Source organism: Paramisgurnus dabryanus, chromosome 15 (genome assembly GCF_030506205.2).
Source record: "Paramisgurnus dabryanus chromosome 15, PD_genome_1.1, whole genome shotgun sequence".
NCBI lineage: Eukaryota > Metazoa > Chordata > Actinopteri > Cypriniformes > Cobitidae > Paramisgurnus > Paramisgurnus dabryanus.
This window is the reverse complement of record NC_133351.1, coordinates 20,444,012-20,690,187: the sequence shown is the minus strand read 5'-3', so window position 1 is coordinate 20,690,187 and position 246,176 is coordinate 20,444,012. Positions and strand designations below refer to the sequence as shown.

Below are 246,176 nucleotides of genomic sequence, written 5' to 3'. Positions count from 1 at the left end.
GCTCATACTGTATTAACTTACTCAGACTTTAGGAACTATATAACTATAAAACATGTTTTTTTTGTCAAGTTCATAGCTTTATATTTTGAGTAAAATGGTAATTACAAATTGCTTTACTCGCCCTCATGTTGTTTCAGATCTGTATTTAATTGAATGCTTCACTTCATTTCTTCTGTGTAATACAAAACAAGATAAGTTAAAAGAGAATGAAATAGGGACTGATAGCCTCAGTATCCATTCACTGTTGTTGTGTGAAAAAATGCAATGAAATTGAATGCTGACTGATGTTCTCAGTTCCTCATAACATAACAATCTTCCTTTTGTGTTGCACAGAAGAAATTCATGTGGGTTTATTAAAACATGAAGGTTTAAAATGTACATTTTGGGTGAAGTACTTTTTTTGATCATGAACAGAGATATTGAAAGGACAAACATTTTATGACAAACATAGGCTGACAGTCAATTCAATTCATATTTGTCCCTCGTGACATGTTTCCTGCTGCTTTTTAATTGCATTAGTTTTGTTTCCTTGTACAGTGGGTACACAAAAATGTTTAACACGTAAAATCTAGGATGTTTCCACCAGATTCACAGATGAGTCTTGAGGCTCGTCGTAGACTAAAACGCATGTTTGAGCTGAAAATAACTTGCAATGACATCTTCAAATAAGTGCCATTGATTTGTCTCAGTATACACACAAGGAACATCTTTTTCTAAGGCATGTTTATAAAGATGCTTAAACATCTTAATTTAAAGGGGACATATCATAAAAATCTGACTTTTTTCATGTATAAGTGCTATAATTGAGTCCCCAGTGCTTCTATCAACCTAGAAAATGTGAAAAGGATCAACCCAGTAACTTAGTTTTGGTAAACCATTCTCTGCAAGCATGTGAAAAAATAGGTAATTGAAATTTGGCTCCCCTTGTGATGTCAGAAGAGTATAATACCGCCCCTTAATCTGCACCCCTTAATCTAACCACGCCACTGCCATTCAGTGCAGAGATCAGCTCATTTGCATGTTAAAGGACACACCCCCAAACGGCACATTTTTGCGAACACCTACAAAGTGACAATTTTAACATGCTATACTAAATGTAATTTAATATTAAATGTAATAAATTATCTATATGATATTCTGAGCTAAAACGTCACATTCGTACTCACTTTGGGGACACCAAAAAAAAGTCTTGTGAAATGTCCTCTTTAACTAAGGCCCAGTTCATTTAGCTAAGCTTTGTCTGTAAAACCAGGCCTTAAATGGTTAGAAAAGTTTTAAATTTAACAGTTTGCTTACATTTGTTTAAATGTAAAATTGTATTCATGTTGAAACTGTTGAATCTTAACATTAAAACTAACCATTTTTTGGTACTTACTTTTATGACAAAGAAAAAAGTAGTTTCCACAGCAAGAAACAATTATGAAAAGCGGGTTGTATTATTCAGTGCCCATGGTAACACTCGCATTGTGGTTTTCCATAATTTCTATATAAAATGTCAATATAGGCCAATAACTGCAACACACATGTGGCACTGGTGTTTTTAGGCATAATTTCCATAGCCTACAGATTCTGTGACAGTATGATTGATGTGAGGTTTTTACCTCTATACTAGTTAGGATACTATTGTATTGAGTATGTGATCTTTGTCACGTTGCATTAATCCTTTACTGAAACACACTTCTCCCTCAATGAAATCGTAATGCCACTAGCTCCAAAATAATTAAATAACCCTTTATTACTGTGGTCTCTGCTTTATAGGCTACAGAAGTAACGTAACATTAATCAAAACTGTGCTTTATGCTTTTCTGAATGTACATGATAATCTGCCCATTTCACGGTCTTTATGGTGACATTAAATATTGACACGGGTATTTATATCAAAAATTTTGTTTAGCAGCACAGTGGGCACAGTAAGGATCAGGGTAAAATAAATAGATGGTCAGAATAGAGCAAAGCCTGAAATACCTTAGCGAATATCTCCCCCTGTTGGACATACATTTTATTTATGGTGTAAATGTGCTAGGTTTCAAAATAAAATGAATTTGAAAATAAACACAGTTATGGGCTCTCAGGGAATTTGGATGTACTTTATATAATACATATTGTAGTAAAGTAAATATTATATATATTTAATATGTCTTACTTTAGTATGTCTGTGCTCTATTTTATAGCACCATCTGCTGAATAGAAGTGTCAGTGTGAGTGTATAAACCTTTCAAAGGCAAAAAAACAAATTAAATGAATAAATAATGACAAACATCATAACAATTACATTACATTTTTGTATAACAATAATACTATATTTGCTATTTTCCAAGTTTTCTGAATCTTTTTACATACATGACTAAGAATTGTATTGCAAGATCGAAAACATGAGACAAGTTATTCATTTTTGCTTCAGATTTCCATTTAAAGATCAGAAGAAAGTGGGCCTACATACTTGTGGTATGAGAGTGAGTGTTTGCTTGCGTATGTTGGGTTTCATATTAATGAAGTGAGTACCACCTCTGTCTGGTGAAGACTAGGATCTTATGTCATGGAATTACATGTTAATGGGTAAAAAACATGGGAAAACAAAAGAGTCTTTCTTTTCCATTGCTCTCCTCCTGAATACAAAGTTAAGGTCAACACCACAATGGCTGCGTGTGACAAATGTGAGCTGGACACAGAGCAGTTCTGGGTGAGTTCACTTGTAGTGCACTCAACAAACAGATGCTGGTGTACAAGCCTGCACAGGTTAGATCTGTGACCCTGGAGGCTATTTTTCTCATCTTATGAGTTTAAAACATTAATGATCTGTTTGCTGTTAGTGCAGTGATTTATTAATATCTCATTTCATTGTTTTTACCCTCTGCCTATTCTTATCAGAAAGATACCTCACTGCAGACTAAATGGTTTAACTTTAAAGCTGTAAGTTATTAAGAAAAGTAATGTATGTTTTGTTTACGATGAAGTTAAGATTCAATGGAGCAGCCTTATAAAAATAAACTATTTCTCCATTAGCCTGTTTGACAGGTGAATAAACCAAATTGAATAGTATACATAATGCTCAGCCCATCATTAAAATATACACATTTTCTAGCATCCAGGGTTTTCTTTGGCTGTTTATATTATGTGTCTTCTTAATTTTAGAGTATCCATGTCTCTTACAGACTCAAGTATTTGAGCAATTGCCTATTAAACCACAGAGTTAACTGTGTACTGTAAGTGGAAATGAAAAATGACTCTTGACTTTGTTACAAAAAGTAAAATGTTATATGAGGATTTAAAGAGAGGCTGAGTCAGTCAGTGTAAATATGGGATCTGTACAAACTACACTCGTTTGTTTGCAGCTGAACACTTTTAAAGAATGCTGGGTTATTTTCAACATTTTCATGTTGGGTCAGAAAGGGACAGTCAGAAAAATTTCATATTTAATTCAACCATGGGTTGAAACCAGGGGCGGAGCCAGACATTGTAGACATTGGGGGCTTAGCCCAAATCTTGGTGTTCCAAAGCATGGTCACCTGCTTATCATTTTTCTCCATTCACGGCAGCTTTATAAACTTTTTTAATCTAAGTGTTCTCTGTATTATCATTTTGAAACTGTAACATATTTTGACAATGACACTTTTACTTAAAAGCAACAAAAGAAGGAATAACAGATTTTGACTTCACTAGCAGAACAATTTCTCACCTGCTTAATGGAAACTCTCTCGCTTTCTCTCTCTCGCTTTCTCTCTCTCGCTTTCTCTCTCTCTCTCTCTCTTTACACATACAATTATCACACATAAGCATATTGTAATGTAAGAGATTGAGGATTCACATTTTATAACTGTCCATCAATGAATTTCTGAGGTAAAATCATTGTGAATTTCAGTGAAATGCATAAGGACAAAACATAAGCTGCCTAAATACTATATACTTTCTCACCTTCTTACTTCTGACGTCTTTAAAAAAAAAATCGTACACCCATCTGTAAAAAAGAGAAAGATGATTTGTGCAATGAGTTTTTTTTCAAAGGTTTAATTCACTGTGATTAAATGTACTTTACGTTACCAATGACAGTGTGCAGCATAGGAGGCAGACTAGACCAGAGCGCTAACAGTAGACGTTAGCCATGCAGATAATATATCAGTTGACGCTATTTAACAGTATTTAAATCACATAAGTATAAATATACAATTTTACAGTAATAACAAAGGCACTGTAATAATAAACACTATGAAAATGCGTTTACTGTGTGGAGATTCAGCATATTAATTTGCCTTTAACTTGAATCTCTTTTTCTTTTTAACTTGAGTGGAGGACCAGTTTAAAGCGGAATGCCGCCACCTAGCGTACTGGATGAATTCATTTTTAACGATATGAAAAGATTCGGGGCTTTTAAAATGACTTGGAAAATAAACAAATTTTTGCTTAATTCACACTCAGGGAATAAAAATGTACTTTTATAATACACACTTTAGTGAAGTAAATATTATATATATTTAATATGACTTACTTTAGTATGTCTGTGCACTATTTTATAGCACCATCTGCTGAATAGAAGTGTCAGTGTTAGTGTAAACCTCTCAAAGGCAAAAAACAAACAAATTAATAAATAATGACAAATATCATAAAAATTGAATAACATTTGTGTATAAGACTAATACTATATTTGCTATTTTACACGTTTTCTGAAACTATTTACATATGTAACTATGCATTGTATTGCAAGATCGAAAACATTCAGCATATTCATTTGCCTTTAACTTGAATCTCTTAACTTGAGTGGAGGACCGTTTAGAGTGGAGAGTTTAAAGCCGAATGCCGCCACCTAGCGTACTGGATGTATTCATTTTTACAGATCTGAAAAGAATTCGGTTTGACAAAACATTCAGGGCTTGAGCCCCAGAAGCCACCCCCTTGCTCCACCCCTGGTTGAAACAATCTGGCATTTTGGGTTGAAATAACCCAGTTAATTTATAACCCAACAGATTGGGTTTGGCCTTTTTTGACCCCACCATGGATTGAAAATAACCCATCATTTTTAGAGTAAATACATGACACAAACTCAGAAAACCCCGCACTTGCAAAAATGTATCAAAACCTCTTTATAGGGGTAAAGAGATTTTGATACGTTTTTGCAAGAAGACAATGTGCAGGATTTTCTAAGTTTATGTTATTTGGACTTAATTGTCTGGAGTGAAAGACACTTTAAATGACACAGTATATCTATATTTATTATTTCTACAATATATACAAAATGCCTACTTACAGTATACATATCCAATTAAAAGTTTAGGGTCACTTGACTAAAATGCTAAAATCTGAAGGTGTAGTGTAGGCTATGCTTACATTTTTCAAACAATTATATGGACAAAAATATAATTGTGCCAACTTATTAATTATTTTATTAGAAAACTAAAATTGTATTCAAATACATGTTTTTAAAACACATGACTTTGACTGAAAAAAAGCAAATAAAAGTTTAGAATAGATGTTTAAAAATCATCTCCGTGTAAAACCTCAAGAAGTTGTTTGATAAAATGCCAATAGTAGCTTTTTTTACAAATTCTAGAGAAAATAAATTGGCTACTTTAAAAATCCTAAAATAAAAAGATTTTATAACCTACTTTTAGTAATTTTCAAAATGTCATAGTTTTGATTAGTTTACAGTTTTACTAATATGTTTTAATATAAGTTATTATAATATGTTGAAAAATTTTATGTATACAATACTGTGCAAAAGTCTTAGGCCACCACCACCAGACTTGTTGTTTTAGAAGTTTTAATGTTCATCCATTTTTATTTTTCAATCTATTTTATTAAAATACAAACAGAAAATACAGAAAATATGTATGGAAAAAATGTTCAGGACTAAATTTCTTCTTTAGGCATCGTCTGTGTTTAGTGTGACCTCTCTTGGCACATAACACATCTTGAGCGTTTTTGATCAGAGTGAAGTAAAAAGAGTAATTTCTTTAAAATTAGAAACTAGGATTTAATTTCCTTTAGGTTAAGAGATCCTACAGTTTCCTGCTAGTGGAAGGGGAGTTTACCCTAAAAACTTGACACATCAATTTACATTTTTATACAGTTTTTAACAATACACATGCACATTTCCTGTATATTATAGATGTATTCTTTTGTAAACAATTATATATGATCACTAGCCTATAACACTGCAAAACAATAAATCTATTTCTGGCATGGTAGCCTATGACTTTTGCACAGTACTGTATATTATATTAAATTAAGAGAATACTATAATAACTTTTTAGAGAACATTAATGGTCTCTTAGTTTGATATAATTTCCTGTTTGGACTGGACATAATCTTCACATAGTCAACATTAAGAAAAATAGTAACAATTTACAATAAGGTTGTATTTATTAACATAAGTTAATGCCTAGTACCTTTGATATGAACTAACAATAAACAATACTTAATCTTAGTTCATGTTAATTTCAGCATTTACTAATACATTATTATTATAGTTGTAACTGTTAACATTAGTTAATGCAATATGAAGCATGAACGTAGCAAACCACAAAGATTTATAAATGCTAATAAACAACAATGTTAATGGTTAGTTCATGTTAGCTAATTCATTTACTAATGTTAACAAATACAACCAACTAATTTTAAAGTGTTTCCAGAGACATTTTAAACGGAGCGTTGTTTGCATGTTCAAATACGTTTTATTGTTTAAAACAGTGGAGGATGTGATGGATGTTAACTGCTATCAATTAGCTGATCCTCTGCACACGTCAGAGCAGACGTAACAACACTATTGCGCTGGTCGGCAGGAAACTACTTACTCACTCACTCTTACTATCTTACTCGTGTTGTGAGCACTTCATTACACATATAGTTCAGTACTGTGTCTAACATCTGTGCGATCGACAGATTCATCAGAGAAATGAACGCTTTACAAGCTGTATGCACCGTTTTATTTTTCCTTAAGGAAAGTGAAGCTTGGGGTTACAAGAATGGAATACTACACAACTCTATCTGGCTTGGTATTTGCTTTATTTATTCTCTGTTCTCATTGCTTATCTCAATGGCTAGAAGTAGTATAAGAGTAGGAAAGTGATATGAATTCTGAATGTTTTCTTTCTCTCTATATTTCTTTTTTCTTTTGTTACACTCTAAAAATGCTGGGGTGTTTCAAACCCATGGTTGGTAAAATGTGGACAAACCAAGCTGTTGGGATTCATTTAACATATGCTGTGTTTGTATTAACAAAACAAAAACAGCAATTGCTGGGTTGTGTCAATATGGTTGCTCAAATCTGGATTTTGTCATTATTTAATTTAAACCAACAGTTGTGTTTGTCTATCTTTTACCCAACTATATTGGTTGAAAACTATACCCATTATAAGAGTGTCTTACTCATCTATGCATACATGTATCGTGTCTCATATATACTGTACAGTTTTACCTGTTTAAGTGGCATGAGAACCAGAAGGGTGTAAGGGACATTTTGGGTTTTGGATTTTACAATTTATATATATATATATACTTAAAAATTAATTAAAGCTCTTGATGAACTCTTTTAGTAACTCTTTTACACAAGTAAATTCTTAATCAATTTGGAGTTATACAATTTTTTATTAGTACACAAAGTCAGATCAAACAATGATAATTTGTGGTTGTGGCCCTCCTGTAAAATTGGTGAAATGTCACTTACGCCCCTCTGGTGCTCACCCCTCGATTTATGGTCCTGTAAAGTCCAGCTAGTCTCTGAACACAGGGAAATGACTTCATACAGTTACTCTGCAATCCGATTTACCACACACACACCTCACAACACTGTCAGATTGATCAAAGAAACTCACAGGCTTGTATCTGGAGTGTATCACTGTTTGCCAAAACTGTAGTCACATTGTTTCAGTTCTTTTGTATAACTTAGCTTGTGCCTTTCAAAACTAAAAACTGTTAAATGTTTCCCCACCACTACGCATCTGAAACCACTAAATACATTATTTGTCCTAAAGCTTTTGCGTAACATAAGTCTCCTTTTTTCTCATGAAATCTATTTGGAGCCCACTAATGGTTTCAGTCTTCAGGGGATATTGATGTTTGAGGCCAACACATTAAATCATTGGCTTGTTACTCATTTCAGATGAGATCCAACTTCTTTAGGGTTAGGCATGCGTGCTTAAAACAACTTCAATACATAATGTTCGGAACTTTCTTTCATCTGGTTTTGTAATTTTACAAACACATTGTCCCCATGTATTCAGAATGTCCTGCTTAGTAAATCATCTGTGTTAACAAGCTTTGGCTCTTGTTTAATGGCGTAATTTGGGTAAACAGGTAGTAGAAGACCCAGACAACTCCACATGAGTGCTTATCTCAGTGGTCTTAAAACTGAAACAACTTTTCTATCTATAGAGCAAGCAGCTGGAGTTTATCACCGCGAGTCTCGCAAAGGAAGGTACCAGCTGACGTATATAGAAGCCAAGGCTGTGTGCGCATTTGAGGGGGGAACTCTTGCTACCTATGATCAACTGGAGGCTGCTCGCAAAATTGGTTTGTATCACACTTTCAAATCTGGCTCTGCTCAGATGCCTATACAAACAGGGAGGGTCTGGCTTATAGCATGTTGATGGATGGGCAAGTCCTTTAGTAATTGCATTATATCAGTTGGAAATCATTACTGTATATAAACAGTACTTAAACACAACCACACTTGAGCTAAATAATAATTAAGGTTGTGACAAAGATACTGAATAAACTAACCTTTAGCAAGCATATACATTGCCTCTATAAATAATATTAGCAAATTAATAAACCAGGCCTAGTGTCCACCCATTTTTGAATGGTAAATAAAAGCCAGTTATATGTTACCTTAAATGGTAACAACTTTCCCCAAAAGTCCTACAGCAATAGTAGATTTGATCCAGACATTGGCTCTGATTTATACTGTTTTGTGGTTCAAAACAGGCCTGTGGCACTATGCATGAGGTCTACCAAACTTGCTTTGTTTTTCTCATTTTGGAGCCGTCATTGTGTGCCTGTATCTCAACAGAAACAATGGTTCATTATTCATTGAACCCATCAAATACAAATATGCAGAGGCGTCAGTTTGTGTTGAAAAGTGGTGGGGAGAAAAGATCAGATGAAAAAACATTACAGCACAGGACAGTAAAAATATTGAATAACGGCACATCAAAAATGGGCATAGAGTAGGCCAGTCAACAACATGAAAATACTCAGTAAAAAACCCTCAACAATGTTGACTGCACATGTAACAGTCCCTGCAACACCAGCTCAACCTAACAGTGCCAAAGCACCATACTGTAGAAAACAGCAGTGCGTTAAGTCAATGATTACAATGATTTTCAGAAGATTTACCAAATGCTTTTAAAAAGTGGTGGGGACAAAATAAGCCATTTCCAAAAGTGGTGGGGACATGTCCCCAGCGTCCACAGTGTAAATGACACTTATGCAAATATGGATCTATTGCAATTACAATACACATTCAAAGAGCTCAGGTGCAAAAGCCGCTAAATGCCACCTCTTTCAAAAATGAGATAATGATATTGACCAAATGCTCTTGGCATGTATTATATTTTCTATGACTGGGAAAAGATTAATCGCGATTAATCGCATACAACATAAAAGTTATTTTTTGCATAATATATGTGTGTATACTGTGTGTTCTGTATATTTAACCACACACACATAAATTTATTCATGTCAGATTTTTTTAATTTATATATCATTTTTTTATTTATATATAATATAGAATATATAAAAATGTAAATAAATATATATACACATCTAAATGTTTATTAAATACATACATGAATGTGTGTGTATTTATATGTACATAATAATTACACACAGCACACAATCATATATTATGCCAAAAATGATTTATATTTTGTATGCGATTAATTGCGATTAATCTTCTTCCAGCCCTAGAATTTTCATGAAATACTTTCACTTCAAATTCGCTTAATCCCAGTCTCAAGCCATTCAGAAATACTGCTTTGTTTGCAGAATCCGTTAAACGGATATGTTACATTTTTTCAGCACAGTCCTGTAAGTGCGCGGAAGAAGAATTAGATCAACACCAACGCATGTTAGTCAAGGTGCAACAGATTTTTACCTAGTTAAATGAGGTTTACCATGTTAAGATACTGTCAGATTTTTTGAGCCTTTTAACTTTATTTTAGTAAAGTGTGTCTGGAATTTTTTTTTAAAGTTTTACATGCACTCAGAGGGTTTTGCAGCGAAAGACAGTCAAATTTGTTAAATACCAAAAAAATTACTGAAGTGATTGTTATTGGCATTTCAGTTACTGATTAAAAACCTTTTTATTGCCATTTAAGTGAAATTGCTGAACCTAAACATAAGTGCCTGATAAAAAAATGCTAATTTACAAGAAAACATGTCTGACTTACTTGGAGGTTCTTGCATCTAAGCTCTTCATTGTCTCTTGGACACTGTTTTATCTATAATTAATGTATAATAATGTTTGTAAAAAAAAATTATTGTGTCATTTTATTTTAGAATCACAAATAGTGCACAAGACATTACACAAATACAAGTTTTCAATAACATTGTAATTCTCCTGAAGGGCTCCATGTGTGTGCAGCCGGATGGTTTGATAAAGGGCGCGTGGGGTATCCCATTGTTAAAGCTGGCACAAACTGTGGCTTCAGAAAGATTGGAATCATTGATTATGGATACCGGGTCAACAAAAGCGAGAGATGGGACGTCTACTGCTACAACCCCCAGGGTGAGTTTGAGAAATGGTGAGGTTAGGCAATCCTGGGTAGATTTTAGCCATCTGTTGAGAGATCTATAATCACGGAGATCATAAATTTAAACATGTTTCTAAGAACTTCTTTGAAGCTCTCAAGAGTAATTTAGTGTTCAGACGTGGAAATAAGCAAACCTATTAGCCACGTGGGCAGTAAGGTAAATAAATCTCCCTGGAGCCCACAGCATTGCTTTATACCATGACTTAAACATTGCTTTGTCCCGTAACTGTAAGGGTGGGATGACTTGTGGTCTGGACAAAAATGGCCATGACTAAACTCTGGGGGAAAATAAATAGCTTTTTTATGACACCCCATGACAGATGCATGGAAAATGATAGTGACTGAGTCGTATTGACATAGAAAATATGTGGAACTAATCGAGAACGAGCACATTTATGTGCATATTGTGTAAAAAAAAAATGTTTCATAGCTTGAGTAATCTAAATGAAGCCCTGTGAAAGTTTTACAGGCTTTGGTAGTAATGCACAACCAGTGAGCTGAGTTTATAATTGCTCCTCTTTCCATGATTTGTAATGTGTTTAAAACTAATGAAAGAAACCTCTGGAGACTTTGAGTCAGCAATGATTTGAAGTCACTAGACGTTCACATTAAGATGTACTCTAACACATGTTTTATAAATTTGAGCAATTCCAGTGGTATGGATGTGACAAAAAAAAGACATTTTTTGGCAGACAACATACTTTGTAGGAATTCTGTGAATTTAAAGGCACAAACCAGAAGCAATAAAACCCAACACATTGAGAAACTATGGCTCTTTAAAGAACATTTAATATTTATTTTATTTACATTTTTGGATGTGCATTTATGAGGAAGAAACAATGTTATGGATCTGCCATTTCTCCATTACAGACATGGACATATTGAAATTTGCACTGAGATATCAGTATGTTTAAAAGCTTTGGTAAAAAGTAAAAACTTTTACTTTTCATGATAAGGTTGACATTTGCGTGGAATTGCATTTTTATACATTTGTTTATTTGTTTATTTCAAATAAAAGACAATACAAAAATCCTTATAACAATACCTCAAACACTAAGCATCATTGTTAAGATCATTTACTGTTGTCTTCACTTTACTGCAGTATCATCTCACTACCTCATTCAGGAAATGGCACCAAATGTGTGTCAGACATGAGTCTAGATTTGTCATGTCTGTACTCATTTCCTGTTGACTTTTCCATTACTGTTAGTATTCATGACTACATTTATTTAATTTATGAAATAGTTTAACCGCATTAAATAATTGATTAAACATTAGTGATGATGTTTTCTCCTTACAGTCACATACTTTATATGAGAAAAAGTACAAGTAAACGTTATAACTGACGTTATTAGTGTGTTGTAATGTCATTATACTACATCAAGTGATTTTTTTATTATTAATTTGATTAAGTTGAGCATTTGTTTACAGCAAAAGAGTGTGGAGGAGTGCACACAGATCAGCAGAAGGTTTTCACATCACCTGGTTATCCAGAGGAATACGAGGATGAACAGATTTGTTACTGGCACATTCGAGTTCGCTATGGTCAAAGGATTCGCCTGCACTTCTTAGAATTTGACATTGAGGAGGACACATCTTGCCTCAGTGATTATTTGGAGATCTATGACAGCTATGATGACGTTTCAGGCTTTGTCGGAAGGTGTGTAACTAAGCATTAGCTTTCTATTTTTCATTGTCATTGAGAGTTTGCCTCGGAAGTAAGCTTATCTTAAATTGGCTTCATAAATAATTGAATAAATCTGTCTTTGCTGGATAGATACTGTGGTGATGAACTTCCAGAAGACTTCATAAGTACAGGTTTGTGTTGAACTTATTATGGTTGAAATCACCATCGTCATGCCTATATTCATCTGCCATGCTTTGCTTGGAGATATATAAAAAGAAGACTTTTTTAAACCAATTTGTAAAATTCGTAAGGATATTTAATTTCTTAAAAACATGTTTTGAAAATGCATCCATCTTTTTAAATGCTGCATTTAAACTATTTAGTAATATAAGGGTGGCTTCCCGGACAGGGATTAGTTTAAGCCAGGACTAAGTCTTAGTTTAATTAGGAAATATACCCAGTTTTAACAAACATGCTTTACTAAAAACATTACTTGTGTACATTTTGAGACAAAACAAAGGGCACTGATGTATTTTAAGATAAGTCAGTGAAAGTTGTTTTCAGTTTGGACAGCTCTTACATTTATTTTAGTCTAATCTAATCCCTGTCTGGGAAACTGCCCCATAGTGTTTAAGAACTTGAATGAGGTTTAATAATAGCATCAATTTGATCAACACTTTGTCTCTTTCTCAGGAAATGTGATGACTCTGAAATTCCTCTCTGATTCCTCTGTGAAGGCTGGAGGGTTTCAGCTGCAGTACATCGCTATAAACGCATCTATACATTGTGATGAATCCTGTTGACCCCTTCTCTTCATCATTGTTTTATAAACTAGACCAGTGGTTTTTAAACTGGGGGCCAACAAGACATTTTATGAAATGCATTAATTTATCACAAATTCTTTGTAATTAGACCTCAGAAAAATAACACTATTAACCAACACCACTACATTGTTTAACCTCCTAAGACCCGAGCTTTGCTTTGTCTTTTTCCTGATTTCTTCCAACTATTTCGGGGTTAGGAAGAACCAATAAATATAATACCCAAATATTTTTCATTGAACATGAAGCAGTGTAACTGTCCGCGTTTTTTACAACAGGTTCAAGTTACACAGAATTAAGTATTATGGTGCAAACAACAACAAAAAAATGATGTCCACGTATGTGGATATCCAGGTCTTAGGAGGATGATTTAATATGTTTTGTTAAATTCAAATTCAATAACATTGTTTTATGTCATAATTTTTTTTTTGGGGGGGGGGGCACAGAGGGATGCACCATACACAAGGGGGACCGCAAGCCATAAAGGTTTGAGAACCACTGAACTACACCCCACAACTTTTAACAAATGTCACTTTTATGTTTTTAAAATGTAAGGTCAAAAATGAAACCTTAACATGAATCTGTTTTATTTGTTTGATATTTTATGTTAAACTGCATCACACTCTGTGACCACTGATATGCTTAACTGTATAGCTCAGATTTTGGATAAGTTAAATGATTAGGACTGCATATACAGTATAGACTCTGTATAGACCCAATCTTTCTGGGATGACTTATTTTGTAAATTGAAACAGGACTATTTAGATATTTGAGTGGGTCACCTGCTTGCTGTTGTTTAGTGGTAGTTGAATTTAGTGGAGGTACACTACTGCATTTTATTGCACAGCAATTTATCTGAATGATGCCAAAGGAGTCATCAATATTTTATACATCAAATAGAATGTAAAAGTAATACATCATATTTTAAGTTTATTCTGTCGACTTTTGTAGGACTACTAACACATGTATGGGCAGAAATAGTCCAATAGACAACAAGACACAAAATTCCAGTTTTGATTTGATGGGGTCTTTTCATGTATTTCTTGCATTTTGGACATCAGTGGACATTTTTGTTAATGATTTACAAAACAAAAAATTAAAAAATAGACGCGTATGAAAACTTCCCAAATAAAATAAAAATTCATTTTAATCTTATAAAAAGTTTTCTTGTTACTTCTTTAATTCACTTCATGATTTATTAATGAATGGGCGGGGATTACGCGGGGTTGAAGGTGACGTTCGCAGCGCGTAGTGTTTGGCGCCAGCATTTTCGCGGGGAGTGAGGATTGGACGTATACAGCAACAACCTCGATTAACGATTAAAACAAATACCCTTCCTTGTTTCACTAATATAAACTCCGCGTTGATGATATCGGCTGTATTTGTTGATAGACCGTCTGCAACCCTAAGGTGAGAGATCTCGAGTCAACAACACGTTATGCCTGTTGGTAAGTGCGTTTGGGGGCTGGGTGGGTAACACGATGAGGGTAACTAGCTCGCTAACTGTGTAGCGCAAGCTTCTTTTTAACGTTAATTACATTGATTTGAACTCAAAATATACGCCAAGCTTTTATCTCTGGAAGTTGTGTTCGTTGTGGCCGCGTGTCCAGAGTTGTACCTCAACACGTTTATACGATAGCCGTGAAACCCGGATCAATAAACTACTCTATTGTGTGCTAAACACCCAGGGCCCACCACCACGAACAACTGTGTGCTTTAATGCAAGTACCCAAATATTCATTTGTCGTTTTGTTTAGTTATAATAGATGATGTATTGTTATTAGCATCTCGTGCACCTTGCTAGCCACCAAACATCACGTGTATGAGTTTTAAGTTTTATTGTCCCTAACTGCATCTAAGATTTTTTGCGTATTAACACAGTAATGTAGGGTAGATGACTGAATTTAGATCCGTTTTGTATCGCAAAACATTTAACTTCGTGATCTAATCTTTTTTACAGTAAAGCATGAGAACACGATGTTCTTGTATACACTGAATTACTTCAACTTACTCACAGTACCAATAAAACGACTGTTATTCACAATAATGTGTGATGCACTGCTCCCAACTACAATCATATATAGATCATTGTCATATACATTTGGCAAAAGCTTATCCAAACTGACTTACTCCCCATTCACGCTATACATTTATCAGTGCATGCATTCCTGAAAATGAAACCCATCACCTAGTAGTGTTGCTAGCACTATGCTCTCTCACCTTAACCATAGGAAACCTGCAGCCATGAATTCGTGTCTCCCCGAAGTTACACGTTTGCTACAGTTAGAGTTATAAATGCTGTCACTTAAATGGGTTTGCATGTCCTTCAGGTTGAGAGGATGATGGCAGCGGTGCCTGTATCTAGTGCCAGCATCCTTCCACTTCTGGAGTGTCTGGAAGATGAAGCAGCTGGGTTGTCAGAGCATACAGATGCCTACATCACCATAGCAAAGTAAGTGTTCACCTACAGTACAAATGTATGGACAGCTGCTACCCTTGCCAGTATTTTAAGTATATACAGCTAACATCCTATCCAGGTGTGATGCGACAAGTTTCTGGGTTTAAGCAAGTTATTGTGGTGCTGTTGCATATAGAAGCTGTTTTCATCTGGTATTAAGAGTCGGTTTGGTCATATAACAAGTGGGCGACGCTAAAGACAGGTGTAAACAGGTTGTAAAACGTTTTGAGCTACATTCAGGGAATAAAAGTTTTTGTTTATATAATAAATGTGGGTTTACTGGATATAATAATTATGTATAAAAACACACACACACGCATGCATAATATAATTAAAAAACATTTGCATGTGTGTATATATGTGTTAGTATTTATATATAATTTATGTTATATATCAGGGGTGGGTAGGGATGGGTACCGAAACCTGGTATTAAACTTGCCCCAGGGCTAAATTATTAAAGACCGTAGTATCAGTAAGATCTGACGCTATCGGTTCTGCTTTCGGTCCTGGAGAAAAAGATAAAAATAAATGTACTATGTATTCTTGAATAATAATGTTTTCGTGCACATTTTGTCTCACCAAACATTTCTAATTTGAGATAATATTAAGATGTTTGTCTGTGAGATCTGCGAGATCTCTCATGCGCGCCGCGGAGGCTGTCTGTCACACACACACACAACGACGAGCGCGGCGCATGCATACGCATAACAGCACGAAAACCAGGGCTCTGAACCGGTTCAAGGAACGAAAACCGGAAACGAACGAAATTTTAACAGGAACAAAAACGAAAACTAAAACGAAATCAATTTTAATCGTTCTGAACAGAAACGTTTATTTAAAATGACCATTAACCGGTTAATAACGTTATTTTATCGTTTTCTTTAATATTGTACTTATCAGTGACCAATCATGATTTGAACAGTACAACATGTGACTTTGACGCATCAAGCGTGAGTGACTTTGACACATAGCGTGAGTGAAATGCCCGCGCAGCAGTCATCGAGTCTCCGGCCCGATAGCATTTGTCTTAAATAACCACAAAGCTACCCATCAAATGTTCAGAGGTATGTTTAAGTTAAAACTTGCTTGGAAATATGAAGATGGAAACTGTAACTCAAAAAAGCCAGGGGACTTATACCACTGTCAATTACTTTTTAGATGGGTCGCCACCAAGAAATTCCTTTTCGTTATTATTCGTTAGTCTTAACAAGTCTGTCTGCAATATTGAAGGATGTGAGGGGAGAAGTACAGTAGCCGGGAATCACTGAGGTAACTTACAGAGGCACATTTAACATAAACATCCAGCAGAGTATGCTGCGGTTTCAACCAGTAAAAGACATGGTTCAAAACGGGTTGTTTTTTTCAGCTGTTTATACTTAAAATGAATGCAGGTATTTCTTTTGTGGTTTTAACAATTAATGAAATGTTGAAGTTTAGTTTTAGTTTTTGTGTGAAAATTAGTCTGCATGCATGCATTTGTTAAAGTATAGCCTGAATTAAAATAACGTTATTAACCGGTATTTTTTCTAAGTAAACCGTTTTCGGAACGTAAATGTTCAATGAGGAACGCAAAAACGGAAACGTTAAAATATCGATTCTGCTCGGAGTGAAACGATTGATAATTTTTTTCGTTTTTAAGCCCTGACGAAAACTCCCGCTTAATAACAAGACTGACAATGGTGGATAGAGCAAAACGTTCAAAAGTGCGGTTATACTTTACTAGAGTTGATGCAGACAACGCTCGTTGTCATACAGGTAAGTGCAACAAGATGTTTGCATGTAAGGGCGGAAACACAAGCAATCTGTCAAAGCATCTTTTAAAAGTACATTACGTGCAGACAGAAACTGTGTCCCAATTCAAGGGCTGCGACCTTCTAAGCATACGACCTTAAAAGGTGAGCACTCGATCTGTCAAGGTGGCAGCCTGAGAAGTCCGCGAAGAGAACTGAAATGAGACGGTCTAATCCTCGGAGGACCCATAATTTGCGTCACCTGCTGCACGCGCCCACCGCGCCTGTCAGGCATGTACTGTATGCTAACATCATGTTGAATCAACGTTGTTAACCCTAATTGGTTACCTTACGTTGAAATTCTGTTGATTCTTTTGGGAGAAATGACGTTATGCATTCAACATATATTTTCTACTTGTTTTAATATCCCAAATAAAGAAAATTCAGTATGTAAACATTTATTTGGCTTAATGCACAGCACTTCAAGTTAGTTTACAAAATAGCCTACAGATAAATATCCTATTTAAAGTATTTTTTCTGAAGCTTTCACGCTGGTGCATTAAATATATGTATATTATTTAGAAATGATATCCAAAAATGTATTTGTAATAATGAAATGCAGACACATAATTAACTTAATCATGTGAACATAGGTTCATGATCAAATGTTAACATTGGCCAAAGTACTGATAAGAATACCGTTAAAGTACCGGACCGTTAAGCAGTATCAGTAACCCCGGATTTCCACTGACTGCGGAGTGGCTGCAGATCAGCTCCGCTGCGTTACGGCTCCGCCGTCCGCCAATACCCACCAGATCCGTATTTGTTGCAGAGCGGCTGCGTTCTGAAGTGACGAGGACCTATGAGGTCTCGCAAATTCACGTGATGATCGCGCGATACCTAGTTCTGTCTCTGCCCATTATGCCGTTGAATTATGACGTTTTTACAAACCAGCCTAGATCACAACACGAGATCTAGCGTAGACCGAGCAGTACATCAAATCCATCCAAAATTCAAAAAATAAGAAGGCTGATAAAACGTTTATTTATGCTCTATCTTTAATGTATTTATTTTAAACTCCCCCTGGCTCTGTTCTTGTCTATTATTTGTTGTTTCTGTATTAATGACTTTATTTGTGTGTGTTTGTAATGTTTGTATTGCAAATATTTAATAAAAAAACACGAGTTCTCGCGTATTCATGTATGATCACGCAATAAAGTCATAGCTCCGCCCTGCGGAGCTGTCCGGCATACGTCAAAAATAGAAGCTCTGCGTATTTGTGCCGGAGGGCTGCGGATGGCCGGAGCTCTGACAGATTCGGAGTGCAGTCAGTGGAAATACACACATTGACTTGAATGGAAACCGTTTGACTCCGCCGCCGTTCCGCAGCGGATCCGCAGCCGTTCCGCAGTCGGTGGAAATCCGGGGTAAGAGTAGTAATACCGTTAAAATCTTAACGATACCCATCCCTGGGGTGGGGAACCCTGGGTCCTGGAGGGCCACTGTCCTGCAAAGTTTAGTTCCAACCCTGATCAAACACACCTGCATTTCATTACCAAGTAATCCTGAAGACTTTGATTGGATTTTCAGGTGTTTGATTAGGGTTGGAACTAAACTGTGCAGGACAGTGGCCCTCCAGGACCCAGGGTTCCCTACCCCTGGTATATATAAATATTTATTATAAATATATTTTTTTCATAAAATTATACATGTATGTATGTGTGTGTATTTATATAAACATAATTATTATACACAGTACAAACACGCATACTAAGTAAACAAAAACTTTTATTCTGCAAGCGATTAGTCACGACTAATCGTGAGGCAGCACTAAGTCAAATGTGCCTGAGCGCGGTTTGGATAGTGTGAGTACTCCCGCAGAGGCAATCGAAAATGCATTTGTACGGATTAAACGATTCATGTTTTAATGACAGCAGAGTGACTTGCCCACAAACCCCCCACAGAATATCAGGACAAAAGTGTACAAAAGAGATTAATTACAATATCAGATGTAAACATGAATGTGTGTGTCTCGTCCACTCATGATCCGATTGACCAAAAAGCATCTTAATACCAGATTAGGGATGTTAACCGATGACCGTTTGACCGATGGTTGACCGTATCAACGTTAACCGGTCAAAGTTGTCGGTTAAAAAAAGGGATCTGTAAATTAGGCTATTATAGACAGTGTACTAAACCCTACTACAGTTAGTCATCTCTTTCTTTCCAAGATCATTTTGTGTGAAGTGAACAAATCCCTCACACTCAGTTTTTCATAACTGGTCTGTTTGTACTTTATAAACCAATAAAAAAACATTTGGCGCGAGGTCACTGCGTTTGGTTTCGCATGCAAACGAAAAGTAAATGCTACAGGCTATTTTTTGATAAATTCCTTTATTCGAATAGTAAATAAAATACAGCAATAAAATAATTAAAATCAAAGTCTCTCCTGGTTGTGTTCCAAATTATTAACATTTATGTATTTTAGGCTAACAGTAAAGTGCAGAGTAAGTTTTGTTTCTGTAAATCCTCAGCCATGATTTTTACCACTTTATTAAGTTTTGCTTTGTAGAAAGCATTTCTTTAAAGTGAATTTCGTTTTGTATAAATTGTATCTTAATTTTAATAAATGTTTCATCAACCAAATGCATGTATTTAATAAATAAAAAGCAAATATAGCAGAGTATATAATTACCGGTCCATGCATGAAGGCGCCGGCACGGCGCGTTCACTTGCATTGCATTGTTAATTAGAACACACCTCATCATAAATAAATAAAACTCAGCGTAGGCCTAAATGCCTCATACAAGCATTAAATATCTTTGCTGCATTTGTTCTAGAACAAAAACAGTGCGAGACCTGCTTTGGCCGGTGCGTCTTTTACACATTCTGAAGGTGTCCGTTTAATCCATTGGTTTTATCGTGTTGCAGTCTATTAGGCAACATTCCGCATAAGATGGGTTTAGATTTGGAAATACATTACATCTATATTTCAGTGGTAACAGAAAAGGTGATGATGATCATCCTATGTCTTTATTATTATCCCAAACTAAAGCGCAGTCTCTTCTGAGCTGTCATTTTCTTAAATGAGCCGCGGCAATTTTCAAATGAGCTTCACAAACGCCTTTATTTTCAAGTTCAACGCGATCACCTAGTACCTAAACTATTTCGAAACTAAGCACGGCGCCGCGTTTGCGGGACTTATGTTTCGCGCTGTAGGGGATTTAAAAAGTGATGTGAGGTCTGTGTGTGTGTGTGAGCCGGAGGCAGAGCGCAGAGAGATGCAAGTTGCGAAATTGCAGGCGCGGCTCGAAATGGTAGGTATGTGACAAAAAAATATAAATACTAGAAAATTCATATATAATTATAACCATATGATAGATAATAAAAAGAACTTTAACATGGTTTTTAAATTATTAAAATCGGATAATTATTAAGAAAGTTATGGAATTTTTTATCTCGAAAATTAGGTGGCATTTTTGTACCCAATTAAAACAATAAAACTATGAAAAACTGTGACCTCTTCCGCTTGACCAAACACTTTAAAATATCATTACTTCCTCATTTCTTGGTCTATTTGCATAATTCAAACACCACATTGTAGGTAATTAAAAGCCCAACAAGATTAAGATGACATCTTTTTAAAAGATATATAAAAATGTTATTATTTTTGATTAACCACTAATTAATGAAACCCAGAGCATTAATCCACGCATATCTTTCCATATGAAATCAAAGCCCTCTCAAATAAAATTGCTGTATTTTTATATATTAAAGAAACATTTAATTGTTTCTTTAATATTTCTTAATTGACTAATAATGCTGGCGAGCAATTTAAATGGTCAGATATTATTAATACATTAATTGATGATTATGTTATTTATCATTCATAAATCAATAAATGCATGCATGTTGCATGCATGTATTTATTTATATGTTTGACAAAATTATGCCAATAATGTAATCTAGAGAGTCTAATCCTTCGTTCTGTATGATTACTTTGAAAAATACTGCACGGATTGATGAAAACGGAGAAGTTTTGGAAGCCAATATGATTGAATGGGCGATTCTGCTTTTGACAACAACGTCACTTGCGGATCTTAAAAAAGCACATGCGAATGTTACAATCAATCCCAAACTTCACCTAATTCAAGTTAAATGTATATTCTATCAAAAGTATTTGGTTTGAAACAAAAAAATACTCGCCTTCATAGAGGATTTAAATGTCAAACACGAGAGAAATTTTGCTTCGCTTATAACTTTCTTCTTACGACAGCTGTCTTGGAAATTCGAACGTGAGAATCAACGTGAGGAAGTAATTTATGTCACTAGTATATGGGCTTTAGAGGTATTCACAAAGCAAAGATATGACAGATTTCCTAAGTCACCAACGTGTCTGGCGCTGAATACCTGCTGGGAACACAGCCGTGGGAACAAAGCGCTCGTGCGTATTACGTCATTTTGTCACATACCTAGAAATGGCTGTTATTTTAAATAGCATAGCATATTTTAAACTAATAGGCCTATCGGTTAACCGGTTTCAACCGGCTAATGAGGCTCGGTGGCCGGTCAAGAAAATTTTTCGTTTTCGCCATCCCTATACCAGATATGAACAGCAAAACTTAGTTGCAAAACTAACAAAGCTTGTCAGTTGATAGTGTTGTGCCTGTTTAGGAAACTCTGTAAATGCTTACTAGTGTTTAAGCAGCAGGTGAATGGTGTTTTTGTATAGATTGATCATCTTTTCTTTTTTTTAGCCGCCTTAATGGAGAGGATGGCCGCCAGTTTCTGCCTGTAGTTGTAAAGCACTTTGCACGTCTTAGTAAAGTCCTTCTGGTAAGAGTGGCTGAATTGTCATCGTATTTGTCAATGTGTCTTTTTAAGAATCCAAAAACTCTGTGTAGTTGCTTTGCATCGATTCAGATGTCTTTAATCCTTTATCTTGCTTTCAGGTGCACATCTCCAGTGAGAATGAGGAGCTGTGTCAAGCTGCCCTGCAGGCTTTGGGTTTCTGTGTCTTTCACTCGCACATTGTTTCTGTTATCCCAGGTACATAAAATTGGTTAGAATGAAATAATGTTGTGCTCATGTGTTGCAACTTTTCACAGATGTTGTCTTTTTCCTGCAGCAAATGTTTCAGAAGAGGTGCTGTCGACGCTCTGTAGTGTTGTTGTAAAATCTAAAGAGAAATTCACGTGTACCCGAGCATTATGGGTAATTTCAAAGCAAAATTTCTCTCCGGAGGTGGTGGCTAAAAAGGTATGTTCCTCATGATCTGCTTAAAATATTTTTGTATTATGTTGTGTTCAATCTTTAAAAATATATATTTTTTTTAAATATCAGACGCCAGAAATTCTTAAGAGCCTGGAGGCTATGCAGACCAGAGAAGTTCAGTCGATCCTCATTGATCATGAGTCACTCAATGTCATCATAAGGTATGCAGTTTTTAGTTATTCTCTCTTCATGAACTTTCTATGATCTTTGCAGTACTGTATACTGAAAATATTCTAGGGATGGCATTGGCATGTATGTATTAGTATTTAAGATGCTGTTTCTGGATGAACTGTAGGTTACTGGAGCAGGCACCGTCTCAGATGGCTGTTGGGGCAGTGTGCTGGGCCAAGCTGGTCGTTCCTTTGGTGGTTCACTCTGCCAATAAAGTGCGTTTGCGTGCGGCAGCAGCCCTGGAGCTGGGCATGCCTCTTCTCCTTGAGAAACAACAGGAGGTGGCTGCCATTGTGGAGCCCATGATGTCCTCCGTAAGTGCTAACTCTCATTTGTAAATTCATTATTAACGGCTTGTGTGTTTGTATCATACGCAACTAACATGATGCTTTTCTTCTGCTCTAGGTGCTCATCCCTGAAATGCAGAAACTGTTTTCTTCTAAGAATGAAACGAATATGCTGAAGCTCTGGTCTCTGTTTGTTAGGCTTCTTGGGAAGGTAAGATGCCCAAATGCTTTCATTTGAATTCCTGAAAATAGCCAGCATGTTTTTATATATATATATATGTGTGTGTTTGTTTTTTCCAGTTGCTCCACAAAGGCGGTGCTTTCATTAACTCTCTGCTATATTTAGAGGAGTTGGGTTTCCGTAGCTCTTCTCCTAATATTAAGAAGATTGCCTTCATAGCTTGGAAAAGCCTTATTGACAACTTTGCTCTTAATCCAGGCAAGTTTTGTATTTAATTTTTTTGTATTCTTCAGTTATGGGTGATGACGACTTTCAACCAGGCATTACTGAAATTCATTTACATTCCTGTTCAAAATCATTCCCTCCATTAAGTTATAAAGTCTTTGTCTTGAGCAGATATTCTGTGCAGCAGTAAGCGTCTGAAGCTTCTTATGCAACCACTCAGTTCCATCCATGTCCGGACCGAAGCTCTGATGCTCACTAAGCTGGAGGTGTGGTGGTATCTTGCCGTCAGACTTGGTCCTAACCTTGCAGCTAACTTTGAGCAGGTAAAATTCACTGTGTGTTGGCAGATGTGTTTGTAACATAGACTTATTACCTGTCTGACCATGATTCCTGCTTTGGTATTAGAAAGCTAAATGTTTTTATCTATTCCCTACATTACACCATCATAGGTTGGCATACCTCTGCTGCATAGCACACTTCCTCCTGATTCTCCGCTGCAGTCTCCAGTCACACCTGCTCGAACCACTAACCCAACCAATGGCACCCCTAACACCCCTAAAACAGGTACAGCTCATTGACTGTCTGATGTATTCTCCTGTCTTAAAGTGGTGGATTTGAAATCTGTGTAGTACATTATAAAGGTGTATTATACCATTAGGAGAGCATGTTAAGGTGAAAAGTAATCTTTGGGATGAATGAACAGATTTCAGTGATGTTTAAAATGTGAGGCTTGATATTCTTTTCAGGCATCCCATCCTGCAGCACACCAAGCGCTACTCCACGTATGAATCTGAACAGCAGTATACAGGCAGCTCAGTCGTACCGCTCCATTCAGCTTCTGGGGCTGGAGATGCTTCTGCACTGGCTCATGGGTCCAGAAGTCACAGATACAGCCGCTAAAGAAAATCTTCAGCTCAACCTGGGTAATCATGGTCACAGTTTTTAGGATTTTTTTCTTATGATACCATGATTTTTTTTAAGCCATTTAAAGTTGTTGAACTGGTTGCTACTTCAAAGTTGGTCAAGTGTCAGTATGTGAATTATTTTTATTTCTTTTTTTAGATCCCCTGACACACCCGCTCCTCACCAGTCCTTCGTTCTTCTGCAGACATTCCTCTGTCCTCATCACAGCTGTCCAAGATGGCTTAATTTCTGTAGGAAAACATGCACCAGGTATTCAAAAATTGAAATGTCATTCACACATAGCTGAGAAGAGAATTTGCAAACTCCGTTTTTATTTTAGTACTTCTTCTGCTTGACCCGCTTGGAAGAAAAGTTTTTTTTTTTTTTACATGCAATTGTCATCTCAAAATATCATGACTTTGGCTTTATGCCCTTTAATTTCACATATACCAATAAAAGCTGTTCCATGTAGGACCTACACTGTAGGCCGTGCGTAGCCTGATGCTCAACGCTCCAAAAATGTAATGACATGTCCGTACAACACGGACCATAAGCGCTGTGATTGGTTCACTAGAACCCACGAGAATCTGTATTGCATTTCCTTTTATGCATTTCTGCTTGTTACGGTAAAAACAAAAATATGTCAAGTAGGGGAGTAATTTTTAACTCAGCTGCAACCAAAGCAGTTGCTGCTGCTTTTGTTTGCCTTGATATTCTGTGTGTACACCAGTGAACATTGCTAACTAGTGATATGCATGCATAAGTGCACGTTAATGAGTAAAACAACGCAGAAGTATAAATGAAAACTGACACGTAGGCCTGATGAAAAATTATAAATGGACAGTTTTCCTTGGGTAACAATAGAAATTGTTATTTCATACAATATTGTGTTTAAAACAAAGAACTTCCTAAAGCAAAACAACATATTATAATTCTCTGACTTCCGTTTTTTCCCAACAGAATCACTTCTCAATCTTGTTTGGAGAAGCCTCATTGGTTTTGTTAGCACAGCAATAGAAGCTGGTAAGGTGGTTAAGCTTTTTATGATGGTGGATAATGTATATTTACTTGCACAAGTAACTTGAAATGAATTCGCTTCCTGGTAATGTAGACTAGTTCCCCTCCACTCTCATCAACAGGTAATAAGAAAGAGCGTCAGGGTTCAGAGGTCCTAACGCTACTTCTGCAGGCTTTGCAGTCCATACTGACCTCAGATGTTCTGCCAGCGGAGCGTGCACTGGTAAGATGACACCTTATTGCGATAGCGACTTATGATAGTGCCTCTAAATTGTAGCCCAAATTTTCTGATCTAGCTTTGTGATTAAAAAGACAACTAAATTACTAAAAGTTTTTCAGAGAAAAAATTGGTTAAATTGCTTAAAATTTGGTCTCACTTTTTGTCTGTTTATACAGTGTAGGTGGTTGCTGTTTTAACCCACTGTTTGTTTGCTGCAGGTTCTTCTGGAAGCAACAGTTAAGGGAATACCTCAGAAGGTTCTTGGTTCTGCAGCTTATCAAGTGGCAAACATGGATGTTTTGAATGTAAGTCCTACTCTCGCAGTGAATTCAATCAAGCTCTGGAAGTGTAATTGTCCCCCCTCCCTACTCCACCCCCCCAGAAGCACACTTAATTTAAGCGCTCCGAGTCTGAGCAGGCTTTCGTCATTAGGATTTGATTGTTTTGAAAAAAAAAAACAGAAGTAAAGAATCCTCTTAACGCTGGAGCCCATCGTAATGTTACGTTTTTTTATTTTGAATCGTTTGGTGCTTGATGACACACAGCCCTCTCACATGCCTATCATACTGCTTAGTTGATCTGTCACATGCGCAGTTAAGACATTCATGTAACCCTGCTGTGCACATTTGAAGGGTTTTACAAAGGCAGATGAATTTGATGGTCGCGCAATTGACATCTCTCCTTTTGAACATCGCTCTGGCGTGATTTCTGATCACACTGCCTGTTCCGATCACTCTGCAAGCCGGCCAGGGCGCGATTAACCAAACCGTGCTTGGGCATGGTACACACTAGTCAAACGAACCAGGCTTTGGGGGTCAAACACGCCTGGGCGCGGTTTGGATAGTGTGTGTGTGTGCCCTGAATAGATGCTCATGACTGTGTGGCGGTAGGGCCATGCTCAGTGGCTTCAGTGTGTCATTGTGGCACTGTTTTAGCCCCACCCAAATAATCCTAAACACAGAATTGTAGAAAAACTGTTTTAATGTTCTAGGTACGAATTCAGTAATGCACAGTTTACAGTCTTTGTAATGTGTTTCAGCAATACATTTCTAACTATTATAATGTGTTCAGAAACAATTCTCTAAAGTGTTTTTCCCATTTTGTTCAGGGTACACCAGCCCTTTTCCTAATACTGCTTTTCTACAAAAGTAGCCAGCTGCCATCTTTTCTAGAAGATGAAAGGTGAGCATAGACCTTTACTAACTCTACACAATCTTCTATAAGCAAATGTTTTATGATTAATGTCTCTATTTCAATAAAGTTCATGTAACATTGCCCAAAGCTAAAATTAAATTATAGCTCGGGTGTAAAGTTTGTCATGCCTAATGCCTTTTTTTCCTAGAAATTTTTGTGTTGCTAAGTTGGTGGTGTTTCTGTTGTCTTGTAGGTTTTTCTCCAGCCTGGAGACTCTTGTAAGCTGTGGGTTCTGTGGACCTACATCTCCCTTGACTTTTGGAGAGGCCGTTTTAGGAGCGGCTAGTGGGATTGTGGAGACTGTTAAGAACAAGAAACAGCTCTGGAGGATGTGGAGTGTGGTGATTAACCTTCTGACTGACACCATCACACAGGTACCATACTCAAATCCTTTTCCTTTACTTCAGGAGTGTCCACTCCTGCTCCTGGAGGGCCGGTGTCTCTGCAGAGTTTTATTCCAACCCTAATCAAACACACCTTATCCAGCTAATCAAGGTCTTACTAGGCAGACTAGATAGTTTGAGGCAGGTGTGGTGAGGGAAGTTTTAGCTAAACTCTGCAGGACACCGGCCCTTCAGGACCGACTTTGGACACCCCTGCTTTACGTAAATGCATTTTGTGGTACCAAGATGAAAGCTGTTTTTATCACAACAAATCATTTTCTCAACGCAGACCAATGAAGTAAATCAAGGAGATGCTTTGGAACATAATTTCAGTGCCATTTACAGTGCCTTGATGTTCCCTGTCATTCACCTGTTGCCTGATTCAGCCCTATCCCAGGTCAGTTCCCATCTCATCTTTCTTTCAAAAGTTTCTCCTGTATTATGCAACTAACCATAACTTCATTTCTGCAATAGACAACTCAGAAGTCCATGATCAGCACGTGGTCCAGACTTTATAAAGCTTTTGCACGATGCTCCGCTTTGGTGGCCACGGCAGAGGAGAATGTATGCTGCGAGGAGCTGTGTGCCAAGATCTCAGCATCTCTAGACACTGAGGCTCTAAAGGTGTTGAGTCTTCGACTGCGATTATTATGGATTACATTTTGTGTCGAAGTGGGGTGTTATATGTTTGAGATGGCTGTATTATAATGTTTTGGTTTTTATTGTAGAATTTGTCTATGCTGGATGCTTTAGCAAATATCCTGCTCATCATCATAGAAAGCCTGGACTTCTCTCCTTACACCCCTCAGTTCCAGCAGAAGATGAAATGTAAGCCCTTTATTTTATATATATATATGAAACTACAGAAATCTTGTATAATGGTACAGTGTCGTCATGTTCATTTGTTAATCCACAGCTCCTCGGACTCCCTTGAGTTGGGTACGAAAGAGAAGCAAACCTCTGGGGCATCTTTCCACCTACCACACTCTTCTCAGACAGATGCTAGATGCATTTTTATCTTCAGAGCCCTCAGAAGCATCTGCAGAGTCGACCGGTGGCGTTTTAAATGGACTCTGCTTGACACTGATTTCCATCTTGTCTATACTTTTCACCAACATCACACTGCCCACATGCATACAAGAGGTGCTGTCTAGTGTCACCCAGCCACTTGCACGTCTCTATGAAGAGTACTCGAGGTGGGTAGATTTTTATTTTTTCTTTATACATTGAACATCTTTTTTTCTATTGTCTTATTCTGGATGTTTGCTTTTATGTTAAAGATTTGATGAGCAGTCAAAGCCCAATGTTACGCTAGAACCCAAGGTACAAATGACTTTATTTTTAAATGTATGCACAACATATAATATCTCATGGCTTTTCTTGACAACTTTCTGTATTATTTGCTGTGTAGTTGGAGAAACTGGCCACAGACTTGCTTGGCTGCCTTCAGACACACTTAACTTTGTTTGACGATGAGCTGCTTGCTGGATTGTCCCCTTTGCTTTGTGTGTTTTTCCCACACAAGATCAAGCAAATTCGCAATATGGTCACTAATTTCTGGAATGCCACCTTTGGAAATGCAGTGGCCTTAACTTACCCCGAGGCTCTTAGGTAAATCTTTAGGGTATCAGACTGTTGATCTGTGATTTGTAACTTTAGGACCAAATCAGTAATTTAAAATTTTTATATTTTGGTAAATGCCATTTAATGTTTTTTTTTTCTCTTTAACAAGTGTTGTTTTAAGTCAAGCTAAGCAGAGGACTCCATTGATTTTACCTGGATTTGAAGTCGTTAATAATCCAGATGATTGCAGTGGACCGTATTCGGTATGCACTCAATACTTCCTTTATGCAAATGTTTGCTCACACTGGGGTTTAATCAATAGCAAGGTTTACTAAAAAACTGATATGATCTGTGATCAGAGCGAGAGTTCTCAGATGGACCCTCAGATTAGCGGTGTAAATGTGACCTCTGTTGGAAAGAGGGACTCACTGTTGGCTAGGGCTGAAGAGCTGAAAGGAAGAAGCTCTGTAACTGGAACTAAACCTGTGTCTGTAAGTACAATTTATTTACACTAACATTTTTAAATTGAAATATTAAAACTAGAGTTTAAATTTAGTTTCATGTATTGCCTTTCTAGATGAAATTGGATTTTGGATCCCCCAAGCCACGGAAACGTGAAGCTATTGAAGAAGAGGCATCGGTGGATTTTGTTTTTATTCCCCCTGAGACAAAAGAGAAGAGAGTGCTGACTGAACACCAGAAAGAAGTCAAAAGGACCAAAAGGTAACTTTTTTTTTGCCATGTGACCCTGACTGTGAAATCCAGGCTAATGTCTCATCTAATTTTGAGATTGAGCCTCAGAGTTTGATTTCAGTCTTGAACATGATCTTATTCAATATTAAAGATGTCAAGGTTATATGTTCACAGGATGTTCTTTACATTATGTAGAAAACAAATCATATCACTTTGGCTTTGATTCGAGCTAGTTTTTCACAGACTGTTTACCTTTTAGGGTTGATATTCCTGCCCTGTACAATAATCTGGATGCCTCTATGGACACCACAGTCTTTACACAATACTCTCAAAGTCAGGAGGAGTCCATGTATGTATTAACCATGTGGGTTTATTTCTTTACCATTTAAACAACTGTAGGGTTGTTTAATGTAAATAATTGTTTTTTTTCACTTTTTTTTAGAGACAAATTAACAACAGATGATAATGATAAAACTAAGGAAGATGATAAGGTTCAGTTGGAGGTAATACAATTTTTCACTTTTGGTAATGCTGCTTTGATTTTTGTAGAAGAACTGCATGCATGCTTTGTATAAGCGTTATTATTATATAAGCATTATTTGGTTTTAAATCTGCTTCCTGTCCCCAAGGAGATTGGCCCAGTTGAGGAACCAACCACAGATGTTAAGATGACTCAAGATGGCACCTCATCAGATGCAGAAACGCCCGAGAAACCTGCACAGATTGAAAATCAGACTTCAGAGAAAACTGAGACACCAATTCGTGATGTGTCAGCTGATGCGAGCGGGCATGAGAAAAGTGGATTAGATTCGTCCAGCCCTAATGTTTCGAGTTCTTCAGATATGATATCAGGTACGCCACCTAAACCGAACAGCAGACGGCAGTCTTTCATAACCTTGGAGAAATATGTTGAGGGAAAGCCAGCAAGTCCCATGAGTGATGCTAAATTTACTGGTCCACTCACTCGGAGATCGAATCGACTAGATGCTTTAAAGTCATCGCAGTCTTCTCCACCTGCCTCTCTTGACTCACAACCTCAGACTACAAAAGAAGACTCGGAAAAACCTCAAGGGATTAGCACTACTGAGAATGAGCAAGAAAAAATGGAGGTAGAAGATGAGGTTAAATCATCAAGTCATCCTTCTCAAAGCGCAGATGAGGAAGAGGATGATGTGGTCCCTGATACTCAGACCCAAGTATCAGTTGAAGCACTGGAGGATAAGGACAGTTTTTCCCAAGCAAATTTAGAGGAAATGACATCTGTCGAATGTGATAAATCCTCTTCTGGAGAAGAATCGCAGATTTTTTCGAACTCACAAACTTCTAGTCAAGAACCAAGAAGGTCAGGTAGACGTCGTAGTAGACCTCTTCGACCAGGTGAGGATCCGACGGAAAGGGAGCAGAGCTCCAACAAATCTCAAGAAACAGTCAGTCAGAATGTAGATTCTGCACAGACAAATACACAGAAGGCAACACTTACGCCAACAAATACAACGTTGCCTGGAAGAGGAAGGAGAAGTAGAGTTCTTGAAGAGACAAAAACTGGAGGAAAAGGAGAACTTGGACACACTGATTCCCAGATTTCTTCTGCTGAATCTTCACAGGCACTTTCACAGGGAGTCGAAATGTGTGGTCATGAAGAGCTTAGCCAGACTGAGTCCTCTCATGAGGAGAGCAAATCTATGGCTCTGTCACCCAGCAGGACTACGAGGAAAACTAGACAGCACCACGTCAGTCCTGAGGGATCCACAGACAAGAGGGAAAAAGATGAAAAATCTGAAAATTCTCAAAATGCAACATCCACTTTGAGAACGAGACTTTCACATAAACTTGTTTCCAGTACAGAGACCGATAGCCAGCAAACCGGCAGATTGCGAAGATCGAGGAGGTCCGCTGCAGCTGAAACGGACACAGCTGGATCACAGAGCAAAGATCATGATGTAAATGACTCCCAAACACCGGTGAAGGGCAGAGCTACAAGACGAAGGAATGCAGAGGAAGGGATTAACACTAGTAGCGATGCTACATCAACAGTCTCCGTAAATACTGAGAATTCACAGGCTGAAGAATTAACCGGGTCGCTAGATTCTTCCCAAGGACGTGGTAGATACCGAACTCGATTGTCTAAAGGTTTGCTATCCCCGACTGACAATAACGAGTCAGAGAGCTCTGATAGCAAAGAAGATGGACCAAGGCCTAAAAAGAGACCAAGAAATCCACTACCCACAGAGGTGTTACCATCCACCACCAATATTCCTGAGATGGTGCAGAATAAGGAGGATGTTCACTTGGAAACCTCCATGTTACAGGTTGCGGCAGATCCTGAGCAGAGTTTAGTTGATGTTTCTGTCAGTGAGGCCAAAGAATTCGGGCAAGGAGATGAAAATGCGCCTGCAGTTGAGAACTTGAATACCTCTAAAAAAGAAATCGATCAAGAAAATCAAAGTGACACAGAGTTAAAAATGGAAGTGGAACCAAAAACAAAAGAGGTCATCTGTATGCCTATTGATGACAAGGCTGAGGTTGAAGCAACAACATCTTCTCCAGAAAATAAACCAGTTGGAACTGAAGATTTAAACGTGAAGGTTGAAAGACGGCATAAATGCCCTCATACCAGGGGACGGGGTCGTGGCCGTAGACGTTCTAAAAACTGTAACTGCTTTTCAAACCGTGGTGTGTTGCAAGACAGTGACTCGCAAGCATCGCAGGATCTAAAAAATGAACAAGTTGATGCCTCACAATCTGATCAGTCCATGTCTGTATCGGAGGAAAACCAATGCACAGAAAATGCAGATGTTGTTCATGATGCAACAGACATGCAGTCATCTTCAGACATGCCTGATCAACTCCCATCTGAAGTTTTGTCTTCTGAAAGCCCTGAAAAGAAGCTTGGTGTAACTGCATCTCAGCTGTCTAAAGCAGAGGAAGAACCAAACCTAGAATCAACAAACTCAACGGATGAATCCGGGAAGGAGCCTGCAGAAGAGCTTGATGCGAGTCGGTTAGAGGGTTTAAAAAGCACAGACGTTCAAGAGCACAAAGATGAAGTGGATAGTTCAGAAAATGCTCCAGGAAGTCAAGAAGCACTTCAAAGTTCAACACCTCAGGACACGTCTCCAAGCAAAGGTCATCCGGTGGAAGATGCACCTATATGTCAAGAGCAACTAGAGTCCTCCCATGTCCAGCAGGCAGTGGAGGAAAGTGAAAACCTCAATATTGCAGAGAAAAGTGAAGAAAAAGCAGATGAAGTAGACAAGGATATTGCTTTTGAGAAAGATGCTCAAGATAGGCAGGTAGAAAAGCAGGATCTTCCTGCAGATGTACAAGAAACTGCTTCTGATGCTGTTAAAGAGTCATCTGTCCCTCTGCAAAGCAGTACATGTGATGTCTGCTTGGATTCTCCACCCAAGCACAAACCTTTAGATGCCATTGCTGGAGAGCTAGAGCCTGGCCAAAGCCCGAGTAGAAACAAAACTCGTGCATGGTCACCATCTGCTTCTCCATCCACCAGCATTCTGAAGAAGGGCCAGAAGAGATCTTGTGATGAAGATACTCCCTCCCCACTTCTGAAGGTATTTGATAAGATTATTTGAGTGTAAAGAATTAAGGAATATATTAAGTTTTCATTAAAAAATGTGGTATAAGCAAAGCTTTGGTATTTTTAGGCCTGGTTTTACAGACAAGACGTGGATTAAGCCAGGACTAGGTCTAAGTTAAATTAAGATGTTTAAGCAATATGATAAACATAACATACATTTAAGAAGGATATTACTGGTGTTTATCTGGAGACAAATCAATGGCACTGGCATATTTAAGACAAGTCATTTTCTGTTGCGACAGCTAAAACGTGTTTTAGTCTAGGAGTAGCCTTAAGCCTTGGAGGTTAATGTTTGGTTTTCCTATTTGCAGTACAAAATTAGTTAAAAAGGCATGTTAAGTTGGCACACCAATGCTCCAAAAGTATACTAAATTTAATAACAGCATGTGACTTGCGTGCTCGAAACTTACATTTTTTTTTATATATAATTTTGCTGCTTGGGTGTAGAGTTGGTGACTTTATATGCACTTTTTCATCTGATTTTTAGTTGTGCAAGCTTTTGTTTAGTTTTTTGGTCACTACAAAATTGGTACACGTCATTTTAAACAGTGCGTCTCTGTATATCACTTTCTTGTGCAGTCTCGTCGAGTTTCTTTTGCAACTCCAATTTACCAACAAGAATTGGCTGATGACATCGATCGACGTAGTCCGGTTATTCGCACCAGCTCACCGAGGTCAAAAGTCTTGAGTGCACAGCCAAAGGTATGAATCCTGAATTGAAACAATTCATGCACCATTTTATTTCTGCATCTAATAAACAGTTTATTGTGGGCTATATGTTGTTGCAGTATATTACTACGCCCACAAAAGGCTTTTCAAATCTTAGCCCACGTAACCTCAGAAGCCCTGGGTACAAAAGTTCAAAGAAATGCTTGGTATGTTGGTTTTTTGTAATGTACTGTATTATACAAATGGTGGCAAATTGTTTATGACAGAGTTGTATTTCTGTTTAAATCATTTCAGCAACTTTCAACAGCCTAGAAAGTGGAAAATGGTTCAAATGTGTCTGTTCATTTTGAAATTGTAGATTTCAGAGATGAGCCAGGAGCCACGGCCTATTGCTAAGGATTGTGTTTACCCAGCACTGGTTGGCTGCTCTACCCCTGTAGAAGCTGTTTTACCACAGATATCATCTAACATGTGGTAAGCAAGATTACATTTAGGTCTTTCTGAGAAAGCTTTGAGAATGAATGTACTTGCCATATAAATGTTTATTCATGTATGTGTTCAGGCCTCGTGGCTTCGGTCAGCTGGTCCGTGCCAGGAACATTAAAACAGTTGGAGACCTGAGTGCCCTTACCCCCAATGAAATCAAGTCACTTCCCATCCGTTCACCTAAATTGTCCAACGTGAGGAAAGCACTTAAAACCTATCATGAACAACAGGTAGTGTTTATCTTATTTGTGCATTTTCACCTTTCATGCAAGACTGTTCTGACGCATCAAATTTGACGCACAGAAAAAAGGACGTTCTGATGAACTCAAGAGTTTTGACGAAATGGAAAAGATGACATCGGAAGACTCGGAGCTTCCACAAAACCAGGATGAGGAGCAAACAACAGGAGAACCTCAGGGTAAAATACTTTAGGACTTTTTAAAGCATCAATAATTTAGTTAAAAACTATACTGAATTTATGTAATAAAAATTATAATTTAATCCATGTTTTTTGTCTCAAGTTTCTGCAGATGACAAACCCACAGAAGATAATGTAGATGCAGGACAGTTAACTAAGGAGAACAAAGCGGATGGTTTGCTGTCAGATGTTGTAGCGCTTGGTGAACGTCTCATCCCAGAGATGCTTGGTCACTGTTCACCCAATCAGTTGGGCCTGATGCACGAACATCTGAGTGGAATGATGAGAAACATTGTAGTCCATCTTCAGTCCCGCCTGCCGGGTAACCTTGATGATAGCCTGCCATGAGGACACCATTTTTATGTTCAAGACTTTTATTTCTAACTTGAAGATTCGCAGTGGACTGCTCGTTAGTTTTAGCTTAAATTTTAGACAATTCAATACAAATTATGCTCTTTCAGAGGACAGCTTCTTAAGTGAGTGTTGAATATTAGGCCTTTATGTATTTTATGGATACAGAGTGGTTGATTTTTAAGACTGTATATTGTACTGAGATGCCAAGGAAACCTTTTTTATTTTGAAAAAATAAAGCTATAGTATTAATAAAAGGTTTTTTTTCTACTTTTCCCCAAAACCACTACATTTCAAGAACATGTCAATCAAGAAATAATCCATTATATAGCTAATTTATTATTTGTTTCTGCAAATGATACGGATCAAAAGCTGGCCAAAGCTGAGTACACACCAAATGATTTTTTTAATCTTATCAGATTTTCAAAATTTGAGAGACCACAAACATGATGAAAAATCGACGATTTAACACTTTTGTTCTTATAGTGTGTTGAGTGCCGCTATGTGGTCATGACAGCACACCACACACCATCAGATTAACTTCACAAACAACAAAGTCTCAGCTGAAAACAAGGAAATCTCACAGAGATCTCGCAATGTTTCTCTCTAAAGTCTAAATGCGACACTTCAGTAAACAAACATGGCGAACAACGGGCATAATGAAATTGCATTGATACAACAGGCTTTTTTTTGTTTCACGTGACGATCTACAGCGTGTGTGTGTGCGCTTTGGTCCTCGGGGTTTCCCCCACACAACAAGATTTCTGATCGTAAATATTCAACATGTTGAATAATTATGATTTCCAATGGCAGCGGCCCTAACGTGCTTCTTAGCAGATTCAGACGCTCTTAACAAACCGTGCAGCCCAGAAAAATCTTTTCGCCCACACAAACGATCGGGACTTTACCTAGGATTGTCGTAAGGGGAATATTGGCCCAAATTCAGCCCGAATATCTTGTGTACCCAGCTTAAACTAAACTCTTTTTACTTTTTAAAAGAAATTGTTTGCCCTAAATGATAATCAGAGTTATTGTTAACGGTGGAAAATTAAGAGATGAGACTTTTAACATTCAGTTGAATGGTGATCTAAACAGCTAAGTTACACTCTGCAAAATGTTGTATTGTTTCAACCTAAAATTGGGTAAAATATGGACAAATCTTAACCTAAAATTTTTCTAGCTAACTTGAACTACATTTTCTAGAAAACTTTTTTTTATTATAGTTTACATTTAACTTGACTATTAAGCATCACAATATGATTTTACAAGGTCATATTCTCATATTGAGCAAAAGAAATGAACAACTTTATTTAACGTGTGATCTGATGTTTGTTAACTGAGCTTTTCAGTATAATGCAGTGGTTTACTGACATTTTGTCACCCTGAACCACACTATTTTTTTTTAGATTTTTACGTCATCTGAAAGCTGAATAAAAGGCTTTCCCAATAATGAATGATTTGTTAGAAATAGATGCAACCCATTTGAAAATCTGGAGTCTAAGGGTGCAAACATCAAAACATTGAGAAAATAATTTTTAAAGTTAACAAAATTAAGTTCTTAGCAGTGCATCCACACAAAAATAGTTTTTATATATGGAACATGATTTTTACATAATCCTAATGATCTTTACATAAAAGAGAAATTTTAACATTTTTAGCTTCTATCAAAAATGGTTAACCATTCTCTGCAAGCATGTGAAAAAAATACGTCATTGAAATTTGGCTCCCCTTGTGACGTCAGAAGGGGAAAATACCGCCCCTTATCTGCACTATCCAACCATGGCACTGCCATTTAGTGCAGAGATCAGCTCATTTGCATTTAAGAGGACACACCCAAAAACAATTCATTTTTGCCACACCTACAAAGTGGCAATTTTAACATGCTATGATAAATGATCTATATCAGTGTTTCCCAATCCTGGTCCTCGAGGCCCCCCTGACAGAAAGTTTTAGATGTCTCCTTATTTAACACACCTGATTCAACTTATCAGCCTACTTTAAAAATGGTTAACGTGTCTCCCTAACGAGCTGATGAGTTAAATCAGGTGTGTTAAATAAGGAGACATCTAAAACTTTCTGTCAGGGGGGCCTCGAGGACCAGGATTGGGAAACACTGATCTATATGATATTTTGAGCTAGAATTTCATATACGTACTCTGGAGACACCAAAGATTTATTTTACATCTTAAATGTCCCCATTAATTTATCTTATATTGTTGAATGCTTTAGTCTGATTGGTTGACAAATGTTCGTAGGTATGCATTATTTATTGATAAATGCACACCTGGCCTGTCAATGTCTTAAAATAACCACCAGAGCAATGTCTGGGGTAAAAGCAGAATAATTGACTCCAGTCCTTTTGAATTATTTAAAGAGCACCAATTATGCTAATAAATGAGCACGTTAGCACGTTATTGTAATATCCCATAGTACATACATGTTATTAAAACTTGAACTAATGCACTGTGAGTCTTATAAATTGCTTACATACCTCACCGATTTCCCACTGTCTGGAAAACGCTCGGTTTAGTTCCTGTCTCCGCCTCCCAAAATGTCTTGTGTATTCGGATTGGTCAGATGACTACTCAACTGTTATTGGTCAACTGGGTTCGGCGTGTGTTTGAAAGGTTACGCCCCTGACTACGCGTGGGTTTTCCGGTTCTGACTGAGAGTCACAGGCAACGTAAACAAGCGCTATATTTCTCTATAAACGATGGTGTCTGTACTGCCTTACCACTTCAAGCTCGATCCAGAGAGTTCAGACGGCGTTACGATATAAACGATCTCCGTCAATTAACGCGATTGGATTTAACTTTTTTAGGTGTCCTTAGCTCTGCCAGAATGCTAAACGAAGACGAAAATGTGTTGCAAAGACATCCAAAAGGTAATTATAACGTACTACATTACTTTGCAAACTATATGGAAACACCAAATGTAGCACATAGAAAGTATTTTTTGAAATGATTATAAAACTATTTCACTTATTAACATTATTTACTATAGTAAACTTTATTAAAAAAGCCTGCTTACATACTATATTACTGTGCAAACTATATGGAAACACCAAATGTAGCACATAGAAAGTATTTGTTGAAATGATTATAAAACTATTTCATTTGTTAACATTATTTTACTATAGTAAACTGTATTATAAAAGACTGTTTACATACTATATCACTGTGGAAACTATATGGAAACACCAAATGTAGCACAAAGAAAGTATTAATTGAAATGAATGTTCTACATTATTTCACTATGGGAAACTTTATTATGAAAAACTGCTTACTTATAAGTGCTATGTTTTTACTTATTAGGTTTTAAGGAGAATGCAACAGGTTCCAGGGCCTCTTACCTGCGTGATTCATCATCCAGGTTTTGCACAAATTGTCTAAATCCCTACACACAGAACATTTATTGTACCGACTATAAGCCTTTGAGGTGCAGGACTAGATTAAGTTTTATTACATTTTTAAACCAATAACACTAAAGTATCATTATAGTAACAAAATACCCAAAAGAACAAAAGATGTAACTTTAAAGAAAATATAATAGTCAGTCAAAAGTTTTATTTATTTATTACAAATATATATTTAAATGTTAAACAATATACAAATAAACATACTTTAGTAACCATATTGTGCTCTTCTTTCAAAAATTTTTCAATTCATTTCTTACAGCTATCTATTCAGATAAATGGCATATCAAAGCTTTGTCAGCTGGTGCTATTTAAGACGACACTATAAGGTTATCATCCTGTCGTGTGTTGTTCTCCAGATACGCTTGGAGCTTCCTGATCAGATCGGTCACAATTTTGGCTTTCGATGACCCCTGCACTGAAGATGGCATGCAATCACGTCCTCCTTTGAAGGTCTCTCAAACTGTGATGCCAGGTCCATTGGAATCGGGGTTTCCTTCAGCTTATCTTCAAATACCTCATCAAACACAAGCCTGATCACATCCTCCACATAACTGTAGAAATATTGCAGTCAATAAATCTTTTGTTTTGATCATTTATTTCCCTGCTTCATACATTAAGTTTTTAATTATGAATGTATTTGAAATAAAACATTACTGCTTACGGTATGTCACTTGTGTGTTTTGGGAACATAGCCTTGTACTTTCCCTCCTGCCTTTTTTACGGCTTGGTGACATTGTAATGGATGGCTGCAAGGTACAAATACCTGTAAAATATAAACAAGCAATTAATTTATTGTAAAAGTAAATACTACTTTATTTAACAAAGTTACTAAAATACTTATATACCTGCACAGCATTCCAATAAATGAGAAAATCAAAAAAATTTTGCTGCAAATCTGAAATCTCAGGCTACGGACTGCAAAGGCATCCACTGATGATGGTGATGGAAACATTGTGAAACGATGCTACTGCCTGGGTTCCTATGATTATGCAGAGAAAAAAAACTTTGTCATCATCAGTTATACATCTAAGACTGGTAGTGGTTTCACTAGCTAAATACATCATGTGTGTTACACACCTTTGCTCCTCATATGCCAGTCTGACTCCTTGTACTGTGTGTTATGATGTTGCATGTTTGCATACAGTGTAGAAGGATGTGTACAGCTGCGAATCTAAGATATAGACAAATAAAACAAACATGTATTCAGTCAAAAAGACATATTATAACAATAGAGTACCATGACTGTAAATCGTTAGACTATTCATTAAAACGTTAATGTATTACATATTCCATGGCCCAACATAAGCAACACACATTACGTGTTTACTTCGTTTCAAAATCTAAGAAAGCTTCAAGTAAATACAACAGTAAAATACATATAACTTTAAACAAATCATCTGTACTTAGAGTTTCTTGAGTTTGATCATGAGAACAAATTTTACTGGTAACCGTTTAGCTGGCATTTGTATTTGTATTTAGCTTAGCAACTTAGCAAGTTTGTAAACATGTCTAAACCAACATCGATAAAAAAAACGATAGTCTGCATAATTCAACATACACGTGTGTAAATATGGTACGTTGTTTATGAAATACAGTATTACAACACAAGACAATTAGCTTGCAAGCTTAGCTCTACACGCACATTATGTTAATCTCCGGTTACGTAACGTACAGTAAAAGGCAAATAATAAACGTGAATACTTACAGCCTGTGATCCAGAAGTGCACAGTAATCCAACTTTCAAGAGGAGACCTCGCGCAAATCCAGCTTTGGTTCATGAGAAGCAGTTATTGTGAAAACTCCGTGAACAACTTCTGACTGGATTTTTCCGGAACCGTATTAAACATGATGTCCTCTGTGTAAGTCCATAAAGTGCTATTTTGCCCTCGCATCTAAAGACACAGCGTCTACTCGAGAGATTTAATCGCTTAAACAATGAAACAAGAGTTTGCAAACAGAGTAAAAGCAGGGACTCCCAACCTCCGCCATTTTAGCTCTCTTCTGACTCGGCGCTCCCCACCCTCGTCTTTGAGGGCGTACCCAAGCAAAGCAGAGAGGGCTGAACTATGATAATGTTGGTCTTATCTACGTCACTAATCCCAGGAAGTAAACTGTTGCCTACAATCCGAGTGTTTTTTGTAGTCCTCGAACGTTAGAGACGATAACTCGCGTCATCGTTTTCTTTGAGGTATGTACTTTTTGAATATCGTTAGCATGTACTAATGCACACTTACACACAAAAGGATGTTTAAAAACGTGTATCCCATAATAGGTGCTCTTTAAAAATAATGCACACCCGCAGTATAACTCCGCTTTGCATCATGCCGTATTACCACCGTAGATGTGCATTTTTTTTCGGAATATTTTAATAGCACGTTGTTAGTTATTCCTTACATAAATTCTGTGTAATTAAACCTCAGAAAAATAAGGCTACTATCGACCAGCACTACACTGTATAATTAAATGTTTGGTTTATTCAAAGTTTAAGATATTTTTGTCATGAATTTTATTTGGCGGGGATGTGAAAGGATGCACCAAAAGTTTGAGAACCACTGGTATAACGTGAGATCCAAGACATGAAACGGATTTACTGCAGAAGTGCGGTGTGCTTTATTAGCTACTGATTCAAGGTAAACATTTTCCTCTAACTCCACACCTACAGAATCAAAGAAACAAAACACACATGCAAAATAATGGCCAGCCTTCAGCAAGGGAGGGAGGAGGCTCGTTTTTAACTTTTTATGGTTTCACTTGGGAGGAATCGCTTGAGTCTCCTTATCATTTGCAAGTTTAATATTTTTCATTTTGCTTTTCATGTGGCAAACTTGGTGCTTCTGTCTGTTCAGTTCTTAAAAAACGATCGCTTGAACGTTTTCCTTGTCACGTATAAAGTGAATTATGAGCCCATCTGTTGTACAAAAGATTAAATTCTGCAACTTACTAGGCTATCCAAAGATTTTGAATGTAGTGTGATTTGCAACATACAAAAATAATGGGCTTTAGTTAGTTAACTCTTTTAGACTTTGAACAAATAAATATTATTATCTGTGACTTAAATAGGTATGCATAGTTTAGTCAGTTTCACATGCCACAACCACAATAGATTTGATGACATGGGCACAAACGAATCATACAGTAAAGAAGACAAACAAAAGTGTAACGTGTATACAAGTGTCTTAAGCCCAGTGGCTATCAAACTCCCCTACAGAGGGAGTCTGAGATGGCAGCAGTTGTATTTAAATAGCATCCACGTAGTTGGCTGGCAGCATACCAGTCTTTCCAGTACGCTGCACGGTGCCATACATCCAGCCTTCATCAATGGACTGCACATTCACGATGACATCGCCATCCCTGAAGGACACCTCATCGTTGTCAGTGGCAGCATAGTCGTACAGGGCACGGACGGTTTTCTGTTAAGGGCACAGTGGAGGATTTGAAACGGTCATCACTTTGTTATCTTCTAGCAACTATTTAGATTTATGTAAGCAATGTGCTCGAATATTACTATTACCAATAGCATTTCTCTGTCATTACTTACTCCAGTGGTTGAGGGATGTGAGGGTACAGAAGAAACGGTGGTCTGCTGTGTTGCCACAGAGGAGGATCTCTGTTGAACCTCAGTAGTCTTGGTCTGCTGGTAGCCTGTATTAAATATTTAATACATTCTCTTCAATGAATGACTTGAGCTGGGTTGTCACAGGCACGGTCACATTTCATTAAAACTTAACATGCATCAAATACTTTCATATCATACCAAAAGAGGAAACCCCAAAGCCATTGCTGTAGAAAGATGTACGGTGGTCCACGTTCTCGGACAACTCGGACTTCTCATCGCCCACCCCGCTCATTGCACTGGTGGAACGGGAGTGCTCCTTACTGCGGCGCTGGGCTTGAACTGAACAATGCGACAAATAAATAAACACCCATTTGAGTGACTGTCTTCAATCAAGGAAAGTACATCTGCAATAAAAAAGGACCCTTAGTACAGTGATGACTGAGGAATGGTTTACCTGACATCATGTGAAGACTTCTAGACTGGATGTTGTCCTCAGCAGGGTCATAGTCAAAGACGGAGCCAGGGTTTGTGCGCCACACACGCAGGTCTGGAAAAAAGAAACCCATTTCAGTCAATATACTGTAAGTGCTACAGGGGAAAATGTTACTTCATGTATTTTTATATGATTTTTTAAAGATATTTTCCAGAAGGGCCATGCTCATTGGAATGCATTTTTTCTACCTCCCGGGACTTTTTATTAACTACATTTCTACAGAATGTACATATGCATTATGGACATCTTTGAACATTGGCATCTGATACTGTTTATTTACTGAACCAGTTCTTAACTCTTTCCAAGCCAGCGTTTAAAAAAAAAGGTTGCCAGCCAGTGCCAGCAGTTTTATGATTTTTACAAAAGTTTAATGCTTTCCAGAAAATGTTCTTCATTAAAAATATAAACAAACAATATATCTAATGAAAGAACAAACCAAAACGTTGCTTTTAAACAAACAAAATATTTCATCCTATCTTCAATTGTTCTCTTTTTATCACCTATCAAATATGGGTAGGTTTCTTAAAAAAACAAAAAGCTGATTTAATTGCATTTTTGTAAAGGACATTTGTTAGACATTTGTTAGATCAAAACACACAAAGTTTTTACTGTTTTTGGATCAGTGGATGCTTCAGTGTTTTATAAGTTGTGTAAGAGCACCACCTAGTGGATAATAGCAGAAATATGGATTGGTGTAAAAACTCGCTATTGGCAGGAAAGCAGTTTTTCTTAATTGACGAGATAACTCGTCAATGGCGGGGAAAGAGTTAAAATAACGTTTTTGCTCATTTTGCTGTTCTCCACCTAACGTCTTCAAACGCAAGCACACATCTTTCATCTCGTGCAGGTAACAGTATGTGTAAGCTGACCAGTGGTGGTCTCCTGATCATGTTCCTCTGCACGTCTCCTCTCCATCTCCACGACACGTCTCTGGATGCCACGGTAGTTGATGTCACTGAAAGCCTGGGTGGTCCTCTTCACACGCTCAGTTATGGGGTCAGAGATGGTGGGAGTGAAGCTGCCCTTACTCTTCTCAAAGTCCTCGTGGTATCTGACCTGGCAGGCCCAGCAGAAAGTGAAACATGAGGTAGGGCACACAAACCAGTGTAAAATAAAACGACATACGATGCTGTTACTAAACAATAGAACATGGATCAGAGCATGGCCTTATTTTTAATGAACTGACAACCACATGCACTCTTTGGGTTCTTTGCAGTAATGCAAAAGTAGAAATTTTTTTTGGTTCCCCAAAGAACATGTAAGGTCAAAGTTCTTAAAATAACCATATCTTTCTTGTCTTTTTATACAATAGTTTGCAAAACCCCTTTCTACTATGAAGAAACAACAGAAAGGTTCTGTGGATGTCAGTGGTTCTTTAAGGAATAATACAGCCAGACAAAGAACCTTTAAGAGTGTAGTTTAATCAGTCACGTTCATTTTATAAGGTTTAAACTAGTTTGTACTAGTGATGCACCGATGTATCGGCTGCCGATATTTATCGGCCGATTTTTGATGAATTTGAAACCATCGGCATATCGGCAATATCTCGAGAAAGGCCGATACCGATTGTTTATTAATTAACTGCATAAAGAAATCCATTATATGTAAAAAAAAAATAAAATGAGTTAATGTTGTTAATAAAATAAATGCTGAATAGCAAAAACCACCTTTGAAGGTTGTCATGCTGTCTTATTATATTTGTTTTAGCTTAATTTGTGCCTCTCTTATTATGTTGGTCAGTTGAATGTTAATTAGATCCAATCCATGTTCAGGAAAAATAATTTGATTTAGAAATAAACTAGCTAATAGACCAACTGTATAGGATTGTATACAAGTGTTTAATATCGGCATCGGTATCGGCCAGAAGTTGTCTGTTTAAATCGGTATCGGTATCGGCCTAAAAAAATCCTATCGGTGCATCCCTAGTTTGTACTTTTTTAAGCCATTTTTTGCATTGATGTTCAACCGTGTTACATTCTACACAGAAACTTATAACAGGGTTGACCGTTGTATCACATTCATAAAACTGGATTATATATCAACTAACCATGCTGTTACATTCAACATAGAAACCTATAACAACTGTAACTGTGCGTTCACACCAGATGCGGAAGAGGCGGCAAAAACGCGCAATATGCGCGTAGTTGGACACTTGAACATTTTGAGTTTCCTTGCGTCATTTGTGCGTGAAAGTCGTGCATAAAATTTTTGTCATTTGAGACATTCACACGTAAATCCGCATCATGGGAGGGGCTTATATAGCTCAAATTGAGTATACTTACCAGATTGTTCGACCTCCTCACTCACTTTCTTCCTTTTAATTCCTTTTAATTAAAAGTACGAAGATGTCTCGTGTAGCGATAATGATTGTCCTCCATTGTGGTTTTGTATTTCTGTCATGTCACTGCTAGCAAGCTCCTGATTGGTTAAGGCAAAAATTCGTTCAAAAAAAAGTTCAGATTTTTCAACTAGCGTGGATCACGCGGCAATGCTCAATTCGCGCGTTCCATGCCATCTGCGCTGCGCCATTCGTGCTTACCGTGCCACAGGATGCATATTCACGTCTTTGCATTGACTTAACATGTAAATCACTCGCGCTTGCCGCCACTTCCGTGTCTGGTGTGAACGCACCATAACAGGGTTCACCGTTTTATCACATTCATGAAACGGAAAGATTATATATATATATATATCAACTAACCACCCTGTTACATTCAACACAGAAACCTACAACAACTGTAACAGAGTTAACCCTTGTAACCAACCTGATCTCACAAGAATTCGTACATATTTCATGAGTTGGGCTAATTCGTACGAAGTTAATTGTGCAAAAACATACAATTATTACAAAAAACCCCGCCCCCAAGCCCGACATCACATGGGTCAAGGCAAACCGTCCAAAAATGTAGGAATATGGTCGTACCAATTAATATGAATTAGCTACCTCATAAAAAATTGCCATGATATAGCGCTGTGATATGACATTCATTAAAGGGAAGGTTTAAATATCAATTAGCACCCTGTTACATTCAACCCCGAAACCTATAACAACTGTAACAGGGTTGACCCTCATATCACATTCATAAAATGAAAGGTGTATATATCAACTTACCCCAGAGATGATACGCTGAGAATCTTTGACACGTCTCAACTCAGGGGTGTCAAGCACAAAGGCGGCTTTGCCTTGCACCTGCTTACGGAAGCTGTCAGAATACAGGACCTGAACCAAAGACAGCACATCGCATACTTGCATTAGACACCATATATCTTGGGTTATACTCATAAAAGTTCCTGTTGAAGACCGGGCAAGAGGTCAAAATGTTAGACTGGACACAAACACTACACGAATCAGCTCAGTGCTGGGTGTTATTGTGATTTCAGATAAATGAATTAGAAGCTGGGCTGGATTAAGCGTTCAAGTTTACCAAGTCGTATGTATGTAGAATAGAGCATCAGGGATGATTTACAGACAGTTAAATGAAATGTACTAAATTCAGCAAATGAAGGAATACAGTTAATATTATTAGGCACCTAAATGAAATGCGGCTGTCAGTTAGAAAGGTTATGTTTACACGCGAGGCTCACACACTCAAGGACGTGAGTCCTATATAAAAAGCGAGTACCGAGCTAATTTGAGCTTGGTTCCTTTTCACCCGCTCCATCTCTGGAGTGAAAACCACAGGTGTTCCCTTTGCAGATGTGTCCTTATATAAGACCTACAGTGAAGAAAACAGCAACCCCAGAGGCCAGTCAGACACATAGCACCATGACAAATATACAACACAACACAACAAACATTGCACACAACACACTGTGACAAGAGTTATATCCTAGAGGATTAAAAGACAAACCTGGTGGGGAAAGAACGACAAATTTGGGATACAAAAGCTCATCTAGTGTTAGGATTATGTACTTTTATAAAAGAAGGAAACTACGTGTGCTGGATTAGGAACAGCGTTTAGACCACATTTAAAAGTTTAAACTCACAGCAAAGAGGGAACCTAACTAGGGTGAAATATGATGTAGTAATTTGTGAAATTAAAGCAGTTTAAGCAATTAGATTTAAGCAACAAAAACTATTTTGATCTACCTCAGTAAGAGTTTTAATAAAATGAGAGGGATGTTAATGGGAAATGAAGAGTTAATGGGAAAAGGAGCCACTCTTTTGTAAACCCTATAGAGTGTCCACTACCGAGCTGATGTGCTTCTGATTCTCTCTGACCCGCTTCACCTCGGGCAGGTCCGGAATGGCTGTGCCTTGACCCACCAAATTCTTGTATTTTATCTATCCAAGAATTCATGCCAGAAGACCAAAGAGTCACAAATCGAATACACAAAATTGGAACATTCATCCACAGATACAAAACACAATGACAAGCAAAAATCTGTCGTTGGTGAAAAAAGCAACAAAATTGGTTATAACAGAGATGAAATAACAACAAAAATATCACCAGCAAAATGTCAATAATACATTAAAAAGTTACTATAAAAAAAGTTAATAAAGATCTAATAACTGGGTTGGTCTCTGAATATTATTTGAAAATTAATAAGGATTATACAACAGTTGTCCAAGTGAAATCGTGTCTGATTTTGCCCCAAGCAAGCAGCAGTATTTTTTGGTCAGACCCTGCATCCGAGTTCGCATATGCATTAGTGGCAGCCGGTGACTTCTTTTTTCAAGGGCGCTCGATGCGAAGTTCGTCACAACATGTATGTAGCCCGTCATGTGTGTGGGTCTTTTTTCAAAATGTGTTCTGTGTGTCGAATGATCACGTGTCTTGTCAAAATAAGTGCCTGCTGCAGATGCGTCTAAAGTGTTTATGATAAAAGAGATGCTCACCTTTGCCAGATACTCGCTTAATCTTATGTGTAATCAGAGTTTACTGTTAAGGGAGTGTCTTGCATGTATTTTGTAAACGTGAGCTTCTCTTTTATCATAAACGGTGTTGAGGCGTGTGCAGCAGGTACTTATTTTAAATTAGCGCCCCTTTGGTGAGCAGACAAGAGCCGCAAATGCTATACATCATAAATAGTATTTGATTAGAATTAGTCCCCAACCATAGTTTGTATAAAATGAGTGTCCTTTAAGTAACGGATATGTACGATATGTCATTACCATGTACAGAACTCGAATTATTCATCTTTGCCTAGGTAAATGGGTCAGTGACAAAAATGGTTTTCAAGGTGAGAAAAAAAAACTTGTTTTAAAAGCACGCATCAGGTTTATTTCAATGCACAGTGTATTTATGTTAATTTTATGCAAATAAAAATTACGTTTGCACCATTTTTATTAAAGTTAAGACTTAATGGACCTGAAAATGTCAAATGGTGTAACCACCAATCATGGCAAAGAATGAGAAATATTAAATATTTTATCCACCTTGATGGCATGTAAGCGTATTTGCTAAAAATCGTAAAAAAATATAATTATAAAACTAATAAAATATTATTTTATTAGTTACTTCGAAATTTAAATTTTAATACATTTTTTTAATGTTTGTCTTGACAAAACAGCTCTGTTTTCTAAATAATCAAATGATTTAAAAAATGTATCTATATATAGATGATTATATTTTATTCCACATTTTTTTATGAATAAATTTATATTTTAATTTAAAAAAATACTAGTTACACCAATTGACACAGACAGGTTAAACCACATTTACAATTTTGCAATTATCATCCAAATATTTCTTTCAAAATGAAATACCTGAAATGTATTCTGAAACCATAAATTTTAAAAATCTCCAAATGTATTTTTTAAATTTTAACCCTTTTACATTTAATTTATCCATCTGGACACAAAAAATTAATGTCATGCCATTGACCCAAATAGAGTTTTACATTCTAAGGCTCCTTATTGCTTCTGTCCGGAAGTCTACCGTTAGTTAAGTTTGAGCCACAAAAGTCATTTGTTTATCTTGTTCCCGCTTCCTAAATAGGCGAATTGGGATGCAGCATGGGTATCTGTGGTTTCCAGAAAACTTGGAGTGGAGCTGAATTTCATTTGCATACTCTGTTCTAGTCTGTGCATTACGTAGATATTTTTGCTGGAGGGTAAAATATACAAACTGACCCAATGCTTTTCTGTTTGTTTTTAGAACTGTTGTATAAATGCAATATCAAAATCACAATTGTGCAGTTGTACTAATATGCCGGTGTTTACCTGAGAACTTCATAGCCATATTGATATTCAGTACAACATCACTCTTGCTCAGATGATATTGCTTAAATAATTAGAGGATTTCATCACAAGAGCTACACAAGTGTTACCACTACGAATGGATTTGATGTCTAGGATTAACAAACACTAAAGGTGTCAAAAGGATTATTTAGATGATGGACAGACAAGGAGTAGTTTGGTTTATGTTTGGGATAGAGGTTCACACCGCAGTGTACCGTGCTAATATTTTGCTGATTGCGTTTAACCCTCTCCATCTCAGGGGTTTCTGATATAGCTGTTCCTCCTCCCAAACCCTCCTTGTATTGGATCTTAAAACATGTAGAAAGAATGGTGCAAAATATTAAAAAAGAAAAAGGTAAAAATGAAGTCAAATTATATTTCAATATGTGTTTTAAATTAAACACCAAAAATCTGGTAAAAAATCAAAACAAAAAAACAAGGATAAAATGTAGTAAGAAAAACATATCTACCAAGAAAAAAAGTGGTAGGGGTTATTTGGTTATTTGTGGCATGAGACAACTACATTAAGTTTGTCTGAGTATTTTTTTTTTTGAACAGCGAACTGGGGAAGGGCCAAAATGAGAATTTTAAGAATGATGATGGATGAATTGGTTAAAACAGATTCCTTATAGTCAAAATAAACACTACCGAGCTGATGTTCTTCTGAGTTTCCCGTACACGTTTCACTTCAGGAAGGTCGGATATAGATATGCCTTGACCTAGTGAATTCCTGTATTTAATCTAATACATATATCAGCAATTTCAGTGGATGAAAAGTGATAAAGACAGAGCATTGACAAATAGAGAAATGCAACAAAAACACAAAATGGGAATAGAAATAAAAAAATGAAAGAATGGAGTGAAAAGCTTCACTAGTCCTGGGACCAATATTATTATTATGTAGATGAATAAATGTATGGACCATGTTATTGTATGTTAAATAAAATGATTGTGGTAATTTGTTTAAAAAGGTTAAAATTATAATTTAATATTAGATGATGGTCTGTCTTAAAATGAATGTTTGTGTTTGAGATTAAATTTATTAGAAAATATTAAAATTGTAATTAAAAGGAGGCATTATTTGGGAATTTTGGGACACTCCAACGAGAAGCAGGATAATGGGAGGGTCACACCGCAGTGTACCGTGCTTATAGCCTCCTGATTGCGTTTGACTCTCTCCATCTCAGGAGTTTCCGTTATGGCTGTTCCTTGACCCAGCTCTTCCTTGTATTTGATCTTTGAAATTGTACATAAGCATAAGGAGACATAAACATGTTTTGTTTCATCTGTTGGGTGGTACATAGTTTTCAGCTGTTTTGTCTGGGGAGACTTCAGAATAAACCCTCACAACATTAACACACAAAACTTTTGAAAACAAAACAAATTAAGACACAAAAATAAACAGACTAAACATTTAAGAAAATAGTGACAAACAAAACCACTTCAAACACATAGATGAAGACAGATACAAACTGACACTAGTAAATTGTAAAATGGTTAGAGCTGCTGTTTAGAAAGGACAAGATTGACAATGTCAAACGTATTACGTATTAGTCTCTGCTATGCTAGTTTAAAATTAATGCCTACATCTAAGGCCTGTTTAGAAAATACGCTGATGCAAAGTTTGTTAAGTTGTGGTTGCAGCGTTGAAAAAAAAAAAGGAAAAAGGTAGTGTAGCCTAAAGCAAAAAAGAAAAACCAAACGGAAAAAGACAAAAACGTTCGTGGTTAGCATGTAAAAAAATAAATATACTTATTAAGCAGTAGGTACCGAGCTGAAATTCTTTGTATTTTCTCTAACACGAAGCATTTCAGGGGTGTCCTTAACTGCTGAAACTTTGCCCTTACTGTTTTTAAGGTCAAGCTGGTACTGAAGCTATAAAGAAGAGAGCACAAGGGCAGTTAAAAATAAAGAGAAGAAACAGTGCAACCGAAAATCATTCAAGATGATTGAACTGTGGACTTTTAAAACAAACTATAAGTAATCATTTCACATGAATCTTCCTATTCTTTATCATTTCTTTCTATTATTTTTTCTAGTTTCACCTTTTGACAAGACAAACATGTCATACATGAAAGACACAGACCAATCACAACAAAAAGTTTAAAAGGCCACATTCAAACCTGAAACACCGGACAATTTGGAGAAACACTTACGGTGCTGAAGTTTTTCTGGTTCTCACGCACTCTCTGCATCTCAGGAGTGTCCAGGATGGGCACATAATGAGACATGGTCCTCTCAGCCTCCTCCTTGTATTTTTTCTGTTTGAGAAATACAGAGATGTGGATTTCGAGAAAGTTTGCAAACACCTGGATTCTGGATTTTGCCAAACATTTGTGGCCGTTTAAGAGACATTAATAAACACTTGATTTAAAAAAAACAGAGCAGAGTTTTAAAATAGTTTTAAAATGCACTGGTAACCCACTGCTTCTTGGGGTTTATTGCTTTAATATAATTTTAGACAAAGTGGTCATATAAAATATTGCCATTTCTCAAAGAAGCAACTCTCATACCTGGCTCACAAGATTCCTGACTTGCTGAGCGTGTATAATGTCAGGGGTGTCAAGTACAGTGGTGTATGTGGATCTGTTGTGCTCCGCACTCTGCTTGTACTTGGTCTAGAAAACATACAGTATGTAACTTCAGAAACTGATGCATTGTTTAAATGTAGATACGAAGCTAGAATACGAAGGTAGTCTGTTTACCTGACTGAGGATGTCAGTGGCATTCCTTGCCCTTAAGAAGTCTGGGGTGTCATTAGCCAACGCCAACATTCCTTTTCCCTTGATATCTTCCTCCAATCCTTTCTTGTACTCTCTCTGCGGGAATTGGGCAAATATTATCATACTTATATGTTTATTAGTGATTACATATTTATGCAGTTTCCCAACCAAGCATGAAAAATAAACAAATAAGCGCTAAAAATGAGGTGGTGTTATAGCACAAAAATGTGCAAGATCAGGTCTGTGGAGAAAGTTACAAAATTAAAACAGCAGGGAGTCAATTTAGAATTGCAAAACAAAATGACATTTAGTAGGAGTCTCAGCGGGATGAAAGGACTTTCTGCCCCAAATCTGGTTAAATGGCGCATCAGTGGAAATGCCCATTAGATTGATTAGTGATCGCAAGAGGTGAATGGACTTATTGCTGCCTGGTTAGTGCGATGATGAAGAGGGAGGGGGTTGTGAGGATGACAGGTAAAATCACAGTACAGGTCAGATTTGGCCATCCTACCTCGCACAGGATATGAGTAGCATTCTTTGCTCTCATTAACTCAGGAGTTTCCTCCAGCATTGTAAGACCTTTACCCTTAACCCCTTCCTCAAGATCCCTCCTGTATTCTTTCTACAAGGCGGAGAAGAACAGAAATACTGCAGACACATACACCACACAGACACATGCCGTACTGGGTGTAGTTTGGTCAGACCGTTCAAAATCACCAAATATTTGCTCTGCGTTTATCAAAACTACTAAGTGAATTAAAAATACAGGTGCCCACACAACATTAATAAATAAACCCTTTCAGTTTCTTGTACAGAGCAAAGGCAGTGTTGATTTTGAAAAGCCAACCAGGTAAACACATACAGTACAGTACAGTATTCATCAGAAATATCACAAGCAAGAACATGACGCCATAAAATTCTCTTTTAATTCTTCTAATTAATGAGCATGCTTAGGTTAACTGAAGGATTGGAAACCAAGATATTAGAACCAAGATATTTGACCATAATAAACAAACCGGGTCAACAACACACATACAGAGATGTTGAAGGGAGGGAGAATGAAATTATTGAGATTGGATTACGGCAAGAGGATGGTTCATGCATACTAAACCATTACCTACTTGGGTGTGACCGGAAACTTCAAAGACACTCATGAAAGGATTATGTTTGTGGTCTTAGTATTATTACCGGAATGGGGAAGGAGAGTACAGTATAAAGACCACATGTTACCTCACTAGCAATTTTCGTTGCGTGTCTGACATGCACCATGGCAGGGGTGACCTCCAACCCAGAGAGGTTCTTGCCTTTCATTGTCTCCTCAAAGTCCTTCTTATACTCTTTCTAATCACCATGCATATAGGAGAGTGAAAGATACATGAAGCTTTAGGAATATGGATCTAGTGACAGCATGTTACCATGGTAACACTGGATCCTCAGTCGAAGAGCATGACATCTTGAATGTGTCTTACAGAGTACGAGTAACACATGACAAACATAAATGCATACCGAATATCTTGGGCCCATGGCTTCCCATTGCTTAAAAGTCAATGGCCCTCATTTATCAAAAGTGCGTACACCAAATTTCCAGCGTACACCTTGCGTACACCCAAAACCACGGTGACTTTGAGATTTATCAATATGGACGTTGGCGTACGGCACGCTCAAATCCTACGCCAGCTCAGGAGGTGGTGTACGCACATTTTGAGTTAGTGCAGAAATGCGCAAAAACTTCCTAACACCACAAAACGTACTGACAAACTAAAATATATGATATATTATGACCCACTGTAAAAAACATAGTAATTATAAACTTCAGTGTTTATTTTTATGCAACAATGTTCAATGTTTAATTTGTGAGACTTTACCAAAGCATTTGATTTGTATGCATATGTATTCCTTCAGTTGAGAGCCTGTGCGCTTTACCTGATGTTTCAGAGCGAGCATGTGAACGGAGCTTAGTGGGAGCGGATCGTTGAGCGGTGCGGTAATATTACCATCAAAGCGCCTTTCCGAAAATTCCGCTCCCTCAGCACCGCTCGTTGAACCCAGAACGCCCTTTGATAATTTGCTAGTTCGAGAATCTGTAAAAACATCTAGCAATAAGTTATGGAATTCAAGCCTTATACATAAATGTAAAGTAAAAATCAAAGTTAAGATTGAGCAGGAAGAAAAAATTGAAAGGGACTGCGGAGAGACTGAGTTAGCAAATATTCTTCCTGGAAACTGAAGCGGCACATTGCAAGAAAGCACAAGGATGTGCTACGAAAACATGGTAATGCAATAAAAGGTAAGCTAGTTACGTACCATTCGATGATAAATAAATACAGATGAGGTAAGGTAAAATGCTTGTGTTGAATGGAGCCGTAAATCTGATCATGATGACATGCGGACAAAATTATGGCCACGAATAATTTTTTATGCTATGGACACTTCTTTTTCTTATTTAGTCTAAAGTATGGCCATAAATTTAGAATTTGTTCCCAATATTCAACAGTTTGTTCCTTGGAATAAATTATTATAATATTTAGAATATTTAATTACTATTACAATTATTATTACTTCAAATTATGAATTAGCTTAGCTAAAACATGTGGATGTCGTGGAAAAAAATTGTTAATTTGAATTATATCCGGAGCTCCGTATCAAACTGGATCTAAGATACAGCTAACAAACAACTGTATGTAAATACAGAACAACACACTACAAAAGTTACTACATCATTTTAAAATATTATATAAAAAAAATTAACTGAACCATTAAGCAGACATAGAATTTAGATGTAGGCAACAGTAAATAATAATAATAATAATAAATAATTATTCTTCTAAATATCAATTAATAATAAAAATAATAAGAAGAATATTACAAATTGTCATCCAATTATTAATGTGTCTTTAATCCCACTCTTTAAACTGCCAAATAAAACAATTTTGTTTCTTTTCACTTCCCCGGATTCTCTTCTTTGCCGTCTTTCATGTGTCAATGGCGTAAAATGAGGGCGTGGGGGAGGCGGAGACTTGAATTTATATGGGCTTGTTATTCTAATGACGCTCGTTTTCGGCCGCGGCATTTATGAAGGGCAGATATTGCGTACACCTGAATATCAACGGTACGCACAGTTTCATAAATCAGGCGGTGAGAGGAGTGTAATCATAATCTTACGCCAACATATACGCCCGTTTCTACGCAAGAATGATAAATGAGGGCCATTCACACTAAGACATTTACTATAAAAATGTTTCATCATAGCTTTATGTGGTACCATATAAATAAACTGGTTGTATTCAACTAAATCAACCTGACACTGACATTAGCTTACCTCAGTAAAACCATTTTTAAAGGGTTGATACCATATGGGTCCACTTTTTTACAGGGGTGTATTTTACAGAATACTGGAGCAAAGGTTATACCTATACATGGCCGTTTGTTTTTTGCATTGTTGCCATTAAATACACCAGGCTTTAACATAGCTGCCATTTTACCTGACTCTGAAGATGTTGAGCCTCCATAGCAGTCACGTATGTAGGGGTCTCAAAGTCCAGCATGGCTTTGCCTCTTTCTTTTTCATATTTCTCCTTATACTTCACCTATAGTCAAACGAAACCCCAGAAAGAAACATTAGGTACAGAAAAAACGAACTGATATACTTAATAGTTGACTGAATAATACTTGTTTGACAAAAAACAGCTTTGGTTACATACTGTTTGGTAATGACTGTTCTGTATTTTACTTGCTGTTGAATCATTTGACATATGATGTTGTTAAAACCCCTTATTTAACCCCAAATTTTACTGTAATGTGAAAAATTAATAAAAGAGGGGTTTAGTAATAAAAACATGTTTTAATGATCAATGATGCCCAAACAGCTTTCTAACTTTGTTCAACAAGTTGTTGCATCACATAGAGAAATGTTCTGTAAACTATTTTTACAGGACACAGTAACATAAAACAAATAAAAATTCAAACAATAAATACAAAACATGGCTCATCGATGAAGTGAAAGGTCCAGCATGTGAAGACTCTCTCATCCACAGGACAATAGATGATGTGATCTGGATGGGATGTGAAAAGCTCCAAAACTGTACAGGATGTGGACTTACGTGACTTTGTAGCTCTGAGGCCTCTTTGTGGTGAAGTTGCTCAGGTGTGTCGGTTATCAAAAGGTAGTGACCCTTACTTTCCTCAAACTTCTTCTTGTACCGGTACTAAACAGGAACGCCCAATAAAGCAGCTTAATACAACGATATGCAAATCCAGTGCACTGAACGTTATCTCTCCCAAGTCAAAATGGCCCAAATAACCAAAATTTAGGCAAATGGACCAAAAAAAGATATGACTGATGGTTAGCATCTTAATGTAATTTATATAAAGCAATGCACAATAAAAACTATTTATAATGTTAACCACCAAGTCCCACAAAAATTATGTTGGTCTGACAAAGCCAACATGCTGCTATTCTAGCTCCCTTATTAAATACCTAAACCTAATAAACTAAATGCACTTTCTGATCGTAACTCCTACTAATTATTTTAAAGTCACAATGAAGTTGAAATGAAAACCTTTTCTTTTTTAATATTGTGGTATTTTTTTACAAATTACTTTTCTGCGAGCTTCATTATTTTAAAAAAAATTAATGTACCCTCATAATCTTTAATCAAAAATAGGGGTGCACCGATATATCGGCCGATGAAGCTTGCTATGCTTCTCAATTAAATTGCACGTGCTAGCTTAGTTAACGAGTCCGTAGGGTGTCCCATCTGTCATTTTTATGATTCGAAGTGTGCTCATCAGCGCCCCCTTTGCCCCCCGATGCGGTCTTTGGTGAAGCCCGCACTGCAGCAGGCTTCGCGCACTTTACCAAACCAGAAGTCCTTGCGAAAGAGCAATCAGACTAAAGGGGGGAGCTTACACTGACGGGAACGCTCGAGTCTGTCCCAAAATACAACTCTGGTTCAACCACATGGACTCGCATCGAGAGTCCCTAAAGTCTGCACTACATGATGTCATCAAAGTGTGGACTCTGGGTCGGACCACAAGTCTGGAGTGTGCCATTTGGGACAGGGCCCATAATGCTTGAAACCTTGAAACCATCTCTCTTTAGTTCCGGTCATGAGGAATGGGAAAAGATCACAGTGATTAACAAATAGCATCATGACCCATTCCAATCAATTCTCAATAGATTAATTCATGTCCCGCCCTAATTTTTTTCTCATTTCAGAAGCCATTTCACTTGGATATACATCAAGAAGGGGAAAATATGACAATCGCTACTTCCAGTTCATTGTGACTTTAAGGTAAAGTATATCCACTATGATTTACTACCAATCTGGCTGCAACCACCCACAAAATCCTTAAACCAGGTCTATTTAATCCACAGGCTTGAAACTTAACCTTAAACCTAAAAACTTATTTTTAAAATACAAAATACCTAAATAAAGTTTTAAACTTTCAGACAAGGTTTTGTCACGCCAGCATTCAAAATTAATTTTAGTTCATATACCCAAAAGAAAATTAAAAATATAAAAATGATTAACAGGGATCTAGTAAAAAAGGGTTAAAAAGATTTTTAAATGTTAAAGAAATTAAAAAAACAACAACAACTAAATAATCACCCAAAGATGAGATGTTAGAGTGCTCAGTGCACTAGATTAAGAAAAAAATTATCACAGTCTACTAGTAGTAGTAAGAAGTCGGATGAGGAGGGTCACTACCAAATGATAGCCGGGAATGATGAGTAAATCGTTTAAATGAGTGTTTACTCTAAGGATGATGGATGTAAGATATGATTCATTGTTACGATGTGTGGGGTAATTCTAGGCTAATAAGAGGGAAATGAAACCGGCTACAAAAGTCTTACTTCACTGGCCAGCTTGCTAGTGCTCAGGCTGTGCTGCATGGACAGGGACTCGGCCATGTCAGTAACAGGTTTATGAAGCTTCTTCAGGTCTCCTTTGTACTTCACCTGCATAATATAGCGTAATATAACGTAAAAACACTGTACATGAAATCTGACAAGCAAAAATATTGTTTTTAAAAGAGACTTAAGCACCTCGCTTGCAAGGTCATTAGCATCCTTCATAGTTTTATAAATCTTGCTGTTCCTTAGATCATACTGTGGTCTCTTTCCTTTCTCCTTGTCAAACTTCTCCTTGTATTTCACCTTTGAGAGAGTGACATTGTTAGTTGCTGTCTGCAGCAAATTCTCAGGGTCACGGGAGTCAAAATGCTTACAGATGCATAGAGAAGGAATAATCAAATGAATTGTTTCATGCAAATATCAGAGGATTCAACATATACTGATTATAGTATTATTAAGAGACAAAAATCTAAAACTTTTCCAAGACATTCTGAATAATCTTCAGATCTGTGGAAGAATCAGTCCTGTAACATCAAACAGAAACACCTGTGGAGTGTGTAGACCAATTTCTTCTGCTTTTCAAATCACTTATACCTAAATGTTTATTGTTGGTAAGCATCATAATTGGGAGACTTACTGCTAAAATATTTCTGCATTGACTACTAGTTTAGTACTATCGTTGTATATTGAATCTGCACACTCCTCAGTTCAACAGCATGCCAAATGTATACAACATAAAACTTGACACTAGTTTGTGAACCGGAGATAAAGAATGAGATTCGTATGTCAAAAAAATGAGCACTTTATGTCAGAAAAAAAAGGCTAATTGATTGCAAAAAAAAGACTTGGTGTGGTAAAGTCTATGCTTGGCAACAAGGCAAAAGCTTTCAAGCAAGCACAAAAATGAAAGATAAACAATATGACTGAAAAACATCAAAATGAGATCCAAACAAAAATACCTACAGTAGCCTACTGTATGATAAATCAAATTGAGTGCCACTGGACTATGAGAGTTCAGTCAAAGTTAAAGAGAACATAGAGAGACACAAGACAGACAGAGATATGCAACTGTTGGACTCATGGGCCCGTGACCCTTCTTACATCACTAGTCAGGGCACTCATTTTCTTAATGTGGCGCATCTGAGGAGTGTCATAGGAAGCAGCACCATGGAGGGATGGCTTATCCTCCACCTAAAAAGCGCAGCGAGATGGCAGGGTAACAGCAATGAGGGTGGGACAGAATAGAGTGAGAGAGAATAATAGAAGAGAGACAGAAAGAGAGATTGAACAATGGATAGACAGACATGAATATATGAATAAATACAGGGCAGGTATTGAGCAGTGAGCAGGGTTGGCACAGATTAAAAGACACATGGACAATGATGTTATTAATGCTATAGGCATGAAAAGCGCTGCTGAGGCTTTAAAATCTACTGTTATCATAAAGCACTACTGCATAATGACATGCTGCTGCTGCTGCTGCGGTGGTAAAAAGGGATATCATAAAGAGGAAACTAATCACTGGCCGTTCAAAAGACTTTAAACCCTGTGTACCTTTAACTGTTTTGCACTAAACACTATAAAAACTGAAAGTCTACAATTAATGTCAATGAATAGGATCACTAGGCGTTACTAGAGGATGATATTGGTATTACCAGGCTGGTCAGTTTGGACACTTCAGTGGCAAGAGCAATATCAGGTCGGCCGAGCAATGTTCCACCACGACTGGCCTCCTCTCGAGCTTTGTCACGATAACCCACCTAACAAAAACAACATGGACCTTCATTTATTTTTGTGACTCAAACTACAACCATACAGCATATGGTATTAATGGAATACCAAACCGATTATAAGCCCCATTCACTTCCATAGTAGGAAAAAGAATACTATGGAAGTGATTGGGGCTTATGAACGGTTTGGCTACAAACATTCCTTAAAATATCTTCCTTCATGTTCATCAGAACAAAGAAATTTATACAGGTTTGTAACAACATGAGAGTGAGTAAATGATGAGAGACAGGGTTCCCACACCTTAGTTAACTTCAAATTCAAGGACCTTTCATGAACTTTCCAGTTCCAATACCCTCAAATTCAAGGACTAAATGTGGGGACACATTTCAAGTGAGAGCAAGGATACATTGTTACAGTTCCCTTTCGAGGAAACTTGTGCTGCGTCACTGCGGTGACACTTTGGGGACACTTCCAGGGGTAAGTGTGTCTGAATGTGTATATCAAATTCAACCAATGGTGAGGCTTAACGACAAAGACAGGGTGATGCAGAGCAAGGAAGTATATCGCTATCTGAAATATTGCCAAAGATGGTGTTACAGGGACGCAGGAAGTATGGCAAGGGAGATGGAGTGTCTCGTTCCCTTCTTAGGGAACAACACGTAACCCGAGACGTTTTCATGTGTCAAACACAATTATGCAAAAAAGCATTTTGGTATGAATCAAGATTCGCATACAGAAGATATAAGCATTTAAAGCGAACAGTTTAGCATGTGTGCTTAAAAGGATAGATTTTTATGATATGATCCTATACTACACAGGGAATATGGATTTTTTTCCAGAAAACTTCTTGCATAAAATAGATTCAAGCACTTTCAATGACCTGTATCTATGTATCTATATTTTCAAAAAAACTTCCCATGGTCTTGAATTTTTCCCCCCAGATTCACAAACCTTCAAGGATTTCAAGGACCCGTGGGAACCCTGGAGAGAATTTTCATTTTTGGTAAAGTGGCTTTTCTAAACAGCACTTACATTACTAATGAGCTTGGAAGCTTGTCTAGCTTTCCTGATGTCTGGGCGGTCAGCAACCGAGGTGTAGTTCAGCTTGGATTTCGCCTCTTGTTTATAGGCGATCTAAATGAGGACAAAGGTGGGAATTATGATGAAGTCGTCATGTTAAGATAATTCTTTATGGCAGATACAGTTCGTGTCAGGTTCTTACGTTGCTCTGTTTCTTGGCTACATCCATAGCATGCTGAACATCAGGGGGGGCTATCATGTTGTTGTAATTGGACTTGCCTTTCTCCTTTTCAAACTTCTCCTTGTACACATTCTGTGGAAAGATCACATGTGGTATTAAGATTGGTGACTTTTAAAGCAATATTAACTTTACAGATGTATTGAATGGACATCTGGACTTACACGACTTGTGATATTGGTCATTTTTTTGCTGTGGGCAGTATCAAGGGTTTCAGGAAGAGTGGTGAAGCCACCAGTCGCGCGGTCTTTCTTGCTGGCCTCCTTGTATCTGGTCTGCAGTAGGGATCGTACAGTGAGCATTATACTTAAAAAAAATACTCCACAGCAGTTTAATATATATGAGAACTCATAAATGACAATATTTTGAATCTGTGCTATACCTCAGAAACAAGTTTTCCCGCTGATTTAGCATGAATCATTTGAGGAGTGTCAGGTACAACATGGTAATGGCCTCTGGCTTTCTCATACTTCTCCTTGTATTTCACCTGAAAAGCCGAGAAATGTCTTATTAGTTATGTAAACTAGTCACATATGTTGATAGGCACGCTCAGTTTTATATGAACATTGGGACTCACAAGACTAGAGAGATCTGTGTTCTGCTTAGCCAGAATTGTCAATTTGTCATCTGTGACAGACATTACACAGCCCTTCAGCATTTCCCTATCGTACTTGTACTCAGCCTGTGAATTAAAAAAAAAACGTATAATCAAATACAAAAACAAGTAGGCTATAATCTGCAGTTATTCTCTAAAAACTGGAAAAGGTACGAACGTCACTCTGCTGGAGGCTGTTCTTAGCGGCGTGGAGAAAATCAGGTCTGTCCACAGTCCAGATCCACTTGCTCTTGGTGGCCTCATACTTCTTCTTGTAGTAAAGCTACATGGTAAAAAAGCACAAAAATGTAACCGCTGCCCTGTAAATCAATTTTATAAATGCATATAAATCCATAAATGGAAACTTACATTGGTGATGTTACCGTAGGCCTCTTTGGCGGCACGAATTTCATGAGCATCAGGAGCAATGTTGATATGTGCCTTGTTTTTTTCATATACTTCCTTGTATTTCAGCTGGATTAAAAAAAGGTTAGAAATGACAGTAAGTATACTGACTCAAAACTGACATTGGAACCATTTAAATGGATAGAATGGTAAACGTACGTTGCTTTTGAGGTCTTTGACCTTCCTCATGTGATGGCCATGGGGAGTGTCAGGTCCAAGTGTGTAACCTCTTGCTTTGGTCTTGTGGTACTCCATTTGATAGATGATCTAAAGAAAAGAACATAGATATCAAAATGAAATGCATTCACATGCTTAAAACGTCTCAAGTTCAAACCATTTACTGTAGGGATAGAACATTTCTAAATTATTGTGATAAATATTTACTCTTTTGAATTTGGTTATTAAAAGCAGTGAACTACTGATCCATCTTTCAGCTGTTTTTTCAGCTGATTTAAGTACTTTTATTTTAAAATTACTGTAGATTTGTACTTTGTCCTATTACAGCATGAGAAGAGATGAAGGTGTAAGTCAGGTAGTGGTGATACTTACATCGCTGATCTGCTTGCTGCGCTTGGCAACTTTGTAATAAGGAGTATCCAGAATTGAGGTGAACTTCGACTTGGCACGTTCATATTGCTCTCTGTACCTCCACTAAGAAAATAATGGAAATGACAGAGTAAGCAAACATTCATTCAATTACTGCGGATGATTCCAGCAGTATTTGATCATTTGATGATAACAATAATCACTAAGCAAAATATGTGAAAACCCAGCCAAAGTCTCAAAATCTAAATATTAGATAACAAGCATCAAAGTTTGATTCCATTCATTAATTTCACATTGATTTTAATCTTTGACGTGACCTTACTCAGTAAATATTAAATATATAATTGTTTTATATAGTAAAGCACAAAAAAAGACTTTAGCTGGGTTTTCACAGGCAGGGTTACATATTATCATAAATTCAGGTAGTATACTTACTGCCAACATTCATGCATTTTCGGAAATGTTTTAAGAAGACTAAGATGTTTTACTATTAGGCTATATAAGTTATAAAAGACTTTAAATAAATTGGCACTTGCCATAGCATACATCTATTCAGTGGAGGGCATTCAAATAATGTGTAATACAGTAATACACACATACATGCAAAAAACATGCAATATGCAGACAACCAAAAGATGGAGGTAGATTGCAGATTCAGACAACAGTACACAGAAAGACACCGACAAACTGTTACTGCTACCATAAATAGTTTTGTCTTTAAGGTCATCTTTCTTCTTCTAACTCATGAACATGTCATATGATCACTGAATATAGTTTTTACAGTGCTTCTGTTTATAAAACACAATTTAAAGTTAAACATTCAAACCATAAGTAGTTTTAATTTGATTCATTATCCGTAGGCAATGTTTCAATAACAATCAAAACATCGCTTTAACTATTGCAAAATCTCTATTTTCTACTAACAAATCTGCTGATCATCGACCATAGATGTAGCCTATGGACAGTTTGTGATCAGCAGATGTGTTTAAAAAGCAGGGCAAGGTGGAAAATGTAGTCTAAATGTAGTGATAGTTAATGACTAGTAATGGTTAAAACCAGTAAGGGTAAAATTAGAAATTGCAGTTGGGTGAAGTGATGAGATTAAATTTATGGGTGGCTAGGAGAAGCACAGCGATTGGACAGATGGTTACCTTACTCCACATGCCAGAGTTGTACAGGGCATTGAGGATATCAGGGCGGAGCAGCTCATTGCAGCCACTCTTGAGTAATTCCTTAGCCTTGATTTTATATTTTCCCTGTCCATTGAAAAAACACAAACACAGACAACCAGGTCATGCAACAAATAAAGACAAAAACGGTCGAGAATCGGAGGCTCCAGAGGTCCAGGAAGTGTTTAGCTGGCACAGTACACCAAACTGCGTACTCCAGATAACATACTTCACAGGAGAAAGATGAGGATTGTTATCTATCGGTAAGTAACCTGAGACATTTCTACCCTAATCCCAAACATCTACCCGTCGAGGAATAAAATTCAGCGTGTTTTAAGAAAAATACCAATTACTGTAGCCTATGTTAGAAATATTCGCGTTTAATTATTTTATTGCAGTTATCTTATTAATTGTTTGATTATTAAATTTTACGTAGAGTATGTAAGTAAATTCTGCAGTTTATTTTTTCATCTTGAAATCGCGGCATCTGGCCTCGCGCATAAACGAATTCGCGGTTTTTTCTTGTAAAACTGAATCTGCGTGAAAAAAAAAACGAATCCTATCTTATTCGTCATCGTTAATGTTTGTGCGAGTAACTTATCTCAATAATGACAGTTTAAGCGTAAGATAAAGAATAGTGTAACAAAATATATATATTTTGTTTTTCAAGTTTCTAATGAATAATTTATAGATCAATTTAGTTTGAGAAGCAGTATTGTGTTAGTGTAAGGATTTAGTTACGTTTTCTTTTCTCTTGTCAACATTGTTATTTTGTATATTTTTCCTTAATGTAATTTATGTACTTAAAGGCTGGTAAATTAAATTAGCAAAATGGGTCAGTGACAAAAACTGCCAATATGAGAAATTCAAAAATCTTTAAAAAAACTGTTTTAAAAGCACGCATCATATTTATTTCAATGCACATTATTTGCACCAATTTATTAAAGTTAAGACTGATGGACCTGAACATTTTAAATATAATTTTTTTATTAGTTATTTCGAAATGTAAATTTTAATGCTTTTTGTAATATTTGTCCCTGACATATAATGAAAACAGCTCTGTTTTCTAAATTTTCTTTGACATATTATGTAAAAATGTATGTAAAAAATCATATTACACTAAACTATATTTTTTATGAATATATTTACATTTCCATAAAAAAACACCAGTTACACCCCATTGACATTTTTCAATTATCCCCAAATATTCTTTCAAAATAAAATAAAACCAGAAATTTTACACTGGTAATCAAAAAAGAGAATGTACGCAAGTAATCTGCAAATTTATTTTAAAATTATAACCCTTTAACATTTAATTTGACCATACGGACACAAAATAATTAACTTCACGTCATTGACCCAAATTCTAGCTACTGTTTTTTGTTTGATCACAGTTCTGATTATGTTTTGATCTTAAGAATAACTATTATTTTATAAGATCCAGAAAAAAATGGTTTAATTACCTGTCCAATACCTGGTAAATGATTTTTATATTAATCCCACCCACTACCTAGAATGAGTTTGACACACTGCCTTAGGTATTTTTACCTCATCATATTTTCTGCAAATAAGCAATATCTGGAGTACACAGATTAGGAATCTGTTGTCCAAACTAAAAAATCATAGGCCTAGAGGAAGGGAAGGAAATGCGTTCCAGTGACGTTTCAGTCATGCGACAGAGAGATCCATTGAATCGGCGACGACCTCATGCTCAGGCCCCGGTAGCAGGCGATGGGCCCTTACGGGAAGGCTTGGGCTTGTGGTTTTACCTGGCTCATCTTGTTGACCTCCTTGGCCAAGAGGTTTCTAGGGTCATCTACAACTACGGTATATTTGTCCTTTGACTTTTCATAGCTGGCACGGTAGGACTTCTGCTCAGGAGTTTAAAAGAGGAGTTAAAACAACTGCCTAAAGATAAACACTCATCCAAAGGTAACAGCATGTCAAAAACAATGAATTCAAGGTAAAGTTAATACAATTGTCCTTTTTTCCAGGAATTGCCATAAGTAAAAAGGAAAAAGACATCAGTTTGAGGGAGTAGGCATGTTACCATAATTTACCTGTAAAGCTGTACCCAGTTTAGATGCAGAAGAAGAAACATAGGTTATGATATCAGTTTTACATTTTCATAATGTACTCTATGAGGTATTCCTTCTTCATTACTTTCATGTATTTATTGTTAAATATATTATGATAATATATCTGAGACCATGCTTGCATTAACTTGCCTCATTGATCAGAAGTGAAGCATTCTTGGTCATCGTAAAGAATGGTGTGTCAGACGTGTACTTGAAGTTGTATCTGTTCTTCTCAAATGATGTTTTGTAAAGCCTCTATAACCAAAAACATAGGAGAGTATGAGTTGGAGTAACATTGTACAGTGAAACAGTAAATATGATTATGCCGCTATATTAATAAGGTACTCTGTTGCAGATAAGTATGAAATAGTGATGTTTAAGTTGCTCTTTACTTCGCTATAGAGGCTCTTGTTATGTTCAGCCCGCAACAACTCAGGTGTGTCCCACACATAGCAGCCGATGCCCTTGATCCATTCTAGATCTTCTTTGTACTTGACCTAAAGTAGATAGGAAGATGTGATGAGCAAGTGGTCAAAGTAGACAGTCAGCTTGTGTCAAAATCACTCTGAGGATCACTTTGATGAAGGTGATTAAAATAAAGTAGAATGAGATTCATACATACATCACTGACGTTGTTCCCCACAATTCGGCTGTGGAAGAACTCAGGGCGGTCTGGGATGGACTTCCAGGTGCCCAAGGAACTGATGTACTTCTCCCTGTATTTGACCTGTGAAACATGTCATTAGATTTAGTGACAGGATGTCTTGCTAAACCAACGTTAAAGTTTAACAAAAAACCAAACTGACCTCGCTGATATCATCTCTGACTCTCTTGGCGCAAACAATATCTCTGGCTTCCTTGTGAGGATGGTAGCGTCCCTTGGACAGCTCAAAGGTCTCTTTGTAGCGCAGCTGCAGAGAAATGATGGAGAATGTTATTATGTTTTAATTGCTGAAACTGAACAAGACCATTTTGGAAAAGAAACGAACCAACTTACATCACTAGCATTGAGGTAGGCTTTCTTGCAACGAATCAGGATTGGTGTGTCTCTGATGGGAGTGTACCTGTGCTTCATCTTCTCATATTGTTCCTTGTACTTTTTCTAAAGATGACAGTAAGGATGAATTGCAGGTTTGGCAGCATACAAACAGGTTAAACAGTGCTTAAAAGGATCTGAGTTTTGTGCATAGCAATGCTTGGATTACCTCACTGTACATCACTTTCATGGACCGAGCATGATTCAAGTAAGGAGTATGGGCTTCAGGGGTGTAGAAGGCCCTCTCTTTAGATGCAAGATCAATGTATTGGTACTGTGTAGAGACAGAAACATAATATTATATTGCTTTTAAACAGAAACATTATACTTCACATACAATCAAAGTGATTTCTGATTGTACAGTGAACAAGCTAACAGTGCTTTACATGATTGGTCAGTGTCTGGGCCCACTTGGCTCTCTTAATCTCCAAACCATCCACAGTGATTGAACATTTTGACTTCTCCTTAAGGCCATGAGCTCGGTACACCAGCTGTAGATAAAAACAGACACAGGTTAAAAGGGGGCGTGAACAGGCTTTAAAAAGAAATTGACTGACTGTGTAACTGAGCTTAGTCTCAGGCTTTTTCAAGGCTGCTTTAAAAGTTGCTTACATCACTGATGTGGGTCTTGAGCTCAGTCACTCGCTTGTACTCTGGTGTGTCCAGGACTACACTAAAATTGGATAAGTTCTTCTTCGCATCAACTTCATATGATTTCTAGCAAAGAAATGTAAAGAACAATCAAAACCACAATAAACAAAATGCTGTGTTGATAATATTGCTATTTAAAAACCAAGTAAATAATAATTACCTTAAAATCTGTGATTTTACGGATCCTGACCATTTCTGGAGAGTCAAACACAAAGCAGCCAAGGCCCCTCAGCCAGTGCAGATCCTCTTTATATTTCAGCTAAAATGCATAAACATACATTAATCACTATGTATGTGTCAAGGCAGTCCAAACATCCAAAGTATGTACTGTATGAATTGAAGTATTTTGATGTATGTGTAGTCGAAACTTACATCACTGTTGATCTCATTGACATGGAAATAGTGCATCAGCTCAGGGGTGATAGGCAGGGATATATAGTTTCCTCTGTTATTGTAGTACTTCTCCTTATAGCAGAGCTATAGAGAAAAAGGGACAATATTGGTTTATAGATCTAAAACACAATGTGGTGGTGTAGTAGTAAGATCAGATACTAAATGCTCTGAACAGAAGTTTAAACAAGGAAATACTTACATCACTGACTGCGTGCTGGGTAGCTTTAACCTGTCTGATCTCAGGAGTGTCATACTCGGAGTGAATCTTGTCTTTTTCCCTGTGATATTGCTCACGATAAAGTCGCTAAGAGAAAATGCAATTGGATGTTATCTATCATTGTGGTTTGTTCACAAATTTGAAATCTATAAGACTATATTTGACTTTAATTTGATCATTTTTAACTTACCTCGTTGATGACCTTGTTCATCTTTCTGATATTGACAAAGTTGACACCTTCAGGGTCTAGGGTGTAGCCCTTGGCTTTCATTAGGTCATAGGCTTCCCTGTACTTAACCTAAAGAAATTGTATCATCGGATGAAATAATTGAATAAGTATATACAGCAGCTTTGGTTGTTTTTTGAGAGTGGTCATGTTTACTTACATTGCTGGTGGTAGTGGTGTTGGTTTTGGCCTGCTTGTTGAGTGGAGTGTCGTATGGCAGAGTGTAGCCAGTAGGCATAAAGCTCTTATTGGCCTCTTTGTAGATGTGCTGAAAAACAAAAACAAATGAATAGGTATGTCAAATTTATTGGAGACTGGTAAAGTTTTAAAGAATTGGTAAGAGAGATATTATACTTCGCTCTGGATGTAGTTGGCTAGCCGAGCTCTTTCAGTATCAACAGTCACAGCAGGAGCCGTGTTTGTACCCAAGACATTTGTGACATAGTCACTGCGGTAGTTGAGCTGCAGACAGAAAAAAAAATATATATAATCTATAATCAATCTTAATGGATGGTGAATGTATTCTGGCAAGTTGATATGTAGTTAATAAGTGCCACGGAAAATGTTTTTGTGGTGTTAGAACAACTTACATTGCTCAAGTTCAGAGCGCTCTGTTTGCATGTCTCATAGACAGGAGTGTCCATAACCACAGAGAAGTTCTTCAAGTGATCGATTCCCTTAGCTTTGTACAGATTCTGAAAGAAATAATTACATGGGACATTACATGAGAATGTAGGCTAGGAATGCATGAAAATGAAATGAGTTTATACTTACGTCACTCTGCAGGTTCATTGCGTGCTTACAGCGAAGAATCTCTGGAGTGTCCCAAGCGTAGCAGCCAATACCCTTTAACCAGTTGAGGTCATCTTTGTAGAAGATCTAAGATGTGAAAATTAGTTAGCAATTTCACTTGAACCTATGGATTTGTACATAGGAACTGAACCATGGTTGTGAATGATGATTTTTGTGTCAGTAAAGTAGTAACTCACATCGCTCAGTTGCTCGTTGACCTTGCGAGCCTGCACGTACACCTGCATGTCAGGCAGGCAGATCCACTGGTGCAGGTATTTACGGTAGTCAACCCCGCTGATCATTTTCTGAGTGTTGCGTGCAGCTACTATCTCAAGCATGTCTGGAGGTACGTGGACCTTTGCCTTGGTCTTCTCATAGGCGCCTTTGTACAGGCGCTAAAGGTAAAAGACACACCAAAGTCTTAAAAAGATGTTCTATCATTGATTTAATCTTTGATTTGACTGTCACCTGATGCTTTACTCACATCCAGTACAAGTTTTCCAGCTTTGATGCACCTTGAAGTGGCTGGGTCCTCCTCAAGACACTTGGGCAGGCTGTACAGACTCTTAAACTTCTCATACTCTTCTTTGTATTTAATCTGCATAAATCATTTAATGTTTAATGTACAATATGTTTATAAAGCAATCTCTGTGGAGTCATAAGAAAGCACTGAAGAAGGGAATGTGGTTGAGGACTTACATTGCTAAGGACAACCTTCTGCTGTTTGGCATGGGCTAAGGCATGGGAGTCGTGAGGGATACTGTAGCTCTTGGCCTTGATCGTGTCCCAAGCTGCAGAATATGCTTTCTAAAAGTAGACAAAGAATATTTGACACTGGTACAGACTATGAACAAAGCCAAGAACTCAAATTTTTGAGAAAATGAAATGCTGTCTTACAGTGCTGTAGATCTGCTTTAGGTTGACGTATCTTGGATAGTCATAGGTGTCAAGAATAGTGGTGTAAATGTGTTTCTCCTTATGATATGCCTCTCTGTAGTTCAACTGTGGAAGAAAGTTTGGATATTAAATCTACTAGTGGTATGCTTCTAAGCATACTTGGGCCTTGAATAAAAAATAATGGGTGTACAAACCTCACTGGCCCAGGTGTGGCCCAGGATAGCAGTTACGTACGCAGGGGTGTCTGTCACAATGGAGTAGTTGTTGAATTCCTTCTTGCCTTCTGCTTTGTATTGAATCTGTGTAGACATTCATACAATAACGTGACTTTACAATCTCTTTAGTGTAAATGACAAGATCAGTGTAAAGTTCTTACTTACATCACTCTGAAGATCATATGACTTCTTTGCACGCAAGATCTCAGGAGTGTCCCAGACATAACAGCCAATGCCTTTCATCCAGTTCAGGTCTTCTTTGTAAAATACCTGCAAAGGGAAATCAATCATATATAGCCATCTAACATAACTAATAAAGCAAACCTTTTAGGCATTGTGAGGAAACCTGATGTAACTTACGTCACTTAAGATCTCATTTGCTTTGCGGGCTTGGATGGCATCATTCTGATCAGGGTGGCATGTCCACTGGTGCAGATATGTACGGTATAGCACATCACTCAAGATATCCTGGCATTTCTTAGCAACCACATGGCTGATCATGTCAGAAGGAATGTGGAGCTTAGTTTTGGTTTCATTGTAGTCTTTGTGGTAGTCTCGCTGATGGACAGATCAAAAAACGTCAAAGTATAATTAACAAGAAGTCATGTTTTTAGCTAATGTCATCAAAGCTTAACATCAGACACAAAAGATAATCTTATAACTTAGACCAAGTATGAGCTCACCAAATTCTTCATCTTCTCCATTTGACCAGATCGGACCACCTCAGGGAAGTCTACCAGTGTTGAAGCCATGTAATGGCCTTTGGCTTTTTCATGAGCATCATTGTACTTGACCTGCAAAATTTCAGTAAATAAAAAAATAATAACAATTATTAACTTTATTTGTTAAGTAGCCTATTTAGTGTATAATGGTGCTGTTCTATGATGCTATTGTAGATCTGTGATACTGTACTGTCAGTAACTGAGACCAGAGGTCCAGTGGTCATGTGGTGATGTATAAAGATGATATAAAGTACTCACATTACTGATAATGTCTCTGGATTTCTTGGCTGATTTTACTGGTATGTATTCTTGGTCTAGCTGGTAGCCTGTAGCTTTGCTTTCGTCCCAGGCATCTTTGTACAGTTTCTGAAAAAACAATAAAACAATATTAGATTAAAGTAGATTACCACAAAAACTAGATTAAGGATGGAACAATATTTTGGTGTGAGATAAATTGAAGTTGATGTTTTACATTACCTCACTGAGAAGCTTTGCAGCCTCTCTACTGTGAGCCAACTGTGGTGTATCTGCAGATCCAATATAGTGGCCCTTCTCCAGGTTAAAGGATTCCTTGTACTTCAGCTAAGCAACAAAAGAAGAATAAACCCATTTGGTAAGTAACCCTCTACACGTTGGTGCTTCTCAATAAAGATGACTTACAAGTTAGAATTGGTGAATTCTAAAGTGCACTTACATCACTAAGGTTGAAAGCGTTAACCTTTGCTAGGACAACCTCAGGGCGATCCACAATGTGGGTAAATCTTGCAAAATTGTCCTTGGCATCCTTTGTGTAAAGTCTCTGTATGGGAACAAACCAGGCATTGTTGTAAATAATGGAGATTTTAATGATAACTGAGAAATTGGATAAAAAAAGTAATTTCGTTCAGAACTTACTTCGTTCAGAATCTCCTGGGCTTTTCTGACTTTGACATGATCTACACAATCCGCAGCCACCCAACCACAACCACGAATCCATTCTAAATCTGATTTGTAGACATTCTGGAGAAAGAGTAGGGTGTTCATATTATATGTACAGTATGTGCCTACTGTATATCTGTATACTTTATTTACAAAACAAATCTTTAAGTCTTAGAAAAGAATATACGTACGTCACTAGCCAGGTCATACGCTTTACGGGCCTGAATGACATCGTTTTGATCAGGCAGGCAAGTCCATTGGTGCAAACGGGTTCTGTAGTTTTCGTCATTGACTTGGATCTGGCATTTCTTTGCATGTTCAAATGCCAGCATGTCCACTGGGAGGTTGAATTTCGTCTTGGATTTGTTAAAGTCCTTCTTGTAGAGAGCATCGCTAGCAATCTTAGCTGAATTCAAAGCCAGCATGAGCAGTGGATCATCCTGGACGCTAAGGGCTCCAATATGATGACCAACTTGCTTACGGTAGCCCTCTTTGTATTTGTACTGCATAAAAAAGAGGTAATTTTTTGTGGTCATTAGTCAGTTTAAATTGTGAAGGGTATAGTAAGTTTACTTTTACTTTTTTATTTACTTACCATACTCTGCACTTTAGTGTTGCTGATGTTTTGTTTAATCGGAACAGCATCTCCAGGCATGTAGTATGACGTGTCTTTGGTCTGGTTCCAGTCTTTAGTGTACAGGTGCTATAAGTGATATTTAACATAAACTATTGTTACTACTCCTTTTCAAAGTGATTGTTTCAGTTTTCAAACGGCATTTGTTTAATCTTAAAAGCAAAACTTATATACCGGGTGGTGCATCTTGGCCACTTCCCTAGATGTAGCCAAAAGTGGAGTATCTGTCAGAGAGTATTTAGTCTTGTCTTCATGCCAGGCCTCACGATACTTGGCCTGAGAAAAGACAAAACAAAAACATGCTTAGAGAATAGCAGTGCCTGAAAACCATGTGAATTGCAAGTTGTTTTATGGTTGCATACCTCATTGAGGACATCAGCTGCGTTTTTGGAACACACAAAGTCAACTCGGTCAATGGGTGTTGAATATTTCTGCTCATCCAACTTAACACGGTATCCTCTCTATGAAAAAATAAAAATAAAACAACAATAAAAAAAAGATTTATCTATGGACGTTTTTACACTGGGCGTGTTTGCTGTGGTTCGAGCCCGAGAGCAAATTCTCCCGTGGGGTTGGTCTGGTTTCAATTCTATCAAACCCTGGTTTACTTGTGTTAATCTCACATTGTTATGTACAAGATGGTTATCATGCACAGCCGAGCTAAACCAGCTAAAGACATCAAATTAAATTAGATATGATGCCAACTGTTGACTCTCTCTTTTCTGTAAAGATGTGACATCAGTCATTGGAAAAGTGTATAGTGGTAGAGGACTTACATCAGCTAGGATCTTCTGGGCATTCCTAACTTTGAGGACTTCAACAGACTCATGGGGAATCCATCCACATCCCCTCAGCCACTCTAGGTCAGCCTTGTATACAGCCTAAACAGTCGAAGGAAAGAATGTGTCAAATTGCTTTTAATTACTTTTTTCAATGGAAATACTTCAAACACATTTAAAGCTCAGCTTACATCACTACGCAGATCATAAACCTTCCTGGCCTGGACAACGTCATTGGAGTCTGGCAAGCAGGTCCAGTTGTGCAGGTAGGTTCTGTAATTGAAATCATTGACCTGGATCTGGCATTTTTTAGCCAGCTCAAGAGTCAACATATCCACAGGAAGGTGGAACTTTGTTTTGGATTTATTAAAGTCCTTCTTGTAGAGAACATCACTTGCAATCTTTCCAGAGTTCACGGCCAGCACAAGCAGTGGATCATCCTGGATACAGCGGGCTCCAATGTGATGACCGACTTGCTTACGATAACCTGCCTTGTACTTGTACTGCAGGTGAAAAATAAATACATTATTCAGAATTGTTCCTATTTCTATGTATGCCATAGAGCAAAGACATGAAAATTGCATTTGCATGCATTGCATTTAAAAGATCACATTCACATCATTAGTAAATACTCATATGGACATTTCTTGTAAATTACTGAGAGGAATATTTATTTAAATGGCTTAACCTTACTAATTTTAAGGTGGCTCATTAGAGAGAAAATAATAGTAATAAAGAAACAACTTGAATCTTTCTTACATCACTGGCTATATCTCTTGAGGCTTTGGCTTTAATAACAGAGACAGCATCCTCTTTGATTTGGTATGCCTTTGCCTTCGTAGCATCCCATTCTTTGCTGTACAATCTCTGTAACAGAACAAGGACGTCAGTTAAAGCACATCATTACAATGATTTCAGAATAAGCTTATATTGTTGTAGAAATAATCAGCTATCCTGCATGTGAGTTTTGCTTACATTGCTGACAGCAATAGCATTAGCTCTGGACAACTCAATGGCAGGCGTGTCTGGCATGATGTGGATGGATGTCTTATCTATATCCCATGCCTCTCTGTATTTCCTCTGTGAACACATAGCATTAACAACAATTGGTTTGGCAAACACTGATGATAAAACAAAGACATAACTATAATTATGTAAATATACATTTGTGTAATTAGAAGTACTCGTTAAACAAACAGTCTTACATCACTGAGAATATCAGCATTTTGTTTGGAAAGGACTATGGCAGGCAGGTCCACAATACTGGTGAACTTGATGGTGCTGGGAGGCTGGCGGTATAGTCGTTCATTTAGAATTGTTTGAGCGTTCTTGGCTTTTACGACATCAACAGAGCCATGTGGCATCCATCCACACCCACGGATCCATTCAAGGTCAGCTTGGTACACAGCCTAGCATCCAAGTTTAAAACAAATATTGTATGTTAATGTACAAGTATAACCAGGTTATGTAAAAAGCACGGTGTGTGTAACAATGTACAGTATATACGTACATCACTGCGCAGGTCATAGACCTTTCTGGCCTGGACAACATCATTAGAGTCTGGTAAGCAGGTCCAGTTGTGCAGGTAGGTTCTGTAGTTGACATCGTTAACTTGTATCTGGCATTTCTTAGCCAGTTCAAGAGACAGCATGTCCGCTGGTAGGTTGTACTTGGTCTTGGATTTGTTAAAATCTTTCTTGTACAAATTATCACTAGCGATCTTGCCTGCGTTAGAGGCCAGCATTATCAAGGGATCGTCATGGATGCTGAGAGCTCCAATGTGGTGTCCTTGTTGCTTCCTGTAGCCAGACTTGTACTTGTACTGAAAAGTGTTAATACATTGAAGACTGAGCATTATCATTTACACAGTGCAAACAATATGTGAGATATATCATAAGATGACTTACATCGCTTATGATATCTCTTGAAGCCTTGGCAGCTGTCACTGCAACGGCATCCTTAGGCAGAAAGTAGCCCTTCTTAAGGCTATCCTCATAGGCTTGACGGTAGTATTTCTGTAAAAAGAAAAGAATTACAATAAAAGATTCTCGAATCCAGCATTCATGAGGACAGAACGGCTGCAGTACTTACGTGGCTTGTGTTGAGTCTGTTCTGTTGTCCAAGGATAATTTCGGGGGTGTCGGGCATGACATGGATATTGATCTTATCCTTATTCCAGGCTTCAACATATGCATTCTAATGGAGACAGAAATAGGTTAATAGAGATTTCAGATTGATCTTTATCTACAAAATCCCTGCTAGCAACAGTGATTCAGGCACAATTTATTTGATATTTTTATACGCAAGATACAAAAGTACCTTGTCCATGACTTTGGCATTGGCTTGGGCGAGAGCAAAAGGCATTGCATCTGTTTTACTTGTAAACTTGTAGTTGCTTGGATGTTGCCGGTACATCCTGTCGCTCAGAATCTCACCGGCTTTTTTGGCTTTTAATACGTCAAGGGAGCCAATGGGAACCCACCCTGTACCCCTGATCCATTCAAGATCAGCCTTATACACAGCCTGAAATGACAAAAATGCATTTAAAACAAAGCACAAATATAGTCCAATTGCATAAATTCTTCAATGTTGGTAGCATACTTTAATTTATTAAGATTATAAATATAAAAATGCACTCACATCGCTTCGAAGATCATAGACTTTTCTGGCCTGAACAACATCATTGGAGTCTGGCAGGCAGGTCCAGTTATGCAGGTGAGTTCTGTAATTGAAATCATTGACCTGGATCTGGCATTTTTTAGCCAGTTCAAGATTCAACATATCCACAGGAAGGTGGAACTTAGTTTTGGATTTATTAAAGTCCTTCTTGTAGAGAGCATCACTAGCAATCTTGGCAGAGTTCACGGCCAGCACAAGCAGTGGGTCATCCTCGATACAGCGGGCTCCAATGTGATGACCGACTTGCTTACGATAACCAGCCTTGTACTTGTACTGCAGATGAAAAATAAATACTATATTTAGGATTCTTCCTATTTCTAGGTATGCAATAAACAATGAAATTAAAAATTAAAATCAATGACTTGACTCATTTAAAGTGGTCAGGGTATGTACATACATCACTGATGATGTCTCTAGATGCTTTGGCAGCTTTAATGGCTACAGCATCGGATTTAAGGTCATAGCCTTGCCTGAAGATCTCTTCAACACCTTGTCTGTATAGTTTCTGTAAGCAGAGTATTATATTTTTTTACTTGAAAAAAATATTTTGGTAATTAAAATAAAACAAAAAGAAAAAACATTAAGTGATACCTACCCTACTACTGTTAATTGCATTAGCGTTTGAAAGCACAATTTCTGGAGTATCAGGAGGGATGTGGATCTTGGTCTTGTCAACCTCCCACGCTGCATGGTAGTCACGCTAATTTGAAACAATATGTTGTCAGTGATCATGGGGAAGTTAAGGAAACTAAGTGACAAAAAATGCAGTAATTTATGAAAATATCTTGATGAATAATGGTAAGCACACAGTTGACGGTATCATTGACTTCTATAGAAGTGCTTCCTACTATGGAATTCAATGTGTACCTTCAACTGTGTGGTTACCATCATTTATCAAAATATCTTCTTTTGTGTTCAACAGAAAAAAATAACTACAGGCTTAAAACAGCATAATTTTGGGGAAACTATCCCTTTAATCAAAAATCTGAAATCAAGTACTGACTTTACTAACCTGATTCATAATTTGAGCATTTGTCTTGGCAAGCACCATGGGCATGGACTCCATGTCTTGTGTAAATTTAAACGTTTCAGGTTTCTGCCTGTACAAGCGCTCACTGAGGATTTCAGCTGCTTTCTTTGCCTTCAGGACCTCAAGTGAGCCTATGGGTACCCACCCTAGACCTGTCATAAACTCCATGTCTGCTTTGTACACGATCTGAAGTGAAGATATTGTGTTAATTTCAAATAATATATAACTTATACTTTAAGTTAACTTATCTTTCAATTTAAATGTCTCAGATTTCGACAGACTTACATCACTACGCAGATCATAAATCTTCCTGGCCTGGACAACGTCATTGGAGTCTGGCAAGCAGGTCCAGTTGTGCAGGTAGGTTCTGTAATTGAAATCATTGACTTGGATTTGGCATTTCTTAGCCAGCTCAAGGGTCAGCATGTCCGCTGGTAGGTTGTACTTGGTCTTGGATTTGTTAAAGTCCTTCTTATAGAGAGCGTCACTAGCAATCTTAGCTGAGTTCAAGGCAAGCATGACCAGTGGATCATCCTGGATACAGCGGGCTCCAATATGATGACCAACTTGTTTACGATAACCAGACTTGTATTTGTACTGAAGAAAAAAGTGTTTTTATTTCTTAGCAATAATATTTAAGCAGCGAAAATGTTTAGTTTTTTTCTAAATAGCCTTTTTGTAAAAGACAAACTAAAATAAAATATGCTTACATCACTGATGATATCTCTGGATGCCTTAGCTGCTTTGATGGCAACAGCATCTGCACGTAAGTCATAGCCCTTTTTCTTGGAGTCTTCATTGGCTTGCTTGTATCTTTTCTAAAATATTTAAAAATATTTGACAGAGAGTCATTAAAAGGTTACTTAAAAATTCTGAAACCAAGAATCACATGATCTGGTAACTATTACAGACATACATACCTCACTGTAATTTAGATTGTTCTGCTTTGCCAACAAAACCTCCATGCAGTCAGGCATAACATGGATTTGGGTCTTTGCATTGTCCCAGGCTTCAGTGTAAAGTTTCTATTTAAGTTGGAAAAAAGAGAGTTTTGTGTACTTCCACATTTCTGTAAAAAGAAACAACTGCCTCTACTAAGCAGATTTACTGTACTTTACCTTGTTGTTAATGGTAGCATTACTTTTAGCTAAGGCCAGTGGCATGTCTTCAGTTGTGAGGGTGAACTTGAAGTTGCTTGGGTGCTCACGGTATTTCCTTTCATTTAAGATTTCTCCAGCCTTTTTCGCTTTCTCAACATCAATTGAACCAATAGGGACCCATCCAATTCCTTGAAGCCATTTAAGATCAGCCTTATACACCGCCTAATTGTACATATATGCAAAATTAATTATCATTTTGACTGTGGAAACAAATATTAAAAGTCAGAGATTTTCACAGACTTACATCACTCTGGAGTTCATAGACGTGTCTGGCGTGAACAACATCATTGGAGTCTGGCAGGCAGGTCCAGTTATGCAGGTAGGTTCTGTAGTTGGCATCATTGACCTGGATCTGGTTCTTCTTAGCCAATTCAAATGCCAACATGTCCACAGGGAGGTTGAACTTAGTTTTGGATTTGTTGAAGTCCTTTTTGTAGAGAACATCACTAGCGATCCTGGCTGAGTTCAAGGCTAGCATGAGCAGTGGATCATCCTGGACGCTGAGGGCTCCAATGTGATGACCAACTTGCTTACGATAACCAGCTTTGTACTTGTACTAAAGTAAAATGGTTAAACAAAAACAACAAGAATAAATACAATTCTAAAAGAATTCTAAAGAGAAACAATGAATGAACAATGACGAATGGAGTACTCACATCACTGGCAATATCCCGAGATGCTTTAGCTGCTTTAATAGAAACGGCATCACCACGTATGTCATAGCCTTTCTTTTTGGCCTCCTCATTGGCAAGCTTATATAATTTCTAGGCATAAAAACAAAAGTATACTTGTTTTTAAAGGACCACTTAATTAACATTCAGAAAGTAGAAAACAGGTTTATTCTCATTTTCGAATCCGAGCTTCAAATGAAAGACTCACCTCACTGTAGTTGATTTTGTTTTGTTTGGCCAGCATTATTTCCATTGTATCCGGCATGACATGGATTGTGGTCTTTGCTTTATCCCAAGCTTCTACGTAACTTCTCTATAGCGTAAAGGAGAATTGTAAGATACACGTGCAAGGGGTCTGTACATTTTATGATGGAAAATTAGAAAAAAATATGTGAAACACAAAAAGTTTGTTTTAATCAAAGCATTCTACCTTGTTCATGATGCCTGCATTGGCTTTGGCCAAAACAATTGGCATGTCTTCAGTTGTGCAGGTAAATTTGAAGTTGCTTGGGTGTTGACGGTACTTTCTTTCACTCAAGATTTCTCCAGCCTTCTTTGCTTTCTCAACATCAATTGAGCCAATGGGCACCCATCCAATTCCTTGAAGCCATTTTAAATCAGCTTTGTACACAGCCTGAAAATAAACATAAGCACTAAGAATCTTGGGTAGCAAATTGAAATGTGTGTTTGTGTGTGTGTGTGTGTGTGTGTGTATAAACTGTGCTTAAAAAATTATGTGGATTCTCAATTAATATTAAAATCTTGATTGTTCTATAATGTATACCTATTTGAATATAAAACACAGGGTTAAATTGGTACACTTACATCACTCTTGAGGTCATAGACGTGTCTTGCGTGGACAACATCATTGGAGTCTGGCAAGCAGGTCCAGTTGTGCAAGTGGGTTCTGTAATTGAAATCATTGACCTGGATCTGGCATTTTTTAGCCAGCTCAAGATTCAACATGTCCGCTGGTAGGTTGTACTTGGTCTTGGATTTGTTAAAGTCCTTCTTATAGAGAGCATCACTAGCAATCTTAGCTGAGTTCAAGGCAAGCACAAGCAGTGGATCATCCTCGATACAGCGGGCTCCAATGTGATGACCGACTTGCTGACGATAACCAGTCTTGTACTTATACTGTAAAAAGAAAGAAAGAGAGCCATTTAAATTGTGAGTTAGTGCTTTGTTAATGCTCATTGTAGGTTTACTTTTAGAGTGTATTCTAGAATACTCACATCACTGGCAATATCCCTCGAGGCCTTGGCTGCTTTGATGGAGACAGCATCACTGCGCAGGTCATATCCCTTCTTTTTAGCTTCTTCATTAGCAAGCTTGTATAATTTCTTTCAAATAAACCAGTTTAATCGATTAATGAACAATCAAGAACATACTTTATGTATCGCTTGATCATTGTTGTGTCGAACTTACTTCGCTGTAGTTGGCCTTGTTCTGTTTAGCATGTATAATGTCAATAGCATCTGGCATGACATGAATCGTTGTTTTGGCCTTGTTCCAGGCTTCAACATATTGTTGCTGTCAAAGAAGGATAAATATATTTTACATGCTCTGTCTAATTCACTAAGAAACAGAATTAATGAGATAATTCAACATGTGTATGTTATATAATTTCTGGACTCACCTTATTCATGATAGTATTGTTGGCTTTAGCCAAAGCCATTGGCATATCTTCAGTTGTGAGTTTGAACTTAAATTTGCTAGGATGTTCACGATATTTCCTTTCACTCATGATTTCTCCAGCCTTTTTAGCCTTCTCAACATCAAGGGAACCAATGGGAACCCACCCAAGTCCTTGAAGCCATTTCAGATCAGCCTTGTAAACAGCCTAAGAACGTAGATACCCAAGATAAATAATTGTTACTAAAACTTCATCATGCTGCTAGCTTGCTGTAACTATGTACGTTTATAATGTCAACATCGGTCAATTTAAAATACAAAGAGAGAAACAAATCTGTAAACAAATAAAATAATTAATATTGCTCAGCAGAAGCTGGATATTACATACATCACTCTGGAGTTCATAGACATGTCTGGCATGGACAACGTCATTGGAGTCTGGCAGGCAGGTCCAGTTGTGCAGGTAGGTTCTGTAGTTGGTATCATTGACCTGGATCTGGTTCTTCTTGGCCAGTTCAAATGACAGCATGTCAACTGGAAGTTTGTACTTAGTTTTGGATTTGTTAAAGTCCTTCCTGTAGAGAGCATCGCTAGCAATCTTAGCTGAGTTCAAGGCCAGCATGAGCAGTGGATCATCCTGGATGCTGAGGGCTCCAATATGATGACCAACTTGTTTACGATAACCCGTCTTGTATTTGTACTGCAAGGGGAAAAATCATTCTTGATTTACCAAATTATACTGTTAGTGTGCCACATATTACCTTAGTAAGTTAGTGCTCTTACATCACTAGCAATGTCCCTGGAGGCCCTGGCAGCAAGGATAGAAATAGCATCACCACGCAAATCATGACCCTTCTTCTTGGAAAGTTCATGGGCAAGTTTATATTGGTTCTGGAGGGCAAAAATAGACATATGTATTTAAACATTAGATATTTTTGTTGTTAGTTACTGTATGTATTCACATGAATGTATGTTTTTTGCTCTTAATTTATATTTTACTCATGTCGATTACTGGGGATTTAAATCACACTGTGAAAGACTGACCTCACTATAGATGACCTTGTTTTGCTTTGCAAGCACCACGTCCATTGCATCAGGCATGATGTGAATCTGTGTCTTATCTTTGTTCCAAGCTTCAGTGTATTTGCTCTGCCAGAATTTAGAGAATGTTAAATGCCAATATGAAATATTTAAACATGTTGTTTACATATGTATCTAGATATCAGAAGTACATGTACCTTGTTTATGATCTGATTATTGGCTTTGGCCAAAACCAGCGGCATGTCTTCAGTTGTGAGGGTAAACTTGTAGTTGCTTGGGTGCTGACGATAACGTTTCTCACTCATGATTTCTCCTGCCTTCTTTGCTTTTTCAACATCAAGGGAACCGATTGGGACCCATCCAAGACCTTGAAGCCATTTCAGATCAGCCTTGTATACAGCCTAAAGAGCCCACATACACACATAAACTTAATATACTGTAGCCAATTCATGTTTTGTTTCTTTCTGTCTTTTTCTGTTTTCAATATTATTCATGTATACAAAACCAAGGTGAATTCATACTTACATCGCTCTGGAGTTCATAGACATGTCTGGCATGGACAACATCACTGGAGTCTGGCAGGCAGGTCCAGTTGTGCAGGTAGGTTCTGTAGTTGGCATCATTGACCTGGATCTGGTTCTTCTTGGCCAGTTCAAACGCCAGCATGTCAACTGGAAGTTTGTACTTAGTTTTGGATTTGTTAAAGTCCTTCCTGTAGAGAGCATCGCTAGCAATCTTAGCTGAGTTCAAGGCCAGCATGAGCAGTGGATCATCCTGGATGCTGAGGGCTCCAATATGATGGCCAACTTGTTTACGGTAACCAGTCTTGTATTTGTACTGCAAGGGAAAAAATCATTCTCGATTTACCAAATTATACTGTTAGTGTGCCATATATTGCCTTAGTAAGTTAGTGCTCTTACATCACTAGCAATGTCCCTGGAGGCCCTGGCAGCAAGGATAGAAATAGCATCACCACGCAAATCATGACCCTTCTTCTTGGAAAGTTCGTGGGCAAGTCTGTACTGTTTCTAAAGGAATAAGTAAAAAAGGACAATTTTCTTGTTGAGATTTAACTGCATATATTGTTTACAGGCAATCCACAATTTTGAATTTTGTTGCCAATGACTAACCTCACTGTAATGAACTTGATTCTGACGAGCAAGAGACACTTCCATAGAATCTGGCTTAATGTGAACCTTGGTTTTGTCATTTTCCCAGGCTTCCAAATATTTTTGCTGTAGAAAAATTTTTCATGCACACGGTTCATTATTAATTTCTGGTCATTAACAGGAAAAACAGAAAAGAATCTCAGTTGACCAAAAAATATCAATGCACAAAATTTTTACCTTATTATTGATTGCATTGTTGGTCGCAGCTAGGACCAAATCCATGGAAGACATTTCTTTAGTGAATTTATAGTTACTGGGGTGTGTACGGTACAGTTTCTCACTGCCTATCCGACTAGCATTCTTTGCTTTCTCCACGTCCAGAGACCCAATGGGAATCCATCCAATTCCTTTCATGTAACTGTTATACTCAGATTTGTAGATGTTCTGCAGAAAGGATGATAATGCCATCATTCCACCATATACCAATATCAATGTAATAGTTGTACTACAAGTTCTTTTATATACGAAAAGATGACATGAAGGTATACTCTTAAATACAGAAACCCATATAAAACCAACAATCCAGACTTACATCACTTGCGATCATCTGCATGTTGCGAGTCAGCTGAAAGTTCATGGCATCAGGAAGAACTTTACAATGTCTAATGAGCTGCTTGTATCCAGCATAGGTTTGAGCAGCTGTAGTCTGCTTGGCCTGCACAATACTCAACATATCTACAGGGGAGTGGTACTTCAGCTTTGCCTTGTGGTAATCCTTCTGGTAGAGTCTATCACTCTGTATCTTGGCCACATGCATGTAGTGCACCAGCAAGGGGTCATCCTGAAGACTACGGAAGCCAACGTGATGTCCTCTTTCTTTGTTGTACTCCTTTTTGTACTTGTACTGTAAATACATAGACATATTTGTGTTTAGGTCAGGACGGGTTATAGCTGAAAAAACTATTGACTGTAACATTGGGTTATATGAATGTGACTTACGTCACTGGCAATGTTTGTGGAGGCTCTAGCTGCAATCACTGATACAGCATCAGCTCTAAGATCATGACCTTTCTTCTTTAGAGCTTCCAATCCTGCTTTGTAGGCTTTCTGTGTTTAAAACATGTTACACACATTAAAACACACAAGAAACTTGAATCTGTGATTGGTATGTTTAAATATGCTGCAAATACACACAGTAGACGCACCTCACTAATGTTGACTGCATTCATTTTGGCAAGAAGAATCTCAGGACTGTCAGGCATGATGTGGATTTTTGTCTTATCTTTGTTCCAAGCCTCTGTGTATGCTTGCTGCAATAATATAGATTCAAATTAGAAATCGGATCAAGACGAGTTGTTCCCCAGTAGACATTGCAAAAGTATAGTCTACCTTGTCCATGATTTTGTTGTTAGCAGCAGCCAAGGTGAGGTCCATAGAGTCCATCTGCTTGTGGAAGGTGTAATTGGAGGGGTGAGTGCGGTAATTATGTTCACTCAGAATCTTTCCTCCGATCTTTGCGGTCTCTACTCCCAGGGACCCAATTGGCACCCATCCAATACCTTTCATAATGCTGTTGTATTCACTCTTGTACTCAACCTAAACATATATATTTAATTAGAAATGTAATGATGCAAAAAAGTTGGTTAAAAATTTGACATTTTCATTTGGGTGACTTACATCGCTGGCGCTGACATTCATAGAGCGGGCTAATGCCAGACTCATGGCATCAGGAAGCATTGTGTAGCGATGTAAAGGCTGCTTATATCCTGCATATGTTTGAGCCTTAGAGGCATTCTTGGCCTGCACAATACTCAACATATCTACAGGGGTGTGGTACTTCAGCTTGGCCTTGTGGTAATCCTTCTTGTAGTTTCTTTCACTCTGTATCTTGGCCACATTCATGTAGTGCACCAGTAAGGGGTCATCCTGAAGACTACGGAAGCCAACGTGGTGACCTCTTGCCTTCTCGTATGCCAGCTTATATTTGTACTGTAAGAGCAAAAACGACCGCACAAATCAAGGATTTTGCAAACATTTGGAGGTGCAATAAGTACTAAGAGCACCGTAGCTGATGTGATACTTACATCGCTAGCAATATTCCTGCCGGTTTTGGCGGCCACAATGGAAATAGCATCTGGTTTGAGATCATAGCCTTTTTTATACATTTCCTCTAGACCAGCTTTGTAGAGTTTCTAAAAATACACAGAAAAGGACAACTAGTTTAAACAGCTGACATAACAAATCATTTGACAACTTAACTAACCAATACTGCATTGGCAGTTTTTATGCATTTTTAATGAAAATATTTTACCTAAATGTAATGTAATCATACCTGACTCATGTTCAATGCATTGGCCTTGGCCAACACAATTTCAGGAATGTCAGGCATCACATGAGTTTTGGTCTTATCACTTTCCCAGGCTGCATGGTAGGATTTCTATGAAAATAAAGAAATACATTTTAATGTCAAGGCGTGGACCATTCATTTAACATCAGTTAAACCAATGTAAACAAACTGAACTCTGACTTGCCTTGTCCATGATTTTGTTGTTAGCAGTGGCCAATGCGAGGTCCATAGAGTCCATATGCTTATGGAAGGTGTAATTGGAGGGGTGAGTGCGGTAATTATGTTCACTCAGAATCTTTCCTCCTAACTTCGCTGTCTCTACTCCCAGGGATCCAATTGGCACCCATCCTATCCCTTTCATAATGTTGTTGTATTCACTCTTGTACTCAACCTGTGAGACAAACAGTTATTTTTAAGTATCTGCCATGTCTAGTTTTGTAATTATAACATTAAAGTCATTTTGTTGTAAAAAGTAGAATGCATGCATGCATGAGAAAAATGTCTCACATCGCTGGCGCTGACATTCATGGAGCGAGCTAACGCCAGACTCATGGCATCAGGAAGCAGTGTGTAGCGATGCAAAGGCTGCTTATATCCTGCATATGTTTGAGCCTTAGAGGCATTCTTGGCCTGTATGATACTCAGCATGTCTACAGGGGTGTGGTACTTCAGCTTGGCCTTGTGGTAATCCTTTTTGTAGTTTCTATCACTCTGTATCTTGGCCACATTCATGTAGTGCACCAGTAGGGGGTCATCCTGCAGACTACGGAAGCCAACGTGATGACCTTTTGCCTTCTCAAAGGCTTTTTTGTACTGATACTGTGATAAAATACAATAGCATTATTCGTCAAGTAATTGCAAAACATTTTGATGCAAACTAAACAATGCACTTACATTACTGGCAATGTGTCTGCCGAGTTTAGCAGCAACAATAGGAATAGCATCAGCTTTCATGTCATAGCCTTTGGCGATGTCTGCAAGCCACCGAGCCTTGTAGTGGGACTATAAAAACAAGTTTGCTTTTAATAATCAGATTATTTTAATATTTAATTGTTTGCTACTTCAAGTAATACTTTGTTTGCAATTCACCTTACCTCACTCATTGTCTGGGCATTATATTTGGCCTGCAGGAACTCTGGTGCATCAGCAGGTAAATTGTAGGTGTGCATGAATTTCTCTCCAGAGGCTTTATAGGCAGCCTAAAATTGCACAGAAAGGTTAAGGAATTCATAAGACTATAAGTGCCACAACATGATCATTTTGTTTGTTAATCGTCATACTTTATCTTGTAGTTTGGAGTTGCTCATGGCCAAGACCATGTTCATCTGGTCTGTCAGACTGGTGAATTTCAGCGAACTGGGGTGAGTTCTGTATGACTTCTCATCGAGGGCTGCTCTGGCTGTCTTGGCCTTCTCAACATCAATCGAACCTATTGGGACCCAACCAGCTCCTTTGTAGATGTTGTTGTACTCTGATTTATACAAGTTCTGTTGAAAAAATATCCATTCATAATTTTGTTAGTACACAAATAATTACTCTTGGTTTAAATGCAGAATTATTAGATAATCTTACATCGCTTTGGATCTCCATCATATTGCGAGCTAGTCCAATGTGCATGGCATCTGGTAGTAGCAAATAATTGTGGTGAACCTTCTTGTAGCCTGTATTTGTTTGAACTTTAGATGCCTGCTTGGCTTGTACTATGCTAAGCATGTCCACAGGGGAGTGGTACTTCAGCTTGGCCTTGTGGTAATCTTTTTTGTAGTTCCTTTCACTTTGTATCTTGGCCACATTCATGTAGTGCACCAGCAAGGGGTCATCCTGAAGACTACGGAAGCCAACATGTTTGCCCCTGGCCTTCTGATGAGCAAGCTTATACTTGTACTGTTAAAAAATAATATGACAAGTTGTACATTACTGAATCAGCAATACACAAAACGAATCAAAGATTAATCAATGAAATGTCTTTTGACTTACATCACTGGCAATATCCCTAGAGCTTTTTGCAGCGACAATAGAAATGGCGTCTTGCTTCACGTGATGTCCTTTCAAGAGATCCTGCTTGTGTGCGTACGTATAGTAGGTCTATGGACAAAAAAGCCAAAAGCTTGTAGTTGTCTTACATACCGGTAGCATGCTTAAATGTTGTTTGTAAGATATGCAATATTCTCACCTTGCTAACATTGACAGCGTTATATTTGGCTTGCAGAAAGTCTGGTGCATCAGCAGGGAGATGATAGGTGTGCATAAATTTCTCACCACTGGCTTTGTAGAGTCTCTGTAGAACAATATTGACATGATTCAGAAAGTAGTGCGAAAACAGTATCACAGGCCTAGCCTACAGTGTAACCTTAATTTATATATACTGATGGATTTAAAGAGATAAATCAACAGCATCCCTTACGTCGCTTAGCTGCAGTGCATTTATTTTGGCCTGTTCCATAACAGGGGAGTCCACAACGCTGGTGAACTTGATAGTGTCTGGGTGCTGCCTGTACTTCTTCTCATTGAGAGCTGCACCAGCAGTCTTAGCCTTCTCAACGTCCAGCGAACCAATGGGTATCCAGCCGGTTCCTTTGACATAGTTCTCGTAATCCTGTTTATATTGGTACTGGTGGAATTAAACAGAACGCTTCAGGTAAAACATTCTCATCTAAATGTATATAGAAATGTTTAAATGCGTTCTTACATCACTGGAGCTGTGGTTCATGGAGCGAGCCAACTCCAGATTCATTGCATCAGGAAGCATGGTATAGCGATGAAGAGGCTGCCTGTATCCTATGTATGTCTGAACATTAGATGAATGCTTGGCATGTGCCACGCTCAGCATATCTACAGGGGTGTGATACTTTAGCTTGGATTTGTGATAATCCTTCGTGTAGTTCCTTTCACTTTGCATCTTTGCCACATGCATGTAGTGCACCAGCAAGGGGTCATCATGAAGACTACGGAAGCCAACGTGATGACCTCTATCCTTCATGTACTGTTTCTTGTACTGAACCTGAAAAGCAACAAAAATCAAATGTATTTAAATGGTTCTGTTTCACACCACATGCTTCCATATAATTCCTCTATGGAATACTTACATCACTAGCAGCATGTCTTGCTGCCTTCGCTGCAATTACAGAGATGGCATCAGACTTCAGATCGTAGCCCTTTGCAATAGTCTTCAGCCATTCAACCTTATAGTTATTCTGTTAAAGCAGACACAGAATGGTGGTACATGACCATCACTATTTAACCCATATAAAAAAGCAGCCAATTTATTATTTCAGTATAAAGGTCAATTTACTTACATTGCTTATGTTGTACGCATTACATCTGGCCTGAAGCAACTCTGGGACATCAGGTGGCAGGGAATATTTCTGATGGATGTCCTCTAGGCCTTTCTTATAGTGCAGCTACATAGGAAAAATTATTCATAGATTACATTAGCATGCTAACAATTTTTACTTGGCATTGATTTTTACATTTCTAAATATACATTAGTTGGGTTGCATGAGGAATACACAGTGATGGTTTTATTACGAACATATGCTTACATCACTTCTGATCATTTGGTTGAGCTTAGCCTGCATCTGGATGGGATGGTCATCTATAGAGGTAAAAGGTACAGTGTCCGGATGCTGCCTGTACTTTTTCTAAGTAGGAAAATAAAGAAATATTAAAGAAAACTAGCATTGATGGAATATATTGTATATAAATATACATAAACCCAATAAAGCTTATAAATAATCAAAGTCATACCTCGCTTAGGATATCTCCTGCTTTCTTGCACTTCTCAACATCCAAGGAGCCATAAGGAACCCACGGCGTTCCTTTGACATAGTTGTTGTATTCTGACTTGTACTCATTCTGTGATTACAAATCACAAAAATTAGTATCATCAATTAATTATAATTAATTATAAAAGAAACAGGGATCCTTACATCACTCTGGATGGCATTTGCCTTCTTTGCCGTGTCCAACGGTATGCTGTCATAAGGCATGAGATAACGGTTTGAGATCTTCTTGTAGCCAGTCATGCTGGCAATAGCCTGAGATTTCTTAGCAAGAGTCACAAGCATCATGTCCAGTGGTGTATGATACTTGGTCTTTGTCTTCTCATAGTCTTTCTTATATTCACGCTGTCAAATAAAAAGTATCAGGATTGCTAAGTACTAAGATTTCAGACTTTTCATGCATGTTAGGAATAATCAAACAATAGTTAACCCCGTACCTCGCTTTGCATCTTAGCAACATGTACTGAGTGCAAGATTTTGGGGTCATCCTGAATGCTGAGTGCCCCAATCATCTGCCCTCTGTTCTTCTCGTATTCCTTCTTGTATTTAACCTGACATTAAAGAGCATGGGATTCAGTATTGCATCAGTCGTTGTTTTGTTACATGCTATCTAGTGATTGACCCAAAACTGGTCCGTTTACTTACATCACTAGCGATGTTGGTGTGGGCGCGAGCTGCGAGGATTGGAATCGCATCTCCTTTCACCTCAAATTTCTTTGATTTTGTCTTGTCCCATTCATACTTGTAACAAGTCTGTGGACATTAAATAAAGAACAGTTGTATTTAATAGCACATTATAATCAGGTTACAGTAAAAAAATACAGCATTTAATCAATTGAAAATGAATAATTTAAATGACATACGTCACTTAGATTATATGCGTTAACTCTGGACTGAATGAAGAAAGGATAGTCAGGAGGGAGGTAACACTTAAACTTCTCTTTCTCATATTGTTCCTTGTAGTTGAGCTGTAAAAAAGGAAACATAATGGTAAATGCGTGCATTTGTTGCATATGTATGTGTATTTAGTGTGGATTTTGTTAACAACAAGAATCATTTACTGTACATACATCTTGATGTCTTTATATATTTTAATTACAACAATATTTATATATTTTTATTTTATGAATACTGGAATTTAATGCTATTTTGTGTTGTTATTTTTCTTCAAACTGCTATGTATTGCATATACATGAGTGAGATGACTTAGTAAATTGTGCTCCACATTTGTGATGTTCAATGGAGCTTGCTAAACACCACTAGATGTCTCCGTTGTCTCATAGTGACTCTAATTGTTCACGTCACAAACAATGGTACTAATATGTCTGGGTATTCATTCGGATTAAAATTTCCAAAAAACTTAATAAACTTGTATACATTAACCTGTATTTAATTCATAGCAATGATTTATTATGCTACAGAAGTCCTGTTGTTATATAAGGAGTCCAATATACTTACATCGCTCAGCTGTTTGGCGTTGATGGCAGCTTGAACCATGACAGGTGAGTCTGTCACCTGTGTAAACTTAACCTTGTCTGGATGTTGGCGATATGCTTTCTGCAGAGATATATAAACACACATGATGTACCATAATATCAAAATCTTTTAAAGAAACTGACATTATTTAAGTGGGTTTGAAACATATGATAAACTTACTTCATTACATTCTTGAAGCTTCTTACTGGCCTCATATTCTGGCGTAACAGTTTGAGGGAAGAAACACCTTGACTTCATATCCTCATAATCAGCTTTGTAATTTTTCTTTAAAAATATAGGGAGGCAAGTATGAATATGCATTTTGATGTTCAACTGATGCTGAATTCATGTACATCATAAAAACTTACGTCATTCTTCATTTCCTCCACCTTCTGGCAGTGAAGCATATATATATCTTCATAGCTACCGATGTAATGACCTTTCACGGCCTTTTCATACGTGTCTTTATAATGTGCCTGAAAAGAAAAAAGTGTACAAAAATGTATGCCTGAAATATGAGAAAATGTTTACAGTGAGTTCGTCACGCAAATCATCACTCACGTCAGTAAACTTCTTCAATACACTGTCCATCTTGAATTTGGGAGTATCGCAGTAATTGATGCTGAATCCCTTTGATTTCTCATAGCTGTCCTTGTACACTTTCTAGAAAACGTAAAAGCAAAACATGTCAGCAGAGAGAAACACATTTTACTTTGATTAGAAAAGATTTTCAATTCTCATTCTGTGGTTTGTCATCTTCGTTTAATGTTTATTCCAGACAGTGGCCCACCGATGCAATGCTGTTCATATATCACATTTACACTGACTGAATTAAACAAAGCTATAATTCATACCATCATTTACTCATTAATTTAATACATCATTTACTACCCAGTACGTTTCTCCCAAGGCCTATTCATTTTCTGCTAATGCAGACCACTTACATCACTCAAAATGGTGCCGGCGTATCTCAGCTGTCTGAGAAGGGGGTTCTCTGTAGCAGGGAGAACGTTGTAATCGGATTGATCTTTTGTTTTTTCATAGTCCTTTCTATATTTCACCTGTGGAAAAAAACGTGCGTAGTTTTAATAAAATACAATACTAAAAATTATATTTGAAATGAACGAGTCATGGGTCGTTTAAGGAGCTTTTCGAGGTTGTTAAAGTCACTGAAAGGGTTTGATCAGAAGACAAATACTCATGTTTCATGTTTTTGAGATGTAGATAATGTCAGCAGGGATTAAACAAGATTAGTCATGTCCAAATGTGTGGATTGACTCATGATCTGTTTAGAGCATCATCACGAGAAGGTCGTGCCCAAACAGTGAGGAAATATCTAAATATGTATTTACTTTCCTCAGTTATATTTTAAAATTAATAGGAATTTCACAATGAGGCCACTCCTAAAATCAAAGATACAGTAATTTGAAAATATTGCAAATCAACTTACCGAACTTGCAGCATGTTGAGCCTTTTTATTTGAATCGTATGTTGGCGTCTCTGTTTGCATGAAGTAAATTTGGTCTTTCATGTCTTCAAAAGCTGCGGTATATTTTTTCTGTAAAGAATTAAGATTGTTAGATACTCATGTTTTTCAGTTTACAGTATGGCACTTTGTCATTTCGTTACTTTAAGCTTGCATAGTTCTTGCCACTTACTTCGCTAATGTTGTCCATGGCCATTTTTCCGACAGCGATATCGAAGTAAGGAGTTTCACACCACTGGCCCTTAACATTTTTGTTGTAATCCTCATGATATTTAAGCTGTGAAGAAAGAAAGTGTACTATTTCTTATAGACGCGAGGCCTTGTCTTTCCGGAAGACTCATTAAGCAAGCACAATGTAATAAGACAAAAGATTTGCAAAGTGCAAGAGCCGCTAAACACTTCTATTAAATAACAGACGGCACATACAGTAAATAGGGGTTTAGGGTCTTACATCACTACGATTTTCAAAGTTTTTCTTGGCCTGTTCCATCTCTGGAGGATTAGCCAGACAAGTGTACTTGCGCTTTCGCTCATCATGACCCTTCTTGTAGACAATCTGTAAAGGTGGAGCACAACAAAGCAATAAAACCAGGAGAGTAATAAACGCATATCTAATAATATTTTTAGCAAAATCATTGTTTTTTACGCACATCACTGAGGACTTCTTGGGCTTTGGCCACCCTGCGCAGTTCTGGGCTGTCACTGTATGGATAGTACATGGTCTTTTCCTCATCCCATGCCTCCGTGTACAGTTTCTAATAGAGATATTCAAACATTTAGAGGGTTTTCAGCAAGATCAGATTTAGTGCTTTTGTAACGTAGGTAATATCAAGGCTCTACCTTGCTATAATTTGCTGCATTCTTTACAGCAAGAACCATTTCAGGGGCATCAGGAGGCAGCAAGTACCTTTCCTTGGTCTCATCCCATTTCTGCCTGTACAGAGCCTGAAAAAATGTAATAATGCTGTGTTTTACTGCAAAAAAATAAAAATATTACAATAAACAAACTGAGAAAAGCACTTACTTTGCTGAGAAGCTCAGAGACATTCTTTGCATGGACAATCTCACGAGCTTGACCATCGTAGAGACTGGTTCCCTTCAGCCCCTCCATACGGTATTTAATCTAATTTAATGGAAACTTAATTTAATGCAAGCAATGCAAGCACAAACAGATGATGCACTTTTCGAAACAGATTCTGCTAGTCAACAGTCAAACATGCATGTCATTTTAAATAATAAACGAATCACATAAACAAATTACCGTAAATGAATTTTTACTGTCACAAACGTGACCCACCAGAAGTGCATACCTCACTTAGCTGTTCCTGGGCCTTCTTGATGCGAATCATCTCAGGTGTGTCAGCCGAAATGACATAGGGTTGCCCCTTTGATTTTTCATATTCCTCCCTGTATTTATTCTATAAGAACATATCACAGATTTTTATAAAACTGTACCTTTTTGGATTTTTGAATGCTCAGTGAAAGCTAAAACACAAAACGACTGGCTTTGAAGCACTTACGTGGCTGTACTGGTCAAGCATCTTCTGACTGTGTGCCAGGTAAGGTGTCATGAACTTTGAGGTGTCCACCTTTGCCCTCTTCCTAACTTTGCGTCTAGGAAGATCACCAGGCCCAGGCTTAAAAAAAGATCAGGGAGCATATCAGTATGTGTGGCACATGTTTGTTTAATAATAAACTTCAAATATTTAATTCTCTCTTGAAATTACAAAGGTAGTCTGCAAACTACACATTTTCTCCAGCAGTGTTGGGGAAAGTTACTTTTAAAAGTAATGCATTACAATATTAAGTTACTCCCAAAAAAAGTAACTAATTGCGTTACTTAGTTACTTTTCATGGAAAGTAATAATTACACTACTTTTTTATTTACTTTTGCGTTACTTTTTCTTGGATGAGGCTTGATCTCTTTCAGGCCTTGCAGGTGTTTTTAGGACTGAAAAGTTCTGCATTCAGAAATTGCGTATTTCATCACAAAAATGTTGTGCTCTGGCCTGCCGTTTCTGACTCAAACAGCCGTGTACACATAGAGTGCATAATGTGACTATGTTTAGTTTAATTCAGTACATAATTTTTTTGAATCGAATTAATTAAACTAAAAAAGTAACTTGCATTACTTTTTGGAAAAAGTAACTCTAATATGAATGTGTACATTTTAAAAAGTAATTTACTTTACGTTACTTAACTCTGTACTCGGTAGAAAGGTAATATTATTACACAATGCACATTACTTGTAACGCGTTACCCCCAACACTGGTCTCCAGCATGATCTACTACAACTTGAATTTTAACTGTACTGATTTACCCCAAATCATTAAAAAAAGTGAAGATTCAAGGTTAAGCATGTATTTGTAACACCTACCTTCCATCTCCCCTGAAACAATAATCCAGTTGTTTACCTTGATTCTTAAAAATAAAGGTGCTTCACGATGCCATAGAAGAACCATTTTTGGCGAAATGGTTCCAAATTGGATCTCTAACATCCCAAAAATGTTCTTTAGATTTTAAAAAGCGATGGTTCTTTGAAGAACCTCTGACTAAATGGTTCTTTGAGGAACCAAAAAAATGGTTCTTCTATGACATCACTGTAAAGAACCTTTTAAACACCTTTATTTTAAAGCATGCATCATGCACATTAGTAATATATTCTTTACAATATTAGCAAAAATAGCAGTGGCGCCTTGTGACTGCTCATCCGAGGGGCGCAAATTCATTTGCTCGTGTTTTCAAAATATGTGTTTGTTGCGTCACGTGAACCATATGCATCAGGTGTTTTGTCAAAATAAGTGCCTGCTGCACATGCGTCAAAACCGTTTATGATAAAAGAGACGCTCACATTCACAAAATACACGCAAGACACTCCCTCAACAGTAAACTCATCAAATTATGCAAGTATCTAGCAAACGCGAGTGTCTCTTTTATCATAAACCCTTTAGACGCATCTGCAGCAGGCACTTATTTTGACAAGACATGTGATGCACATAGGATCACTTGACGCACAGAACACATATTTTGAAATCATGAACCACACACATGATGGGCTACATACATACATCGCATCGAGCGCCCTCGAATAAAAAAGTCACCGGCCGCCACTGAAAGATAGTGGATATACAAGTTTGAGCATACCGATTACTATGAATAGAGGACAATGCTTTGCTCAAAATGTCCGCCTTCCAGTTAAAAAAAACCAATCATTATTTGATCAAAATTGACGATATCCTGGGGGAGGGGCTCTGTACAGAGTCAAGTGAGGTGCTTGTCAACTTGTGCGCATGCAAGTAGCTGAAACGACCTCGAAAAGTTTGTTTTTTATTGCAATTTGAGCTTAAAAAGCAAATTCATGGTATAGTTGATGTCAGGTTTTATTGTTGGTCAGAAATATGTTGTTTAATCCTGATTTACGCATGCAATTTTAGAGAAATCTGTCTTCCCCCATTCAAGTAGATAGGACCGGCCCAAGGCATTGCAAAGATGGCCGCCTCTCTAAAGAGACTTTAATAGCCGACACCAAAAGAAATTATTTCGGTTAGCAATGTAAAGAGGTTATGCACTAAAAATCAGGAAACTTGACATATAAGTAATAAGGTGGTAATTTAATCTCAGCTGTTATTAAAAAAATAAGATGAGAACTGCAGAACATGCATTACAAACAAAGTCCATACTGTAAAGAAATTTGTTTTACCACAAGAAGCATTAAACAGACAAAAGCTAAAACAAATATTACATTTACACACATACTGAAAGCTCTAATATCACTAATGTCATTTGCATAGCGCGGTACAGTGTAGCATGAGGGCTATTTTGTATTTGATCAGAACTCCAAAAACTCAATTGTACATAATACTTTTACTTTCACTAAATCATGAATTGTTAAACAAGGGGGTTTGTTTAATAATCCACTCTTTATATGGGTGGTATTTCAGGGTTGGCACTAATAAAGAAAATTGATGGTAAGAATAGCTCCCATGGCGCATGCAGGGCAATTTGATAAAGTTTGTTCTTGTATAGCCTGTTGCACCAGAGGACTCTGGTGAGGAGATCATTTACCTCTACAACATGAGACACTTTAGTAGTGGTGGTGGTCCTGGTGGTGATTGTTGGACCCTCCTCATAGTACTATAAATATAGGAAAAACTCTGGGCTTTCAAAATAAGGATCAAAGACTTTCGATAAAAATACAATATGAAGGGAAAGTTACTTTTTCCAGCTCTGGTAGCCATTTATTCAGTGCAATAATAAGATCCCTTTAATGTTTGGCATACCTGTATATCAAAAAAGTTATCCAAAGAGTTTTTTTTTTTTTTTTAAAAAAGCTGCCTTAGTAAATTATGCCTCATCCCTTTTGTTGTTTTTTTACATAGCATGATTTTCTTAAAAGCAACTTACAAGGCATTCAAGCTGTATATTTAAGTATTATTAATACATTTACTGAATATCTTAGTAGTTGTTTAAATAATGAAAATATACTAGTTAGTATGTCTCCACAGAGCTTTGACTCTGATTGACAGAGCCGTATGACCGGCCATTTTAGCAACCAAATGACCTCACGGCTATTATTATTTACTCTGCTTAACATATTGTCAATGTAGTAAATAGAAACAGTGGGTCAGGAAACAAATTCCAACACAAACATTCACTGACGCATATTTGACTGCACTGTATAATATTCAATCATACATGAGACTGATGTACTATCAAAAAAATCATGTCCAAATCATTGAATTTTCCTACTGACCGAGACTTTAAATACAGTGTAAATTACAGCATAAAACCAGAGCTGGAAAAAACACCCCAGATGAATTTACAGTAGCTAGAGGTTTCTTTATTTGGACCAGTGGGTAGCAGAAATATATACAGGTTTTGTTACCCTATCCATTGCCGTTTCTGTTTTAGAATACAAGATGTAAAAAACTTTAAAGTAATGTAAAACTACGCAGTGAAATATACTGTAAATGAAATCTGTCCACCGCATACAGGTGTTATTTTTCCATGAGTCCTCCCCCCAAAGCATTTTATCAGCATGACGTTAATGGTTAAGAGTATGATTTACAACGCGGCTCGTCTCATTTGCCTCTCTGCGTGTATGCTGGAGATGTCGACTTCTATATTTGTATCTCTTGGAAGAACAACTCGGCCCAAAGCTCAGGGCCACTTTTCCATTAATGGGGATGAAAGCATATTAAAAATATTTGCAAAATGCTATTCCTTAATTCTTGTTATTTAAATAATATCACTTTCATTTATTAAAACTACGACCTGGAAATAATAACACTCCCAATAAAGAATCAACATTGTTTTCTTTAATCAGTGGTATTAGTATCAACAAATATTAAAGTAATGTAACAAGTGATGTAAAAATGTATACTGTATGTCTGCTTTCCACTGGTCCAATAAAAGAAACCATTTGAATTAATATTGATGACTTTGAGATCCTGTTCCAAGTGTAGATAGAAGTAGTAGTGAAATCAGAGCGTATAACGTAGATATTCCAAATAATTATCCGTGGAGATTGACGTCATCTTAACATGTAAAATGGTATTCCCATTTCCAGATTGATATGTTAAAGGGGAATGCAAAAAAATGTAACACTTTAAAAGATTTGAAACCTTATGAATGTGAAAAATATGTAAGGAAAATTTTATGACGGGCCGTTGAATTACTCAAAAATAATGTACACCAAAGGTGGTAATGCAACGCGGGTGTGCATTATTTTCGAATAATTTAACTGACCGATGTCAATTATTCATCTTATACCACGGTTACCATACCTTATAATATTGATCGAATGTTTGATTTATAAATGCTATTGTGAGTAGGACAGTTTTTTTACGCATCTCAACTAAAACCTTCATTGCTAATTAATTTTACAGAAAGCGAAAGAGAACGAAAGAGCGAGCGAGAGAGGAAGAGAGAGAGCGCAAAAGAGTGAGCAGTAGTAAAGGACTGTAGCACTATTCACCCACGTATTTTGCTTTTGATGTAGTTTAAAAGTGTTTGCAGCAATGGGAACAATGTGAACAACACTGAAAAAAATTATTCATTGAATTTAAACAATTTATTTAAGCTACATTTAAACAAAAATTGTATATTTTATGTTTAAATGTAGCTTAAATAAATTGATTGCAACCACTTACCTTAAAAAAATTGATTAAATTCAATGAATCATTGTTTTCAGTGAAGTTGGCCTATCAATATATTTTTTTAAATCTTCAGTATTTATATATAATTTGTTATAGTTTTATATTATCATGAATGAAGCCGAAACAAAACTTAACAAGCATGCATTCAGCGTTTATTCATTTTCTTCTGTTTTGAATTATTTTATTTATTCTTTTTAATTTATTTCTTCCGCTACCAGACATATATTCATGCTTTATTTGTTGAACTTAAATAAATCTATTATTCCAGTTAAACTTGGCGTAATGATATGGTACTGTAATGCGGTTAACAGACCTTGAACTACTTCAGGTGTGCATTGACTAAAAAAGAACGCCCGTGGAACATTTATCAACCAATCAGAATGAAGCATTTAACAGCTGTGGTATAATAATGCAATATTTAAATGCAACAGTTTTGTAATCCCCTTTAGTATATCTACATTGGAAATAGACACGAAAGTATACAAGGTGTTCTTTAACTCTATTTCCCAGGGAAATACTGAATTAAAGTACCAACCTTCTGCTTTCACTCTTCCATTGAACACTCAGACATATACATTTAACAAAAACATTTAACAATTAACACAGTAAGAAGACAATACTTAAATAGATAACATCACAAAAAGACATATAGGTGGTGCACAAAGTCACTGTATAAGCTTCAAAAAGAGCTGTGTTTAAACCTTTAGATCATGGACTTATGAGATGCTGAATCAGTGACAGGAATAAATCTCATCATAAAACAAGACATTATTTTTTATCTTTATCACCTACATTTTAGTTTAAGCTCTTAATGAAGCTTACAAATGATTTTGCTGCTATGAACAGAACATAATCCCACTGTTAGTATAAAAATGAGAGTATTATATCTAACAATGGTTATTTCCATTCGGGTTTCAAACAAGCACTGTTGGTGCAAATGAAGAAAACAGTCCATTCCCATATACATAACAAGATCTTATTACCAGATTATGACAAAGTACTCATTACATAATGATAACATTAATGATCCGTATCTTGCATATATGCATTAAAATGCTTCTATTGATAGAATTGATGCATTGTAAAATTATTGCTGGGGAGGAAATATTTATCAAATGGAATTTACTGCACAAGAATGCTGGAGCCTCCAAGTAAGAGGTCATTTGAAATGGGATCCAATGCTAATCATATACGACATGGCAGCTCCTACAGAACTGCTGACTGTGGACTGAGCTATCATAGATCACTATTCATAGGATTTGCCAGTATACCTACAGTAGACCTATGAGAAACTAAGGTACTGACTAAGCTAGCCAAAAAGCAGTATAGACCAGCATTACTTTTAAGTCATACATCTGGATTTTGCATTGCAATGAAATGTTTCTTACCTCTTCATACTCCTCCTCAAACTCATCATCAAACTCCTCTTCTGATGCCATCTTCAAAGAGTTTCAGTAAATCTGCACATTAAGATCACACAGCTTAAAATTGGTACTATGGAACAAGCGTTTTGTGTATATGTAACAAAAACAATACTAATCACTGTAGCAAAAAAACATGACAATGAATAACATATTTTTTAACAATAAGTCAAATAACGTAAAGTTTATTTCACTTAAAATGCACAAACAGACATTTTGGTGTGAAAAAGAAAATTGTGCTTAAAGATGCACACGCCTGACATACCTTAGCAACCTTACAGTAAAGAAGGTGCTCACTTCCCATTCACTTGAGTTTCAATCTGCTATTCCACTTTGTGCGTTCCTGCAAACCTAAACAAAGACAGATGTGTCAGTTTTTCCTCTGACTGATCTGATGCACCTTAATATGGGTGGATCAATGACAAAAAATATCTCAATTTTTCCAAAGTCTCTCGCCAGGCCTTGGTTGGTGAGAGGGTTTGACACCTAAGACCACTAAAACGCTGCGCCTCCTGGCTGAAGGCTTGGGACAGCTGTCTGAATCGCTCCAGCTATTTGTCATGTAAGCCAATGCTGCAGGCTGATTGGCTGGCTTTGTTTAGCTAGTGGAGATCCAATGCCTTCTGAGGCTGCAGGTTAAATTTAGGTCTGGCAACTAACTACCCTTTTTTAGGACCTGACTACCTGAAAATCACATCAAATGATAGTTTTCGGTGCATATTCATCGTAAAGATTATGAATGGGGACGCTAACACACTCCTGCCAGTGAAGTGGCATCAGATAATCTCCAAAAAAGTCTTGAAGTTTTGAAGAAAATAAGTTCCAGTTTTCAATAATAGGTAATCGTTGTTGCTCCCATAATGGTCGCCATTAAAATCAGATACTTCTTATTAAGCTGTAGTTGAAGGGCCAACAGCATCACCTCCATTTACCAGAAGATGGTCAATCCAAAAGAGCAGGCCATGCAAAAAGCGCTGCAGAGTGAAACTTGTTTTGATGTTTGCTTTTTTTGGTTTTCCATGCTTACCGGTGAATTTAAAGTTTAAACGTTCCCCAAGCTGCCAGAGCCTCCCCAACTCTTCCCTCCTGAGAAACGCTGGATAACAGCTCACAGCTGCGACTGCACTCCTGTTATCATGTGCTCCTATCCACCAATCACTGGGCAGCATTCTCAGATTTCAAAAGCTAAATATACATTAGCCATCATTTAGAAAAGTGCACCTGTTCAGCATATCACCAGCATTAAAACTATGAGGAAGAGAAAGAAAAACACCGGAAAATTATTTGAAGGAGGGAAGTGATGCTGATGTTCGTAGGAGGTGTTAGTCAGTCAAGCACTGATAAAACTCATGTTTTGGGTCTTACCTATATGAAGATGACCTGGGAAAACCAGAGGTCACTGGTTGAGTTCAAGCACCAAATAAAAACCCATTAAAAGGGACATCAGGAAAATAAAAGGAACAATCAAGAATGACTAGATGTTAACATTTTAGTGCCTAGTGTGCATTACATGTATTACACATGCATTACAAAGCTTTATGCAACCTTTGATATTATATCATAGTTTTTTTTTTTTTTTTTTTTTGATGATTGCAAAACATTTCTTGAGTGTACAACAATTGGCACAGGTCATCATAGTTGGTTTTGTTTGAAAACATTGATGCTAATACCACAGCAACCCTGTCTCTGATCAGACAGACAGCTGCTGTCTCACTTTTCTATTGCACTTTGTGTCTGATCTAATCCTAATGAGTGTGTTACAGTATTAAAACTATTCAGGGACATACAAAAATACAGCAGACACTATTTTTAAAGGCAGCAGGAGGGTATAAGGGCAGAGGCCATATTTCCCTGAGCCCTTTATACTTTGTGTCATTTGGACATGTCTAATAAGACTCTTCTCTGATAGCATTATACACATGTAGGAAATGATAAAAACATTTAGTTTTGATCCTGATATAATTTCCACTAAAAGCCTTCAGTTCTCCACAGCTCCTTGGTGGGGCAGCATTACAGAGTTGAATGACGGAGGCAGCTGCAGCGGTGTCTCAGCTCACCATTTCCTCCTGTCCTGTCAGTCTGCAGGAACCTGCAGTGACAAATGAAAAAGTGTAGCTCTTGTCATTAAGGTCAAGCTTTGTATGCAGGGTTTTGACATTAATACAAATGCGCAAAAGCACACACATTTATGACGTTTTGGAGCAATTAAGATAGAATGGGAGGAGTAATGTCTCCGCCCCAAATCATATTAGCTATTTCTTAAGTTGGCCAACAGATACAATGCTAATTTTAAAGACAACAATGGAGCAGAAATTAACAATGATCCAAGCAACTCACACTATTACATTATCTGATCAGGAAAAAAAATTGAATTTATTTTAACAACTTAATAAGAGATTTTGACAATTTCATTACATGAATGTTCAGTCAAATGTTTATTTATTTATGTTATGTTTATAATTTATTTAAATTACAGCAATTTCAAGAAGACTCAGTAATATTTGCCTTAAGCAGAATACAAAGAATTACCCACTTTTAATTATTACAAAGGTTTCAGGATCAGGTAAATAAACATCAACAAAATCTCTTTTTTCCGGACACAATTACTGAAACATCCTTTAAATATTATAATTTGAAATGCAAAAGTATTAATCTTTATTTCAGAGAAATCTTACAGAACGCTGTGAAGTAAATGGTTAAAAACAGAAAACAGATGTTCTCTCCCAAAATATCCTCCAACCTATACGATTGCTTCGGTCGTTTGCCCATTTCACCAAATACGACCAAAAGATGCGTTTACTAAAGCGCCTCTACCGGCAGCAGGTGAAACTTAATATATTAGGCTATAAAATGATATTTTGGCGTATAATTTTGCTATGATGACATGTACAGGGAAAACATTTTCAATTTAAAACACAAGGATTAATTGCATTTTATTACACATTACACTATTCAGGCATTTAGGGCAAATAATGTACCCATTTATTTATTATATGATAAAAACACAGGATACAAAACAGTCACAACCTTTTAAAAATATACTTAAAATATACCAAGTGTACCGAGGTCAAACGATCGATTTATTTGAAGAAAAGATGCAAAGTGATGACAATCCGCTGTACATATCAGATCCGGATGTACACTGATTCAAAAACTGCCGTGATGCTACGTCATCTATGATTGTGAAAAGCATTGGCTTTTGTGTGTCTCGTGACCAATCGCATCATTACGTCAGCTAAGAATCTGAAGCGCTATTGGCTCTTGTGACCGACTACGTCATACTGGTTTATGTTTGAATGAGATCTGACTGTGCGCTTTGATCACAGAGTTCTTCATATAAAATAATCGTATGGCTTCAGTTCGCAATGCGAATGGTTTGTAATACTTTTATACGGTTTAATGCAATAAATATGACTGTACTTTTACTTGTGTGTTGTGTTTTATATGGTTGAGAAGTGGTTGGGTTTAGGGTAAGGTTGAGGGTGGGGTTAGATGCTCCAAAATATCTTTAAAACCATAAATGTTCATGAAACCGTTTCTACATTTACAAATTCATAAAATGAAATGTCGAATCTGATGTATAAGGCAAAAAACTTAAAATGTAACAACAGGTTGTATTTCTAAGCTACTGCCGCTAGATTATACTAATCCCTTAATACGTCACTTTACATCGTAATAAGGTGCTTGCACAAACGACTTATGAGGTCATTATTTTTTGGAGGACAGTCTCTGCCAATGTGGTATGACAGAAATAGATATTTTTTCTTACAGTACACCTCTTTCAGACCGCCAGCGACTAGCATGGCGGAGTGACATGATCTCATTCATTTCAATGGAAAATTAGGTTTTATCAAATTAAATGATTTTACTTTTTGAAAATTTTAAGGTGATAAAACTTTTTATTATTATTTATTATTACTTTAATTGGTAACACTTAATATTTTTGGCTTTTTCAGCTTAAATTTTCACACTTTAGGTGAACATTTTTAGGTGAAAAATCTTTTTAAACAATTACTTCAATTGGTAACACATGGGCCCTATTTTAACGATCTGAAACGCAAGTGCGAAGCGCGAAGCGCAAGTGACTTTGTGGGCGGATTTTGGGCGCTGTTGCTATTTTCCCGGCGTGAGAAATAACTCTTGCGCCAGGCGCAAATCAATAAGGGGTTGGCCTGAAGTAGGTTCATTATTCATAGGTGTGGTTTGGGCGTAACGTTAAATAAACCAATCAGAAAGTCATTCAACATTCCCTTTAAACGCAAGTGTGCAAGTTCTATGGCGGGTTGCTATTATTATGACGGATTTACCAGGCGCACGCCAGGAGCGGTTCACAGCCGAGGAGACCGATGTTCTTGTAAGAGCAGTCAAAGACAGAGAAGTTGTTTTGTATGGGGATAGGAGAAACCCACCCAAATCAGCGTCGGTTAAACAGGCGTGAGAGGAAATAGCCACAGTCTCATCAGCTGGCATCCCCATCGTTGTGCCAAGCGCTACAATGATGTCAGGAGACGGGGGAATCCCAAGCTTGCCAGCATAAATCGGGCACACCGTGTAATGGGAGGTGGATCTGCCTCTACACATGACCTGACGCTAGCAGAGGTCATCGCTGCGTCCACCCTCACCGCTGAAAGGGTTTGGGGGCTTTGATATCGGACCCAAGAAACGCAAGCAAGGTCCAACCCCAAAGTACTCTTACAAATCAAGTTCATATACATTGAGGTTTCTTATGAAAACATTTGAATTATTATTTACATAAAATAAACGTAATACAGCCACACAACAAACTTATGAAAATATTTTAATCGTTATTTGCATGAGAATTTTTTAACGCAGCCACACAATAATTAAAAACTATCACCACAATGCTCACCACTATGATTCCCCTTTTCTCATGTGTTAATATTTGTTATTGTAACAATTTATGATTTGCAAAAATAACTGTTGCATCTGTGTAGATTAGATAAGCAAAGTGTGTGCGCGTTGTGCACGCTATACATTATGGTCAAGCATGCGCCCTCAAAATAGCATAATGAATCATGCGCAACGCGCCACTGACTTTAGACTAGTTTTTTTTGGTCAGTGGCGCAATTGTTTTTTGAAACTGCAAAATAGCATCAGGGATGGTTTGCGCCGCAACACGCCTTCTTTTTTGCGCTGAACCGCCCAGGGAGTGCAAGTTAATTTCCTAGTTTACCGACGCAAAATACGAACGATACATGCGTCACTGACAAAGTCAATTGCGCTGGCTGCAAGAAAGGGCCCATTATCTTTTTGGCTTTATCAACTTACATTTTTTTCACTTTAATTAAAAAATTTAAAGTGAAAAACTTTTTTTAAAATTACATTAATTGGTTACAGCTACATTTTTTTTTTTTTAAACTTTATCAACTTTCACTTAAAGTGAAAAAATGTAAGTTGAAAAAAATATACTCACCCCTTCACCACTATGGTAATCCCCATAAACTCATACATACCAGAAAACATTACAGACTAAGAAACAGTAACATGTACCCGTAACTATCTTGTTTGAAAAGACATAATTTAATACAACTGTAATGAGCGCAAAGCATCCTGGGAGCCTTTTCATAATTTCAGTTAGTCAACGAAAATGTATGACCTTGTCCCAACACAAATCGATTAAGTAAACATCCAACTCATCCTAATTAAGTAAACTGAGCAGGCAGCCAAGCTTCTTAACTGAGATAATTATTTTCAAAAAAAGAAGATAAAGTTATGTGAAAGAGTTATCTTCTGTCAGAGTTACCCATTAAAATTGCTGTTTGAACACAAAACTAAAACAAATGTGTAGCATTAAACTTTATTGCTTACGCAAAATTAACAACCTTTAATTTTTTTATGTATATGGATGCTTTTGATGGAGTTTGATCTACACCGAAGACAGCAGGAGAGCAACTTCTGATTTTAAGCTTCATAAAGCTTAGCTTAGTCACTGGAAAGATGAGCACCTCATGAGGGGCTGGTCCGAACAGCTGAGGATGGGTATTAAAACACCTTGGATGACACTCTGTTAAAATAAATCGACATCGCTCACTCTGGAAAACAACAACATTCCACAACACTGCAGAAGCTGACCACAGATCCTGTGACAGATGACAATGTTTATCAGGAATCATGAAGTGAAGCAGAAATAACTGCACTGGACATGTCAGAAAGCAGGGAAAAGTTTGTATAGCAATGACATTCCGTCTTTTATGTATGCAACATTGTTGAATATTGTCAGAAAGGTGCAGTGTGTACTATCACATAACGAGCACACTAAGAGCTTACAAGTACTAACAACCCCACAGTGTTGTCCCATCTACAGACGGATCCAAACAACTGTTAATGTAGTTGTGTCTCATCCCTCATTAATAGGCACTGCAGATCTACATGAGATCATCTTTTGAATAATGTTCCCGGAGAAAAGTCGATCAAATGTCATGGATTATACACTCTGTCTGAGGACAAGTCTAACATCTCCATGATATCACGTCTAAAGGAGCAAAGATGAGTCAAAAGAATACACAAGTAAATAAGTAGGGCTGTACCGATCATGAAATTTGGCGGTTAATTGTCTAATAAATTGTGACGATTTTGACATTTATTTGCGTGTTTTAGGTCTGTTGTATTGCTTTGACATTTAATTTTCATGCATTTTTTGTTTGTTCATGAAATAATTTTCACACATTGTTGTGCTTATTTAAATAAAATATTTTGCAAGGTTTACCTGGCAGTAAATTCATACACATAACACATATTTAAAAGTAGTAATTTAATGAATATATCTTTCAAAAACTGAAAATTCTTCATGAGAAGAAAACACAGTTAAGTATCTGAAAAAAAACTGGAAAAAAACAGACTATACCAGAACAGGCCGCAAATAGTAGCCACTCGTACTAAGGTCATATTAGTACTGGACCACATGTCTGTAGTGGCTGCAACAAACAAACAAACAATCAATTCCTTTCAGATCCTTAAAAATAGCATCCTTCACTTCCCTAAATTTGGAATTTCTGTTTTGGAAATGTATGTTTTTCCTGGCAGTTCATTCTACTTATCAAAGTTTTGCACTGTATTGAATGGCTTTGCAATGTATGGCGTTACACTGTCAGTCAAGGAGCGCCATCCGATACTGTCTCATTTATACAGGCTCTGCAGCTCCGTCTTGTGTTTTTTAAAGAGATGTGCAATCATTGCAGTGATCTGAAATTATCACGATGAGGTAAAACAATTGTGATGAGGTGATTATTTAATCATTGTGACAGCCCGATAATTAAGAATAAGAAAACATTTCAGAAATATCTGATCTTACATTTTAAAGTGTGTATGTAACTGATACCACCAAATTTAAGGAAAGTAAAATATGTATTTTCCCACTTAGATAATGCACCTTTTTATCTGCACATTAAACAAAAACAGGAAAAATGTCAAAATACTTCACTTTAATTATGCATTAAGGTTACTTTTCCAAAACAAATATAAAGAACACTATTTTTATTATTTTATTTTAAATTATTGATGCATTCTCTATTAGAAAGTCTTGTGTCCTACATGTAAGCAGTAACAGAATGTTAATCTGAAATGAAAATAATGATCGGCTATGGGTTCTGAGCAGTGAAACTAACAGTTGACTACCGACAAAGCTTAGACCAGAACTATTTGTTTTATAAATATAAATACCTTTTTAATTTTATATATTATAATCTGTTTACATACTTATTAAAATTAAATTACACCTGTATAAAAAAACTATTTTTTTTTAAATAAAAGCCTGAGGTATTAAAACTGACATTAGTATGTCTGTATGTAACATACAATGTGAAACACTATTATTTTAGTGTAAATGCTTCATCCAGATTAACTGTAAACATCTCTGAAGTGTGAACAATCACTTCTCATTTGCTTTTTAAAATATAACAGCTTTCTCTTTCAGAATAAATTAACTTTCGTACAATTACTATGTGGTGTTGTTCTTGCAAACCACCTGTCGCCCCCTAGAGGTAACAAAAGTAAATTGGTAAAGAATGAAAGTGTGAAACTTTCGTCATGACAGATAAAAACACTTTATTTAATTGTATTTTACATGAGTGCAGTCTCCCCTTGCATGGATCTTGTCTCTTCAGCTCACAAGAGGCAGAGTGTCGGGTGCAGGCACAAGGTTAATGAAAATACTGGACTGTACATACACCAGGGGCAACACCATGTCAGGTATTCAGGCAAAGCAGCAAGGCCACTCTAGGCAAAGATTTGTTTAACTAGAGACAAGTCCTCTTAGTCCAAGATCTGTGCTGCCTTATTCGACTGTTTTAATGGTCATCCGTGCAAAGAAAAACGACAACAACGAATCAAGTTTCTGCTGTTTTGCAAATCCTGACACATTTTAGTTAGTTAGTTGCGGATTGTTTGTTCACAGTACTCAGTGATCTGTAATAAATTAATCCAGTTCTGGTGACGTCGCTGAGTCACCTTCACAGTGAGCGACAACCGGCCTCCACGCCCGGTAGGAAAGAGACAGAGAGCACACTGAGGTCAGAGGTCATCTTACTCGCAGTCGTGACATCATCCACTCAAGACCCTGGCAAAGCCTGTGCACAGGAAAGAGATATTCAGCATTAGCACTTAACAATAATACTTATCTTTCTTACTCAAAGAAAGACATTGTGATGTGTTTACTGTGCTCCAACGTTACAGTAAAATACTCCAAGACACTTGACAAGTGTGGACTGGAAGCACAAGGCCGAGTCAGCATTAGTCTGGCAGCAATTGCTGCCTACGCAACTTTTAGATCCCTTTTACTGATGCACTTTTATCACTTTCTATATTGTGCCAAGCTTTTAGACCGTCCATGTATGAGTAATTATGAAGTACATAACAGATAGCAATTAACATTTAACTAGGTCTCTGTGTTTCAAACAATATACAAGTTCTCTTACCCCTCCCCAGTAAGGGCACAACAGGCCTGGATGTGCCACTGATGGTCTTTCACGGAGGTGAGCTGTAGACTCTGGGAAATCTCAGCAACAGTCATACAACCCTTTACATCTTGTTTGTTGGCAAAAATCAATAAACCTGATTTTTTCAAATCCTAAAAATAAAAAACGGGAAGCGAGCAGAATAACACATTTAGCAGAAGAGAAAACCAGACAAGCATGCAAGGGGCACACTACTAAAAACAGCAGGTTTAGTGTCTCGTTACTTTAATTAGAGAGCATTTAAAAAAAATGATAAAAATGACCTTTAAATTACACATATTCTTTCTTAAACATTACACAAATGCATAAATTATTATTATAATTAAATGATTATATTTAAATGTTTTTTGTGCTCTTTTGGAGCTGCATATACTGACCTCGTGGGCTAACATCCTGTAGAGCTCCTCTTTAGTCACTGAGATCCTCTCTCTGTCTGTGCTGTCAACCACCACAATCACAAACTACACAGAAGAAACATTTACTGAGATATTGCCATTACTGTACATTCAAGAACAAAGACAAAATGCACAGGAAGTTTACCTCTGTGTTGGTGTAATAGGTGTTCCAAGATGAGCGCAGAGATTCCTGTCCTCCAATGTCCCACATAAGGAAATGTGTATTGTTGACCACAATCTCTTCCACATTGCTGCCTATGGTAGGTGAAGTGTGCACCACCTCATTCATCGAGCTGGAGATCAGAACAATGTAAACACATACTGTACAACAACAGCAGCCTGATGTAAAATTTTACATTGGGGGCTCCTGACTGCTTTTCCGAGGGGCGCAAATTCAGAATATGGCTTCGGAGTGTCATGTGTGTTGCTCGTGTTTTCAAAATGTGTGTTTGTTGCGTCATGTGAACCATGTGCATCACGTGTTTTGTCAAAATTAGTGTCTGCTGCACACCCGTCAAAACCGTTTATGACACTCCCTTAGTAGTAAACTCTGATTACGCATGAGATTATGGGAGTATCTGGCAAACGCGAGCGTCTCTTTTATCAATAACCCTTTAGAAGCTGAAGCAGACACTTATTTTGACAAGACACGTGATGCACACAGGTTTACTCAATGCGCCAAACACATATTTTGAAATTGAAAACCACACACATGACAGGCTACATACATGTTGTGATGAACTTCGCATCGAGCGCCCTCGAAAAAAGAAGTCACTGACCGCCACTGATATTTTAACTAAAGCAGAATAGACTAAAGCAGAACCTGGACTGAAACTAAGTGTAATACTTACAACTGATAAAGTATGGTGGTCTTTCCTGCATTGTCCAGGCCAACAACAATAACTTTGTGCTCTGGAGAAAAAACAGGAATATAGTTATGACTTATATTAAATACTCTACATCATTACCAGCACTTCAAAATACATTTGCAATTACATTTAGGTTATATCTGCCTCATATTACAGGAATCTTCCACACTGCATTTTCAGTATCGTCATCAGCTATAAAAAAACCATATCGGTCAACAACTACATAAAAGTACCTATAAGTTTTAAAAGCCCACACAGATAAAGTTGTGGCATAACTGTATTTAAAGACATAACTGGATGGAGTCTAATGAAACCAGAAGAGCTTCTGTACGTGTATGTAGATATATCTCCACATTTCACTTATTGACTTAGTTCAGCTAATTTATTTCAGAGAAGATCAGCTGTGATCGAGTAAAAATAAACAAAAGTCCAGGGGCGAGGAAGTGCCACGCAAGACACAGTGTTTGCACCTGCAAAAATGTCAAAGGTATTACAAACAAGGTGAGGTTTTAACACCTATAGGGTGTGTCGCAATGGCCGAATAGTTCCCACAATAGAAAACATATCTGGGACACGACTTCACCTTTTGAATTATAACAATACACAATAGGCAAATAAACGGGTAATGCAAAATCTTACTCTATTTTACTGACAGCCACATTCAAAATAGCTATCATTCTTGTGCTCTCAACTGACCACAAAAAGGCCCAACTAGGATGAGGTTTTATAGCTTATTTAGAAGAATTTAGATGCGTCTTAAACTCCTATATCATTTTCTCTTCTTTTTAGGGCTGGGTTTTCTCAATATTGACTTTGAAATCCCTAAATCAATTCTTAATGTGCATGATTTATTTCAGGCAGGGCTTGTAGTTTGGTGGCCCGTGGCGAACATATACGAGGCACAGGACAGCAACATAGAATTTAGCAAAGCTCTTGAAAGACAGACACCCTGATCTCTTTAAAGAATTAAAGGTACGTTTTAATTCATATTAACATCATATACTAACTGTAAAACTTTAATTTTATACTGAAACCCAGATCCAATATTATGTTTGTTTGAGGCAGCTGGCATTAATGCTGTGTAACCAGCTAACTTTATGCTAGATGTTAATGTTTTGTGTAAGTCAGTTATTTGTTAATGACGCTGTGTTTGCAACATTATAAACTATCTATAAATGGGCTACCATGCATCGCCGTTTAGCCATCCTGTCAGCAAAATGTAGCCTACTGTCACTGGATTAAATAATTATTGAAATGTTAAGGGTTTTTTAATAACTGTTTTCATCCTGCAACAATGTGAGTGATATTAAACTAATGCTTGCATTCAGAGTACGTGTGCGCGCGTGCGTGTTTTTTAAGTGCACCTTAGCACCTGTAGGCTTAGCTAATTTATTAGCCATTGTCCAACAGTATCTTTAATAAATAAAATATCTTTCTTATTCTCTCTCATTTTGACAGTATCAGCCAGAGGAGCATGTACACCAAGAGAGTCAGGAGAAAAGTCAACAAACATTAACAACCTAAACAGAAGCTCTTAAAAGTTTTCTATAATATTAAAATGTTTTTATATAAAAAAAATAATGTTTAAGTATAATTGTTCTGTTTTACACACTGTGGTACCGACTTAGGTACAGAGTACCGAGAACGTTTTGTGGTATTGGTACCGACTACTAGATTTTTGGTACCGTGACATCCCTAGTAATGGTACTTCTTCTGCGGCAAATATTGAGTGCCCTCTGGCTTTTGAATGTAGCAGCATTTCACTATAATTTATTGAGAAGCATAGCAACCAGAATCGCATGATGTATGACATTACACCCCTAATTATACTTGTTGTCTTTGGTTTGACAAAATGTCCCATCACGTTTGACTGTTTACTCTGTTGTTACCACTATGCACCTGCAAGGTACATATGCACATTCAGACACACCTATCAAGATAGCATGAGAAAATGAGGCACAAGCATCCACACTAAACAACTGACCTTGTTTAGTCTAAGAGCAGATGAGACCATTTCAAGACAATATGCAAGTTTTATTGTTGTCAGATCCACCCGTTTAGGTTATGAAGAAAACAAATAAACTACCCATCCATAGTCAATTACAACTATCCTGAAGAGATGCTATCAGGTCCTTCGAAACTGATAATACACAATTTCAACACTTCAGAGAAAACCAAACACATCAATTTGGAAAGATAAACAAATATAAATTATCAACAAACTACTCTATGCAGTAAGAAAGTTGAAAAATAGAAATATGTAAGACTGAAGTAGGTTTGCTAAGTGCAGAGAATCTGGCAGGTAAAAAATGAGAGCAATGAAAAGAATTTCATTCATTTCTAGAAAGTTTCACCCTAACCAGCACAGGACACCGTGGAAGAATCTCGTCACTTAACATGGGGAATAAATTAATAATTGCCAAGGAAAACAAAACTTTGGAGAAAGGGTTAAACTCCACAGAACATTACTCTTACAAAGGATCTGATTATATCATCTTAATAATATTACATGAACCGATCTGAAAGAGAATATGAGCAGTTTTGCGTGTCTTGAGAGTGAAGAGGATACTATCGTTCATAGCCATTAAGTCTAAAACAAAATACGAAAGGGCAAAAGTAATTACAAATCTGAAACACTACATCAAATAAAAAGTCATAAAACACAGTACCAAATCTAAACGCAATAACACAACTAGGGATGCTCCAATCAGGATTTTTGCAGCCGATACAGAGTACGATTTCTTGTCGAGATGACCAGCCGATACTAATGACCGATAAGATTCTTCAAGCTGATATGCCTTTCCTTTGTTATATTATTTAATTACGTATATTGTTGTGGTTTTATTAAAGAATCAAATAAATAAGCACTACAAATATTCATTCTACAAAGTGCAATTTAATATGCCTTTTTTTAAAGGCTTATGTTATGTCTGTTAAAGTACTGAAAATAACACACTGCACTGTCTTCAGTGTATGAATTAAAGTAAAACAGTTCTGCAGTCATGAGCAGAGAGTGATTTTCTCTTTAATATTATTGACATTATGAATTACAGTGAAATGCTGCCACATCCAAAAGCCAGAGGGCGCTCTCATGTAGAAACGCCCTTTGTGCCACAGAAGAAGAAGCATTACAAACGCTATTCCAGAAAATGTCTAGAGTCATATTAATATCGCTGTTCTTCAGATTGTTTCAGGTATTTTCATGATAATAAAGAATATTTTGAATGATTGTGTTTGACGAGTGTTGCTTTTTAATCCACAATATAAACTACTCAAACTCATAGTGATTTTAGATTGATAAGGACTTATCACAGAGCCGGAGTACATGCACAAGCTGTGCATAAAACACGAAATCTGAGCCTTGTGATTCAGAATCTAATTCAGACAGGTATTTTTAATGGGGAATGCGATGTATCATCACAGCCCTATTGCTGAATGACATGATGTGTCTGTGCGCGTGCAAAACTTTAAAAAGCATGCAAATAACAAACGTTCGTCATGAAGATGCAATGTTCGTGATAAATATACATGTTGTATTATTTATATATACACTGTTTAATTGGGATGCGAAGACGCGCCACGCTGCATGACAGGACTGGAGCCCACCCTCATAGATATAATACACATATCTCTGTAAAAGCAGAGAGAGAATTTCTAATTTGCAGGTTGCACGTGAGCAACGGCTTGTAGGAGCCCTATGGTGGAGCCCTATGATTACAAAAGTAAATAAAAGGTCAATTCATGAGATCGGCAAATTTGACGAGTACCGATCGAGTCATTTAATGCAATGATCGACTGATATCGATCTACGGCCGATCAATCTGAGCATCCTTAGCATTTTTTTAAACCCTTAACCTCTGTCACCCTCATGGCTATCTTACTGGGAGATTGCAGACATTAGCTGAACTTAGGACTTTCTTTAGTACTTTACCTTAAAGGTGCAGTGTGTAGATTTTAACGACATCTAGCAGTGAGATTGTAAATTGCAACCAACAGCTCAGTCCACCGTTCACCTAAATGTATAGAGAAGCTATGCTAGCCGCCAAAGGACAAACATGTTGTCATCTAAGACAAAATACAGTAGTGACAAAACACGTTTTGTAGCGCACTTTTTCCATTTAGGGCTACTGTATGGCAGCTTCCATTAAGGGGACCCACAATGTATGTAGATAAAAATGGCTCATTTTAAGGTATTAAACACACAAAAGTTCATTATGTAAGGTCTGTATACACCATTGACAATATAGTGATGTGTATTATATTGCATTTCTGTCATTAGATTCTTTTAAAAGTTACCACTGCACCTTTAATACTGCTTTCATTATATGGTCCAGTTACATCTTACAGATACGAGAGTGAGTAAATTATATGAGAATTTTCATGTTTGGGTCATTGGGTGAAATATTCCTTTAAAGCGACCCTTTACCGATTTGCATTAAGCTTTGTATCGTTAAAACCCCAGTCATGTTTTTGAATGGTCGGGCATCATTCCCTCAGTTTCCCCTGAGACGAGAGATATACAGATTTCAGTGTTGCACTTCCTTCTTTAAATGATGTCGAGGGTGAAAGACTACAAACACTCATTCCTCATTTTTCCAATGTGGGGGCTATAGGTGGGACCCACTCACGCTACAAAACTATTACAGATCAGTGGCTGGGACTTACGAAATTATATGAACACAGATGAACAATCAGCTGCCATCTTTATGCTAAGCTAAGCTAACAGACATTGTGGAGCGAGACAGACTTCATGTCACAATAATAGCGGAAGGTAATTGATATTATATGGAAGAGGGTGTAGGCTGGAGCCTCAGATCAGGATATGGACGTTTGTTTGGTAAATGGTCCCGGACAAGAGAGTAACTTTGGGTGTGATTATTTCACAGCTGTGTTTCGGCTTACGAGCATAAGTGCCGAGCCAGCACGTCTGTGGAGTTTGACGCAGAGTCAGACGCGTTTGTGTGCAGGATGCGGCTTTTTCTTCTTTGGGAACATACATGTTTGGCCAAGCAAAACTGAATAAAGCTTTCTCCTACCTTTCTTTGTTATACTAACGTGGCATTAATGTACACAATAGCATATCTGAGCGGTGTTCTGATTAATGGGAGTGGCTTGCAATGCTGTGCATTGTGGTAGTTGTAGTTTTCCATTCAAATGTGCCCTAAAGTCACGTTCTGTCTTTTCTCTGTCAAATAGGCACAAAATTCTAAATGTATGTTACATTTTGACTACAAATATGACACACTTTCAATAAAGATTAATGTTTCTCCCGATGAAATGTCCCTTTAAGCTAACTGGACCTCAACTATGAACCTACCTGCCAGCGACACTCTCTAGTACCTTACTCTCAAGTTACAAAGCTCACCCATATCACAATGATCAGTTCAGCTAATGAGTAAGGTGAGAACTGAAGAGAAACCTTCCACTGGGTTATGTTGCATTTGACATTGAAAGGCGCACTAGTACATCTTACGGCGGGAGAAAAGACTTAAGAATTGTTGTTATAGAATTATGTAACAATTACAACTGCTATAACAATTGCTTTCACAATTCACATTCACATTATATTGACACATCTCAATAACCTGTGTTACAATATATCAATACCAGACCGGGCGCATACAACTACAACACGTCAACACACAGTGGAAAAAAATCAGCATTTAACCACCATATCACCAATTTGTTTAAATCAGATACAATTACTCAACTATTTAATATGACTTTCATACGTGTCACAGAGCCCACAATGTTGTGCAATAATTATCCATTAGTTACAAATGCAGATATCAGCTCACATAAAATACAGTAGTAACTTTAGTATTTACTATAGTAACCTGTATACTTAGATACTGTACTATAGAGTTATTAAGCCTTAGTAAAAATTTAAGTTTACTGCAGTATTTGCTGCATTTGCTACATTTACTATAAGTTAGTTAATACCATAGAAAACATTAACAAAGTGTAGTAAATATAGTACAAGTATAATAACGTTACAGTAAATAAATAATTATGATAACAACAGTATTTATCTGAGAGCGTTCAAGCTATTCTGAACACATAAACAGAACTGAACATGACAGCAGTACATCTGTCAATAGCCAGTCTGACCTTTACTAAGCCGGATTTTTTTGTCGTATCGATTATTTAAACGTAAAGTCAGACAGTAAACAAATATCTGACCTGATTATTACACATAAAAAAATAAATATTTTGTACATAATTTAGTTTCATATACGAACGAACCAACCAACATCGGTGTGTTCAGGAGATAATAGAAGGTACGTTAGGTTAGCAAACGCTTGTTGGCTAATTCACCAGTCACATAACGTTAGCGTTTAGGACGGATTCAATGAAATAACAACGATATTTATTTAGACATACTAACGTTACATGACATACCTTGATGGTTAAAAAGCCTCCACAACTTTGTAAATAGGATTCCCATTGCTGGTGTATGGCCTCCGGCAAACACCACCCTGTCTGTAGCAGAAACTGAAAATCTATCAGCTGCTAGTCAGCTAAGCTAACGATCCGCTCCAATTCACGACAAAATAGAGCGCTCTGTAACAGCGATTCACTCCCTTAATATTCTAATGTGAACCGTATCCATGGCTGTTGAGGAGGATGTTTTGAAATACTGCATCATTTTCGGGCTGTCATTGCCGGTGGTGAGAGAAGTGAGGCTGTTCATTTGGCTCGGCTTGCTGTCAGTGTCTGCGGCAGTCCAACGAGCTCCTGTCCGCTGCCGCAACCGCTGAGCTCAATCAAAGCCACTTACAAGCCGCGCACTCACCGGAAGTCTCACGATGCGTTTCAAGAGGCGTTTTCGACTTCATGCGCAAACTGATCGGGGCGTTGGGCGCTTGGGACCTTTAGCGCACTGGGTTTTGAGATACATATTCACTTTCACAGCATAATAGACAGATATTAGAGATACTGTTTCCGTTTTGTAAATATTAAGTGACCAGGGTTTTTTTATTGGGGAAAAGGTAAAGGTGAAAGAAGAGTAATGTAAATGAATAAATTAAATGTCTTGAACAGCAGAATAGAGCAAAATATTTGAAAGAATCTTGAAATACCGACAACGGTTGATGAGTAAAAGTAAAGAAAAAAAAGAATGTTTTGAGAATATATAAGATTGTTTATAAAAATATTTGGTGTCACTCAGTTTGTTGCTGTGGTTGGTTTTAATGGATCTCAATAAAGTATGCCAACAGAATGCTGCACTCGTGTAACTGTAGTTATGTAATAATTTGAAAGGTACGTCATATGGGTTGGTTTTCAATTTGAGTTGAATACAATTGTCAGTGTGTACTGTTGTCAATTATTATGGGCTGGTTTGTTACACTCCTGCATAATGACTTCTGCGTGATGTCTGTGTAAATTCAGTTATTGTTGCGGTTTTTACAAAAACCCTCCTCTTCATTGTCAATTACCCTTCCTAGCTACAGCCTCTATCCTTCTTGTTAACATGGCCTTGTAAACTGCACTTTATTTCAGCTGTATGAAAAAAATCCCTCATTTGTAAGCGGCTTTGGATAAAAGCGTCTGCTAAATTAATAAATGTAAATGTATGGATATGTAAATACATTTCCTAACAGTAGCCTAAGTAATTGAATAAATAGCTACCATATCTGACTTAATATGCCAGTTTTAGATGCCTGTGAGTATGTCCTTCAAGAAAAACATATTAAATTAGCTCAACGAAAATGTTTTTTAATCCTAGTCTGCAAATTTCCACTGGCACAGAATAAGATTAACCAAATAAACTGAACTGTATCCCACATTAGAAAGTGAATACCAATGCAAATCTGATCCAGAACTGAACCAAAATGTGCCTCGATGGTCTTTATTTGGCCCACATAGACCAAAAGCAAGAAGTTTCCCCATGAAATTAAGTTTAAATATATTTACTCAAGACCTTAAACAAGAGTTAAAAGACTACACAGGGCAAAGGTCAAATGGGACAGAGCAGTATCTTTAAGAGTATTTTATGTCATTAAATAACAGCATAGTTCCATACTGGTTATACACTTGTCTCAATATGTTCACGCCCCCTAGAGGCCATACACAACACTGCAACTAGTTCACAATCATATTGCAAAGTCGAGTTTTGGGGTAAAGTAAGTTGAAAAGAAGAGTGGAAAGAATTAAATGTGATTTTACTTTTACATAGCACTTTTTTGTGTTCATTATGTACTGGTTGTTGATTGACAGGCAGATATATCATTTATTCAGAGAGGTGTACAACAGCCAGTAGAGGGCGCTACCGTATGGACTGACTCTGATCATTACATCATTGCAATGCGACGAACAGTAAAAGGACCGATACGAATGTGTTGTGCACGCTGTTGATTTAAAGCGTAACAGTTAGTTAATCGGTATTTGTTTCTATCGCACGGAAATAATAATTAGTATTTACTAAATATAAACATCGTCGTAACAGAGTACATTTGGATCAGCATATCACGTAAACAGCACCAAAGATGTCGGTAACCGAGATGTTTAGTTACATTCAAGGCTTTTTGAATGCTGATCAAGATGTCCGAGAGGTAAACAGATGCATTAACACGTAAAAAAATCCTTTTTTTGCAGCGTAGACATATGCAAAATATTATTTATGAGAGGTTTGTAATTCTTTATGAGCGTTTGTTTGAAATGATGTACATTTATTTTTTTGCAAAGCCCCTCGACCTTAAACGTCGCTTCTTTGGTAATATTTATGATGATGCTCAAAATATGGCATTTGTGATACCACAATCTAGATCAGATCAACATTTTGACTTGCGCGACCCCATTGTACACAGTATTGTCTCCCTCTCACTGGTTTAAAAACACTGCAGATTGCTTCACATTGACAGTTAGAAAATTATATATAGAAAATTATCTTTAGAAAAGTTTGCCGTTTCATTCTCTAGTTTTACATCGTTTTGTAAGGGCTCTTTACTGACTCCTCTCTGTTTTTTGTTAGGACATAAGAAAAACTGTCCAAGCTCTTGAGCAGACAGCAAGAGAGATTCTGACTGTTCTTCAAAGTGTTCATCAGCCAAGTGGCTTCAAAGACAGTAAGATCTGTTAAAAATGCTATTTTGTGTCTTTGCCTGAATAATGTGTTTTTATAATAAATCTTAATTTCCTTCTCCAGTTCCCAGCAAGTCTCAGAAAGCCAGAGAGTTGTTCTGCACGATTAGAACTCACATTGGAGAGCTAAAAAACAAGTTCCCTGTGGAACAGTACTATCGGTTAGTGTGTGGATAATATGACACAAGTTATCTTTAAATGATTAACCATGTTTGTCATCATATTTCTGTTGAATGTGTTCATATCTTCACCTTAATCTAGGTATCATGAACACTGGAGATTTGTTCTTCAGCGGCTTACCTTCCTTTCAGCTTTTGTGGTGTACTTGGAAACAGAGTCTTTGGTGACACGTGAAGAAGTGGCAAAAATACTTGCCAGTATGTAATGATCACTATATATATCTTGTGTATTTGTTTCAGACTATTGTAAATTAATACTACTCTTTAAATGTGTAGTTGAAGTTGACCGAGAAAAAGGATTTCATCTGGATATGGAAGACTATCTAGCAGGAGTTCTTATTTTGGCCAGCGAGCTGGTAAGATTTGAATGTGTTGTTTCTTTTATGTTTCTCCAATTCATCAAATAATCTTGACATGAACAAAATTGAAATGACTTCTCGCATTCTTTTGTTTAGTCCAGGCTGGCGGTGAACAGCGTGACAGCAGGGGACTACGGACGCCCGCTTCGTATCTCAAATTTCATCAACGAACTTGACTCTGGCTTTCGCCTACTCAACTTAAAAAACGACCCTCTGCGCAAGCGTTACGATGGCCTCAAGTATGATGTCAAAAAGATCGAGGAGGTGGTGTATGACCTTTCCATCCGAGGCCTTGCCAAGGAGCAGGAGACCGGAGGAGACAAGTAAAGACAGTTGGGGAATGAAAGAGGCGGCGGGGCACCACCCTGGCTGGGATTCTCCATGACTGGCGGAGTGGTTAAATCTGTCAGCGGACAGAGGAAGAGGAGAGGGAATGAAGCCCCAGCAGCCTTGGGCAAGGCTTTTGACTTGTCCACCGTGATGAAGAGTTGTTCAGGTTTCAGTAGGGAGATGTTCAGCTCACTACTACTGTTGAGAGATGCTTGTGTATAGACGCATTTTGTTTGGTTGTGTTTTTAATGTTCTTAATGTTTGGGTTATCACATTTTTGGATCATTGTACAGTCAAACAAATGGTTGGAGAAAGTTTTTAGGGGGAGGTGAAATATTAAAGGATCATCACTTGAATATTGGACACATGGAGTTTTGCATCTGTTGTATTGCTTTCTGGTCAAAATCTACATCAAGAGACCTCTATATAACATTGCACTTTTGTTGAATTGGTACTATGACTAAAAACATATGGTAATGGTATTTTGTGATCGCCTACACATGAATATAAAACTAATAAATGTGCCAAAATATTTCGTTTTATAATGCAGGGTATGTTGGTATTTAAGTTCTCATAAATGCTTTTACGGTTTATCATTTATTTTGTAAAACATTTGTTTGACATCTTTGCCTTTTCTGATTTAAAAAAGTTGCAAAGTATTTTGTTTTAGTGCATAAAATGAAAGGGATTTCTAGCCTTTGACTGTCAGTTCATGGCTCCGTCATTTTGTTGTTAAACATAAATCTTCTCAAGCAAAGGATTCATAAACTATCATTACTTTAGTTTTTTCCTTTAAAAGATGTGGATTTTCATATCATTCTTTGGCTTCCAATAAGGTCGTTTTAATTTATTGCTCATATTTAGTTTTTTGTGGGTTCATTTGTTTACTTCCTCTGGTTTTGTTTTTGCATTTGTTGACCAGATTTATTTGGGAATTACTTATAACTATTCCAAGTAATCATCAGCGGTAATGCTTTGTATTTCGTTTCTCCCAAAGAAAAATTTCGTACATTTATTATGTATGTTTGCCTGTGTTGTAGTTCAACAATTGCTCTTCATTGGAAATACATTTTGTTGTACAGTAACAGTTATGTAATAAAGATTCTCATTGGCAGTAATGCTCTCAAAAAAAACCACACAATAGATATTTTCATTTTTTTATTTTAATTCACAGTATGTTACACAACAAAAATATTAAATTAAGTTTCTTTAAGAACGGAAAAGTATTTGAACAGCTTGATAGGTCTCAAATAAAATTTAAACTCCCCTTTCTGTTACTGTATGTATGCAATGGAAGCTATGATATTTCTAACAGTATCAATGCCATTGGAAAAACAGTAAATACTCATAGAAAAACCTAAAGGCCAAAATTACCAAATGTGGTTCATAGCTATTGCTAAGTTTAATGTGGTTCATAATTCTCTTAAAGCTTAAACAATCTTGAAGACAAAGTACAGTAAAGCTTCGTAAACTGCAGAACATGTCCTCATTTTTAGGACCTTAAAGTGCATCAAACAAAAACTGGTAACATTTAGCGAGTTGTCTTACCACACTGTGAGAAGATTTTTATATGTTAGCAGCTACTAAAGTTTTTAGTTTTCTTAATATTTTGACTGATTTTTGGGCAAATGAGAAAACAATTTAATTGCGGATTCATTTAGTATCAAAGAAAAACAAAGGCACATATTTCCTCTTCTCAATGTTTACAAAGGAAAGCAAAAGCATGGTAATAAATGACATAAATTAGGGCAGAGAGACATTTTCCTTGCAATTCTGGAAGTGGTTTAATGGCCACAGACTGTTTCTGCACGACCATTGGGCAAGACAATAATGTGTTAATATATATATGCTTTACCCTCACTGATTCAAACAGGAGGATGGCTACCTGCAAATAAACCCCAAAAATAAAATGCTTTAGAGTCGCTACATAATACAATGAAGATTATTGCTGCTTGGTAGACCAGCACAGTGTTACAAGTATGAGAACTGCTCTGGATCTTATGGCAGTGAGAATCCAGTTGCTTACGGGAAGAGAAGGGACCATGATCAGAAAACAAACCGACTCTAAGCTCCATCAGTCTTCATACAAACAAGATAAAACATCCACATGAAAGTTTCTTATAACACAAACCTTTTCTCTCATGCTTATCATCACAGAAACCATTCATCACTCTTACTCAGTAGTGAACTTTTCGTACAATCAGTGTTATACAAGTGCAGTAGCGATGTTTACTTTTTGCTTGACAGTAAAGTCTTTTCCCTTTTTCTCAATTTATTTGCTTTCCAGTTATACAAAGTGTCCTTAATATTAATCTTTTAAATCACAGTAAAACCTTGCGATTTAAAAGTCCATTGTTGGAGAAACATCTCATCAGATCTTATTCCCCAACACAAATACTGTCAACAAAATATGAATTCTTAAGATTTACAGCGGTTTAGCTGCTGTTAAGGGGTCAGTGTCATGACCGGCCCTGTCCTGTGCTAATCATGATATTTGGGAGAGCGTTGCGTCTTTTTCTCCACGATCCCAAATCGCAAGCATATCTCTTGACCTGACGAAACCACTGCTGCGTGCGCGGTTTGTCTGAGGCACGAAATACGAAGGCCTCTCGTCGGATGTCCAGCACCTCAAAAGTATCATCACAGTCGGGGTCGGTGGAAACCACGCAGTTAGCCAGATGGATGGGCTCCCGTAAAACGGTGAACTTGCCGCTGCTTTTGTCTTTGATGAGCACCAGTACACTATCCTGCACCATGTCCGTACTCTCCAGTTGCTCTCCCCTGAGACCCCCATCAGCTGAAGTCTCTGTGCGGACCATTAATAAACACTGAACGTTCTGGAATTTGAGGGATTTGCTTCCCTTTTTAAGCCATTGGCCATCGGCGGGCTGTGCCAACTGAAGCGGTCCTTCCATGATGAAGCGTGTGCTCTCCCGTGCCCACCCCACGGTCTTCATAGACAACTCTCTCATCTCGATGTTGATCACCTCTCGGTTCTTGCGGCTATCGCGCCGGAACGAGCGCAGGGACCAGGTGGCGGTGCCCTCCTGTTTGGTCTTCATGTTGATATGCTCTAGATGGGACTCCACGCGGCACTTGGCTTCTTTTAAACGCGAGTAGTCGGGGTGACACTCGTTGGTGGCCTTGCTGATGCGACTCAGAAGCAGTGGGTACTTGGTGACGCGCTGAAGAGGAGCCATTAGGAAGGAGCGCAGGTTCATGCGCCTGAGCGCAGTGTTGTCATTTTGGGACACATCAAGGAATATCCTAAGGGGGGGTTAGGGGAAAGATTTATGTGAGAAATCAAAAAGCAAGATTAGTAATTTTCTGTTGGTCCATAATGTAAAAAAAAAAAGGGATAGTTCCCTGGACAGGGATTAGCTTAAGCCAGGACTAGGCCTTAGTTTAATTAGGAAATATAACTAGTTTTAACACACATGCCTTACTAAAAACATTACTTGTGTTTAAAAATTAAATTAAAATTTTAAAAATGTGTCAATGCAACACTGGCATAAAATAAACTGTGTATACACTGTCAGATTTTTCCCCCTTATTGTCACTGTGGCAGTACCCTGTACCCATTTAGGTACAGATGGTCACCTATAATTTTGAGATATTAATATGAACTTTTTAGGTGCAAAGGTGTACTTTTCGAAAGGGTACCACCCTAGTGAAAGCTAGGTCAGCTAGGTCCACTTTTTCTCATTTATGTTTGAAATTATGTACTAACTTGAGTCTATTGCTACTACTGACACTTACACCAGACATTTTATTTTTTAACATTAAATGAATGTGGATAAAATATAATGTGGGTTTTACTATACCTAAGAAGCTCTTTTTCTTTCTCAAGCGTGTTGAGCATGTTCACAGATGTAGACTGTTGCAGGCAGTAGGTTTGAAATGCTGGAAGCATGTTGACAAACTCCAAGAAGATTTCTCCAATACACACAGTCTGCAGATCCTCATCACCCTGTATGAACACAGATACCCTTAATTTAGACTGCCTAGTTCAAATATGTTTAGTGTTTTAACATATATATTTCAGAGCAAAATATATATAATGTGGAACTAAGAATCAATATACAGTGGGGTCCAAAAGTGGGCACGCCTCTATTTTGGCATTTTTCTTCTTACTGTACTGTACTGTACATTATAGGGCCGCAAAACAATTAATCTCGACTAATCGTTGGCAGAATAAGACGTTTTTTTACGTCATATATGTGTGTGTACTGTCTATAATAATTATGTATAAATAGACATACATGCATAATTTTAAGAAAAAAAATCTAGTTATATATTAAGTATTTATAATTGTATATAATATAAATCAGAGGTATTCAGGCCAATTACAATGTACAGATTATCTGGCCAATCAGGGACACAGCGCCTTTCAGATCGATGAGTTTTGTAAAAAATCAATGCGTTTGACGAAGGCAGGATATCTGGAGCTACAAAAATGTATGTTATGTGGAAAATAATGCGTTTTTAACTATAAACCAAATTGTATTATACCAAATACACAAAATAACTTTTTTTTTTTACAATGAAATAGGTGCACTTAAAAAAAGCGAAATATTGACTTTTCCTAACCTGATCAAAAGCCTGATCGATGCTGTCCTGCAGGTGTTCGGTGAACCTTTCATTGACATCTATGAGTTCCTGAACATTACTGAAGACCACAGTCAGCTGCTCGGCTGTAAGCAGCCCTGCACTCTGCATGGGACAGTAAAACTCCTCCTTGATGATGCGCAGGTCCTCTCCATAACTCGACTCGGTGTTGAGAAACTCCATGATGGCTTCTTTGCGTTCGGTACGGAGTTTGGAGCATTGTTCGCACATGCCCTCCCCGCGTGCTTCCTCTTTGTGACCGCAGTCAGGGCAGGGCTGTTTAACTTCCCAGTTTCTGAGGGATGGTGAGGGTCTCCTCCAGCTCCGAGCCAAACCGGGGCCTATTCCACTGTCCATGCGTTCCACCTCTGCTCCTGCGCTGTGGCGAGCACGTCTTGGGTCTTCCTCTTCTTCACGCTCATCGCTAAACCCTACGACTCCACTGTCTGCGCTCAGACTGCTAACTGTACTCCAGCGGTGCTGTGCTGTCCGGGTCACACCTAAGCCCCTGCTTCTCTCTTCACCTCTGGGCTCCGAGCGGCCCCTGGTGGTGCTTGCCGCTGATGACAAAAACAAGCAGTAGAGGTAAGACTGGGAATTTACATAGCCTTTAAATAGAATGAGACTTATAGGACTGGAGTATAAAATTACAATACATGCAAAGCTTATAAAGACTTATATTTTTGCCAATATTTTGTCCAATAAATACCTTAAATGTTTAGCATTTTGTCCATTTTGTACCATACACCTCATATTGTCATAGTTTAATCTAACCCGAGGAGGTACTAAAAGCAAATGTTGTACAAATCCCCTTAGACATTAATTTTGGCCACTACTTTACTCCATCTGGATGCACAGCAGTTGGTGTACCTAAGGGCAGATTTTAGTACTAGCTTTGTCACATAATATGAAACTTGGGCTGTAGCCTAAAGATTGTTTCAAATGGAGTTTAGTAAGTACAAATCTTAAGTAAAGTTAAATTAAAGCTATTTTAAAGTGCAGTAAGTTCTGTACTAAAAGGTTTCGGGTGTCTTACCGCTGTCCCTCTCTCTGCGGTGAATGTGCAAGTGTGCCGCTGCGGCGATCTTCATCTCCAGCTGCTTCCGCTTGGCAGCGTCTGCAGGCATGGGGTCGCTGTAATGGGGCCGCAGGCGGCACTCACGCTGGGCCCTCACTGACTCAGCCAGCTCATAGGCCGCGTCTGAGCTGGAGCGTCTGCAGCCTGCTCCAGAAACCTGCAGACAGGATGGAGATACGGCAGTCAGCTGTGCACATGATCTAACTGCACGTGGCAGACCGTGGCAGTGTGTAACAGTAAACAGCTTCAATGACATGATCAGTTTGTGATGTTTTAAGAGAGCGATCAGAGTAAATGCTTCAAATTATAGTTAAAGGTGGTGTTATATTACTAAAGTTTTTAATTTAATGTAGTGATAAGTGTCTGTTTTCATCCAATAGGCTGCAAATGCTTTTGGCAGTCTAAAGTGTATATTTTTCTCTAATAGAACAATGGGTTCAAGTCAGACTCCATTAAAAATAGCCTTATTCAACTTGTTGCACTGGTTCTATTGATCTCCTGGATACCAACAATCAGGATATAAGATTTATAAGAAGTAAACTTGACATATACAGTACTGTGCACGTCTTAGGCCACCATGCCACAATTAGATTTGTTCTTTTTGTAATTTTATATAATTGTTACTTAGTCTCTTTATTAGAATATAACCAGAAAATACAGGAAATGTGTATGTAGTATTAAAAACAGCATAAAAGTATAAGCTGAAGTGTCAAGTTTTTAGGGTAAACTCCCCTTCCACTTGAGCAATAGCAGGAAACTGCAGGATCTCTTAAACCTAAATGAAATTAAATCCTAATTTCTAATTCTAATCGAATGACTTCAGTCTCCTCAAAAAAGCTCAAAATGTGTTTTGTGCCGAGAGAGGTCACACTAAATATTGACTGATGCCTGAAGAAGACATTTAGTTCTAAAAATTGTTTTGTTTTTAATTTTGTGTACATATTTCCTGTATTTTCTGTTTGTATCTTACAACAAACCTGATGATGGTGGCCTAAGACTTTTGCACAGTACTGTACATTGATAAATAATTCCTGGTCTTGTGCATCATTCATCTGTATGTTTGTCTTTGTAATCTAAATTGGACACTTTTAAACTCTGTCCTGTTGGCCGCATCCCTCACAATATTCCAAAAACATTTAAAATCATCTTTTCCTTGAATCCATGACAAAAACGTGCTAAATATTCTGCCTATTTGTAAGAAAATGTCTAACCTTTTGTTTGTCTCTGAAACGTTAAAGGAATAATTCACCCCAAAAATTTTATTCTGTCATCATTTATGAAGTATGAATTTATTTTATCTCATGAACACAAAAGAAGATATTTTAATAAATGATGGTAAGCACACAGCTGCCGTAACCATTGACTTCCATAGTGGGAAAAACAAATACTATGGAATTCAATGGGTACAGTCAACTGTGCGCTTACCATCATTTATCAAAATATATTCTTCATCATTTATCACAATACTTTTTGTAATATTTGTTTTTCTATTATGGAAGTCAATGGTTACAGCAGCTGTGTGCTTACAATCATTTATAAAAATCTCATGTTCATCAAAATAAAAAACCTACAGGTTTAGAACAACATGTAGATTAGTAAATGATGACAGAATTTTTAATATTAGGGTGATGAAACTTTATACAGTATTTCTTAGGGCTGCACAGGGCATCGAAAAACTAATCTGGATTACAATTACGGATGAAACAATTACATAATCAGCAATTGCAGATGTCCATTTGTGCTCATTTTTGTGCCTTTCGGCATTTTATTAATTGTACAGCCCTAGTACTTTATTGCTTCCCTAAGAGAAATCACTCTTTTGTTTTTTTCTCACTTGTGTATGTTGCTTTGGATAAAAGTGTTTGCTTTCCTCACTGAAACACTTCCTTTTCAGCCATTGTACAATCAAATATCGTGTTTCACCTAGGAATGTGTCACATTGCGGAAGTACAATTGGGTTGCAGACACTGTTAATGTTAACTTCTGAACTAAAACCTTTCACCTTTTGCACCTTTGAAAACAAAAAATGGTGATTTGAAGTGACGTTTTTAAGACGTACATCACACTGCCATCTGATTTAAACACACATATCTATGGTAACAGCATTAGGTTCCCAAGTGCTATCGGAAACAAAACACCTTGGGTTCAGGTAACATACAGTACAACATAATTAATGATGCAAGTGTAATCTACATACAGAAGAGGCATCAACCTGGTGCAGGCAATACAGTGATGTGCGCAACCCTAGACCAATGAATTACAGCAATATTGCCCATGAATGTCAGTTTTACCAGGCTAATGAATAAAACACAACCTCCCTCAGTCAGCGGGTCCTACCAGTATCACCATAAAACATACCCTCATGGACAAATGTGGCGCAATGATTAGCTGTCCAGCACCTCAAGCAAGACAAGAGCAGTGAGCTGAGTATATTCACACACACACACCCTGTCACATAGAAGAAATAATCATCAGTTACCACCATGAAACCTGGTTCAAATCTTCCCTGTGTGTCGCCCTTTGCTGCGCCTCTGCATGTCTGCAGTCATCTCTGTTGTGCAGACTCCCCTGCAACCTCAGCCTCCTAAGCGACCTGATCACGCTCCCGTGCATGCATGACAAAGTCTCTGCCGTCCTCATTCAGAGGTGAAAATCAGAGCCGAAAGCAGGTGCGTGCATGTGCGTGCATGAGACATGGTAGCATTCCTTACGCATTCTGTTGCCGCTTTCCCCCCTTGTCCCGTGGGCTCGGCGTAAGCCTCCTCTCCGCAGGCCGACGTTGTCATGGCAACGTGGGCAGATTGATGGCTGGGATGGGAAGCGGTGATGTCAGCGACGTCATTCCGTTCACGCGACGGTCGGACGGGGGTCTCGGATGCAATATCTGCACTGCAGCTGGGGCAGCGAGGGAGAGGATACAAAGAAAGAAAACGGTACTGTTACATTGGAATTACGATGCAAGCTGTTACATGTGGCGTACATTCAATCTCTTTTCTCTAGGGAGGGCTGGTGCCCCCCTCCAACCCCAAACGAGGTGATGGAGGACAGCAATTAGACGCATCAATTCACATTAACACCTCAGTGCAGGGGACTGAATCTGAACATGAATAACCAATCTTTTAGTTTCCTTTGTGTGTGCGTGAAGTGGAAAAGGAGCTTATGTACCAATGCTTGACCCCACACAGTGCAACTCGAGAGTCGATAACAGTGCACGAGGATGAACCTTTGTTTTCATTCGCAATGATCTTCTAATCAGGCAGATAAAAGCCATGAAGCACTAACATTCAAACTATACATGAATGAATGAAAAAACTATAATGCACTGTTATTACTCTACACAGTAAAAATAAAATCTGTAAAAAACGGTAAAATTCCGGCAGGTGGGGTGCCGGAAAAATATCAAATTAAAACAAGCACAATAAATTACAGAAATTTTCAAAAATACAGTTTTTTTCTGTAATTTTACTTTAAAATAATATTTTACAGTATTTTCTATAAATTGGTTGATTTAATGGCTAATTACATTTTCCCCTTTCTATCTACTGTTTACATGTACATTTGTCTTGTCTCTTAAGTCTATATAACAGATGTTTTGATTGATCTGTCATAAGCTAGCTCTTAACTGGCTCAACCACATCTCTTACATCTACTTTATTGCTTCAGTACCTCAATGGTTGATAATGCTGCACTCATTACAGTCAGTATAATGTATTTGCATAGATAGGATCTCAGAATACTACTGACCACAAGCATTAGTGAACCGTTCAATAAAAAACATCACACAAAGATGCTTTAACATCTCACAAAAGAAAAAAAGGAAAAAAAAAACAGGCGTGAAGATTCTGACAAATAAAAGGTGGATATTTTTTAAGCGCTACAAACCTAGCCTGTGGGGAGACAGCAAATGATATTCCACACTGAAGGAGGCAATAAAAGCAGTGTCTTCCACATATGACTGAAATGGTCATAAAAGTATTTTACAGACATATTACCTGTCATACCAACAGGGGTATGTGTGAAATAAACAATTGCTATTGTTGTTTTCGTGGGACTTTATTCAAAGAGTTTTCTGAGCATATTGGCAACCTTAATAGGACAATTACCTTGTAACTTCATAATATTATTAATTATTTTTTTTGGAAGCCTTGGGCTACTCGGTGGTAATGAATCCCATACTTGGGGCACAAAGGTAGAGCTGATATATTGGATGTTATATTTAGCCTGGACTCTTGCCTAGAAGGTAAATAACATTAAATAGATTCTCTTATGTAGCTGAGGTGAATTCGGCAATCAGTTAAAAAATTCTAAAGGAAACTCTATATGGATTTATGCATGCATAACTATTTTGAGATGCCTGCCAGGGCCAGAGTTATGTGTTGTAATGATAATCAACTTCCAGTTAACTTCACATATTTTATGCATACTGTATGGATGGGAGATTCTGGGTGTAATGTCCATATGACAGATGCTGTTGGTGGAGAGGTGTGAACCAGACAACAGGAAAACACAACCATTGCAGAATCTTAAAATGCAGATTTACTCCTTACGGGAATCAATGGTGAGATGAGTTGTCTGGGTGAAGTGAGACAAATGGGTTAAATGATTGATTGCCCTTTAAATATTAGGGGATGATCAAATGCAAGAGTCATCTCAAGTGTATCTGTATTTCTTTAAAGGTAACCTTTTGTGTGATACTAACATAGTGGATGTGGTTGAGTTTCAGTATCAATATTAATATAATAACCAAAAATATTTGGTAATAATAACTTCAGAGATGTGTGATTTAATTCCATCACGTAAGCAAAGTCAACAGTGATCACAGGGTGTTTGGTCTTGTCTATTATTTAATAAAATTTATTTTTGAGCTATGGTTGGATGTCTATTAATTAAATAATTTATTATTTTCACTCACAGCCAAAATTGTACCTTGTTTTCGCGTAGGCGTCTGGGTTTAGTTTAGACGGCTATTAGATGATTAAATGCAAAAATGTTTGCTTGGTCTTCTTAACCATGAGCCTCTATAAAGAATAAAAACACTGGTTGTGTTTAAAAATACGAGATTTCCGGATTTACTTTTGTAGGGTCTTGACTGAGATTACACAAATTTCAATACCGGTTGACCCAGAGTTTTGTTTGCTGGGGAACTTCATGAGAATTGATAAAATATTTAAAACAACAGATTTCAGACACATTTTTTAGAGATAGCTCTGGCAGTGGCTAGAAAATGCATTACTGTCTCATGGAAGTCTGATTCCCCTCTATCTATAACCAAGTCGTATTTAGAAATGAATAGATGTTTGCCTTTAGAAAAAAATAACATATAACCTCAGAAAGGGATACAATACCTTGATTAAAATCTGGCAGCCCTATTTAGATTACTTGGACAATGGGATATAATTGACCTCAAAGACATTGTTAAACTGAGATCTACTGTAAAATATTGGAGCACCCTTTCAGGGAGGGGAGCTTTTTTTCTTTCTTTCTTTTGTTAGTGTCGTTTTTGTAAACTGAAAATGTAAAAATAAAGTATTAAAAAAAGAAAAAAAAAGAATATAAAACACAATATACTATATATTGTTGCACAAACATTAATAATTATCACACAGACATTACATTAAATATCGCTAAAATATATTAAATCACAACAAACTCAAAGTTAAGCTTGTATTAACCCTTACTATTACTAAAATCACTATCTACTAAAACATTTATTTTCATTTGGTTGCTTGTGTGTTCAGTGCAAACATCATAAAAAAAAGTAAATTTAAATCTAGGCTGTGAAAAAACTCTATAATATATGATAATCCAATTTTTCAAAAGTAAAAAATTTATTTTACTTAAAAAGCAAAATGCCATTAAATTGTTTTGCTAAATGTCTTATGCAATTTTGATGTCAGAAAAATGTTTATGTATTGAAAAACAAGACTTGCAATAAGGTTTTCTACTAAAGTCCCAGGATCATGTCAATAGTGATAATATATTCACAATGTCTCACTGTTCGAAAAATCAATAACAACAGAAAATGAGATGCAACCTGCTATGGGATTCATTTTCACAGTTAACAAGCAATACTGATAACCAATATAAACCCTTTTACTGCATTTAAACACCACAAAATCTTGTTCATTCACTCACCTTTTTTTAATGAGGTCCAGGGCGGATCCCAGGAAGCCATCCTTCATTTTGTAGATTTTAGCTCCATAACTGGAAAGGTCTGTGCTATCCAGAAGAATTGCGGGGCAGCAGCTGGAGGGTCCATTGCCACTGTCCCTGTGGAGTGGGAAGGGAAGAACAGCCACATCTGTGGCCCCTGGGCCTGTGGGGGCCTTAGTCTCCTCCCTTTTTCCGGTACCAGCTTGAGGATGTAATGGCGAACGGGCCACAGGTCCTGTGCAGATGGGTGCACCTGACACCTCGGCTGTAGTACTTGGTTTAGATATCTCCTCTCCACTGCGTACACAAGGAGGGTTTAAATCCTCAGCGGTGCTGGTAGTACGGCTGATACTGATGTCAGTCCTTTTCCTATTCTGTGTTTCTCCTATCTGTTCTCTGTTAACCTCTTTAAGCTTGTCATTACTCTCTACATCTTCACTGGATTGAATTTTGGAGAGATTGTGGTTTATGCTGCTTTCCTTCTGCCTCATTCTCTTAAACTCCTCAAATGTAGGTATGTGCAAGCGGCCCACAGATGGTCTTTTTCTTTCAGGGGTTGACTGGGCAGAGCTGGTGCAGATGGGATCTGAGGTAAAAGCTTTACTGATGCCACTACACTCCTGTCTGGAGCTCAGTGCGAGGTTTGGGGTGCTTCTTTGTCTGCGGAGCTGAAGTCGTCGCAGCGCTTCCCGCTTGATCTCCTCTGGACTCGTGATGCGACGGGCACACAGCTCTTGCTCTCTACTTCTTTGTCCCAAAGAAGATGGCGGACCCGCTACATCGCATTGATACCTCGGTGATGGCACGTTACCAACCACAGGTTGAGGCCGCAAAGGTTTGTGGGGCTCAGTCACACGTGTGCTCTGGAGCCGAAGCTTATCTCTGAGGCCTTTCCGAGCATTTCCATTTACTCCCCAGTCCTCAACCTTGGGCAAGAGCCACTGTGGGAATAGTGGAATGTCCTTTCTGACTACTCCTCGACGGTTATACAATGCCAAACTTTCAGAGGAAGGCAGTACACCATAGATCTGTGGTCCATGAGGAGGTGCATCACACCAATGGCTGCTTGAAGTGCAGTGAAGAATAAATTCGCTATCCACACTCCTGTAAGGATACGCGCTGGAGTCGGATACAGCGGCCCAGTGCAGGTTTTCCAGGCTGCGATAAAGCCGAGTCCCGCTTGCGTTCACACAGCCTTGCGGGAAACAATTTGTTCTGTAGCAAGACCCAGCTTCAGGGTGCTTAAGGGGATACATACTGCTAGTTGAGCAGTAGAGCCCCAGGTTGCTGAGCAGGCCATTGTTGTTGTCACAACCGGGAGGACAGTGGCCCAGTGCTACGTCTTGGGCAGGAAAGTGGGGCACACCGTGATGAGGAAAAGGAGAAAGTGGGGAGCTGAGGATGGACAGGTCCATGCCACACCCTGCAGGAGACCCTGCTGGGGAGTACTCACATTGTTGAGCTTTCACATCAGGCATGGCCACAGACAAAGCTTCTGGGTTTCAGAGAGGAGCAAAGAGACAACGACCCTGCAAACATCACAACCAGAGCGTTAGCATCATGACATTGCTATGATTAATATACAGCTCATCTAAATATTTATTTATCACCAACATATACTTGAGAAATAGTTTCGATTTTAACCACACAGCAAGCAATTAATCGCATACAAAGTAAAAGTGCATTTTTGCATAATATGTGTGTACTGTGTTTAATATTAATATATATATATATATATATATATATATATATACACACACACACATGGAAATGTTTCTTAAACGGACAATGTGTAGTTTTTTAAGTATTTTTTTTTCAAAATCAATGTCTTTATACATAAATATGTCCTCACTGGTGTCAGATGACCTCAGCCAATGATCTGACTTTTCTTTGTAGGCTTAGAATTTCTTCTCTTTATTAACATTGAACGGGTAAGTCCAAGGATGCTTCCATATCGTTATGTCATATCAAAAAACTATAATAGCAGAGAAGGACAAAAAGCACTAGCCTACCGCAACGCAGAACCGCAACGTGCACAACATATAACAGAACACGTGAACCAGCTGAAACGGACAAGGAGATCAGTGAGTACAAAACGGCTACCGTAGTTGCAACACGCATTTGGAAAAACGAGGCGCCAGAGAGCACTATTCGTTTGAATGCAAAATACAATTTTAGATGAGGGAAAATCCTACTTACTGTCCCTTTAAATACACAAATGTGTAAAAAAAAATGTAAATATCTCTTCAGAAATTTCGCTTTGTTGGCAGAATCCGTTAATTGGCAATCCAATTTTTCAGGAAGGTGCATGGAAAAAAAATTAAAGAACGATGGCACGAATACGTCAAAGTGCAAGAGTTTTTTTACCCTGTTAAAGGAGGTTTACTGAATATTGAATATATTATGATATAGGAGCTTTACCCCTTTATTTAGAAAGGACAGTAAAGAGTGACTGGAGCCTGAAGTGAATATTTTTGCTTATTACACGGCTCTCTGGAATGCTTGATTCTGATTGGTCAGTTGAGACATTTGCAGGTTCGTTCTTTTCAAATAATAACCGCTCCAAAATAATAACGCATAGCCGGACTACTTGTACGAGTAAAATCGCTCCGCGCCAATAAAGATCAATAAAGATTACTTTCTGTTTGGCGCCATCTTGTGACAAACACTCGACAACCACGACAAGACACAGAGAGCTTACTGAGACTGAACTTGACAAAATAGAGCATGACAGCTACGAAGCCAACACACAAAAAAATACAGAATGGGCATTAAAACTTCTCAAAGACTGGCTAAAAGAGAAAAAATGGAGACAAGTATGAAGCAGAGGATCTTAATAAGGTATTACGATCATTTTATGCATCTGTGCAAAGTTTCGCGGAAGGATAAAAATGTTAATTTAAAACAAATATGCCAATAAAATGTTTCAAATTCATATTCATGTCCAGTTTTTTTTCTTATGTGGCAAGTAGCCGTGTAATAAGCGGGATAATGTAGAGGCAGACGGTAGTTATTGGGAAATAAGCCCCTTCAGTGTGATACAAGACCCTCCGCTTCGCGTTGGGTCCTGATCACACTGTCGGGGCTTATTTCCCAATAACTACCGGCTGCCTCTACATTATCCCTTACATGTACTTAGAGGGGTTTGAAGTGAAAGACTAGAAAAGTACATTTTGTTAAATACTAATGAAATGACTAAAGTGACATTTGCTTCAATTACTGACTAATAACACTTTCATTGCCTTGAAATTACTGAACCTAAACCTGGCAAAGAGCCTGTCAATTTTTTTTATTTTTTTTCACACTGCGCTCAGCGTGAAAAAACTGCAGAGCCAGCTGTTGGCTTTTTTGAAAAACGCTATGCTTTCATTGAAAACATACGCCGCCTCCGGCGTAAAATCTTTGGTGTGCACGCACCCTTAGGGTTATTTATGTTCAGGTATAAATTAGATTTTACGCACTTATACCTTTGGACATTATACTTACATTATAACTCACATTATATTTCTCACATAAATTACATATGATATAATTATACCAGAGACAAAACCACAGCTCAGTAACCCAAAGAATTATAGCTGAATAACCATTACAGTGGATGATCACAAAAGTAATAATATGTAGTTCCAATGACTCGTATAATCTCATTTATATTCTTAAAACGTCTCATTTATACGAAACAAATGAGGGATGATTATGTCTACTACGCCATTACAAAAAGAGAAAGGACAGTAATGAATAGACACAACACTCGCCCTGGGCTCTTATTCCACTAATCAGATGAGAACTGTGGATCAGCAGTGCGAGTTTATTTTACAGTCTTTAGTACAAATTGCCTGGCTTTGGGCCATATTAAAATCCACCCGTAATATTAAACAGATATCAGGGTCAAGCGAGAAGTTTCAAAGAGCATGTCAGAATTATTCTGAGCTTTAAAACAGATTCATTAAGATGAATATTCATCCGATTCACAATTGATTACAAAAAAGAAAAAAGGGAGAAACCATTATAGCGAGTTTGAGCAGAAAAAAATAGGGGAAGCCAACAGTATCACATTCAAGTGTCCAATTAACATTTGGCCCGATTTAATTAAACAGATACTAATGAAATGCATTATCCGGATAATTTCAACACTCTGTTTGGAAGATAAGGAAAAGCAAAACCCTTTGTTATTTCATGAATTGTACAGTGGATCAGTACGGAGAGTTTATCTTGGTGGGTGAGCAGATTCACCATCACAATGGCACTGTCAGTGTTTGCTGTTGCCTATGTTTCTAAACTGCTGCCGTGGCAGTAAACAGTCAATTAGCATAAGGAGCTTGTGTAATGAGCATGTGGCTCTGGATCTGTTCACGCCAGGCTCTTTGTATGTGACAGACTGGCTGATTCACACTTTCCTATTTAAGCTGAATTATTATAGACAAGTGAAAGCACTCTTTAACCTCATTCACACAGCACTTTGGTCCCAGAAAATACCCGTAAAATTGGCAGACAAGCGTCTGTGTGAACGCCAACACGTCCTGTAAATGTTCCTGGGTCGCTCCCGGAAAAAGGACCTAGTAACATTGCAGTTAGATACCCGGAAAGCCCTCAGTGTGAAGAAGACGCAGAAACAATGACGTAATGGGCATGTTGTAGTGAGGAACAATGAAGTTATGGTTCAGCTCTTTAAAATCAGGGATTTCTGCAAACTGGACTGAAGCAGATATCAGGTAACTCGTCACTATCCGCGCTGAAGCAGAGATCATTCAGCAGCATAAAAGAATATGTTAAAAAATACACGCGTTAGGTGCTCATATGAGCTTATAATAAACAAAAATGCCCGCACGTCATTACATCAAGACATTTCGTTCAGCTCCTCAAAATGCATCTCCTGATGACAAAAATTGCATCACGCGTTCTGTGGTTAATAAAAATGAATCATACTTCAACCTTTAGCTGATCAGGGCAGTTCATTGGCTTAATGTAGACTACTGTAAAGGTATGTGTATTTGTACAGTTAAGCTAGCCATGTATTCTAAGTTACTGTAACTCTGCTACTGTAACTCTTAAACATAATAAGCATGCAGTATGTATTATAAAAGTAGTTAAACAAACTTACCCCATCTTAATCAACTTTGTGTAAGGACCTTTACTCCAATTGCTTTAGGTTTCAGTTCACAGACTGTGAGCCATCAGAACGTGTCACTTTTATTTCTTTCTTTTTTTTTAGAGGCAAACACAGCATCCACAATGCCAGACTGCTGATGGCCCAAGCACTGGTAACTGCAAAAAAGCAAACAAATAAATCAATGAGAAAAAAATAATACAGATCAATTTCTGAGATAAACCTGCAGTTTTTCTCTAAATCTCTCTCTGACTCTGAAAAAGACTAAGGTTATTAAGGTAATGAGACAAACATTCAGCATAAAACAGATGTCTTACATCATTGGAGTTTCCCTTTACACATAAACAAGTGTAGTGCCTAGAGACAATCACGCCAAACAAACATTATATAAGTGGGTTTCCCTAGACAATACCCATAATAACACTACTTACTTTGTTTCTAATACTTCCTTTTAAGTATTAGGATCATAGCTAAAGGTAAAAATATCATCATAAAATTACATTTCCTGCAAGATGCGCAGTTGGATTTACATTTTCTGCCTCATGACCTTGGTGTTTATAGTGCCATGTCTACCAACTGAGACACATAAACACCCTGCATGTCAAATCTTAAATATTCGGTACACAGCACAGAGAAATACTACAGAGCACACTCAAATGTATTTCAAGCCTTTGTGATTCAAGGCCTTACATTTTATCTCCCATCAACTCAATATCAGCCACAGACCTTCTGGACATTCTTCAAGTTGTGAAAATAGCATTTCTGTGAATGCCGTTTCAATGGCTCACTATCACTCAGAAAGATGCTGCTTCACCGCATGAGCATCTCCTGGTGTTTGACGAATGTCTGTCAGTATATGGTCCAGATGTTCACTAACAAGACAGAACCCTGAGGACTCTTCTGAGATGGCATTATGCTTTTAGTTACCTTCAACGGGCCTAAAAGCTACCTCTACTGTTTATATCACCATCACATACATACCGCGCTGCCTTATCTTGTTATCACAATGTAAGTGTGTGTGTGTACATGTAGGCTTGTGTTGTCCTGTATCCATTTGATGTGTCCAACAAAAAAAGAAACAAGAGAGCTGTAAGTGATAAATAGTCTAACACACAGACAACCACACACCGAACTCCTGTTATTCCTGGAAAGCATACATTATAATAACCTAATAATAACTCCATGTTCTCACCTATATAATCCTCCTTTATATCCCCAAAGCAAACACCATAGAAGAAGAAAAAAGTGTACTGCAGGTGTTTCTTACATATCCCATACCTGCAGACATTTCCCAAACCTGTAGCAAGGTTACATATTGATCTATCAAAGCTGTGCCACAGGGAATCAAAGCCTCAAAGGCCAAATATTGACTGTATCTGCAGGTTTGTAAGGTAGCACGGTGGGGGGATTTCTAGGTTTAGTGAGGTAGAGAATCATAGAGTGCAGATTCCCAGTATGATTATTCTGCAGGATGAAGAGTGAACCCATGGCGAGCTATAGTACAGTATATATGAGCCTTAGTTCGGTTCATATAACACAATGGGATGAATTTCTTATTGGGCAATTATATAAGAGAGATACACAGCGAGGTCTTGCATTCAAAAACAACTAGAAGTACAATGAATATTATAGAGTTAAGAAGATGTGCTTTTAAATATTAACACTTTTTAGTTATGAATGTCCATCTGAATGTCAAAAAATAACAGCCTGATCTCACAAATCTCCGTGAAATAGTCACGCATTATTTTGCTCAGTTTTTCGTGACAGTTTCACGTATTGGTTACCTGGGCTGTGCAAAAATATCGATATAGTTAACTATCGTGGAAAAAATTATCTCAATAGTTGACTGTATCGATATTTCAATCTCTACTATCGATATTTTTAAAATCCCTCTGTGTGCATCAAACAACCTCCTCTGCTGCTGCTGTTGTCCAGTTGTCTGTCATATACGGCCATTCAGCCAATGTCTCAGAAGTAAGCGGGAGTGAGAAAATGGCAGAAATTTTAAAAACACCTGCAGTTTTCAAATCGACGTGTGGAAGCACTTTGGCTTTAAAAAAAAAGTTTAAAAAAAAGTTAGCTCTATTTTTTTGCATTTTTTATATGAAAAAAAAAAAAGAAAAAGTATTGCAATGTATCGCATCATGCAATGTATCACATCATACCGTGATACATTGTACCATGTGCCATGTATTGTATCGTGAGGCTCTTGCCAATAGGCTTTATGCCCAGCTGCACTACTTCCTGAACTTCAGCCAGCCCCTTGTTTCCTGTCTGCCATTATTGGACAAACTGATTAATCCAGGTGTGTCTGATTATTGTTGTTGTGACTACTGAGGTTAGACACACCTGGATTAATCAGTTTGTCCAATAATGGCAGCCAGGAAACAAGGAGCTGGCTGGAGTTCAGGAAGTAGTGCAGCTGGTCATAAAACCTATACCCAGCCTGTGAGGATTTGACAAGGAACGAACCCAAATGCAGACAGGACTAAAAAATAATAATTTATTGAAACAAACAGGGGAAAACAAAACCCACAAGGGGGTAAAACAAGACGGAATCACACTACACTAAACTAACATAAAACTAAACATGAACCAACATTAAACTACAAATAACAAACTAGACTAAATACACTCAATCCTCACAAATGCAAAACTCTGGAACAAGACAGGAATGGTAACAAGATGAACGCGCACTGGACAACAAACACAAGGACTCTTAAATAGGGAGAAAGTAAATTACATACACCTGGAAATCATTACAATTAAGGGATCGGGAAAAAAGTGACGAGACCCGGGAAATGCGTGGTCAGAATAAACCAATACCAAAACCACACATTTCCCACATAAAACATGGTACTGCCAGGACCCCGAACACAAAGACTAGATGTAATAAAACACATGATTTCAGACGGGTCCTGACACAGCCCTATTGGTTACTCAACTGTTTTTCCTATTTTTAAACAATTGATGCTTCGGTTTGGGGTTAGATTTGCTGTTTGCGTTAGGATGTCACTTAAAGTATTAGTTTATACTATTTTTTCGTATGCTTTTGTATGCATTGTCGCCTGACGTTAGGGTTAGAGTTGGGTTTGGGGAAGAATGTCATTTTATGTAACAGAAAGTTGTTCTAACCCTAAACCGAAGCGACAATTGTATGAAAATAGGAAAAACAGTTGAGTAACCAATACGTGAAACTGTCACAGAAAAGAAAGTCGTGGCATGGGCACGTAAAATGGTGGAAATACGTGACAATGTCATGCAAACTGAGCAAAATAACTGTGACTACCGGTATTTCACGTATTTTGTAAGATCAGGCTGAAGAATAAATGTAAGATATATATATTTTTTTAATCTTAAACTCACTTTTAAAGATATCTAACCTAACTAAACTAGCAAACGCCCAAATGACTTCCATAGAATTCTTAAATCCTACAATGGAAATAGGATTTCCGATCTGATCCTTAAGAAAGCCATTAGACTGGAAGGCTCTTGAAAGTCCAGCCAGTTATTGATCATTGGCTGCCTTTCTCCAATATGCAGTTAGTGGATCTTTACGGTCACATTATCCATATTACAGTTTTGCTGTTAATCCCAAAGAAAGTGCATCAGCCTGGCAGGGTATCATGTGAGAGTGCAAATGCAACTTTGTCCATGTCAGTCAAAACCCTTCTCTGTCATATTAAAATTTAAAGGAGCACCGATTCATCAGTCAAAATGCTATTCGATACATAGCCTGAATGATCCTTCATACAGTACTCCAATACTTGTCAGTGGTGCGAGACAGGTAGTTACTGTAAGAACGAATGCTGGATAATCAGATGCACAGCTCCAGTTGAACTCAAGAGCGGAGCATCATACTCCTCTGACAAGAACAGTCAAGACAGAGCTGGGTTACGGTTCTTCAAAGTAAGAAGAGACAGCATCGAAACATCTCACGTGGACAGATGAAGTCTCAAATTCGTTGGTGCAGCATATCATGGTTAATTAGGATTCAACCCTCGCACGAGTGTATTGCATTCAATAGTGAACTGAACAAGCGTACTGCCTGATGTATTCACAGCGTTAGGCCTGCTTACTAATGAAATGTACCTTGGTGTCCAAGGTGAAGTGAGGTTGTACCATACATCAAGTAGATAAAAAACATGACACATAAACAGGTGGGTGTGTCTTTTTCTGTAGCTCTAGATTGTATTGTGAATATTTTATGTTTCTGCGGAGTTCATGAATAATGCATATGTTAGATTAGGTGAGAGAACAAGTGTTAGTTCACAGGTTTTTCCATAAACATATTAGTCCACCTAGTATTCTCACGTGAGCAAACTCTTCACTCAAAAAATGAGTGAGGTTAATTTTAATCCAGCGTTGGGACAAATAGGAACAGACTCAGGCATTGGGTTAAATTAACCAATAAAACATTTTGGGTTGAAACAACCCAGCACTAGGGATGCACCGATACCACTTTTTTGGAATACGACTACGAGTACAGGTACTTGCATTTCAGTACTTGCCGATACCGAGTAATTCATAAAAAACATGATTTAAATTTACAGGTTACAGCTTTAGTCATATAATTTAACAAAAAAACAAAGGACTAGTTTTCCAGTTTGTTGTAAACTCTGCCTCTTTGGACAACACGAGGCATTAACCCCTTACACGCCGCTCAAACATAGACATTTCTCAAACCATGGTATCGATACCAGGTATCGGGGGACTTTTAACTAGTGATGCACCGATGTATCGGCCGCCGATATTTATCGGCCGATTTTTGATGAATTTGAAACCATCGGCATATCGGCAATAGCACGAGAAAAACAATCGGTATCGGCCTATTAATTAACTGCATAAAGAAATCCATTATATGTAAAAAAAACGAGTTAATGTTGTTAATAAAATAAATGCTGAACAGCAAAAACCACCTTTGAAGGTTGTCATGCTGTCATCTTATATTTGTTTTAGCTTAATTTGTGCCTCTTTTATTATGTTGGTCAGTTGAATGTTAATTAGATCCAATCCATGTTCAGTAAAAATAATTTGATGCAGAAATAAACTAGCAAATAGACCAACTGTATAGTATTGTATACAAGTGTTTAATATCGGTATCGGCCAGAAGTTCTCTGTTTAAATCGGTATCGGTATCGGTCCCAAAAAATCCTATCGGTGCATCCCTACTTTTAACGAGTTCGAGTATTTAGAAACTGTGTTATCGAGGCCGATACCCGATACCAGTATCGGTGCATCCCTACCCAGCACAGGTTAAATTACAACCGAACAACTTGGGTTTGTCCTTTTAGCACCCAATGCTGGGTTGAAAATAATTGTTACATAGTGATGTTACATATTAAAGCTTTCCTAAGTTACAAAACAAACCTATGACAAACCCAAACACTGGCTTTAATTTAACCCATGCTTGTGTTGTTAAACTCTAAAAAATGGCCCAGCGTTGGGTCAAAAATGGGCAAACCCGGCTGTTCAGTTAAATAAACCCATAAAATGTTTATACTTCAAACAACAATGGGTTAAAACAACCCAGCATAGGTTAAATTACAAGACAACCTGTTCTTGTTAGACCAAACGCTTGTTGGGTTATAAATAAACCTATTCTGGGTTGTTGTTAACCCAACCATGAGTTAAAACAACCCGGCAGTGCATTAAAGCAGCCCAGAATAGGTTTATTTATTAACCAAACATGTGTTCTGTCTGATATTTACACAGCATTGGGTTAAAAATAACCCAGAAGAATTAAGAGTGTATGTTAATTTAACCCAACCATGGTGTGCAGGCAATGGTTAATTATCTGGCCCCGTTTAGACATGCTCTCAAATAACTAGTACCCACACTGTGGTGACATTCTAGCCAGCAACAATAGATTGCACAAAGGCAATTTACAGAGCTTGCATTTCCAAGAGACACACGTCAATATGGCAATGAATCAATGGCTGCCTGCCTTCTTGTTGGTGGATGTGTTTAATTAATGACCGAGCTGCCACATGCAATATCATTAGTGTGTGATTTCACCCAGAAAATTGGAATATGATATAAATAACATTAGTTTCAGTACTATGTAACCTCACTCATCAGTAAAAATTGCTGTAATGGCACACAATCGCATCAGTTATTGATACAACAGACCTAGAATTCAAAGCCTTAAATGCTGTTCATTACACCGAATCATATGTGACATTCAGACAAATATCCCAATTCTAATACCACAGGTAACTTGTTATATAATGAATAGCTGGATATGAAGAAAAGATTATAATCTTTTCAATCAAATGAATGGGCATTAAAGCCCTGTGTGATGTAAGCAGGTCATTAGCTGATTTGTGCTATATGAGAAGCAAAGGGAAATAATTACTCTCCAGACTGATGAATCGATGTACAAGGTTTTTTAACTGTCTCTCAGCATTAGATAAGTCACATAAACATGATACCACTGCTCTGAAAGACAAAGCTAAACAGTAAGCACTGCCACATAGTGTATTTGTCATATAAACATGCAAAATTAGTATTAAAGGGATAGTTCACCCCAAAATTAAAATTCTGTCATCATCTTCTAACCCTCGTGTTGTTACAAACCTATATACATTTCTTTATTCTGCTGAACACAAAGGAAGATATTTGTAATAAAGCAGAAACACCATTGACTTACCAAAAAATACTACTACAGTATGGAAGTAAATGTTTGGTTTGGTTACAAACAGTGCTCAAAACATCTTCCTTTCTGTTCAGCAGAACAAATAAATTAATACAGGTTTGTATCAACATGAGGGTAGGTAAATGTTGACAGAATTTTCATTTTTGGGTGAACCATTCTGATGGGTGAACTAGTCTGATGAATGCTTGATTCTGATTGGCTGAGAATTGTTCCATGGGTGTTGATTATTTTTCTGTAAACCGCAGACCTAACTTGTCAAATGTCTTAAAAATAGGCATTTTGAATTATTAGAAAATAATGCATTACTTCCTTGGGTGTGCATTATTTTCTTATAATTTAACGGCCCATCGCCAATTATTCCTTAATGTGTACCTCGATTATGAAGACTTTAATAATTCATTTGCCTTCTACTTCTGAAATCCGTTGCTAAAACACATGAAATATTTTATTGCTTTAAATAAACTTAACACAACACATATTACAATCTTTAGCCTGTGGAGGCCACAATTATGTTCTGCGTGTAGTGCATTCTGGGTTAATGACGTTTAAAGGTCACATTCTTTCTGATCCCATTTTAAAAACCCTAGGTGTGTAATGTTGCTAATAGCATAAATAATACCTGTAAAATGATAAAGCTCAAAGTTCACTGCCAGGCGATATATTTTCTTTAACAGAAGTCCCCTTTCAAAACCAACAGCAAACGACCGGTTTGGACTACAGCCCTCTACTTCCTGCTTTAATGACATCAGTAGAACAGTTCTTTGACTAAACTCCGCCCACAGGAATACGTCTAAGCTAACGGCAAGCTACATTAAGCTGCTATCAAATCACCACACACTAAACAAACTACACATAGAACTCATTATGTATTTCTAAAGGAGGGACTTCATAGAACAAGGAAGACCTCAGCCCGTTTTTAGGACCGTGAAAACAGCACTATAGAGATAAGTCAATTGTGTGTTTAAAAGTTTATTAAAACTATGACATTTGTACTGTTTTTAATTTTATAGCCAATCCCAGTGTTAAAGCAGCCATTTTTTCCCTGTGTTTTTGAAGCTTTGATTGTGTTTAAAGTGCGCAATATAACATGTGTTCATGTTTCGTGTGTAAAAAAACTCAATTTTCACACAATTTACTGATCTCTACACCGCTGTTTTCACTGTCCTAAAAACAGGCTGATGTCTTCCTTGTTCTATGAAGTCCCTCCTTTAGAAATATGTAACGAGTTCTGATTGCGTAGCTTGTTTAGTGGGTGTGATTTGATAGCAGCTTAGCTTAGCCAGAAGCCGTTTCTCAATGTCAAGGATACTTCCTTGGCAGGACTAGTCCTTACAAGTCACTTCCTTCAGAGGCTAGGCGAGGCTCCTCTTAAGCATTCGGATAAACACGTTAAATGGAACAGCCAAGCAAGTGCACGTCATTGCGTCATTGCGTGAATGAAAGGTGTGCTTTCGGTGCTGCGCGCATAGGATTGTGGGTGATTTCAGCGCGTGAAGAGCGCAAAGGATACACAGGCCCTGTCCCAAATGGCACACATCATGTGGACTTTCGGTCTCGTGGCCTTAAATTGCGCGTTCTCACTTAGTCTACGAGTCCGTAGGGTGTCCCATCTGTCATTTTTATGCTTTGAAGAGTGCTCATCAGCGCCTCCTTTGCCCCCTTGATGCGGTCTTTAGCAAAGCCCGCACTGCAGCAGGCTTCGCGCACTTTGCCAACCCAGAAGTCCTTGCGAAAGGGCAATCAGACCAATCAGACGACGGAAGGAGTTCACACTGACGGGCAACCTCTCTACCTATTTCCGGTGTGATGCTCGAGTCTGTCCCAAAATACGACTCCGATGCACCCACGTGGACTCACATCAAGGGTCCCTATAGTCTGGACTACGTGATGTCATCAAAGTGTGGACTCTGAGGAGGACCACAAGTCCGGAGTGTGCCATTTGGGACAGAGCGACATATGCATCCTTTCCTGTATATGGGATATTTCTCGAACGAAGGACTCAGTCCTTGGCTGAAATCCTTCGACGGACGTCAATGACGTAGCATCCTCGAAATTCTGGCTTCTGAGGATCCTTCCTTGACATTGAGAAACGGCGAGTTGTTTGCTGGCAACTGCGTATTACTATGGGCGGAGCTTAGTCAAAAACTCTTATATTGACCAGTGACCACGTCATTCATCTGGGAAGTATGTAGTCCAAACCGGCTGTTCTCTGTTCTCCTTGAAAAGCGAATCTAAGTCTACCAGCAACCTTACATACCAACTAAAGTTTGAATCTATTCATGTGTTTATAGTTGGGGTACCTTTTAAGGTATCCTTTAAAGTGTCATGGTTTTTGGACATGTTTTCTATCAAGGAAATATAAATGCGTGTGAATATTAAAACTGTAAATGTAAATAATGAAAAATGGCAGCATTTATAAACTACCAAAAAGCTGTGATGCATTTACAGAATCATTTATTCTAACATTATTTATGAGTATAACTATTGTGATTGATGTTAAACTTGAAGGTGTGTCAATTATTATTTCTGTCTTGTTTTATACTCAAATGTAGCAGATAGAATTACAGTAGTGATTTTTTATCACCTGTAGGCAGCTCTTCTGACTGCTCATGCAGTTCATGTTTTCATTGGCTGGCTAATGACATCAGCAGCTTTGGCAACACTAACAATAACAAAAACAACATGCAGACCTGCTCTGGATTAGAGTGACTTCACACTTATGAGTCTCCAGAGAGCAAGAAAGAGCTGTATAGATCCGGTGTGAAATACAATGTGAGGTTAACATACTGTACCAAGGACAGAGAGGAATGTGATGGGACAGGGAGAGAGTGATTGATAGGTGAGAGCAGAAAGCCTGATAAGAGGATTGGAGAGGCAGAACGATGAGAGGTAAAGAGAAAATAGCAAACAAAAAAAGGGTAAGCTGGAGAAACAAAAGAGAAGAGACAATCCCAGGAGCTTCGCTGATAAACAAAACAGGGAGGATTGCAGTAGAGAGAGAGAGAGAGAGAGAGAGAGAGAGAGAGAGAGAGAGAGAGAGAGAGAGAGAGAGAGAGAGAGAGAGAGAGAGAGAGAGAGAGAGAGACTAACAATGGGATTCTATCATGATATCTCTCACTTCTCCATCATTTCTGTAGTGTGGACTTGACAACCTTGGAGCAAAGCTGCTATCAGTCCAGACAGCCTTATGAAATACGTCCTGGTGTCTGCTGATAAACCCACACCTGGACTAAACTGTTCATGGGATTTATTACACTTCAAAACCAGTATGATTTTATTTAGTAAGTTTACGCTGCTCTCTGTGCACTTATGATTGACTAATTTATTACTAATAACTTAAGTTATTATTTGTTAAAGTTATCCACAAAACTCTTTGTGTTTAGTTACAAGACTCACATGGTTTTTGAATCAGCAAGAAATAAAAAAAATTAGCAGAACAATTTCCTTAATTTTTTATTCATTGTTATTTTTAATATTATCTGTATATCGTCTTAAATATTTTATGTATAAATATTGTGAATTTTGTTATTCTTTTCCTCCTATTTTAAAGCATGGTTGTGTGAAATTGTGCTCTTTATTTTGCTTTTCATTTTGACTTAATCTAATAAATTTGTGCAAAGCAAGAGAGAACATCCCACAGAGCCAATACGCCAATCCTGTTAATCATAATACACAATAATACATGTGTCTAGCCTTCCTGTAGCTCTGTATCTGTCAGAGCATTGCTAGCAATGCCAAGGTCATGGGTTAGATTCACAAGGAATACAAATGCATAAAAAATCGACAGCTTTGCTTCGGATATAAGCTTCTGACAAATTTGTGTAAATGCACGTGAGCTATGGCAAATGAACAGCATTATGCATTAGTATCTTCTAGGTGACCCCAGGAGCTGCCTGTAGCAGTCCGATTTCAACATCTCCATGTGAGCCGTAATAACCATCCACTGGGACAACATCATAAGAGTCACACAGCCCTTTCCTAAAGTGCCCTCCCACGCACACACACACATCATCTCCTTTGTTGCTCTTCATGAATGAAGAACGGATCAAAGCAGCGGATCTCTCCGTGAAGGTGCGCCAGTCTCCGCCGGAACCAGTTGGCTGGTAATGGGCTTTCATCGGAGGGCGATGAGGTGAGAGCAGAGGAGGACAAACGGGGGGAGAATGGGGGATTAGGAATAAGGAGAGAGCGGTGGGGACAGGAATTGATTTGCCGTCATGTCTGCTCACTGTAGTCTGATGCAGGTATAATACTGGGTATTATAAACACTGGGCATAATCATCTCCATTTCAAAGTGGCTTCATTTGAATGCTGAAACTATGGATCACAAATGCAGCACCAGGATGCAAGAAAACAGATTAAAAAAGCCTCCATTCAGAAAACGAAGAATTACATTTATGAATCATGATTTTAGAAAGATTTGAAATGTCACAATTTTGTGTCTTCATCTCTATAGGAGATGTGGGTCTACTGCCATTCACAGATGCTTTTTCAATGTATTATTCCAAATGTCCATCATGCATAAACAATGGAAGTTCAATGCCAATGCCCCACATACTTCCCAACATAACTGTCAGCTCCCATAGATAACAAACTCTAGAAGTCCACAAACCAGACTTTGTTTTCCAGTAACATGCTTAGTATTCTGTATTAATCCAATAAATGTGACACTTTCTATTACACAAACGTATCTGCTATAAAAACTGCTCGAAGTGAGAGACAAATCTTGTTGACCCGAGGACAACATTTTTGTGAGTAAACCCAAACCCACCCCAAACCCCAACCCTAACCATAAGTAAACCCTAAAATCAGAAGGAAATTATAAGTAGTGATGAGGATGAGACCGCCTATGCTGATTCTGAGTCAAGACAGAGTCTTTGAAGGGTCGAGACCAAGTCCGTTGGTTTTCAAATACAGTCGAGTCCGAGTCAAGATCGAGTCTTTGAGGAAGCAAGTCTGAGTCGAGACAGAGTCCTTTAGGAGTCGAGACCAAGACCATAAAAACATTTTAGTTTTCATATTCATGATTTAATATCATCCCAGTTAATATTCAATAGTTAGGCCTACAGACTAAGCCTACAGACTAAGCTAGAATTGTTTAGAGGAGCAGTCTTAACGTCTTAGTATGGACTATGCTTTTACTATCATTAAAAAAATCCCTACCACATGCATCATCTTCTGCCTATTTTTCTAGAGATAAATAAATGGCTCTTATGGCAATATCTTTGCATTGCACCATGGATGTCATTTTCAAATAATGCCCGTCAACATTGCATTTAATTATTATTGTTATGCGTTGTGTGTTTTTTATATGAACATAAAAAACCGAGACCGGACTCGAGTACTACATCACTAATAATAAGTTAAAAACAATGGTCAGAAGCAATTCATCCTGTTTGTAATCTTAAATTTTAACTTAAACTGTAAACTTATTTCTGAAATCTGATTGGTTGATTGAAATGTTGTCCCAAGGTCAACATAATGTTGCTTGGAGGACATCAACCACTTGGCAAAATCAGGAGAGCCTTTAAAAACATTTCAGGTTTTTAATCGATAACATCTAGTACAGGGGTGTCCAATGTCGGTCCTGGAGGGCCGGCGTCCTGCAGAGTTTAGCTAAAACTTCCCTCACCACACCTGCCTCAAAGTATCTAGTCTGCCTAGTAAGACCTTGATTAGCTGGATCAGGTGTGTTTGATTAGGGTTGGAATAAAACTCTGCAGAGACACCGGCCCTCCAGGAGCAGGATTGGACATCCCTGATCTAGTAGGACCAGACCAATGATTTAAAATTGTATGTCTGGTTTTAAAAAGCATTTTATTCAAAAGTGAAATCTTCAAGAGCCCCAGCTATGTCAGGTGGCTTTTCTGTGTGGAGTCTGCATGTTCTCCCTGTGTCAGCATAAATACTCCGGTTTCCTCCCACTGGCCAAAAACATGCAAGTTAGGTGAATTGGAGATACCAATTGCCTCGGCCTCAACCTGTGTATGGATAAACTTGTGTATGGATTAATCTGTTTTCGCCATGAATATATCATAGATGCTGGAATGGTGTGAAGCATGAATAAATAAATAAAGAAAGAAATCTTCAAGATAATCAGATGGCCACCCAACAATTCTGCCCCATCTAGTTCCACAAAAGGCGGCGTAATACCCTGATAATGCTTTGCAAAGCAGCAAGTGTCACTTCAATTTATTTTCTAATTTCCTGCATGCTGAGATACTCTATCTGTCTTTTGCCTTCCCTTTGCTGTCTGACTGGATGAAATATTGAGATCTTTCTGCTGTATAGGGAAAATGGACCATATTCAGCCCATATTCAGCACACCACAGTGGTCCTGAGCAAGACACTTATGGAGAACGCTATGCCCACCCAAACGCACAATAAATCAATGGACCGTTTCATTAGAGCGGGCGGCCGCATCTCCAGCGAGCCGGTGCCCTGTGTATTGTTGAGGTACAGGGTGGTGAACTGGATCAGACAAAACCAAGAATGCCGGTGTTGTCACAACGAAACAGCCTGACCCTTTACCTCCCATCGTCACAGTGACACGTCAGGGGGTCAGTGATGCATGAAGACAACTCACAACAGAAAGATCGTGTGACAGTGCAGCAAGTATGAATACAGCTCTCTTTATCTTACTCTCTCTCTCTCCCCACAAAGCACATGATCAATGCCTCAGATCCATCCTGTGTCATGAGAAGTATGCAAATTATACGAATGCTGTTTACTTCAGCAAGTCGACCCTTACTACAAAAAAACAAACATAAAACCAGGGATACTATACAAGACATTAACTTTATGCAAAAAAAAATGCTTGCTACACTTTTACTATAATCATCTAATAGATTTTCGTGTAGGTATTGAGCAAATTTTAAACAAAAAAAAAATCCATTTAACTTAAAGGTGGTAAACACGTAACAGATAAACCCCATACATTTATTTATTAATTATATTTAGCCCAATGGATATATTGGACGACATCCAGCAAAATAAATAAATGTTCATGCATTCCTACATAAATCATCAAACTTAACAAGCACAACATAAGAGTATTTTCAAAAGGAAACACCAATGGCAAAATAATTACATAAATTATCCAAGCCATTTCCATATAATTTCCATGTAAAGTTCTCGTACCTTATTCGAATGAAAGAAATCCAGGTAAGAGACGAGAGGCAGAAGCGTGTCAGTAAGACGGCAGAGGTCTATCCAGTCTGATGTGATGGCAGCGTGTGAGCTCCTTTAGCTCTCTCGGCTATTGTTACAGGCATCAGCTCCTCACTGAGCATGCTCCAAACATAGATCCATTCACTGTTGGCATGGGAACCACTCAAGCACAGACCTCACTAAAGGACCTCCCAGATATGCACTCTCTTTCCTCCACCTGTCCTCTCAAGGGGGTTTTCCTTGTTTTTGTGTCTGTAACCCTGTGAACCAAAGCAAAGTTAAACAGATGACAATAAATTGGCACCCAGCTCGTAAATTTTGAAACGGAGCTAAAATGGGAAGCTGGGGCGGTCTAACATCCTTTCACAGTCATTGTCTTTAATCTCTTAAATTAATTGGAATGCTATTTTTGTTTAATCCAACTCATAGACAGTGATGTAACAATGACTAAAATTAGTTACACAACACATTCAAAATCTCAGCTATAAAAAACACAGATAATATCCTTAATAATTCACAACAGAAATGAACCACTGTCTCTAATGGATCGCAGTATGGAATTCTGCAGCATTCCCCAGAATTCCCAAGAGGACTTTCAGAGGATATTGACTGTACGGTGTAATTACAGTATGTTGCGTTCGGTGGATGCTGCCGGGCCATATGGAGAAAGAGCCTTTACTGACATGAGCTGAGCCTGTCAGAGCTCCTTAGTCTGCTGTAACCTCAGCCATTGAATCTTTTAGGCTCGGGATAGGAAAACAAGAGGGATTTCCTCTTTGCTTCTGCTGTTAGTCAGTGATCCACTGGGATAAAACACAGGAGGTTGTTGGCCGATGCATTTACAGCATCTGATACCAAGCACTCAGGAGGGACTCAATTTACTATAAGCTTTTGTTTCAAGGGTTCTAGGCTTACACAATCCAAGGCTCTGAGAAATCTCAAAGGTCAACAATAAGAACTTTTTTTACACAGATTAGTACCCTGTAATAAATATACAATCAATTCAACCTAATCTTTTAAGTTTTGAATTGTAATAAGTAATCATAACTTATAAAACATGATGAAATACTTGAACTTAATTTGTTAAAGGAAGGGTCCGTGATCTCTGAAGCCAATGTTGATATTTGAAATCATCTAAACAAACAGGCCCCTACCCCAATAGAATCTGGACCTTTTTTTGATAGACCCGCCCCAAACATACGCAACCCAGGCAACGATGTCAGTTAGTAGATACGCACCTTACTGCTGATTGGCAACAAGAGTGTTTTGATCATGCACTCCGCCTTTAAGTGAAAGTAACATCAAAATATGTTTTGAGAATAAAATGGTAAAAAAATTATCCCTAGCTGTCACTGTATGTCAGTGGCACAATATGTCCCCAGGGCTACAGACTAACTTTTTTCACTAGAAGCACAGTGGCCCCCAACTGAAAATTTTAGGGGCTCAACCAGAAAATTTAGGGGCACACACCCTGAATCAACATGCTAACCAAATATTCACATTTCTACTTATTTACACTGTATTACTAATAAATACATTGATAGATGCAGAAAGTACAATGTGCTGTTTCAAATTCAGTGTCACATCACAAAAAAAGGTTAAATTTACGGGTCGCACATGTGCGACTGGATGTAAAATTCAGTGGCACACTCTCAAATTTTGGTGGCAAAATGCCCCCATTTGGTGGCAGTCTGGAGCCCTGGTCCCATCTAGATACAGATTTGTATACATTTGGTACCAAAGTGTACCTTTTATGCAATATTATGCAATATTTGGTACCAATATGTACCCCTGGGGAACTATTAAATACTCTTAAGGTACAGAAGTATACTTTTTAAAACCTTTAAAGTGAAACCTACGGACAATTTTTTAAGATGCATTTAACATTTATAGCAGACCCAGTTGCAGAAGGATCAAAACCTCATGTCCCTGTGGTTCACTTGTGGTTGGTTTAATACACTACACTACACCCAGTAAATGTTTAATGCATTAGCTTGAAAGCTTCTCCAGAGGGCTGTATTTATATTGTCTATTTATGAATAGCACCATACAGTGCTCATAAAAACAATGCGATAAATGACAACTCACAAATGAAATATTGACTGTAGGACTTCATAGTACTCCGAACAATTTTACAGTATAACAAACATCTATTTACAGTAACTGACAAGTAAACAAAATGGATCAAATGCCTTGTTTTTTGATTCAAGGTTTATATACAAACCATCAGATTAATGGGCCTCAGGGCCTAGAGAATGTGTCATGCTGGTGGCCATGATACTAAAGACGGTGAACGGCCACAAGACCGTGGCCGTCACTCTGCCCAAAGACTCTGCCATTCCTAATTTATGAGGGCTCTACCACAGCCTCAATAATTCATATACACAGCTCACACAGTGATCACTGAAGCAAGGACTGCCTTTCATACAACATCACAAAAACTAATAAATGAGCCTAGTTTTATTTCAGAGAGGTTCGCCTCCATCACAACACTATTTTTGTGCCGCAAGAACTATATTTAGGACCTCATGTGAATCAGCATGATGCGGATGAAATGTAGCCCATCATGTGTGTGGCTTGTCATTTCAAAATATGTGTTTTTAGCGCGTCATGTAAACTTATGTGCATCATGTGTGATGTCAAAATACGACCCTGCTGCAGATACTTCGAAAGGGTTTATGATAAAAGAGACATGTCATGTTTGCTTAATCTAAAGAGTTTAGTGTCTTGTCAGTATTTCGTAATAGTGAGCTATTATCATAAACCCTTTCGACGCGTGTGCACCAGGCACGTATTTTGACAAGATGCATGCATATGGTTCACATGATGCAACAAACACATATTTTGATATGAAGAGCAACACACGACACTCCGAATACATATTTTAAATCGTGCCCCTTTAGAAGAGAAGTCATCCACCGCCACTGGTGTACAGTAGGAAAATGCTCCATAATCTATATTTGGCACCATTAGATGCCATTGTGGGTACAATTGATTGTTCCATAAACTCAGTGTTCACAAAACACACCGACACAAATACAGACAAAGCCCCCCCTGTTGAAAACACACTGACACATATACTGGATTCCAGTATGTCCATCAACTAAACAAAGACACTGTTTTGTATGGGATGTGCATAATGTATCAGATGTGTGTCACCTCTAGGCTATTCTGCTCTTGTATGCAGTGCTATGCTTATATAGATGCATATATTACTGAGGTAGTCACCGATTCTGGCATCACTGAGCCAGGGATACAGGCTGGGAACTGTGCCACATTCCTAAAACAAGTCATGAGTGAAGACTGCAAACGTGTACAGTTGGATTGTTTTGTCATTAGTGCATAGAACCATGTCTGTCTACACTCCCTTGATATTAACTCATCTGTTTGATTAAAATAAAGCTGCAATCTCTCCTATAAATACAAATGAACCCAACAGCCAATAGACTTTGTGTTCAGGGTGTGGATGGAAAGTTTGATTAGTCCACTTATGAGTAACAGCTTAAAGGCATGCAATGTTAGTGCTTATATAACCATAACTAACCTATATTTTCACTTAGTCAGATTCATACAGGTCTGACTGTTGGTTAACAAGTCTCTCATTAAATACTGATGAGGTAGAAATAAAGTCAAACTAAATAATTCTTTAAAATCATATTTGTTCACATGATCAAGAAAGTTTCTTGTCGAAACACATCGACTTTAGTTAAATAAACTTTAACTTTAGTTAAATACATAAAACTTTGTTGATGTAACAACCACCCAGAACACCATGATAACCACATACCAACTCTATATGGCAATTGCATAGCACCTATAACATCTTAGCATTGCAGCAGTGTATTAAGCAACTGAAAATGGTAAGTGTTATCTAGTTAACCAACACAATTCAATAATTCTCACAGCAATTAATAACTATTTAAAGCAACACTATGTAGTTTTTTTACCTTTAAATAATGTCTCTAAAATTATTTCAGTGATAGAACAACTTTTAACTGGACAAATTGTACTGTTACTGCAACCCAAGCAGCCTCCTAGCTGCTACAAGCACACTCTGAAAGTGGCGGTGGAGGGTAGGAAACACAGCCCGGCCCCTCCCCCTGCCTGCAAAAGAGTGTCTGATACCAGGCACTGTTGCGCTTTTCAACCACATGGGGGAGCTGTAAGTCATTTTTACATTAAAACTACATAGTGTTGCTTTAACAAGGCGTCTATTTCATGTGAATTTACATGTTTTGATAGTGGCGTTTGGTAAAGAAGTAGCTTAGAGTTTCATTCTTGCTTTTATTATATGTTTATATATTATTTTTGAGTTAACACTATTATAAGATAATGGGGGGGGGGGGGTTGCCGGACAGGGATTAGTTTAAGCCAGGACTAGGCCTTAGTTTAATTAGGAAATAACAAACATGTCTTACTAGTGCATTATGAGGGAAAAATATTGTATTTTAAAATATGTCAGTGCAAGTTGTTTTCAGTTTGGACAGCTCTTATATTTATTTTAGTCTAGGACTAGTCTAATCCCTGTCCGGTAAATCGCCCCAAAATCCTGTACAAATAAGAAAACATATGTAAACAGCACGTTGGTCTGCACACAAAACTCATCAATGCTTTCCTTGCATACTATTTCTGTATGCAGTAAACAATGATTTTCAATCCTAATATATTGAGATAATTAAATTACATTTTTGCCTTGAAGATGACATAAAAAAAATAATACCTTTCAATTTTGTTATTTATATATGTGCATTTATACATTTTGTTTGTAGATTTGAAGCTACGTTTCAAGCTCTTAGCTGTTAATAATGTCATGGTTAACAGTCATTCATCACAAAAATGGCTCGATCAGAATGGCCCTTATCTTAATTTCACTGTACAATGTCATGTTTGTGAGCAAAACAAAGAGTGAATTAGGTCAGGTGTTAATATTCAAAATCAACCTTATGTAAAACAGGAGTAAGAGCTCATTGGCAACAATATTTGCACAACAGAAGGGGTCTTAACACCGTAAGTCCCTTTCAACACATATTACGCACCGGCACTATTATGATGTAGAATATTGAGTGCATTTGCTGCTGGACGCAATGGAGATGAGGGCCGGGATGGTTTTGAGACCAACAATGTGGCCATTTTATCCTCAGGAAATTATTTTTTCCACCAACCTTTATGTAGCAAGGACACAAAATTGCATATTGCCAGCTCATTGATGGCTTTAGTTTATTCAAAACACACAGGAAGAAAAACACATCCTTGATCCAAGAGATCTATGTGCTATTGAAAACCAATAACAAAACACTAGCACTTGTCTAAAGGAAGTGCAGTGCATCAGAATAAGTGAGACATATGTACCTACACAGACAGCTGTTTCTGCCTCTGGCCAGCAGTCTAGGGACGGATGTTAGGGCAAAATTAAGTTTCCCCAACCCTAATCTCACTCTATGAGCTCTATAAGTCTATAAGCTTTGTCCTTTACTTTGTGTGGATATTATTGAATTAATCAGTGATTCAACACAGTTGCACAACAAAACAATCCTTAAAAGAGGAATGCAGCAAATGGGCGATAACATCTGCAATGTATATTTTTGGATTCTGTGATGTGAAATATAAGCCACAATCTAATTATGCTGCAAAACAACTGGGACTTCATGGTCAGTGGTCTCTTTGAAATGAGAGAGCTCTAGTCTGGAACAGTTTGCCTGGAGGGCCAGTCCTGCCTTGATGGACACAGAGATGCACAGCTCTTACCTTACTACTGTACACTAGAGCTCTAGCTGCTGTGCACACACCTATCTATCTATAATGGAACAACGCAATTTGAATACCTCTATGTACTCCATATCCTAGACTTTGTTGATACTATAGTTTGGAATCAATGGCGTCACTTACTACTTATTACATTATTCAAATAAGGGAAAAAATTTGAATATCTCTGTAACTTCATGTACTCCATTCTAAACTATATTTAAAAACTGCCATGATTTTGTTGGTCTTTGCTTTTTTTTGTGTTTTCTTTGTTTCTATTTCGTAAAGCTGCTTTGGAGCAATGAACAATTGTGAAAAGCGCTATATAAATAAAATGAATACGTCTAGTCGTGAAACTGTTTTAGTAATATTTCTGATCGTTCTGTTCCTCAAGATAAAACAACATTCCTCATATCAAGGACAAGGTCAGGCTGATGTTGTTCTTCCTGCAGACCTTTCTAAAAAAAAAATTGTGTAACCTTATAGTCAGGTAGTTTCAATTCTAATAATTGTAATATTATTAATAATATCATTTAGATCAGGGGTTCTCAAAGTTTACATTCAAAGGTCCAAATCTGAATTCTCATCATTTTCATAGGTCCGGAAAAACTTTATGTAAATTATTTCTTTATATAACAAATCAAAACAAATAGTTTGGAAAAAACATAAGTGTATTTTGCATTTAAAGTAAAACAATTTTTTTTTAAACATAAACACAAGAAATATGCCAAAAGTAACCAGGTGCAAAATACAGAGCAACCTAATTAGAGAAATGGCACAGTTTGTTCTCCATCAGATGCATAAACCATGGCAAAAAAAGTGTGGTTGGTATGCAGAGACACAGACCAATATTAGGGGTGCACCTATAAATTGGCTGATGATGCTTGCTATGTTTCTCAATGTATTACGGTGAAATGCCGCTACATCCAAAAGCCAGGGGGCGCTCTCGTGCAGAAACTTAATATGCGCTGCAGACGAAGAACAAGACACACGCAGCTTCAGGAAATGTCTTAAGGATATATTTATATTGCTGTTCTTCAAACCTTTTCAGGTATTTTCATGATAATAAAGAATATGTATAAAGATTATGTTTGACTAGTGTTGCTTTTTCAAATGCATGTTTTAAACGACTCAAACGAGCAGTGATTTTAGATTGATAAGGACTTAATGATCAAAAGCCGTAGTACATGAAGTAGCTGTGCATAATATCTGGGTGTGATGGCTACAGCGTCACACAGGAAATTTTTTAATAACTCGTTTTATTTTCGGACCAGGAATACTCTTAAATCTAAAAAGAAAAAAAACTAAACGAATGGTTTACAAGTTTAATATGCATTTCTAAAGTAGCAAATGCACACATTTAATCAATCACATAGAAATGAATGCACTTAATATGAATAATTAAGTAATATGAAGTGGACGGGGGTCCGGATCAAGTTCCCGTCGGGTCCGGATCCGGACCGGAGTCCGGACTTTGAGAACCCCTGATTTAGATTAAACAAATAACAGTTAGTAGATGTTCAGCTTGCCTAATAAAACATTTTAGAGTGTACAGATCAAATTTAAAAACACACCTACAGTATTTTAAGAGATGACACTTGCTACTTATTTGTCACATTGAGACAAAAAACTAAAGTGCTTTAATCACAACTAAGTATTTGATCCCTAACCATTTACTGTTCTCTAGCCAAAAATCATTTGTGGATGTGCTCTCTCTTTATTTTAAATATAAAAATTAGGCCTTGTCCTGAACTAAATAGCGTTAAAAGGTGTAAGATATATTTTTATATAACTTTTTGTAACAGGACCTGTAGAGATTAATTTAACTATTTTACCTGCACTGCACAGAAACATTACCTCCAGGTTTCTCTCTCTCTCTCTCTCTTTCCATTTCCTACCTCAAGATCTCTTTCATATGCAGTAATTGTAGAAGCTGGTATATAAAGATATATGACTGTGGTTCAAAATAGCAGCACATCCTACAGAACGCGCAATGTGACAAATGCAAACGTTTTCTTTACCCGTAAGTTTATTTCCTAAACACTAGAGGGCAACCGAGTAGCTGAGTAAATTATCACTTCCGTTAGCCTGTTATTGACAGACAGTTTTTTCAGCCAATTGGAGGAAAAAGAAGGTCCAGTGAGGCGTGACCAATTGCACAACGCAGCCAATGACATTGTAGGATGCGCACGCAACGGGTCCAGAAGTGAGGTGCCTATTTCTGCCGTAGATGGTATCGAAGTAGAAAGTTGTAAACTGGTAACATATGGTACAAAATTGTGATTATAATGAATGGAACAGCATATTCAAACTTTGACAATCAAGAACACGTTCTCAAACTAGGCGAAACTTTTGAGAAACAACCAAAAAGTGCATTCCACACGGTACGATGTAAGTGGATTTTTTTTAACATTCATATATGTACGCTTGATTATTTGTTTAAGTACCACGATACAGATCATATTAAAACAAAAAACCGTTAACAACGTTGATATTGAAATTGTAAGTTGCTTTCTAACAATTTCAACAGGCATAAAAGAAGGCAGCTACGTGTTCTTCCCATTCGCTGGCGAGATTAGCTTTGTTACGTTGACTGAAAATAAAAAAATATGTTTGTTTATAATTGGTTATGCATTCTAAACTATCTCCCTTTCCTCTTACTTCGCCCACAAACAAAATATATTATGTAAATTGAAGAACTATTTAAATTAAGAACTATTAATTTATAAGGATTTCCCCAATTGCATACGAACCCCTCTGTTGGTTAGCGCTGGTACTACACCACAAATGTTGTATGTCAGCATTGGGACACACGATCAATATAAAATATATTTTCTTTCTGATAATAGATGATTTTAAACCAGCCTCCATAGACACTTCATGTGAGGGGGACTTGGAAGTGGGAAAAGGAGAGCAAGTTACAATCACACTTCCAAACTTGGAGGTAAGCTTACTAACCATAAACATTTCCGCATGCAGTTCTGGTTATTAAACTAAATATTAACATTTTCTACCATCTTTTTCAAATTTACAGGGATCCACAGCTCCTGTTACAGTATTTAAAGGGTCCAAAAGACCTTATATGAAAGAATGTATTCTCATTGTTAACCATGACACAGGAGAGTACCGTCTGGAGAAACTCAGCAGTAACATCGCGGTAAAAAAGACCAGGTTGGTAGCTAAAGCGACACTTGTGGTTATACCTCAATAATCACAGTAAATTCAATTGTCAATGTGAACAATAAGCAGTTTGATTAATCATGCTTAAGCTAAGTAAGTAAATAGTCTCATATTGTTTTCTCAGGGCTGAGGGAAGCAGTAAGATTCAGTCACGCCTGGAGCAGCAAACAAGCCGGCTTAGTCAGCAGATGAAGTCCGGCAGTGGAAACAAGGTTCCATCCAGCACCAAAAGTTCTCCTCCCAAAGAGAAAATGTCTCCATCATCGCCAATGGATGATATTGAGCGAGGTAACATGTAGTGACAAAAACTAAAATGAACTTGCAACTTTTAAATCAACTTTTTATAATCGGCAGCTTGATTATAGACCCCCCCCCCCCCCCAGTTTTTCATCCCCCTTAGTTTCCAAAGTACATTTCCAATTAGGTCTTCTTCGGAGTTTTTAATACATAAAGCTGTTTATAAATAAATAGCATTAAGCTATATATTTATGCTCACCCAGCAATTGTATGTTTTTGCAGAACTTATGGCTGAGGCACGTGTGATGGATCAGATGAGCAGTGGAGACAGCTCCTCAGATTCTCACAGTTCCTCATCATCCAGCAGCGGAGACAGCTCCAGCAGTGACTCGGAGGATGAGAGTCGTCCTCAGGCAGGTGGAGCCCCCGCCCCTCCTAACAGCACATCTGCCCTTAGCGCGCCTCAAAGCCGCACGGAGGAGAGGAGCGGGAATTTCATAAACACACTCGGTGAGTTTCGGGACACTGGATGCACTGGGTTGATCTGACACTCTTCTTCTTGTATCTAACATGCAATGTGTTATATTTCAGAAAATGATCTTCAGCTGAGTGAGTCTGGGAGTGAAAGTGATGATGACTGACCACAATGATGTTAAACAACCTCCCTGAACTGGATTAGATGCTGATAGAGGGCCAGATGTACAGTATCTGTTTGCTCATGCCTGTTTAGGACTTTGTTGTTTTATCTGAACCCAATTCCCTGTTAACTTTTCAGTTACAAATTTTAAGCAGTATTTTTTTTCTCCAGTTTCTTAATCCGTAATACTTGGAGTATGATTGGATTAAAAGATAAGGGATTTGCTGTGTTAGTAAATTAAGTATTTATTTTGTTTAGAACGATAGTGCAGGAAAAGTATTTGTTTTATAGGGATGTTCTCTTACTGCATCCTCAGAGGTTGTAGAAGTATATCTGTTTAGAAAGAGCTTATTATTTAGGAGATGGCTTTGGGTCATCTTAAACTTTTTCTTTTTTTAAGGCTTGGCATGCTCAAGCCTATATGATTCAGCAACAAAACACAGTGTCTTAAGGAGCACCGATGCATTAAATAGATCTGCGTTTCATCAAGGTGCCAAGATCAACAATCTCAGATATTTACACATTTTCGACCTGCAATACTTGAATTTGTCTCTTTTATGATTATTTAAAGATAATCATAAAAGGGTTAGTTAATATCTCATTGTTACTGGTGACAAAGGTGTATTTTAATCATCTTTTCCATTCTCATTAGTAGAGTGCTAGTATAAATCACTGGAAATGCTTAGCCATAAAAGGCGGTTTCTCACGTTTGTGTGTACCTATTTTTTTTAATCTGTGCTTGGATTCCTTCAGATGAAAACCCATACAGATAGTAGCCTATGTGTTGTGTATGTCTTACTGTACGCCTCTGGCAGGCCAAAGAGAAACATAGGATTTATGGATATTGTTAGACCAACCTTGAGCTCTAACTGCAAAATATGATGTGCCATCCTGTATATTGTATCAGGATTGACAGATTAGGTAAACATATTTGATCATTGCAACTATTTAGATCAATAAAGAGTTTTGTTTTCCAACAGTTTGGTGGTAATTGTGGATTTGTTTATACAAAGAACGATATAAGCTGACAAAACATAACAGGCAAAAAGGCTATTTGCATTTAAAAATGCTGTAATTTATGGTAGTGTTCTAAAATATTAACTATAGTGATTTATTAAACATTTGTAAATGCTGTATTGTACTTTATCATTAGCTATAAGGTAAATACTAAAGAATAGAACAATTTGTTCCTGTTGGTGCGTGCAAAATATATGAAACAAAAGATGATCACTTAGGATTGGAATTTGCCCTATGCAAGGCTGTGCGCGTGGCTCTTAGCTAATGCATGCATCATCTATCAGTGGGTTATTGATAACTTGGTTAGACATTGAAACAGCAGCTCATTTGTTTCAGTACCCGTACGAAGTGTACCATCGTAACTGTTAACTTTTGTAAAGAGAGGTTCACGTTGTACTTTGTTGCACTGGCGTCTTTCAGGCAGGCAGCGTTTGAAAGGATAGAGGGCTGTTCGGGATAATAAGCGAGTTCACTAAAGTTCATTTAAAAACAGACTGTGGTTGCCATTACGGAGAGCAGCTAACACTGTCACTGCAAACCTACTGTACATCTGCTGCTGACTACCGGATCAGATATGTTTTCAGAGTCATTACTGAGAAGAGGATTGTTTTTATGCAGAAAAGAAAACGGAGGGATAAAATGCCTGATATCGCCCTTCCTCAGCGCGCGTACACACAGTACTTTGGTAGATGGCGATAAGCAAAAAACGATGGATGATTTAGGTGGTCCTAGCTTTTTGACATCATTATACTGGCTGTTTGGAAAGGGTTATTTTCCAAAGACTCATCAAATGCAGGTAAACTAACGTTACAGTCATATTCAGCGCTTCGCTTCGGTGCTTTCAATAGCTTGATATTTGTTAAACTGTGTAACAAGCTGGTCTAAATTGTTCACTTTTTAAGCTTAAACTACCCTCTTCTTAAACCTGCTAGCTGTTTTATTCAACAGCGTGTGAACGAAATGGACCATTATGAAGTTGTAAGAGTGCGATTTTCTGTAGCGTACCACTATCGAGCGATGTTTATGAAATTCATGCTGCTTCAGCCTGGCCTTATATTTACATACAGTATTTACAGTAATGTACACATTTATTTATCAGCAGGTGTGTTCACAGCTATACAGGAGCACTGTTCTGAAAATATTCGTCATGTTCACAGGATTTGTTACAACAAAAGCCTACAGTATACAATAATAATGAAATGAAAACAATGTAAATACTATTAATCAAAATAATAACTGTTAATAACTCAAAATTATATATTTTTTGCCTTAATTGTGCAGCCCTTAAAAAAATCTATTTATATGCATTGATGCACAATACAAGAATGGTTAGATGAATGATCATGGACGGATATCCGCACATTCATCTAAAGGCATATATAGAAACAATATCCACCTTAGTATATAGACAGAATTGTATTAAATTATTTGTGTTTAAACACATTTTCTAGCAGGTGTTACAACAAACCCTCTGTTTGTTACAATTATCCCCACCTATGGGGTAAGTTGTAACGTTTTCACTCTTGTCACTTTCGGTGTAATTTTACAATAATGGTAGGTTCCACAAACAAACTTTGTTCATTGTGTGTTGATTGTGTAAAAAAAAGAGTATGATTTCTAACTATCCCACCAAATTTGGTAACTTCACAGCTTACATGCTTCGTGATTGGACACTTAATGAAGCATGTTTTGAAGTCCCCATGAAATCAAAACTAACAATTGTTTTTATTTATTAATTATTGCACTGTTTATTTTTTAACAATTTATCCGTGTCATCATTAAAAAATAAAATCGTGTGACATGTGCCCTAATAAACTGTCCTTCTGCCCTCTTCTGGCAATCATTCTCTGATGATGTCAGCTAGACGGCTTGGGAGGGAGCATCTGGTAACTCCGCCCCCTACAACTGTCAGTGAGATCCATGAATGAAAGAAATGCCTACTTTTCTATATTGTGTGTCATTCCCTTTCACTTAGAAATACATCAAAACACAGAAGTTAAGTCGATATGGTCTTCCGGCATAGAGGGACACTTAACTGCTTAACACTACTGTAATACAATCCCTCCTACTAGTTATCAGGGGGTAATGTTTTCTTGCTATCTATGTGCACTGTTTATTTAACTATACTGAAATTTGTAATGATTACAGATAGAGCACAGCAAAATCTATGGTCCCCTTTGGAAGTCCAAATATGGACCACTTGTTGTTGTTAATGTGGCCCGTGCAGAGCTCATAGAAGAGGTTCTGAGGCAGGAGGGTCGCTTTCCCATTCGTACAGACATGCCCCACTGGAGAGGCTATCGACAACTTCGAAGTCATGCTTATGGACCACTAACAGAGTAAGTTACAGAGACTGATTCATCTGGAAAGAAAATATCTACTAACTGATAATAGTGTTTCAGAGCAGTTTGAAATTCACTTGTTCAAATTTTGCATGCATACTTTAAGTTGGAAAACTGGTTTGTTTGTATAGTTTTGTCTCTGTTAAACTTAAAGACCTCCACACCTAAAAAAAATTTCTTATGGCAACCCTTTAGGCATTCATGTTCTGAATTGATTTATTATTTAATCTCTGAAAACTGCCTTTTCAAGACAAATGATCACACAAGAAAATCCTTTTTATAATGCTGTTAAAATGACAGTGTTTATGTTTCTAATTTATTTGTTGTTTGGTACAACAGGATGGGAGCAGAATGGCAGAAAATCAGAAGTGTACTGAACCCTCGCATGCTGAAGCCCAAACATGTGTCCTCCTACACTAATGCCATTAATGAGGTGGTGAGCGACTTTATTGAGAAGCTGGCTTGGCTTAGAAAAACAAAAGGAGATGGTGTCATGGTGCATGACCTGGCAGGAGAATTGTACAAGTTCGCCTTCGAAGGTAAAATGTATTGGGCAACTTCACAGAAATTAACGTATAGGTTTATTTTTAATGAATTGTTGATTTGCAGAAGTATTGATGATACACCAGAAATGTTAAACCAGACTTTTACCTTGAGGTTCAAGATAATACCTGATGTTCTATCAAGATTAGCTATTATCAAGATTAGTTGTGCAATATTTGTGTCACAAAGTCAAACTAATTCTCATGAAATTGTGCACTCATTTATTTAGGTACTTACAATGTGTATCAATGATTTTATAAATCAAGGACAAAAGGTCAATGCCAAACATGCTAGATAACAAAACAGTTCTTGTAATCCCATAAAGTGTTTGCCCTTGAAATGCTGATTTTCTGCACTTTGTTAAACATCTTAGTAGCTTGTAATAGCTTTCACACAGCTGTTGTTGTAATTGTTAAAACAAGCTACTTTAGGTCAAAGAGTACAGGTTTACCCAAAAATTAAATGTAATGTTACGGGGTCCACGACGTTCAAGTCCAAAAAAAGTCTGTCCATCCTTCACAAAATAAATCCAAACGGCTCCACGATGATAAACAAAGGTCTTCTGAGGGCAATCCGCGCGGTGTTGTTGTAGAAATATCCATATTTCAACTTTATTAACGTAAATAAATACCTTCCGGTAGCGCCGCCATCTTAGACTCCTCTGTATTCAGGAGAGAGTATTAGCGTAGTGTACGCACTTTTCTTAGTGACGTATGACAAATTCGGAGGGCGGGGGCACAGAGCAGCAGCAGAGTAGCCTCCGTAGGCCGCGTAAGCTCTCATCCTGAATGCGGACGCGACTAAGATGGCGGCGCTACCGGAAGGTAGTTATTTTAGTTTATAAAGTTTACAATATGGATATTTCTACAACAACACAGCGGGGATTACCCTCAGAAGACCTTTGTTTATCATCCTGGAGCCGTTTGGATTAATTTTGTGAATAATGGACGCACTTTTTTTGGACTTGAAGGTCGTGGACCCCGTAACATTACATTTAATCAACTGAAAGATCTAAAACATTTTCTAAAATATCCGAAAATGTGTTTGTCTGAAAAACGATGGACATATGCAACTCGGACAGCTTGGGGGTGAGTAAATCATGGGTTTAATATTATTTTTGGCCGAACTATCCCTTTAAAACCTGTATCACTTGTTTCAATACTTATTTATAGCAGAATGGCTAAACCACTCTCTTGCATATAATTAAAAACTGAACAGAGATGAAGACTGTGAAGCTTTCTTACACAAGTGTATTGTATATATAAAGTTATATTACAATATTAAATGAATTTAACTTATATTAACCCCTTTAATTTTTTTTTTTTGGTAGAAGTAACATGGTGGTAAATTAATGTATCCATCACACTAATTATGTTTTTGTCATTCTTTTATAAGGGATTTCCTCAGTGTTGTTTGAGACTCGATTGGGTTGTCTGAATGAGGAAGTTCCTGAGGAAACAGAGAAGTTTATCTTCTCTGTGGGAGAAATGTTTCGTCTTTCTCCTATCGTAGTCCTTTTTCCCAAATCTTTCTGGCCCTATTTGCCTTTCTGGAAACGTTTTGTGGCAGTGTGGGATCATTTGTTCAAAGTTGGTGAGTCTGAACGTGCTTGATAATATTTGGTTGTTCTCATATGGACAGTATTTTTGGGCTTGAAGTCAAGTGAGTTCAGCCCACGAACAACTAGCACAATCTTACACATTGCACTCCATACATATGAAAAGCTCAGATGCAAAACCCTTAAAGTGTGTATTCTTGTAAATGAGGATATGACGCAAAAGTATTTGATGAACATATAATACATGCCAAGAGCATTCTGTTAATATCATTTTATCACAGAGTTTAGAGTCTGAGATCTTCATATGTTCCATATACAGTAGCGTATATGCAAAGATGCATTGAAGTTATGTGTCTGATGTTTTATACACATTTACACTTGCTTAGAAAAGTTTGTGGGGTTTCTTTTGCACAGGGGAAGAACTGGTGCAGAAGAAGATGAAAGAGATTCAGGAAAGGGTGAAAGAAGGAAAGCCTGTGGAGGGAGTATATCTTACACATCTGCTGGTCGGCGAGCAGATGTCTGTCACCGAGATTTTGGGAAGCATCACAGAGCTTCTGTTGGCTGGAGTTGACACAGTAAACAATTTCACTCTTAACAATAGATTTTATTTGGTTTAAAAAGTTTCTGCATGTTTAATATTTAGCATTTTACTAAATAATCATCAGAAATGTGCAATTTAATGTGCACAAACTTCAGAATAAAGTTAGATGCATGAAAATGTTTGCACCCTTCTAACAAATCTCCCATGTTACTAGACATCAAACACTATTTCCTGGGCACTGTATCACTTGGCACAAGAGCCAGAGATCCAGCAGAGGTTGCATGAGGAGGTGCTCAGCATCTGCCCTGGTGACACGGTGCCCAGCAGTGATGACATCAACAGGATGCCTTTGCTAAAGGCCATCGTAAGAGAGACTCTTCGGTACAGCATCTGTTTCTCTTGTGTACTGTGATATTCAGAGCCAGATAAGCTAACACAACAGTGTTATGAAAGCCTGATAAAGTAATCTGCATGTGTGCTTATGTTCTCAGTATGTATCCAGTGGTGCCAGGTAACGCTCGTGTCGTTGCTGAAAATGAAATAGTGGTGGGCGGCCATCTCTTCCCTAAAAATGTAAGCTGAAGTATAAACTGCTGTTTTTTATACCTTTGAATACTGAGACTGTATTGTTCATCAAACCAGAGCAAAAAAATGACATCTGTGTGTATTCTTAACACTTAATCCTACTGACATAATGTTTTTAAAGCTCATCAAAATTGTTAAAGGGGTCATTCCATGAAAATCTGAGACCTAAAAGTTTTTATTTTTATTCCACAATGTTCCCCATCCGTATATTTTCTCTTTCTAGACTTTATTCCACCTCTGCCACTTTGCGGTGTCCTACGATGAGAAGGTGTTTCCCGATCCTTATGCCTTCCAACCACAGCGATGGATTCGGGGACAGAAGCAGTCAAACCAACACCCATTTGGTTCTGTGCCATTTGGCTTTGGCATCCGTGCCTGTCTGGGCCGGAGGGTGGCTGAACTAGAGATGCATCTCCTCTTATCACAGGTAGGAATGCTGTCAGCATTTTTGTCAGCACAACTATTGTCATACTATGAGCCATTACATTACGAGCAGAACTGGCAACCAAACAATGGCACAGGAACAGTTGTGGGATGTTAACTTGCCTTTGTAGTGAGTACATATTAAAAGTGGTGCATGAATAGCCAAACGACAAATCGACATCCAGCTACGTGTCATCTGAAGCTCATGCCAGAGGGGAGTAGAGACATTCACCCATTATTCACAGCGAACGCAGGGCCACAGTGTGACAAATCAACTGCAGCTACAACAGTGGCGACCAGTGTCACAGCACACAGTTTATTGCAACCTTCTGCGGATGGGCCTGCATAGCCGATGACGCAGCCAGGTCCCTATGCTAACTGCAAGACATCACCAAGAATGCATGAAATAGGCCCAAGATCAATGTGATTGGGCTGTGGATGGTTGGAAGAAAGTGGCCTCGTCTGAACACTTGTGGTGCATCATCACATTGATGGTTGAGTGCAGTTGGACCTGCTGTTGACACTATGGTACCGGATACCCCAGGAAACCTATCGCCACCTTGTCAAATCAATATTTTCACCTCATGGCTGATGTTTTGCAGGCTAAAGCAGGTCCTACAGGAAATTAGGCAGGCGGTCATAATGTAATGGCTCATCGGTTTATCTACTAATATTAATGTATATATTTTCAGATTTATAGTACGTTTCTATTGCTGTTCTTGTTTTTACGGATAAGCAAGAAACTCATTTCTACTGTCAGTCATTTCTCAGGATTTGAGACATTGCCTATAGTATATATTGTTTTATATATCAGTCCTTTGCAATGGTTAGCATTTCAGTGGCTTGACATACATAAATAGGTGTCTAACATAATTGTATTTAACCAAAAACGTGCAACAATGCTTGCTTAGGGAAGCATTTAATGAATTTGGAACCTATTTTTGTCCATTCTGCTAATAAAGTGAGTTAACCTTAGATTTTAAACAGAATATTGACTAGTCTGCAGTCCTTCACCTTTGGTCTAACCAGACCTCTCCTGCTATAAGAGATAATTCTTCTTGTCAATGAGTAACTTATATGCTTTAGGAATGTGTTTTTGAATGCGTATGATAAAAAAAAAGTAAACTAATTTTAGTAAAATGTCAAATGTGCAGATATATATGTGTAGACTTTCAGTTAATATGAACTGCATGTATGATCATTACATAATAATTATATATTAGAATAAGTACATAGTTGTTTAAATTGTTTTATATTGTGTGTGGGTTTCAGTTAGGTCCAAATATGTATTTTTGACTTTTACAGTTAATTAAAAAATATGAGGTGCTCCCAGACCCTGCAGGAAAGATTGTGAAACCGATCACCCGAACTGTGTTGGTCCCCGCCACATCTATTGACCTTCAATTTATTGACAGACAACAAAAGTAACCAGTCAAAGTAAATGTATCTGTATAGATAAATGTGCTAACAGATATTATTGTTCTTTACACACAGCCTATGATAAATAATGTTTAAAATGATAAACTGCAATACTTAGCTCTGTTTACAGGGGGGCTTTTACTAAATCACATGGGTTTACTTGTCCATGACAAACTATTGTGACATAATTATTTTGTTGTTTGTGATAAATTATGACTTGTTTTAGCTGTAAATGTAATATAATTTTTACATTGCATTGTATAAATTGTTTTGTTTTACAAAGATGCATTAGCCCATGTAATAGTCAGACATAGGTTTTTAAATCGTGTACAGATCTTTTTGTGAATGCAAATAATATTTTTTAAACATGATTTGTTTATTTTTAGAGAAAACTATATGGTGATTTAATATAAACTAATATCTAATATTCTTCGCATCCTATAAAAATTATTTTTATTAACTGGGCACATGTTTTAACACCTATCCTAAAAGGCGAGTGCACGATTTCTGAAAAAGACTTTGGAAAAGGGAGACCGGTCAAGTACCAAAACGATATTGTTGCCTGAGTTGTTTATATGTGGGGCAGGTCAATCAAAAGAAGGTTCAGATTCTTTTGGGGTAGGGTCGTGTTTGTTTAGGTGATTTCAAATGTCAACATTGGCTTTCAGAGATCATGGACCCTGCCTTTAATTTGCAAGAAATACAGTGTGCAATAAGAAAGGATTTTTTACTGATGCCCCCATGTGGCAAAGAATGAAAAATGCTATCAAAACTATGCCTTGTGAATTTTTAGATATATTTCCATGCATATATAATTAGAAAAATGTTTACAAGTTGCTTATATATATATATATATATATATATATATATATATATATATATATATATATATATATATATATAAATATATATATATATATGAATTATAATGCTGATTACACATCTATATAAGCCTTAGTTGTGGGTTTATATTCGGAAATATTACAACATTGTATAAAAAACATAACACTAGCCATAACCATGTGAGTATAACTGCCAAGTTTATCATAACATGCTGTCATGCATATATTAGATGTACTGTATGTAATTAATATTTGAAGATGTGTATATGCATTACATTTATATCTATAGATGGACAATTGTAGATTACTGCAAATGGAATTGACCATTAAATATTAATAGTTTTGTGTACCGTACTTGAACACCTTTCAGTTTTTCCCCATTTCTAATAAAGTACTTGTTTACTTCAAATATTCTGTTAAATCTATTTTAAGTTACACATTACATACAGCACCACCAGAGAATGATATACATTCACAGAACATAGATATAGCTCTCAAATCTGCAATTTAACATATCTGCATTTAACTCGCTTAATTGTGCTAGCAGCACAAATGTAATGGGTTAAATCCCAGGAAAGAAACAGGATAAAATTGATGAAACATTTATCTTATGCACTACCATAAATAAATGTTTTACATTTTATTTATTTAGACTTTAAAGAATAATATTTCATACATATCAGTTTCTTTGGCCAGGTATATGGTTCATTTATTGACTCATATTACATATACAAAACTTTACATACAACAAATATTTGTTACATTATTTGACACATTTTGGTGAAGTGGGGTCAAACAAGGCCTGAGAATACCAGAACTGACGGAGTGTTGATCCAAGTTAATAACATCCATAAATATGTGGCAGCAAAACATTGACATTACTAAATTCAGAGGAAATAAGCAGTATATACAGCTCTGTAAAAAAAAATAAGAGACCACTTCAAGATTTCAGTTTTACTGAATTTACTATATAGAGGTATGCGTTAAAGTAAGACTTTTGTTTCATTCACAAGTTTATATTAATTTCTAAACAGCACAATACTAATGTTTTTACAAGTATTTATGGAATAGTTAAAAAATGAACATTTGATGGAATAACCCTGATTTTTAATTACATTTTTCATCTAACGTTACCCATTATGCTCTCAGTCTTTTACATTTCTGTTAGGTGACTTTATGTCACTCCTGATGTTTGTTTTAATTGAAATTCAATACGGATGTGGAGTGGTCTCTTAATTTTTCCCAGAGCTGTATATATGAAACTTTGCATTCATGTTTGTTCCGCGTCATGTTTTAACAATGGCTAAAGGTGTGCTGAGATGCTAAGAAAAAGTATATTTAAGCAGAGCAGAATAGACCCCAGGATCATTAGAGATGAATATTTATTCTAGTAATGAAGTGCAATATAGCCCCCTTCAGTTATGGTCCAAAATCCTGATAATACAATACATGCAGACCGAATGTCCTCAGATCCTTGGCTTCTGAAATCACATGACTGTGCAGGATTTTGTCTTGGTCTTGTGTATACATGATGGCGAGTCCAGTTCACGCCTGTTAGGTACACGTGAGGTCTTCTTGGTGGCTCTGGTGGACTTGATACGTTTGGCGTTCTTGCTGGTTTTACTGATGCAAGCCAGTGTGGCTATGTGAAAAATGTCCCTCACACTGTTGTCAGACTGCTGTGCTGAGCATTCAATGTAAGGGGCCGAGATCTGCTTGGCCATATTTGAACCCTACAAAAGACAAGCAAGACCAAAGCATGAAATACTTTGTAATCATATTATTATTAAATCATACAATCTTTTGAACATATTGTACATATACATTTACGCAAGAGACTTACTGAGCATTTCCAAAGTATACATTTTCTCAGTATGTGTGTTTCCTGAGATCAAACCCACAATCTTTTGTACTTCTAATGCAATGCTCTACCACATTAGCTACAGGAACACTTTATCATTGATTTTATTTGCTTTAAATTCTCTAAAATCGCACCTGGTCATAAGTTAAAGGTAAGTCATTGGATAGCTGCACGAACGTGGCCAGGTCTGTGCGCAGGTCTGACTTGCATCCAACCAACAGTATTTTTGTATTGGGACAGAACTCCTCGATTTCTCCTTTCCACTGAAAGATTATAAAACATGGTGTTAGACTGATGACCAACACAAGTTGTGGTACAATAATCATCAAGTGACATACTGCTGCTCATGTACTTATACATTATTAAAATACTTTATAGTTTACTAAAAATGGTCAGACCCTTCACATTAAAGCTAAAGTAAAAATACAACCAGCAAATCTCTTGTGATTGCTGTGGGATGAAATCCTTAAATGGCCCCTGGTGACATTAAAGTATTTTTCCCAGACCACCTCTGAGATTACAGTCTGTGGGAGCTCCCAAAAACGGATTGGTAACTCTTCCCCTTTCAATACCTCAGCGAGGCTACAAGGCATCCTGTCACACAAAGGCTCAGTGATTCTGAGACTTAAATGTAACTTAAATGTAAACAAGATCTTACTGGTTGTCATTCTCGCCTTCTTGTGATCAAAGCTCACCCACACATTCCCTCTCTCATTGTGTACCGCTCTCAGATGTCTGGACTTTTGTTCTCTTCAGCACAAAGGCAAGACTTGTAAGAATATCGGTGCTACTTTCCAACCGAGTCCTAACAATTTATAACTGTTACCTGTAAATGTAACGACTTACCTTTCTCATAACATTCTCCAGAGTATCTGGTCGACTGATGTCAAAACAAATGAGAACCGCATCAGCATCCGGATAAGAGAGGGGACGCACGTTGTCATAATAAGGAGATCCTGCAATAAACACCATATACATTAATACATGATTAATTATCATTTTAAACATAAAAATAGAACAAAAGGTCACACTTTATATCAGGTGTCGATAACTATGTATTTACATAAGAAAAAAATTCTACAGTGTATCGATTGTTTACATATGTGTTGTTACATTTTACTTATATTTAAAGTATCTGCATGTAATAACACTTTTAATGCGACCTCTCACAGTAAACCCTCCCAGTCAGAACATTATGTATGTGGACAATAAGTAAAATGCATTAAATGCTTTTTCTCTTAGGTACACAACAGCAGTTAAAGACACATAAACTAAACAAAAACTGCCAAAAAAGTGTAACTACAGTAGATCACTAAATGCTGTACACTGTAAAGAAAAATCAGTAGAAATGACAATGTTATTGCAACTGGGTTGCCGGTAATTTACCGTAGATTTAAATTTATGTTATTTACTAGCAAGAGTTTGTTCAAAGTTTAATAAAATTTAAATATTAACAAGTCTTTATCTTTACAGAATAAAACTATACAATAACAGCCTCATGCAAAGCATTCTGGGAACCAAAAATCATCATCAACCTTTTTCTGTTTTTTGCTTCAGATTTTGTTTCCCAGAATGTTTTGCTTGATGCTGTTTTTTTGGTTTTACTCTGTAAAGACAAAGACTTGTAAATGTTTAATGTTCATTTAACTTTGAACAAAATGTTGCCAGTAAAAAACATCAATTTAAATCTACGGTAAATTACCGGCAACCCAGCTGCAATTTCTACGGATTTTTTTTACAGTGTAGGCCTTTTTAAGCAAACTTTCTTTAAAATCTATAACAATGCTTTCACATAAAGTTTAAGAGGGAACCGAGGAAAGTATTTATCTTACTAACATATTTATTTAACACCAAACAGGAGATACTAAGCCTCACAAACTATTTTAAAGTATTTTAACTACACACCCTTCATCCTGGTGGACCTTTTACCAATGCAGAGAATGTGACCATTCCATTAACAAAGGGTTGTGGAAATTTGTATCCAGTTGTAAATAATAATTACAGTAAATGAACAAAGTATGGTGTGGTTTTGTGAAGCAACTCTTTGTATTCAAAGAGGGAAGATGCATAAAAACAGACTGTTATTAATCAGGTGACATTTAAGTGATAGCAAAGGAATAAATTTGGCAATGATGTTTATTACAGGTAAGTGACCGATTGAGTGTCCCTCTGAATGTGAAGACAGCACATGTACACATGATTCAGCTCAGTAAATTAGGTTGCAGTGCTATTCTGGGATGTAAGGGTTGAATCTGCTCTAGAAAGTTTGTAGGGCTTGAAATGAGTTCAAACCTTGGATCATTAGATATCATTACTGAAATATTCAAAGGTCTCATTTTAATTAAGCCTGTTTAATGCTTTTGATGAATTTCACTGGTTGCTCACAACAGAGATGATGTTGAATAAAATGTTCACTGAAAGCCAATAAATGTTAATAAATAAAATTATAAAATATATATAAACAACACAATCTCATGGCAATTCGTATATGTTTTTCAAGGTAGCTAATTCATATTAATTCATACAATGATTCATTTTATACAATTCACATCGTACAAATTCGTACACATTAGACAACTCGTGAAATGTATACGAATTCCCGTGAGATCAGGTTGTATAAAACCTGCTTAAAATGTTATGTGTATTACATACTGTATTTTACACTCATCTTGTAGTATATTTGTTAGCTCATATAGTATTACTGTAACATGAACTAACAATGTACTTCTACAGCATTCATGCTAATTGAAGCATTTACTAATACATTTTAAAAACGTCTAAATGTTAATATGCACAATGAACTAACATGAAAACTGTATTGGGATTCACTTACATTGACGAAGATTAATAAATGCTGTAAAATATTGTTCTTGTTAGTTCATAAAACACAAAAGTGGTGTGCACATCACATAAGCCCAAATTGGGGCCAGGTGCAGGACAAGTAGATATTAGGGATGGGCATTCAATTAAATTTTTTTAGTCGATCGTCGGGAGAATTAACGATCGACTATCGATTAATCATTAATATTTTTATCATAAAAAATAATTATTTAACTTTTATAATTCAAAAATGTTGAATACAAAAATACAGCGCGTTTTCCTCCATGAGACCTTTATTACAAGATCAACTTGTGGCAAACAGTTAAACTACATTTAGTTAGACAAACGAAAGATATATGCGCTTGAATATGCGGTGCTCTAAAGCAGCGGAACCTGCAGCTGCGAGCCGCATTCTTAAACAGAGACTTCATTTGTTTCAAAAAATCATGACCTCTTCATGATTATTTTTTTAAAATCAAAATGGAAGGTCACAGATAACGGAGTATGGTGTCAAATATTGCACCCTGGTGGTAAAATGTTGAATTTCTGCCACACAGTGAAATTCATTTAACTGCTTCAAGACACATGCTATGCTAGGCAATGCAACCTGCATTAGATAAAAAAAAGTATTCGATTAATCAATAACAAATTAACGTCATCGACTAAATTCTTAACGATCAATTATCGATCGTCGATTAATCATGCCCATCCCTAGTAGATATACAATCAAATAATGCAAAGTAAAGTCCGCACACTGAAAGGTACTTCTCCAAACAAGTGTTTATTTTAAAGGCAACGTTTCGACCCTCAGGTCTTCATCATGGTCGAAAGTACGTTGCCTTTAAAATAAACACTTGTTTGGAGCAGTACCTTTCAGTGTGCGGACTTCACTTTGCATTATTTAATTTTCTTGTTAGTTGCTGTCAGCTAATTCATTTACTAATGTTAACAAATACAATTGTAAAGTGTTACCTCATAAAGCATATCACTACCACTAACATGTAGTTTGGTTAAGAATAAAAATTGTTACCTAACAGTTATAATATTCATCCATGAGTCATTCTAGATGTGTGGGAAACAGATTCTGTGCTGTCTTGGGCAATCCATCATTTCAGCTAGAAAGGTTTAGGTCAAAACAATAGTGGTCCACAGGAATATGCTCTGTTTTCACCAGCGTTGATCATATTTATGATTTTTAATAATGAATTGCATTATCACTGTAAACATATCAATCTTATCTCAAAGGAATCTTACACTCCTCTCTTCCCTCTTACTAATGTGCCAAAATACACAAAACATAGACTAAAACTTAAAGCACCACATTACAATATCTATAAAGGCCAGTAGTGAATAAAGATAACAACTACACTCCACAAACTAAAATGTTTTAAAAATAAATACAACAACTTGTACCACTTGAGCTGTATTCAGCCCATGGTTATAAGGTTAGAGACCACATATGTACATACACTGAGATAAAATGTTTGGATTAAAATTGCAGCATATATCAATAACATTTTAAGCAAGAAAATAACAATTTAGTAATTTTTATAGGACAAATTTGTTATATAGCCTACCAAAATGTGTGCACTACATGCCACATGGTCTTCAAAAGGGTAACAAATGGAGTAATGTAGGTACAATACCCACATTGTAGTATAATAGTATTTACTATAGTAAACTGTACAATTCTAATACTGATTTTAAACAACATTACTATAGTAAATATTAAAGTATATTACAGTATTCACTACAGTTGATATTTACTAGTCATTTAAAAGTGTACTAATTATTATAATTTACTACACTTTTTAGGTTATAATTTACAATAAACTTAAGTGGTTTGAATGTATTAGCGAAGCCAAAGACCAATTTTCAGCTACCGTTTGACAATGAAGATTTAACTAAACTAACTAAACTAAAAATCAAGGTTTTTCTCACCTGATGTATCCCAAAGGCTGAGCTCAACTCTCAGCGTGTCGATTTCAAAACTTGCCGTGTAGTTTTCAAACACAGTGGGAACATAGTTCTGTCGAAAAAAATCTAACTTTTATTTTTGATTTTATTTTGAACACATTTTAACTCAAACGTTTGGTATTGCATACAAGAATATTAGCCAAAGAGCGCCTTTAGGACAAACGACTGAGAGACAGCATTCGTAAATGCCAAACATTGCTTGTTTTCAACAAACCTCTGGAAATGAATCCTTTGCAAAGACACTTAACAAGGACGTCTTCCCACACCGAGTGTCCCCAACCACAACTATTTTACATTTCAGATCGTGAGGATGATCCATTACAGACGATTTCAACCTCATCTTCATCCTGTGCAGTTAAACAACAACCGAAGAATTTGTGAGAAATTAGACTGTATATCCATGATGGTAGCTCAAAGAGTCGATCTAAAAGTGCTTCAAGTTATCAATGGAGGTCCTCCAGATACAGATAATCTGTCTGCTATGATCGAAGACTGTCAAGAACTCTTAAACTTCCATTGGCATGCAGCGCATCCTCTTTAATAAAAGCCCCAGATCGTTTCACTCAAAGTCTGTAACCTCCACATAGCCTACTTGTGTGATGAGCGCAGCTCAACGCCGCCCATCGCACCCGAGCTCAGATTCCAGTGAGCGAGTGCGCGCGGCGCGCTCCTTCACTCACATATGATAAACGCAGCTGAATCTATAAAGTCTGAATTAAAACAGATATTATTGAAGACATATCTTAACACTACATATCTAAAAAAAATGGGTTTACTTACATGAAACGTAAACATTAAAGTACATTAGGGCAGGCTATATAAGTAATTAAGAGAGCGTGAACTACTTTGTAATGTTTGTAATTGGTGGTTTCTCCAACAAATTGGGGTTAGAATTTTTTTTTTTCTAAAACGTAGGAAAATTTTTAACAGAGAAATGTTGGCTTTCTTGTTTCTAATTAAATAATTCACTCAAATTGTTACAATATGTGTTGCTTGTATTTGTATCTGTTTGTGTACATAAAAAACAGGGACATAAAATATGAATAAAATCTTATTTGTTATCTCCTACGAATAAAAAAACCTGTTTTGAATGTTTTCTTCTTTTTATTCTTGTTGGATTACTAATTCAATTAATTTCTTTAAATCAATGCACCGATATGACATTAAAGTCATTAAAGTTACTTCTAAGTTCTAATTCAGCTGATTTCATAGCATTGTAAATGTGAAACAGAAGGAATAATGCAAAAGAAGTAATCAGATTACTATACTTTTATATTTTGGTGCTTGGATTAAGTTACTTAATGCTTTTTTATGAAGTAATTAATAACTTTAATGGAATACATAAAGTATCTTAAAAAGTACAGATAAGCACGAGATAATATGTACTAGAACATGTCAGAAATGTCCTAGCTGTCACTGGGACAGTAGTATCCTTTGAAAAGTACCAAAGCTATGTTCATATTAGTACCTCAGCTTGGGACCATATTTTGACTATTTTTTCTGACAGTGCAGGGACTGAAGAGTATGAGTACTATGATGTAATTTTTTAACTATTTATTAATAGTCACATGTTAATTTTTTGTAACAGTATGATTTTTAACTTGAATAGCATTAATCACAAACCTTCATTCATCTCTGATGATTTGCAACAATGAATTAAAGTTGAAACATTTTTATTGTTATGTTTTGGCCTGATTATTAATGTTCCTAGAATCCGCGCTTCCCAAATATAGTGTCTAACGGAGCACTCACCTTGAGGTCGATGTACAAGATATTTTCTGAAATGGCCATATTTTCAACTTTATGGGGAGGGTAAGGTTTTGATGAAATGTGAGAAGAATGTCTTGTGGTTTTTTGTGCTCTTTTCCCAGCTCGGTTTCGCAATATCACTGGCTCCACATTGTCCGACATGACAAACACACACATTTGTTTTCTCACTTTTTGCAATCCCAGTTACATTTCACCATTCATTACAATAATCCGTGATAATTAAATTGTAATCCACATTTTACTGTACACTCTATTTGCAGTTTGCATTTCACTTATTTTCTTTTTGTAAACAACATAATTCAACCTTAACAAAACTGTGTTTATCTGACACATCGTGTAATATCAGATTAATCACATCTGATTAAATTTTCTTATTTATTTTGATTCTACATGTGTTTTATATATGCTGAAGATAACAGATCCCTCCTGTTCTTCAGTGTCAGCAGCAGTTTAAGAGCACAACCCATAACAGGAATGTTAGTTGGTTGGAGGACATCCAGAGCAAGAAGTTGTTCCATGACTGGAGACCACATCCTTACAGTAAACCAACAAGATCTGTCTCCTTCCTGGATCATTTACAATTTTTGGTAAAAACTTGTGAATTTACATTCAAGAATGTTGCTAACACTTTTGCTAATATCCTTATCTCTGTAGTAGACCTTATTGTATTGTACTGTTATAGAGGTTTGAATGCGATTCACATTGGGTGTTGTAAATAGCTCATAAATAAAAATCCTGAGTTTTAGTATAGTCTAGAGTAGCCTATGCATTCATGTCTCCATCACTCTCTTCATGTTTCTATCATTTCCTTTTCTGTCTCTAGAAACTTTCTTTGCCACAGCTGTTGTAGCTTCAAGCTGACTGAGCAGAAACACCACATGTGCTCTACACCAAACTAAAAAATTTGCTAGGTAGTGGTCACTTGGAAACATGTGGATTTGATAATGCTATTTATCGAAAAGGTTATTTGTAACCCCCACTGGACCACCCCAATTTACAATAACAAACGTTGCGAGTCTCTGGAATGTGAAAGTTAAACATAACTCATGGGCCTCTTTTCTTTTGAGACGTCCCCTCAGCTGATACACTCATTTTTGAAATTTTATTTTACCAGTGAGAAGGAAAAGGGTATTTTTGCTACAAATCTGTGCTGTTCCCATGAATTCAGTAGACATGAAACAAACTAAAATAACACAGTATGCAGTACAATAAATGCAAGAACAGTCTCAATTTTTTTGACATTTTACAGTGTAATGCAGTTGTATTTATTTTCTTCCTTAAATAATGAATAGTGAAAATCTTGTTGTGTAACCGGTTCTCAAGCTCACTTATTGTCATTAAAGATGTTCTTGTTACTTAAATAAGTATGTGAGGTAACGCAAAGCAAAACATCCTGATGTTAAAAGTAGTCAACTTTATTGGCTTGAGCTTAGTAGATCTAAAAAACATGGAGATTACATGAAGATTAATTAAAAACATGTTATTTTAATAACACTCATAAAATGTAACCTACAAAAAAATGTGAATTATATTTGGATAGATAAGATTTCCATGCCAAAAATGTATGCATTAAGTAATTAACAATACATTTGCAACAAGATAAAGGCTTAACTTTTAGGAGAATGTGCCCATGTATATCTTAACACAGCATCTTTAACCTTTAAGAGTTTTTTTGGCAGAATGAGGCAGATTAAAATCATGTTGCAATCATACACTGGAAAAATGTGCTATTGAAAGCAGATTAAAAACTAATGCCTTCCATCAGGTTGGATGAATTCCAAACCTTGCAAAATCAAATTTAACTGCAGTATTTTCTTAAGATGACTGTTTTATCAAAAATACATTATTTTATGATATTTCACAGCAAGTCTGTATGTTTCTAAGATTTATTTTCATGCATTTCTTCCTCAAACTGAAATGAAAGAACTGCTGTTTTCAAAGTGTGGAAAATATCAGTATCAAATGAGCTTAGTTCCACACATTTTTCCCTATATGCTACTGTCACTATAAGTTAAAGTTGTAGTTCCAGTTCTGTCAGCCAGTGCCAGTGGATTTAGGCATGCTCTGGCAATTCATTTACTTACTTACAGTATCAGCTATTGTTGAACTGATATGGTACTGTACCATCACACACACATACACAAAAACAAGCCTTATCAACAAAAATCACATTTTATGCTCTAGTAAGTGGTTTATGCCTTTAGCTCCAAATACATGCATTTCTCAGAAACCAGGTCCTGGTCCTTCATAAAGACGACCGGTTCATCTGGTGATTTGAGAACGTGTGGTAACTTGTTGTGATACAGGATGTTTGCCTTTGAAAGGATATGAGGGCCATGGATGAACATTTTCTCAATATTTAGGCATTTTTCGCAGTCTTGTGTATCTCATGTGTTTGCAATCTTGTTTGATAATGTATAGGCAATGATAATCATCCTGACTGTATGTCATTGATATAAACGTTTTAGAAAATGTTACGATTACAATACACCATGTTTGTGGCAGTGAATGAACATGACATATCAAAAATATGGCAGACAAATGGCTGTATGAGTACCACTAAAAGAATATTGAAAAAATCCCTGAAGCTATTGTAACATCTACATCCCATTAGACTAAGTGCAGTGCTGCAGTTTTCAACTGATGCCTTTTATTGAAAAGAAACCCTTTGGCTTTGTTACTGGTTTATTTGTTGGGTTCTTATTCTCATTGACTGGGCTAACAAACACTGTCTGGTAATGGATTTCAGTGCTGCGGGGTGAGCTCAGAGTTTTTGAGGAACTATACAGAGATGAATTCTGTTGCTTTTTTGTATTAACACATTTAACAACTGACCCATGATGGAGACTTTGGCAAAATGACAGATTTTTAAGAATGCAAAAACACCCACTCTATGAGACGCTTTCAAGTGTTTTTGCTTTATATTCAAAACTTGTAGAAACTTGAAGACATACCGCTAAACAATAACTGTTTTGCTTTAATGTCTGTAACTCAATGTTGCTTTTCATTTATTTTGCACTTTGCACCTCATGCTTTTATATAAAATTTCACAAAGGAGTGAGAATTACTACAATAAATCAAGAAGACAGACATACAGTACTGTAAATGTTTTTAATTTTTTTTTAAGTAATAACGACCATTAAAGGCCAGGAAAAGCTTGCATTAAAATTCTTGTTTTAAAACATTTCCTTCATCGGCATTGTTCAGCATAGTAAAGTTTAGAAGATGACTTATATGAAATCCTTTCTCATATTATAATTGGCTATAAATGTTTTGTCATATAAATTACAGTATTAGTCAAATTATAATGAGACACTATTTTATAGGCCATCAGTTGGAACTAAATCAGCTGTTATCATTTGCACTGACAAGGGTCAGTATTGCTTTTATATTACTGACTGCATTGGCTTTCCATGCCTTTCTGCACTTCATTTTCTTTAGGGGTCCAATACTTTTGCCTGTGTCATTTTACATGATTACACATACAGTAACTTAATTTATGGTAATCTATAGTTTAATTTCTTTGCATGTAGTCCGTGGGTTGTTACCAACATTTGGTGAAAATTACAGATCCATAGCACCTTTAAAATTATATTTACAAAAAAAAAATGGTGAAGTGTTCAATACTCATTTTACCTGCTGTATACTATAGACAGAATACTATATTATAAAATTTAATTTGCACCTATTTCATTGCTAAAAACAACACTGAAAAAATTTGCTTTAATTCTGCAGCTGATTGCCAGTAACTACTGTAGAAGATAAAGACTGAAAATGTTTCATGTTCATTTAACTGTTGCCAGTAAATAAATGTAAAATCTACAGTAAATTACCTTCAGCTAGTTGCCAGTAATACCCAGTAATACTTGAATTTCTACAGAATTTTTTTTACAGTTAAAGTTATTTTGTGTATTTGGTATAATAAAATGTGTTAGCGTGGTTTATGGTTAAAAACACATTATTTTCCACATAGCGTACATTTTTGTAGCTCCAGTTTTACTGCTTTCCTCAAACGCACAGATTTTGTACAAAACTCATTGATCTGAAAAGCTATGTGTGGCTGATTGGCCAGCTAATCTGTACGTTGTGATTGGCCTGAATATCTCTAACGTCAGCTGAAAATGTGATGCTCCTTACCATGTTTGAAAGATTTGGTCACATTGCAATGCTAACAGGAGTTAATTTACAGGCTATGAGACCGAAGCAGGAGGAATTATGATAATTTCAGTCTTGTCTACGTTAACAAGGCCAGGAAGTAAACTGTTTCCTACAATCCGTGTGTTTGTTGTAGTTCAAGGAAAGAGATTTACATCGGCGACAACAACTTGCGTCATTGTTTACTTTGGGGTCTCTTTTATTGTACATGTACTAATAAACACTTACACACCAAAGGAAATATTTACTCTTACCATAATTACTCTTTAATACAAATTAAAATTTAAAGGAAGCAGTTGTCACTGGGAATCACGATGATGGGACCAAAGTAGATCTGTGGTGAAACGAGCATCGTGGCCACTGGAACTGGGTCTGAATTAGAACATGAGAATAGCAAACCTGTCAAGACTCATACAAATCCATCGGGTATCTTACACATGTTTTACAGTAGACAGAAACAAGAACTAAAACATAGACAAAACAGGGAGCTTGCAGCATAAGCTGGTTTTGACTGGTCTCCCAGCTTGGTTTTAGCTGGTTTTGCTGGTGTAGCAAGCTGGTCTAGCTTTGTTTTGGTCACATTTTAAGCTGATCTAGCTGGACTCAGCTGGTCAGGCTGGAAGACCAGCTTGACCAGCTTTGCCAGGCTGGAAGGACCAGCTTAAACCAACTACTGCCACCTTAAACCAGCTAAAGAAAAAAATGCTGGTCTTAGTTGGATTTTTCAGTAGCGCCATGATTAATTTCAACATATGATTGGCTATGAAGAAAAAAATATAAGTCCTTGCTCTATATAAGTCAATAGGCCTACAATTTATAATACATAGCTAATAATATGATAACATGTGCTTCATAAATGTAAATACAAATAAAAGTACTTACTTAAAAATCAAATTCGGATTGGGATATAGCTCTATGCAAGTGGTCCTCTCCTCCATAGACATCATATAATTATGCTATCCTCAGCTGAATATGCCAGATGTGCCCAAGAGGGTCTGGCTACCTAGCAGCATTCATCCCGTCCAGTTTGTGACCGTTAAGTTCCGTTTAACTAACTTTTTTCAAACATCTGCAAACAAACATTCCTGTATCTGAAGTCCTTGCAAGGGCCTCTTAATGAGACCCTGGTGTGAACTCTGAAGCCCCCTGCCCGCCCTTTATGTACAGGGCGCTAGATTTTGTCGAAACCTGGCCTAATAAACACACTAGGGCAGACAGCTGCCAGTCCCACTGAGGGTGCTGCACCCGAGTTAGGAAATAATGAAAGAATCTAAGAGCAAATATCAAACGTAATTGAGGCAAATCTTATTCATGGTGGATTTGTTTTAAAATGTTATTTAAGTAAAAATCTCTGTCTTTATCGCTAACATTAAGTAAAATATTTAAATAAAAGTATTTAAACCGGGACTTTAACACACTTACCTTGATTCGATTCAGAAAGCTGCGCCTTATATATCCTGGAACCGCCCACACTCTTTACGACGTCATAATGCATTCCATAGAACGCCTATGTGTTACGTAACAAAAAACCATGTATGGATGTAAATAGGCTTTGGATAAATGTAATTCAAGTGTATTAACTCAGCAATATAATACAAGTGAATAATACATTTAATTATAAGGTCTACCTTGATTAAGCTCCTTGATTAAGTAGCCGAAATAACAAAATTATCTGTTTGACTATGAGTATTTGAAACCAAATATGTAAAGAGTTTCGTTGCAAAACGAGATAATTCCGTTTTTTTTCCAGAAATCTCGTTTTTTGGTTGTGCATTTCAATTAATAGCAATTCAACTGCAGTTGGTTTGTTTTGATTTAAACCTTCATCAACTTAAAAAAATACAGCTAAGTAGCACCATAAAACAAATTAATAACTTGATAACATAATAATAAACATGTTTTGACAAAAATGTTAAAAACGGATTTATCTTGTTTTGCAACAAACTCTTCATATATATATGAACAAGTATATATATTTATATATATATATTTCTTCAACCCCAAATCAGAAAAAGTTGAGACACTGTAAATTGTGAGTAAAAAAGGAATGGAATAATTTACAAATCTCATAAACTTATATTTTATTTACAATAGAATATAAATAACATATCAAATGTTGAAAGTGAGACATTTTGAAATGTCATGCCAAATATTGGCTCATTGTGGATGTCATGAGAGCTACACATTCCAAATAAAGTTGGGACAGGTAGCAATAAGAGGCCGGAAAATTTAAATGTACATATAAGGAACAGCTTAAGGACTAATTTGCAACTTATTAGGTCAATTGGCAACATGATTGGGTATAAAAAATGCCTCTCAGAGTGGCAGTGTCTGTCAGAAGTCAATATGGGCAGAGAATCACCAATTTCCCCAATGCTGCATTGAAAAATAGTTTTCTGAGTTTCTCAGAGAAAATTTTCAAAGAGTTTGAAGTTATCATCATCTACAGTGCATAATATCATCCAAAGATTCAGAGAATCTGGAACAATCTCTGTGCGTAAGGATCAAGGCTGGAAAACCATACTTGATGCCCGTGATCTTCGGGCCCTTTGACGGCACTGCATCACGTACAGGAATGCTACTGTAATAGAAATCATCACATGGGCTCTGGAATACTTCCAGAAAACATTGTCGGTGAATACAATCCACCGTGCCATTCGCAATTGCCGGCTAAAACTCTATAGGTCAAAGAAGCCATATCTAAACATGACCCAGAAGCGCAGGCGTTTTCTCTGGGCCAAGGCTCATTTAAAATGGACTTTGGCAAAGTGGAAAACTGTTCTGTGGTCAGACGAATCAAAATTTGAAGTTCTTTTTGGAAAACTGGGACACCATTTCATCCGGACTAAAGAGGACAAGGAGATCCCAAGTTGTTATTAGTGCTCATTTCAGAAACCTGCATCTCTGATGGTATGGGGTTGCATGAGTGCATGTGGCATGGGCAGCTTACACATCTGGAAAGGCACCATCAATGCTGAAAGGTTGTTTTAGAGCAACATATGCTCCCATTCAGATGTTGTCTCTTTCAGGGAAGACCTTGCATTTTCCAACATGACAATGCCAGACCACATACTGCATCAATTACAACGTCAAGACTGCGTAGAAGAAGGATCTGAGCACTGAAATGGCCAGCCTGCAGTCCAGATCTGTCACCCACAGAAAATATTTGACGCATCATAAAGAGGAAGATGCGACAAAGAAGACCTAAGACAGTTGAGCAACTAGAAGTCTGTATTAGACAAGAATGGGACAACATTCCTATTCCTAAACATTGGTCCTCCTCCAGCTGTCCCTTATATGTACATTAAACTTTTCCGGCCTCTTATTGCTACCTATCCCAACTTTTTTTGGAATGTGTAACTCTCATGTAGCTAATCCAAAATGAGCCAATATTTGGCATGACATTTCAAAATGTTTAACTTTCTACATTTGATCTATTGTGAATAAAATATAAGTTTATGAGATTTGTAAATTATTCCATTCCTTTTTTACTCACAATATCTACAGTGCTCCCAACTTTTTCTGATTTGGGGTTGCATCTATCAATCTATCTATCTGAAAGCAGTTTTCATAAATCATTTTATTTTGCCGCATTATGCAGTATCCGAAATTAAAGGTAATAGTAGTAATCTCTTTCCTGAAACAAATGCCTTCAGTGCTTTGACACTTGAGCTCAAGCATCTTTAATTTGAAAAGCACAGTATAAAAATCTGACATTTCCTCTAATGTATTTTCCTTTCATTTTAATTTATGAGGCAATTCGCTCTTTCTTCAAATAAATGGAAAATACATTAGAGGGAATGTCTGATTTTAGAGTTTCTCGATTGATATCAGAACTGAGATTTGGTCAAATAATCATCCAGCTTGGTAGGAAACTGCAGTCTCCGGCAAAAGTTTGTGTGAACCTGCTGCCATCTAGCGGAGTTGTAATGAATTTCAGCCGCTGTGTTTTTTAGCCGCTGTGTTTTTGTCCTTCACAAGTTGCCGTACGTACGTAATCAAAAGGTTATACGAAAAGTACCTTAAATCCAGCTACATAAGTCCATCAAAATACAGGTAAGATAAAATACATTCATTATCTAAATTTGATCCATAAAGTGAGAACCAAATATAATGCAATATAAGTTGTGTTTCAGTGATTATGTTATTACATCAGACAGTTTAGTTTAACGTTAGCCGCTATGCTAATGAGACATGTTTTAATAGTCCAAATGTGACATTGTGCTTCTTTGTAAATATGCTATTCACGTTTAAATATATGCTTGAAGTGAAAAATGTATTTATTTTTGGTTGGTAAGTTTATAATCTTTCTCCATTGGTCCTGTGACCTTTATTGTTCTAGTTAAAAACCCAACAGACAGAACCTGCTTTAATACACCTGCATGTTTCTGACAACCCAATAATACTTCTGTTCCCAGTTATAAGAAGTAACGTTAGAAATTGAAGATGATAAAAAAGTTCCACTTTGTAAAGATTTGTTGAGCTGTTTTCAGCTAAATAAACATATCAATGCTTATCAAATAAAGCTCTGCACTGTGTTTGTAAATAGCAATTGTACCGAATTTAAAAAGAAAAGGTCATGTAATAATACATTCAATATTTTTCCACCTACAGTTGAACTGTAAACAGAAGCCCAACAGGATGACCAGTGTAGGTTCTTCTATATTCCAATAAATGCCTACATGTCTTATTATACAAACCATATTAAGTATGTCCAAGTAAATGCACCATAGCCTCCAGAATATGAAATGTGATGCTCTTATTTACACATGATTGAATGTTAGCTGTTTGTGTTCGCTAGGGTGGTCCTTATAATACAGGGGTGGGCATGGAGGGCCACTGTCCTGCAAAGTTTAGCTCCAACCCTAATCAAACACACCTGAAAATCCTGATCAAAGGCTGCAGGATTACTTGGAAATGACATTCAGGTGGGTTTGATTAGGGTTGGAGCTAAACTTTACAGGACAGTTGCCCTCCAGGACCAGGATTGCCCACCCCTGCTATAATGGGTTATTTTTTTTAAATGTTCACCTCTCACCTCCTAAATGTGTTAGGATATCAATAAAAACACGCTGTGCAACATTTTGAATTGTTACTACAACATCTAGAGGTTGCTCAAAGCCTTTGAATATTTCCAAAATCACGTATTTTTGCAAAAACTGTACCATTTAAAAACGCACAACACACATAAAACTTGCTTCTTGGAGGGTAACTTTGTTCCAGTTATTTCAGTCACTTCTGATCCAAGTAACCATATAGCTGACTTGTTTTGTGTTGCTTTAGCCATTGTCTCAGTGTATATTGTCTATTGTGCTTCATTCACATTGAAGCTTTCTTGCTTTGAAAGACATATCACAACTAAAACAGGAACTTTAATTTCATGGAGCATGGTCAAAAAGGTCCATTGCTGCCATAAGTATATATTATTAAACAATTATACATGCTAGCAAAAAGTATCACATAATACGCAATTGTGTTAAACTTCAAAGGTCTTGAGCAACCTCTAAATATTAATTCATATTGAAAAATTTTTGCCCAATTTTATTTATTTATTTATTCAAACATATTGGTGGGGTGAGAGCATGAACTTTTAAAAGTTGAAAAATAAGGACCACCCTAGTGTTCGCACAATAATTGTAGATATGTTTAACTCACCCTATGATCTGTTTATAAATACTTTGTATTTTTTCTGTTTTAGGTGCTCTGCAGCAGAGCTCGGCTGGTGACGTACCTGCCAGGGCTTCACGTTCTCGTTCATCGTGTTGCAGGGGCCAGAACCTTCTCTGGGGCATCTGGTTCAGATGAGCCACACCTAAACAGCACAACCCATGACACGGGTAAATTAATGTTGCTATTTATAAGAAAGAAAAACTATTCCAATATTAATAAAATAAATTCAAAATGGATTTTGAGAAACAGAATATTTAACATGGAGGTTACAGATTTCTTCTCTGTTTTCTTGTGAACAGCACCAAGAACAGTGTGGCCAGACAGAACCATGGGACCATTCGGACCACAGGACAAACGCTTTCAGTTGCCGGGTAATATGGGTTTTGACTGTCATTTAGAGGGCACAGGAGAGCAGAGGACTGCCCCCGTCCACAGCATGATGCCTGATGTGCTTACGGCTCAGTCCGGAATGGAGAGACACGGCTTCGTTATGGCTCAGTTCATCAATGAGCTTCATGTATGAGATACTATCAGATAATATAAGTCTATTCAAAATGTATACAAATGTTGTTAAAATCTTGATGTTGGTCATGTTAATTATAAATGGCTTACAAATCATTACAGTTTTTCTCACTCGCTTTGGTGCATTCCTCAGATCACTATTTAAATTTGCATGCAGTTTTCAAAACAATTGGTACAAACTGCAAAACCTAGTTGATAACCTGCAAAAGTGTGTCACTTGCTCAAAATGGTCATTGCTCAAAAGCAAGTATTCATGTCAATGAAAGGGTCAGTATAATCAAGAAGAAAAGTCCAGAAACCATTGTTTATAAACAAGATAGTCAAATGGCTTTGTCATGTTTTCATTACGACAGTTGTCTCTAAATGTTTTCCAATGCAAAAAGTCAGAATGCTCAAGACATCACTATATACTAGTTGCACAGCTATTTGAAAAATACAGTAAAGTTACACATTGTGCAAAAGAATAAATACACTCTTATTTACAACAAACATAAACTCCCTTTGGATAGAGCTGTGCACAATTGTAAACAATATTGCAGTACATATTGGAACTGAACATACAACATACATAGTACTGTAATCATTCTTGCACTTCCAGACATTCCTCTCGGTCTGGCTACATAATTTCAGAAGTTGTTCAATTTAGTTTTTTTTATATATATATATATATATATATATATATATATATATATATATATATATATTTTAAAAATGAATTTGACAACTAGTTCAATATTTTTGTATGTGATGACTCAAGCAATGAAATGAGGACTATTAGTTTTAAATGAAATGCCTATTCAGCATTAACTAGTATAATTAATTTTGACTAACATGATATAAGCAAATTATAATGTTATAAAACAGCCGTTGTATGAAAGCAATTGATGCATGTCCAACAGCATTTGCAATTTGTTCGAAGGAATGAGAAACTGCTACTATGATGTGCACAAATGACTGAATGTTGTGGAGGTTGAACTAACTGTTGTGCAAATTTAAATAATGATGTGAGAAAGGCACCAAAGCGACTGAGAAAAACTGTAATTAATCTCTTTCTCTGGCATTTAGTTGCTTTTGCGTCTGAGCTTCTCATATGTTAACCTTATATCTGAACATACTTCATTTGTCATTAACATAAATTCTGTTGATATGTTTTTGTCTTTAGGAAACTGAGCAAACCCTTGCAGCACAAAACGTCAATAAAGTCGAGCATTATTTTGATCATTCCAGTGTTGAGTGTGCTATTCAGTCCTGCCCTGCACTGTTAAAGAAAGGTCTGTATGCTGCTGTTTCATGGACTTAAGCAAACTACTATAATACACTCTCAGACTACTAATATACAACAGTTGAACACAAGAAGGTATTTTAATAAAGAAGTGTAAGCACACAGTTGACGATGTTTATTGACTTCCATAGTATTTCTTTGTCCTACTATAGAAGTCATTGGGTACCATCAACTGTGTGTTGGGGGACTTCAAAACCAGATTGAGAGTTTAGAACAGGAGTGGGGAACCCTGGGTCCTGGAGGGCCACTGTCCTGCAGAGTTTAGTTCAAACCCTAACCAAACACACCTTTTTCAGGTGTGTTTAATTAGGGTTGGAAATAAACTCTCCAGGACAGTGGCCCTCCAGGACCAGGGTTCCCCACCCCTGGTTTAGAATCACTGGCATCATGTATTGTTTTTAAAAGTTGTAATTTAAAAGTTGGCCACAAGAGGGTAGCATCTTCATCTTTACTGTGTTTTTATAGTATTTTGGTCAGTTTTTCGTGTCTGCACATGATGTAGGTATGTATCCTATTCATCTTGTTTTTTTAGATTTTGAGTCAATGTTCCCTGAGGCTCCATCAGATGGCATGATGGTGGTCACTGTAACTCAAAAGACACAAAACGACATGACGGGCTGGTCTGAACAGGTGGACCAAGAGAGAGAAGAGCTACTGGCTAAAGTGAGTTCAGTTATGCTTAATATTTTGCAACGTGTATCACATTTGTGCTATTTTTGTACACAGCAATGCAAATTCTGATATTTTTATTGAGTTACAACACATTAACCTTTCAATGTTTTTGTCCTTTTGCAAATACAGTACAGTAGGACTTAAAAGTGTCCCCCTTAAAGGGACACTCCACTTTTTTTTTAAATAGACTCATTTTCCAGCTCCCCTAGAGTTGGAATACATTTTGGAATTCATTCTGCCGATCTCCGGGTCTGGCGGTACCACTTTTAGCATAGCTTAGCATAATTCATTGAATCTGATTAGACCATCAGCATTCTGGTGTTATAATCAAGGACTTTGCTGCTGTAACATGGCTGCAGGAGGCGCAATTATATAACGCAGCAGCCGCAAATAGTTCCCTTAGTATTTTTTAATAGCAGGGGACTATTTTCGGGCACTTTTATATCATTGCGCCTCATGCATCCATGTTACAGCAGCAAAGTCCTTGATTATTACGCCAGAATGAGAGTATAGTTCCTAGCATATCTGCCTAGAAAATCGCAACTTTTAATTTACTGTCAGTCTTAGTACACATAACTACAGAAGAGTCAAGTTTTAAATAGGAAAAATATTGAAACTCTTTGGTTAGTTTTGAGCGCGATGCTAATGGTCTAATCAGATTCAATGGATTGTGCTAAGCTATGCTAAAAGTGGTACCGCCAGACACGGAGATCAGCTGAATGGATTTCAAAAAGGTAAAAATCAAATGTTTAACTCCTAGGGGAGCTGGAAAATGAGCATATTTTCAAAAGAAGTGAAGTGTCCCTTTAAAAGTGTGTGCATTGAGAGAGTTATGTGACTCAGCAATGTGTGCCTTTGGCTATTAACTGTCTGGTTCACATTTCTGTGCAGTTCCCGTCTAATTGGAATGGGGCCAAGGTTTAAGAATGCTAACGTTTAATGTGTTTTTTGGGCCACTGATTTTAAAAGGAAAGATTTTTGCAGCGAAATCAAGTGGAAGCTTATGAAGATTACTGATTGCTGTTTTGTGTTAATACCTGTGTTATATGCAGTTTATTGAAGGTGCAAAAGAGATATGCTGTGCTCTTCAACAAGAAGGATTTTGGGCAGATTTTATAGACCCGTCATCTGGCCTTGCAGTAAGTGTTGCTGAACGTTTGACACATACAAGATTTACTGTTTGGTTCCACACATCTTTCTTTAAATTGACTTTCTCTGTCCTCAGTTCTTTGGGTCATACACAAACAACACTCTCTTTGAAACGGATGAAAGATATCGACATTTAGGTTTCCAAATAGAAGATTTGGGTTGTTGCAAAGTGATCCGGCACACTATATGGGGAACGCATGCTTTTGTGGGCACGCTGTTCACCACTGCTCCACCCGAGAGCCGGATCATGAAGAAGCTGCAGGGGAACTAAAGTCAACAAGTTAAAGATTCAGTGTTGTCATGGAAACATGGTCAGGCCCACACCAGAAAAATAAGCTTTGGGTGGTTCCTGATGTCCTTTATGGTTGATCAACACAATCAAAGACACTATTGAATCCCATAGCACTTAGTGAAGTTGCCCAGTGACTAATGTTGGGAAATATGAATTTTTTTGTGTAGAATATATTTCAGTTTTGGTACAAATTTTATTGTGGGTGCTTAAGTAAAATACTGTCGGTCAATCATGTGTAGGATCTCTTATTCAAGTCTCTTTATTCTGTGTTGCCTTTCCTTGCCATGTTAAATACCTCATAGACACTCAAAAACATGTATTGAAAGCAGTGGTAAAGCTATACCACATTAAATCCTTGATAATGCTTATAATATTTGAACACTAAAAACTACATATAAAAAATAGAAAAACAGAATTCAACCTTATTCAGTAATATAAGCTTTCTCCACATGTTCATGATATCAACTAAATAAATAAAGAAAAAAAATCACTGTCTCTAATGTTTGCTTCTCTGCTGTGTAAATACCCACTGCCCTTAATGTAAAAATTTGACATTTCCTTTAAAACATACCAAAGATATAAAAGCTTTTATGACTCAATAGTGACATGCCAAGTGTGTAGACTTGATAAATGTAATATTATGCAGTTTAAGGGGATGGTTTACTTTAATATGAAATGCATTAGCAGTCTTGGCCTGTCTCTAACCTAAATGGTGAATGTTTTGGTCTTATTAGCTTAAGGTTACCAAAGAGCGCAGCTGTTGGGGTCAATGTCTCAATGGTCCCATTTAAATTCATTAATAGAGTCACAACAGATGGACTATAATCAGTCTCCTTTAAACTCTGACACTCTATTAGTATATGTTTGACGTTTCTTGTAGGAAGTTTGACAAAAGAACAATTATACATATATTATGTTTCCAAATAATTATGTGTTAAAGTAATGCTTTTATGGGTGGATGTCATCAAATGTACTTGGTAAAGGCATTTAACTATCATGATGTGTGGTCTAATGGAAGTGTGTGTGCTTGTTTTGAGACAGCCTGGGTCTGGATAATGACTCATGTTGCAAGGACAAAAGTCTTTACCTCATGGATGTCTGACAGCAAACCTTGATTGACATGACTATCAATTAAACTAATTTGTCCTGATGAAACTAAGTTCCTCCCATTTGTTAAGCTGAATGTTTGCTCTTACCTTTTTACAATGACTGGAGTCGGGATATTTTCCACTGGTATACAAAGTCAATAACAAGGACAGTATTATTACAGTATAATGATGTTAGTTGATCCTTGTGCACTGTTAGAAAAATGGTCAAAAGACCCAAAGTGTCACCGGGGCAATATTTAAAGAGGCCATAATATGTACCATTTGGGTGCAGAAATGTATACATTTGGTACCAATATGTACTTTTGAGGTAATGGGTACAAAGGTGTATATTTGCAAAGGTTACTACCCCAGTGACAGCTATAGAGACCATTTTTTTCTAAAAGTGTAGCTTTCCAGTGGACAATTATGAATATTTGAGTCTATTCCTTTGCGAGTTGGAGTCTATTTTGTCTCATTTGCATGTAGCATAAAGTAAAACGATTTACACTTTTAAATAATAAAAAAACGTCATTGTTTGGAACTATTTGTTGATAAAATATAAACTGGATAACAGCATTTTGTAGTAAATGTATGTAATGCTTCTGTTAGCATTACTTAAGGAAAATAACATGTAAATAAAGGATTTGCAATAGTGGAATAATTCAAAGTGAAAGTCATACATTTTTAATTGGGGTTAGATATCTAGGTCAGGCAGTCATCTTGTTACTTTTCATGAGAAATGAATTATTGATGAATTATGCCAAGCCCCCAATCCCACCCCCAAAGTCTTTAGATTTATCAAACTGTGCATAAAGTTCAGATCATTTTGGTGCAAAAACAATTTTATGTATCAGCATAAAATACCTTGTTTAAACAGTGTGAGTTGCATGGATGTGGATGAGGGTCTGTCTCTTATATTTATGATAATGACCAAAGCCAGGGCAGTTAAACAAAGGGAAACTGGTGTCAGAGGTCTGTTCAGACAATGGAACTTTCCCATTATAGTTATCTGCCAACACTTTCCTGTTTTTAGAAAAATTTAAAGGCTTGGTCAAAGAGAAATCGTCATGCATGCTGTTTAAGGAGATATAACTGGACTTTTCCTTTGCCCTGGACAAAAAATGGAAGGCATTTACAAGATTAAAATAAACAGACATGCTTAAGGTTTCTCCTGTAGTAACCTTAAGTTGTGTCACCAGTATTATGTTTTGTTGGTTTTTGTAACCTGGCAGAAGTGATAAGGGAAACATCAGACTGTGCTGTTGTTGAAGTCCTTGTATTCACAAAGCAAACCGCAGCCAGTGTAATCCCAGATTTAAAGTTGGGTTTCTTCAGTGCTGGGTATTCTGACTCGCAGGCACGTGCACACATAGACATCAAAGGGGGCTTGAGCACCTGCCCTTTTTATTCCTGGAGAGAAAGTGCCCTTTTTTCTGGAGTGCTTTTAAAAAATAATAATAATAATAAGATCTTTATTCATATAACAACTGATGTCTGTCTGTTTCTTGTGTTTTTTACTTGTTGCTTATTTAATTTAACATGAATTTATTCAGGAATAATTTAAATGAGATTTAAACTCTTATATATAGAAAAATAGCGCTATTTGTGGCACACAAACGGTTAACAAATGAGTCCCGCCTCCAAAATACACATCGCTAATATGATTGGCTTTACCTTTCCTTAGTCCCGCCTCTCTAACTGAATTCGCTTTATGATTGGTTTGTCTACACTCGTGCTGCATCATTCGCGCTTCAAGCGCCAAAGCTCAGCCTGAAGGAGACGCGATCATGTGCATGATTATGCAGGAGGCAGCTACCGGTAAGTGTGTGAGGAAGAAAGCATTCTTATATCAACAGTTTTATGCACAAAATATGGGACACGTTGTTACACATAACGATTCAGGGACATTGTTTTCCATGGCAATGTCATATTAACCTGAAGAGTTGCAAACTTGTGACAGTGTAGTGTATGTAGTTTAAACAGACTGCTCAGAAAATAATAAAGCACAAACAATAAAATAATTGCTAACTGCAGTAGTAAGCTTTTTTGTTTGCGTTTTTTGTAATGGCTGTTAAATAAGTATAATGTGTTATACTGGAGTGCTGGAGTAGATTGGGAAGGAATCTGATGGTTCAGTATTTTACTTGCCCAGTCTGAATTTTCACTGACATCACAAAAAAGTAAAATATAAAATACAAATAAAATAGGCCTAACCTATATTTGTTGTTTCTGACATATGTAACCCTAATAAATATGAAAAGATTAAAGGTGCCATAGGATGTGTTGTCATAATATGTTAAATTGTTCTTTGACAATTACATAGAAGGTATGTTGCTTTATTAAGTGCAAAAATTATCCAGAAACGTTTTAAAAGGCTATTTACAACCCTAGAATTTGTCATTTGAATGAAATGGTCTATTTTTGCCCTATTTGAAAGGGTCATGAATAATAATGTTGAGCTCGGCTCTGAGGCTCATGCCAGAAGCTCACATTAGTAAACAGACCTTATATTTTGAGCCCTTATCCGACAAAAATACATTTTGAGTAACAACTAACAACTAATCAGCTAAACGCTAGCATATGATATAGCATTTATTGGCATGTAGCGCTAACTCAGCAGTCACAACTTTGTTTTTAGCATTTTAACAAATTTGTAATTAATTTGTAATTTAATGTTTTCAAAACATGCACATTGTTCAATGGCTTCCTTTGCTGCTCCATAAACCTAGACTACTAAGGAGACCATGGTGTCTGTGTGAACTGATTATTTTGTAGACATCTTTTGAAAATTAAACAATTGCATGAGTTTGAGGAAGATAAAATTAATTAACTTTTTTAATAATTTTTTTAAAAAGGAAGTCAGAATTGCGTTAACATATACTTTTTGTTTAAAAAAAAGAAAAATATATACATAATTATGAGAAGTGCCCTTTATTTCACTTGAGCCCCTGCCCCTCAAAATGTCTGTGCACGTCCCTGCTGACTCGTAATCCTTTTTAAGCTTTCTCTGATGGAATTTAATTGAATTAAGGCTTAGATTAAAGTTTAGACTTGTTTCCTGGACAGGGCTTATCCTAGACCCAGAATAAATGGATGTTCGAGCTTCCTTAATTTAAAAACACATATCTTTATAACATCAATGCTTTTTGTTTTGTTTCAACATGCACACTTGTAATGATTTTTGTAAGGTATATTCGTTTAAACTTAATTGTCTTAATATAACTAAGGACTAGTCCTGGATTAATCTAAGCCCTGTCCAGAAAACTGAGCCGTAATTAATTAAGATGTAAAAAAACAACAACACAGAAAGACATAATGATTTGAGAATTTGTTGATTCAGCAGACAAATAGAACAGACATTTAGGCTGAAATGTCTGTTTTTACCAATTTGTTCAAGAAAGTATTTTTTAAATGTTGACAAAATATTTTGTTTGTTTTATAAAACGGCATATCTCATAGACACGCCGACAGCACACAAAAGCATACATTTTTGGGTACAAAAGTTTACAATGGGACGTAAACTTTTTAAAAAAGCACAGTTTTGTACATAAAATGTCCATATTGCTACCTAAGGTACACGCGTATCTTAGAGCAGTAGTTCCTATGTTGTCCACTAGGGGGGCGCAGATATGCTTTGAGCTCAAATAAAGATGCATAAAATATCCCACTAATAATTTTATTTAATTATTTTAACGTTTTTTTATTATATATTAACTAACCAAGAAGGTAATTTAACTATTCATATTTGCAAAATCAAACGGAAAGACAGATGTAGAGGGCTTGGGGGTGGCGGGGGATTATCATTTATGTACTTCGATGGGGCCCCAAGACAAAAGCTTGGGAGCCACTGCCTTAGAGGTACATACTGGTAAACGGTAGGACCTTTTTATAAGGTACCATCCCAGTGACAAAAAGTGTACCGACACCTGTTTTTGTCACCCATTTTATTCCACAAACAAAAGTGTCTGATATTAAAGGTGTTACCAAGATAAAATAAGAACTATTTTGTGATTTGAACATGGTGGACCTCATGAGATGACCCATTCATAATTGTTTTACTTTATACATTAGGCAAAATATTTTATTTATCAGCAATGCAAGTAGCAAACAAAAAGTATTTTTCATCAGAAGGTATTTTTAGGATTCATAATTCATATTTTTGTGTATCCTTTCCCCCCTGGGGATTAATAAAATTCAATCTACAACCTGTAGCTCAGTATATAACTCTGCACTTTTCTTAGTTTGGTCCTTCCTCAAGTTTTCACTAAACACTGCAGCAGACTTCCATCCTTTCCTATGTTATTTTCCAACTGTCTCTCACTTCCTCTGAAGACACTTCACACTTACATCATTATTATCTGTTGTCGTCTCCACCCTATTACTTAATTCACATGATGTTTCTGTGGTACAGATATATTCTGCTTTCTCCACCTGTTCACATTGATGTTCCTGTGAGACTTTATTTCCATTATTTCCTGTGTCTTTTAACTCAAAAGTCCAAAGCAAGCTTACCAAACAGTCATTAGCAAAGTTATTTAGGCTATGAGATCTAACTCTATAACAATTTGGTGACTTTTTTTATTCATTTTATGTGGAGTGGTTTAATACAGCTGCAGCAAAGTGGTGTTTTAGAAGTAGATCATGATGACATATAGTTGCTTAAAGGATTACAATAAAATGTCAAATCTGTATTTTTATGTATGGCTCAATCATGCTGAGGACAGACATTTTCCCACATTAAAGAAGGGATGTGTTTGTTTCCATCGCTGCTCAATCGATCCCAAAGCTCTGGAGTAGAGTAATTAAAATCTCAGCATGGCCATACTGAACAGGATATGCTGCTATGCCCTCCAACAATGATGGTCATTCTTTGGACTTAAGGCAAGGTACCTGAAACCCAGGCTGCAACAGCTCTCAATCGTTAAAAACATGTTACTGCTCATCTGGAAAGGCAGCGCTAGAGAGGAAATTTGACTTTGTATCGGCAGGGAATGAACCGAGAAACTGGATTAGTGAAGGAAAGCCAGAAGATGAAGGTCGGTTTTGTTTTGCCTTGGAAACTTTCTGAGAGATTTGACAAAATTTGATTGAGTTTTTCATTTAAAAAATGCTGCAATTCACTTCTATACGTCTTTTAAATCTATATGTGACCCTGTCTGTGAAAACGTTTTATTTCACTCATTAATTTGACTTTCATTTGAATCTTTGATATGATCTTAGTCAATATATAAAGGTTATTTTTCCACAGAATGTTCTTTACATGTAAAATCTGGATCACATTTTGTTTTAAACGTCTACTTGAGTAGAAAATGTAAGCATTTAACTGTGCATTTAAAAATAACTTTTCTGATTATGAAACCACCATTCGAGAGCTTTATATAGTTACAACAACAGACTGTTAATGCTCCATGAATGAGCAATGCCTGATTTATTTTTAACCTGCAGTCCATCTGTGACTCAAGTGACCAATAGCGTTGACCTCTGACCTCTGTACTGAGATTTAATAGGAGTTGCCTTTCCACGTCTCTGCTGTTTTTTAAGAGCTACAACTACTCCATAAATCTGAAGTCTCATAAAAACAAACCTAAACCTGTCTAGATAAATTACTGTGTAAATGTAATTGATATAAACTAGAAAACTATCAGATTAAATCATTTCTGAAGAGAGTAAAGGGCACTTAAATTTGACCCATACAATGTAATGTTGGCTATTGCTACAAATACTGTATACTTGAGCTACTTAGACTGTTTTTGGTCCAGGGTCACAAATGGATTCACAATTTGTGTAAGTCTTTATAAACTAGTTTACAAATGTAATATTTGAGTTTCACTTTTATTGTCAGTAAACAAAATAACAGTAAACATTAAGATTTTTATTTAATACAACACGGGTAAGAAACAACAACAAAGGTGTTACGCATTTATTTCAAAAGATATCCAAAAAGTACAAACTCAAGAATAGAGGAATATTATAAAAGGGTAGAAAAAATATCTACATTTCCAACGAACCTTGGCACACACTAATGCAGCATTCTTAAGAGTAAAAATCATGCAACCTTGTTACAAATTGTGTTTCATTTGTTACATTTATGATTAAAGTGATATGATTTTTATGTACATGATGTTATAACTCTGAACTAAGGATGATTCTCAAACATCACATTTTATAATTTTTTAATGTGGATACACCTATAGGTTAAAGTTTATTCAGGTATTAGTTAACTGGCACTGGCTTGGTCTATAATTACCTGAGTAAAGAGACAATAACCCTTATGCGATCATCATGCCCTTTATAGTTTACTAATGTGATTTCAGTGTGAACGCTAAACAAACAGATAAGAAACAGCTTCATTTACAGCTTGAAGAAAGATCGCCAAAACAAATGATACATTACAGCCTGAATAAAATAACACTGAACTCAACACTTTATTTGCTGACTGCTCTGTCAACCAAGAATTGTGATTTTACAGTACAGAACTGACTGACAAATGTGTTATAAGAACATACATACATAGTAATAACAATAATAATAATAATAATATAAAAGCCCTTCACTGTGTTATACTGTGGAGGCCACATGATATTAAAGCATTATAAGTTCACTACACATCAACGTGACAAATATCTGTACACAAGTGCTTTAAGGATATGTGTGTCAATATGATACAAGAACAAATGGAAAGTGCAAAAGCTGAATAGACTGTTTATTGTATACTGTACGGCTGAGGAAGGTAGCTGTCCGTACTGTTTCCTAGATGCCAAGCCCTTTTTTAATGTTAACAACAACAACATTTGACCTTAACCACATGACAACAATGATGACAGTAGTTACCTATTTTTGGTGGAAAAGTTGTGTAGCTTTACCTCTTGCATAATGCTTTATCTACAGGGATAACTTAACTAACAAACTGTTAAGGTTTCCTACAACAAATGGATGATAAAAAAATAAATATATCTATACAAATGTATAAAACACAACTCACATTGATTAAAGACAAAATTGTGCAGGTTTGTTTCAGTTTTGACATAAATATCCCCCTTTACACCCCAACACTGCCCAACAATGCAATCAGATTTTTCACACAGTTTAAGGGACATGGCTCCAAAGATTTAAACCCACATCACTGACGCTTGCACATCCTGGAGTTTCACATAGCAAACATTAATGCAGAAATCATGAAACCTTTTTATCAACTGAAAAAAAGTTGAACAATTAACACTTCATTTAAAGGAACGTAAAGCCCAACTGGAACGAGTCAACTTTCTGCCATGAAGGTTTTATTCGTCATGGACGAGTCTCTTATTTAATACTGTGGAGCAACAGACTGAAGATAGAGACAGACAGCAGCACGTGACTCTGTGTTAGTCTTAAGCTCTTGTTAATGGGGGACGTGGTGGAAAAAATGGCGTCAGTCTCATTTCTCGGGAGGGGCAAGTTGCAAATGTTCCCTTCACAACAGGATGTGCACACCTGTGTAAAGATAACCAAACATATAGTGATTAAGTACACTGCAAAAAATTACTTTCTTACTTAGTATTTTTGTCTTGTTTTCAGTAGAAATTCTTAAATCAAGATGTATTTGCTTGATAAGCAAATGACCTAAGAAAATATCTCTAGTTTTTAGACAAAACATATCAAATTTATGCAAATTTGTCCTTAAAACAAGCAAAAAAATCTGCCAATGGAATAAGACATTTTTTGCGGAATTTTTCTTGTATTAAAGCAACACTAAAGAGTTATTGCTCTTTGCTCCCCCTACAGGTTAGACACGAAATTGTTCATTAGCACTGTCGTAAATACTGCAGCATAGCTGGCTCTGATTGGATTGTAGGTCTGCCGTAAAGCAAGTTTTTGTAGCTTTCACTCGAACTACAGGACCACTACCCGACGGTTGGAAACTTCTTTAGTGCGGTTTTGGCCGATAGAGGGCTGCAAAGCGAATGTGAAAGTGCCATTCACCCTGTTTTGAGTGGATGAACCACTGAAACTTTTTTGGAAACGTTATTTTAAGGTAAAAAAAACTCTTTGGTGTTGCTTTAAAGGAACAATATGTAGGATTGTGGCCAAAACTGGTATTGCAATCACAAAACTTGTGGCTAAAACTGGTACTGCAATCTCACTACTGGTGGCCAATACACAAAATGACAACATAAACATCAGTTGAGGGCTGCAACTCCACTTTTTAAATGACAATATCATGGCCTGACCACTGTTGTCAGTGATATAAGTATTTGAAATGAAAATGATTTCTTAATGTCTAGTGAAATATCAGGGCCATTTTATGATTAATTGATATACATTTCTTACATACTGTTCCTTTAAGTAAATTCAAGAAAAAATTTCTTATTCCATTGGCAGATTTTTTTGCTTGTTTTAAGCACAATATACTTAAATTTGATATAATTTGTCTAAAAACTAGAGATATTTTCTTTGGTCATTTGTTCATCAAGAAAATACATCTTGATTTAAGAATTTTTAGATATTTCTACTAAAAACAGGACAAAATTACTAAGAAAGTCATTTTTTGCAGTGTAGGCACTCAGTGGGTTAAAAAGCGACAAACCCAATCCTGTATTGTTTTAACCCATTGTTGTGTCAAATATAAACATTTTCTGGGATCATTTTATCCAATGACTGGGTTTGTTCCTTTTTGCAATGTAAATGTGACTATAGGTGGCTAAACATATGCAATACCAATCACAATTTATTCAAGAACAAAGGTATGTGTATGCAGATATTATAGTGCTGTCAAACATTTTGCGTTTAACCAAATGAACCCTTTTTTTCTGAACTTTCCCCTTCAGTGTTGCTGTGGCATATTTACACCACATTTATCTCTCAATCTGCCCTTCTGACTTTTAACCTCTGCATAACTCCTGTCTAATGCTAGAGATGAAGGGTAAAACACAGAGTTCAGGTCCTTTCAGTGCGCACGTTTTAACAAGGATTACTTATATAAGGATTACTGAAAGAAACTAGCATCTAAACACTTGAGAGGATAAATGGATTAACTGCTGAGCTGTTTACTGTTACTGCCTCAATCCATATCCCATAGACAGCTTGGGCAGAAGTGATTAGTCCCTTTCACACATACAGTCTTTACTGGTAAATTGCTGTTAACTTGCAGTAAATTGCAGTTTGAACAGAAACTTGTTGAAAAATTAGTGCTGCCAATTTACCAGTAAGAGAGCTTGTAAGATTACCAGTAATTTACTGGTAAGTGTTATCCGGTATATTCTGTGGCTTGGTCGAAATTGTTTAAACTCCGACAACAACATTATTGTTTATGGAGTTTAAAGGAGCACCCACAAGAATGCCACAGTGTTTAAGTAAACTTCAACATTGCATTGTTTTGAAACATATTTCAGTACAATGCAGCCTTAATTTTAATACAATGATAATGGATGGGTGATGATCAATGGAATTTGCATGTGGACTTTTGTACATTTTCAACTCTATATTTTTCTGATCCAGTAACTGAGCTCACCTTGTTTCCTTCATGATCTATATCAGAACACCCTGTTGTTAGACAGTCATCCAGCGCCACGCAGCGTTTCGTCACCGCAACCGTGCTTCCATTCCAGCTCATCTTATGATGTGTGAAGCAGTATCTGCTCTCTAAAAGTCACAGAGCACATACAGTACTGTACTAGTGTTCATAAAGCACAACGGTAAGTCTTGACTATAATGGAAGAGAAAAAGCAGTTTTCCTGCAGGGTTTTTCGACTCAAATCTTGCTGTATTTGCCTGAAGCCCTTCAAAAAATATTTTAATAACTCCCCTTGTAATGTGACTCTTACAATCACAGAATATTGCATAATATTTTTAAATTACATGCAAAACTGAAAACTGTGTTGCAGGAAATGTATATGTTTCCTGCTATATTTCGGATGACCTGCAGCAGCATGTGTTACCGAATGAATTAATGTCCTGAAGAGGTTCAGAGCACCCGAGTCATTAACACAGGGCTATAAATCAACCTGAACACAGGGGACTTCCTTTCACAGATTGAATTATATTGAGCAACATATAAGAGCTGCACATACAGATGATGATCTTTGGCTAAAGTATAAACATATTAGGGTATGGTGGGATTTAAAAAGTACTCGGATGAATTCAAATGTCAATGGTCTCTAACAACGTGAAGGAGATGTTGGTACCTCTTGGACAATACTGATCTGGAGCCCATCGATTGCATTCATAGTTGTCAGGTGCATCTTCACAAGTAAAACATTTAAATCCTCCTGGATATGGAGTGGCTGGAAAACAGATGGGAAAAAATGTAATAACTTATTTACAGTAGCTGACATGTTTACACACACAGGGTTTGTTCAATACTGATTTAAATAAAAGCATCTGATTTTCTAATGTGTATATACTGTAAACGCTGTGTATAGGAACATGGTGGTTTATTTATTTCCATCAATTTTACTCTTAACTCCCTCGAATTCGTCTGATGCTTCTGTACATGTATGGCCATATGGTCAGAACACAATAATGACACATTGAAATCTCTTCAGATTTATTAACAGCACAAAAAAGAAGAATAAAAAAGGACTTCATTACAGTGGATATACAAAAATGCTACATTTACAGCCTATCATATCAGGCTACATAAATATATATTTATATTATACTTAACTTTAATTAGAGCTACACTAAGATCTCATGGGGTTGTAAATCCATACCTGCCATCTGGGGTGATTAAAACTTACTTCATCATAATAACACATCCTCCAAATCAATACACAACAGCTGAATATCAGCAGGTCACAAAATTATGTTGGGTGCCCTTGGAGGTCTCACAAGCACTGATTTCTTTTGCCATGTCCAAACTCCAAACACAAACATAGGCTTCACTTACAATCCCTACGGGTGTATATTAGAATGTCAGAAAAAATGGTCAAAAAATGATCCCAAGCTGTCACTGGTGCGATACCCTTTAAATGGTCTTAATTATGTACCATTCAGGTATAGATACTGTATGAATACATTTGGTGCCAATATGTAACTTTTAGGTACTAATATGAACAATTTAGGTGCAAAGGTTACGGCCCCAGTAACCCAGTATCACCAAATTACGTACCTATAGTCAACTAGAGTACTTAGAGTCTTTTCCGTGACATTGACACGTTTTTCGGCCTTTTTGCGTAAACATGTCACGCATTTCTGTTTACGTGTCACTGTCACGTATTTGTTACTCAACTGTTTTGTCCTATTTTCTTACCGTTGTCGTTTCGGTTTAGGGTTAGAATTACATAAAATGACATCCTTACCTAAACCCAACTCCAACCCTAATGCCAGGCGGCAATGGTTTAAAAATCATAAAATATAAAAAAAAAATCATGAAAAAAAGGTTTAAACCAATACTTAAAGTGACTTCCTAACGCAAACACCAAATCTAACCCTAAACCGAAGTGTCAATGGTTTGAAAATAGAACAAAAAAGTTGAGTAACAAATACGTAACAGTGACACGCAAACAGAAATGCGTGACATGTTCACGTAAAAAGGTGGAAAACCGTGTCAGTGTCACGGAAAAGACTTTAAGTGACTATACATAATTTCGTGATACAGGGTTGCAGTAACAGTTAGGTACCATTTGTTTGACCATTTTATCTGGCAGTGTATTGTACACAGATATCTCCAGATGTAATGATCTGGAGAGGTCCTGCTCAACCATGATGAAAGAGTCTTAGCAGAGATTGGGACTTTACAGATGAATTTACTCGCAGAACTAAAGATTTGAATCTGACATTACCAAGCTTGTCTCTGTCAACCCATATTTAAAATGTAGTAGGCCTATTTATTTGAAGAGCTATTTTCCCAAAAAGGTCAAATGGGGACCAAAGAAAGAATAAAGACCTTAGACAGAAACAGCTACATTCATGACCAGAGTCGAATTTCAGGATAGATGATCTTAATGGGATAGTTCACCAAAAAGAAAAAATTCTGCCATCATTTAGTTTCTTTTTTCTGGATATTGTCGATAAATGATGGTAAGCACACAGATGACGTTACCAATTGACTTCCATAGTATTTGTTTATCCTACCATAAAAGTCAATGTGTACCATCAACTGTGTGGTTAACATCATTTATCAAAATATCTATCAAAATAAACCTGAGGGTGAGTAAATGTTGACAGAATATTCATTTTTGGGTGAACTAACAGAGTTGGAATTCCAGTTGTGTAAGTCATTGACCACTGACACACCCTCAAATACCAATTATCAGGAAACAGTATACATTCATACTTAAGATATAAATACAAAATGTGAAAACATCCTAAGTTTAGCCTCAGCCTACAATTATGGAGATGGCTAAGGTAATTACAAAAACAAGATTGCAAAAGGGGCTCTGGGGACAAAGCCAGGGTTGTCCTGTCATAATCCCAAGAGCCAGAAGATCTAACAGCTCCATACCAACACTGCCCTAAAGGATCTATGAAGCCAAGACTGACATCTGAGTCTTGACCCCTTTGTATCTGCAGATTCCCACTCTTGACACAGGGAAAACTGGGATTATGTTTACACCACACACTAAAGCTGACCTCACCACAGGTGTTTTATGGTCATGCACTTAAAAAAAATATTTGGTGCATTAATGTCATCTTACCATTATTTATCTTGACAAGAGATGAAGTTAACTTCTATCAACTCTATTTTATAAGTTATAACAACTCATCTCTAGTCAAGATAAATGATAGTAAGTTAAAATGACTTATAAATTTGAGTTGATTAAACAAAAACTTTTAAGGCAGCAAATATTTTTTTTTAAATGTGGAATATTGTATCATCAGTTAAAATGTAAAGATAAGACGTTTAAATAATTATTGTATTGTACATTTTTTTTTTTTTAAAGCTTTTCTTTATATTCAAGGCATTTCAATTTATACTCTATAAAGCTTCGGAATATAAAGTATTTCAGAATAAACTTACTGGAGGGATGAAGGAAAATTATGTCTTTTTCTGTGAAGTCCCTCGATTGAACTGTTTTCATCCAGCCAGTGATGGCACTCAGCATTAAGCCCCAGGCCATAATAGGCCAGGGTTCCATTGCTGGAGTAAAACTCACATGTGAATGAGCCAAGATCCAACACAACACCTGTTAAAGACAAGAAACGCCATTCATGTTTACTAACTTTACTATCACAGGCAGCAAATACTGTTGAACAGTAAGTAAAAACATGCTATAAAAATAATGTAAATAATGCTCTTTAGCATTGAAACAGTTCAAAAGCATTGCAATCGCTCTACAAAACACAGAATACAAAGAGCCATGCATGTTTCTGCAGCAAGTGCCTCATTATATCAATTACAATGTCAGCAGTCTGCCAATGTCCCGACCCTTCAGCAACAGTGACCCTCTTAACTGTTTGGTTTGGTTGTTGGCACCAGAGAACAAACAGTAATCCATTGTTTTTAAATGACTGGATGCCATGGTCACAATAAAACATATTTGATGCAAACCGCAAATGGACATCTATGTTTACAGTCCATTAAACTGGATCACATACAGTATAATAAACTTGTGTGGCATGTTTTTGATTTTGTTTAATTGAAAAATCCCTCATAAATAAGCTGTAAAGAAGCACATGGTTAAAACACAAAGCTCTGTGCTTTACTTTCCTAAAACAAAAGCCGAGACAGATTTCAGAGGTGCTCTTTGATTTTTATAGTGAGTCAAATGGCAGATTAGCCAGAAATCAACCATTTTACTATGGTACATGAGTTCCTTTACATTTTGTCTTTGAAATATGCTGACTGTTAAATTCATGCAGACACAGGTACTGGAGTTACCCTCAGGACTATTCTCAATGCCTTTATAGGACTTTACCTGAAGTAAAGTAAATTAAAACCAGCTACTTAAATTAACCTTTGAAATGTTACACTTGCTGTTAATCTGTTTCTACAGAGTTTGTAGAGCTCCCAGTCAACAATAATAATTAAAAACAGACATAAATTGCTATGTGCTCTATATAATATTTACTAAACTTCCACGACTGACCTACATTTTAAAGCTCCCGCTCTTTTTGTGTTTTTGAAGCTTTGATTGTGTTTACAGTGCGCAATATAACATGTGTTCATGTTTTACATGTAAAAATATGCTGTATTTTTCACACAATTTACTTATCTCTATACCGCTGCTTTCACTGTCCTCAAAACGGGCTGATGTCTTCCTTGTTTTATGAAGTCCCCACTTCAGAAATACGATATGAATTCTGATTGTGTAGCTTGTTTAGTGTGTTGTGATTCGATAGCAGCTTAGTTTAGCCAGAGTCGTTTGAGCTAAGTTGGCGACTGACATATTCCTGTGGGCGGAGTTTAGTCAAAAACTCTTATATTGACGTAATTTAACCGGGAAGTAGAGAGCTGTACGTAGAGGTCTACACGGGTCCAAAAATTCCTACCCGAACCCGATCAGACCCGCAAATGTGCTACACTGAACCGACCCGGACCCGTCTGTTGTTATGAAAGCTGGACCCGGACCCGACCCGGACCCGTCTATTATTTAAAAGCTGGACCCGGATCCGACGAAGACCCGTCTATAATTTAATATCTGGACCCGAACCCGTCCGGGAAGACACAGACCCGACCGGCAAATATTCTTTAGCTAAATGTTATTAAAAAGTCAATAAACAAGTAGCGAAAATTAAACTTTTTGTCTTACCCATAGAAGTTAGTCTTCTCCCTCCTTGTACCTGTCTGTGTGATGCACAATCCTTATTTCCAAGAAAGTTCCATCCATGTTATTCCTATCTTGACGATTGAAATGTTTAATGCTTATTCCAGCTTTTAAAGTCCACTTTACAGTCATGGTGATTAATAACGCAGTTTCACATCGGGTCAACTTGCTTAATAATGTTTGCCCATTTGGATTATAATAACGATTGCTCGTTCAGTGCCATGGCTGCTTTCGTTTGCTTCTTTGCTATCATCTCTGTGCTCTTTGAGTCGCGAAAACTTTAGATATAACAGCAAGACGGTCAATTTATAATATTATTATAAAAATGAGAGAAGTCAGTGCAAAATGCGCGGTACGGCGGAATAGGTCCCGCCTTCTAAATAAAAGAGCCAATTGTCAAAGGTAAAGTCATTGCGTCTCACTGCAGAAGCTCCTGACTGGTAGCCAGAGAAACATTACAAGAGCACATGCGCTTTAGCTGCCTGGTTGGAGCAACCAAATATAAACTTTTTAACGCAATTTTAGCGTCATAGAAAAAATTTATGCTATGCGACAGTTCATCTAAGTTTTTGTTGCTGATTTTGAAATATTTTATTTAAATGTGAGTGTGTGTTCTCCGAGTCCGATTGACCTCGGGTATTATCCACAATGTTAAACAGACCCGGGACCCGAAGTAATAGATTGAGACCCGACCCGGACCCGGCTGATTATTTAAAATATAGACCCGAACCCGTACGGGTCCCGGGTCGGGTCCCGGGTCTTCGGGTCTCGGGTCTTCTGTGTAGACCTCTAAGCTGTAGTCCAAACCGGCCGTTCGCTGCAGGCTTTGAAAGGGGAATTCTGTTAAAGAAAAGATATCACCTGGCAGTGAACTTTGAGCTTTATCACTTTGCAGGTATTATTTATGCTTTACAGCAACATTACACACTAACTAAAGTTTGAAAAATGGGATCAGGAAAAATGTGACCTTTACATTTTCTATACAGCCACAGAAGAAATAAAGAGACCACTCCAGTTTTTCCACTCCATTTATGTGACCATTTCAGTCCACAGTGTCTGTTGAAATCCAACTAAGCAAACCACCAGCAGTGTAAAAGACTGAGAGCATACCAATACACATAAAAGAAGTGATTAAATATTAAACATTTATTTTTGAATTGTAAGGTGTTATAATCGTTTAAGCGTAAACTTTTTCATTTTAATTCTTACTTTTAAAAATCAAAAAGGTGGCTAGCCGCACACTGGATACAAACTAAAAAAGTCTTTTTTTTAAAGTTTTTTTTAATTTTTAAAATCGAATCGTGCTAGGTGCAAATGAGTTAAAAAAATTAAGAAAAGCAAGCCACTTTTTTAGTCTTGTTTGTATTAAAGGGGACAGAGAATGAAAAACCATTTTTACCTTGTCTTTGTTGAATAATGGTAGTCTACCCGCATTCACAAACATACAAAAAGTGCTACACATGTTAAACATCTCAGTCTCATAGAAATTCCTCTTTTAGAAATGTCAGCCAGAAAACGGCCCAATCTGAAAAACTGATGCTTATGACATCACAGGCATCTCCCTGCCCCTCCACTTTAAAATAATTGGCTATATTTTTTGAGTGGCAGCAAAGTCAGCCAATCAGTAATGAGATTGCAAGTTAAGCCAGTAGGGGGAGCCAAATAGGTGCAAAACCACTTGTTTAAAATCACCCCCCCTAATAGAGCTATCTGAGAGAGGTTTTTAGGAAGCTACTAAGGCATTACAGACCCAAACAAAAACATTTTTGTCTACATGTCACATCACAGAACAAGGATAAATACCGTTCAATTATTCTATGTCACCTTTAAGTGTGCGGCTAGCCTTTTTTTCTCAAATATCCTTTTGGCTCTATACGCACCTGCAGAAAAATAATTATTTTTTCCATTTGGAGCGGTACAATTTTTTTTAAATTGTACATACAAATATATATAAATATATTATCACGCAATAAAGTAATAAATAACATAATATTTTAACAAAGTTCAGGAGGTGCATGTTCAGGCCATCTCTCACCTCTATCACGCGACAAGTTTCACAGCATCCCTCCACCAACCCATCACATCACTCTAGCCTGGGTTATTTTCCCAGTGATAAAAAGAGGGGGGACTTAAAAAGAGGGGGGACTACTATGGGTTTGGGCAAAATTCCAAGCTCGGAGCCCTCCCCAGACAGCATGCCAAATATGCATAAATTAATATATATGAATTATCTAATTGTGATTTCATGTATGTGTAAACTCGTAAAACAGCACATTATCCAAGCATAATATGTCATTATTATTATGTTCAAAACGCATGGTGTGTCCAGTCCATAAATTGACATGAAATGATTTTGTAAAATTTGCAAAAGTTTTCAGTTTAGTTCAATCATGTTGTCTTCTCCATCAGTTAATTCTTCTACCACTCTGAACCTGGACTGCAAGAAAACAAGTGTCCTCTGCTTTTTGTGCTTTTACTAATTAATAAAGGATTAATAAAGATTAGACCACCATTATAGCTTATCACTAACCAGACTTTTCTTTGTTTTTTTCTTTACTTACTGCTAAGGTTTACATATCCTACAGGATTACACCGGTTCCTGTCTGGGTCTGGAGGAGATTTCCTCTTGTTTATTGTGTTAAGTACGCCTGTCTCAGAAATATGATTAAATAGGCCGACACTGAGCTCCTGTTGTAGCTCTTGACCTTTCAAAGACTGCAGTGGCAAAGCCATGTTAGACAGCATTAGGTTTCCTCAAAGTGATTTTCCCCACTGAAGGTCTAAGGCCGTATAAAGGAACAGTTTTTAGCTCCAGGTCCCACAAGCTGTTAGAGGAGTGGGAATGTCAACAAACAATTTAAGTATGTTTTGCCAGACCTTTGATAAATGTGTTTGCCTGGCTCTCTCATACAAAAACACTGGAAATGATAAATTATAATTTCCCTTGGGCATAAACAATCCTAGGAAGAAATAAACTGATGTGCTTTGGTGTGGATACAGAACTGATGCACATTTAATTCATGTAAGAAGAAGTCATAGACTGTTACACTGCTTGTTATAAAAAAGTGTACAGAAATGATCCTTATTTATAATAAAGTAATTTGGGAGCAAAATAAATATAAATATAAAAATATAAAAAGCTTAAGAATTTTAGAATAAAAGTCACAAGCTTGCAGGTGAAGTGAACTTTCAGCATCTCTGATAAAATCAGCAGCCGTATAAGACTGTGACATGAATGAGTTAAGTAAGTAAAGCCTTGAGTAACAAAAAGACATCCAACTGATAAGAGAAGATGGATTCAGTTTCACCACACAGGTGTCCTCAGACTAGAGGTCTACACGGGTCCAAAAATTCCTACCCGAACCCGATCAGACCCGCAAATGTGCTACACTGAACCGACCCGGACCCGTCTGTTGTTATGAAAGCTGGACCCGGACCCGACCCGGACCCGTCTATTATTTAAAAGCTGGACCCGGATCCGACGAAGACCCGTCTATAATTTAATATCTGGACCCGAACCCGTCCGGGAAGACACAGACCCGACCGGCAAATATTCTTTAGCTAAATGTTATTAAAAAGTCAATAAACAAGTAGCGAAAATTAAACTTTTTGTCTTACCCATAGAAGTTAGTCTTCTCCCTCCTTGTACCTGTCTGTGTGATGCACAATCCTTATTTCCAAGAAAGTTCCATCCATGTTATTCCTATCTTGACGATTGAAATGTTTAATGCTTATTCCAGCTTTTAAAGTCCACTTTACAGTCATGGTGATTAATAACGCAGTTTCACATCGGGTCAACTTGCTTAATAATGTTTGCCCATTTGGATTATAATAACGATTGCTCGTTCAGTGCCATGGCTGCTTTCGTTTGCTTCTTTGCTATCATCTCTGTGCTCTTTGAGTCGCGAAAACTTTAGATATAACAGCAAGACGGTCAATTTATAATATTATTATAAAAATGAGAGAAGTCAGTGCAAAATGCGCGGTACGGCGGAATAGGTCCCGCCTTCTAAATAAAAGAGCCAATTGTCAAAGGTAAAGTCATTGCGTCTCACTGCAGAAGCTCCTGACTGGTAGCCAGAGAAACATTACAAGAGCACATGCGCGTTAGCTGCCTGGTTGGAGCAACCAAATATAAACTTTTTAACGCAATTTTAGCGTCATAGAAAAAATTTATGCTATGCGACAGTTCATCTAAGTTTTTGTTGCTGATTTTGAAATATTTTATTTAAATGTGAGTGTGTGTTCTCCGAGTCCGATTGACCTCGGGTATTATCCACAATGTTAAACAGACCCGGGACCCGAAGTAATAGATTGAGACCCGACCCGGACCCGGCTGATTATTTAAAATATAGACCCGAACCCGTACGGGTCCCGGGTCGGGTCCCGGGTCTTCGGGTCTCGGGTCTTCTGTGTAGACCTCTACCTCAGACCAGAGACATCTTATTATGTATTATCTCTTGCTGGAAGATCTAATGTCCTCGTGGCATATCTATGCCAGAACCTTGAGAACATCAGTGATAACAGATTTTACTAACACTTTACAATAAGGTCGTGTTTATTAACATTAGTTAGATTAGCTATAAATAGAGAAAACATTTACAGCATTTATCAATCTTTCTTTATGTACCTTGCAGCATTTTATAAAAATATTTTTGGTATTCAAGTTAAGTAAAATGATACTTATTTATAAATGTTTTTACTTATTTTCATATCCTGTTGGCATGTAATGGCATGAATCTAATAATCGCAATGATGAAAATCACGCACCATGCCAGTCAAATACTAATATTAAATACTTCTCAGACATATAATAAATATGACACTGAAGGGTAAATTTCCAGACTCAATCAGGAAGTACCTGATGTTTAAATTTAGTGGCCCATCTTCTCTTATGCTCTGCCAGGGGCCTGCCATGAGCAACACTTGTCAACAAGACATGAATGACTGCAAACTTTCTACCCTGTAAAATGAAAGCTGCGGTTGCTGATGTATTTAAGTAGTCTGTTGTGTTGTTTAAAGAGGATCTGGTGCATTGAAGCATACAGTAACTGCAGAGCAAGCGTTTAATCCAGTTGAACATGAACTTGCTACAGAAGCCCTTGCACTTGATCAAACTGTTCATGTAGCTTAGTTTGTAAAGCATTGCTTTAGCAGCACAAAGGTCAAGGGTTTGATTCATAGAGTACACACACACTGACAAAAATCCCTTGCATTTCCTGTAAGTCGCTTTGGACAAAAGCATCTGCCAAATGCATAATTACATTGCTTGTATGTCTTTAATCTTTCCATGCAGGCTCTGTGGCCCCCACACACTGCAGCCAAATTTGGTTGTCACTTCAATTTACAGGACTGAAAACCGCATTCTACTACCGAAATACCCCCACCAAATGCAGGTAGCGACAACTGCATAATGCTATAATATCACTTTGGTTTAAAATATCAAATGCTAAACACGCTAGAGAGCAAACGTTGCTATCCGTGTCAGTCGTTGTGCATTTTCATGTTCTGTACACACATGGAACGATCATTTAAGGAGAATCACTCCTGCATTTACAATAAATGCGGTTGTCACTGCCGAAACTTTGCAGTGTGTACAGGGCCTGTAAGTTTACAGTACATGAGGGAAGTTACTAAGAAGGTATGTGTCTAACAGCATGCTGCAACATATTTTATGCTCTTTCCATAACACAGTTTAGTTTCTAGCTGTACAACATCCATCATGTGCATTATTTATCATGTTAATGGGTTACATCTATACAGTAATGCACTGCAGAGGGAATCCCTAGAAGAAAACTTTTCTGCGCTATATTGTAAAGTCTTTCTTTAAAATCTTACTGCTATCAAAAAGACACAATTGAGGTATTTGGAGGCTCTCATTTGTGATATAAATATATTTATACCACGAGTCTTCTGATTGGCTGCGAAATGTTCCGTGGGTATGCATTCATATCTGATAACCGCACACCTAACTTGTCAAATGTCTTAAAAATAGGCTCCAGAGCAATCTTTGTGGTAACCGTGGTATTAAAGGAATAATTGACTCCGGTCCTTTGAATTATTTGAAAATAATGCACACCCGTGTTGTATTTCCGCTTCGCGCCGCGCCGCATTGCACCTTGGGTGTGCATTATTTTCTTACAATTCAATGGCCCGTCATCAATTATTCCTTACATACACACACCGATCAGCCATTACATTATGTTATGACCACTTGCCTATTGTGTAGATCCCCCTTTTGCCACCAAAACCACCCTGACCGGTAGAGGCATGGACTTCACTAGACCTTTCTATCAGAACCAGCATTTTCAGCTACAGTAGCTCGTCTGTTGGATCAGACCACATGGTCCAACCTTCACTCCCCACGTGCATTAATGAGCCTTGGCCTCCCATGACCATGCCATCGGTTCACCGCTTTTCCTTCCTTGGACCAATATTTTGATGGGTACTGCTAGTGACCACTATTAAAACAACACATTTTGTGTTACTTTTAACACAGCTTGTGTTTTATTTAAACCCAAAATCAACCAAAAATGACACAATATGTTAAAATTACACATAATGTGTTAAAAGCATAACTAACACATCCTTTCTTAATGTGTATCCATAACAATTTGTCCCTAGTCAAAGTCGCTCAGATCCTTACGCTTGCCCATTCTTCCTGCTTCTAATGCATCAACTTTGGGGACACACAGGTAAAATGGGCAAGCATAAGGAAAAAGAGCTGAAAAACATTTTTGACAAGGGCCAAATTGTAATGGGTAGATGTCTGGGTTAGAGGATCTCTAAAACTGGAGCTCCTGTGGGGTGTTCCCTATTAGTACCAAAAGTGGTCCAAGGAAGGAAAAGCGACATGGGTAATTGTTCGGCCAAGGCTCTTTTATGTAGGTGGGAAGCGAATGCTTTAACTTTAAACTATAATAACTACCCATTAGAAATGCTCTATTCTTCAGCACAACGGTAATCTCATAAAAACCACCAACATAACAAAAACTCTTTTAAATACCAACACAATAGAACACTAAACTTTAAAGGTCACGTTCTTCCTGATCCCATTTTTTAAACCCTAGTTAGTGTGTAATGTTGCTATAATAGCATAAATAATACCTGCAAAATGATAAAGCTCAAAGTTCACGGCTAGGCGATATATTTTCTTTAATAGAATTCCTCTTTCAAAGCCTACAGCAAACGGCCGGTTTGGACTACAGTCCTCTATTTCCTGCTTTAATGACGTCAGTAAAACAGTTTGTTGGTTAAACTCCGCCCACATGAATACATCAGTCACCAGCTTTGGCTCAAACGGCTCTGCTAAGCTAAGCTGCTATCGAATCACAACACACTAAACAAACTACAACCGAACTCATTACGTATTTCTGAAGGAGGGACTTCACAGAACAAGAAAGACATCAAACTGTTTTGAGGCCATTGAAAACGGCGCTACACAGATAAGTCAATTGTGTGAAAAAAACTGCATTTTTTTACATGTGAAACATGAACACATGTTATATTGCCCACTATAAACACAATCAAAGCTTTAAAAACACAGAGGCTGTTTACACTTGGCATTAACATGCGTTTTCGTCGATCGGATCACAAGTGGACGACGTTAATGCCAGGTGTAAACAGTATTCAAAACGTTTTGAGCTCGTCCACTTTCGACCACTTTCAACCACATCCAGAGGTAGTCAAAACCACTTTCGATCGGATCGATTTGGAGTTGCGGAACGCATATGTGGTTGAATGTGTTCGAACAGCCACACGCGACCGCCTTCCCTCTGCCCATTTATCTAATCTGAGGTATTAAACACAAGTTTTACGTCTTTTTTGACTTCTGGCATGAACATACGGTGAACAGCGCTATTTTTAGCCTTTCATTGATAAAACTAAAGCGGTGCTGATCTCCGTAGTTTCGTTTTGAAAGCGTGTGAAAGTTGCGCGAGCCTATTTCATAAATTGCGCTGAAAATTCAGAGAAAGCTCTTACATACACACGTACAAAACTCTGTGCAGCATGTTTACTTGCTAAACAAGCAGTGGTTTTAGTTTGCGTCCATTAGGGATGGGCACGAGTACTCGATTGCTCGAGTACTCGAACGTGGCATCAATGATCGATCACGAAAACGATGATCATGTGTGTTTATTTATTTATTTATTGTGGATATGGCGGCATTTGGATGTCTGGTTAGCATTACAAGCGCATGTGGTAGTAAAGACTGGGTCTGGAGATGCGTGTTTGACGTTGTGTCAAGCTACGCAGACCGACGTATGACATCAGTAACATTACCATGCGTGATTCAAAAACAAACAGATAATTCCGCGCGACCGCACAGCAGAAATCCGCCGATCCACGCAATGCGCGGCAGCACGCCAGCCCGCCGATCCCGTGAAGCCAGCCACAACTCACATCACTGAGGCACTATGGTTTAAAAGGATGTCGTGATTTTCGGAAACAGTCAGTCAGGTGCAAAATGTACAGCGCCGTCAAAAGTTCAATGGATTATCATCTCATATTTAAACATCAAATGTCAAGAGATACCAGAGAGCCATACGAGCATTACCATTACATCTTGACTGAGGTAAGAGGACGAAACGACACAGCTAAACGCTAAAATGATAGCAAAACACTTAAAGCTGCTTAATGTTATGAAGCTTGTGCTTTGACTGGACGTGTTTAAAAGTGCGCTGTTTATGATGCACATCCACAAAGGGAGTTAAACTTTCTTTTTTTTTAGATAACTTAGTTGAAACCTTAGTTGAAGTCTTGCATTTTATGCAGATAGATGCACGTTGTATATTTATGTTGTATAAAGGCTTAATATTATGCAGAGTGAGTCAAATAGAAAGCGCTTCGGTTTGTGTTTATTAACCCTTTAGTTTCACTTCATCACGCAGCTTTTCCTGTTAGAGGTTTCTGTTAAAAACATTTAATTCATTAGGAATCTAGTATGTGTTCATTGTTCTGTCATAGTTTCTTCAAAATTAAGTTTTATTTGAGTGTTTTAATCAAAATATTTTCATTTTCACCATGACGTCTACGCCCCGCCCCTTTGATTGCCCCGCCCCCAGTTAATCGAGTACTCGTTCTTCAGACTTATGGATTAATCGAAATGAAAAAATGACATAAATGCACATCCCTAGCGTCCATATTAACTCATAATTACTCCCGCTCGCGTTTGAATGCCAGCAGAGAGACTTGCCCACCGTCTCACAGACCGCCCCCTCACAGTATTCAGGACAGAAGCGGTCGAAAGTGGACAAAAGAGACGGATTTAAATACCAGGTGTAAACGTAATGTGTCTCTCTCTTATCCACTTGTGATCCGATCGATAAAGACACATCTTAATACCAAGTGTAAACAGCCCCACAGACAGAACGGGAGCTTTAATATCTCCCCCTTTTTTAATCTTAATAAAAATGCATAAAACAGTACTTAATTTTCGACATTTGCTCACTGTAAAAAGTGAAAAGTTGGATAAATTGAAACACCTACAAATTTACGTTTTTTTTTTCAACTGAAATTTCAAGTTGAAACAACTTTTTTAATTTTTACAGTGCTATCATTATTCATTCCCATGCAAAGCATGCTTGGAACTGGAAATCTCCTGCCTAAATTTGAAAAAATAAAAAGTTGAATTAACATGTTTAAAATAAGTAAACTAGATGAAAAGCACAAATAATTTTTATTTTACATTTTTGATATACTTTACTGAATCATGTTCTTTTAAAAATTTAAACATCAAGTTATACAAAAAAGTAACAATTTCAATTCAGATTAAAATGATTGCAACTAAGTTTGAAACAGAAACTGAATCAATCTTGTTAAATCATAATGAATTGTTTAAACAAAGTGAACAGCTACAGCAGTAACCTTCATGTCAAGTCATTACTACAGGTCACCCAGCAGGGTGGAGGAAAGAGGCAGCAGTGGGGAACTCATGGCTACCCGCAGGTCAAGGGCCCAGAAGTTCCTGCCTGAGTCGCTGCCAGGTGAGTAAGAATAACTCCGGTCAGAAACACGATATTCCTGGTTGTGAATCGGCCTGTGAATGGCAGTCACTCTCAATAATGGGGGGAAAGAAATGCAAATCCTCTCTGGTGACTTTCAAAACTTGTCGGACCAGATTCTGAACAGCTTTGAGTACTGAAAGCAGCAGAAATGTGAGGATGCCTCAAGCTGCAGGCTATGGCTGTTTTCCAGTTTACTAGAATAAAAACCATAGCATATAAACAGTTACACTGATTTAACATAATTTTTTTGCTATCTGGGATATTTCTTAAACTGCTTCAGAATGAAGGTATTTGGTAAAGTAGTTCTTCATTCAGTGCACAATGTAACAGAGTCCTGCAGATAAAAGCCATAAGCAATGAGCTATGCCATAAATCCAAATAAGTCACGTTGGATCAGAATCACAGGCCAGCTAATTGAAATCCTACATGCATTCAAACATGCTAATCCGGCACTGTTCTTTTGAAGTAGTCCGGTTCAGCTGTATAATTTTTAATCCCCTCTTCAGCCTCTTGACACATTCAAAGATCCAAAGAATCAGACATGTACTGTAGCACAGAATAACACAATGAACGAAGCAAATGCCTCAGATAATGAAGAAAATAGGAGTTTGTCCTGACAATAATACCATACATTGTGCCACGAGCAGCAACAATAGGTTAAGCAACATTTGGGTGGGAAAATGCACTTAAAACTTTGTATTGTGTTTATCTGTGTATTTAAATTAAATGGAAAAGGCCAATAAAGTAAATCATTTTATTGGGGTAGTAGATGGTTTATTTTGAATTCTTTATACCTGTGATATGTCTCCAATGTGATATACTATATGCTCTTCATACGTGTAAAGGTTATTAAGTCATTCATCTATGTTGCTCCTGTAGCTTTGGGTTTAAGTGATTTATCGTAATGATCTTTGCATTATACTCTTTCTCTCGGTTAGGAAGTCATTAATCTATGTTGCTCCTGTAGCTTTGGGTTTAAATGATTTATCGTAATGATCCTTGCATTAATGTACTCTTCCTCTCGGTAAGTAAAGGCCACTTCTTGAAACTGGAAAAGAGATTAGTGCCCTTTGTAGGGAAGGAGCGATACAATAATGTCTTGATGTGGAGGGGGGTCCGACCGAAAAGGAATAAAATATCTTTGCGGCAGCTGTGGCAAACCGAGAGGGTGGAGCGTGTGGTAAGTTTGATTCCCTTGAACTACGGGCCACTAAAACTAGGATGAGATGGCAGAGGGGGCTAATTGGGAATTTTCATGAAAGGATTTAGTCCCTCTTTTGTCTTTGGGGCTCAGATGGCAAAACCACACATTCTTCCAGCAAGACCTTTTCATGGACCTTGAGTGTTCGATTTTAATCGGATTTCTTGGATGAGGGGACACACACCCCTCTCTCACTGGCCTTTTTGTTCATGTTTACTTGTAAACACCTATTTATAAGCACAGTTTGGAGATGGATGAAAACCGCCTGACACTGGATAAGCTCCTGATTCGGTCTGCATACCAGTCCAAGGACATCATTCATAACAGGTGTTCGGAAACAGTTCAAGTGAAGGAATGAGATGACACAAAGCTGGATTAAAAGCTTTCTACTGTTGCATAACAGTATGTAGCGCAGATAAAACATAATAAAGTTTCTGGTGTGAACTAAAAATTATAACAAAAAATCCTTTACTTGCAGGATATGTACTGTGATTTATCCAGAAAAATCCAGGCACTTATTCTCATGAACTGAAAAAAACTTCAAAGGAAAGGAGAAATCCTCAAGAGACATGCGGAAATATCTGGTTGCTGATGCTGAGGAGGAAAAAAATCTGCACTGTGTTTACAAGAAAACAGATTGAATGCATACATATGGGGTTTACAGTTTACTAGCAATAAATAGCAGTTTTTTTAAGTAATGCCCCTTTGTTTTCTAATTACTATAACAGATTAGAGTCTTTACATTGACTCTCATGCTTTGTGTAGATTTATTATTTTATTATTTTTAGATTAAGGATTCCAGCGTCCCCAACTGTAGTTGTGAAAATAATAATCAGAATTTTAGTATTTTTTTTTAATAGTAATGCATTTTCTTATCAAAATTAAATTTGTCCCTTAGATTTTGTCAGAGTAAAGTTGCCTTATGGAAATATATTATATACTGTTTATGTCTGTATATCGAGTGGTCACATACATCCTTTGGATATGCCGTTTGAAGAAAATGAAATGATAAATTATGAAAATGAAATTATAACTTCTGAAAAACCCATATATTTTATACAGTATAGGCCTACCTTAAATTAGGGATGGGACGATTACCTTGTGTCACGGTTAACCACGATAAAATGTCCTGACGGTTAGTATTATCGTCTAAAATTTAATTACCGTTACAAACGTGTTTGATTATCATGATTTTGAAAACTCACAGTAAATCCTGTCCAGACAGAATCAGTTTGACGCAGGTGCGCCCATGCAACATAGTTTTTTGCACAAGAAGGCATTTAAGGGCTAATGTATTGTATTCATTCTTTTTTTTTTTATAATTTCAGGGACAAGAAATATTAAATTGTGATTTTCAAAAATAAAACGTGTTCAAATGTTTTCAGTGTGTGTATAATTCTTTTTGAACATTTCCATCTCATTTTAACAAAACCATGATAATATTGATAACCTTGACAACTTTGGTCACTATAATCATGATATGAAATTTTCATACAGTCCCATCCCTACCTTAAAAATATAATTAAATAAATATGATGAATATTTACAAATGTTTTATAATATAAGACAACTGTAGCTGATCTGCTGCTTCTTCAGTCTCTTCTTCATCTACTAGTAGTAATGAAAACGTTTTATTGTGAATTTTTCATAAAGCATGCCGCATCCATTCCACTCCAAAACTGTAAATACATATTTTTACATTATGCATTTGCGCAGATGCTTTAATCCAAAATGATTTACAATGCATTCCAGAAATACATTTTTCTTGTGTTTAAACACAAGACCTTTTCTGCTGCTAATGCTACATTTTACCAACTGAGCTAGATTAACACTCTTTACAGCCTGCACTATGTATGTAGAAACAGAAAATGTTTAAACTTTATAGTGACAAAACCTTTGGGTAGACATCTGTAATTTTTCTAATTACTAATATATTTTTCTTATTAATATAATTTAATATAACATAAACATATAATACATTTTATTACATTAATATGGAAGTTCACAATCACTTTGAAATGATTAAACATTCATGTTCAAATCCTCTGGTACCCAGTCTATTAACAGACTACATATAAATCTTCATAGACTAACAAAGGAAGGCAGCAGCTTCACTACAGGGTGCAAAAAAGGCCCCCGTAAGACAAATCGGATACATCTGCTCAGTAAAGCATTGAAATGGGGTGCCAGAGCTTATTAGCATGCAAAAAAGCTTTTCGACACTACACCCTATTCTATATACTACAGTACAGTAAATACAGCTTTTATATATAAAAGCAAAAAGATGTGATAGTACAACACGGTGTAACAGGCAAAAACAACTGACCCATTAAAAGTGCAAAAAGCCTCAGGCACTTGCACTGACCCAGTGACAGGGATCTTGCCCGAGTCGCTCATGCGGTTAACGTAAAACAAACTTTGCTAAATAATTCAAAAAGAGCATAAGTAATGCAGCGCGTTGAGGGACTCTTTCATACGCTCTGGTGCACAAGCTTGTGTTATGTGCTCAGCCTATAGAAAAGCATCATTATCTAAAGACCATCAGCCATTGTCCATTTCCTCGACATGGTGAAGGAAAACAAAGGGGTCAGATAAACTCATCACTCTGCCTTCTGCTTCACCGTCCCTATTGAGATGGCACTCTGCGTTATGGAGAGTCCGATCATCAGCACATGCAACACTAAACCCCCTCCCCCTATATGACACGGGATGCTTAATAAGACCTCTGATAGTCACGCAATGAAGCTGACCGCTTGTAAAGTTCAGGGTTAAAAAAGCACTGAGAAACAGAGAATAAATAACAGGGACTTGTCGGTAGATTGGTGAGCGACTAGTTGGTATTAGGGAAGTCTGTGGACTTATATATATATTTTAATATATATATATATATATATTATATTTATATTATATATTATATTTCTGTATCTTAATTGTGTAAAGCACTGTGTTAGCAGCGCAAAGGTCATAAGTTCATTTCCTAGGGAACACACATACTGATACATTTTTTTTTTCTTTTAATGCAAATGGCTTATTGATACAAAGTCACTTTTGATAAAAGCTAAAAGCATCTGCCAAAGCCATTAGTAAATGTTATGCATATATGCATATATGTGAAAAACAATTAGACGGAGCACCAGCTTGTATATTTTGTACCTGTGGTACTGTAAAGATGGTTAATCTTAAAATCCAAGTGATGCAAGATGGTATTATCATGAAAACGGTCAAGCACTATACTAATTAAAACACTGACACTAAAAATATAATAAAACAAATTAATAATAAAAAAAATCTAAAACTTAAAACCTCAGTGATAGCTGGAATGACATATCTATAATAGTTAACAACCAGAAATAAAAGGAAACAACACACAGTCATGATCACAGTGTTTGCCCTGACATCACATGACATTAACATGATTTAAGAGAAGCAGCAATAATAGACACCTGTAAAAAACACACTAACCTTTGCGTGACATTCCTCCTGTCTGCATCATACCATCACATTACAGCCCTCATATTGTACTTGGTCGTGACATAACCTAATAATGACCCATATAACCTCTGCTAATGCATCAAACCCCTTGTTATTAGGAGGTCTCAAATAACACCTTTCGGTTTTTACAATAACACATCTGGAGAAACACCTGCCTTGGCCAACATGCAATCACAGACGTGTTCAACTAATGTTTCTTTTGGTCAACGGATATGTACAGTAAATATGTGGTCTGAAGAGGAAATAAATCAATCAGTAAACAATAACATGATTTCTCATTTCTCCATCAGTCTTAAAACAGGGTTATACTATCAGTTTACAAAACAACTCAGCAAATAGGTCACAGTAGCATCCAAAATGACTCTCCATTTGCTTTTTGTCTCAGCCACTAGTGATATAAAATAATTTCTTATTGATTTGGATAAATTAGTATGAATGAGATTTATTTATTTATTTATTAAATACAATTATTTGCCTCTTTTTTAACGTAAACTAAAAACCACTGGAGGTCTGCGCATATTTGTAGCAAATTATGTGTATATGGATTGCATTTACTGAGGTTTATTTTTATGCTATGCAAATCTCTTCGATTTAGATGCCCAAAAAATAACATAAATCTCTACGTGAGATGTTCTGCCGCTATGTTGCCCCCACCTAGAAAAAGTAAACCCGAGAGAACGGACGTACAATAAATCCTACGTGAGCATTTTATAAACTAAGACAAATGCATTTTTCATGCTGGTGAGGATCTTTTCATCTCCTGAACATTTTCTTTTTGAATTCATTGTTCGGTCCGTGTCCCTTCGACCAAGACTGTTGCCCCATCACAAATCGGTCTACAGATGGGCTTTAGACACACATAACTGTATAATTCCATTCTTCCCATGCATGTTTGTTGGAGACAATGCATTTCCTTGCAATGCCTTGAACATGACTGGAAGATGTGACTATAGCTTGTTCGACAATGAACAACTGCTCATGTGAATCTGGAATAATATTATTAGAAAATTTTGCTTCGGCCATGTTTTCTTTCCTAATATGCATTGTCTAAAATGATCTCTGTTGCATCTGATGTCATCAAGGGTTTCGTTTTGAGAGCACAAAATATTTCATCTAAGTGAAAATATTTTTAAAATCCTGCATGGTGGATATCCTCTTGTTGCTAAGTGTGAATTTGACACAGTTTTGTGTTTCTGTGTGTCCTTGGCTCTCTGTGTTGTGTCTTATTCCTCCACACATCCCAACACAGTCTACAGATAAGATAATTTTCAAGTTTGTTTTTCTCCTGAAAAATCACATTGTGGAAATGGGCAGAGTAATTTGTCTTCCCTAGCGCTGCACAGGTGCACAAGCTAAATCTATAAATAAAGTCACTATATAAACATTATAGATATAGATACTCTATAGATGGAAGAGGAGCATTCAAAAAAAGGTCATTGAAATGAGAAGATAGTAGTCTGTCAAACATGGGCATTGGCTGTGAGCCAAATAACATTAACTATACTTAAATAACAAATAATATAGGGTACATTAATAGCTTTACAGCACAAATGAAAGAAGCCGATGATCAGGGCTCACATACACTGGGATTTAACCACTCCTACAAAACATGGCAAACACAAAGCGCCACACGAAGCTCTCTCAAAGCTGTATGGTTTGAAACCATCACAAATTCACAAAATCTTTCCTGGTCCTCCTTACAAACATGCAACACCAGATCCATGCTCCTGCTGCATAATTTTAAATGATATAGACCCACTGTTGCATGTATTTTCAGACATTTGGATTTATGAGTCCTGGTTAGTTTAAATGCACAAAATCCAGGTAGACAAATGATTCCTGACATTTTGTGGATACACTGAATGATTGTTTACCTCAAAATAAGTGAGTAAGAATACAACATTGATTGCTAACCTTTTGTTATAAGGTTAATGGTATAAAAATATATATTTTGTGAGAACCCAGTTTGCATTAACACTGCAGCATATCAAGATAAAGTGCATTTGTATAACAAGATCACCTTCCAAAATGGTATAATATAAAAAGTGCTACGTTACTTTTATTGTGTTACTTTTGAACACCTAATAAGTATATACGTTTGAAGTTTAATACATCTACGCAACGAGAAAAACTAAAACGCTCTCGTTAAAATAAATGGCAGAGTTTGGTGCGCGGTGGAGCGCGTGCAGTTTGATTTTACTATTTGCGCTGTCAAACAGTTTCTTGCCACTGTTTTTGTCATGTTTGCAGGTTTTCTTCTACGGTTACAGTCAGAAAAGGAACGCTATGTATGCGTTTAACCTCGACAAAGTAAAAAATACTGTGAATTGGGAACAGGTAAAACAATGCACAGGTTTAAAATGCTTTCTCATCCAATAAATCAGTCGCAGCAGGTCAAATAAAAAGGTTCCGGGTACTTACCTAAACGACTCTATAGTGAAAGGTTAATCACGACAGATTTATCCTTTAAGAGCAACGAGTGAATAAAGTCACCTATATCAATAGTCTCCTTTTGGTTTTCTGTACTCATGACACGTTCAAGCTGAATCCTGTGAACTCAAGGGTTTCCTAAAAGACGGATGAGACGCTCTGCTTAGCCTATCAGAGGTCGAGAGGAGGCGCGTCCCGATGGAAACGCGCGCGCACAGACACACACACAGACAGACACACAAACATACACATAGGCTACTTCTAAAGCTACATTGATAATACATCACAATGGTTCTTATACTACTAATATTACAAGACATTATACCCAACTTATGAACTAAACCTTAACCTAAACCCTCACACAGACTTATTGGCATTATATCTGATTTGTGAACCATTCAAATAAGGATGTCATAAGTATTTTTGTCATGTTTCGCTATTTATTATGATATTTTAAATGTCACAAGTACAGCTACTGTTAATATATATACACAGACTAGCATAAACACTGTGTGTGCCTATATGATGCCCAATGCCCATAATGGTGCCTAGTTAGTAAGTTGACAAATTACTGTTTTCCCTTTGCTGGTAAATGGGCAAAAATAAGTGAAATCTCAAATTTGACTTTTCTAATCTAATTTTTCTCTCAGTCACCCACAACGAAATATCACACATATAAATAATCCAACAGAAAGTTCTGTTACCCTAAATCTCTTCTTTTAACTACAACTATTAGCCTATTTATAAAGAAGATACAATTCAATAAATCAATATTTAGGATATCTAAACTATAGGAATACCTACGAGCTCATATTTTCAGTAAACTGTGTTGCCATCTCTTCACATAAAAGTAAGCATTTTTATGAGTGCAAATTAAAAGCCATGGGGGATGGGTGGACCCATAAACCAGTGAGTGTCAGAAAACCCCTTGTTACCAGTGTTTTTTAGCAGGGCCCTTAACCCCGATAGCTGGCACTGTCTCTGTAATTACTGTACTGTGAATCAACTTTATTAAAGCATCATCCTTACACATTACTATATTATGTATGTTCAAAGTCAATACATCTTATTTAACCTGTAATTAACCATTTGTCTGCTTAATCTGCTAAATTTTAATATATTGCTGTAATACAGTATGTTGTAAAATGTCCCCTACCACAAAAATCCAACATGTTTCCCCAGGGCAACGACTACCAACATGAAGACAAAGAGGCTGATAAAATGTGATGACATGCAGGAGTATGCATTAAAATAAATTAAATAATCATGAAATAAATGCTGTAGCTTGTTGCTGTAGCATTTTTTAAATCTCTTTGTAGATGAAGCATATGTTTTAGAACTATGTTTAAAGGTTTGTTATTAGGTGTTTTCATGGAAAAACTCCTATGGGTCCTAAGACTGCAAGTGTAAATAAATCCATCTTAGCTACTTAAAGGCCTGTGCCTAAAGATCTACTTCAAAGGTTTTGTGATCAACGATCTCTACACAGGATGAAGGTTTGATTTGTAGTAAGTGGATTTAGACAGCAATGCGGGAGGCCTCTGCCGTTTTATGGAAGTGCAGATAGATTGATGGCAAGGTTAAAACCTGATGTGAGACCAGCCATGTAAATACAGTTTTAATGTGGTTTACTCACATAGTATGTATTTTTTTTTCTTGAAGGTATAATAAAGGACCTGGGTCCAAAATAAGTATTTTCTGTAAATTAAGTTAATTGAAAATATTTAAAAATGAAAATTATTTCTAATCAGCTATAAAATGTATTTTGCATTATTTTTTATCAAAAAAATGTTTGTTTTTATCCTAATCACAAAATTATTTGACTTTTTTCTTTGCATATTTGTGACAGGCAGCAAATAGGTTGAGTAAGAAAATACAAGATGAGCCAGATTCACGTCACTCATTCATGAGTAAAACATCACCTTTGTCAAAATAGTAAAGTGCAATTTGTACATTTGTCATGACGTTCTGGACATCACTCACTAAACTTTACTGTTGTTTGGAGTTGAGTACATTTTAAAGCCTGAATACACTGTAAAAAGAAAATTTTATATTTAAATAGTATGCTAAATTCACTTGCATAACCAATTTAATTAAACTTGCATGCAGCACTGCAGCATTTTTTCACAGTGTACCATATAGTGAAGCAGTTATCTGCATATATAGCTTGATAAATAGACAAACAGACTGATCCCTCTGTAAAAACACATGCTTTTCTCTCAGACTGGGTGATTCATGCTACTGTAAAAGAACTACATGAACTGTTCGCTCATTCGTAGATGAATTTCCTGTCTGACAGACTGAGATAAAGTCCACCAAGTGCACAAGTGAAATATCACTGAAACAGACTGTCATAGCCGACCCTCGTGATGTAAAAATGGACATCAGCACCATGTACAAATTTTGCGCATGACTGAATTCCGCTTGAAGTTGAAATCTAAAATCAGCCGTTCAACCATAATTACAACCTCCTCCTGAAAGCTCAGATTTCATGTAATGGAGGTGCAGCGTCTCCCTGGTATGCAGAGCCACAAGATAAGGGTAATTTTACTACAGGTTAAAATGAACAGCGAATAGCAGAGAAATAGAGACCTACAAAGACAACGGAGGAACAGAATATAAAAGCAGTCTCAGGTGATTTAATGTGATGCTTTCAAAGAGCAAGATTCAGTGCCAACAGTGTAGCAGCAGATTAGATTATGTATTGAATAGAAACTGAGCACATGACAGGGCTGTCTCAGTGTCTGAGGGGTTAATATTAGTGAAAGGCCATTAAAAGATACAAAGATCCATTCAGAGACTGAAACAGCTTATCTGTTTTCCTTGCATGCCTTTATACAGTATCTGTTGGCATGAACTTTATGAAATTTGTGTGCATGATGACCATGTCACATTAATAAACACCATGCCTTCATGTGAAATAAGATATGTATGAAGCGAATGAAAGGACTTTTGATATTTTTATTATTTTGAGTAAACGTAAATGTATTTAATCTCTTTCCAGCAGATGTCAATGTTTGAAACAGTAATTAACTTGCGGTTAAGTAACTTTTTGCTCTAGTGCAAAGTGTCACACTGTTAAGGTACTTCATAATGCCAAACTTATTAATGGAATATGAGTCTGAATTGTTCCACAAAGAGCCTTAACATCCAAATAACCTTTCTGTTTAAAAAAGGTTCTTTGTAGTGAAAGATTATAAAATCTTCTAAGAACCTTTGACTGAATGATTCTTTAAGAAAACAGAAAAGGTTCTTCTATGGCATCGCTGTGAAGAACCTTATAAGCACCTTAAGAGTGCTGAGGATGGTTTCATATACAAGTGGCTTTTGTGGACTAGACACAACTTCCGGTAGACTTCCACATATACTTCAACTTCTTTCAGAAACTTCAGATTCTTATACTGTTTGTGATATTAATATTTCATAAATTTGTTTGTGCATTTATAAGATATATTCAGGTGATGGTAATATTTCAGAGCAATTTAAAATGTATTTTAAAGTCAATTCACAGGTTCACAGTTAAATAACTTGTCAATGTTCAAATTTTGTTTTTCCGAAAAATCTTGTAGAGAGCAATACTCTATATGATTTAGGAGTATTTACAAAAAGATGTATAAAGAATCACTTTTTTGCTGCTTTAACTGTGCTTTTTTTTGTTCACTGAGGTTTTATGTATTTTATGCACTACCCAGTCAAAATTGTTACTAGAGTCATGCAATTTTTTCGTACAAATTTCTGTTTAGGTGTCATTGTCACGTATTTGGATACTCAACTGCTTTTTCCTATTTTTAAACCATTTCCCCTTCGGTTTAGGTTTATATTTGGTGTTTGCATTAGGATGTCACTTTAAGTATTGGTTTATATTTTTTCGGATAAATTTTTTATATTTTCTAAATTTTAAACCATTAGGGTTAGATTTGGGTTTGGGTAAGGATGTCATTTTATGTAAATATAACCCTAAACTGAAGCGATAATGTTTAGAGAAGAGGACAAAACAGTTGACTAACCAATACGTGACAATGACACAGAAACAGAAATTCGTGACACGACCACAAAAAAACTTGAAAATTCGTGACAGTATCATGAAAAATAATAAAAAAATGAAGTGACTATAGGTACGTAATTTCGTGTGACTGGCTGTTTAAGCACCTTATATGGTTTGGAGTATATTATTATTATTTTATATAAATATATATATCTTTTGTAATTAACTTGTTGTAGTTATAGCATTTATACATTTATAATTTAGTTTTTTCTCCTCAATTTTTTTTCTTTCTTTAATTTTATATTTAGTTTTTTTTGTTTAGGTGGAGGCTAATAAACCCTTTGAGTTTTCTCCATGCCTTTCCCTGCACAGTATATGGATTGTTATTTTGTTTTTTATATATTTTATATTTGTGCAAATAAACCAAACCAAACCAAACCAAACCAAACCAAACCAAACCACAAAGAGGTTAACTTTATAACTAAGGGTCCTTTTAAAACAGAGCTGCTATAAACACAGAGGTGAAGGTAAGAAACAGACTAAACCACCATTGTCATTTCTGCCTTAAGCTGCAAACTAACACCAGCAGTCATTATATATCCACACACTGTCTATAAGAGCACTTTACATTTATTTGTGTCCAGACAGTGGGGTGTTGATGTTTGTAACTAGATGTCATTCTTATACATGAAAATCTGCTTCCATTCTTTCAAAGATTATAAACATCATCATCATAGACCCAAACAAACTTTAGACAATTTAAACAAAACATTCAGTTTCTCCATGTGCAAGTCAGAACCACATTGATCAGTTCAACACAACTGATTCTTCCTCTCACCTATGTTATGTTATTTACCACCAGAGGCTATTAACACACCTGGTATGTCCTCTTACCTGTCACCAGGCTTTCCTTCAAGTTGGTTGGCATGCATGATCCTCTTAAACTGAAGGATGTGGCTTTGATGGTATACACCAGAGGGACAGTGCTGAACCTATGACTGCCTTAGGCACTGTTCAATCAGCGACAGTCTCTTCAAAGACTGATGTCAATCATTTCTGCTCAATGGCACAAAAGCTCATGACCATCTGCAAAAGATGATTTAGCACTGAAATGCACTGCAATAATAGCTAGCAGCTATTATTTATTTTCTCATTTCTATATCTAACATCCTTTGCCAGTTTCTTTTCCCTGCTTTTATCAACAATCATACCTCTCAAAATATTAGGTCATTTTGTTGTACAAGTCACATGGAAAGAAAAACGATTTTAGGACTTTGCAGAACATTATGCATTTGGCAGACACTTTTATGTAATAATGCATTTAAGTTAAACATTTGAGGAGTCCCTGGGATTGACCCATGACCTTTTGCATTACTAATGTAATGCTTTACCAGCTGAGCTGGTACACTATATTCATTATATTATGGCAAGCACAATGTGAATCACAGTCTTGATCCAAATTTCTGTTTTCGTCCATGATCCCCATTTTTGGAAGAGGGTCAAGAGAGGCTAAATGTGCACTTTCCATCAGTCCTAAGGTTTGGTGGCAACACAGGGGGTTTAAGATCTCAGCAAGACTTTAGACTTCACAGAAACTGCTCTTCACATGTGCTTAAAGATCACAGGATCAGCACATACACCTGTTTCTCTTCTGTCAGCTGAATGTCACCACTGATCCTACACAAGGGTCTGTGCAAACACAGGGAGTCTGGTGTTATACCTTATAATGTAGCTATATCTAGATGTATCTGTGGAAGTGTTCGCCTTTTTAAACTGACTAGATTGGAGTGTACATGAGAAGCATTACACCCTCCACAGTTTCTAATTTACTGATTGAATAAAATCCAGATTCCTTAACACAATCTGGTTTTGCTTTTAAATAAATACCTTAAATACCCTTGTGTTTGTCCATTGTGAACTGTACATCTTATTTTTTGATGGTTTAATCTAATCTATGGGGACATTTAAAGCAAATATTGTACAAATTCCACCCCCATCCCAATCCAGACATACATTTTGACCATTACTGTACATCCACATTAGTAAATATCCCTGTTTGATGAAGTCAGGTCCACAAACAGAAATGTAAGCCACTGCTCTGCATTCCATCAGAAACCACTGGTGTTTTTATCCTTCCTTGACTAAGTGTCACAAAGGGGACATGGGTGTGCGTGAGACCTGGATCTACTTATCCAGGTTTCTGAGGGGTCAGATCCTAATGGAAAACCAAATCTCCCTGAAAACACTGCCTGCTGCCAATTAGTGCATTGAACTCTGCCCGTGTACAGGAATGTTAAGCCCCGCTGGCGGGTGCAGAGCATTAACACAATTAGACAATGCAACCAGGGTGATGCATTTAGATAACAAGACAAACCAGATCCAATGATCAAATGCTGCCAGTGCTATGTTGGGATTATAGCAGAAAACAAGGCTTGTCTAGAAGAGTTTCTGGATTGACAGTGAAAGGTTTACAGTATTTTCATTGGGTAATTACTTTTTTATTAAAATTTATTCAACAAATAAAAAGTCAAAAGCTAATAGTTGAATTCTCCTAATAGTAAAAGATATGCTCACTGATTTATGCCAAGACTGATTTTTAACATGCATAACATAAGTCATCCTTCATTTACAAAAAATATTATGTTCATATTCTTCAAATAAAGTATATTGATGTATTGTATTTCATTTGCTGGGATCATATGCACAGTACAGCCAATCACAAGTTACTTCGGAAACAGGAAGAACCTATTTATTGAAAATGGTTGTTAAATGACATAATCAATCACCAGACTTCAATGAAATGCACATTTACGTGGCGCCACCATAAAAATCAAGAGCAGGAATATAGGCTGTTCATTGTTTAAAAAAGCAAATGACATTTGGTTAATAAATGATGCTTTAGACTACTTTTATAGCATTAACCTTTGTGGTCATTCCTATGACCGAATGCATAACTAAATCATTCAATGTCAATTTTTTACAAATTTATGATGAGTGGGGACTTTCCAATGCATCTACAGTATAGCTTAAATGTTGTTATTGTATGATATTTAAATGTACAATGATATTTTATTGTGAAGACAAAACTGTATAATAATCATAACCATCTTTATTTAGACAGTATAGTGGGGACAGGAAAGTGTTGGGTGGAGACAGGGGAGTGGGATCGCCAAAAGAACGAGACGGGAGACGGAAATCGGACTCGTGTCGCCGTGAGCACCCTGATGCTATATGTCGGCACACTAACCACTGGGTTATTTTTTCATTCTTCATCCTTGTTATACTGTTGGGTCCAGAAGACCATGAGTAAACATACTTCATTACAGTTTTTCTCCATTGGTTTGGCTCATTTCTTGAAACAGAAATTACATTCTCAAAACAACATGGACAAACCTCCAAACCACTTGGCAAGTGTTCACAACAGAATTGAATTTCTCATTCATTTCATCAAATTGCAAATGTCTAAGTAGATGTCTCAATAGCTCAGTACATCTTTGCAACTGATTAAGTACAGGTAGCCTACATTTAGCACAATTTCCAAGTGAATAGATCTTGTTGATCTAAACTGATTGGTTGATTCTCAGTCTAATGGTTGTTCACACCAAAATGTGTAAGCGTCATTTCATTGTATAAGTCATCACATGCACAATAGTCTGTTCAATTGGCAAAATTAGTCAAGAACATAATACCATGAATAACATATATGAATGCCTTGAACATTTGATAAATTTATTACAGCAATTGACAGTCAGGTAAAACTAAAACTTGACCAACAAAGTAGGAGTTTACGCTTTTGTAGAGAATAATGGCATTGGAAGGAAACAAGGCCCCTCACATCCTCGTGTTTGTGGATGAAGCTGGCTTCAACCTGGCCAAGGGCCGAAGACGTGGCCATAAAATTATTGCCCACCGGGCCACGGTGGATGTCCGAGTGATGCCATATCTGAGAATGGTGTGGCCACTCACATCCCCAGTCTTGGCCCATACTATACACAGATGCTCCTCATCTTCTTGGACCGCCTTCATTTTGATTTGATCCCTCAAAATGAGAAAGGTCTCGTCGGGCCTCACCTACCACAATATGTCATTGTATGGGACAATGTGAATTTCTACAGTGGCCTGCTAATCAGAGACAGGTTCACTACTCATCCAAGGATGGTCATGGTGTTCCTACCACCTTACTCTCCTTTCCTCAATCCTATTGAGTATTTCTCCTCTAGGAGGTAGAAATATATGAGCATAGGGCTCAAAATCAAAGGTCCCTGCTCCATGATGAACGCTGCGTGTTAGGATATTACAGGAGATCAGTGTAGGGGATGGTTGCGACAGGCACGCCGTTTTGTTCCCTCGTTGCATCGCAAGGGAGAATAATACACTGTGATGTGGATGAGAATCTGTGGCCAGACAGACAGCAGCGTGTGGATGGTCAGGAGGGTGAGGATGGTGGCCAAAAGAGGAAGGGTGAGGACAGCGACCAGTGAAGAAATGTTAGTTCTGAAACTCCCGCATTATTTACAGCAGGCTGCATATAATTTTCATTGTTTTTTGTGTTTATATTAGAGTATATTATGCTTTATATATTTTATTTTGGTCTGGTGTATGGAAGTTACTTTTTGTGTGAATAAAAGTCGTTACAATTTCCTTGGCAGTGTGAGTGCAATGTGTGGTGTCAAACCTTGGATGCTACTCTTCCCTAAAATAATATTTTTTTTCAGTTTTATACACAATTGTATTCTGTTAGCTAGAAAAATACAGTACAGTAACCATTGTCAATAAAGGCTAAAACTGAAAGGTGGACATAAGAGATATTTCAATGGTCCCCTGCCATAGTGACAAAACATCTAAACATTTCGACTTGCAGTGCTTACACAATGCCAAAGGGACGATGCATTTTGGGGGCACTGACTGTTAAAATGAGAAGGATATTTAGTTTTGACACATGAGTGAACTATTTTGGGAGAGGTATGAGCTTTTGCAGGTGAACCATGGTGTTGTGCCGAACCATCCACTTTATTTTGACAAAAGCACCAAGAGTGTTGAGAACGTCCGGTCTGTTTCAAGAAATGAGGCAAAGCAGTTGAGAAGGATATTTGCCATTTTTGTGGCACTGACTCTTTATATGGGAAAGGAATTTAGTTTTGAAGCATGAGAGAACAGTTTTGGGAAATATATGAGCTTTTGCAGGCAAGCTATAGTGTTGAGCTGAACTGTAAGACTGTTTTGCCAAATTATCTTAGAGTTTTGAGAATGTAATTTCTGTTTCAAGAAATGAGCCAAACCAATGGAGAAAAACTGTAATATTATGTTCAAATTTACAGTTTTTCTCAATTGCTTTGGCTCAATTATCAAATGAAAATTTTATTTTCCAAAACAATAAGATCAGATCTCTAAACAATTAGCTTATTGTTCACATCAGATTGGAATTTCTTATTGATTTGAGCAAATTGCAAATGCTTTGGCACATGTGTGCAAACAATAAGTACAATCGTCTGCAGTTTGCCCAACAACTAATTGCATATGGCTTGTTGATCAAAACTGATGAGTCAATTCTCACTTAAACTGTCAAACTCTTCACAACTTCTCAATCATTTGTCATCGTGTACGCCATCACATTCAAAACGATCCATTCACTTATCAAAAACTACTAAACATGCATGTACATTCCATAAATATCTGACATTGATATTGTTTGTAATGTCTGCTTCATTGGAGATTTTTTCCCTGGTGCATGGCAATGGAAAACATAAGATGTGATGTGGATGAAAATCTTCGGCCTGACCAACAAGAGCGACAGGATGTCCAACAAGAGCGACAGGATGTCCAACAAGAATAATTAGTTTATCATTGAGGTTATTTTGTAGTTATTTTCTATTATATTTTTTTTGTAACATAGGAAATATGAAATGTACAGCAATTGGACAAGCAAGATTTCAGTTTAAATGTAATACACATACAAAAATAAATGAAGTGAATAAATAGAAATGTTCATTTATTTTTTTCTATGTACTGTTGACTCTTCTCAATTATTACGATTTTTTTTATGAAACCTTATTTTCTATGATGGACTTTCATGGTGAAAAAACAACTTAACATTTTGACCAGTGTTGCTCACACGATGACAAAAATACTTTATATTTTGGTGCCCTTGGCCAAATTACTGACAAGATAACTAGGTTTTGAAGCATGAATTAAATGTTTTGGGTGTGTAACTTCATTTTGCAGACATGCAATTAAGTTCTGAAGTTCCAGCAAACAGTTGTGATATTTGCACTCACAGTTTAGAGAATAATAAGACTGTTGCGAAAAATGTGCCAAAGCAATTGAGAAAAACTGTAAATGTAATACACATACAAAAATAAATGAAGTGAATAAATAGAAATGTTCATTTACTTTTTTCTATGTACTGTTGACTCTTCTCAATTATTACGATTTTTTTATGAAACCTTATTTTCTATGGTGGACTTTCATGGTGAAAAAACAACTAAACATTTTGACCAGTGTTGCTCACACGATGACAAAAATACTTTATATTTTGGTGCCCTTGGCCAAATTACTGACAAGATAACTAGGTTTTGAAGCATGAATTAAATGTTTTGGGTGTGTAACTTCATTTTGCAGACATGCAATTAAGTTCTGAAGTTCCAGCAAACAGTTGTGATATTTGCACTCACAGTTTAGAGAATAATAAGACTGTTGCGAAAAATGTGCCAAAGCAATTGAGAAAAACTGTAATTATAAAATATTTAGTTTATTTCCAAAATGTATTCACTTTGGTCTCAAACTTTTGGATCCAGCTGTATGTTATTTTACTGTATAATATTTTACTTTATCATGATGTCTTTCGAATGGCTGACTTGCCTGCAGTTTAATCCATTTGTAATGGTCAGAAAAATAAGCTTTGTTCTGCTTTGTAGAGGCAGAGTGGTTTCTGAATACTAGGATGCAGGAGTTGTATGAGGGCTGCCACATTGATACTGTTTTCCTCAATGGGAGATAAATGACTCTCCAAAGGCTGGAAGTGACAGACTCCAACTCCACGCCTAATAAAACGAGAACAAAGAGAGACAGCAGCCAGTGCAAACAGCACACACGGCGAGACAGTGAGCAGAGCAGGACACACACAAACAGACCGTTATGTTGTAAAGATTTGTTATAATCAGTTCTCCCTATGGCAACCTAAACAATAATCTAAGAAAACACACACAATATACAGTAACATGTGTTTGAATGAAGATTTCCTATGGTTTTTATACTAAGATAGTATGTGAGAACCCAGCTTAAGTCAATTTTTTGTGATTTACTGTTTTCTACATAAATTCATCCATATAATGTAAAGAACATTCTGTGAAAATATAAGCATGATATCTTTAATATTTACTGAGTAAGGGCAAAGATTGATCTCAATGTTTAATGCTATTACTACATTGATGCTCTTAATTTCAAAATTAGATTAAGAAACTTTAGTCTGGATTTTTCAGACTTGATCACATTCTTCTTTTTTTTTAAGAATATTTCCTAAGACAGGAAAAAAACACAAAAGGTAATCAATAAATAAATAACAATATTGCCGTATTGATATAATGTACAATATATGTCTAAAGTGTATGTTTTTTAACATGAGCAGTTTTAGGTTCAAAAAGCCTGCATAACCAAAATTGCAAACACATATACAGTAAGTAAATGTAACTTATAGGGGTGGTTCCCAGACCCGGTTTAGATTTTAAAAGGTTAAAAAGTTGTTTAAATTAACCTTACAAAAACGTGTGTGAATCTTGAAACAAAACAATGGTACTGATATATTTTAAAATATGTGCAAACTTTTTTAAGTTAAGACAAAAATCTCAAAAAAGCATTTTAGTCTAGGACCATCTTAAGCCCTGTCCGGGAAACCGCCCCAAATGGTGCATTAAATTGCATTTCGACATCTATTGCCCGCTTCCTCTGCACCTTACCCTCACACAAACCTGTTAAACCTGTGATTCGATTTAAAGCAATACACAGAGCACAAATTTTGTCTTCCTAGGCGAAGAAGCTAAAGAAACACATACCCAAGACAAAAATATTGAAGTAATATGTCATGTTCAGTCTGGAATTCCCTCATTATTCCAGACAGCAATAATATAAATGGTCCATGGCTTTGTGTCCCACACCGTGATCCTCTTGGGAATCTGTTCATTGTGCTCTGGGCTCTGGGGGTGGAGTTGCTCTTTTGTACTGATCATGGTTCAGCTCCTTTCTCTTAATTCAAACCCAGACTGTCTCATATAAAAACACAAAACTGTTTTCAGATCAGCAAGGAGAGAAGTTTTTAAAAAGCTTTATGTTATGTGCAGAGAGCCCCGCTGGTCACACACGAAAAGCACAGCGGTATGTTATAGATTAAAGAGATGAGGAATCATTTACAATTTCTGACAAGCCTCAGAGCTACAACCCAGTGAAGGTAAACAAGACTATTTGTCATATCAACTCACATCAATCCAGCATGCGAAGGGGTAAACCTGACTGTCAAGTTTATCTAAGCAACAAACAAATCTGCAGTTTAAGTTTTTTTTTATTATTAATAACGTTTATAGGCATTCTTTTATAGGCATATTTAAATTATATTTCATTTTGTTCTTGAATTCAGATGTTCAATTTGTATTTTATTATTTCTTTGGGAAAATAAAATGCCAAGGAATAAACTCAGTGGCTATAGGCAAACAACAATGGCCTATATCATAAATACTTAATTCATTCATTAGTGCTTATCTGTGATTTTATCCTGGCCCATGCTTTTAAAGAAGTGATATATCTCTGCGATCAACATCTCTTTAAGTCTTTCCACATTGTTTAGAAGGAACAATACGTTCCTCATCCTCTTTTTGCTGTGCTTGGGTTGTTTGACAGAATCTGGGATCAGAGCCATTGAGCGAGTCCGTCCTCCATGCATAGAGACTCTCATTGCTCAGTTACTGCCTAAGTTTGGTCAATACAAATCCAGTGAGGCATCACTATTAACATCCACTGGCTTTTCTGCTTAACACTACGTCTGTTTTCCTGTCCTGTCAAGAGCATCATTAGTAAGCACAAGCTGCACTTGAAATGCATTAACAGATCTTGTTCATTCGGATCTGACCGGACAATGCAGGATGCAGCTCTCCTAACCGAGCCCACATCACATTTTTTCATTTCCTTTGGATGCTGAACAACTGTTGGGTATGATGTCATAAAAACATTCATCAGTCAGCACCAGTGTGGATGCTGTCTCCGTGGTGATGAGTCATTCATTTGTAGTGCTATTAACCAGGTTGTTTTGATTAAGGATCACAATGGTAATAGTCCAGTCAAAGCTGTGATGAGAAGGAAAACAGAATTCCAAGTCCTGAAAGTTGATGCTGCTGAGCTGTGGGTTCGTCTCTGAGCAAACACTGCATTAGTGTGATTGGTAGGCAACTCTACGTTACAAACCATTCCTTCACAGCAAGACACACACTCCTGCAAGACAGAAACAATACAAATGCAAAAAATTACAGTGTGAAGATACATTTTACAGTAGTTTGAATATGGAAACTTTGTAAATGATGGTTCTTAATTCTGCTTTCCATTTAAATGTATTACATTAAATTGTACTACTGCTGGAGCCTCATAAAGCATTAATGTACATGTTTTGCAAAAATGTATCTCAGGTGGTAAAATCGTGGTGTGCACTGAGCTTAGGAGTGTAGTAGTGTTGTAAATGTAAATACTCACCATGTGATGTGGATTTTTATGATGTTTACAGCCTGATGATCGGCATTCTTCATGTACTGCACATCTTTTGGTGACAGACTTTGTTTTCCCATAGTGGTTAAAGTGATGTATTGTCATACAATACTGGGTATCTACAGATTCCAACGAACAGAATATTAGGATATACACCAGAATATTGAGTTAGTAATATAAAGCAGCTAAACTGTTCATTTTCATCTGCTATTTTATAAAAAGCTTCCATTTGAATCTGGAATATCACGTGATCTATTATAGCAAGAAAAAAAAATTCTAGTAACACATTGCTGCTATTTTCTTATGATATGTTTTGTGTTAGTTATAAAGATACACACTTACTCTGAGGGCACCACACATCCTCTGCCCAGCGATTACAGCTGTAGTTGTCTGTGGCTTGTTTACATGTGAAGCACTTGAAACTATTGGGGTAAGGGGTTCCTGTGCACACATAAACACTTTTTATACATTTCTGCTTTATAGATCATTGGCTAATATACAGTACTGTGCAAATGTCCCACCATCACCAGCTTTGTTGTTTTAGCAAGGTTTTAATGTCCAATCATATTTATTTTCACTCTTTTTTAAGATACAAACAGAAAATACAGGAAATATGTACACAAAATGAAAAACAAAACAATTTTCAGAACTAAAGTTTTTCTTCAGGCATCAGTCAGTATTTAGTGTGACCTCTCTTGGCACGAAACACATCTTGAGCCTTTTTGAGGAGACTGAAGTCCTGAAGTCATTTGATTAGAATTAGAAATTAGAATTTAATTTCATTTAGGTTTAAGAGATCCTGCAGCTGCGTGCTGTTGCTCAAGTGGAAGGGGAGTTTACCCTAAATACTTGACACTTCAGCTTATACTTTTATACTGTTTTTAATACTACATACATGCATTTCCTGTATTGTCTGGTTGCATTCTATTAAAGAGACTGAGATATAATTATATATGATCACTATAACATTGCAAAAACAACAAATCTAATGGTAGCATGGTGGCCTAAGACTTTTGCACAGTACTGTATATTAAAATAAAATACGAATTCATAATTTTTTTGAATGAATAACAAAACTTACCTTCTACAGCAGGCATGAGATTGTAAAAGTCAATGTTGTCACTTGTCACCTTATCAACTAGAAGCTGGATAAGAACAGTGACTAAGGCCAGATATGTTGCCATTTTAAAGGACTGATAGCAACACCTACAAATAAACAGTAAGAGATAAGATAAAGGTAAGACTTCCTGTAATTGTTCAATGACATGGCGTCTCCTAATTCAGCAATTGTTACCTGGCAAAATACAATAACACCACAAGCTATGCATTTTAATAAGAAAGACTGGATTAAATGTATTAAATATTTATTTACTTTAAAGAGCACCTATTGTCCGATTCACATTTTTACATTTCCTTTGGTGTGTAAGTGTGTATTAGTACATGTTAACAATAAGCAAAAGGTACAAACCTCAAAGTGAACGATGATATGAGTTATCGTCTCCAATGTAAACCTCTTTTATCGGACTACAACAAACACACGGATTGTAGGCAACAGTTTACTTCCTGGGATTGGTGATGTAGAGAAGACTAACATTATCATAATTCCTCCCGCTTCGGACTTACAGCCTGTAAGTTAAAGGCAGGATAGGCAGGAATTATCTAAAAAAACTTTTTTTACAAATTTGTTTATACTGTCTATATATACCAATACATAAGTAAAATGTAAGTACTCTGAAAAAGAGAGTATAAAAATCAAGTGTCTGTAAACCTCTCGCCACTGTTTTAAACACAGCTAATTTTTTACATTCACCCCACTCCTTCCCTTCTGGGTTTCTTCTAAAGACATGCCCCCAAAACACATGAACGCGCGACGCTGACCGGCTCTGCTGGGAGCGCGGTGCATGTAGTAACATCATGTCACAATCACATGTAATAATACACCTAACTTTTTCACTATGAATATAAACAAATAGGATGGCTTTTAGTACTCACTATTAAGCCAGTGTTTTGCATGGAAGAGTTTCCGTGATGAAAGCATTGTTGACTCTGATGAGGACTACACTCCGGAGACAATACCGCTACCGCATCGTCGACTCGAGGAAAAGCCACGCGATATTTACTCTCGTTTGATTGCTTCGTTTATTCCTTGTTTGCCTTCCCTTACTGGATATGCAGGTACTGTGCATTCTGAATGCACTTTCTCTGCCATACTTTTGCTCTTCCTAGAGTGCCTCGTGCACGTTCAAATCAATCGGGTGTGCGCATGTGTGGGCAGATTCCATAGCAACAGGGGTGGTGCCATGGTCGTGAGAGAGAGTGATAGTCGCGCAAGCCAATCATTTGTTTCGTCCTGAATGAAAAAATGAGCTGTGTTTAAAACAGTCGTGATAGGTCTAAAGACACTCGAGTTTTATACTCTCTTTTTCAGAGTACTTACATTTTAATTATGTATTGGTATATAAAGACAGTTTAAACTAATTTGTAAAAAAGTTTTTTTGATAATTCCTGCCTATCCTGCCTTTAACTCCTTTTAGCAACCAAATCTTTCAAATATGCAAGGAGCATCACGTTTCTGGCTGATGTCAGAGGTATTCAGGCCAATCACAACATACAGATTAACTGGCCAATCAGGGACACAGAGCTTTTCAAATCCGTACGTTTCAGGAAGAGAGTGAAATCTGAAGCTACAAAAATGTACGGTATGTGGAAAATAATGTGTTTTTCACCATAAACCACGCGAACACATTGTATAATACAAAATACACAAAATAAGGTTGTTTTTAGCAATGAAATAGGTGCTCTTTAATGCAAAAAGTAACTAGTATGTATTTTTCTATACATTTTTAAGTATTAGCAAAGTATCAGTAATATAGTAGTACAGGTCTTATAACTGATGGCTATAGACTGAATCAACATGCTTTGCTGACGTCCATGCAATATACATAGTTGAAATGTCTTGCACTAAAAACCCTCTCTCACCTGCCTCTGGCATTTTAGGGAGCAGTAATGCATGGTGACCTCAGAGGTTAATTATTCTCAAAGCACTTTTTCATGTTTTGTTTCAATCAATGTTCTGTTTCAGTCAATGTTTATTTATTGTACTGTGCAGTATTGACAATCATTTTTCTTTTTTGCATTTTTGAATTAGATGCATTTTGGGTTCAAGCTTTTAGAAAATAACGTATTTTCTCTACAAACAAACACATCTGAAAAAGGTGAAACGTGCAAAATGGAACAGAAAGATTTTCCTTAAGGAACATTCAAATATGTTAACATATGCAACTTTCAATCTGGTCAAATGATTTAAAAGAAGATAAGAAGAATGGATCTAACAGTTCTCTACAGGATATAAATACACCATCTCAGATCAGAGCATGTGGTTTTGAGCAAACAGATGAATGTCATTAATCTTGTGGCAGTGACACACTGTGTCTGAGGGTCTCTAGAGATCACACATATATAATGACTGACACCACAACAGCAATGAGCTACACTGACCCGAAGGTTAGAACACACACAGCCTCCTGTAGTTTGAAGTCTTTTCAGCTCCTAACACAAGTGCTCTCAGGTCATATACCAGCTCACGGACATGTAGGGACTTAAAGCAGTTCATTAAGAGTGAAGAGCGTAAAATTGGTATGGTTATATCCATTACCACATACAGTTTGTTTCAGAGATTTGTAGTCTTCAAAATTTTGACCAGTTTGACATTTAAATGCATGCGTTGAATATTGGGTTTTAGTGAAATAAATTCAGTGTAAATGAGCTACAGAGAGCCCAGTTGACGTCTGACTGGTTAAAGAACCAGAAGAGAGGCCTTTCCATTGCTTCAGTGAGCTGTGAAGCAACATAGATGACCTACACTTCTGAAAGATTCATTTCTTATCAAACACATTTGTAAGATCCTAACCCCTTAGATGTTTTTCCTGTTATAGTGCATGCTGCCTGTTAATACTTCTTTAACATTTGTTGAAAAGAGGCCTGTAAGTATAATAAAGAAAAATACCTGCCTAAACATATAAAAATACAATAAAATTGTATTAATACAAAAATGAAAAAAAAAAAAAACGAATGTACCTACAAAATAATATTCAGACAGAAGATGGTAAACACACATTCATGTTTCACAATCTGTATAAATTTAAAATTCAGAATATTAAGAAAACAAAGACTTACCTTCTGTCTGTGAAATATGAAGCATTTACACATTTACAGATAGATAACCTGCGTCAATGTGCAAAGATAACCATGTTCTCACTGAGACTTTTAAAGAAAAAGGACACAAAAAGCTTAGCAGACATTTTCCAGTGCAGTTCTCTCGTACAACAACAGCACAGAAATCACCGACCCCAACCTCCAGAAAACCCCCGCTTTTGATTGGACAGCAGGTGCAGTTTGGGGGTGGAGCCTCTAGCCATTGTGTGAAGTCAACAGTGTGGTGTCAAGCCAGTCTAGCCCAAGTAATTACCATTTACACAAACACACTCAGTCCCGCCCCCTTAAACACACCCCATCTCCATAACCTTTGCGAAGCCAAGAGCCCCAACAAAACAAATTACATGTAGCTCCTGTATATATCAACATGAGAAAATTAAATATAGATTTTTTTATCTGGCAGCAGAGATCTATACAATAAATCTACTAAAGGGAGATCCGCTTGATTGTCAGGGACTGCAGAGTCATCTGATTTGTTACTGTAAAGTCTCCAATTCCTGCAACCTCTTCTGAAAGACATTTCAGATGATCTTCAATGTTTTGCAAATTGACAAAATTATATTTTAAACATTAATAAGTTTACTTAACAAATTAGCAGCAGAATGACCCTGACCTGTGGCACACAGAATGGTTTACATAAAAGCAAATTCTAGATAAGAACCCATGTAACAAACAAATAAAGCAACCAAATACATCTGCACAGTATGCTTGCTACCCCAAACAAAACAATGGCCTATATTTGTAGCAAACTTTTAAATCGCACTCTTAAAAATAAAGGTATAATACACCCCCCACCCCTGTGCCAAACCGATATTTGTTGACTTGAAATGACATCCCAATACAAAATGTCTGGGCCAATACCGATATGTAACTACTTAGGATGACAAACTTCATTTCTGTGGATCTAAAATAAAATACAATTCTTTGCAACACCCACCAATACAGCCCCCCATGCCAATACCGGTATTTGTTTATTTGAAATGACATCTCAATACACAATTCCTGTACTGTTACCAATATTTGATTACTTGGGATGACATCTTGATACAAAATTCCTGTGTTATGAAATTCTAGAAAGTACAGAACGTGCAATGCAATTTTAAATTCAACATAAGCCCACACCATGAGTTGTGATGTTTTATCCACCCCTTTTGTTTGCCAGTATATAATCTGCCCTAATAATAAAATTACAGAAAAAAAAATTTTTGTATCACAAAAAATGTCTGTAATTTATTGTGCCCGTTATTTTACAGTATTTTTCCTGTATCCCAGTTGCTGGAATTTTACTGTTTTTTAAGGAGATTTTTACAGTGTTAATGTAAAATTACAGAAAAATGTATTTTTGTATCACGGAAAATTTCTGTAATTTATTGTGCTTGTTATTTTACAGTATTTTTCCGGCACTCCAGCAGCCGTAATTTTACTGTTTTTTTATTGATTTTTTTACAGTGTAGGTGCTTTTTAAACAATTGGCCAATATCCAGTAGTGGGAAAATATGCTTTTATCTGCCGATACCAATTATTGGCCAATATATTGGTGCATCTCTGAAATACAATTTTGTTATCCATCAGACTGATAGAAATCTTGTATTGATGTTTGATTGAAAGCATTTTGAGGCATAAGACCACTTTAAATTGATGTGGATTTGACCTTCTAGTAGACAGTTTTGCTAGAGATAACTAACTTTACAAGATAATAGTTTTAATAGAAATATCAGATCAGATCAGTAAAGCTGCTTATTTTAGATGTATTTTAATTTAAAACCATCTGCCACTTTTAAATATAATCCAGACAGCTGACATGTGTATCAGAAAGGACTCCCAGTTTATTTTTTTCTGCCTTTTTATGCTGCTACATAATATTGAGGATTTCTGTTCCAGAAAAGATCATGTGAGAAGACTTGCAATGAAATATGATAAAACAATTCTCATATGATATCAGTCTGCCCCTCAAAGCTGTCACCGTAAATATACAGCTGTGAAATCTTCAAGTCTTGTGTAAATACCACACCGTTGTAAGTTTTAGTGGATCCTTTGAGGTTTATACAAGCCTGATGTGCCGACAGGCTTAGAATTGAATTACAAGAATGTTCCCAGAGCAAGCAGAGCACTTAAAATCCCTTAAATTAATGGTGGCTCATCCTTTAATGCACACTCGCATAAAAATCAGTCGTGATGCTGTCAAATAAATTCCTGAACTTTTTATGGCTGCTTTAATCCTCTACAGGATGGTTTGGTGTTTCTCATTCATGTCTGGAGCGTTTTTAGCGTGCTGGTAAGTCTCCTGATCCAATTAAATCCATACTGTATGATATCATGAATATATAATTGCACAGTTAAGTTTTGTGCTTAAGTCGATCCATTCTGGCAAATGTGAAGTCTGAGCAAAGGTTCTTAAAAAATATGTTAGTGAAGAATGCAAACTTTCCACCCCACTTACATCTTGCCTGAAGGGAAAATAAGATTTCAAAACAAAGAGGCTTTAAAGGACTTAAGCGAAAGTCAGAGGGACAAATTGTTATGAATTTAGGATCTTAGTCTGCTAACTTGTAAAACCGCTTTGGATTTTTATGAGTTATCCCATAAAATATAAAGTATAAAGTGTTGAATTGGAAGAATCATGTTAATACAATGTTAACAATTAATACACTTCTACAAAGTAAAGGGGATACAATTCTTCATTATAAATGATATATAAGAACAAAAAATAATTTCACTGTGCCAACAGCGTGATTTTTTTACCTTCTTTATAGTGACATGATTCATAGTTTATAGCCAAAGGGACACTTGCAGTATTGCACAAAGTTTTGTAAACATTAATAACAAACCCACATTAGAACAATATGACTTTGTAATATCTTGTAATTCATTTGCAGAAAGAGTCAGCATTTGGCAGATTTACTGCTTTGTTTTAAAACTCCCAGTCTTTTGGATGAGAAAGCAAAACACATGGCATGTACCTCTGTATGTGTTTATATACACACCCTTCACAAGAGCTTTACTGATGCCCTCAGGTTCATGAGCTATCCAATGTATTTATTTCAATTTATTTTATTTATTGAGGTTACACTACAAAAATGGATTTGTGGAGATTTGCTGTAGGGTTAAAAAGAAGCCAAAAGTGCATGATGTCAGATGAATGTTGATTTACAAACCATTATAAAATAATAATATTTCTTTCTTAAAATGTAACATTGTAACCATTGTGTTGAATGGCATATAGCTTAACGATAATCCACCTCTCCAGAATCCCATTCTAAGTGTACATTAAGTATCACTTTGTCATAACATGAAAAGGACAAAAGAAAACATTCCCACACTTCACTTGGAAGCACCTGCATGGCTTCTACCCAGATCCTGTCAACTCAAGTAAAAAATACTTACACCCACATGTTATGTACTACTGTTGAAATATTTCAGTATGGACAAAAATTTGCTCCAAAGACACAAACACTCAGGTTTCAGGACAGCAATTGCACAGACCTTCATGATGCACAGTTATATATTCATAACATTTCCGTTAAACCACACTTGGAAAATGTGTATGTTTGCCCAAGCTTGTAATTTACAAAGTAACATTGATCCTACACAGCAACAACATTTAAAACATTTACTGTAAATGTTCCAGCTACCTGAGGTTTCCTATAAAGCCCAGCATGCCCCTTTTCTCTTTTCCTTTAACAGCTGATTAAAAAGAAAAAGCAAATAAAACCTACCCACAATGCTTACTGAGCAAGCATTGTCATTACAGGAATTCCACACAATCTGAACACATTTATATTGTCTTTGTCTTAGATAAGTCACTTACTGGTGAGGTATGAGAGTCTACCTTCACAGGAAGTGTGGCGTCATAAAAACACCAGGTCAGGAATATAAACTCGAGGGGGCTTTTTGTGATGCTTTTATGGCTCTTGGTGATTGGTCCTTTCTTGCTTGCTTATCAATGCTGACCAAGTCAGTACACAGACATGTAGGTTGTAAAATACAAAGACCCTAAGGACAATACACCAGCACTGCAAAACAAGTACAGGCACTACAGTGCACTTACAGCACAACAAGATTTCATTTTTGCCATTTATTGTTGTTTTTGATGATGGTGGTGATACACACTCTATGTGTTGCAAAGATTTTGTATTCAACAAAATTTATTTTTTGTTCAAGTTTTATGTTTTGTTCAACAGTTACCATCTGCAATTAGCATTGTTAAAGAATAAAATTCATACCATAAATCCATTAACATTTACTCGCATAATCTTTTCCATTCGCGGATCAACATCAAACTAGCAGTCATTATATAAAAGTGACATTTAAAGATTCCATTATATCCCTCAGGCTACTTTATCTGGATAACGGAGGTGACGTAAAGTAATAAATTAAGAATAATGCAGCGCTGTTATCCGATCAGGTCTAGTCAAGTCTAGTGAGATTTGTGTGGAAAATCCCTGAGGTGTGTATTTATGTGTTTGTGAGGAGGAGGGTCAAATTGAGTTATGATTAAAAAGCAACTTACAGTGGATCATTTCCAGTTTCTGTGGCCACATACTTTAAAGCCTTCGCTACAGAAGAGCTATTAATCATTTCCATTGTTATTGTCCTGGAAAAAAGATACAAGACATGCACAGTATGTGCA

General features: G+C 37.0%; 12 protein-coding genes and 1 long non-coding RNA gene across 29 annotated transcripts; 7 read left to right on the top strand and 6 right to left on the bottom strand.

The window, feature by feature from the left end:
- The first annotated feature begins 6,763 nt into the window (after positions 1 to 6,763).
- tnfaip6 (tumor necrosis factor, alpha-induced protein 6) lies at positions 6,764 to 14,354 on the top strand. Its single transcript, XM_065251470.2, has 6 exons — positions 6,764 to 6,986; positions 8,365 to 8,502; positions 10,559 to 10,720; positions 12,177 to 12,405; positions 12,523 to 12,563; positions 13,066 to 14,354. Exons 1-6 carry the CDS (start codon positions 6,887 to 6,889, stop codon positions 13,173 to 13,175), a joined length of 780 nt encoding a protein of 259 aa, XP_065107542.1. The 5' UTR covers positions 6,764 to 6,886; the 3' UTR covers positions 13,176 to 14,354.
- A 102-nt stretch (positions 14,355 to 14,456) lies between these two features.
- rif1 (replication timing regulatory factor 1) lies at positions 14,457 to 35,265 on the top strand. Of its 4 annotated transcripts, none has more exons than XM_065251467.2 (36): positions 14,457 to 14,603; positions 15,524 to 15,645; positions 22,139 to 22,217; positions 22,334 to 22,430; positions 22,510 to 22,640; positions 22,725 to 22,816; positions 22,951 to 23,140; positions 23,232 to 23,324; positions 23,414 to 23,552; positions 23,691 to 23,842; positions 23,969 to 24,083; positions 24,266 to 24,442; positions 24,582 to 24,692; positions 25,383 to 25,445; positions 25,562 to 25,662; positions 25,878 to 25,964; positions 26,768 to 26,841; positions 27,047 to 27,227; positions 27,526 to 27,633; positions 27,711 to 27,860; positions 27,965 to 28,064; positions 28,153 to 28,432; positions 28,517 to 28,559; positions 28,648 to 28,847; positions 28,969 to 29,062; positions 29,159 to 29,290; positions 29,377 to 29,522; positions 29,752 to 29,841; positions 29,935 to 29,995; positions 30,122 to 33,064; positions 33,670 to 33,792; positions 33,879 to 33,965; positions 34,118 to 34,233; positions 34,322 to 34,475; positions 34,549 to 34,663; positions 34,767 to 35,265. In XM_065251467.2, the coding sequence occupies exons 2-36, from the start codon at positions 15,533 to 15,535 to the stop codon at positions 35,009 to 35,011; spliced, it is 7,182 nt and encodes a 2,393-aa protein (XP_065107539.1). In that variant the 5' UTR covers positions 14,457 to 14,603; positions 15,524 to 15,532; the 3' UTR covers positions 35,012 to 35,265. The 4 variants fall into 4 exon arrangements, with proteins under 4 accessions (XP_065107539.1, XP_065148736.2, XP_073668141.1 ...); XM_065292664.2 differs by having other exon boundaries at positions 14,461 to 14,641; positions 30,125 to 33,064; XM_073812040.1 differs by having other exon boundaries at positions 14,461 to 14,641; positions 34,322 to 34,439.
- Positions 35,266 to 37,387: 2,122 nt separating this feature from the next.
- LOC135733158 (uncharacterized) lies at positions 37,388 to 39,085 on the top strand. Its single transcript, XR_010526906.2, has 3 exons — positions 37,388 to 37,898; positions 38,329 to 38,386; positions 38,789 to 39,085. It is a non-coding gene; the product is annotated as an uncharacterized lncRNA (long non-coding RNA).
- A 1,933-nt stretch (positions 39,086 to 41,018) lies between these two features.
- Positions 41,019 to 99,623, bottom strand: neb (nebulin). Of its 11 annotated transcripts, none has more exons than XM_065251472.1 (139): positions 99,530 to 99,623; positions 98,768 to 98,853; positions 98,470 to 98,541; positions 94,989 to 95,057; positions 92,444 to 92,560; positions 92,234 to 92,341; positions 91,948 to 92,046; positions 91,764 to 91,868; positions 91,574 to 91,678; positions 91,375 to 91,479; positions 91,096 to 91,200; positions 90,888 to 90,995; positions 90,382 to 90,498; positions 89,999 to 90,100; positions 89,806 to 89,913; positions 89,618 to 89,722; positions 89,420 to 89,518; positions 88,825 to 88,929; positions 88,607 to 88,714; positions 88,399 to 88,512; positions 88,109 to 88,306; positions 87,927 to 88,034; positions 87,722 to 87,820; positions 87,476 to 87,580; positions 87,266 to 87,373; positions 86,869 to 87,180; positions 86,584 to 86,790; positions 86,353 to 86,457; positions 86,157 to 86,264; positions 85,752 to 86,063; positions 85,460 to 85,666; positions 85,274 to 85,378; positions 85,074 to 85,181; positions 84,687 to 84,998; positions 84,364 to 84,570; positions 84,165 to 84,269; positions 83,917 to 84,024; positions 83,510 to 83,821; positions 83,222 to 83,428; positions 83,038 to 83,142; positions 82,832 to 82,939; positions 82,425 to 82,736; positions 82,070 to 82,276; positions 81,854 to 81,958; positions 81,644 to 81,751; positions 81,249 to 81,560; positions 80,921 to 81,124; positions 80,727 to 80,831; positions 80,466 to 80,573; positions 80,071 to 80,382; positions 79,687 to 79,890; positions 79,476 to 79,580; positions 79,283 to 79,390; positions 78,873 to 79,184; positions 78,478 to 78,681; positions 78,256 to 78,360; positions 78,033 to 78,140; positions 77,621 to 77,932; positions 77,335 to 77,538; positions 77,137 to 77,241; positions 76,927 to 77,034; positions 76,502 to 76,813; positions 76,199 to 76,402; positions 75,782 to 75,886; positions 75,584 to 75,691; positions 75,148 to 75,459; positions 74,827 to 75,030; positions 74,599 to 74,703; positions 74,415 to 74,522; positions 74,018 to 74,329; positions 73,713 to 73,916; positions 73,483 to 73,587; positions 73,267 to 73,374; positions 72,699 to 73,010; positions 72,505 to 72,609; positions 72,091 to 72,189; positions 71,903 to 72,004; positions 71,690 to 71,797; positions 71,286 to 71,597; positions 71,071 to 71,175; positions 70,871 to 70,975; positions 70,654 to 70,758; positions 70,435 to 70,542; positions 70,138 to 70,248; positions 69,815 to 70,012; positions 69,620 to 69,724; positions 69,434 to 69,538; positions 69,240 to 69,344; positions 69,042 to 69,149; positions 68,827 to 68,940; positions 68,540 to 68,737; positions 68,325 to 68,429; positions 68,141 to 68,245; positions 67,905 to 68,012; positions 67,711 to 67,818; positions 67,515 to 67,622; positions 67,307 to 67,411; positions 67,087 to 67,191; positions 66,875 to 66,973; positions 66,676 to 66,780; positions 66,450 to 66,554; positions 66,233 to 66,337; positions 66,025 to 66,129; positions 65,834 to 65,938; positions 65,650 to 65,754; positions 65,420 to 65,524; positions 65,178 to 65,282; positions 64,719 to 64,820; positions 61,784 to 61,885; positions 61,394 to 61,501; positions 61,199 to 61,303; positions 61,008 to 61,112; positions 60,812 to 60,916; positions 60,617 to 60,721; positions 60,399 to 60,509; positions 60,199 to 60,309; positions 60,009 to 60,110; positions 58,901 to 59,005; positions 57,438 to 57,548; positions 57,246 to 57,350; positions 55,489 to 55,593; positions 54,871 to 54,975; positions 52,619 to 52,729; positions 51,900 to 52,010; positions 51,371 to 51,484; positions 51,179 to 51,283; positions 50,822 to 50,926; positions 50,436 to 50,540; positions 49,809 to 49,901; positions 49,314 to 49,406; positions 48,881 to 48,973; positions 46,674 to 46,766; positions 46,105 to 46,197; positions 45,594 to 45,701; positions 43,351 to 43,537; positions 42,443 to 42,535; positions 42,187 to 42,327; positions 41,971 to 42,074; positions 41,019 to 41,842 (listed from the first exon to the last, which is right to left on the bottom strand). In XM_065251472.1, exons 3-139 carry the CDS (start codon positions 98,518 to 98,520, stop codon positions 41,669 to 41,671), a joined length of 18,909 nt encoding a protein of 6,302 aa, XP_065107544.1. In that variant the 5' UTR covers positions 98,521 to 98,541; positions 98,768 to 98,853; positions 99,530 to 99,623; the 3' UTR covers positions 41,019 to 41,668. The 11 variants fall into 11 exon arrangements, with proteins under 11 accessions (XP_065107544.1, XP_065107543.1, XP_065107554.1 ...); XM_065251471.1 differs by lacking the exon at positions 64,719 to 64,820 and adding an exon at positions 62,932 to 63,036; XM_065251482.1 differs by lacking the exon at positions 55,489 to 55,593.
- Positions 99,624 to 106,269: 6,646 nt separating this feature from the next.
- Positions 106,270 to 115,573, bottom strand: arl5a (ADP-ribosylation factor-like 5A). Its single transcript, XM_065292651.2, has 6 exons — positions 115,141 to 115,573; positions 108,721 to 108,781; positions 108,015 to 108,162; positions 107,852 to 107,935; positions 107,436 to 107,587; positions 106,270 to 107,087 (listed from the first exon to the last, which is right to left on the bottom strand). Exons 1-6 carry the CDS (start codon positions 115,184 to 115,186, stop codon positions 107,039 to 107,041), a joined length of 540 nt encoding a protein of 179 aa, XP_065148723.1. The 5' UTR covers positions 115,187 to 115,573; the 3' UTR covers positions 106,270 to 107,038.
- Positions 115,574 to 117,055: 1,482 nt separating this feature from the next.
- tsn (translin) lies at positions 117,056 to 119,053 on the top strand. The gene is made up of 6 exons (XM_065251486.2): positions 117,056 to 117,293; positions 117,713 to 117,806; positions 117,887 to 117,983; positions 118,084 to 118,199; positions 118,278 to 118,357; positions 118,457 to 119,053. The coding sequence occupies exons 1-6, from the start codon at positions 117,228 to 117,230 to the stop codon at positions 118,685 to 118,687; spliced, it is 684 nt and encodes a 227-aa protein (XP_065107558.1). The 5' UTR covers positions 117,056 to 117,227; the 3' UTR covers positions 118,688 to 119,053.
- Positions 119,054 to 119,490: 437 nt separating this feature from the next.
- Positions 119,491 to 149,639, bottom strand: arhgef49 (Rho guanine nucleotide exchange factor 49). Its single transcript, XM_065251484.2, has 8 exons — positions 149,435 to 149,639; positions 135,631 to 135,794; positions 130,512 to 132,058; positions 127,088 to 127,271; positions 124,335 to 124,533; positions 123,281 to 123,858; positions 122,515 to 122,660; positions 119,491 to 121,957 (listed from the first exon to the last, which is right to left on the bottom strand). The coding sequence occupies exons 3-8, from the start codon at positions 132,005 to 132,007 to the stop codon at positions 121,150 to 121,152; spliced, it is 3,411 nt and encodes a 1,136-aa protein (XP_065107556.1). The 5' UTR covers positions 132,008 to 132,058; positions 135,631 to 135,794; positions 149,435 to 149,639; the 3' UTR covers positions 119,491 to 121,149.
- Positions 149,640 to 157,396: 7,757 nt separating this feature from the next.
- On the top strand, positions 157,397 to 160,239 carry eaf2 (ELL associated factor 2). Its single transcript, XM_065251488.1, has 6 exons — positions 157,397 to 157,597; positions 158,056 to 158,150; positions 158,241 to 158,377; positions 158,511 to 158,674; positions 158,906 to 159,133; positions 159,215 to 160,239. Exons 1-6 carry the CDS (start codon positions 157,495 to 157,497, stop codon positions 159,262 to 159,264), a joined length of 777 nt encoding a protein of 258 aa, XP_065107560.1. The 5' UTR covers positions 157,397 to 157,494; the 3' UTR covers positions 159,265 to 160,239.
- A 309-nt stretch (positions 160,240 to 160,548) lies between these two features.
- On the top strand, positions 160,549 to 168,887 carry cyp27a3 (cytochrome P450 family 27 subfamily A member 3). Its single transcript, XM_065292645.2, has 9 exons — positions 160,549 to 161,073; positions 162,426 to 162,616; positions 162,959 to 163,158; positions 164,558 to 164,755; positions 165,135 to 165,298; positions 165,479 to 165,645; positions 165,756 to 165,837; positions 166,073 to 166,276; positions 167,578 to 168,887. Exons 1-9 carry the CDS (start codon positions 160,852 to 160,854, stop codon positions 167,698 to 167,700), a joined length of 1,551 nt encoding a protein of 516 aa, XP_065148717.2. The 5' UTR covers positions 160,549 to 160,851; the 3' UTR covers positions 167,701 to 168,887.
- Positions 168,888 to 169,212: 325 nt separating this feature from the next.
- On the bottom strand, positions 169,213 to 175,811 carry rnd3b (Rho family GTPase 3b). The gene is made up of 5 exons (XM_065292646.2): positions 175,406 to 175,811; positions 175,156 to 175,243; positions 171,241 to 171,350; positions 170,529 to 170,657; positions 169,213 to 170,266 (listed from the first exon to the last, which is right to left on the bottom strand). The coding sequence occupies exons 1-5, from the start codon at positions 175,535 to 175,537 to the stop codon at positions 170,021 to 170,023; spliced, it is 705 nt and encodes a 234-aa protein (XP_065148718.2). The 5' UTR covers positions 175,538 to 175,811; the 3' UTR covers positions 169,213 to 170,020.
- Positions 175,812 to 185,052: 9,241 nt separating this feature from the next.
- Positions 185,053 to 191,040, top strand: mmadhcb (metabolism of cobalamin associated Db). Of its 2 annotated transcripts, none has more exons than XM_065292643.2 (8): positions 185,053 to 185,172; positions 185,731 to 185,766; positions 186,815 to 186,953; positions 187,086 to 187,303; positions 188,471 to 188,579; positions 189,123 to 189,253; positions 190,315 to 190,401; positions 190,488 to 191,040. In XM_065292643.2, the coding sequence occupies exons 2-8, from the start codon at positions 185,758 to 185,760 to the stop codon at positions 190,680 to 190,682; spliced, it is 888 nt and encodes a 295-aa protein (XP_065148715.2). In that variant the 5' UTR covers positions 185,053 to 185,172; positions 185,731 to 185,757; the 3' UTR covers positions 190,683 to 191,040. The 2 variants fall into 2 exon arrangements, with proteins under 2 accessions (XP_065148715.2, XP_065148716.2); XM_065292644.2 differs by having other exon boundaries at positions 185,064 to 185,172; positions 185,731 to 185,770.
- Positions 191,041 to 197,696: 6,656 nt separating this feature from the next.
- lypd6 (LY6/PLAUR domain containing 6) lies at positions 197,697 to 241,644 on the bottom strand. 2 transcript variants are annotated; one of them, XM_065251492.1, is made up of 5 exons: positions 241,508 to 241,644; positions 204,729 to 204,894; positions 201,952 to 202,050; positions 201,279 to 201,409; positions 197,697 to 199,261 (listed from the first exon to the last, which is right to left on the bottom strand). In XM_065251492.1, exons 1-5 carry the CDS (start codon positions 241,538 to 241,540, stop codon positions 199,091 to 199,093), a joined length of 600 nt encoding a protein of 199 aa, XP_065107564.1. In that variant the 5' UTR covers positions 241,541 to 241,644; the 3' UTR covers positions 197,697 to 199,090. The 2 variants fall into 2 exon arrangements, with proteins under 2 accessions (XP_065107564.1, XP_065107565.1); XM_065251493.1 differs by lacking the exon at positions 241,508 to 241,644 and adding an exon at positions 223,597 to 223,731.
- Positions 234,983 to 241,644, bottom strand: lypd6b (LY6/PLAUR domain containing 6B). Of its 2 annotated transcripts, XM_065293289.2 has the most exons (6): positions 241,508 to 241,644; positions 238,800 to 238,957; positions 238,413 to 238,537; positions 237,674 to 237,772; positions 237,320 to 237,450; positions 234,983 to 237,064 (listed from the first exon to the last, which is right to left on the bottom strand). In XM_065293289.2, exons 3-6 carry the CDS (start codon positions 238,513 to 238,515, stop codon positions 236,894 to 236,896), a joined length of 504 nt encoding a protein of 167 aa, XP_065149361.2. In that variant the 5' UTR covers positions 238,516 to 238,537; positions 238,800 to 238,957; positions 241,508 to 241,644; the 3' UTR covers positions 234,983 to 236,893. The 2 variants fall into 2 exon arrangements, with proteins under 2 accessions (XP_065149361.2, XP_065149362.2); XM_065293290.2 differs by lacking the exon at positions 238,800 to 238,957.
- Positions 241,645 to 246,176: the final 4,532 nt, after the last annotated feature.

Coding starts and splice junctions, on each gene's coding strand:
- tnfaip6 (XM_065251470.2), top strand. CDS start 6,887: ATGAACGCTTTACAAGCTGTATGCACCGTTTTATTTTTCCTTAAGGAA. Junction 8,503..10,558: donor GGAGGCTGCTCGCAAAATTG/GTTTGTATCACA, acceptor ATTCTCCTGAAG/GGCTCCATGTGTGTGCAGCC. Junction 10,721..12,176: donor CTACTGCTACAACCCCCAGG/GTGAGTTTGAGA, acceptor ATTTGTTTACAG/CAAAAGAGTGTGGAGGAGTG.
- rif1 (XM_065251467.2), top strand. CDS start 15,533: ATGATGGCAGCGGTGCCTGTATCTAGTGCCAGCATCCTTCCACTTCTG. Junction 15,646..22,138: donor GCCTACATCACCATAGCAAA/GTAAGTGTTCAC, acceptor TCTTTTTTTTAG/CCGCCTTAATGGAGAGGATG. Junction 29,291..29,376: donor CTGGAACTAAACCTGTGTCT/GTAAGTACAATT, acceptor TTGCCTTTCTAG/ATGAAATTGGATTTTGGATC.
- neb (XM_065251471.1), bottom strand. CDS start 98,520: ATGGCATCAGAAGAGGAGTTTGATGATGAGTTTGAGGAGGAGTATGAA. Junction 87,821..87,926: donor CAGGAGATATCCTAAGCGAG/GTATGACTTTGA, acceptor TTTCCTACTTAG/AAAAAGTACAGGCAGCATCC. Junction 52,730..54,870: donor CTCAACATCTTCAGAGTCAG/GTAAAATGGCAG, acceptor CATGGTGATTAG/AAAGAGTATAAGAAGGACTT.
- arl5a (XM_065292651.2), bottom strand. CDS start 115,186: ATGGGAATCCTATTTACAAAGTTGTGGAGGCTTTTTAACCATCAAG. Junction 108,782..115,140: donor GAGGCTTTTTAACCATCAAG/GTATGTCATGTA, acceptor TTTTTTCTCCAG/AGCACAAAGTTATTGTTGTT. Junction 108,163..108,720: donor ACCACCATACTTTATCAGTT/GTAAGTATTACA, acceptor TCTGATCTCCAG/CTCGATGAATGAGGTGGTGC.
- tsn (XM_065251486.2), top strand. CDS start 117,228: ATGTCGGTAACCGAGATGTTTAGTTACATTCAAGGCTTTTTGAATGCT. Junction 118,200..118,277: donor AGTGGCAAAAATACTTGCCA/GTATGTAATGAT, acceptor TTAAATGTGTAG/TTGAAGTTGACCGAGAAAAA. Junction 118,358..118,456: donor TTATTTTGGCCAGCGAGCTG/GTAAGATTTGAA, acceptor TCTTTTGTTTAG/TCCAGGCTGGCGGTGAACAG.
- arhgef49 (XM_065251484.2), bottom strand. CDS start 132,007: ATGCCTGATGTGAAAGCTCAACAATGTGAGTACTCCCCAGCAGGGTCT. Junction 123,859..124,334: donor CCGCAGAGAGAGGGACAGCG/GTAAGACACCCG, acceptor TTTTGTCATCAG/CGGCAAGCACCACCAGGGGC. Junction 122,661..123,280: donor TCGATCAGGCTTTTGATCAG/GTTAGGAAAAGT, acceptor GTGTTCATACAG/GGTGATGAGGATCTGCAGAC.
- eaf2 (XM_065251488.1), top strand. CDS start 157,495: ATGAATGGAACAGCATATTCAAACTTTGACAATCAAGAACACGTTCTC. Junction 158,675..158,905: donor AATGGATGATATTGAGCGAG/GTAACATGTAGT, acceptor ATGTTTTTGCAG/AACTTATGGCTGAGGCACGT. Junction 159,134..159,214: donor GAATTTCATAAACACACTCG/GTGAGTTTCGGG, acceptor GTTATATTTCAG/AAAATGATCTTCAGCTGAGT.
- cyp27a3 (XM_065292645.2), top strand. CDS start 160,852: ATGTTTTCAGAGTCATTACTGAGAAGAGGATTGTTTTTATGCAGAAAA. Junction 163,159..164,557: donor GTACAAGTTCGCCTTCGAAG/GTAAAATGTATT, acceptor TTCTTTTATAAG/GGATTTCCTCAGTGTTGTTT. Junction 166,277..167,577: donor TGCATCTCCTCTTATCACAG/GTAGGAATGCTG, acceptor TGACTTTTACAG/TTAATTAAAAAATATGAGGT.
- rnd3b (XM_065292646.2), bottom strand. CDS start 175,537: ATGAAGATGAGGTTGAAATCGTCTGTAATGGATCATCCTCACGATCTG. Junction 175,244..175,405: donor CAAAGGATTCATTTCCAGAG/GTTTGTTGAAAA, acceptor TTTTTTCGACAG/AACTATGTTCCCACTGTGTT. Junction 171,351..175,155: donor CAGCCTTTGGGATACATCAG/GTGAGAAAAACC, acceptor TGTTTATTGCAG/GATCTCCTTATTATGACAAC.
- mmadhcb (XM_065292643.2), top strand. Junction 186,954..187,085: donor CAGCACAACCCATGACACGG/GTAAATTAATGT, acceptor TCTTGTGAACAG/CACCAAGAACAGTGTGGCCA. Junction 190,402..190,487: donor ACCCGTCATCTGGCCTTGCA/GTAAGTGTTGCT, acceptor CTCTGTCCTCAG/TTCTTTGGGTCATACACAAA.
- lypd6b (XM_065293289.2), bottom strand. CDS start 238,515: ATGGCAACATATCTGGCCTTAGTCACTGTTCTTATCCAGCTTCTAGTT. Junction 237,451..237,673: donor GGATGTGTGGTGCCCTCAGA/GTAAGTGTGTAT, acceptor TGGAATCTGTAG/ATACCCAGTATTGTATGACA. Junction 237,065..237,319: donor ATAAAAATCCACATCACATG/GTGAGTATTTAC, acceptor TCTGTCTTGCAG/GAGTGTGTGTCTTGCTGTGA.
- lypd6 (XM_065251492.1), bottom strand. CDS start 241,540: ATGTGTAAATGCTTCATATTTCACAGACAGAAG. Junction 201,410..201,951: donor AGATCAGTATTGTCCAAGAG/GTACCAACATCT, acceptor TGTGACTTTTAG/AGAGCAGATACTGCTTCACA. Junction 199,262..201,278: donor TAGATCATGAAGGAAACAAG/GTGAGCTCAGTT, acceptor ATCTTTACACAG/GTGTGCACATCCTGTTGTGA.